We start from the raw sequence: 288,358 nt of genomic DNA on the forward strand, positions 1-288,358 counted from the left end.
AGCGCGTCCCGAGAAGAGCACCTTCGTCACCTCCGCACGCTCTTCGAACATCTGGGCCAGCACGGCCTGATCGTGAACCCCGCCAAGTGCCGGTTCGGTGTCGCTGAAATCGACTTTTTGGGACACCGCGTCATCAGGCACAGGGCCGTCCCCCTACCGGCCAAGGTGGAGGCGGTGAAGGGGTTTCCGCGCCCCCGCACGATCAAGGGGCTCCAGGAGTTCCTGGGCATGGTAAACTTTTACCATCGGTTCCTGCCCCGCATCACCCAGCTCCTGCGCCCCTTACACGAGGCACTTCGAGGGAAGCCGGGCAAAGGTGACATTACCTGGACCGAGCAGATGGACGTGGCGTTCTCGGGCGCGAAGCTCGCCTTGGCCAACGCCACCATGCTCGCGCACCCGGCGCCCGATGCACCGATCGCCCTCACCACCGACGCCTCGGACTACGCGGTGGGCGCGGTGCACGAGCAATGGGTGCGTGGTGCTTGGCAACCACTGGCGTTCTTCAGCCGGCAGCTTCGCCCGCCCGAACGCCGTTACAGTACCTTCGACCGCGAGTTGCTTGGGCTTCACCTGGCGGTCAGGCACTTCCGCCATCTGCTCGAGGGCCGTGCGTTCACGGCCTTCGTCGACCACAAGCCGCTGGTTTTCGCGATGGGCAAGGTCGCCGAGCCGTGGTCGGCCCGGCAACAGCGTCACCTCGCGGCCGTGTCCGAGTACACGGCGGACATCCGACACGTCGCGGGAAAGGACAACCTGGTGGCCGACTGCCTTTCCCGGGCCGTCGCCCACGCAGTCCACCTTGGCATCGACTATGCCCGGATGGCGGCGGACCAGGCCGCCGACCCAGGGGTCCAGGCCTTGCGGACCGCCGTCACGGGCCTCCGCGTCACCGAGGTGCCCTTCGACGGCGCGGGCACGGCCCTCGTTTGCGACGTCTCCCTCGGGCGGCCTCGCCCCATCGTGCCCGCAGGCTGGCAGTGCCAGGTTTTTGACGCCATCCACGGCCTGTCCCACCCGGGCACGAAGGCCTCCCAGAGGTTGGTCGCCGACAAGTTTGTCTGGCATGGCCTCCGGAAGGCCGTCCGCGGCTGGACCAGGACGTGCATCGCGTGCCAGCGCGCGAAGGTGCACCGGCACACCCAGGCCCCATTGGCCCCGTTTACGGTGCCGGCACGTAGGTTCGACCACGTGCACGTGGACCTGGTGGGACCTCTGCCCCCCTCGCGGGGTTTCACCCATGTCCTTACCATGGTGGACCACACCACCCGGTGGCCGGAGGCCATGCGTTTGGCGGCGACGACGGCGGCAGACGTCGCGCAGGCGTTCATCGCCACCTGGGTCGCCCGGTTCGGCGCCCCCTCGGACATCTCGTCCGACCGCGGCCCCCAGTTCACCTCGGAGCTCTGGGCCGTGGTCGCGCGGGGGCTCGGGGTCCAGCTGCACCGAACCATGGCCTACCACCCCCAGGCCAACGGCCTGTGCGAGCGATTCCACCGCTCGTTGAAGGCCGCGCTCCGGGCCACCCTCCGCGATGGCGGCTGGGTCGACAGGCTCCCCTGGGATCTGCTGGGCCTCCGGACGGCAGCCAAGGAGGACCTGTGCGCAGCCGCGGCGGAGTTGGTCTTTGGACAACCGCTGCGGGTGCCGGGCGAGTTCCTCCCCGACCCCACGGCACCTTGGTCCGCGGCGCAGGAGCGTTCTGCGCTGTAGGAGACCGCCCGGAGGTTCGCCCCGGTGCCGACGGCGCACCACGGGCACCCTCCTACACACGTCACCCCGGAGCTTCGCACCGCGGAGTACGTCTTCGTCCGGCACGACGCCCACCGGACACCACTGCGGCCCCTGTACGACGGGCCTTTCCGCGTGCTGGAGACCGGGGTGAAACATTTCACCCTGGACATCGGCGGCACTCCTGACCGGGTCTCCATAGACCGCTTCAAGCCGGCCCACCTCGACGTGGACCACCCACCGCCGGTGGCTCGGCCCCCGCGTCGGGGCCGCCCCCCTGCGTGCGGACCCCCGGCACCGCCCAGCACCGCAGGCACGCCGCCCCCCGGTCCGGCACCCATCCCGGATACAGCCGCGGGCATCCCACCTGGCATCCCTGCAACCCAGACGCCGCCGGTCGCCAGAGGGCGCTTCGGCCGGGTCATCCGTTTGCCCCACAAACTGGCCCTCCAGGTGCACAGGAATTCTGGGGGGGCGCGTGTGGCGTACACGAAAGCCCACTGGCGTGGTGACATCATTCCGCCACCAAGTGGGCGGCGGCCACGCCCGAGGGGTAGGCGTGGCCTCAGGATATACACCGGGCGCGCAGCCCGGAGCGCGCCAGTGCTACAGTGACCTCTTTGGAATAAAGAACTATAAACTTACCGCGTTGTCCGCTTCCTCCTTGGTAGCAAGTCGCGCGCGTAGCACCGCGTGCTTCAGTCCTAAATGGAGCGCTCCCTCACCAGACTTAGAAACACAGACGAAGGGAAGGATAACCTGGAAAATAAAAACGTGTGGTTCGGATATAATAAAGCATATAATAAAGGGAGGGGGGGGGGGGGGGAGAGAGAGAGGAAAGCACACAAGCACAACAGTAGAGAACAGGGACATCGGGAGACCTGTGGAAGGGAGAGGGCTGGGGCAGGTTAGTGGGGGAAGGGGGAAGGAGTACACGGTATAAAACAAATTGACAGGACTCGGAATTTCAGGAAAGAATTTGGAGATTGAAAGAGGTGGATTTGGGGTGTATTAATGGGGGTAGAAAGGATCAAGGTTTTGTATGGGGGAAGATAAGAGAGGGTGGTGAACAGCTGTTCAGTCAAGGTGAGCAGAGTCTTTATTTTGGCAGTTTCACAAGAAGAGGGTTGCTGGCAGTTGTGTGACCTGAAGGAATATTTGGGGGACAGAGCACAGACAGAGATGGGGGGGCTCGGCCGGAGAGGAGTCGGTAGAAGTTACAAGAAGTATTTTTTTAAGTTACAAAAGAGAGAAATGGTGGGGTGAGGGAGGTGGGGAAGTGAGGTCGGAGGGGGATTACCGAACCAACTCGAACCAATTATATTACCCACTGGAACGACCAGTGTAACCAGTGTAATTATATTACAGACTGGAACAACCATACAACAGACTGTATGTAACCTTAAATGCTTTACAACAGATTGTTTTAATCTGGCTCAACAATGATAATTGCAAGTCGACTCAAGTCAAAGGCAAGCATATTAGGGGAAAATTCAGAAAATAAGAAAAATTTGTATTTTGAAGGATTGTGTAAAAATGGAAATTAAAAAAAGAAAAAGTAACGGGCACTTCGGAGTTATTATTCAGGAATAGCCTCAATGAAGAAGAGGAGCAGGCATATATAAAACGAGGAAGAAGAACCTAGGGCGCTAGGCCAGTTCGCCCGTTACTCGGGGCAAGCGAGGCCATGGATAGCGGTGAGAGTGTGGGAGACATTGTGGAAGAGGAACCAAAAGGTAAGGAGAGCAAAGATAAAATAAAATCATATTTTGTGTGCTTGACGTTGTTTTCGTCTGAGGGGACAATCGTTAGCAATTCCGACGTTGCAGGCGTTTGATCGTATTAAAATAAATATATTGTGGAGATATATTTATTAAATGGTACTACTTGGCGAATTATATAACCGTGTCAGATATTTGTTTAATTTCAAATTAAATTTAAAAGATCGCTTTTTTGAAAGGTTGGCGGGTAGCAACTCTGGCGGTGAAACGGCGGGTTTCGTCGTGCTGCACAATGCAGAACAATCGTACGAGAACGTTGTACGTGTTAAAACGAGTGTCCCCCGTTAGATAACGTGTTATTAATGCCCTAAGTGCGTTCATTGCGATTTGATGTAAAAATGTAATTAACCTTGTTCATTAACCGTTTGCCATATTTGTGTGCAGCAAGAAGAAGAAGAAGAAGAAGAAGCGTTATGTTTGCAATGATGTTATTTATTTATTTGTTTGAAATAATTCCTTAATTTAATTAACTTTCCCCATGGGCTTCCCAGGTCCCTCTCCTTGAGGAAGAGCAGATAAGTTGAACATCAATCGTGTGTATGTGTTAGTGTTATAGTATTACGATACAGGATCCCTGAAGTTTCATTGGTTTAAACCCTGGTTAGCAACCCCCCACCCACTCCCCCAGGGTCGCATTGTTTGAGGGGTGGGGTATGTGAGATCAAAGTCGAGGTGTACTCATGCTCATACCAAAGATGCACCCTCGGGTCCTCATCAAAAGCCAACTTCACACAAGTCAACATGAGGGTGCACAATGTTTATTTCCATTGTGGATAAATCAGTGAGAATGTCAAGGGTTCGAGTTTTGGGAGTAATTTAGGGTATTGTATTTCAGGACGGTTACGAAACTTCACCAACTGGTACAATTGGTCATATTGGAAGAAGCTCATATATTTTGAGGTCAAAGGTCAAAGATCATCCTTAGGTCGAATTTGTAAAATTGCAATTTTTCATCCGATTGACCTGAAAATTGAACATCATTTGCATATTAAGTCACGAAATTGGGAAACCAACTATTTTTGAGGTCAAAGGTCAACTCGAGGTGGATGAACTTCCAAAATCATCAATTTTCATCTGATTGACTTGAAAATTAAATAGCAATTGCACAATGCCTCACTGAATTGGAAAGCAACTATTTTAAGGTCAAATGTCAACTCAAGGTCAAACTTCCAAAATCAATTTTAATCTGATTGACTTGGAAATTGAACAGAATTTGCATATTGAGTCACTAAATTGGGAAACCAACTATTATTGAGGTCAAAAGGTCAACGTAAGGTCAAACTTCTAAAATCATAAATTTTCATCTGATTGACGTGAAAATTAAACAGCAATTGCATAGTGCTTCAATTAATTGGGAAAGCAACTATTTTAAGGTCAAAGGTCAACTCAAGATCAAACTTCTAAAATCATCAATTTTCATCTGAAAAATCGTCACTTTTCATCCTATTAACTTGGAAATTCAACATCAATTACATAATGAATCACTGAATTGGGAACACAACTATTTTTGAGGTTAAAATGTCAAAGGTAAACTCAAGGTCAAACTTTTAGTATGATCAATTTTCATCTGAGAAATCATTAATTTTAATCCAATGACCTGAGCTTTGATGAAGATCATCAATTTTAATCTTAATGAAATGGACAATTTGATTTATCCATGGCAAACTTTTTTGGTGAGAGGGGTGGATTTTGCAAGTATCGTGCTCTGCACAACGTCTTCTTGTTATTGGGTTGGTCGGGAAAGGTTTTGGCCCAAGCCTTTCACGAACCAGCTGGCTAGGCTTGACAATCGACTACGTAGTTCGGATAGGAATATGGAATTTGGCTGTGGTGCCAGCAATATCTCGCCTACTCTTCATAAAGGACATCATAGGATCGTTAATGCCCACCAACTGACGCTGGCAGATGGAACGCCAAGTTTAATGTCAATCTGAGGGGTGGCACACACATTGATGAATCTTCCTGCTTTAAAAACCCTGGAATGGTAGTTTATAGCTGGGTCGAGATTCAAACCGAGGCTAATCAATTCAGAGGCAATTCAATATCATCCAATATCCAAACATATTGTTGTAGGAATGCCTTGAGGGGGTAACTTTGCATAATGTAGTGATATTTGTTTCCCATATTGCATGTATTCACATAAGCATGAGGTAATTTAATTTTGACACGAGTTATGTGTCATTTTATGTATATAAAGATGGTGTTGAAGGAGCTGTGCTCCAACTCGAATCGAAAGAATGGACGCGACAAAAAGCTGGAATTCGTCCGAGTTTCTTTATTGCATCAAATCAACTCGGGTAAAACTGAAAAGCCCGTTTATCGGGCAGCATTATATACAAGCACTCGAATATCTCATGCCGGAGCGTTTGCCCTTAAAAGGCGTGACTGGGCGTGTCCGGGAGACCTGGGCGAGTCTGGACATGCCCGGGAACGGCGAGACTGGGTGTCGCCGGACGGGCCGGGCGTGCCTGGACATGCCCGGGAACGGCGAGACTGGGTGTCGCCGGGCGAGCCCGGGAAAGGCGAGTCCGGGCATGCGCGGGAAAGGGGAGACTGAGCGTCTCCGGGCGGTCTGGGCGAGCCCGGCACAGGGATCGCTCCGTGGTTGCGTCCTCGGCTGGTGTAAGGCGATTGTGTATGTTCAGCGGCAACCGCTACACACGCCCCCCCAGAATCGACTTGCACCGGCAGGGTCAATTTAAAGCGACCCCTGGAGGGTCGTGGGGGGGGGGAGGGCAGTGTGGGGGTGGGTGGTCGAGCGAGAGGCACCGTGGACGGGGGGCGGCCTCGCCGCGGAGGAAGGGCCAACCGAGGTGGTTGGTCGATGTCCACGTGCGCCGGCTTGAGGCGGTCCACCGAAATCCGGTCCGACCTGCCGCCGACGTCGATGACGAAGGACTTGTCGTCCCGTCGCAGGACCCGGAAGGGTCCGTCGTACGGCGGCCTGAGTGGCCCCCGGTGTGCATCACGACGCACAAAAATGTACTCCGCTGTGCGAAGCGTTGGGGGGACGTAGGACTGGGGGTCACCGTGGTGGGACGTTGGCACGGGGGCAAACCGTCCGGCGGTCTCCTGGAGGTCCGAGCGCTGGCGAGCTGCGGACCAGGGACTGGTAGCATCGGGCACGAATTCGCCCGGGACGCGTAGCGGCTGGCCGTAGACCAGCTCGGCGGTGGACGCCCGGAGGTCCTCCTTGGGGGCCGTGCGGAGGCCCAAAAGGACCCACTGTAGCCGGTCAGTCCAGCCGCCATCCTGAAGGCCGGCCATGAGCGCGGCCTTCATGGAACGGTGGAACCGCTCGCACAACCCGTTGGCTTGGGGGTGGTAGGCCGTGGTATGGTGGAGCCTGACCCCCAGGTTGCGGGCGACCGCGCCCCACAGCTCGGAGGTGAACTGCGGCCCGCGGTCCGAAGAGATGTCCGCCGGTGCGCCGAAACGGGCGACCCAGGTGGCGATGAAAGCCTGCGCCACGTCGGCGGTGGTGGTGGAGACGAGGGGAACGGCCTCCGGCCACCTGGTGGTCCTGTCCACCATGGTGAGCAGGTGTGTGAAACCCCGTGATGGGGGGAGGGGGCCCACCAGGTCCACGTTGACATGGTCGAAACGCCGTTCGGGCAGGGTGAAAGGTGCCAGCGGGGCCTGGGTGTGTCGGTGGACCTTGGCCTGTTGGCAGGCCGTGCAGGTGCTGGTACAATCGCGGACATCCCGTCGAAGGCCGTGCCAGACGAATCGCGCTGACACCAGCTTCTGGGAAGCTTTCCAGCCCGGGTGGGAAAGGCCGTGGAAGGAGGCGAAGATGCGGCGTTGCCAGGTAACGGGCACGATGGGGCGAGGCTGGCCTTGGGAGACGTCGCAGAGCAGGACAGTGTCCGCGAAGGGGACGTCGGCCAGGCGGAGGCCCGTGTCCGCCGCCCGGAGAGCTTGCACCGTGGTGTCGGTGGTCTGGTCAGCCGCCATAAGTGCGAAGTCCACGCCGAGGTGGACCGCGTTCGCGCTGGCCCGAGAAAGACAGTCGGCCACGGCGTTGTCTTTGCCGGCGACGTGCCGGATGTCCGTGGTAAACTCCGACACGGCGGAGAGGTGGCGCTGCTGGCGGGCCGACCACGGCTCCGTGACTTTGGCCATTGCGTAAACCAACGGCTTGTGGTCGACGAAAGCCATGAAGGGTCGGCCCTCCAGGAGGTGGCGGAAATGGCGAACGGCCAGGTGTAGACCGAGGAGCTCGCGGTCAAACGTGCTATATTTGAGCTCGTTCGGCCGGAGTTGCCGGCTGAAAAAAGCGAGTGGCTGCCAAACCCCGTTCACCCATTGCTCATGTACGGCACCCACCGCGTAGTCGGAGGCATCCGTGGTGAGGGCGATGGGAGCGTTGAGCACCGGGTGAGCGAGCAGTGTTGCATCGGCGAGGGCCCGCTTTGAGCTTGTAAATGCCGCGTCCATGGCTGCGGACCAGATGACGTCGTGTTTGGCCGGTTTGCCCCGGAGGGCTTCGTAGAGGGGCCGCATGAGCAGAGCAGCGCGGGGCACGAAGCGGTGATAGAAATTCACCATTCCGAGGATCTCCTGCAGGGCCTTGATGGAGCGGGGACGCGGAAACGCAGTGATGGCCTCGACCTTGGTAGGCAGCGGCACGGCCCCGTTCTTGGTGATGTGGTGGCCCAAAAAATCAACGGCCGTCGTGCCGAAGTGGCATTTGGCCGGGTTGACGATTAGGCCGTGCTCGCTGGGGCGCCCGAACAGTGTTCGGAGGTGGAGGAGGTACTCGTCCCGGGACGTGCTGGCGACGAGGATGTCGTCCAGGTAGACGAAGAGGAACGGCAGGTCGCGCAGCACGCCGTCCATCAAGCGCTGGAACGCCTGAGCCGCGTTCTTGAGGCCAAATGGCATTCGAAGGAATTCGAATAAGCCGAACGGCATGATGACGGCCGTTTTTGGGACGTCGGCCGGCCTGACAGGTACCTGGTGGTATCCCCGTATCAAATCGATCTTCGAAAAAATGACCCGTCCTGCCAAACGGGCGGAGAAGTCTTGAATGTGCGGGATCGGATACCTGTCGGGGGTGGTAACGTCGTTAAGGCGGCGGTAGTCGCCACATGGGCGCCAGCCGCCCCCCGGCTTCGGTATGATGTGTAGTGGCGAAGCCCACGCGCTATCGAAGCACCGCACGATGCCGAGGTGTTCCAAAGCATCGAACTCGGCTTTGGCCACGGCGAGCTTGGCTGGGTCGAGGCGGCGGGCTCTGGCGTAGACCGGCGGGCCCGTGGTTGGTATGTGGTGCTCGATACCATGTCGTACCGCGACGGCCGGAAACGTCGGCCGCGTGAGGGCCGGGAACTCCGCGAGCAGGCGAGCAAACTCGTTCGCCGCCGGGAGGGCACATGCTAGCTCGGTCGGCGCGGAGCTGCTCAACGTGCATGCCAGGGAGCTGAAGGTCTCGGCGTTGACAAGGCGACGCCGTTTGACGTCAACCAGCAGCCCGTGTGCGCAGAGGAAGTCGGCGCCCAGCAGAGCCATGGGCACGCTTGCGGTCACAAAAGTCCAATGAAAGTGCTGGCTGCCGAAGCAGAGGGTGACGTTGCGCGGGCCGAAGGTGCGGATGGCCGATCCGTTGGCCGCCACCAAGGAGGGGCCGCAAACCGCGGACTGCCTGTCCTGATCGGAGGCGGGTATGACGCTCAGTTGGGCGCCGGTGTCACACAGGAAGCGCCGTCTGGACGCTTTGTCCCTGATAAAAAGTAAGTTGTCCGTGTGGCCGGCGCTCATGGCTGGTAATGAACGCCGGCCCGGCCGTTTCCCGACTTGCCGAAAGTGCACGGCGGTCGGCATGTCCGGGCCTTTTGTCCGAACCTGGCATCGTAGTAACACCACGCCTGGTCAGGTGGAGGCCCCGGTCGTCATGTTGGAGGCGGTCGGCGCGGCGTAGCGGCCGCCAATTGCGCCGGCAGTTCGGCCGCCGACCGTGCCGGGTGCTCGGACGGCGGCGGGCTCCAGGTCGCTGCCCCGATGCGTTGGCCTGCCGAGGAGATCTTGTCGGCTTCCCTGGCGAGGGCGCGGGGATCCGTGATCTGCGTGCTTGCCAGGGCGAGGCGTACCTGGCTAGGCAGCTGACGGAGGAACAGCTCTTGAAAAAGAAAATCCGGGGCATGCTCCCCGAGCAACGAGAGCATGTAATCCATTCGCTCGGATGGGTGCGTGTCGCCGAGCTCGGGCAGGTCGAGCAGGCGCCGTGCGCGTTCCGCCGATGAGAGGGCGAAAGCGTCGAGGAGGAGCTTCTTGATCGCGCCGTACTTGTCAGCGGCTGGCGGGTGCTGGAGGAGGCTGAGGGCGCGGGCCGCGGTGGCTGAGCCGAGTGCTGCTACCACATGATGGAAGCGGGTGTCGTCAGCGGTGATGCCTCGCAGGGCGAACTGGGAGTCCGCCTGGGCGAACCAAACCGCCGCGTGAGCCTCCCAGAAGGTAGGCAGTTTGAGGGCAACTGCCGTGTCCATGTCGGTAGGTCACCAATGAAGGAGCTGTGCTCCAACTCGAATCGAAAGAATGGACGCGACAAAAAGCTGGAATTCGTCCGAGTTTCTTTATTGCATCAAATCAACTTGGGTAAAACTGAAAAGCCCGTTTATCGGGCAGCATTATATACAAGCACTCAAATATCTCATGCCGGAGCATTTGCCCTTAAAAGGCGTGACTGGGCGTGTCCGGGAGACCTGGACGAGTCTGGACATGCCCGGGAACGGCGAGACTGGGTGTCGCCGGACGGGCCGGGCGTGCCTGGACATGCCCGGGAACGGCGAGACTGGGTGTCGCCGGACGGGCCGGGCGAGCCCGGGAAAGGCGAGTCCGGGCATGCCCGGGAAAGGCGAGACTGAGCGTCTCCGGGCGGTCTGGGCGAGCCCGGCACAGCGATCGCTCCGTGGTTGCGTCCTCGGCTGGTGTAAGGCGATTGTGTATGTTCAGCGGCAACCGCTACAGTGTCTTCTTTCTATCCCTCAACCCCTCCCACCTGGTGTGTGCATGAGTGCATCTAAAACCATGATTCCTTGACATCATTTTTAATGTACTCCTCTTTGTAATCCATATTTTAAGAGCTTTAAAGTGTATTGGCAGGCCCTCATGCACGAGGTTAAGCAAGAAAAGCCACACCGGCCACCAGCCCAAACTCTGTGTAAGGCCGGGGAAGTGTTGCCCCTGTGCACAGATCAAGTCCCTGGCCAATAACGGCCGAGAGGGGAAGTGCTAGTGATGTTGGTCATGGCTGAGGAGATAATGGGGAGACACAAAAACAGGGGGAGGGAGGTGGGAGGGAAGGGTTCGTTGGGGGTGACGAGGGTTTAGAGGCAGGTATAGCTTGCAGCAAAGCCTGAACGTGGACTTCTGAGGTTTCAACCAAACAAGCATTTGCCTGCCTTCAGCCATGTTCCCATAGCAGGCCGCACCCACTTCCCCTCTTGAGTCGGGTTTGGTGTGCGGGATTAACAGCTCCAAAAATGGTGTGTCTCCACCTGAATCAAGCTTGGCTCTGCCAGACGCAGTTGGCGGTATTTCTGTCCTGTCATTCTTTCTTGGTTCTCTACTGAGGTGTGTCTGAGGCCTTAAGGTTTATACGAAAAGGAATCTGCTGATCGTCTAATGCTCGGGGCATGTATGGGGGTTTGTTATCTATAATAATAATAAAAGGCAGTGTCCGTCCGTTTGTCTCCTCCATAACTCCAAACCCATGAAACCTAGCGGCCCCAAACTTTGCATGCATATACCTGGAGCTCCAACAGATTGCAATGATGAAAACTGGGTGTTTGGGTGTGTTATAACACCCTATTTGAAGATGATTAACGAGGAGCTCATGAGAAAAAAACCCAAAAAAGCCTTACAAATATGGTGGTCCGCCATATTTGTCAGCCCACTGCCACTCGCTTAGTTCTTAAGCCGCCATTTTGTTTCGGCCTATTCAAACATGCCTTGCCTTGGAAACACGATCGATTTATCATTACATAATTGAAGCATATCATAAAAACCTGGATTCAGATATGAGGATTGGATCCTGTAGACTAAATAAATGTCCAAATCTGGAGTGAAATCTGACAATTTATCATATCTAGTGATTTTTATAGCTAAGTATATATATTCATTTATTTAAGCGAGGCTGTCGTTCTCCTTTTGGGGTTATTTATTTATTTATTTAACCATTTTAACTTAATAATTTTCAAACTTAATTAATACTTCCATGGGATAGGGTGTCTCTCCACTGTACCTGCGATCTGTTTTTAAAATTCCTCGGCCATTTCAACCAGAAGCAATCAGCTTGCTATTGCTTGCCAAGCCAGCTGTTCCTTATCACCCATTTCATTGGAGTGCTTGCTGGAGTGCTTTACAAATGGAGTCAGAAATGCCTGTGTACTTAATTAATTAGTCACAAGGCCGGGGAAGTTTGGGTGTGTTCTATCACCCTTTTTGAATATGATTAACCACCACTTGGTGAACACTATGCAGGCTGCTTTTGCAAGGCGTTACAGTAGATAGAGTTCCCTTTTTGTTTTTACGTACCCATTGACAAACATTTTTGTGCGATATACTAACCCGCCCCTCCCTCACCCTCTTTTCCCCCCTCCTTCTCTCTCCTCCCCCTCCCCTTTCCCTTCCGATCCCTCCTCTCCTCCCCACCGCCCTCTCCCTCCCTCCTCTCCTCCCCACCGCCCTCTCCCTCCCTCCTCTCCTTCCCCCTCTCTTCATATTCCTGTCAGGAAGTGACTCGTTGTTACCCGGCATCGCCGGGTACTTTTGCTAGTATAGCCCAGCAGATATGTGAAAAAATTGTGCTTTTGGTGATACAAGCATGAAATTTTGAACACTGATAGAGCATACTACTAGGAAGATTTTTGGATATAGGGGCATTCAAATCTTTTCCTAGGGACAAAATGGCGGCCATTTTAAAAATGGCCGTTTACGGATAATAAGATACACAGTACCGATGTCTATAAAACTAGATTTACTTATTGCTCAAGCACACCTATGATGTTTTTTTCACGTAAACAGGTTGTAAGATCATAATTAAATGTCAACAAACTCACATAACATTTATTTGGTCCTTATTCTTTACAAAAATAATTACTTTTTGAGCTATTTTGAGCAAACTCCAGAAACACAATGGAAATGAAGTGAAAATGCCACATTAACGCTGTGGAAGTGACTTTCACTATAAAACAGTCTACAAAACAGTCTTCCACATGTTTGTGTATATGTAACAGGTGTGTTATTCCTCCTGTATACTATCGTGTGCACTCCCCTGCACAGTGACACAGAGCTGAGCACTGGAGTGCGGCCTTAACACACTTGCACTGTTTCCTGCAACCCTTCTTGCATCCACATCTAATCAATTGTCGGCATGCCTCAGTTGCCTCTGTGAGGGTTGTCCAATATATCCCCCAGCCGTTATTACTCTGTTTCCAACCCCATTCACTTGGCGATGGGAGCTCAGGTGCGCAAATCATCATCTGGCCCCAACAAAAGCCGGCTTGGTAGGCAGCTCTCTTGATGTGTTGTCTGAGGGCTTCTTGCGTTGGTGGGATAGCCTCTATTGATCTACCAGTCTGGGTGAAGAGATGCTTGCGGGCATCGTTAACATGTTCCTGGCTGCTTGTTCGATCGTAGAGCAGAACAACAAAACGCTCCAGTGGATCCATGTTGTCATTTGCAGTTGAAATGGTTGGTGTGGCAGCCAGTGCGCAGAAAGCTGAGGTGACCTCATCATAGGCTTTCCATGTTTCCCATGCTGTTTTCTTCCCCCTTCCGCCGAAGCAGGACACGGTGTCACACCCAGTGAAGGCGTGGAAGAATGGCAACCCTCGGCACTTGTTTGGTCCCAGTGCCACAGCCATCTTGTGAGCTGCCAAGTGCCTGAAATTCTTCCCTGTGCCAAAAGCAACCCAGAGTTCATCGATGTCAAGATATCCAGTTGCTGCCACTGCAAGGATCAAAACATCTGTGTCCACTGTGCGGATTGACACCTTGGTATAGCCCTGTCTGACTGCATCTTGGACATGGAGTAGTATCCTTATATCTGCCTCCTCGTGACTACACGGGGAAAGACCAGTAACATCTCGTGGCTGTGTACAAAAAACTTCTTTGTGGTTTGTGGTGACGATTTGCTTGTCAGTCTCAATGTTTGCTATCCTCGTTGCTAGAAAGTCAAACAACTCCACCTTGTTCTCGTCTATGCGAAGGAAGGCCTGCCAGTTTCGAGGGATGGAACTAGATGGCTCAACTCGTCTCCTGGTGCCTTTACCCCTCGTCTTCCTGGTGTCGGCTTTCAAACTGTCTGGGAAATATTAATCCCAGATAATATCAACCCTGCTCTTATTTTGTATCTGAGATGTGATGTATGGCAAGAATACTAGTGATGCATACTCAGAGAAGGTCTTCGCATTACGAGGTGCCAGCATGTTCACGATGGCTGCTCCATCCAGGATCATGACTTCAACAGGGGGGCTTACATCATCATTTTCCCATGAGGTGATCAGATCTTCTAAGCACCCAACCAGATCAGACTTGGTTCCAAGCCGGATTTTGCCCATTTGTGACAATGCAGGGGGACAAGCTTGGTTTTCATGTGCAAAGAATTCATCAAGATCTCCATTCCGTGTCTGGGATGCAATAAACAGCCTGGAGAACAGAACGCAGTCATTCTTCAGAGATACCACCTTCAACTCTGTTCTTGACTTCTCTCTGACTGGGGGTCGGCTGAAGAGAGGGAGATTGTTTCTTTTTATTGGGTCAGTGATAGGCTTTGTCTGATGTACAAGCCTCTCGTTCACATATGTGTCATACTGTTCTTTTCCCAGCTTCTCGATCTGGTAAAGGGTGTTGATGACTGCTGGGTCTGCCAGGTCTCTGCTGTCTAGCACCAAGAGATCTTTGCTGTCGTCACAGAATGGGTTCCCCATCTCTCCTATGACACGGGTGAGTGCTCTCACATCTCGAGCAAAGGCTACCTGCGTGTGCTTTGTCTGTTCATGGTGTTTTAGTTCAGTTTTCCTAATTCTTTTTTCTGTTGTGGCCTCGAACTTATAGATCAGTTTGGCCATCTCTGGACCAGACACCATCCATCGGCGCAAAGCTGCAGCATTCTCCGTAAGACCTACAGCCCCTCCATCACCTTTCACCAATGCATTATTTTGCTCGTGTGCCTGGTCTAAGGCTATGGCAGAGAATGCACGTGTAGTCTTCTTCATGGTGAAGTTTCCTGCCAGAAACTGTGCGTATACAGTTGGATGCTTTGTTGCAAGTGTCACCATGTCGCGCAAGTGAACTGGGATCCACCTGGCATAGTTTGTATGTCCCAAGGCGAAGAACCATGGTACAAGCTTGGTCAGAGCATCAGTGTACAGTTGGAAGTTTCCTTCACGGACGGATCTCACATAGATCAGGACTGCCAGTTCTAGCTGCATAATTAGGAACCAGAACTGAAACTGTGGACTTGCATTGGCTTGTTCACCGCACCAGTCATCTAGTGGTATCGTATCCTGTCCCTCATCTAGTCCACTGGTGTACTGGCTGTAGGCTTCCTTCAGGAGAAGATAGAGAGTACTGGCTGTGACTTGGTGTGCTCGTCGTGTACGTGTCACATGGGTCACTTTCAGGAAGGAATCAGCAGTACCACTTGTAGCAACCCCTGCAAGCATCAGAACGCCTGTCCACCCACTGCTATCCAGAAGGTCACCGAGGGTTTTCCATGCTGCCATCTCAATATGGAGTCCACCAAAGACCATGACGAAGTGATCTTCTCCGTGTGTTTCTGGCCATCTCCATTGGATCTGTTTGGCAAGTGTGTACAGTGGCTGATCAAGTGTGATTACAGGGATCTGACCTGGATTCAGAATATCGATTGCTTTCTTGATGACATCCATGGAGTGACGAATCATTGCCACAGATTTTGCCTGGTCATAGAAGAGAGGCAGCAATGAAGTTAAGGCCACACTACACTCTGGTTCTTCTGGAATAGACTGCTTGCTGGCATGGTATCCAGCCCATGATACTGTCTCGTCTCCCTTAAGTGGTGTGTCAGATAGCACTGTCTTCTCCATCTGCTCCAGCCACCTGTCAAAATGCAAGATAATGAACACAATTAAGAACAAACAAGTCCACACAAGTTAACAAGTCTTGGTTATTTAGGTACACATATAACTGTCCACAGTTCAAACACAATAATCAGTTACCTGTACTAGCTCTCCAAGTGCTATACCGTGATTGATATCATCTTGTTCATTCAGTGTTGTGCTTGTGGCCCTTGCTTTGTTATAAAGTGACACCAGACACTTCACGTGGTACTGTGCATCTTGTGCTATAAGGTCACCTGCACTCAGTTTAGCAAGAAGTGCCTGATCTCCTAGTTTCAGGGCAGCTGTCCTGACATGTTTATCGAGGTCGAAGGTGGAAGCTTTTCGCAGAGAATTAGTACCCGCTGGTTTGTCACAAAAGAAACACTTTTCAGGCTGTGGCTGTGTGTGGTCTACATGTACTCTGTGACGGGTGTACTTTCTTGAGACACTTGCGGTTTCTTCACTAGACGTTTCTCTTTTTTGTGCCCGATGCAGTTCAGTTTTGTTGTATTTCAGTCTGCATGAATCATGCCACTTAGCCTTGTGGCTCTGGAAGGTTGACTGGATACCTTCACCATCGTCCAGGCGGGACAGTTCTAGAGATTTTGGCAGGCAGCCCATCTGGCTGAAGGTGAGGAGATAATCTGCAAGAGTTTGGTATCCGGACCCTGTGGTTCGCTTGGAATCAGCTGGACAGGCAAGGGCCTCATCGGTGACCTCCTGACATAACACACACTTCTCCCAATCTGTCAGATAAGGCATGTTTGTTCCAGATGTACTAGGGCTTTGGGGGTCTAATAGCTTGAAATTTTTGTTGGCCATTGTCAATTAAGCATTATCCACCACCACCATCCAATCAATATACAAATTGGGAACCAAATCTAGGTAGCTACTACAGTCAATGAGCGAAGGTGCAGTGCAGTCGAGTTATCATCTGAAAAAGAAATACATACATTATTATCATAAATATAGTAATTCGCTTTCGTAACTTTTCACTAGCCTTGCATTGTTCCTTATAGTCACCTAGTCTATGATAGGAAAGTTCATAAAGCTACATCAAAGTTGTTCATATAAAGGTATTGAACCAAAATTACACCCAGGAGAAATCAGATAGTCATGCAAAGTTAAATAATTAAACCGCTAGACCAGTCCTGTCTATTGCAATGGTAAACCATTTGTTCTGCCCCTTATAGGCCACCGTAGATTCCAATTTTGAACCCAGTATGAAGGTATTGCATAGCATGTACATGACAATTTATAATATGCTCATTACATTGTGTTTCAATAGCAGCACAAATGACAAGTCTGAAATAATAGGTAAATATGTCCTTCTTAGCCGCCATTTTGTAAAATGGCCGCCATTTTGGGCCAAGGAGAAATCTGGAATGCCCCTACATCCAAATTTCACTGTAAGGGTATGCCCTAACTGTGTGCCAAGTTTCATGCTTGTATCATCAAAGGCACAATTCTACCACAATTCTTCACATATCTGCCGGACTAGTAAAGAATAATTGTGTTGCTGACTGTATTCCCACCCTTTATCTGTTCATATACACCTTTTAAAATCACTTAGTGTTTGGGTGATTTGAGTGTCTGTTCACTACTTTTTGTTATACACATCCGTTAAGACAGATTGGGTTCATGCGATTAGTGCTCAGGACGGGACTGTGCCCGCATCCTGCAATTTCACTCGGATTGATAATTGGTGTGAATGGACGTACGGCACTGAATAGTGTGTCGTTTAACTCGGGTGTTCCATTGGAGCCAGGTATCGTGGCAAACAGGCCCATAATCTGGCTTGCAGCACAAAAATCAGTTGGCTGGTATGACCGCTTCGACGCAGTTTGTCGGATTTGGACCGAGCAATGGGATGAGTCTGAAGACTACAGCAATATTGTGGATCACTCTCCTCGTACTCTTGCTCCCACCCTTCCCAAATAAAAAAACCTACTTTGTTTCTTCATTCAATCAGTGCACACCATCTACCGACTCGTGAATAGAGGATACTTTGCCAATGTACAGAAGTGTATGAAAGTATGGAGAAAACTGCATATTAAATGTTTGCTTTACAGTCATCATTTGTGTTGTTAAATATAAACGGGGATCAATGTGCTTGCCCATCCAGTCTTGTGTTATAATTCCTTGTTCTGTCACTCTACGTGCTTGCAGAGCTTCACCTGGTGCCTTGCGTTGTCTGTAAACGGACCTTCCAAGTGCAAAATCTGGTGAGCCATTTTAGTTCAGAATCAAGTCACTTCCACTTGCTTTCCCCCTGCTGCCAGAATAAAGTTTTAGAGAGAAAAAAAAAATGCTTAGCACCTTCTCTGAGTGGCTGTAATTTATACAAGCAGCATACGTGTTTACACACACCAGCAAGTCGCTGGTGCTCGCATTGAATTCTAAACGGGGTGAGGATGGAAGCAGCAAAATGCAAATGGCATCTTCTTTCATCGAGCTGGCAGGCTGCGAGCACCAATTCACATTTATTGGCACATCTGATGCAATTGATATGCTCTAATGGTGGCGAGGTGCTCCATTTTAAACTATTTGTTCAATTTTATTTTTTGATGCCTAGGGTCTTAAATTAAAAAAAAAATTGTATTGGTGTCAAAGCGAGTGCCCAATTGCAAATTAATAGTGGTATTAAGTCTTAAGAAGGCGTTGGACAAAGAGATTATATAATGACCAGGATATTGTAAATCTGGAGTTAATAATGGAATAATATCGTACGTAACTACTCGTATTGGGGACATTTGGTTGGGGACCGTACCACTTTACACGATGGGAGAAAGGTATTGCAGTGGTGGTGGTGGTCACGGTGGTCACTGAGGGATCAGAATGGAAAATACTTGGTATTATTATTCGTATAAAAGTATTATTATTATTATTATTATTATGTTATGCCAGAAGGTGCAGAGACAGCTCACGACTTGTCATGAACGTTTCTATAGTTGCAAATTTACATTAGGCAGGACACATACTACATTACAGGGTGCTGCAGAAGTATCCTTCCAGCAGGTGAGAATTTGAAGTTTGCTTGGTGTTTAGTTCCATCAACTAACACTTCGATTGACATTAATCGGTCAGATTTCTCCAAACATCCCTATCCTATACTACTTCCTGAAGCTCTAGCAGAGGCAGCTTGGTTGAAGCCTTTACTCCAATCATCGAGCACATGCAAGGTCTGTCTATTCCTCTGCTTTCCTCAAGCACATCCAGCATGGTCGACTTTTCCAGACTAATTTTATGCACGCACGGTTTGTCCAGAGTATAACAGTTTTTGTTTTAGAATCAGCGTTTCTAATATACACGGTGGTGTAATTTTTTTTTTCATAAAAATTTTAGTCTCCAACACCACATTTCAAATTTGGCAATCTTCTTCCTTTCTTACTTTTTTTTGCCCGCGACTTGCATCCATACATTGCAACTGGAAATACCAGAGCATTCATCAGCCTCTTGGTTTGTATTGTCCCATCTTTTTCTTTCCAGATCTTTATCATTCCTGACATTGCTGTTCTCCTCAATGTTAACCGTCTTAATTTCCCCTCCACATTCTTCACTCATTTCAATTCTATGGAAGCAGCTCACAAAGACTTCCCTTTTCGAATGTGCTGTGGCGTCTTGAACTTCCACCAGCGAATGCTTTCAGATGGAAAATCCGGCTTTACGTCCTCTCTATAGGCTAGGGATAATGGAGCGAAACAAAGAATACATGTCCCTATCAATCTTTGTATACGTGGTACATGCAATTCTGTGATCCCAGAGGGGCATGTAGAAGGTGCAAGATCTAATCAATGGCAGACACCACCAGCCTGCCTGTAATGTAAAATTGCGTATAATCCTGCGTATCCTGCACCTTCGGCTCCTTTCCAGAGATATTTGATATTGCAAACTGGGAATGCTGCTAACCAATCCAAAACCGCTAACCGCTAACCAAAACTGATTTAGGCTAACCCCCGCTCTAGCAGGGAAAATGGCCTTAAAATGCATGTTGTTGTTGTTGTAAACTGGGATATGCGTGCCAGCCACCAATGAAGTCATATTTCGCACCATCACGGCAAGTGACAGCAATTCCCATTATTTGTAAGTGACACTGTAGTACATGTACATGCTGATTGGAGCTGAGAAGTGCCCCAAGTAGACTCTTACTTTTTGTACAATAGCTGTCTTTAGAGGCCAGTTTAGAGACATCTTCAGTCGACCACCAATTATTTTTGAGGTCAACATAAGCCAAAAGGTCACCATAAGCCAAATTTCTAAAATTGTCAATTTTCATCTGATTTACTTGAAATTCGAAAGGATTTGCATATCGGTGCAGTGAATCCAACCACCAATTATTTTAGAGGTCAACATATGCCTGAAGGTCAACAGGCCAAAGGTCAACAACAACTTAGGTGTAATTTCTAAAACCCTCAATTTTCATCCGATTGACTTGAAATTTGAAGAGGATTTACAAATTTAGTCTTTTGCACTTGCAGATTTGTAATCAATTAGTGTTTAGGTTAGTCCATTATCTCTGTTATGGTCAGAGAGATGAAGAATGGTACCAAAACATTTTTGCATCAATTGTCTGCTTACTTTTCTTTTAATCCCTCCGCAGCTAAAGGCATTATGTTTCGGTTTGTCCACCCGTCCTTGTGTGCATAGCAGATTTTCATTACCGTGATAACATGTGAACCGCTGAAGAGATTTTGACCAAACTTCATACAAGAATGTACTATGATGCAAAAATGAACTGATTACATTTTGGGGGTGAATGTCATGTGACCTTTGGCGGAGGCATCTCCATTGACGCATTCACGTCAAATTATATTTTCTAGGTTTTGCCATTTCTCATATGAATCTGTCATGAATCCATATCTTCTTCTGATATACAATACTCTGTCACAGTGTCTGTGTCGCTGAAGCAATTTCCGAAGTAAGGGTTATATTTGGTGATTTACCATTGCCTTCCCTACAGTATTTAGGGCAGGAATTTGTCCATAGTGCCGAGCGATAGTTCGTCTACGCTTCACTAAGGATACCATGGTAGCATGGTATCTTTATCATCTACCAACGAATGTGGCAGACAGGACACCCGTTTAATGTCCACTAAGGGACGGTACACACATTGATGAATCTTGATAGTTTGATGAAACATCAGGATGATAGTTTGTAGCTGTGCCGAGATTCAAACGCAGGCTGCAAGGCTTGGAGGAGAGTTTGATGAATCGTATAGAACATGAAATTTCTGCTATGATTTACCGAATTTAATCTTACTGCCCCCTTCCCTCACCTCTGCCCCCCCCCCCCACCCTACAGAAAAAGCATGAGAAAATTTGCCGCAAGTATTCCACCAAGAAACGGAAAGTTTTCAATGCTCAGAGACAACGCTTTGAGGGCACGGACATCCCATATGTACCTCCATTGCCCCAGCCACCTCAGGTTTCATTTTGAGTCTTTGGGATTTATAATGCTCTCGGCTTCTACCTTTACTGTATCGTCTGCAAATGCATGAAGGATGGCAATGCAGTATGGCATTGGCAATTAGCTTCAGCCATGAGGTGATTTGTTTGGATTGCAGCATTGTTATTTGAATACTTAAATGTATGTGCCAGTCGTGGCCCAACATTGCTTAATGGGTTAAATTTAATTATATACTTGAACACTCTAGAACACAAATCGAATTTTTGATCTGTACCTGTACTTGGAAAAATATTACGGCATTTTACATCATCATGACCAATCAAATTTGCATACAGACTAAGATTTTGAAAGGGCAAGGGAAATCAACGATAAAGGGGGATTTTAAGTTCTGCAAAAGACGAGGTAATCTGTATTTGAAGTAATGGGATCATTATTATCCTGCCTTTTCATTAGCCTTTCTCCCAGGCAGTGGGAGACGGGCTTTACAATTGCTTTTGTGTGTGTGTTTGGCTGTCTGCCTGTCTCGTAACGTTTTTACCATTTGACATTTGTTATCAAATTTTCAACAAAACTTTATTATATATAGAGAAGACAAAATAATAAATTGGTCAAAGGTCAGCATCACATAAAATTGGCAATTTTTATCCGATTGACCTGAAATTTTAAGAATTTGCATATAGCGTCACCAAATTGGTTCACCAATCAATGTTAGAAACCGATTGTTTTTCAGATCGACAGGACAACGGTCAAAGTCACAAAATTGTCAATTTCCATCTGCCTGACTTGAGATTTGAGCAGGGTTTGCATATTGGGCCAGTGAGGCCTATTGCTTTTTGGGTCAAAAGGTCATGGTCACCTAAAAGTCAATTTTTTGCCTGTGCAACAGGCTTGGATCCAGGAAATTAAATGAGCATGGGGAAAGAGGGGGGTAGGGGGAGGTGCTAATTATGGGTTATTGGAAGTGGGGGTTCTAAATACATGCTGATGCTTATATGCCAATTTCCAGAAAATTCCACCTAAAATCCCATTTCACATGTCACTGAAGTCCATTCTTATGATAAAGCAATAATAAGTAATATCAGGCTTTGGAATCTTAAACTGCATGTTAAAAAAACGAAATATAAATGGAAAAAAAACCCCATTATTTGAAAACATTCTGGGCTTTTATCTTTTATCTCCTCTGTACCCAAAATTGATGCTGCTAGGGAATTCTTCCACAAAGGCCTGTTGTTCTCATGCACAAATTTATCCCATCTTATCTGCAGCTATTGCACCCAAACTCTTACCCCTGGTACACTGAATCCTGTGGTGTGGTGGTCGTCTTCAAACAACTTGCCTACTTTTCATGAAAGGCACATATGACCAAAGGCAACCACAGATTATTCTACAATACCCACAATAAGTGTCCTTTTTTTCAAGTGCCAGAAAACATCTGGTCAATCTGAAGGCTGAACTCTCGAACCAGTCTCCATCCTTAAGACTTGGGTAAAAAAAAAAAAAAGGCGAATGGCAAACGATGAACCAATAAATTCCACATTTCTGTGCCACCTTCATTCAAACGTTAGGCATTGTCAGCAGGTTCGTGAAGGACTTGCACAAAATACGTACCCATATTATGTACCCATAATAATATACTCTTGACCACAACATATAATTATGATTCACTGATATACCAATGTCACAAAGGCCATCCACAAGACCCTGGCCTATGGGATAGGACATCCGACGTTATGTTATGTTATGCATCCGACGCATTGCTAACTCCATCAGCTGATGATGTCCAAACTGCAACTTTGCCAGGCTGTTTAAACTCTGCTCAGCTGAGTGTAAACTGCCAATTGTAATTCAGGTTCTGCCACGGACAGATTTTACTTCAGGTCCGGATTAAGATTCAGGCCTATCAGTGGGATACAAAACGTAAACTGTTCAGCCTGGCAGAGGTATGTGCTCTACCGAGTGCCATTCTTGTTACTCTTGCATTCATAGTAACTTTCAGCTTTAAGGGCTGTTTGCTTTCGCTTTGTATTAGCTTTGGGATCATTGGACAAAGATGAGGTCGTTCTCTTCCTTCACCAAAGTCTTTCTCTCTCGGATAATGACTGTTTTCTTTGGCACAGTTACCAGTGAAGAAGCAAAACTGGCGGCAAAAGCATGAAGACTTCATCAACACCATTCGATCAGCAAAAGGAGTCACAAAGGCCTTGAAGGAAGGGAAGCCTCTGCCTCCACCTCCTCCTTCAACCATCAATCCTGGTGTGCAGAAGAACCCTATGCAATTATTTGTTCATATTCAAAGTTCATTTAATTAGTAGGTTTAGTTGTTAGAACTATACCCTGGTGTTGGCTTAGTGGTTAGGGTGCCGGCTTGGGATCCTAGGATCCTGGGTTCGAATCCCGGTCGATCGCTGAATTAACGCCAGGGGGGTTGACTCAGCCTGTCATCCTTCCGAGGTTGGCAAATTGAGTACCAGCTTGCTGGGATGAATGATCAGGGTGTGTACCCCGATTTAGAATAGGTACACCGTATCCCTGCGCATCATAAGAGGTGACTAAGGGTTGGCGTCAGGAAGGGCATCCGGCCATAAAAACATTGCCTCAAACAGGGAACCATGATTGTCATGGGGCCCGCAAGGCTAACCCCCGCACTGGCAGGGAAATGGCCTTAAAACGATCATTCATTGTTCAGTTGTTAGAACTGGGGGCATTGGCTTTTGATGGAGCAGGCTGAATATTTTACTGAAGGAAGACACCAAGGTAATTTATTTATCTCTTTCATTCAAAGACATTTCTCAGCCTGCCTGTTCACCCCAGTAAACCTTGTGTTGTGCAAATGATTCCCGTGTTAACTAGGGAAGCCAAATTGTATCGTCATCATCATGTATCATGCTCTATACAAAGCATCGATTCTGCCAAATAATTTCTCGGCGAGGATTACTATCCTGGACGGGTCGCCTCTCTGGCGCAGGATTTTGGAATTTGGCAAGGGTGCTGGCGATAACTCGCCTACTTTTTGCGAAGATCACTGTGGGATCTCTAACGTCCACCATCTAATGCTGGCCAACAATATGCCCAGTTTAACATACATGCAAGGGATGGGCACACACATTTATGCCCCGCCCTACCTGTGAAATATCAGGGTGCTCATTTATTCCGGGGTCGAGATTAGGATCCTGGCTATACAGATCATAGGCGTGTGCGCATACCTCTATTACTGCTTGATAAAGTAAAAATGTGAAGGTAGTTCATCAGTGAAATGGAAAAATACTTTATCCTGCATCATCTAACACACACACCTTTACCTGTAGACCACATTCAGTGCCCATACTGCCAGCGGCGGTTTGCTGTGTCAGCAGCTGAACGGCACATCAGCTTCTGCAAGGAGCAAGCAGCACGAATGGGAAAGTCTCGGCTACAAGGTCAGACTCCGACTCGGCTCAACCCACGCACACAGGTGAGTTGTCTTACACACTACAGAATTCACTTGTTAGAAGACCTTTTTTGAGGCAGTTGATTTTGATGAGATAATTTCTCAACGACAATTTCTTACGAAAGTTAGTGTCTTCAGAAAGTATTCACAACCCTTGACTTTTTTCATATTTTGTTGCATTACAGCCTGAATTTAAAATGGAATAAATTGAGATTTTTTTTGTCCCTGATCTACACATAATTTCCCATAATGTTAAAGTGGATTTTAAAATTTTTTTATTTTAGAAATTGCCACAAATTAATTAAAAATGAAAAGCTGAATTGTCTCGAGTCAATAAGTATTCAGCCCCATTGCTGTGACACTCCAAAATGAGCTCTGGTGCATTCAATTTCTTCTGATCATCCTTCACATGTCTCTTCAACTTTATGTTACATCTACGAGACATCTACGAGACATCTACGAGATGTCAGCAAAAGCTCTACCATTAAGTCCAAGGAACTGTCCGTAGTACGCTGAGATAGAATTGCGAGAAGGCATAGATCTGTAGTGTAGCAGCATAGCAAACCTGTTGTGCATTTTGTGATACAAGCACCAAATTTGGCACAAATGTACATTAATATGTTGCGAACATTTTCAGATATTGGGCCACTTGAAATTCCGTAATTTTTTTTTTCAAATTTTTTCAAATTTCGTAATTTCAAAATTTTCGGGTGACACCGTCACAATTTCGGTCTTCGAGGCCGGCCGATATAGTGGGGCGGCTTAGCCCAAATATTCAAAAGAATTGTGCATTTTGTGATACAAGCACCAAATTTGGCACAAATGTACATTAATATGTTGCGAACATTGTGTGGTCAGCAATGAAGACGAGAGTCTGAATTACATGTATGCAAAAGACCTTGTGAACCAGTGAAGCAAATACACGGGTAAGCATGAATTAAATCTAGGGCATGATATAATTTCCATGATGTTTACCTCTACACTCAATGGTGGAAGGAGGTAATGTTTTGATCCCAGCTTGTCTGTATGTCTGTTTGTCTGTTAGTCCACAAAATTCCAGACAAAGCTTGTAGTAGTGGTAGTTGTAGTGGTAGTGGTGATAACAGAAATTGTTATATAGAACTGAACTTATATTATTATTATATGCAGAAAATAACTTCATTTCTATATGCCCTGCAGTGGACAGGTTAATTGGTTTATGCACTGAAGGGGTCACCCTGGTGTGCACTGCTGTGTTCTGCCTCACTGAGTTGTTCAGGTATGAGGTACTCAGCACAAGCTTCCGGTCGGCCCGGAGGTGGGGGTGCGGGGCCTGTCACGGAACATCAAAACAAACGGCCTGCCGGGGCCGCCCAAAAGTCGGGCGTGAGGGGCGCGTCCACTAATGGAACGCCTCTCGCTTCCCAGATCGAGGGCCACGTGGTCAGGAGAACCTCGTCCCTTCCGGTCACACTTTGCCTATCGGCCGGCCTCGAAGACCGAAATTGTGACGGTGTCACCCGAAAAATTTGAAATTACGAAATTTGAAAAAAAAAATTACGGAATTTCAAGTGGCCCAATATCTGAAAATGTTCGCAACATATTAATGTACATTTGTGCCAAATTTGGTGCTTGTTTCACAAAATGCACAATTCTTTTGAATATTTGGGCTAAGCCGCCCCACTACTGGGGAAGGGAGTATAAAACAATTTCTAGAGTGTTAAAAGTTCCCAAGTGCACAGTGAGCTCCATCATTAGGAAATGGAAAGAATATGGAACTACCCAGACTCTTCCTAGAGCTGGCCGTCTGACCAAACTGGGCAACCGGGCAAGAAGGACCTTTAGCTCTTTCACGAGCCTCGATTCAGTATACAAAAAAAGAAAGAAACAAGTACAAATAATTAAATATGCTGCAGCGCGGCATTGCCGGGGCGCCTCCGGCGCCCGGCAATACCGCAGTGCAGCTCATTGAGGCTGCATTGGGAGGGAGAGGTGTACACTAATTGATTGATTAATTGTATAATTAAAATCAATAAAAGATTATCACAAAATATTTTCATAATCAATTGGCTAATCGCATAACTAAACCACTAGTGCTTCATCCGAAGATGTATCTTTTAGAAATTTAATTAAATAAGTCATTTGTAAAAAATTAAATAATTAATTGATTACTCAATAAATAATTAATCGATTAATCAATAAATAATTAATAGATGAAATGATTAATCAATAAATCAAAAATATCCTTGATAGCCACATCACTTGGTCACTCATGTCCAAATATTAGCTTCCCAGCTCAAAAGGTGCCTGAGATATTGGCCAAATGAGAAAGAAAATAAATAAATGATTAATAATGAAAATAAATAAATAATAATCATAAAAAAATTAAATTATTAATCAATTTGGTCAGAGAACACATAAACTACCACTATTTCATCAGAATCTGTAACTTTAAAAAAAAAAATTTTTTTGTCATTAATCGAATAATTAAATAATTAATCGATTAATTGATTAATTAATAAATCAAAAATATCCTTTGCAGCCAAATCACCTGGTCATTGGCATGTCCAAATATCAGCTTCCTAACTCAAAAGGTGCCTGAGTTAATGGTCAGAAGAGAAAGGAAATTTGATTAATTAAATAAGTACTTAATTAATCGCTAATAATTAAATAACTCCTCAATTTATTGATTAATCAAAAAAAAAAAATGCCGTTTTTGACAAAGGACTTGCTCACTATTGTGCCGAAATTTCAGCTTCCTAGCTTAAAGGATGGCTGAGATATCGTTCGGACAAACAAACAAGAAAGCAAGAAAACAAGAAAGAAAACAAGAAAGAAACCAGAGTGAAAACTGAGTACTCTTTCAGCGTGCGTCACTGCCGAGCCCCCTTTGGTGCCCGGCAATGACGATTTGCAATGCCTGGAGATGGTATAGGAAAGGAGCGGTGTACAACAACCAGAGTGAAAACTGAGTACTCTCTTTCAGCGTGCGTCACTGCCGAGCCCCCTTCGGTGCCTGGCAATGACGATTTGCAATGCCTGGAGATGGCATAGGAAAGGAGCGGTGTACAAAAAAAGGTGATCATGAACCCAATGACCACTCTGACAGAACTACAGACTTCCTTGGCTGAGATGGGAGAACTTGATGGAAGGACAACAGTCTCTGCAGCACTTCCACAAATCCAGGCTTTATAAGAGAGTAGCCAGATGGAAGCCACTCCTGAGAAAAAGGCACGTGAAAGTCAGAGCATGAGGCAAAATATTCTGTGGTCAGATGAAACAACAGTTGAACTCTGGCCTGAATTCAAAGCGCTATATCTTGCGGAAACCAAGCACAGCTTATCGCCCATCTTACACTATCCCTATCGAGAAGCATGGTGGTGGCAGCAGCATCCTACGGGGATGCTTTTCAGCGGGAGGCACGGGGAGACTTGTAAGGATAGAGGGAACAATGAATGGAGCCAAATACAGGAAAATCCTTGAGGAAAACTTGCTTCAGAGTGCAAAAGACCTTAGACTGTGGTGAGGATTTACGTTCCCCAAGCATTCAGCCAAAGCAAAACTGTATCGGCTTCAGAGCAAGAGTGTGAAAGTCCTTAAATGGCCCAGCCAAAGCTCATGATTCAATCCCATTGAGAATCTGTGGAAAGACTTCAAGATTGCTGTTCACTGTTGCTCCCCATCCAACTTGACAGAGCTTGAGCAAATCTGCAAGGAAGAATGGGAGAAGTTCTTCAAATCCAGATGTGCAAAGCTAATACAGACATACCCAAGACGAGTGGAAGCTGTAATCGCTGCACTTCTATGAAGTATTCACGCAAGGGGTTGAATACTTGTGTAAATTATATATTTCTGTATTTCTTTAGTTTTGAAATCGGGTTTTTTTTATTTTTATTTTGTATACAAGATCGAGGCTCGTACCTAACTACGTAAAGTACGTAAGACCTAATAGTCTAGTAGGAAGACTAGGTCCCTCTGCACCCCCCGGAGATATACTTCTAATCAGTGTTTCTAGATTGGAAAAAATGTGTAGAAAATGACTAGCTATGGCCCCAAGCTGAAAAAATGTCCCACATACCATTTTTATGCAAATTACTGCTGCAAATTTTATGCAAAATTATGCAAATTTTATGCAAATTTTTGATGAGGAGTAGAGTTGAGGGGTCTTTGAGGGCTTCATCGAGGTGCTCTCGGTTGCAAGACTGGGTCATTCTGAGAAGCACAGCAGGGTCAGAGATCATGATGTTCTCCTCCTCAGTGAATCTCTCCATCAACAGCCTCTCCATTGCCTCACACACTGTTTTGAGGCAAAAGAGGGACTTTGCGTAGGCCTTTCCACTGAGAACACCTTTGAGAGATCCACTTGTTACTAGTTGTGCCTCAAAGAGAATCTCTGCATATCCAGAACCACGCATCTTGTGTCCAGTGAGCATCCCGATGTAGTTCATGGATGTGTGGAAGGGTCCAATCGTTACTACATGACTAGCAAATTCATTTGGCCAGCGCCAGATGATGGGAAGGGCTTTCATGCAGACACCCAGATCAAATGTATTCAGGACCCATCTCTGACCCACCTCAGCAGTTGCTGCCTCGGAACGCTTCAGTAGCTCACGAACAACTGCGTTGTCTGTGATCGGTTGGTGGATAGGCGTGCAGTAGTCGACTGTTGATTTGCTGGGTGGGGGAGAACCAGTTGCAGAGGTGAAACCCCCTAGCCCAGGCACAGGCTGCAGGCCATTGCCATGCCATGCAGGCACCAGGCACAGACCGATCACAGACAACGCAGTTGTTCGTGAGCTACTGAAGCGTTCCGAGGCAGCAACTGCTGAGGTGGGTCAGAGATGGGTCCTGAATACATTTGATCTGGGTGTCTGCATGAAAGCCCTTCCCATCATCTGGCGCTGGCCAAATGAATTTGCTAGTCATGTAGTAACGATTGGACCCTTCCACACATCCATGAACTACATCGGGATGCTCACTGGACACAAGATGCGTGGTTCTGGATATGCAGAGATTCTCTTTGAGGCACAACTAGTAACAAGTGGATCTCTCAAAGGTGTTCTCAGTGGAAAGGCCTACGCAAAGTCCCTCTTTTGCCTCAAAACAGTGTGTGAGGCAATGGAGAGGCTGTTGATGGAGAGATTCACTGAGGAGGAGAACATCATGATCTCTGACCCTGCTGTGCTTCTCAGAATGACCCAGTCTTGCAACCGAGAGCACCTCGATGAAGCCCTCAAAGACCCCTCAACTCTACTCCTCATCAAAAATTTGCATAAAATTTGCATAATTTTGCATAAAATTTGCAGCAGTAATTTGCATAAAAATGGTATGTGGGACATTTTTTCAGCTTGGGGCCATAGCTAGTCATTTTCTACACATTTTTTCCAATCTAGAAACACTGATTAGAAGTATATCTCCGGGGGGTGCAGGGGGACCTAGTCTTCCTACTAGACTATAACATTAATCACAAAAAGACAAACTGACACATAAAACATAAAGGGAGCGGGAGACAAGATGGGGAGAGAGAGGGAAGCACACAAGTACAACATTTGAGAGCAGGTACATCGGGAGATCTGTGGGTGGGAGAGGGCTTGGGGGGAGGAGTCATGGGAAGGGGGATGGGGGAGGTGGGACAGGAAGGGGGTTTTGAAAATGTGTGTGTCTGTCTTTGTGTGTGTGTGTGTGTGTGTGTCCGTGCCGTAACTTTACCATTTTAGCTGTTGTCATAAATTTTTCACCAAAGCCTTTTGATAATACAGAGGGCAGATGAATAATGTTGTTTTCTAGATATTTCATGATTTAAAAAATCATTATTATGAATTTTTAATGAGAAACAATAATTATTAAATTTGTAATTTAGATATTTGTGTTTCATTTTTAATTATTTTGTAAGAAAATTCTAAAAATAAATTCCACTTTCAAATTATGGGGTACTACATGTAGATCAGTGACAAATAATCTCAATTTAATCCATTTTTAATTCAGGTTGTAATACAACAAAATGTGGAAACGTAACAGGATGGGAATACTTTCTGAAGGCACTGACTGTGCATGCTTACATCGTATTTTATTCTCAGATATCTTAATATTGTGTCATTGCCGTAACAGTAGTGGTTTATTGAGGGGATTATTATCGTTGAGACATTCATTTTTATAGACTTGTATTGGCAATTTACACGACTCCTGACATTTCTTTTAACAGCACTCCCTCTTGAATAAGGCTGGCATGGGGCCAAAAACCCCAAGGCCTTTGGGACGGGGAGGACCAGTGCCTGGACAGATTCAGTCATCTACAGGTAGTTTTGCTTTGTCTTCTTAAAAAAATTTTTTTTTTTCCTCTTTATGTTCTTGTGGTTTTATGTTGTTATTTTCCAGTGCAAAATGTTGCTTATTGAGGAATTGATTTGTACTCATAAACATAATCAGTTTACCAAAACAATCACTGCCTGATCAAATTGTATAAGGGTGGTTCATGGAACTTTTCATTTCAGATATTTGAAAGTAAATTGATATTAATGAAACTTTACTATATATCTTTCAAGGTATTACCCTACTGGATGAATGCATTTGTTCTGTCATTCTAACAGCATACCGTATTTTCTGGTGCATTATCCACACTTTTTTAATCGGCAATTATTATTATTTTTTTTCTGTATACAAGATCGAGGCTCGTGTAAGAGCTAACATTAATCACAAAAAAACAAACTGATACATAAAACATATATGATAAAGGGAGCGGAAGACAAGATGAGGAGAGAGAGAGGGAAGCACACAAGTACAACAGTATAGAGCAGGGACATCGGGAGATCTGTGGGAGGGAGAGGGCTTGTGGGGGAGGAGGCATGGGAAGGGGAGGGGGTGGGAGAGGTATAAAACACTTGGACACTGCTAGGACATCCAGGAAAGAAGTCAGTATTTCAAAAAAGTGGATCTGGGGTGAATTAACGGGGGTAAAAAAAGATCAAGTTTTTGGATGGGGGAAGATAAGAGATGGTGGTGAACAACAACAACAACAACATGCATTTTAAGGCCATTTTCCCTGCTAGAGCGGGGGTTAGCCTTGCGGTCCCCATGACAATCTTCTCCATCTTGCCCTATTTTCTGCATCTCTCCTTGTTAACCCCCTTGCCCGCTTTTCTTCTTCCACCATCTTTAGCCAAGTCTTTCTCGGTCTTCCCCGTCCTCTACTTCCTTCTACATTCATTTCCATCACTCTTCTCAACCAGTCACTTTCATCCTTCCTCAACACATACATGACCAAACCATCTCAACCTGTTCCTCTTCACAGCATCAATCACAGGCTGTTTTAAATACCTGGAGGGAGGAGTGGGATTGAATAGAGTGAGGGAGTTTGTTCCAGAGGCAGGAGTAAAGAGGAATGAAAGAGTGAAGGTGAGCAGAGAGTCTTGATTTTGGCAATTTCACAAGAAGAGGGTTGCTGGCAGATCTTGTGTGACCTGTAGGAATATTTGGGGGACAGAGCACAGATAGAGCTGGGGGAGCTAGGCCGGATATGAGTCGGTAGAAGACAGAAAGACCACCTACCTGCCTGCGGTGAGTGAGTGAAAGGCCCTCACAATCAGCTTCATCATGAGAGATTCCAATGATTCTGAAAGCTTTGGTTTCTTCAGCGTGAAGCTGAGCTTGGTGTGAGGCAGGAGCACCAGTCCAGAGAGGAGAGCAGTATTCCATTGAGCTGCGGATGAAAGCCTTGTAAATGGTGAGGAGCTCAGGTGTGCCAAGGAAAGACTTCGCACGACGGAGGATGCCTGTGGGGGTAGGGGGATGAAATACCTTAGTCGAGATAGAATCGTACACATTAAAATGCTCCGTATGCCGCGAAGAACCCATCTCGATGTATATAAGTAGGCCGTCTGTCCGGGTAAGAGCGTTTGCATGTCACCATAAGGAGGGTGGTTTTGTGCTAATTAATTTTAGGGAGTATAAGGTTAAATTCCCCTGTACGTGATTGCCTCCCTGTGGTTTTTCCCTGATGTTCTTATAACATTCGACCAGCCAGGAAATCAAAGGCTCAGTAAAACAATGATCGCACTGCAATTGACTCATTCGTTCACAACGCCGCCAGGGCTAACCAACATACAGCACATTTGCCGATCAGTACGTAAATCCCGCCTCACGACCAACGACGTCATCCAAACATTCCTGAACAGCGACTGGACTCCACCCCCCGACGACTCGTAACGGGGAGCCACGCCCCGGCCTTCATGATTGAGTAGCGCTTGATGATTGGACAGAGTGTGACGTCATCGTCGAATATTCGGAAGCCGAAAGAAAAAAGACGCGTCTCGCCATTTTTTTGTCTCTCTCTTGTTCTGGCTCTCGTCTTGAGTGGATGCTGTGGTTCTGGGTGCGCTGGTGAGGAAACGTGTTGGGGCTTTGGGACTTTTGCAACATGGAAGGAGGAGGTGTTGGTGGACGGTGGTGCTCTGCAGAAAAGGAGAGGGTCGCGAGCGTGGCAGGGTGGGATCCTGCCTGCTTGCCTCATGCCGGTGGCTGGCTACGGGAGCAACTCCATGCCATTTTGTGCGTTTCCTGCGCGGTGGTTCGAGGCGATGACCAGCAAGCCTAACCATTCATTTGGGGACACAAAGCTGAGTCTGGCCGTTTACCAAAACATTATTTATTTTCTTTCATTATCTTTTCCCCTTGTTTGTATACGAGTCTGAGTGGAGACATCTCAATTAGGAATCTTAGTTTTTACCTCACTTTTCATTGTTATCTGCATTTATTTTCATTAAATCATTATTTGTCGAATCTTACTTTTCTTGTATTGTGGACTTTGCTGTCCCGTCTTTGTGTTTGTGGGTTTGGATTAACCCCTGTGTGTGTTCCCGATTAGATAAGGCCCCGGGCCTTCCCGTGCCCGCCAAAGACTATCCTGCCAAGGTTCAGAATATGCCTCGGAGTTTAAGCTCGTTTTGGGCATTCGTCCTCTAGGGGTCTTAACCCCGGGATGTATGTATGTATGTATGTATGTATGTATGTATGTATGTATGTATGTACAGTATATATATATATATATATATATATATATATATATATTGTTACAGACGCGGTTTTAGATGTTAGTTTACCGAGCGGTTTGGTATTACCGCGTCCGCACAGTTACTCCCCGATTAGAACCCTATCCCGCCCGATTCCACTCGAACGTTGGCCAAATCGCGCTATGCTAAATCAATGAAGGAAAGGACACAACGGCTGGGATAAATGCAACGACACAAGGGGTACAGTTCTCAAGACCTCCGGAGGAGGATATAATATTGGTGATGCAGAAACGGGTAGATTACACGGTAAGAGGTAAAGCACAGAAAAGATGGGCACTTAGACACAGTCTTATCTTATCCCCGACAGACCACAGACAAACGGGACAAGACTGACTTACACAGGGATTGATGGCAAGGAAGGGCAGGCAGTCGATAGCTCAAGGTGCACCTTGGCTCAGGGGCAGAATCAACGCGGTCCGGTCCAGAGATGCGGGGAGGTATTGTCAGCGCTTGGAGGTGGCGTCTTCTCTCTCCGTGGTGTGGGCGCATCTGACGTCACCTCCCTCTTCCTGCGCATGTCCAGCGGGGAGTGACACGCCCTCGGCTCGTTAGCTCCGCCCCAGATGGAATCGGTCCGCCGCTTCCATTGGGAGCGGGGGGTTACCGGGCTCCGCCCTTGACGAGGAGCTGACAGCGAGCCCCTGCGTGGTAACCCCGTCGGAGCACATGTTCAATGGCGGCTAACCAAGCCGGAGTGAGGACGCACACTCCCCGCGCCGCCGCCGCTGTTGTTGTAGTTGTTGTTGTACCATGAGGAAGAGCTGCGGGGAGGTATTGGGAGGTCCTAAACTTTCTAACGGTGCCATACAATCACATTCTGGTGCAACGAAGAGTCAGAATTAATGGAAACGAGTCCTTAACTGACATAGACTAAGAATAACTAGCAAGATGTCCTATAGTTGTCTACGTGAGATGCGGTGAACCTGGGTGCGACATTTAATGGGGGAAATAGGGGAAGGTCGGTTCTACAGAGTGTTGTTTACAGAAAATGGGACTAGGGAATGGGGGATTGGGGATAGTTGGGAAGTATTGGGGAAATAGGGGAATATTTACAAGCGGATATGGATGGAGGCCAAATCCCATATCCGCAACTATATATATATATATATATATATATATATATATATATATATATATATATATATATATATATATATATATATATATATATATATATATATATGTATGTATATATATATATATATCTATATATATATATCTATCTATCTATCTATATACATATATATACACAAAGAATTAAGTTAAGCACCCCTACACAACGAATTAAGGTAAGCACCCCCTAATATATATTCTTTGTGTATATGTATACATTGGCATATATTCTAAGGTATGTGAGATCAAATAATGATTGGTATGACATTAGCAATTATCCATTGATGAAATTGAGTGATCAAAGTGAAAAAAAGTGATTGGTTGAGTCAGTGATCCGATCACGTGGGTCCTACACACGTTATTGACGCAAAGATCGCTAGAGGTCTTCTCAGAACAATGACTGTACGTTAGAAAACATAAACGTCATCCACACTGTCCGTGATGGACCTATAGCTCCATACTTAAATTGAGGTGAAAATATGCCTAAAATTCCCAAAAAATTTCACCTTAAATTATTCAGAATAAAATATTGAAAACGGCATGATTGTTATGTTTTTATGTGACCATAATATCACTTCTCCAGAAAATATAGCAATATCATGGGTATATTACACTGTTTTGACGACAACAAACTTGTAATGTGCGAGGTTGTAAAAAAACGGGGGGGGTGCTTAACTTAATTCTTTGTGTATATATACATATACAAACATACATACATACATACTGTCGTGTGATTCCCCTCGGTTAATACCGGAAAATCGCAGATAGCAATCGATCTTACTTGAGGCGTTCGGGTCAATGGCGGATTTCACTCTATGCGCGGGAGGAAGAAGGAAAGAAGAAGCGGCGAGATTTACCTGACGGTCCGCGTGCAGTCTTCAACCTGCGAAAAGTAACTCGCAAACGAAAACGGAATTATGTACAAAAAGAAACGATTTCTTATTCGGAACCCGAGAACAATGGACGAGACGATAAATAAATGTCCTAAATTGGGACATCCCCACACCAGACGTGAACACAGACAAATTGGAGAATTTACGAAAAGAACCGTTGTGTTTGTGGGTGCGGGCTTATCTCTGTCTGGATGCAGCGTCCGTCAGGCTTGAGCACCGTCGTCCAGGCCCCAAGCGTGCACGATGTTGGCGTGAAGCAGGCATCGATGCGTCCCCGTTCACCAGGCCTCTCGCGCCAAGCGAGCGAGCGTGCAATTTTCTCCCGGATTCGGCATGGTCACAGTGCGCTGCAGCTCGTACGCTCGCCGTTCGCACGTGAACGCAGGGGAAGAGAATCGTCGGCACTCCAACATCTTTCCAACGGTCGTCGTCGGCCAACGAGCAAGGGTCCAACGTAAAGAGAAGGCAGGAAGGGAAGAGAAAGGCAGAGGCGAAGGGGCAAAGAAAGACGAAAAAGAGAGAGAAAATGTCCGTCTTCACTCACTTTTATCAGACCTCCTCTGACGTCACTCGCGCTTTCCTCCCAATCAGCACGTCGCTTGTTGGTAGTGTTTTGCGCCCTACGCACTGATTGGCCGAGCGCTTCGCGCCTTTGGGGTCATGTCATCGGTGGTGGCCAATCAGTGTTGCATGTCCTTCATCTTCCTTCCTCTCCAATCGGTGCTCTGGTTGTTGCTCACCCCTCCCCTGGCCAATCACGAGTTCTCCTGGGCGTGGCTCTCGGCCTGCCTGTTCGATGTTTGCTTGCCATGGTGTACTACTGTGCGGCGGCTTCCGGTCTGTTCTTCCGTGTGTTTTATTATCATCGTGGCGGAGGGGGAATTAATTAATGTGGTGCGCTATTGGACCTAGCTAATGTCTATGGGTGTGTTGCCATACGGGACACCGGGATGATCACTGGTTCGACATACCGGGGAGTTAGCATAATCCCTACTCTACCTATCTCCCAATCATCCTTGTATGATCACAGGTATACTCTTAATCCAACAAACCGCCTAAACAAACTTATTACAGGTAAGGTTCCCTATCACGACAGCCGGAGCATAATACCTACGCAGATCTACCTGGATCTATATATGCCCCTACCCAAAATTCATAACAATACATACATACAGACTTGGCATTTAATATGGAATATTTTTTTTGTGGGGGTGAACTTACTTTTCAAGATGACTTAGAACCAAAAGTTAATTGGAATTATGTTGAAATTATTCTAGATTTTGTTAATGTGACCTTTAAAAGAAACAAAAACCACATTTGACATTTCGAAGCAAATAAATTGATCCTTGAAAGTGATGTAAACTGATATCGAACTCAATTCACGGACAGTAGTGTTAAAGTTCTGTACGTTTTCCAGAAGTATCTCTTTATTTTGCACATTAGCCAAAAAAATTTTCAACAAAAACAAAAAGCTAAATTATGACTGGGATTACGGACAGTAAAATTACAGTTCAGTACTTCGTGTAACCCCCACGAGCATTCAGGAGAGCACGTACACGTCGAGTCGTCGAGGCATGCTGTTCACGAGATTTGCCAAGGTTTGGACAGGAATCGCTTGCCCATGCAGTGACAATAGCCTGCTGCAATTCACGCACAGTGGTGGGCTGCTGGTCCAAGTTGTCGATTTGACGCGTTAATTCTGCCCACAAGTTCTCTATCGGATTCATATCCGGGGACATGGCAGGCCACTCCATATGCTCTACACCACGGTCAGCAAGAAAGTGTTGGATCATGCGAGCACGATGAGGCCGTGCATTGTCATCTTGGAAGACAAAGTTTCCTCAAAAGGCTGCACGAGCAAATGGAAGCAATGTTTCTTCCAGAATGACCCTGTACTTGAACTGGTTCAGGTTTCCATTCAGAACAACCAGGTCAGTTTTGCCCCCTGCATGAAAAGCAGCCCAAACGGTCACCCCACCACCTCCAGCTTGGACTCTTGGCACTATACAATCTTCGTTGTGGGCTTCATGCACTTGTCTGCGCACTCGGACGCGGCCATCGTGACGATAGACCAGAAATCTAGACTCGTCACTGAAGGTCACGTGATTCCAGTGTCCTGGCTGCCATTGACGGTGCTCTCTGGCCCACTGCAATCGGCGCTGGTTGTGTTGTCTGGTCAGGCGTGGCTTTTTCAGGGGACGCCTGGCATGATAGCCTGCTTGAACCAGTCGTTGGTTGACTAGCCTTCTGGATGGATACAGGCACATTTGTCAGTTGCTGCCACTCAGCCCTAAGCCGATTAGCTGACTTGGTACGGCCATTGCAGACTAACCGGTGCAGCTGGTCATCATCTCTCCTTGTGGTTCTGTGTGGACGTCCTGGCCTCGGTATTGTAGTAGGGACACCCCTCTGAGCATTTCGTTTCAGGATCTTTGACACCTGACCTTGAGTGATGCCATACTGCTGAGCAATAGCATTCTGTTTCATGCCAGAATTTCGTAAAGCCACCACTCCATGACAAACAGCATTGTCAAGTAGACGGACCATCTCCAGAGGAAGCGGCAATAACTTTTGTAGACGTGCAGCAGTTGTTTTCCACTAATACAGAACGCAACAACCCTTATATACCTGATTGTGAAGCCAATCGTCAAATGTACCTGTCCTTACATTTTGTCACGCCACCTGTGATATAATCCTGTTATTGACTTCTTGCTGCGAAAGACAATCAGTGACATGGTTCTTTCAACAAAGACATCACTGAAGGGTAAAAGAAACTCACCAGATTGATATACTGAGTTCAGAAAGTAAACCCAAGTCAAGAAGAAAAAAAATATTCCATATTAAATGCCAAGTCTGTACATGGTGATGGGGTGGTGATAGCTATACATATATACTGTAAACGGAGTTTAGGGAAGTAACACATAACAATACATATGTACATACATACATATTGTCATGTGATTCCCTTGGTGAACACCACAGAGATCACGAATAGTCAATAGCGCTCGTACACTTGTCCACGCACGGAGAACCGCAGTTCTCGGGTCGCGGCTCTTCCGGCTGCCTCTGCACGTCTCCCGATGGCGCCTGCTGAACACGGTCGGTCTGATCGCTTCCTGGAGCCCATCGTCCATGCACAACTGTCTTCCACCAGAGTCCGGAACCAAGAGGAGAGAGTCGATGGCAGAGGAAGGCATGAGGGCAAGCGAGAGAGAAGGCAGGAAGAAGGCAAGGGAGAGCAAGAGAGAGAAAATGTCAGTCCGAAAGTTCTTTTATTGACCGTCACGTGACGTCATCTGTGCCTCTCCACCAATGCCCGCATGCCACCACTGCATGCTCAGCTCTCCACCAATCCAAACGCAGCCCGCTTCTGACATCATTAGTCGAACCTTGCCAATCAGCGCGCTGCTTCCTCCTCGTCCTTCCTTCACCAATCAGCGAGTCCCTTCCGACCCTGGCCTTCCCGTTGGTCAACTCCCGCCCAATCACTGTCCTGGGCGTGGCTCTCAGCCTGCCCGATTGATGTGTGCCTGCCAGGCGGGATTGTCAGCCCCAGTGCCAAATGCCTGGCTTCCGGTTGGTTTTATTGTTATTTACTGTAATTCCAATGGGCACTTCTTGCGCTTGTGTCTATTGCGGTGCCATAAGGGACAAAGGATAAATCACAGAGGGTAAGACATACAGGGATAATTTGTCCTTATTCCCTAAGCTAAATAACATGCCCCGCCCCCTCGTGACGGGGACAGATATTATACACTTATCCGACATTCGGCTAAAGAAAAATTACATGGTGATGGTTCTTATCACGATCATCGGAGCACCTACCTATTGTTACGGGGTCCTCTGCAATCTCCTGGTCTCGGTAACCTCCGAACCCCGAGAGGAACCCCGGCAGAAAGATATATATTGTTACAGACGTGGCTTAGATGTTAGTTTACCGAGCGGTTTTGGTATGACCACGTCTGCACAAGTTACCGATTATACTCGACGTTGACGAAGCCGCGCCACGCTGGCTCAATAAGAAAAAGAAGACACCCGGCTGGATTACAATAACACAATACGACACCAATGTTTCGATTCTCAAGTATATTCGTACGGAAAAGGTTAGATTACAGGGGCTAGAGGTATATTACAGGAAGACAGGCACTTAGACACACTCTTATATTAACCCCGGACAGACGACAGACACACGGGACAACGGCTGACTCACACGGGGGTTTGATGGCTAGGAAAGGCAGGATCGATGGCTCCAGGTCCTCCTGGGCTCGGGGCAGGGTACAGTACGGTCCGGTCCGGTCCAAAGATGCGGAAGGTTGCACAGCGCTCGAGGTGGTAACGTTCTTTCACAGGCGGGTTCTCTTCCTTACTTCTGACAGCGCACTCTTTCCTCATGCACCTGTCCGTCACACACCTTTCTCGCGCACACTCCTGCGCACACTCTCCCGTCACACCCTCTGTAACACTCACCACAGGTGGACACTCTTCCTTACTTCTGACAGCGCACTCTTTCCTCACACACCCCAGAGTCGGACTTTCTTGCACACCTCCATTTTCGCACACCAGACCTGTCGCACACTTCACCAACGGCCTCTCACGAACACCCGGGTCTATCTCGACCCCCAAGCTTCTTAAATCCCCTGGCGCATCATACGCACGACCATATTGGTCACCACTTACACCGGGTCCTCTTCCTCTTCGCTTCTCCTCCATCACCTGCGAATCCCTCATCCGGTTAATGAGCACATCATCACGATCCGAACACAGACTCTGGACCAATTCTTTTACCTCCTCTTTTATCTCTTTCTTATCCTCTCTCCGTCGCTTTTTAATTTCGCTCACCCCTTCTTCCACTTCTTCTAATTTTTGCTTCATCTCCTTCATCTCTTCGTGCGCCCCTTTAAGTTCTTCCTCTAACTCCACTTTATTTTTTTCTATGTGCTCCCGCACCTCCCGCTCTTTAACCTCCATTACCTCTACCACCTTGTCCATTTTCCTCGTCAGGTCCTCATGTACCGTCTGACACTCTTTTTTAATTACCCCTACGTCCTTTTTCATCTCCTTCTGTGTCGATTTTAAACCCTCTATTACCGCTGTGTTCTTCTTTACCTGGTCCCCCAACTCCTTTTGTCCCACTGTCAGTTGTTCTACTCCCAGCGTCAACTCCTCTATACCACCTTGCAATTTTACAGTCCCCTTTCTCACCTCTTTCTCCATGCGCTCCTTACAGTGCCTCACCTCCTCGCGCACTCCTCCGACCTCCTCACTCACTCCTCTTCTGATCTCCTCTCCCATCACTTGCATCTCCTGCCCAGATGCCACCCTCATCTGCTCCATTTCCTCCCTGTGAGCATCCAGTTTGGTTTCTACCCCCATTCTGACCCCCTCTATCTGCTGCTCCATTTGTTTAACTTCCCTTTCCGCTTGGTCCCTCATGTCCCTCAATTTGCCTTCCATACTGTTTTCTAACCCCTCTAACCCATTTTTCACTCCCTCTATCTGATTCTCCTGGGCAGCCATTCTATTTTCTACCCCCATTAACCCATTTTTCACTTCTTTTATCCCGTTGTCTAACCCCTCAAAATTATTGTCTAACTTCCCAAATTTCTTGTCTAACTCCTCAAAATTATTGTCTAACCCCTCACTGGTACCCCTCGCTTCGTCCCTCATTACCCCCATTTGCTCACTCTGAGCATCCATCCGGTTCCCCAACCGCTCACCCAATCGCTCAATTTGGCTCCCCATACTCATCTGTACAGCTGCCTGTAACTGCGCAATGAGGGCCTGCATGTCAATCGGCTGCATGTTAAAGCCCGCTGATACAGCCGGCTCGGCTACCGCACGCTCGTGCGAGGCGCCTTTTTGCGCGCCCGCTACTTCGTGCGTGACGGCGCTATTTTGCGAACCTGCCGCCCTCACTGCTTCGCTCTCCTCTTGTCCCTCAATTTGGTCCTGGATCGACCCTACCTCACTCTCCTTTACCGGACCCCAGCTGTCTTGACCCGCCATAGCGCGACTTTCAAAATTCGGTTTTTTATTTTATTTTCGTAAAACAAATTCAAATTTCGCCGTTATAATTTCGCGCGGGAAACGCGCTCCGAATCGATTCTACTTGTTACCAATTTGGGCCTAATAAATTTAGTCCCGGGTTCGAATTCCACTCCTCGACACCAATTGTTACTGACGTGGCTTAGATGTTAGTTTACCGAGCGGTTTTGGTATGACCACGTCTGCACAAGTTACCGATTATACTCGACGTTGACGAAGCCGCGCCACGCTGGCTCAATAAGAAAAAGAAGACACCCGGCTGGATTACAATAACACAATACGACACCAACGTTTCGATTCTCAAGTATATTCGTACGGAAAAGGTTAGATTACAGGGGCTAGAGGTATATTACAGGAAGACAGGCACTTAGACACACTCTTATATTAACCCCGGACAGACGACAGACACACGGGACAACGGCTGACTCACACGGGGGTTTGATGGAAAGGACAGGCGGGTAGCGATGGCTCCAGGTGCACCTGGGCTCAAAGGTCAGAATCGACTCGGTCCGGTCCAGAGATGCGGGGAGGTCGCAGCGCTCGGATGGCGTCTTGTCTGCTCAAGCTGGGGGCGCATCTGACTCAGCGCTCGCAGGTGGCTTTCCTTCTCCAAGCTGAGGCGCATCTGACGTCACATCCGGCGCGGGGCCGCGTATATCCGGCGGGGAGTGACACGCCCTCGGCTCGTTAGCTCCGCCTCGTGGAATCGGCACGTTGCTTCTCATTGGGTGCGTGCGGGGGGGTTACTGGCTCCGCCCCTGACGAGGAGCTGACAGCCAGCCCCTTCGGGGTAACGCCGTGGAGCGCATGGTCATGGCGGGTAACCGAGCCGGTGTGAGGACGCACACTCCCCGCCCCTCTGTTGTTGTAGTCGTAGTGGTAGTTGTAATTGTTGTTGTAGTTGTTGTTTGGGGAAGAAGATGGGAGGAGGTATGGGAAAGGTCCTAAACTCACTACTGATGCCATATAATCACATTCTGGTGCAACGAAGAGTCATAATTAATGGAAACGAGGCCTTAACTGACATAGATTAAGAATAACTAGGAAGATGTCCGAAAGTTGTCTACGTGTGGTGCGGTGGACCTGGGCACGACATTTAATGGGGGAATAAGGGGAAGGTCGGCTCTACTGATTGTTATTTACATGCAATGGGACTAGGGAATGGGGGATTGGGGAAAGTTGGGGAGTATTGGAGAAAATAGGGGAATATTTACAAGCGGATATGGAGGCCAAATTCCATATTCGCAACAATATGTTATTCCGTGTCGCAATCAATCACTAATGAAACCATTCAGGAAACCACCAAAGGAAACGATCCAAATCAATAAGGAAACCACACCCTTGGTTGTCAATGCACAAATATTATATTAAAAGCACACAAAAAGAGCCATACAACAATGGGGCAATCAACCCTACAATCAAATCTTAAGATGGTAACCTAGCTCAAACCCACGGCACCCCCAGGGACTGCAACAGAGCCCTTCTCAATGTCTCTAGAACACAATGGTGCTCCCGGCGAAGAGGCGATGGCGATGAGGCGGGTACGGAGGTGGAGGTAAGGCGGGGACCGTCACGTGGTCCCAGCCAACCCCAATTGGCGGTGGAAAGAGGAATCCCAAAGACGCTGTCCAAACGTGCACATACACCGTGCAGTCGCGAACTGCACCGTATTCTTCAAAGGCCGCTGTCGCACACACACAGACCCGGCAAACCACCGGAGGGCGGGACCAGCGGACGCGGCTAACCAAGGTTCCGAGAACGACGCGCGAGGTCCCCAAAATGGCGGTCGGTTCTTCCTCGGGCCGCAGCCTCTAGGCGAAGATTCTCCGGAATCTCACACCTGTACCTGGCTTCGCAGGCTTTTCCCCAGACTCCAGCGATAACAACGATCGCACGAGATTCCTTTCCAGGACTCAAAGTTCACTCTCCATGGACGCTCGACCACGCTGGGTACGGAGCTTTTCCAAAACGCCTCGTTTTCCTCTGCCTCTTCTTCTTTAATGCCTTTTCTTTCCGGGTCACGATCCGATTTCGTGTCAATTTTACCATGAGCGCTTTTAACCTTTTAACCACAATAACCATTTCCCTTAAACAACAATACCCATAATACTTAGAACCCACAATCTATATAATAATAGCGTAAGGACTCGACTTTATCCCTTTTACGCCGCACCCAGTGACCCGATGCCCACGGCACTAATGGATTTACGATCTACGAACCGCGCTCTTTGTTTATCACATACAGCCATACTCGAAAAATCTGAATTAGCCGACGTTGGGGCCCAAAAGCATCCGATTAACTGCCGATACGACACCATCTTACGACGCCATCGTATTGGCGTCTGCTGGGCGAAGGCGAAGCAAGCCGTCCGCTGATTGGACAGGCGAAGGCGAAAGCAAGCCGTCCACTGAGTGGACAAATCCAGAGCATGCATTTGTGCCGGAGTCGGCGATCGTTGTTCATATACGCACTCTTCATTCTCATCTTTCTTCCTAACTCTTACTCGGACAAGCAAATCCCCTATGCCATCCATAATGGTACACTCTATCCATACACCACATCCTCCCTTCTGTGGATGTTCCACGGGTTTCGGCTAGTAATAATAATAACGGCAATAATAATAATAAGTGCTGAATCCGTAACACTCCCCCCCCCCCCCCCCCCCTCAAGAAAGAAAGTTTGAACACATCGAAAACTTTCTTTGCCGGCAAAGTCTTTAACCAAACAAAAACAAAAACTCACAACCCAAATCACCAATTCCCGTGAGCAATAATTATCAACATCTCACAAATAAAGCAATAAAATTTTACAACCCACAGAGATTTCCAAGGTTAATTGACTCTGGACAAAGCGTCAGCCACGACCCTGTCCCTGCGCTTTACATGTTCAATTTCCCCGTTGGACTCCTGCAAAGCCAAACTCCATCTCATCACCCTCTGATTTTACTTTTTGTTTCTTTTGAATGAAGGTTAAGGTACTCAAAAATGAAGTACCTTAAAGTACCAAAAATGAAGAAATGAAGGTACTCAAAAACCCGAAGTCAAGCAAATCTACAGCACTTTTCCCAGGAGGCCGAGCTGAAAGCCAGGTTCCATGGTGGTTGGGTGGTGCGGCCTGGAAGTATTCACTACAGGGACGCCTTTAGGAACGTGGAGTTCACGGTTAATCCGTGTAGGGAAGTTCACTACATGGATGCCTTTAGGAACGTGGTGTTCACGGTTAATCCGTGTAGGAATCTTGGCTCGGCTGCTCCGCAGCATTCAGTGCTTCAACTCTTTCTAACTTTCCTAACAATCCCGGTTGGACCACTTGTTACGGTAGTCACATGAATAGCGGTCTCCTTCTCGGCCACTGCTCGGATAATCCTTCCTTCGGGGGCTGCCGTAACTCTGGGAGTCTCCACAATGATATCGATTGCGGTCACCACCAAAACTACGACTCCGTGGTCCTCTTCTGTAGATCACACACCTATGAAATGTCTTCCCTACTGTTATGGTCCGACCCTCCAACTCCTTGCTATTCAGATCCTTTTCTGCCTCTCTGGCGTCCTTTGAGTTTTCAAATGTGACAAAGCCAAACCCTCTTGACTTTCGTGTCTCCCTGTCTTTTATCAGCAGCACTTCCAAAAGCGGTCCATATTTGCTGAAGGCCGACTCCAGAACATCTTCCTTGGTTTTGAAGTTCAGTCCACCTTCAAATAACTTGCTAAATTTGTCGCCATCCCTAACTGGTGTGGTGTTATTTTCCCTACTGGGCTTTTTAACAACCATCGGGTTACCATAAAAACTTGACCACCGGCCAAATCATTCCCGATAACAACAGATACTCCCTCTACAGGAAGCGTGGCTTGTAAACCGACGGTGACCGGTCCTGACACCAAATCAGACTCCAAATGGATGACATGAAGTGGAGCTCCAACCATGGCCATGGCTGCTGCCTCATACAGCTTTGGTACTTTCCTTTCCTCCAGATGAACTTTAATGTCCTCATGGACACACTGTTGGAATTCCTCCACCAGGATCAATTGTCGCAGTAGTTCGAAGTCTTTCCCAACTCCTTTGGAATCACACCACCGATCAAACATGGTTTCTTGCATTCTGGCAAACTCCACATGGGTCTCATTCTCCCTCTTCCTGGCGTTCCGGAATTTTTGCCGGTAAGCTTCAGGGACCAATTCGTAGGCTTTGAGAATGGTTTTCTTCAATACCTCATAATCTGCACATTGGTCAATCGGTAAAGCCGAATAAATATCTTGAGCTTTACCCACCAGAACACTTTGCACTAATATGGTCCAGGACTCCTCAGGCCAGTTTAGCAGTTGAGCCACCTTCTCAAAGTGTGAAAAAAAATTGGCTACCTTATTTTCATTGAAGGGTGGAACCAGCCTCACATGTCTGCCAACATCCCAGGTGTTCTGACTAGTGGTCGAACCATTCGGCATAGATGGTGCCTCTCCTCGTTCTCTCATTAAATCCAGCTCCTTGGCTTTCATTTCCTGCTGAAGCACCATTTCGTGTGCCTTTAACTCCCTGTCAGCTTTTTTCTCCTCTGCTTCGAGTTCCCTTGCCACTCTCCTTTCCTCTGCTTTCATCCTTTCTAACCTTTCCTGGAGTTCTCGTTCCTGTTCTGCTCTTTCCTTTTCTGCTTTCCTTTCCTCTGCTTTTAACCTTTCCTAGCTCAGAAATTGCATCTCCACTTTCTGGAGCTCCACATTTTCTTGTTCTTCTGGTAACCACTCCAAGGCTACCTCTCCCCATGTTCCTAGTTCCACCAGAGATTCTATCACCACTGTCTGCATCTCTGGTTTCTTCATTTTAGCTCGGACCTCCAAGCTAAAATGTTTGCCCAATATCAAGAGTTCCGATTTTAGTAAAGCTCGGAACTGTGCCTCACTAGGGGTCGCTGTAAACTTCTCTGCGTCAAACTCCATGGTGACTATCCGTTAACACCTGTTAACCTTCACACAAGAAATTTTAAAAAAAACCAATATATATATATATTTTTTTTTTTTTGGAAAAATTTGGGAATGCTAAAAAATTTCCAAAATTGGAAAATTTAGGAATGCTAGGGAATTCTTTCCCAGACGAAATTTAAGGAATTTTATATCCCGGACGAAGACCCAATTTGCAATTGTCAATTGGAGTCAATTGGACGAGCCCCCAATTTCTGTTACGGGGTCCTCTGCAATCTCCTGGTCTCGGTAACCTCCGAACCCCGAGAGGAACCCGGCAGAAAGATATATATATTATTCCGTGTCGCAATCAATCACTAATGAAACCATTCAGGAAACCACCAAAGGAAACAATCCAAATCAATAAGGAAACCACACCCTTGGTTGTCAATGCACAAATATTATATTAAAAAGCACACAAAAATAGCCATACAACAATGGGGCAATCAACCCTACAATCAAATCTTAAGATGGTAACTGAGCTCAAACTCACGGCACCCCCAGGGACTGCAACAGAGCCCTTCTCAATATCTCTAGAACACAATGGTGCTCCCGGCGAAGAGGCGATGGCGATGGCGATGAGGCAGGTACGGAGGTGTAAGGCGGGGACCGTCACGTGGTCCCAGCCAACCCCAATTGGTGGTGGAAAGAGGAATCCCAAAGACGCTATCCAAACGTGAACATACACCGTGGAGTCGCGAACCACACCGTATTCTTCAAAGGCCGCTGTCGCGCACACACATACCCGGCAAACCACCGGAGGGTGGGACCAGCGGACGGCGGACGCGGCTAACCAAGGTTCCGCGAACGACGCGCGAGGTCCCCGAAATGGCGGTCGGTTCTTCCTCGGGCCGCAGCCTCTAGGCCAAGATTCTCTGGAATCTCACACCTGTACCTGGCTTCGCAGGCTTTTCCCCCGACTCCAGCGATAACAACGATCGCACGAGATTCCTTTCCAGGACTCAAAGTTCACTCTCCATGGACGCTCGACCACGCTGGGTACGGAGCTTTTACAAAATGCCTAGTTTTCCTCTGCCTCCCGCGCTCTTCTTCTTTAACGCTTTTTCTTTCCGGGTCACGATCCGATTTCCTGTCTCATTTTTACCATGAGCGCTTTTAACCTTTTAACCACAATAACCATTTCCCTTAAACAACAATACCCATAATACTTAGAACCCACAATAATAATAATAACAGCAATAATAATAATAAGTGCCGAATCCGTAACACTATACAAATCTACCTGACTCTACATATCACTACCCCACAAACGTAACAAACATTTTATTTATCAAAATATGAAATGTGACAAAGTGTCTCTGTGTGTCCGTATCTGTGTAATAATGCAAACCTTTCCTGCAGTGGGTGCAACCCAGACTCCAAGCAGAGGAAGGGGTGGCTTGTCAGTGGGAATATCGGGCAGAAAGGTTCTGCAGCGAGACAGGTAAGCTCACTTTGGCTTTGTTTTTAACACCTTCCAACATGATTTATCCATCACAACCATCTGGTTTCTCCTTTGTTACCCCTTTTATTGATTGGTCTGTCTCACTGCCTGCCTCATGCTAATGCATTATTGTTTGTTGAATTCATTCATTTTTCATTCATAGTATATAGAGGACAGTTGTACAATATTTGCACTGTCGTCGGCACAAACACAAAAATGCTTTCAGATTTCTTACCAGAGCATCAGGCAGTGTATGCGCAAAGCTTGACTGGGAGGGAGAGTGGGTGTTAATTGGACTATAAAAGTATACCTTCTCGCTACCTCTCTTCGTATTTTTACCCATACTACAGAAGGAGCACACCTGGGTCGGATGCCTCCATTGAGGTCACCAGCCGTGCGAATGGTGTAGCCAATGCTAGCCCTGTGTTGAAGTCCAGGGTCACAAACATAACCTCTGGAAGGTAGGTAATAACTCTAAGGCTTCTTTAATTGAAGGACTTTTACTTGTATGGATTACCAATTTATGGTTGGTAGGTTAGCTCAACTGGTAGGATGGCCGAGAGGTACGTACACTCGCCTCCGATCTGTCTAACATGTGCTCAAATCTCTGCATAGCTAAAACGACTGTCATCATGGTGTTTCACAGGTAGGGCGAGGCATCAATGTGTGTACCATCTCTCTACTACTAGTACTACTACTACTACTACTACTACTACTATGCATCTTTAATGGCCCTAATAATTTCCACATTATTGTGGGATTGGTCGAAGGGGAAGTTTTGGCTTCAATTTGCAACGTCTTTCACAAAACGGCTGGGCTGGCCAGGCTTGACGTTTCACTGGAACCAGATTATGCAGGAATTTGGCTAAAGTGCTGTCAATAACTCTCTGGTTATTTACGAGAGACACCATGGATTATTAAATACTAGCAAAGGTACTCTGCGTTGCCCGGGGGGGGGGGGGGGGGGGGGGAGGGGGGGAGAGTAGGAGGGAAGACCTATATGAATAGCACGAGGAACATTTAAGCATTGCACTATGTAAAGACACTCGACGTGGTAAATTAGTCAAGACTGAATGGATATTCACAGATTGTTTTTTCACCGAGTCTTAATCTACTTTAGCGACGACCATAAATAAAAACAGAAATCGAATCAGAGTTAAAATGAAGGTGCGAGGCCATCGGAAAGAAAAACTACATTTTCCCCAAAGGAAATTCTCCAGTCATAAAACGCGACTTCTACAAAAACGATGTGTCCAGCGATTTGTAGGTGTGAAGATCAGAAGTTTGATGGTATGAGTGACGAAAGTGGAAAAAATAGATGTTTAGCCTAATCATGCAGAAACTGTTGCAGTCTGCCTCAAGGCAAGGCATTTTGAGCAAGTCATAAAAGCTAAAGACCACTCTGAGGGATAGCGGGCTGACCAAGGATAAAGCCTGTTTACGTTTTAATTAAATACGCCGGCAAATGATCTTCAAAAGAGGTGCATAAACACACCAAACACAGTTTTAATTGATACATCCCCTTGAATTTCAACATGTATGCATGCAAAGTTTGGGGCTGCTATGTTTTATGGTTTTGGAGTTATGGAGGACACACACACACACACACACACACACACACACACACACACACACACACACACACACACACACACACACACACACACACACACACACACACACACACACACACACACACGTTGCCTTTTATTAATATCGATGCACCAACTAATGCTAGGAGACGAGACACCCAGGATAAAATCCACCCGAGGGATGGAACACCCATTGATGCAAAGCCATTCCTGTGAAGCACCATTCCGACAGTTTATAGTCATGTCGCAAATTGAACCAGATGAGATAGCTGAAGGTTCGTCTTATATTCGACTTTCAAATGATGTATTAGTGATAAATGAGGCCTTTTGCTGTGTGTGTTTACACGTTTTTGGTTTGGATCGCAGGGCACTTTTAACCTGCCACTGCTAGTGTGATATCTGTGATTCAAATGATATTTGTAACATCATTTTCAGCATGTAGATGAAAGAGTGGCTATTTCAAGACGATTAACCTTAATTGTGTTCCTAAATACAAATCAGACTCACGGGAATGTAGGACATACTGTTCCGTGTTCCTCCCCATACCCCGGTTGCGGTGCATCTCAGTCTTGAGAGGGAACACGGCAGAAAGATTTGTTATTTTGAGTGTTCTAATAAACCATGGTAAAACCACACCAATGCAATTGTAAAACAAAACAAGTAATTGCATTAAGAACTCTCACATACACAATAACAACACTATTGAAGAAAGTACCATGAAAATGTCACTTGCATCAAATGAACAATACATACGATGGTACCACCATTCCCCAATGCTCTCAAAGCAATAAACTCACGATACGCCAACGTGAGCGGAATGTAACATTCCCCAAAGTCCGTGCACAAATCCCCATGCGGGGTGAAGGAGGAAGTCGTGCCGAACGACAAGGTCAGGCAGGTATCGGCACGGCGGCGGACGAGGAGTTACGAGGTGAGAGGTTGATATGGGAATTGAGCCGATATGGAAACCAACGGCGATCAACACAATGTCGATATGGGAATCCCAATGGCGATGAACACAATGATGGCGACATGGGAATCCCAGTGACAAAACAAGATGCACCAAGCGGACAGTCTCTTCTGAGGACAAAATGGCATCTAGGCCCGTAATGGAGGCGCTGGCTCCCTCCAACAATAACTTACTCTAACAATAACTCACTCCAACAATAACTCACTCCAACAATAACTCACTCCAACAATAACTCACTCCAACAATAACTCACTCCAACAATAACTCACTCCAACAATAACTCACTCTTGTTGATAAAACCTGATGCAGGTTTAATTGCAATTGCAATATATGACGATAAAAAAAAAAAAAAAAAAAAAATTGCAATATATGACGCGGGCAATCGGGCAATTGCAATATATGACGATGTCGCGGGCAATCCCTCCCCCGGGAAGCCTCAACTCATTTGCGACTGATATTTAAAAAAGTCCGCCCCCAGCCCCGATGCCACTCACAGCTGTCTCCTCTTCTCCCTGCCGATCTCGATCTCTGCTTATCTCCTCCTCCCCTCTACCAGCCTCTTTGCTACGTCTTCCTTTTTCCTTCACAAACACTTATTTTCACCTTTTACTGGTCATCTCCATTTCACACAAAAATCTTAACAACAATATTACTTGAAACCAAAAATCCTACAAGTATATAACAACAACAAAGGCGGAAGTGACGGATCCGTAACATGTAACAAATGATCCGTAACAAAGGCGTAACATCCGTAACAATACGAGAAATATCTGTGGATGATAGGAATCGGGTTCGCACCATTTAACGTTCGCGTTCGTACATTCTAGCGGTGGCCGAGGTTACAACACACACACAGTCTCCTTTCACCAACCAATAGATACAAAAATCTAGGATAGTTTCTCGTGTGGCCCCGGAACCAAATAAAATATATAGTATATTTATAATGACACTCTCAGCCCATACACCTCCCAACTTTCCCTCACCCACCCTCCCGTCCCACTCCCAAACATGATTAAATAGTAAATATCATTTTAAATTTACCCTGTGCATTAACAAGCCCCATATATGACCTTCCTATTGATGTTAAGAAGCACAAAGGTTTGGGTAGAACACACCCATCTATGAACCTCTAGTCTAGGGCCTTTAATGGTCCATATCGTTTTTTTTTTATATGGGCAATGAAAGGAAGTTCTCCAACTGTTTAATTGTGCAGAGGCATACCCCTTTCTCGCAGGATTTTTTGTCATTTCATTCTACAATCCTTATCTGGAAAGCATTAAATATGTCCAGGTCACCCCAATTTACTTTGTTACTAGGGGTTTCTGCGCATGTGTGTCGACCAATCTGGGCGGATTATGTCATTTTGAAAGTTGCGTATTGGAATCTCCAAATATTGTGACTTCAAAAAAGAATTTGGTGTGCGCTAACAGTGGAAAATGTTACAACCCATTTGTGCATGCAGGTCAGAAGGCAAAGTCCAATCCGATGCTTGTGATGGTGGAGGCCGCTACTCAAATGCCACCTGTCGCATTCCATCTCGTCAAAGCGGCCCCAAGGCCTGCACACAGTGTGGTACCCAACATCCTGTAAACTGGGCCCGTTTTTGCTGCATGTGTGGGGCACGTAGAATGCCTGTGAATTCCTTGTAATCTCGATCTATTTTTTTCCCTCCACCTATATCTGCTGTGAGCCAATGTGTTTCTCATTCACAATTCTTTCCTGCCTTTTCCTAATGCTATTATTTTATGATCAGTCACTGTAGGCCTAGAAGTTTGTTTGCCTTTTTGTGGCTACTGGGTTATGATAGTTATTTGAGCATTGATGAAATGTAAAGTTTGTCTTGTAATGTTTTGATCATACAAAGTCATGACTAGCTGCCGGATGGGCCGGATCTGCTGACCTGAACCAAAATCTAAATCTTGTTCTCGTCACCTAACCAACTCATCCACCAAGTTTTGTCATGACTCGTCCACAACTTTGGGACATCATGCTATATATTGTTTTTGGACCAATCTCTCTCAAAAAAAAAAAAAATCGCATCCGGATGGATCTTCACCAATATTGAAGAATTTTTTCCTTGTTACACACCCAACATGTCGACCAAGTTACATACAAATCTGTCAACAAATTTTTTTAATATCTTGTTATACAGTACATCGTTTTTTGGTGCTCTCTCTCAATGGTGAAGAATCACTTAAAAATTTCTAGTATCTGGATTCGGATCTTCACAAAAATATTCAATTCACCAAAATTCACCGATCTTCGTCAAAAAAGTCAATTCGTCCTGGTCACACACCCACACTGTCAACCAAGTTTCATCCGAATGCACCCACAACATTTTGAGATATCCTGCGCACAAACAAACAGACAGGGGTTAATTTGATGTTGGTTCAGCTCCGGATCCAGATCCGGCCTATCAGTGGGATACAAAATGTAAACTGTTCAGCCTGGTGAAGGTATGCGTTCTACAGAGTGCTCTTCTAGTTTAAACTGGTTTAGTTTCTCGTCTCATTTATTGCGGTGGGGAAGAGGAAACTTGGAATTTGTATCTCGAAGTGACAATGAGCGATTTCAGTACTTACTGTCGATAAGATGGATGCGTCCAGCCTAACGACACACTGCTATATAAACGTCCAAAACTATTTACTGTAATGCTGAGATATAAAACTGCAAAGTATCGAGAGCATGAAATAAGTGCAGTAATGCAAAGTTAAAGCAAGATGCACACACACTACAAACACGCTGCCTTATCCAAAATGGCTTTAAAAGCTCCGTTGCATAATGGGAGAGCGCGGTCAAGACACTTCATGAATTTCCTGTTTGAGCCGGAATGCGGAAACGATGCACAAACTGCATAATAAAGTTTATTGAAAATGATTTGTAATTTTTTTAACGTTTTGAACAAGACAGTTTTGACAAATCAAGTTTTCTCCAGTTTTATCAAGATCTTCTTCCAAGCAAATGGATTACAGTGAACGCAGCCTTGAATTCAGAAAAGGAAACATCCAAGTGTTTGCCAAGATAATTGTCATAAAGTTCCTGTTCGTAATCCTTTGCAATAAATAGAGAAGCATCATGAGGCTTTAGAAACGAGCTATATAAGAAAGTCTTTGAATGCAGTAACTTTGGGGGTAAAGCAAAAGGCCAAAACAGGAAAGCAATCAAACTCGATAACATCTGGTATTTATGGTCATTTATCGTTCACATTAGGATAATTAAAAGCAAATTAAGTTATTAAATAGACTGATTTTGTGCTTTATAAAAGTTACCGTGCCTCCAAAGCAATTTGCACAAGTCGACAAAAAAAAAAAGATTGTGTTCACCAGTTTGACAATTCTTCAAGATGTGTTTGAAAAGCATTTTGAAGAAAGATTTGATTTTTATTCCCCCCCCCCCCCCCACCCCCCTTCCCACGCCTCCTCCCCCCAGGCCCTCTCCCTCCCACGCTTCTCCCTGCTCTCAGGTGTTGTGTTTGTGTGCTTCCCCTCCTCTCCCCATCTTGTCTTCTGCTCCCTCTTTTTGTATGTTTTGTTTGTCTGGTTGATTTGTTTGTGAAATAAATGTTAGCTCTTTCACGAGCCTCGATTCAGTATACAAAAAAAAAAAAGATGCTCCATTTTGTCGTTTGTAGTGCCGTTACGTTAATTTTTGGGATATCTCAGATATCGATGATGACAAAAATGTCATTAGTTTCCTCTTCTTCATGGATTTGCATGGCTGAGTAGGTGATGGCCTTGACTTCTGTGCCCTGTAAAAAAAAAAAATAAAAAAAAATCAATGCACGATATAACAAAAGTATTTACTTTAGTTGTAATTAACCATTTTATTGTTACATTTGGTGGGATGAGGGGAAGAGGGTTAGACATTTATTTCCTGAGGCCTGCACACGTCTCCACCTGCCATCTTTCCCACACAAATCATTTCCGTTTTTTGTCGAGTATCTCTGGAGGATTAAATTAGTGTAATTGTAATATGAGAATAACCAACGTGGTTTCGACCTTGATCGGAGTGTAAAGTGCTTTCTCCGCTCGGGTGTTTTTGAAACCAAACTGCCTACAGTACAGATCCGTCTCCACGCCAGCTGGGTTGTGGTTGTGATTAAAGCGGTTGATATGGTGGAGGGGGGCAGGGGGGAGGGGGAGGGGGAGGGGGGTTGGGGGCGTAGACACTACAATACAAATACACCGGAACTTGTCACAAGGACATGGGTTCAGGTCTTTAATTCCCCAAATGAAGAAACTATGTAAAGCATGCTGTGGTATTCATGTACACCCCCAAAGAATGCTGGGTAATGTTTACCCAAGCTCAAGTGTTGACACTCAAGTCGTTAATCATTGCATTCCTATCATCGTTGAGGTTCAACTCAAGATTATCGTGTTTATAAATTATGTACAAGGTCGAGGTGATGTCACAATTGCATGAAAGATCTCTCATGACTTACTGATATGTCTGGTAAATATCAGGTTTCTCACACATTATTTTGCTTCCAGCATCTAGTACGAAAAGATGTGGCTGTGGCAGGAAGTACGGTCAAAGGAGACACCCTCGGTAAATTTAAGACCATGCAGAAGGAAAGACCCTGCGCATCGTAAGAGCGCGACCAAGAGTTGGCGTCAGGAAGGGCATCCGGCCATAAAAACATTGCCTCAAACAGGGAACCATGATTGTCATGGGGCCCGCAAGGCGAACCCCTGCTCTAGCGGGAAAATGGCCTTAAAATGATCATTCATTCATTCATTCAGAAGGAAAATGCACGTTAAATCAACTAAAATTTTAGAAGGGAAAAAACAATCCAGCATGCTTGTGGGAAGGCATTTAGTAACTGAAGAAGATCAGAATCCACCACAGCCATGTCCACAACATGAAGGACACCGAAAGGAAGGCCTCTGCACTGGGATCAAAAAGTTGATTCATGACTAAACATAATGCATTGGAGAAAATAGAGATTCTGTAGCAAATTGATATGAATAAGGTTTGTCAATGGTGTACTCTGTCTACTATTTTGCTTTTTTGACAACATTTTGGGGATTTCCCATCAGCCACATAATCTCATGACAAAACAGCTGCTCTTGTTTAGTCTTGCTTCGACCTATCTGTAGTTTAAGCCTTGGTATACAAACACACGTACATTCAGCCAAGTAAAGCCAAATGAATCACCTTTTCTCAACTTTGAAGGCAAACCAAACAACATAAGCATGGATCACTCCCAAAAGGAAACGACAGATGCATTTCTGACTGCAGACAACACAGAAGCCAGTGTCATCCAAACAACAACAACAACAACATGCATTTTAAAAGCCATTTTCCCTACGAGAGCAGGGGTTAGCCATGCGGTCCCCATGACAATCTTCTCCATTTTGCCCTATTTTCTGCATCTCTCCTTGTTAACCCCCTTGCCCGCATTTCTTCTTCCACCATCTTTAGCCAAGTCTTTCTCGGTCTTCCCCGTCCTCTACTTCCTTCTACATTCATTTCCATCACTCTTCTCAACCAGTGACTTTCATCCTTCCTCAACACATGACCAAACCATCTCAACCTGTTCCTCTTCACAGCATCAATCACAGGCTCTATTCCCATCATCTTTCGCAATTCATCATTTGTCTTCCTCTCTCTCAACGACACTCCGCACATCCATCGAACCATTCGCATTTCCACCCTTTCCAACCTTCGTATGTCTCGCTCCCATAAATCATAACACTTCTCACACATGCAGCATACACCTTTCCCTTCAGCTTCAACGACACTCCCCTCATCATCAGCACGCCACTCAGTTCCCGAAACTTCTTCCATGCACATCTCACTCTAGCAACCATTGATCTGATCCACCTTCTCCATTCAGCATGTCTCCGAGGTAGAAAAATGTTTTCACACCTTCCAGCTTCACGCGGTCTCCAAGATCCAACTCAACATTTCCTCCATCTGCAGCTCCCTCTGTGCACACCTTACATTTGAATGTAGCTGCCACACTGGTTAATGACCCTCTCAGACCACTACATTTTTGATGAACCCACTCAGCGCACATTGTACATTGAATGGAGTTCACTCCGACACCCTTCCTACACACAGCAAAGGGCCACTTCCCAGTTCTTTCCACCTCACCACATGCTTTACCACTTGCCATCACCTTCGTCTTTCCGATATTCACCTTCAGACCTTTTGTCTCCATGCATTCCTTCCACTTGTTCATCTTTTCCTTCAGTCCATCCATACTTTCCGGAATCAACACCAGATCATCTGCATACAACAACTCCCACGGTAAACCCTCCTTTACGTTCTGAGCCAGCACCTCCATCACAGCTACAAATAGTAGTGGACTTGGTACCGACCCCTGATGCACTCCCACCTTCACCTCAAACTCACCACTGTTCCCGTCCTTCATCCTTACAGCTGTGCACGCTCTTTTGTACATTGCCATCACTACTCTGATCAACCATTCCTCCACTCCTAACTTCCTTAATGCCCATGTCAATACTTTGCGTGGAACCCTATCGAATGCTTTCTCCAGATCAACAAACCCAAGAAACAACTTCTTCCTCTTCTCCATGTACTTCTCCTGCAACTGCCTCACAATGAAAAGCGCGTCTGTCGTTCCTCTTCCTGGCACAAATCCAAACTGCATTTCGTCGATCTTCACTTTCTTCCTTATCCTCCTCTCCAACACCCTTTCCAATACCTTCATTCCATGCTCCAATAACTTTATCGCTCGGTACGAGCCACACTCCAGAGGGTCACCTTTCCCCTTGTATAGAGGGACGAGGGTACTCAGTTCCCAATCCACTGGAATGCGGCCTTCTTTCACCACCAGATTACAGATCTCTGTCATTCTCTTCACACCCCAACTTCCTACTGCCTTCAACATATCTCCCACAACTCCCGTCGGTCCTCCCGCTTTTCTGCCCTTCATTGCTTTTATCGCTTCCTCAACTTCCTTCTCAGTTATCTCCTCTGCCGGTCCTAAAACTGGGTTACTCTCTATGTTGCCATCCCATTCATTCTCTGTATTCAACAGCATTTCCATATATCTTTTCCATCTTCCTTTAATTCCATCTGGGTCGACAACGATTTGTCCCACTTCATCCTTCAAGCAACTCACCCCCATCACATCACACCTCTCTTTCGCTATCTGCTTTGCAATCCTGAATACTGCTTTCTGACCCTCTTCCGAATCCAAGCGTTCTCCGAACATTTTCCTACATGCCTCCTGCGCCTTTGCTACCTCTTTCTTTGCAGCCTTCCTGGCTGCCTTATAACTTTCATGCTCTGCTGTTTCTGCTCCCGTACCCTTCGCCTTCTGCCACTCCTTGAACTTCTTCCTCTTCTCGTCAATCCTCTTTCCAACTTCATCATCCCACCATCATGTTTCCGAGTGCCTCGGTGGTCCTTTTGTCCATCCACATACCTCACCAACGGCTCCCAACAGACTAGCTTTCATTGACATCCAACCACTTTCAAGCTCAACCACATCATCCTCGACCCTACTCAGCTTCTCTTTTAATGCCTCCCTTACTGTCACCTCTTTCAATCTCCACACCTTCATTCTCGGTTGGTACTTCACCCGCCGAGCTCTCCTTGCACCTTTCACCCTTATGTCACAGACAACCAAGTGGTGCTGTGAAACAGCCTCCTCCCCCGGGATCACCTTTGTGTCCCGGAGGTGCCCCCTATCTCGCCTACGCACCATCAGGTCGTCAACGGTTGTCATCGACCCACCTGACGTGTATGTAACAAGCTTATTATCCTCTTTCTGGAACTGAGTATAACAAATCAGCTCTATCAGCAAACTCCAAAATCCTTTCACCTTCTCCATTTCTCACACCATATCCGTAACCCCCATGAACTCCGTCAAAACCATCCATACTCCTTCCCACATGTCCATTTAGGTCTCCTCCTACCACAACAACTTCCTCATCTTTCACGTTTTCCATCAGCCTCTCTATCGCACACCAGAACTTGTCCTTCTCTTCATCGCTTCGACCAACCTGCGGAGCATATCCCGAGATGACGTTCACCAAGAGCTTTCCAATCATCATTTTCACCATCATCAACCTATCACTCACTCTAGTCGCACTCACCACACTGTCTACAAACTCCTCAGAAAACAGGACACCAACACCATTCATGCCCTCCAGGGGGGGGAGGGCGGCGGCGTCATCATCACGGCTGTGGTTTAAACATATCCCGGTGACCCAGTGTCATCCAAAGAAAGCCAAAAATCAGTATTCTGAATGTCGTTCCTAAAAAAAACATAAAAAAACAAAAAATAAGAAAGCAATCAGATTGCAGACACCCGCCAGGACGTGTTTGTGTGGTGTATTTTGTGGGCTGTTTATAAGCTGCTGTGTCTGTGTGGCTTATTGATGATGTAGATCTATGTTCAATCCAATATGGCTGCCAAAACACATGACTGATGATGTCATCAATTTAATTCTCCCATATCATTTTTGTGCAGATCATGCTCAAGAAATTTCAAACTGATCAGATCAAGTGTTCTACTTATCGAATTATGACGTCATAATGAAGGCACCGATGACATCATCATGAATATATGTTGTTCCCCTTTGGGAGTACTTGACAATGAGGCATGTTTCAATTTTTTCCCACGGAGCGGTTTCAGAAAGATACAGGTGAAAATTTTAACGTTTTTTTTCCAAGTTGCTGCCTGTATCATGTCACCTATGACATCATAATTTTTTTTTAAAAAGTATACAGGAAGAGGCAATTCTATGTTGAAAATTTCCTGTCAATCGGACCATAAACCGTACCGGCCGTAAATCGGACCGGCCGTAAAACATTGCTTCAAAAAGGGGACCGAAAAACAACAACAACCACGGTTCCCGAAAAAGGCCAACCCCCGCTTGCGGGGAAAAATGGCCTCTAAAGGTGGTTATAATCGGACCAAAGGTTACAGAGAAAAGCATACTTGTTCTGTGTGGACAGACAAACAAACCAACGGACCCAAATGCAATAAATACCCTCTCCTCTGGCGAGGGTAATTACAATCCCACTGCATTCTTCTCATTGGCTTCTTCTTCATGTTTGTGCAGCACAGGGGTGGTAGCATCAGTTGCTGGGGGTGCAGTTATGCTGCTGTAGGCCCCTTGTAGGTTAGAGCAGGAATTTGGAAGTTTGGCCTACAGTACTTAGGGCAGGAATTTGTTCATGGTGCCTAGCGGATATGTCACCTACTCTTCACCAAGGATACCGTGGGATCTTTATCGTCCACCAACTAATGTCGGCAGACGGGATGCCTAATTTAACATCTATCCGATGGATGGCAAACACAGAATTGCCCTACCTGCAAAACATGAAGACCATCTATAGATGGGCTGAGATTCGAACCCAGGCTGGATAGCTCGGAGGCAGGAAGGTGTGCATACCACACTATTCTACCTGTTACCGCAGCTAACTATGTTCTAAAGATAAAATGCGATGCATATTTTTGAAATTGAGCTTCCATTCGTGCTGCCAAGTACAATTTAAATGACTTTCAATTATATTGCCTTCGAGGGCAATGCTCGAGTACATGATTTATGATGAGTTACGATTCATCATGAACTTGTAAGTATAAAATAACGTTTAATTAGCACAAATATTGGCAAGAAAGTTGTGATCAAGAAAAAGAAACTTTTTTTTAGTTTGTCTCCGGCGAAGTGAGCTGTTAAAGCTGTACCGAGGTCCTTCCTTTAAGCAGAGAGTCCATTTATTATGATTTTTATATTATTGATGTCCCTCTTCACACAATCCTCCCATCCCAACCACGATCTACCTCTTCTCCTCCTTCAACCTATCCGCTCTCTTTTCCACCATCCACACAAAGTGTCCAGCCCATCACAGCCGGCATTTCACCAATATCCCCATCAAGGTCATCTGCACACCAATCTCCTCCCTCAGTTCATCCATTCTCCTTCTATCCACCCTTTTCACTCCCACAATCCTCCCGACCCAGTTGTTCTCGCAAACGTGCAGCAGACCGTAAAGGTAGGCCGGCGTTGCGCACGACATCAGAACCTTCCCTTTCAATTTCCTTGATTATCTTTCTGTCTGCCGCAACTCCTTCCACTCTCCTTGACGGATTTGCACCACTGCCTCCGACTTACCATCCCTGGTGGTCATTGTTCACTCCATATCAGTGGTTCTTAACGTTTTTTTAGAGCCTGTATCCATTGAGTTCTCATATTTTCTCGTTCCCCCTGTCAAAAATGGCTTAAAATTTGATTCAGAAAGCTTCTTTGAGTGGAGTACTTTAAAAAATATACTTTGAGTACATATATGAGAAAATGTAGTATTAAATCGCCCAGCGTGTTTCGTAACCCCAGAGGGTGTGGGTACGCCTGGTTAAGAGCCATTGCTCCAAGTCTAAATACTCAAACCTATTTCCTTGTCTGATCTCCTTCCCCTCCAACCTGATATTCATTTATTTTCTCTGCTGCCCAACCCACATCACCTCAGTCGTCTCCATGCTCATCTTCAGCCGATGCTTCCCCCATTCCATTCCTCCTTCCATTCCCCCAGGACTTCCTGCATCTCCTGTGTATTCTTCCCCACAACAGCCAAATCGTCTGCATACAACGAACGTCCTGCTTACCAGCTCTATCACCATGAAAAACAGGAGTGGGCTGAGAGCGCTTCCCTGCCTCAAACCGATGTTCACACTGAACTCCTCCGACATCCCCGGACCAACCAAAACTCTTCCCTTCATTCCCTTGTACATCCCTTCCACCAACCTAACTTCTGCTTCCTGCACTCCAAATCATCTCAGAGTCGCCATCACCATCTCTTTCTGGCCAGTGTCGTAGGCCTTCTGTAGGTCCACAAATCCCAATGCCATTTCACCTTGCACCTCCAACCTCTTCTCCACTCTTTCTAACTCCTCTCTTCTACTCTTTCTAAACTCCTGCTGCTCTTCTCGATCTACAATCCCACACTCTTCCTTATGCTCCCATCCAGAACCCACTCCAGTACCTTCATGACATGACTTGGTAGCATACTGCCTCTGTACTTCTAGAGACCTTTAATTGAGATCAAACATAACAGTGGGTTGCCATTTAACGTGGGCGGAGGCATATCCATCAACGCATTGGCATCACATTTCGTTTAGACCGCACAGACCTTTAGACCTCTTATGACCCTTTAAACCCCCTACCCTTACCCTTCAAATTGTCTTAAATTGATTTTTAGACAATTTAAGAAAAGTACAAAATTTATACCCAATAAACCCTAACGTCAGAAAGGTCTAATACCTTTAAATTATTTAGTCCTTTATGACCTTTTTAGTCCTATTGAGATTGTTTAAACACTTTCAGGTTGTAAAGGTTTTAAGGGTCCTTTCACTGGACAGAAACGAATGGAAAGTTTTTCATCAATTGAGGACCCACTCCTACATAGTTTTGCGTGGATACAATCATGTTATCAGGCCTTTAAATCCCCACCGGCCCCTAATTTTCCAGCAAATCAAACTGAAAATTTACTTTGTCACTTAATGCACCCCAACTACATCCACCTCCATCGGAACACGAGCATCTGCCCCACTTGGGACTATTCATTGACATCGTAATAAATCTCCAAAGCCAGACTCACCTGCGGATGCTTGTCTAAGTTAAATTCCTCTCCCCACCTGAAGAAAGAAAAACTAGGTTCAGTGTGGCATTTATTTGGCAACAAATCTGCCAAACTCCTTTTCATTGCTTCATTCAACTTGTGCACACAAATACATCTTCAGTGAACATGTGCACACAAATACATCTTCATTCAATTTGTACACAAATACATCTTCATTCAATTTGTACACAAATACATCTTCATTCAACTTGTGCACACAAATACATCTTCATTCAACTTGTGCACACAAATACATCTTCATTCAACTTGGGCACACAAATACATCTTCATTCAACTTGGGCACACAAATACATCTTCATTGAACTTGTGCACACAAATACAGTACATCTTCATTGAACTTGTGCACACAAATACATCTTCATTGAACTTGTGCACACAAATACATCTTCATTGAACTTGTGCACACAAATACATCTTCATTCAACTTGTGCACACAAATACATCTTCATTGAACTTGTGCACACAAATACATCTTCATTCAACTTGGGCACACAAATACAGTACATCTTCATTGAACTTGTGCACACAAATACATCTTCATTCAACTTGTGCACACAAATACATCTTCATTGAACTTGTGCACACAAATACATCTTCATTCAACTTGGGCACACAAATACAGTACATCTTCATTGAACTTGTGCACACAAATACATCTTCATTCAACTTGTGCACACAAATACATCTTCATTGAACTTGTGCACACAAATACATCTTCATTCAACTTGTGCACACAAATACATCTTCATTCAACTTGTGCACACAAATACATCTTAATTGAACTTGTGCACACAAATACATCTTCATTCAACTTGTGCACACAAATACATCTTCATTGAACTTGTGCACACAAATACATTTTTATGCCTTTGCAGATGAAAGCTAGAGGCGTTATGTTTTCAGATTATCTGTCCAGGTAGCCTAACCGGTTTTTTGTTACCACAATAACCTGAAGTTGGCGGAGGTAAGGGATTTCAACCAGGGATAGTTGAAGGGATTTCAACCAAGCCTGCACAAGTCTAGAATGTACTAGAAAATGCGTGTGTGTGTGTGTGTGTGTGTGTGTGTGTGTGTGTGTGTGTGTGTGTGTGTATATATATATATATATATATACACACACACATACTCGAATCTCATATTATATACAGTACTGAGCAAAGATCTTGTATGGTAAAGGCAGCCGATTATGAAGCGTGGTGGAGGCTCTGTTCAGGTTTGGCGATGTATTTCTGGCATTGGTGATTTGGTGAGAATTGAAGGAACAATTAATGCTGAAAACTACAAGCAGATCCTAATCCACAATGGTATCCCAGCAGCATGGAGGCTCGTTGGTAACGACTTTGTTTTCGAAAACAGCAATGACCCCAACCACACTGCAAATGTTGCTTGCTTTTTTTTTTTTTTTTTTTTTTTATACACACACACACACACACACACACACACACACACACACACACACACACACACACACACACACACACACACACACACACACACACACACACACACACACAACCCCCCCCCCCCCCAGGGATAGGGATTATTTGGAAAGCAAGGAAAATACAAAACAACCACAATAAAAATTGTTTTTGAGAAACATTGAAGAATGCATGGAATCATCTCTAATAGTCAGGTTCACTATTTTTTCGTTCAAAATCATGGTAGATTAGCAAACCTATACATTTTTGGAAACGTTATTACATGGAAAATCTGAAAATCAATGTTTACATTTGCCAATTCCGACCAATTCGATTCGACCAATTCGACCAATCGAACAATTCCATTCGACCAATTCGACCAATCGAACAATTCCATTCGACCAATTCGACCATTCGACCAATCGCTTCGATCGACCATTCGACCAATTCGATTTGCCAATCAATTTGACCGACCTTTGCTTGTGTGGAACGGACTGAAAACGATGCGGACTATATTGTCGGATACGACACACAGGACAGTGATGACGAACTCTAAATGGCATATTCTGTAATCGTGTATGTTTGATGCCATTGACTGCCTGTGTATATTTTGTCATTGACTGCCTGTGTAGATGTGAAGTTATACTGACTGCATGTGTATATATGATTTTGCTGACTGCCTGTGTATGTTTGGTGATATGAATTATTGTGACACATTTTGATGTTATTAACTGCCTGTACAAAATGATAACATGTATCTGATTATGCAACTTATCGCGAATATAAAGACAGTATTTTGCAATTCAAAACCTTTGATTCGTGTCTTACCATTCCCCATAGCACTAATTTGATACTTTCATTGGATTCCTTGTCCCTGAAAATATCGGTTTAGTATATTTTTAAAAGTTTTTAGGGTAATTAGAGGCAGAAATAGAACAAAATATGTATTTTACAGTGGCCATTTTGAAAATCCAAAATGGCCGCCATACAGGTATCTCTCCAAATGTAAACATTGATTTTTAGTTTCCTTATGCTATAACCTTTCCAAAAATGTATAGGTTTGCTAATCTACCATGATTTTGAACGAAATATAATTTATTGACATAGTGAACCTGACTATAAATGCAATTTCCCTAGAAATTACAGGAAAATTTCCAAAACAGATTTCTGCTGTTTTCCATGAAACATGTGATCACACAAAATATTGGAATTTCGTTCATTAGTATTGTAAAATACAAGGTTTATACCAAGAAAGTATTACCCTATAAACCCAACTACAGGATGGCCTGGAGGTACGCACACTCTGTCTCTAAGCTGTCTAGCCTGGGTTGGAATCCCGACCCAGCTGTAAACTGTCATTTTGGTGTTTCACAGGCAGAGCATCCCATCACCGGGAGTCCCATCTGCCAGCATTTGTCGGTGGTTCTGCCAACAGGGTTTGTGCTCAAAAGATCACAAGGTTATACATCCTTTGATTGAAAATTATTTTCCAGACCAGAACTCGAGTTAGAAGCATCTGATGTTGCCTCTGTTCTACTTATCCCTCTTTTCTTTTTCATGCTCCCTCTTCTAACTTTTACTTACCTCCGCCATCGATTGTTGTCGGAGGTTGCTTTCATCGCTGTATGTTGGCCTGTCGTTTGTTTTTCAGCAGGATATCTGAAAGTTATCGACAGATTCAGACGAAACTTGGTGGATTCGATTTTGATTCGATTTTGGTGTAGATTCAGATCTGGATACAAGAATTTATTAATTTATTAAAGTGATTCTTCACCATTGAGAGATGGTGCCAAAAACGATACATCTCAAATGATATCTCAAAAAGTTGGAGGAATTATGACAATTTGATGGATGAGTTGATTCGGTGACAGGAACAAGCAGATTAAATGTTGGTTCAGGTCCGAATCCAGATCCGGCCTATCAGTGGGATACAAAACATAAACTGTTCACCAGGTGGAGGTATGCGCTCTACCGAGAGCCGTTCTATTTTTTCATGTGATCTTTAATCGAGATCAAACATAACAGTCGACTTGCATGATAACAAATTGGCATGAAATTCTAATTATACATCGTCATGGGTGTGTGAGAATGTGACCCACCCGATGGAACGAATTTTGAAGTTTACTCGATCCAAACTGATCACTTTGACCTCCTACAGACATGGAAAATATGTCAGGACAATGGCATCACGACAACCCTGGTACAAAACCCCAAAACCATCCCTGGAATCATTATTGCTCACCCTGGGTACAAAAAATGGATCGGCGCAGAAATTGAAGAGCCAAGCGTCCATGAAATTGTAGAGAAGCGACATCATGTCACCACCTGAATAAATTGGGCTGTGATGAACATAGTAGACAGGTAAGTGCAACACTATTCAGAAGACAAATTCAACTTCTTATTTTGTATGCGGCAGAGGGCTGTGGGATAGCATAATTGGCTGAGGGCATACTAGCTCGTCTACTCTTCGCAGAAGACACAGTGGGACCTTATGCCATCATACAGGACTTCCAGTTTAACGTCCATCTGAGGGACGGCACACACGTTGATGAATCGCGTTGCCTGTGAAACACCAAAATGACAGTTTATAGCTGGGTCGGGATTCGAACCCAGACGAGACAGCTCAGAGGTGTGTGCGCGCACCTCTCGGCCTAACTCCCAGCCTAACCTTGTCCAGGCATGCACTTGCATGCTACCATTGCAAAATGTCAACGTTCACTCTTCCATGAGCCTCGCTATTGTAGAAAACACATCTATATAATAATAGCGTAAGGACTCGAATTTGTTATCCCTTTTACGCCGCACCCAGTGACCCGATGCCCACGGCACTAATGGATTTACGATCTACGAACCGCGCTCTTTGTTTATCACGTACAGACATACTCGAAAAATCTGAATTAGCCGACGTTGGGGCCAAAAAGAATCCGATTAACTGCCGATACAACGCCATCTTACGACGCCATCTTACGACGCCATCGTATTGGCGTCTGCTGGGCGAAGGCGAAGCAAGCCGTCCACTGATTGGACAGGCGAAGATGAAAGCAAGCCGTCCACTGAGTGGACAATCCAGAGCATGCATTTGTGTCGGTGTCGGTGATCGTTGTTCATATACGCACTCTTCATTCTCATCTTTCTTCCTAACTCTTACTCGGACAAGCAAATCCCCGATGCCATCCATAATGGTACACTCTATCCATACACCACATCCTCCCTTCCGTGGATGTTCCACGGGTTTCGGCTAGTTATTATTATTATTTTTTGTGTACAAGATCGAGGCTCGTGTAAGAGCTAACATTAATCACACACAAAAAAAAACGAACACACAAAACATACAATAAAGGGAGCAGGAGACAAGATGGGGAGAGAGAGGGAAGCACACAAGTTCAACAGCAAAGAACAGGGACATCAGATCTGTGGGAGGGAGAGGGCTTGGGGGAAGCAGGCATGGGGATGGTGGAGGGGGGTGTGGGAGAGGGAGAAAACACATGGACACTGCTTGGATTTCCAGGAAAGAAGTCGGTATTTCAAAAAAGTGGATCTGGGGTGAATTAATGGGGGTAGAAAAGATCAAGGTTTTGGATGGGGGAAGATAAGAGATGGTGGTGAACAGCTGTTTTAAAGACCTGGAGGATGGGGTGGGATTGAAGAGAGTGAGGGAGTTTGTTCCAGCGGCGGGAATAAAGAGGAATGAAAGAGTGAAGGTGAGCAAAGAGTCTTGATTTTGGCAATTTCACCATAAGAGGGTTGCTGGCAGATCTTGTGTGACCTGTAGGAATATTTGGGGAACAGAGCACAGATAGAGCTGGGGGAGCTAGGCCAGAGAGGAGTTGGTGGAAGACAAAGACCACCTACCTGCCTGCGGTGAGTAAGTGAGAGGCCCTCATAATCAGCTTCATCGTGGGAGATTCCAATGATTCTGAAAGCTTTGGTTTCAACAGCGTGAAGCCGAGCTAGGTGTGAGGCAGGAGCACGAGCCCAGAGGGGAGAGCAGTATTCCATTGAGCTGCCTTGGATTGGATGAAAGCCTTGTATGTGGTGAGGAGCTCAGGTGTGCCAAGGAAGGACTTCACACGACGGAGGATGCCTAGTCGGCGACTGGCTTTGGAGCCCAGCTTGGAAATGTGGTTTTTCCCAGGAAAGATCATGGCAGATAGTGAGACCCAAAAGCTTGAGTGACAGAACTTCTTGGAGAGGATTGTTGAGAAAGTAGATGTGAGGGTTGTCCAGTCGGTCTTTTAAGAGAGACATAGTAAGAGTGTGAGATTTGTCAGGATTGAAAGACATGTTCCACTTGTTTCACCAGTCTGTGATTTTGTCCAGGTCTGCAGAGAGTGAGGAGGCTGCAGACTGCCGATCTGAGGGATGAGGAATGGAGCGGAAGATAGTGGAGTCATCAGCAAAGAGATAGAGAGGATTTTCCAGAGAGTCGGAGAGATCATTGATAAAAACCACCGTTTAGAGGCCATTTTTCCCCGCAAGCGGGAGTTGGCCTTTTTCTGGGACCGTGGTTGTTGTTGTTTTTTTGGTCCCCTTTTTTGAAGCAATGTTTTACGGCCGGATGCCCTTCCTGCCGCCAACCCTTTTTGTCGCCTTTTTACGACAAACAGGGAATTACCAGTGAACTGGTACTCAATTTGCCGACCTCGGAAGGATGACAGGCTGAGTCAACCCTCCTGGCGTTAGGGGGGTTGACTCAGCCTGTCATCCTTCCGAGGTCGGCAAATTGAGTACCAGTTCACTGGTAATTGATGAAGACCAGAAATAGCACAGGGCCCAGAACACTGCCTTGGGGAACTCCAGCTTGAACAGGAAGAGGAGATGAGAGAAATCCATTCAGGGCCACACGTTGACTACAACCAGAGAGGAAGTCCACAAGCTATGCATGGAGATTTCCATGGATACCATAGGAGGAGAGTTTGGTGAGCAGAGCTGGGTGCCTGGCCGTATCGGAGGCACGTGATATGTCAAGTGAGACAGCACTGATTTCCTGTTTGGCATTGAGGACCTCCATCCATTGTTGAGACAGCAGAAGCAGCATGTCCAGAGTAGAATGACCTGGTCTGAATCCAAATTGATGATCCGAGATCAAGCAATTGTAGAAGAGGAAGGATTTGATATCCGAAGCAATGATGGATTCCATGACTTTGCTGATAATTGGGAGCAGGCGGATTGGTCTGTAGTTGCAAGGATCTGTTTTTGTGTAAAGCGGTGATGTTGGCTGATTTCCAAGCTGATGGCAGATGATCTTGAGCAAAAGAAAGGGTGAAGAGAACAGAGAGAGGGGGTGAGATAGAGCGGCATAGCAGGATTGTAGTATCCATGGGCTGATGCCGCCTGGTCCAGTTGCAGAATCAGAGTCGAGGTTTGATAGAAACTTCTCCACCTTGTCAGGAGAGAAGGACACAGAGTCCAGGAGCAGCTGGGGTCGACTGGGTGAGGTGGGTACAGAGAGAGATGGGTTTGGGACACAAGATTTTGAGGCAAACACAGAGTTGAGGCATTCAGCTTTGTCACGTGCGGTGTCAACTGTGTAGCCATTTGAGGTAAGGGAGGGGATGCAGGGGGAACAAACACCAGAAACAGATTTGACCAGACGCCACCAGGATTTGGAGGAAGGAGACAGGTTTGAGAGATCAGTTTTGAGAGTACAGAGATAGTGCTTCCTGGCTCTCCTGAGGGTAGACACACACTTATTCTGAATACATGATGAGGGATAAAAAAAAAAAAAAAAAAACACCTTTAGAGGTCATTTTTCCCCGCAAAGCGGGGGTTGGCCTTTTTCGGGCACCGTGGTTGTTGTTGTTTTTGTTGGTCCCCTTTTTGAAGCAATGTTTTACGGCCGGATGCCCTTCCTGCCGCCAACCCTGTTTGTCGCCTTTTACGACAAGCAGGGAATTACCAGTGAACTGGTACTCAATTAGCCGACCTCGGAAGGATGACAGGCTGAGTCAACCCCCCTGGCGTTAATTCAGCGATCGCGGGACATGATGGACATGGACATGATGGACATGGACATGGACATGGACATGCGCGGGTGGACATGATGAGGGATATGGTTTTGATTTCTTTTCTCTCTCTCTTTGGTAGAGCTAGCATACTTGGCAACTTGGCACAATGCAGCAATCGTACCTTCTGCTTCTATCTCCACTGTATGTAGAGGTTCCACCACTGCCAAATCAGTGATGTAGCAAAACATGGCTGTGGTAACCTGCTCGAAGGCCTCTTGCAGAGTGGACCCCCAAGCATGTAGCCTGCAGGAGGAGTTTGTGTGTAATGATCACAAGGAAGCAGAGAACAAAAAGGGATACAGAAATTATTGTAAAGGATGTAACAAAATCCTACTCACTGAACATCAGCTGTGTGATCAAGGTCTGCAAAAATAATGAAATCAGAAAATCAAGTACAGCAAACACTCGCTTTATGGAAGGGTTGCGTTCTGTAAATTAAATTTCCGCAAATTGAAACCAATTTTCCCATATAATCCCATTATACAAGTGGAAATTTGTTTCTTACGGATTATGCGGCAATTGCTGAGTGAGACATAATTCATGGCTGATGTTCTCCCTTTGAGGTCAGAAGTACCATTTCCATGTTATGATGTCTATTATGTGCATGCATATTGTGCTGTGTATTGTATGCACACATATTATAAGTATATATTATTATATATGTACGTATTATTTTAATATTGTACGTATATATATATATTATTATACATATATTACATGCTATATATACATATTGTTACGTTTGTGAGGGGGTAGGCAATGAATTACCTTTGGGCCAGGTAGGATTGTATAGGGTAGTGTGCTCCGAATGTCACGACGAATAAGAAGAAACCTCCATGCACCTAAGTCGGGAATCCATTAGACCGGATGTCGCGTAAGTTTACAGTTGTCCCCATGACGAGGGGTGGGGCTATGCTAATTAGTTAGGGATTAAGGGTAAATTGCCCATATGTAAATTGCCTCTGTGACCTTTTCTTTTGTTCTTTATGACACTGCACCACACACACACTACCCGCCAAGCGATCGGCACGCAATTATAACACTAAATAAAAGTAACCGGAAACAGGACATTGAGCACCACCAATGATATCACCGACCAGGTCATCACAAAGGCCGGCAGGTGGCCATGGGGCCACACCCCGAAGAATGATTGGTCAAAAGCGATATGATGGCGGCCGCTGGTTGGAGCGCGGGTGGATGTCATCGGATGACGTGGGAGCCCGGGGAACAAAAGACTGCGTCCCGGCATTTTACACCTCTCTCTCTTGGGGTCCCGAGTTGATGAAAGATGGTCAAGGCTCGTGTTCTCTCTTGGTTCGGGGTTTGAAAGCGAACAGTCACGGTTTTATTCTCTTGGTGTCCTGAGTTTACTGCAGACGGTCGCGGCTTGTGTTCTCTTTCTTTTGGTCCGGGCGATTGGTGCGAGCGGACGCATTTTCTTTCCCTGGCTCATTGGTGCTGTGTGGAGCGGACAACGAGGACGGAGCCAGCCTGCTTGCTTCGCGCTCAGCGGCTGGCAGTGAACAAACTTCGCGCCAAGGCGTGTATTTTCTCGCACACGGACTTCGCGCCAAGGCGTATGTTTTCCCACGCACGGATTTCGTGCCAAAGCATGTGTTTTCCCAGACACGGGCCTCCGGGACCCGTTCGAGGACCGACGAGGTTCAAGAGCCGCTCAAAGCTGAGTACACAAACACGCATTATTTTCCAGTTATTTTCCCCTTGTGTTGTTTTACGGGTCCGTAAGGAGGGTCCCTCGATTGGGAATTTTAGTTTTACTGTGCATTATTTTTGTTACCGGCATTTCTTTCATTAAACCCGGTATTGTTACATTTTAATTCCGTGTCGATTTGAGTTGATTCGCTACCCTCCACTACAACCCCCTGCGTGTTGTTTCTGCCAAACGGGGCAATACCACCTATTAGATCCAAGGGTGTACTTACTTTTTCCACATGCGAAATTTGCATTTATGTTTATTTAAATTATACAATGGACTACAAAATGTAAATGTTTCATGATATTTGTTATATTATATCACCTTTAACTATCAATATTGTTGAAATGAATATCAAATAGCTGTATGTTGAAATATGTTGAAAAAGTCAAAACTTTACATGGGGTGTATTTACTTTTTCATGTGACTATCTTGGAATTAGAGGACAAAAACATCATTTAAGAATAACAAAAAGAATAAAAGCTTTAATGCAGTAAAACAGAAAAAATCTTTCCTAAAAAAATTTCCAAAAAAAATTCCTGGATCCGGAATAATATCCTGAGCTTCACCAAAAAAAATAATCAATTCTTCCTTATCCCAAGGGCAATCATCCCACCAAATTTCATCCAAATCCGTTCAGAACTTTTCCAGATATCTTGTTCAAAAACACACGAACACACGAACATACGAACACACACACACACACACGGACGGACACGATCGAATGCGTTACTCCCTCACGGGAGTAATAAACCTGAAAATCGCAGACCCAGAACCAGAATTATTTATTTGGTCTGGGAAGCCCATGCGAGGTTTCTTCTTCTTCAGCCTCTCACAACCCTAGGTGAATATGCGATCTTTAAAAAAAAAAAAGTTGGAATTTTGCCAAATCTGTTTTATTCGTTTGTTAATATACCTCAGCCATTGACAAATCTGGAACTAAGTCTTTATAAGTTCATCAAATACTGACACCGCGATGGACATTCGCTGAGCTAAATGTTGATATTGTGGTGCTGTGCACACACAACTCGTTTGCCAAAAAGGTAGGCCACAACGCGTGGTACAAACGAAAGCACTTTATTACAAGCTTGCACATCAGCCTTCGAGCCCGCATATATGTCCCGAGGCCACGCCTTGCCCCCGGGCGTGGCCGATTGGCCGAAAGGCGGGGCATGTATCTCAGTTCCACGCCCGGACGCTTGCGCCACCCACTGGTGCGCGTAATTATTGATCATTGTGCCCGCCACACGCGCCCCCCCCAGAATTCCCGTGCACCTGAAGGGTGAGTTTACGGGGAAGCCGGATGACCCGGCCGAAACGCCCTCTGGTGATGCGTGCAGGGCTGGGGGGTAGCAGGACGGCGGGGCTGGGGGGTGCCGGGGGCCTGACCGCCAGGGGGCGGCCTCGACGCGGAGGCAGAGCTGCTTGCGGGGGGTGGTCCAGATCGAGGTGGCCGGCTTGAGGCGGTCCACGGAGATACGATCCGGAGCACCGCCGATGTCCACGGTGAAATGTTTGTCCCCGGTCTCCAGCACGCGGAAGGGCCCGTCGTACGGGGGCCGCAGCGGTGCCCGGTGGGCGTCGTGCCGGACAAAAACGTACTCCGCCGTGCGAAGCTCCGGGGCGACGTGGGAGGACGGGCAACCATGGTATGCTGTCGGCACCGGGGCGAACCTCCTGGCGGTCTCCTGCAGGGTGGAGCGCTGTTGCGCCGCGGACCAAGGAGCCGTGGAGTCGGGGATAAATTCGCCCGGCACCCGCAGCAGTTGTCCGAAGACCAGCTCCGCCGAGGACACGCGTAGGTCATCCTTGGGCGCCGTCCTGAGGCCCAGTAGGACCCAGGGGAGCCTGTCGGCCCAGCTGCCGTCGCGGAGGCTGGCCCGGAGCGCGGCCTTCATTGAGCGATGAAAGCGCTCGCACAGGCCATTGGCCTGGGGGTGGTAGGCCGTGGTGCGGTGCAGTTTGACGCCGAGCCCTTGCGCCACCGCTCCCCAGAGCTCCGAGGTGAACTGGGGGCCGCGGTCGGACGAGATGTCCGAGGGGGCACCGAACCGGGCAACCCACGTGGCGATGAAGGCTTGCGCGACGTCAGCCGCAGCCGTCGCCGCCAATGGCACGGCCTCCGGCCACCGGGTGGTGCGGTCCACCATGGTGAGGAGGTGGGTGAACCCCCGCGAGGGGGGCAGAGGTCCCACCAAGTCGACGTGGACGTGGTCGAACCGACGCTCAGGCACCGTAAACGGGGCCAACGGGGCCTGGGTGTGGCGGTGGACCTTTGCGTGCTGGCACGCGAGGCACGTCCTGGCCCAGTCGCGGATGTTCTTCCTGAGGCCATGCCAGACGAACTTCGCCGCGACGGGCTCCTTGGAGGCCTTCGTGCCCGGGTGGGACAGGCCATGGATGGTGTCGAAAACCGGGCGCTGCCAGCCAGCGGGCACGATGGGGGCGAGGCTGGCCGAGGGAGACGTCGCACAAGAGGGCCGTACCCGCGACGTCGAAAGGCACCTCGGTGACGCCCCGTGACGGCGGTCCGCAAGGCCTGGACGTCGGGGTCGGCGGTCTGGTCCTCCACCATCCAGGCATAGTCGATCCCGAGGTGGACCGCGTGTGCGACGGACCGGGAAAGGCAATCCGCCACCGGGTTGGCTTTACCCGCGATGTGACGGATGTCCGTCGTGTACTCGGACACGGCAGAGAGGTGACGTTGCTGCCGGGCCGACCATGGCTCGGCGACCTTGGCCATCGCGAACACAAGGGGCTTGTGATCGACGAAAGCCGTGAACGGGCGGCCCTCGAGCAGATGGCGGAAGTGTCGGACCGCCAGGTGAAGCCCGAGCAGCTCGCGGTCAAAGGTGCTGTAGCGGCGTTCGTGCGGGCGAAGCTGCCGGCGAAAAAACGCCAGCGGCTGCCAAGCACCACTCACCCACTGCTCGTGCACCGCACCCACCGCGTAGTCCGACGCATCGGTGGTGAGGGCGATCGGTGCATCGGGCGCCGGGTGCGCCAGCACGGTGGCGTTGGCCAGGGCCAGCTTTGCGCCCGCAAACGCCGCGGCCATCGGCTCCGTCCAGGCGGTCACCTTTGCCCGGCTTGCCCCGGAGGGCCTCGTGCAGGGTGCGGAGGAGCTGGGCGACGTGGGGCACGAAGCGGTGATAAAAATTCACCATGCCCAGGAATTCCTGGAGCCCCTTGATCGTGCGGGGGCGTGGGAAACTCCTGACCGCCTCCACCTTGGCCGGCAAAGGGATGGCCCCGTGCCTGGTGATGCGGTGCCCCCAAGAAGTCGATGGCGGTGACGCCGAAACAGCACTTCGCGGGGTTGATTATCAGGCCATGCTGGCCCAGGCATTCGAAGAGCGTGCAGAGGTGGAGCAGGTGCTCCTCCCGTGACGCGCTCGCGACTAGGATGTCGTCCAGGTAGACGTAGATGAAAGGTAAGTCGCGCACGATGCTGTCCATGAGCCGCTGGAACGGCTGGGCCGCATTTTTCAACCCAAAAGGCATCCGCAGGAACTCAAAGAGGCCGATAGGGGTGATGACGGCCGTCTTTGGTACATCGTCCGGTCGTACGGGGACCTGGTGGTAGCCCCAGATGAGGTCCACCTTGGAGAAAACGGTCATGTTTGCCAACCGGGCGGAAAAGTCTTGAATATGCGGGACCGGGTAGCGGTCGGGGGTGGTGGCATCGTTGAGCCGGCGGTAGTCACCGCACGGCCGCCATCCGCCGCCGGGCTTGGGCACAGTGTGCAGAGGAGAGGCCCATGCGCTGTTGGAGCACCGTACGATGCCCAGCCGCTCCAGCGTGGCGAACTCCGCTTTCGCCACGGCGAGCTTCGTGGGGTCGAGGCGGCGCGCCCAGGCGTAGACTAGTGGGCCGACGGTGGGGATATGGTGCTCCACCCCGTGTTTGACGGCCACCGCTGAAAAGGTGGGCCGCGTGAGTGCCGGGAAACTGGCGAGGAGGCGGGTAAACTCGTCCACTGCCGGAAGTGTACAGACTAACCTCGCCGGGACGGAACCACTCAGCAAGCCGCTTGGCAAGCCGCTTGGCAAGCCGCTCGGTGAGCCGCTCAGCGAGCTGCTCAACGAGCCGCTCAGCGAACAAGCGAGCGAGCTGAAGGTTTCGGCCTGGCCGAGACGTTGACGCTTGACGTTCACCAACAGCCCATGCGCACAAAGGAAGTCCGCACCGAGCAGGGCCATTGGCACGCTGGCGGTGACAAACGACCATTGGAAGCGCTGCCCTCCGAACCGCAGTGAGAGGCAACGCTTCCCGAATGTGCGGATGGGTGTTCCGTTGGCGGCAAGCAAAGTGGGGCCCCAGCCCGCTTGTCGGACGCGGAGGCAGGGAGGACGCTTACCTGCGCTCCCGTGTCGCACAGAAAACGACGACCAGGCGAGGTGTCCGTGATGAACAGGAGGCTGCCGGAATGGCCGACGCTCATGGCCGCAAGTGAGTGCCGGCCCGGTCGTTTCCCGACCCGTCAAAAGAACACGGCGGGCGGCACGCTCTAGCCTTGCGGCCGAACCTGGCATGATAGTAGCACCAGGTTTGCGGTGGTGGCGGCCGCGTCTGCTGTGCCGGCGGCGGTGGTGGTGGCGGCGGCGGTAGTGGGCGGGGCATAGCAGCGGCCACGAGGGAAGCAGGGGGCGCTGTAGCCTCCGCACCGGGATCCACTACGGCAGCACCATACACCGACTGCGTGTCGCAGGCCGCGAGAAACTTGTCGGCCTCTCCAGCCAGGGTGCAGGATTCCGTTATTTTTGAACCGGCCAGCGCGAGGCGCACCTGTACAGGTAGCTGGCGGAGGAAAAGTGCTCGGAACAGGAAATCCGGGCGCTGGTCTCCAAGGAGGGACAGCATAAAATCCATCCGAACGGACGGTCGTGTGTCGCCGAGGGCGGGAATGTCCAGGAGGCGGTCGGCGCGTTCGACCTCCGTGAGCCCGAACATGGCGAGGAGGAGACGTTTGAGCGCCGCGTACTTGTGTTCGCCCGGTGGGCGCCGAAGGATGGACACGACGTGGGCGGCAGTGCCGGGCCCGAGGGCGGCGACCACGTGGTAGTGCATGGTCTCGTCCGCCGTGATGCCCCGGAGTTGGAATTTAGCTTCGGCCTGCACAAACCAAACGTCGGCTTGCGCTTCCCAGAACTCCACGAGTTTGACGGCGACGGCGTTGGTAGCCATGGCGCATTCGGGGGTCAGCGACGGCTGAACCAGTCGGGGTCACCAGTGTGGTGCTGTGCACACACAACTCGTTTGCCAAAAAGGTAGGCCACAACGCGTGGTACAAACGAACGCACTTTATTACAAGCTCGCACATCAGCACTCGAGCCCGCATATATGTCCTGAGGCCACGCCTTGCCCCCGGGCGTGGCCGATCGGCCGAAAGGCGGGGCATGTATCTCAGTTCCATGCCCGGACGCTCGCGCCGGCCACTGGTGCGTGGAATTATTGATCATTGTGCCCGCCACAATATCTCTTCTGAGGTTAAAAAAAAAAAAAAAAAAAAGGTTTTCCCTTTAAAGCATTATATGTATCAAACGATACATTTATTGAAACGGGGAAACCTAATACACACTTTGGTGGTTTTAAAATGACAGAATATGTCTTTATTAGAAAGAAAAAAAAAGAACATTGAAGACGACTGCTAAAAAAAATACACTGCTCTAATGCATAACCACGAGTTTTAAATACATTTACAACAAATATGAAAACTATTTTCATGTCACAATGTTAAATATAGAATATATCGAAGATAATGTTTAAAAAAAATGAGCCCTATCTTCCAATGGTAAACAATCCTTCAAAAAACTCCTGGATCTGGAATAATATCCTGAGCTTCACCAAAAACTAATCAATTCTTCCTTATCCCAAGGGCAATCATCCCACCAACTTTCATCCAAATCCGTTCATAACTTTTCCAGATATCTTGTTGACGAACACACGAACACACACACACACGCACGCACACACACGCACGCACACACACACACACACACACACACACACACACACACACACAATGACTACAAATTGTTCTCACTGGTGAAATGTCCCATGAAGAGTAAATGTTTAAAGCGAATCGTGTGTTCAGTTCATTTGTCATTTGTGTCTCTATAATAGTATTAACAACTAGTACTACACTACAGATCAGTCAGATCATGGATGGTGGAACACACGAAACTTCTTACATTCAAACCTCTTGTTGATCGGGGGGTACTTGGTCTGAATAGCTTTCTGTTCGTTGCTCTGATTGTAATATCTTTCATCCATCTGATCGATCCACGTTCACTGTTACAGTATTGTGAACCCGATGTCAACGTCGAGCCGGAACCACGTTCACAACAGCTGATCTTACACCCGGCGCCGGCGGGCAGGTGTCTGCTTTGGTCGCTCACTCGAGTCTCGAACTTTTACATTCATAAATTCAACGCATAATTACTTATCTCGTTGGATATCGCCTGAAGAAATGTAATCGTTCGTTTTAAGCGCATTTAATCAATAAAATAAAGTAACGCTGGAGGTACTTCCGGTTTTCTTGTCGGATTCTCAGTTTCCGGTGAGGCGATTTTGTCGTCGTGACGTCACGGTTTCCTTATAAGCTTAACGCGCTTTATTTATTTTACATGCGTGTACTTCGTCATATTAAACCGTACATGTGCAATACAATCTTTCATCTACACGTGCCGAACATGAGACTGAGTCTTGTCGGAATAATGAATATTGAGGAAATCATTGAAGGGAAGGAAGAGCTGCGAATGAATAATATTTTCAAATAACGGTTTCCTTTCCCAACATTTCACCTTCACGGCCTTCACCATGCTCGATACGTGGCCTGAAGGTGGAGTGATCAAAATGCAGGTAACAGAATCGATACCACGTTTTGAGTTAAAATGCTTTATTTAGTTATTTGAGTTGTATATAAGTATAAATATAATATTGTGTGCCTGGCTGCCTGCTCAGGCAGGGGGAGAAATTCCATACTGGAGCCCGAACTCTGCATCGTCCCAAATGAGGTCCATCCAGCCTTTTTGACATTAGTCGACACTATCTGCTTATACTGCAACAACTGGGATGGTATTCCACAAGTTTAAATAATCCCCAACGTACAAGATGCTCTTCCGTACATTTTTATCGGGTCTCAGCTTCAGTGTTTTAATTCAAAGGGTCCTTTGGTTAATATGAAAGCCTTGGCCTCTCGATCAGGCATGACATCATTGCCCCCCTTGTTTCGATCAGGAAATTGAGGACCGATCGACCATCTGACTGTCCAACCAACCGACCATCCGTCCGAGCGATCAACCATCCGTCCGATCGACCATCCGTCCGAGCGATCAACCGTCCGTCCGATCGACCATCCGTCCGACTGACTGACTCGACCATCCGTCCGACTGACTGACTCGACCATCCGTCCGACCGATTGACCGACCGACCATCCGTTTGACTATCCGTCCCACCGACCAACCATCCGTTCGAGTGACCGTCCGCCTGACCGACCGTCTGTCCAACCGTCCGTCCGAACGATGGACCATCCGTCCGTCTGACCGACTGTCTGACTGATCGACCATCCGTCCGAGCGATCAACCATCCGTTCGATCGACCATCCGTCCGACTGACTGACTCGACCATCCGTCCGACCGATCAACCATCCGTTCGATCGACCATCCGTCCGACTGACTGATCGACCATCCGTCCGAGCGATCAACCATCCGTTCGATCGACCATTCGTCCGACTGACTGACTCGACCATCCGTCCGAGTAATCAACCATCCGTCCGATCGACCATCTGTCCGAGCGATCAACCGTCCGTCCGATCGACCATCCGTCCGACCGATTGACCGACCGACCATCCGTTTGACTGTCCGTCCCACTGACCGACCATCCGTTTGACCGTCCGTCTGACCGACCGTCTGTCCAACCATCCGTCCGAGTGATGGGACCATCCGTCTGAGTGACCGTGACCGACTGACTAACTGTCCAACCGTCCGTCCGTCTGACCGACTGTCTGACTGATCGACCATCCGTCCGAGCGATCAACCATCCGTTCGATCGACCATCCGTCCGAATGACTGACTCGACCATCCGTCCGACTGACTAATTCGACCGTCCGTCCCACCGATTGACCGATCGACCATCCGTTTGACCATCCGTCCCACCACCCGACCACCCGTCCGAGCGATCGACCATCCGTCCGAGCGACCGACCATCTGTCCGAGCGATCGACCATCTGTCTGAGCGACCGACCATCCGTCCGAGCGACCGACCATCCGTCCGAGCGACCGACCATCCGTCCGAGCGATCGACCATCCGTCCGAGCGACCGACCATCCGTCCGAGCGACCGACCATCTGTCCGAGCGAACGAACATCTGTCCGACCGACAGACTATCCGACCGACCGTCTGAATGTCTGACCGATTGGCCAACCGACCAACTGACCGATCGTCCGCGTCCATGCACTTTTGTGTACATGATATTTCAAAAACCGTTGAGCTTTCATATTACAGGTATCTTATGGTCCTCATACCACCCAAAAACAAGTATTAGCTCGTTGTCTTAATTAACAAAACATGTCAACTTCATGTAAGAGATTTAGCTCTTACATGAACCTCGACTTCATTCCCAAGACTTAGAACTTCATATTTTTTTTGTGGATGAAAGTTTATCAACCTCTGACTGGATCATTCTGCAGCTTTTCTAGATCTTGAAGTTTATATGAGTCTCTTGATTTGTTATATTTTCCTCAACTTACACTTTTCTCATCCCAACTCCCCCCAATGAAATGAATTACCGTATTTAGTTTCATGGATTTATTTAATCTGATGTTGGTGTAGCACAGGCATGATGGGCCAAATGCCATCCTGCATCAAATTTCCTTGTTATTCGACAAAATATTTTAGTATCATTTGCAAAGAGGAAGATGTCACAGGTGATGATCTCAGAAAAACCATTCCCACATATTACAAAGAGGATGGGGCCGAGGACACTGCCTTGTGGAATTCCCACAGTAACCTGGGCCACGAAGATACGCACATTCGAGAGATTTGAACTCTGGGTCGATGATATATAAATAATCATTTGGCAAAAAAGGTAAAAAAAACAATCAAACATTCTTAACCAGCTGATTATATTGTGACCGTTGTGGCCCGAGGGTTGGACTTCATGCACCCCCAAAGGGAATGGAAGCACACACAGACCAAAGGTGGATGGAGGTTATGTTTTCACCCCTGTCTGTCTGTGTCCGTTTGTGAACAAAATATCTGAAAAAGTTGTGGACGGATTCGGACGAAATCTAGCTGAGATGTAGCGTATGTGACAAGGACGAAATGATTATATTTTGGTGAAGATCCGGCTTCAGATCCGGCTACTAGAATGTTTTAAGTGATTCTTCACCATTGGGAGATCGGGCCAAAAACGATACATAGCAGGATATCTCAAAAGGTTGTGGACGGATTTGGACGAAACTTGGTTGACCGGTTGGGTGTCTGACAAGGACGATTCGATTCGATTTTGGTGAAGATCTGAATATGGATTCGGATATGAGAATTATTTAATTTTTTAAGTGATTCTTCAACATTGGGAGATAGGGCCAAAAACGATACATAGCAGGATATCTCAAAAAGTTATGGATGGATTTGGCCAAAACTTGTTGAACAGGTTGGGTGTGTGTCAAGGAAGAATCGATTCAATTTTGGTGAAGATCCGGATCCGGATCCAGCTAGTAGAATTTTTTAGGTGATTCTTCACCATTGAGTGATATGGCCAACCAGGCGGAGGTATGCTCTCTACTGAGTGCCATTCTGGTTTCTTTAGTATTCTGTTTAGAGTAACACAACAACAACAACATGCATTTTAAGGCCATTTTCCCTGCTAGAGCGGGGGTTAGCCTTGCGGTCCCCATGACAATCTTCTCCATTTTGCCCTATTTTCTGCATCTCTCCTTGTTAACCCCCTTGCCCGCATTTCTTCTTCCACCATCTTTAGCCAAGTCTTTCTCGGTCTTCCCCGTCCTCTACTTCCTTCTACATTCATTTCCATCACTCTTCTCAACCAGTCACTTTCATCCTTCCTCAACACATGACCAAACCATCTCAACCTGTTCCTCTTCACAGCATCAATCACAGGCTCTATTCCCATCATCTTTCGCAATTCATCATCTGTCTTCCTCTCCCCCAATGACACCCCGCACAACCACCGAACCATCCGCACCTCCACCCTTTCCAGCCTTCGTTGCTGCTCTGCATTCATGACCCATGTCTCACTCCCACAAATCACAACACCTCCCACACATGCAGCATACACCTTTCCCTTCAGCCTCAACGACACAACCCCCCTCATCAGCACGCCACTCAGTTCCCGAAACCTCTTCCATGCACATCTCACTCTAGCAACCGTTGCCGAGTCCGATCCACCTTCTCCATTCAGCATGTCTCCGAGGTATCAAAATGTTTTCACACCTTCTAGCTTCACGCCGTCTCCAAGATCCAACTCAACATTTCCTCCATCTGCAGCTCCCTCTATGCACACCTCACATTTGAATGTAGCTGCTACACTGGTTAATGACCCTCTCAGACCACTACATTTTTGATGAACCCACTCAGCGCACATTGTACATTGAATGGAGTTCACTCCGACACCCTTCCTGCACACAGCACACGACCACTTCCCAGTTCTTTCCACCTCACCACATGCTTTACCACTTGCCATCACCTTCGTCTTTCCTATATTCACCTTCAGACCTTTTGTCTCCATACATTCCTTCCACTTGTTCATCTTTTCCTTCAGTCCATCCATACTTTCCGCAATCAACACCAGATCATCTGCATACAACAACTCCCATCGTAAACCCTCCTTTACGGTCTGAGCCAGCACCTCCATCACAGCTACAAATAGTAGTGGACTTAGTACCGACCCCTGATGCACTCCCACCTTCACCTCAAACTCACCACTGTTCCCGTCCTTCGTCCTTACAGCTGTGCGCGCTCTTTTGTACATTGCCATCACTACTCTGATCAACCATTCCTCCACTTCTAACTTCCTCAATGCCCATGTCAATACTTTGCGTGGAACCCTATCGAATGCTTTCTCCAGATCAACAAACCCAAGAAACAACTTCTTCCTCTTCTCCATGTACTTCTCCTGCAACTGCCTCACAATAAAGAGCGCGTCTGTCGTTCCTCTTCCTGGCATATATCCAAACTGCATTTCGTCGATCTTCACCTTCTTCCTTATCCTCCTCTCCAACACCATTTCCAATACCTTCATTCCATGCTCCAATAACTTTATCGCTCGGTACGAGCCACCCTCCAGAGGGTCACCTTTCCCCTTGTATCGAGGGACGAGGGTACTCAGTTCCAAATCCACTGGAATGCGACCTTCTTTCACCACCAGATTACAGATCTCTGCCATTCTCTTCACACCCCAACTTCCTGCTGCCTTCAACATATCTCCCACAACTCCCGTCGGCCCTCCCGCTTTTCTACTCTTCATTGCTTTTATCCCTGGTGTTGGGCTAGTGGCTAGGGTGCCGGCTTAGGATCCTAGGATCCTGGGTTCGAATCCCGGTCAATCGCTGAATTAACCCCAGGGGGGTTGACTCAGCCTGTCATCCTTCCGAGGTCGGCAAATTGAGTACCAGTTCACTGGTAATTCCCTGCTTGTCGTTAAAGGGGGCAAAAAGGGTTGGCGTCAGGAAGGGCATCCGGCCGTAAAACATTGCTTCAAAAAGGGGACCGAAAAACAACAACAACCACAGTTCCCGAAAAAGGCCAACCCCCGCTTGCGGGGAAAAATGGCCTCTAAAGGTGTTTTTTTTCTAAAGCTGGTTTATTGCTTTTATCGCTTCCTCAACTTCCTTCTCAGTTATCTTCTCTGCCGGTCCTAAAACTGGGTTACTCTCTATGTTGCCATCCCCATTCATTCTCTGTATTCAACAGCATTTCCATATATCTTTTCCATCTTCCTTTAATTCCATCTGGGTCCACAACGATTTGTCCCACTTCATCCTTCAAGCAACTCACCCCCATCACATCACACCTCTCTTTCGCTATCTGCTTTGCAATCCTGAAGACCGCTCTCTGACCCTCTTCCGAATCCAAGAGTTCTCCGAACATTTTCCTCCATGTCTCCTGCGCCTTTGCTACCTCTTTCTTTGCAGCCTTCTTGGCTGCCTAATAACTTTCATGCTCTGCTGTTTCTGCTCCCGTACCCTTCGCCTTCTGCCACTCCTTGAACTTCTTCCTCTTCTCGTCAATCCTCTTTCCAACTTCATCATCCCATTACCCTGTTTCCGAGTGCCTCGGTGGTCCTTTTGTCCATCCACATACCTCACCAACGGCTCCCAACAGACGAGCTTTCATTGACATCCAACCACTTTCAAGCTCAACCACATCATCCTCTACCCTACTTGGCCTCTCTTTTAATGCCTCCCTTACTGTCACCTCTTTCAACCTCCACACCTTCATTCTCGGTTGGTACTTCACCCGCCGAGCTCTCCTCGCACCTTTCACCCTTATGTCGCAGACAACCAAGTGGTGCTGTGAAACAGCCTCCTCCCCTGGGATCACCTTTGTGTCCCGGAGGTGCCCCCTATCTCGCCTACGCACCATCAGGTAGTCAACAGTTGTCGTCGACCCACCTGACGTGTATGTAACAAGCTTATTATCCCCTTTCTGGAACTGAGTATTACAAATCAACAAATCAGCTCCATCAGCAAACTCCAAAATCCTTTCACCTTCTCCATTTCTCACACCATATCCGTAACCCCCATGAACTCCCTCAAAACCGTCCATACTCCTTCCCACATGTCCATTTAGGTCTCCTCCTACCACAACAACTTCCTCATCTTTCAAGTTTTCCATCAGCTTCTCTATCGCACACCAGAACTTGTCCTTCTCTTCATCGCTCTGACTCTCTGACTCTCTTGAAAATCCTCTGTATCTCTTTGCTGATGACTCTACTCTCTGTCGCTCCATTCTTCATCCCTCAGATCGGCAGTCTGCTGCCTCCTCACTCTCTGCAGACCTGGACAAAATCACAGACTGGGCAAACAAGTGGAACATGTCTTTCAATCCTGACAAATCTCACACTCTTACGGTCTCTCCGAAAAGACCGACTGGACAACCCTCCCATCCACTTTCTGAATAATCCTCTCCAAGAAGTTCTGTCACTCAAGCTTTTGGGTCTCACTATCTGCCATGATCTTTCCTGGGAAAACCACATTTCAAATCTGGCCTCCAAAGCCAGTCGCCGACTGGGCATCCTCCGTCGTGCAAAGTCCTTCCTTGGCACACCTGAGCTCCTCACCACATACAAGGCTTTCATCCGCAGCTCAATGGAATACTGCTCTCCCCTCTGGGCTGGTGCTCCTGCCTCACACCTAGTTCGTCTTCACGCTGTTGAAACCAAAGCATTCAGAATCATTGGAATCTCCCGCGATGAAGCTAACTCCAAGGGCCTCTCACTCACTCACCGCAGGCAGGTTGGTGGTCTTTCCATCTTCTACCGACTCCTCTCTGGCCTTACCCCCCCAGCTCTCTCTGGGCTCTGTCCCGCAAATATTCCTACAGGTCGCACAAGATCTGCCTGCAACCCTCATATCGTCAAACTGCCAAAATCAAGACTCTCTGCTCACCTTCACTCCTTCATTCCTCTCTTCTCCCACCTCTGGAACAAACTCCCTCACTCTCTTCAATCCCACTCCACCCTCCAGGTCTTTAAAACTGCTGTTCACCACCATCTCTTATCTTCCCCCATCCAAAACTTTGATCTTTTCTACCCCCGCTAATTTCACCCCAATTCCACTTTTTTGAAATACCAACTTCTGTCCTGGAAGTCCTTGGTGTCCTTGTGTTTTATACTTCTCCCTCCACCCCCCCCCCCCTTCCCACGCCTCCTCCCCCCAAGCCCTCTCCCTTCCACACATCTCCCTGCTCTCAAATGTTGTGTTTGTGTGCTTCCCCTTCTCTCCCCATCTTGTTTTCCGCTCCCTCTTTTTGTGTGTTTTGTTTGTCTGGTTGATTTGTTTGTGAAGTAAATGTTAGCTCTTTCACGAGCCTCGATTCAGTATACAAAAAAAAAAAAAAAAAAAAAAAAAATCGCTCCGACCACCCTGCGGAGCATATCCCGAGATGACGTTCACCAAGAGCTTTCCAATCATCATTTTCACCATTATCAACCTATCACTCACTCCAGTCACACTCACCACACTGTCTACAAACTCCTCAGAAAACAGGACACCAACACCATTCATGCCCTCCGGGCACCCTTGCCATACAAACTTGTATTTCTGTCCCTGCCTACCCTTCACCATTCTCACACCACTTCCCTTCCATCTCTTCTCTTGCACACAACATATGTCCACTCTTCTTCTGATCAATACTTCCACCACTTCTCCTGATCTCCCTGTCATTGTCCCTACATTCCATGTCCCAAACCTCAGAAACCGATCTCCACTTCGGGCTGTACCCTGCCCATATGTAGTTGTAATTGTCATGGTTCTCTTTTTGAGGCAATGTTTTTATGGCCGGATGCCCTTCCTGACGCCAACCCTCTTAGTCGCCTCTTACGACACGCAGGGATACGGTGTACCTATTCTAACCAGGGTACACACCGTACACACCGGTCCAAGTCAATTCATGTTAAAGCACAAGGATGGCTGAGTCGTTCTCCCAAATACATTACACATACAAGCTCCTCCACAAGCTTGAGGTCACCATTGATGACAAAGAAAAGGTTCGTTTACACTGCACGTTAAGTAGCTAAGATGGCCAGGCATACAGAATGTAAACGCAACACTTTCGAAGGTGAGATCCTCAGTGAGCAGAAGCACTCGGAGCCCTCATGCACGTCATGCAAACGAGCCTCAGGAAGAAGGAAAGGAGGCCTCAAGCACGTCGTGCAAACGAGCCCCAGGAAGCAGGAAAGGAGGCTTCAAGCACGTCGTGCAAACAAGCCTCAGGAAGCAGGAAAGGAGGCCTCAAGCACGTCGTGCAAACGAGCCTCAGGAAGCAGGAAAGGAGGCCTCAAGCACGTCGTGCAAACGAGCCTCAGGAAGCAGGAAAGGAGGCCTCAAGCATGTCGTGCAAACGAGCCTCAGGAAGCAGGAAAGGAGGCCTCAAGCACGTCGTGCAAACGAGCCTCAGGAAGCGGGAAAGGAGGCCTCAAGCATGTCGTGCAAACGAGCCTCAGTTTACCTCTGTTTAGAGTAAGGTAAATCGTATTCACGTGATCGAGAAAGACTTGTCTAAAGGTGGTGGAAGAAGAAATGCGGGCAAGGTGGTTAACAAGGGGAGATGCAGAAAATAGGGGCAAAATGGAGAAGATTGTCATGGGGACCGCAAGGCTAACCCCCGCTCTAGCAGGGAAAATGGCCTTAAAATGCATGTTGCTGTTGTTGTTGTATGTAAACAGCATGAAAATCTGTTCCTCCCCTCCCCCCCCTCCCCCCTTCACCCCCATTCCATTCCCCTCCATATATCTATCTTTCCATCTCCTCCATTCAACACCATTTTCTTCCATTCCCTTTCATTAACATCATTCACATTCAGGACAACACCTGCTCACAAACCCGTGAACTCAATTGCGTGCCGAGAGGACGAATAACTGGAAATGCCCCAGCACCATGGAGACAGAAGTTATGCAGACAGAAGTCGCTCAGACAGAAGTTGTTTCAACCCCTCCGCACACTCTCCCCTTAGTGTTATGTCAATGCGGCACAGCATTATGACAAACAGCCAGCGAGGGGGAGGGGCAGGTTGTAAAACCCACAGCGGGGATGTAATGTGTCTCTCTCTCTTTCTCTCTTTCTTCATGATTGCCTCAGCAAGAGCAAACAGTTCTACAGGCTGTTCCCCCAAAGACATTTTCCGCCTTTTACTTCGGCCAATGCTTCTTCCTCTTTACTTTTCTACATGGGACATTCAACATGACACGTCTCCAGCGCCTCCATGGAGGACAGTGCTACCTTTCAAATGTCAAAGCCTTCAGATATCTTTACGGAATGAGCTGTCCTAAGCCTGCGGAACATCACGCCGGCCAGACGTGTTCCGACCCGGGACCCCAGACTATCGGGGCCCTGTTTCAAGGGGAGGAGCAACTTTGAGCAAGATTGCTCCAACCAGAGCGATTTCAGGCGTACTGGAGCCATGACAAAGTCCCTCAATCTTTTTCTTATTCTCTTTCCCTCTCCACCCAATCTCTGTGTCTTTCCTCGTGAATCCAATATTGTAGTTCTGAGTTAAGTGATTGTTCATAAGTGCTCCGAGGTCGGGCATGATTGTTAGAGTGTAACGGATAATGTACATGTGTGTTCAATGTGCTTTATATGTGTTCAAACTCTTGTAATTCCATGAATGATTTCCCGAACCATTTTCTGAAGTAACGCCATTTTCTCTCCTCGTCATTACTTCCATGAATCCTCCCGTCACTTTCTGCTCTTTTGATTACCTTGCTTGCTGTGTAATAAATTATTGAAGTGTTGAATGTGTCCTGATTTATCCTGCTTGGGGTTGGTCCAAATAGCATTGCCAGTGGGCAATAGGTTTGAGTTCCCAATTGTTGTGGTAGCCCATGTAAGACGGCACATGGCATTGGTTCGTTCGGCCAAATTACCCGCCACGTCGTCACAGGCACGATTCCCCGTCTGCCACGCTTAATTCACTGGTACAGTAAATAGACTTTGGGCACAAGGATCCAGCTCGAGTTAAGGGTTCCAATTGGCGTCCATGGTCTCTCGGTACACGCCACTCCCTTGGACTTATCCAGAGGCATCCGTAACAATATATTTAATAGTTATCAGGTTCACATATTCCACACAAGACTTTATTATATACGAGTACTATTTATTATAATTATACGAGTTGAAACTGCTCTAACCAAATCTTTTCTGCTCTGCTCTAACCAAGAAGGCGATGGTGCGTGGTGCTTTGACACGGCGTGCAATGGCAAACGTACTTAAGGACTTTGAGGCAATGGTTGTTGAAGTCGAAGGGTCTGCCAGCACGCTACACTGGGTGGGCTCGACCTTAACCCGGCCAGGCTTTAATCCCAAGGTATGGTTATGGAACATAGGCCTAGCAGGTTTTTGTTTTTTTCTTGTTTGTTACTTGCGAAAATCGTAGAGTTTTCAAGTATATTGGTCTGTTGCGTTTGTGGTTCTGTCTGTTTGTATTTGTCTGTTTGTCACCGGCCTACAGGTCACAATTCCAAACCGATCATCACGAAACTTCACCAAATGGTAGAGTTGGTCATAAGCAAGAAGCCTATTGTTTTTGAGGTCAAAAGGTCAACATAGGCCAAAGGTCACTGTTGCTGATCTCGAGCTCGTCGACGTACTGAGGGGGGGTTAAGCCCTGCTCCCCCTCGACCTTCGAGTCCACGAGGCCGCCCCCACGCTATACTCGTGGTGGACGGATTGCTGGGCAATTCCAGCCGCCGAGCCCGCAGCGAACGCGTGGAAGGGTTAACGGTCACAACCCGAGTGCCTTCGACACACGCAGCTGTGAGAACGGGGGCTGAACCTCGCACGAGTCACGCTGGTCCTTAACGCCCGAGCGGTTGTGCGTCCCGTAACTCGTGCCGTTAGCACTATGAACCCGGTCCAGCGGTTTTAACTCGTGCAATGCTCGGCCAATGGTGAAGGGACGAAGATGGCCAAGTTGGAAACAAACCACAGGATTTATTCACAAATGTACAATGGTTATAAAAAAAGGGACACAGAGGAGAGCCTTAACAGCCTTACTCAGGACCCAGACAAGGGCCCTCAGACTCGTTTGGGGAAGGGGAGGAAGAGGGGGACACGCACAAAGCACAGCCGCTTGGTGCAGTTCGCCTGGACGGCTCGTTGGGCAGGTCCCCCCAAGGATGTTCGCGGCAGGGACGTCGATCTCAGTCGGGCACGTAACGGGAATCCACGGAGCGTGTCCCAAAGTCAGCGAGGCAAAGCGCACTTGCAGGGAGTCCAGGCAGAGGTCGTCAGGGCAGAGAGCGCGTTCAGAGTGCGAATCCAGAGAGAGACCAAATCGAATCCAGAGCCAGAGAGCGCGTCCAGAGTCCAGAGCCAGAGAGCGAATCCAGAGCCAGAGAGAGATCGTCAGAGTCCAGGGTCAGAGAGAGCGAGTTTGGGGGTCCGGGCCGGGTTTTATATCCCCCGGAGCCCCACTAGAATGTTCCACGGGCCTCCACTGGCCGCCGGGGGTCACGTGTCGTGACAGCCCCTCATTAGTCACTCCCCTTAGCTCTCATTGGCCGCCGTTATTGGCCACTCCTTTTCGCTCCCATTGGCTGTTCGCTGCTTACCAGCCACGCCCTCCAGCTCCTCCCTCGGGCCTGCTTGACTTGTCCTAGGCCCATGACATGGCATTCCAGGCTTCAATGAGGCCTACCCTTTCTCTACCTGCCTCAACGCATACTAACACTGGGAAGGAGACTATACTTCACATTTAATAAGAAATAACCAACTAAGCGAGCCTACATGTTGTGGTGCAACTAACTATAGGGGGGTTGCCTTTATTTACAAAACCACAACACGACCCCCCTCTCTGACCAGACTCGGCCCGAGTCGACCTCAGTTGGAACGACCGGTAGCGTCTGGCATGCAATTTACTTTTACCATTAATGTGACACATAGGTGTAATCCCCCTAACATTTACTCTAACCCATGTGTGCTACATTTTTTACACTAGATATGTCCCTCCTAATGCGTTGAGCAGCTAATCTATCAGACTCACACCCACAACTATTCGCGCATTTCCGGAATTTTTAAACTAAACACATAGCCGGTGGGCACATTCTTATATTTACAAGCACAAAACTTAACCTTTATTTACAATACTACAACCCAGGACCTGCACTTTGAGGAAAGAAATGGAGGAAGGAAATGAAGGCACTTGCTGCTTGTATCTTGCATCTTCTTGTCTTGTGTGTGCGGGCTAACAATAACTGGCTGGCCCTGACCGGCATACAGGCCATTTGAACATCAGGGCCATCTAAATCTTCACATCTTCACAATTGCACACAATTGCACACACTTTCTTTATTCACAAGCGGGGCCACTCGTCACGTGGTCCAACTGCGTGGCGTCAGCGCCACTCAACAGGTGGTCCGAAGCTTGGCCCAAATGCCACCCAACAGGTGGTCTATAGGTGCAAGATGAATTGGCAGCGAGATGCTTCACAGCAGAGGTGCGGGGCCACAAGGCGTGTGGTCCATAAGTGCAAGAGGAATTGGCAGCACGATGCTGCACAGCAGAGGTGCGGGGCCACAAGGCTTGTGGTCCATAGGTACAATATGGATTGGCAGCAAGGTGCTGCACAGGTCGGCCTCCAAATGGTCCTGGGGCGGGGAGGAAGACAAGGCGCAACAAGCACACGGAAAAGCACACGGTGGCAGACGAAAATCAAGGTGACCAGGCACCACCATACCTGGTGCGGAGCGAGGTACGCGGCAGAGTGAGCGAAGCAGGCTCGTCCCTAGCCGTACGTACCCCCCACCGTTGGCTACACTACCCTAGCCCCCCATGTATTTAGAAATAGTCTACGTCCTGTCTCCCATATCCCCCTCTAATGCCAAATTCGTCCCGAAATCCCTCCCAGGAAGGAAGGGATGGACCAAAACAATGTTTCACTCACGTCATGATCAGCTTACAGAGCCTTACGGCGTGAAGCTCGTTCTCCGAGGTGAATGGTCGTGGATGGTGCAAAGGGATCTCACATCCTAACTACCCTAATATCATTTACACTTTTAAACTACCCGGGGTCGTACCCTGCCAATCGGCGTTCTTTAAACGATGGTTCTAAGAACCCGAATTCCCATTGCCCACACTGTGGTGCCTTCCTGAATTTGGGTCTCACCCAACAAATTTTCTATCTGTGCCCTCGCACAATTTCAGGGCTGGGTCGTGTGGTCTACTTACCTGCGTCTCTGCGAATCCAGAGAGAGACCAAATCGAATCCAGAGCCAGAGAGCGAATCCAGAGCCAGAGAGCGAATCCAGAGCCAGAGAGCGAATCCAGAGCCAGAGAGTGATTGTCAGAGTCCAGGGCCAGAGAGAGCGAGTTTGGGGGTCCGGGCCGGGTTTTATATCCCCCGGAGCCCCACTAGAATGTTCCACGGGCCTCCACTGGCCACCGGGGTTCACGTGTCGTGACAGCCCCTCATTAGTCACTCCATTTAGCGCTCATTGGCCGCCGTTATTGGCCACTCCCTTTAGCTCCCATTGGCTGTTCGATGCTTATCAGCCACGCCCTCCAGCTCCTCCCTCTGGCCTGCTTGACTTGTCCTAGGCCTATGACATGGCATTCCAGGCTTCAATGAGGCCAACCCTTTCTCTACCTGCCTCAACGCATACTAACACTGGGAAGGAGACTATACTTCACATTTAATAAGAAATAACACACTAAGCGAGGCTACATGTTGTGGTGCAACGAACTATAGGGGGGTTGCCTTTATTTACAAAACCACAACAGTCACCAACTTTGCCAAATTTCTAAAATCCTCAATTTTCATCTGATTGACTTGAAATTTGAAGAGGACTTGCAAATCTGGTCACTGAATTCAACCGCCAAGTATTTTTGAGGGCAACATAGTCCAAAAGGTCAACATAGGCCATATTTCTAAAATCCTCAATTTTCATCCAATTGACTTGAAATTTGAAGAGGACTTGCATAACTGGTCACTGAATTCAACCACCAAGTATTTTTGAGGTCAATTGCATCGGCCAAAAGGTCAACATCTAGGCTGAATTTCTAAAATCCTCAATTTTCATCCGATTGACTGGAAATTTGAAGAGCTTTTGCATATCTGGTCACTGAATTCAACCACAAATTATATTTTCGGTGAACATCGGCCAAAAGGTCAACATAGGCCAAATTTCTAAAATCATCAATTTTCATCCGATTGACTTGAAGTTCTAAGAGAATTTGCATATCTGGTCACTGAATTCAACCACAAAGTATATTTTAGGTCAACATAGGCCAAAAGGTGAACATTGCCCAAGTTTCAAAAATCCTCAATTTTCATCCGATTGACTTGTAAATTGAACAGCATTTGCACATCGAGTCACTAAATAGGGAAACTAACTATTTTTGAGGTGAAAAGGTCAAAGGTCAACTCAAGATTAACCTTTCAAAATCATTTTTCATCTGAAAAATCGTCACTTTTCTTCCTATCGACCTGAGCTTTGATCAAGATTGTCATTTTTAATCTTGATGAAATGGACAATTTGCTGTATCAATGGATATTTTTTTCTTGGGGGGGGCGGGGGGGGGGGCGGATCTTGCAAGTATCGTGCTCTGCATGACGTCTTCTTGTTCTGTTTGTTTGTCTCTTTGTCTATCTCTGTTTGTCAGTCACCTACAGGTCACAATTTTCTACCGATCTTTACGAAACTTCACCAAATGGTAGAGTTGGTCATAAGCAAGATGCCTATTGTTTCTGGGGTCAATAGGTCAATATAGGCCAAAGGTTACCCCAACTTTGTCAAATTTCTAAAATCCTCAATTTTCATCCAATTAACTTGAAATTTGAAGAGGATTTGCACACCAGGTCACTGAATTCAACCACCAATTATTTTGAGGTATTATTTATTTTGACAACTTATTTTAGGGATTTTGCAAGTATCGTGCAATGCACGACATATTTCTTGTTTTCATGTTTGTTTGTCCAGGCGATATCTCAGTCATCCTTTGAGCTAGGAAGCTGAAATTTGGGCAAAAGAGTGAGCATGTGCTTTGGCAGAAATGGTATTTTTCTTGGGCACATCATCTTCAGTGGGAGAATTCTGGGCGCTCCTCGGAGATCGATCGGTTCTCTCCGTGCCTCAGACCTGTTTGAGAGAATGGTCCTGTGCTATACAACATGTTTCTACATTTAAAATAGGGGCTTAATTATGGATCACCTTGTACTGTATGTCCTTACAGAGAATGAGAGCTGTGCCAATAGTAAGTGAACGCTTGTTGAGGAGAGCCATCTCAGTAAGTAATTGAGACAGTTAGATTAAACGTATGTGGTCGATGTAGATTTGCCTTCAGGGGGTATTTTGTCATCGTGACCTTTACAGCGTTCATGTGTCAGATCTCAGATCTTAAGGCAACATTTCTCATGCATGCGTGCATAGCACATTTTCGTTGCCACAGTTACAACTTGTGAACTACTGAAGAGATTCCAACTAAACCTGGCAAACATATGAACTGTACTAAAAAGATGAATTGATTATATGTTGGGTTCAAAAGGTCAAAAGTCTATGGTCATATAAGTTGTTAGATCTTTGATTGAAAATCTTTGTCACCATAATGACTTGTGAACCACATGGGTTTTTTCAGGTATTTTTTTTCCTTTTACCTCATGAACAAGAAAGAGCAATCAGAGATGGCAAACCCTCGCCAGGATGTATTTTCAGTGGTTTTTAAGGCTTTGTGTTAAAACAAATATGGCGGCCGAACCACGTGACGGATGACGTCATCATTTTTTTTTCTCCACTAATTTATTCCTAGATTATGCTCAAAAAATTTCATCTTCATCGGATGAAGTTTTGTACTTGTCAAATTATGATGTCATAATGGAGGCACCTATGACATCATCATTAACAGATGCTATTCCACATGGAGAGTTCTTTACAATGAGCCATGTCTCAATTTTTTCTATTCAGCGCTTTCAGAGATATAGAGGTGCAAAGTTTTTCAGTTTTTCCAAGATGGCGGCTGAACCACGTGACCTATGGTGCCATAATTATCATTAAAAAATTCTGCAGGTGGAGTTGCACCTATGGTGAAAATTTCCTGTCAATCGGACCAACGGTTGCAACGAAGTTGCAACGGTTTTAATTACGTGATTGTGAAGTGTTTTTAATAATGTGGTGGTGAGGCGTTTTGAATGACGTGGTGGTGAGGTGTTTTGAATGACGTGGTGGTGAGGTGTTTTGAATGACGTGGTGGTGAGGTGTTTTGAATTACGTGGTGGTGAGGTGTTTTGAATTATGTGGTGGTGAGGTTTTTGAATTACATGGTGGTGAGGTGTTTTGAATGACGTGGTGGTGAGGTGTTTTGAATTATGTGGTGGTGAGGTGTTTTGAATTATGTGGTGGTGAGGTTTTTGAATTACATGGTGGTGAGGTGTTTTGAATTACGTGGTGGTGAGGTTTTTGAATTACATGGTGGTGAGGTGTTTTGAATTACGTGGTGGTGAGGTGTTTTGAATTACGTGGTGGTGAGGTGTTTTGAATTATGTGGTGGGGAGGTGTTTTGAATTATGTGGTGGTGAAGTGTTTTGAATTTCGTGGTGGTGAGGTGTTTTGAATTACGTGGTACTGAGATCTTTTGAATTACGTGGTGGTGAGGTGTTTTGAATTACGTGGTGGTGAGGTGTTTTGAATTACATTGTGGTGAGGTGTTTTGAATTACGTGGTGGTGAGGTGTTTTGAATTATGTGGTGGTGAGGTGTTTTGAATTACGTGGTGGTGAGGTGTTTTGAATTACGTGGTGGTGAGGTGTTTTGAATTATGTGGTGGTGAAGTGTTTTGAATTACGTGGTACTGAGATATTTTGAATTACGTGGTGGTGAGATGTTTTTAATAACGTGGTGGTGAGGTGTTTTGAATTACGTGGTACTGAGATAATTTGAATTACGTGGTGGTGAGATGTTTTTAATAACGTGGTGGTGAGGTGTTTTGGATTTCGTGGTGGTGAGGTGTTTTTAATTATGTGGTGGTGAAGTGTTTTGAATTATGTGGTACTGAAATGTTTTGAATTACATGGTGGTGAGATGTTTTTAATAACGTGGTGGTGAGATGTTTTTAATTTCGTGGTGGTGAGGTGTTTTGAATTACGTGGTGGTGAGGTGTTTTGAATTACGTGGCTGTGAGGTGTTTTGAATTATGTGGTTGTGAAGTGTTTTTAATTATGTGGTGGTGAGGTGTTTTGAATTACGTGGTGGTGAGGTGTTTTGCATTACATGGTGGTGAGGTGTTTTGAATTACTTGGTGGTGAGGTGTTTTGAATTACGTGGTGGTGAGGTGTTTTGAATTACGTGGTGGTGAGGTGTTTTGAATTACGTGGTGGTGAGGTGTTTTGAATTACTTGGTGGTGAGGCGTTTTGGATTTTGTGGTGGTGAGGTGTTTTGAATTACTTGGTGGTGAGGTGTTTTGGATTTCGTGGTGGTGAGGTGTTTTGAATTACTTGGTGGTGAGATGTTTTGAATTACGTGGTGGTGAGGTGTTTTGAATTACGTGGTGGTGAGGTGTTTTGAATTACGTGGTGGTGAGGTGTTTTGAATTACGTGGTGGTGAGGTGTTTTGGATTTCGTGGTGGTGAGGTGTTTTGAATTACGTGGTGGTGAGGTGTTTTGAATTTCGTGGTGGTGAGGTGTTTTGAATTACGTGGTGGTGAGGTGTTTTGAATTACTTGGTGGTGAGGTGTTTTGAATTACGTGGTGGTGAGGTGTTTTGAATTACGTGGTGGTGAGGTGTTTTGGATTTCGTGGTGGTGAGGTGTTTTGAATTACTTGGTGGTGAGGTGTTTTGAATTACGTGGTGGTGAGGTGTTTTGAATTACGTGGTGGTGAGGTGTTTTGAATTACGTGGTGGTGAGATGTTTTGAATTACGTGGTGGTGAGGTGTTTTGGATTTCGTGGTGGTGAGGTGTTTTGAATTATGTGGTGGTGAGGTGTTTTGAATTACGTGGTGGTGAGGTGTTTTGAATTACGTGGTGGTGAGGTGTTTTGAATTATGTGGTGGTGAAGTGTTTTGAATTTCGTGGTGGTGAGGTGTTTTGAATTACGTGGTACTGAGATATTTTGAATTACGTGGTGGTGAGATGTTTTTAATAACGTGGTGGTGAGGTGTTTTGGATTTCGTGGTGGTGAGGTGTTTTTAATTATGTGGTGGTGAGGTGTTTTGAATTACGTGGTACTGAAATGTTTTGAATTACATGGTGGTGAGATGTTTTTAATAACGTGGTGGTGAGATGTTTTTAATTTTGTGGTGGTGAGGTGTTTTGAATTACGTGGTGGTGAGGTGTTTTGAATTACGTGGCTGTGAGGTGTTTTGAATTACGTGGTTGTGAAGTGTTTTTAATTACGTGGTGGTGAGGTGTTTTGAATTACGTGGTGGTGTGTTTTGCATTACATGGTGGTGAGGTGTTTTGAATTACTTGGTGGTGAGGTGTTTTGAATTACGTGGTGGTGAGGTGTTTTGAATTACGTGGTGGTGAGGTGTTTTGAATTACATGGTGGTGAGTTGTTTTGAATTACGTGGTGGTGAGATGTTTTGAATTACGTGGTGGTGAGGTGTTTTGGATTTCGTGGTGGTGAGGTGTTTTGAATTACTTGGTGGTGAGGTGTTTTGAATTACGTGGTGGTGAGGTGTTTTGAATTACGTGGTGGTGAGGTGTTTTGAATTACGTGGTGGTGAGATGTTTTGAATTACGTGGTGGTGAGGTGTTTTGGATTTCGTGGTGGTGAGGTGTTTTGAATTACTTGGTGGTGAGGTGTTTTGAATTACGTGGTGGTGAGGTGTTTTGAATTACGTGGTGGTGAGGTGTTTTGAATTATGTGGTGGTGAGTTGTTTTGAATTACGTGGTGGTGAGATGTTTTGAATTACGTGGTGGTGAGGTGTTTTGGATTACGTGGTGGTGAGTTGTTTTGAATTACGTGGTGGTGAGGTGTTTTGAATTACGTGGTGGTGAGGTGTTTTGAATTACGTGGTGGTGAGTTGTTTTGAATTACTTGGTGGTGAGGTGTTTTGAATTACGTGGTGGTGAGGTGTTTTGAATTACGTGGTGGTGAGGTGTTTTGAATTACGTGGTGGTGAGATGTTTTGAATTACGTGGTGGTGAGGTGTTTTGGATTTCGTGGTGGTGAGGTGTTTTGAATTACTTGGTGGTGAGGTGTTTTGAATTACGTGGTGGTGAGGTGTTTTGAATTACGTGGTGGTGAGGTGTTTTGAATTACGTGGTGGTGAGATGTTTTGAATTACGTGGTGGTGAGGTGTTTTGGATTTCGTGGTGGTGAGGTGTTTTGAATTACTTGGTGGTGAGGTGTTTTGAATTACGTGGTGGTGAGGTGTTTTGAATTACGTGGTGGTGAGATGTTTTGAATTATGTGGTGGTGAGGTGTTTTGAATTACGTGGTGGTGAGGTGTTTTGGATTTCGTGGTGGTGAGGTGTTTTGAATTATGTGGTGGTGAGGTGTTTTGAATTACGTGGTGGTGAGGTGTTTTGGATTTCGTGGTGGTGAGGTGTTTTGAATTACGTGGTGGTGAGGTGTTTTGAATTACGTGGTGGTGAGGTGTTTTGAATTACGTGGTGGTGAGATGTTTTGAATTACGTGGTGGTGAGGTGTTTTGGATTTCGTGGTGGTGAGGTGTTTTGAATTACTTGGTGGTGAGGTGTTTTGAATTACGTGGTGGTGAGGTGTTTTGAATTACGTGGTGGTGAGATGTTTTGAATTACGTGGTGTATGGGGGACGGATAATTCTTAGATTCTGAAAACTGGAGAAGCACGATTGTCCTGTTGTACTAAATAGAGAGTAACTGAAAGCTTTTTATGTCTTCCTGCATTTCCTTCTGAGCACGAATCATTTTGTTTGGCAGCATAAAGAATCACAACACCATCCTTCGATTGCTGGCAACCTAATCGTCTCTGCCAGTGTATCTGGTCCACACGGCGTTGTCCTGAGCTCTCCATCACCACCCGATCATTGCACAAATGTTTCGGCAACAACGATCCAGAACCACCCAAATACATCCTCCGGCCCAATCTTTCTGCATCATTCTCGTACAAGTGATGGCCTCCCCCATCCGGACACAATGTCATCAACAATGCCACCATCTACAGATCCAACAGCAAATGTGATGTCACATGATCACTTGCTTCACCCATTGGAAGGGCGGAGCAACGCTTTTACAACCGTTCATCCCCAAGTCTTGTCCATTCCTCCTATTGGAGTTTCATCATTCATGAAGGACAATGAGGAAACTGCAGAAAGGGCAGCTACCAAGGAAACGTGGAGAGATGGAAAAAGTGCAACAGCAGCAATGGAAGAGGATGTTGGTGAGTTGTTGACGTTTTTGTCCCCCGTCGCACCGCGGAGCGAAAGGGGGACTATGGTTTTCCCCTCCGTCCGTGTGTCCGTCCGTCCGTCCGGGCGTGCGTGCGTGCGTAAGCGAAGGACCGCATTCGAATTTGGTGTATGGGTGCAACCCACCTCAAAATCCAAGATGGCCGCCGCCATGTATGTCTGAACCTTGTGAGCTGAATATCTTGAAAAATAAGTGAAGTACCAACTTGTAATCTGGTGTGTGGGTGTATCTCGGCATAAGGGAGAACGCTATTGAAAATTGTGTCGCCACGTCAAAATCCAAGATGGCCACCACCATATATATGTCTGAACCTTGTGAGCGAAATATCTTGAAACATAAACGAACTACCAACTTCTAATCTGGTGTGTGGGTGTATCTATAGTAGGATCATTATGCAGACTAACCCCAAAAAAATTCCTAGAAAACATTTTATGGTGTTTTTCAGTAATATTGCGGCCAGAGAACAGCATCACAAAAGTAGGCCAAAATATGAGAACCACAAAGGGTTTAAATATGACGTCAAACAAAATGGCCGCCATTTGACCAAAAATCCTAATATCTTCACATTTCTTTTGAAACAAGCAGTACTAGACCACTTTAAAAGTGAAAATTATTCATAAAGCTTATGACCTTAGAAGTCTTGCAGTCAACAGAAGTGTCTCTAAGTTATGTCATGACGTCATGAAATAACGTCATGACCTAATTTTTTAATCTGATGGTAAATTCCAATTTATGAAACTGAGATTCACATGAAATTTAATTGAACTAGTTTTTGTCCTGTATATCTGTGTGAGATGGCATCATCAAGTCACTGATGAGGCCAAAATGCTCCACACTCTTTTAACACACAGTCTCATACACAAATAAAACCAATGTCCACCTTTTCTTAATTAGTTGGTACCCAGGATGTCATTCCAGGTGGGGAACCATTTCTACTTTACAACCGCCACCATGGCCACTACTCTACTACTCACCACCACCATGGCCACTACTCTACTACTCACCACCACCAACTACACACTAGTCACAATATTATCAGTCCTCATTTTCATCTAAAATGGGTGCATGGTTCATATTTTCACAGTTGCCATCCTGGCAAGGTCCACAAGCCCCGGTGCACTCAAGTCCGTACTTCTTACAACTACATCTAAGCGTGTTGCATCTAGCTGAGCAGTTGCAGTGAATCATTTTTAGCAGGATGTCAGGAGCATGGTTATTGTCCATCATTACTGGTGTGAGTTTGTCCTCTTGAATATCCCAGCCCCATTTTGCAGGGTCCATGTTGTCACTGTGGCCCATCCATTGCACGATTTGAAGGTAACTTTGCTGTGCATGATATTTTGTTGCTGAGGTTGTGGGGGGCAATCGCTCTGGTGTTACGAATGTCTTTGCTGTCGCCACCTTTCTGCAGAGGTAACTGTACCGCATTGATGCTAGAGATTCAGACTGTGTCCCGTTAAACAAAGACACCATTGCCTTACACCCAGCACTTTCTACAGCAACTTGATCAGTGTCTGGTGCACAGAAAATCCTCGAACAGGTACGCAATACAGAATCACCCTTGATGACTTTTTGAAACACTGAGTTTTTCCCAACACCAAAGACTCTAGATGTAGTGTCACACCCAGTGAATGCATGGACAAACAACAAATCTGTGCAGACATTATCCCCAAGTAACTTCTTCAAAACTTTGATATTGTACACATTTGGTTTCCCTTTGTCCGAACGAAAGTAGAGTTCTTTACTGTCTATTTTCCCATGGTACAGAAGCAATATGAGGAGATCTGTATCTTCTCCGATAAGGGTGGTTGATTTGGTGGTTGACATAGCGATAGCTGCTTTCACTATATCCAAGTCTGCGTCCCCCTCTGCCTGTACAACATGGCAGTCTTTTTGCCTCAGGCGCACCGTAATCATGTCAATTAGTGACTTTTTATTGTTTTCATTCGAAAGGAAATAATCCTTCTTTCCCACAAATTTTGTTGTCTCCGTAATATTGACAGTATTTTTCACAGTTGTTGTCTTTCGTCGCTGGTGGGTGTTGTCCTTTGTGCTGGGTCCTCAATATCCGTCAAAGACGATGGTTGCTTTTCCATACTGTTCTGTTGTAAAAGATGCGTAAGCATCAGCAATTGAACTGTACGTACTCCCTTCAGTCCATTTCAGCTGATGTAGGAGGGAACCCCCATCTAAGACGTTGTGCTCAGTATTGGGAATAGACTGAAGGACGGCATCATCCACAGAAGTAGCATGGTTCCGTATAGCCTCGAGAAGTGCAGGTTTGTCTGGCTTTCGTAGTCGATGTTTGGCTTCGAACAAGGAGGGTGGATACGGGCAAAGTTCGTACTTCATCACCTCATATAAGCTCAACTCTCCAGACTGTGACACTACCAGGAACCTCTGAAATAACAGTGCTGGATCAATGGTTCTGTCTTCAGCAACCTTGACAGCCCTTGCTGATGCCAATGTCTTCACTTTAGTGTTGCGTTTGTGTGAATACGAAAATATCAACTGACTTTCCATTTTGCTAACAGTGTCCCTGCCAACAGTGACAAGGTCATGCACGTGTACGTCATCATCAGCATTTATTCCTGTTATAATGTTCCGCAATGTCGTTTCATCTGAGAATGTGGTATAGAGTCCAAGCATTGTGGCAAGTTTGGTGAGATCCTCTTTATCCCTGACTATTCTTGCGCCAGTTGCTTCTTTGTGCTGTTCGCTAGTTGTATACTGCATATCACAAAATTCCTGCATGGCATAGTTGTACGTACATGATATGGGAGAAGACATTGTCCAGATGGCCCTTTGGTGTTCTGACATCCCACTACCCCTTGTTAAACCCCCTGTACTTTTGAGTGACCTCATAAGTGTCTGTTCTATGACCAAGTCACATCCAAGACCAGCCCAGAATTTGTTGCTTCGCCGGATGACATGGTATCCACGCATGAATTTCTGAAACACTTCTGGGTTTTCAATCTCCAACGACATCATCTTTTGGAGATACAGATAGGCAGACTTGAGGTAATTTGGGTGACCCGCGGCGGCAAATATAGGCAAACAATCTGAGACAGCATGGAGGTGCATTTGCCATGATCCCGTGCGATCAGCCTCAATAAGCTCCCGTGCAAATCCCAACATTCGCAGATAGTTCAACCACAGTTTGCTTGTTTTGGAATTGTCAGACAATTCAGCCTTTTTTGAGGTTACTGCACTAGCAAACTTTTCCATACAATCAGATACAATCACTCTGTCAACATCTATTTCAGCTTTCTCTGCTTGACAGTATAATTCTTCAAGTTCTTGTATGATGCTCTCAAATCCTGGTTCACTTTCAATGATCTTGGAGATGATTTGGTTGGTGAGACACTGGTCAACTAGGAGATGCCCACGAAGTGCATGCTGCACAGCCTTTCCAGTCATCATGTGTATGACAGCATTTTCCCCATAGATTGCCTCCAGTATGTCTTTGAGTCCACTGCCCTCCATCAATGTCCCAATAGCACCCAACAGGTTCATTAGTGTATGGAAGCTCCCAAGTAACAAGACAACATCTTTTATTGGGCTATTGTCTTCAACCTCGCTCACTATTTCAGAAGCTTTCCAAAAGAGAGGCTGGTCGAAAGTGACTACAGGTGAAATGTTGTGCTTTGACGCGAGCTTGCATATGAACTCAAGAGTGGACAGGATGCACGTCATGTCTCCAGGATACATATCAATCATTGGCAGGAACAGCACAGATGATTGTCCTGGGTGGCCCCGCTCACTGGTCAGCATGTGCATCATTCCTTGCCAATTTGGGATTTGTACATGAAATCTGAAGGACATCTCCCAAAGCAAATCAATTTTATGGTCATCGTTATTCAGCAATGGTAGTGGTTGGAATTTGATGCTGTGGCGGGCGTGCTTTGAGAAGCGGTATTCGCTGATTGGAATTTTAGTTTCATTCATGACGTTTAGTTCACACAATTTTTGCCTAAGAATTGTGTAGCTGACTTTACTGCCCGGAGTTGCAGCGGCAATCAGTCCCATTCCATGGAACGTACCCTTCCCATCAAGAGTCACAATGTTGTGGTCCACATTATCTGCGGCAAATAACAGCATCGTGTTGCTTATGGCTGTTTGACCACCTAAAATATCTGGAGCAACTGAAGACGCAGCATTTTCTTCAAATCGCTGAACTTCGGCATATGATGCACAATAACCCATTGCAGAAAGACTGTCTATAAGAAATCTAGATCGAAAGTGGTGGTGCATTTGTGCTGCAAGTCCTAGCTGTAGTGGGGCTATAACTGTCCTTGGACGAACTGCCTGAATGATTGAGTGGCCTATACTTGCTTCTTTCCTCCGAGTGTCCTTTCCGACAAGAAGATTCTGAAGCATGTAACGCAAGCTCCGGGGAACATACTCAAGAGTGGACTCCAGTTTCAGGTCTGTGGCTTTGGGATACTCACTCCTGATAGGCATTATAGCAGTCTTGATATCGCTTTTGATTAACTTCGCCGCAGTTTGTATTATTGCTCTCTTCTGGGCTTCCTCATCATCCTTGTTTTGCATCTTAAAGTAGTCCCGCAGAATTGTACTTGTTTTTTCTCGAAAAGTCACAATATCATGTAGTCCCGCACCCTCAGCCACAAATATAGAATCCCCGTAGTGTGTTAATAATTTAGACTTCAAATACTGATTGCCATATGCACTAGAATCACTATCATGCAAGTACTCTTTCATCTTATTGGAAAGGTCTGTAATAGTCAACTGTTCTTCATCATTGTCCTCAAAATAGGCAAGCACCTTCTGAAAATCTTGGTCCTGGTCATCGTCGGTTGGCCGCCCAACTTTCCTTCTCTTATTGCTCCCTGGTCCTGACCTATGCTGTGTTGGAATATCACATAATGTGCGAAAATGTGAGTCATAAGAATGATGGTACATACATTCTGCTGCATGAAGGTCTCCACCAAAGTACTCAACACGTCCCCGGACTGTAAATGCCCAATCGTCATTTCGTGATTTAGACATTAAAAGTATCTTGTCCGCAAAGTTGTCTGTTCTAACAAAGCTATAATCATCATAATCAGGACTCCTCTTGCTCGTCACTACTTTATTCCCACAGAATAAGCAGTCTGTTTTGCTATCATAAGGGCCAGTAGAGACACGTGTACTTCTTTTGGCAGCTTGAGCAGAATCTAGTTTACCTTTCTTATGGCTCTCAATGTTTTTTTTGTTTGTGTAATTCAAGCGGCAGGTCTTGTGAACCTTCGTTGCAGCAGCTACGATGATGCTGTCACCTCTCTCTACACTTGCACTGTTGATGCCGTCAGCTCCTTTTTGAGTAATAACAATGCTGTCCTCACTTTCTGAAGCAATTTCCTTTTTGCACAAGACACAGGTTTCTTCACTTGCGTTCATTTGCATGGTCTGAAACACAGACTAAGCTTTGTTTTGACTAGAGTTCTCAATATATGTAGAGTACAATCAATCACCCATGAAAAAGTTAAACAGGTACCTGATCTGACACAGAACAACAAGTGCGCATAGAAAGTCATTTACACTATTGTCTATTGACCTAAACAAGACCAATCCTGATATTAGTCATCCTTCACCTGGCAATGGCCTCTTAATACATACAGTAGTCTATACTCTATGTTATATACACATGTCTCAAGAAAAGCACACTTTGATTAGGGTCCAGGGGGTGGGGGGGAGGGGGGGGGGGTCCACCAAGGGTAAACATGACAGAGTGCACAGCAAGTAACTTGAGAAGTTGCAAGTAACCTGTAGCACATACGGCTACAACATCCATGTAGCACACGATAATGTTTTATCAACAAGTTAACTTTTTATGTTATGCCAGTGTGGAAGTGTAACTCAGTGTAACTTATTAATTGGCACTGGTAACTTATTAATTAACACTGGTAACGAAGCAGATACATTTTACCTGCAAACTCTGTGAAAGACGAGTTCGTAAATGAGTGTCAGGAATGTGCCCGAACATGATAATCTCTTGTCCACCTGGTCACAGCCCCTGGCTGGAACACCCCCCTATCGTTTGGTAAACGGAACTCACAGCAGGAGGGGAGCGAGCTGATGCCAGGACTTGGTACATGCATGACCTCGGGGCATTAGCGGAGAAAGGATTAACGGTCAGCGGACAGGGGATTAAGTCCAGTTTGTCCATATAAACGAGAGCAAACGTTGAGTCGAGAGGACTTGTTACCAGGAGCTCTGACCGACGGGAGTGGCGGAGGAACATCGGCCGAACGAGAAGGACCATGCGAAAAGAGTTAACTTGGTCCATTGAATTAAGCGGTATTATTTGGTAAATGGAATGAAGTGAATAACCAGTTAATAAACCAGACCTTTTGTAAAACCTGTGTCCGGTCATTGGAGTCTTGAGTCCCCCGCTACAAATTCCCCTACTCCAGTATAACCTGGAGGCTCCTTGAAGAGGAGGGTTCATACAGTCAAGTCAAGTCATGGCCTTAGCATGCAATGTTCACCAAGTGTTTATCAAGTCAGAAAGTAGAAAACAATGGCCATTGAAAAGTTGTTTTATCTTACCTGGATGATCTTTATTATCTTAAATACATTGTGTCCTTTTCTATATCATAATGAAACACTTTGATTAGGTAAAATTTGGAGAAATGTGAATCTGATTGGAATCTTTTGTCTTATTCTGGAGAGGAAATGTTTATAGATGGCAGCACTACACTTATGGACTGCCTCACCAGGGCAAAGTATGATAATGCACTCATCTGTTTACTGTTTTTCTGGCATGACTGGAGTTTCCTACACAAAATTTAATAGCTAAAATGTCAGTACCATCTTCCATCTTTAATTTGCCACAAAAACTTGAAATAATGAAAAGCTACATCATGACATCATTGATGACGTCATGACATCATTGATGACGTCATTACATCACTTGGGTACATTGGGCAATACTACATAATGATGAATTCACTGATGTACTGGTTTGAAGAGTTTATTTTCACACGTAAATGGGTAAAAACAGCTACATTGATAGGATATTGATAGGACATGAGCAGATATAAGGCACTTTTTAATAGAGGCGGTCATCTTTTTTTGACGTCACATTTAGACCCTTTGCGATAGTCCTATTTCAGCCTACTTTTGGTATGTTGTTCTCTGGACCAAATACTACAGGAAAACACCATAAAACGTTTTCTAGGAATTTTTTTGGGCTTTGCCCATTTATTTCATATTTTGACCTAACTACGAGGCATAAGGAAGAACGCTATTGAAAATTGGGTCGCCACGTCAAAATCCAAGATGGCCGCCTTGCATCTTCCACTTTGTCAACTCGCATCACTTCACCGACGGAGGACCTAGGCGTAACACTTGTTATATCTTACAAGGACAGACAAATCAATTTTGTGCAGGAGGCCATTTGGCCCATCATGCCTGTGCCTTATCTACATAAAGTTGGTCCTTTTCTACAGGACGTCAGGCACATGGAGAGAGCTAAATTACAAATCACACACATGCACGCAGACAAAAATATGAGAAAACGCTGGACGTGACTTTACATAACCACAGCTGCTGAGCTCGAGGGAAGTAACGCAATTTCCCAGGGCACTACAACGTACCGGCGATGCCATCTTTGTGACGTCACTTTTGTCTGTGTACTCAGCTGGGAAACTAAGTAGAAATTTCCTCCTCCCCATGGGATTCCAACCAATGGCGTTTATCTGTACTCTACCGTTTAAATGCTCAGTGTCAATCTGAGAAACAGCAAGTACCGTTTTCTTTCTGTGCTTCGGCCAAGATGGACATCCAACCGCCAACATCCCAGACTCACAACGGATGTTCTAACCATTATGCCACCAAGTCTGGTCTTTCCGTTTAAAAACTGGATGAACCCTGAATAGTTCATATTGCAAATGGAAGGGAATTAGAGGGGAGAATTGCTTTGCAATACATGTACCCTACCCAGTTTCAGTTCAATATATTAAGGGGTAAGGGGAAGAACTCTGGAAAACTGACCCATGTATAATATGTGATATTTTCTAAGTTCAAAAAGGCCATTACTCCGTGAAAAATTGGCAAAACGGCTGAAAACTCAAATAAACCCTTATTAAAAAAAACAAACTGTCAAACATCTCGCCTCATATTCTGTAGCCTCTCATAATAAAGAGGTACCAAGTTTCAGTTGAATATGTTAGAGTATCCGGAAAAAGTGCAGAAAACCACATGTGGGACAGCAGACAGACGGACAGCCAGACAGAGATTAAAACTATAGTTCCCTCTAGGTATGGGGACTACTAAACACGTCTTGAATGAGTACCAGGCCAAAATTAGATGATGGTCCATCTTGACGGATTAGAGAGACTGGGGGAGGCAATTCAATGGATGAGAGAAGAGAGGAAAAAATATCAAGTAGATATCAAGTCAGGATTTGGGAATGGTAACAAGATATGGCTTGCTGGAGGACCATGTACAATGAGGAGTTGAGCAACTTCCTGTTCGATTATCGACTTTGAGATGTCCTATTTATCCCGTACAGTGCGCTCACGATGACAAAGATTTTCATGTCAATGACTTCTTTTCAGTGACATAATTGTTTTTTTCGCAAGGTGATAGAATAATTTTCTAGATGGTAGAACAGGATTTGAGCAGTTGTGTTCCTTACAGACTTGATGGAAGAGGAAGGATTGCCAACATCAGATTCTGGGCTGAGAGACCTCTGTAGTTCGCTCACTATGGATGTACTGTGGCTCCAGCAAGCAATTAAAAGTCGCAAAGACGTGAGTACACCCTTGATTTGGGTCAGAGATATTTCTTCTAAAAAAATTTGTCTTTTGTAATATTTTTCTCATCCTCAACATTGAGCGAAATATTTTAACCTCCTCAGTTATACTGGAGTATCCTCAGAGGGCTATCTGGCTGATGCTATAACGATCAATTCAAAATGAACTAGAACGACACTCTTCGACGTCATGACGTCGACCGATATGCCTTCGTCCACATTATTACAGCCTTATAATAATTGTACCAAGTTTGCTTTAAATCCATTCAGCTGTTCTCAAGTTATCACATTTTTACCTGACATGACCTCTGACCTTTGACCCCAAAATTTAATCAGTTCATGTTTATATCATTATACATACCTGTACCAACTTTTAATTTAAATCCCTTCAGCTGTTTACAATTTAGTACATTTTTACCTGGCATGACCTCTGATCTTTGACCTCAGGACCCCAAAATATAATCAGTTAATCCTTACATCATTATACATACCTGTACCAAGTTTGAATTAGATCCCTTTAGCCGTTCTCAAGTTATAGACCTATTACAGACTTTGTCCTTTGACCTCAGGACCCCAAAATCTAATAAGCTAATCTTTACAACATCATACATACCTGTACTAAGTTTGAATTAGATCACTTCAGCCATTCTCGAGTTATAGACCTATTAAAGACTTTGACCTTTGACCTCTTGGCCCCAAATTCTAATCAGTTCATCTTTACATCATTATACATACCTGTACTAAGTTTGAATTAGATCACTTCAGCCGTTCTCGAGTTATAGACCTATTACAGACTTTGACCTTTGACCTCTTGACCCCAAATTATAATCATTTAGTCTTTACATTGTTGTGTCAAATTTGAATTGGATCACTTCAGCCATTCTCAAGTTATAGACCTATTACAGACTTTGACCTTTGAGCCCAAAAACGAATCACTTAATCTTTACAACAGTATGCATACCTGCACTAAGTTTGAATTGGATCACTTCAGCAGTTCTCAAGTTATAGACCTATTACAGATTTGACCTTTGTCCCCAAAATCTAATCACTTGATCTTTACATCATTATACAAACACCACATGACAAAAGTATGCGGTACACCCCTTCTAATGAGTGGATTCGGCTGTTTCAGCCAAACCTATTGTGGACAGGTCTATGTAATCAAGCACACAACCATGCAATCTCCATAGACAAACATTGGCAGTAAAATGGGCTGTACTGAAGAGCTCAGTGACATTCAACGTGGCGCCGCCATGGGATGCCACCTTTCCAACAAGTCAGTTCGTCAAATTTCTGCCCTGCTGTAGCTCCCCCGGTCAACTGTAAATGCTGTTATTGTGAAGGGGAAACGTCTTGGAGCAACAACAGCTCAGTCGCAAAGTGGTGGGCCACACAAGCTCACAGAACGGGACCGCCGAGTGCTGAAGCGCGTAGAGTGTAAAAATCGTCTGTCCTTGTTTGCAACACTTACTCCTGAGTTTCAAACTACTTCTGGAAGCAACGTCAGCACAACAGCTGTTCGATGGGAGCTTCATGAAATGGGTTTCCATGGCTGAGCAGCCGCACACAAGCCTAAGATCACCATGCGCAATGCCAAGTATCGGCTGGAGTGGGTTTCCATGGCTGAGCAGCCGCACACAAGCCTAAGATCACCATGCGCAATGCCAAGTATCGGCTGGAGTGGTGTAAAGCTCGCCGCCATTGGACTCTGGAGCAGTGGAAACGTGTTCCCTGGAGTAATGAATCACGTTTCACCATCTGGCATTCCGACGGACGAATCTGAGTTTCGCGAATGCCAGGAGAACGCTACCTACCCGAATGCATAGTGTCAACTGTAAAGTTTGGTGGAGGAGGAATAATGGTCAGGGGCTGTTTTTCATGGTTCAGGCTAGGCCCCTTCGTTCCAGTGAAGGGAAATATTAACGCTACAGCATACAATGACATTCTATACGTTTGTGTGCTTCCAACTTTGTGGCAACAGTTTGGGGAAGGCCCTTTCCTGTTTCAGCATGACAGTGTCCCCATACACAAAGTGAGGTCCATACAGAAATGGTTTGTTGAGATCGGTGTGGAAGAACTTGACTGGCTTGCACAGAGCCCTGACCTCAACCCCATCAAACACCTTTGGGATGCATTGGAACGCCTACTGCGAGCCAGGCCTAATCACCCAACATCAGTGCCCGACCTCCCGAATGCTCTTGTGGCTGAATGGAAGCAAATCCCCACAGCAATGTTCCAACATCCAGTGGACAGCCTTCCCAGAAAAGCAACTCCATATTAATGTCCATGATTTTGGAATGAGATGTTCGATGTTTGGGTGTCCACATACTTTTGATCATGTAGTGTAGCTGTACCAAGTTTGAATTAGATCAATTTAGCCTCTCAAATTATAGATCTATTACAGACTTTGACCTCTTGACCCCAAAATCTAATCAGTTCATCTTTACATCATTCCAACCTGAATGGGGAAGGTGGATCAGACTCGGTAACGGTTGTTGGAGTGAGATGTGCATGGAAGACGTTTCGGGACCTGATTGGCATGCTGACGAGGAGGGGAGTGTCGTTGAAGCTGAAGGGAAAGGTGTATGCTGCATGTGTGAGAAGTGTTATGACTTATGGGAGCGAGACATGGGTAATAAACATAGAGCAGCAACGAAGGCTGGAAAGGGTGGAAATGCGAATGGTTCGGTGGATGTGTGGAGTATCGTTGAGAGAGAGGAAGACAAATGATGAATTGCGAAAGATGATGGGAATAGAGCCTGTGATGGATGCTGTGAAGAGAAACAGGTTGAGATGGTTTGGTCATGTGTTGAGGAAGGATGAAAGTGACTGGTTGCGAAGAGTGATGGAAATGAATGTAGAAGGAAGTAGAGGACAGGGAAGACCGAGAAAGACTTGGCTAAAGGTGGTGGAAGAAGAAATGTGGGCAAGGGGGTTAACAAGGGGAGATGCAGAAAATAGGGCAAAATGGAGAAGATTGTTATGGGGCCCGCAAGGCTAACCCCCACTCTAGTAGGGAAAATGGCCTTAAAATGCCTGTTGTTGTTTACATCATTCTGCATAAGTTTACCAAATTTGGTCAGAATCCCATCACTGGTTCGCAAGTTATCGCGGTAACAGTATTTTTACCTGACATGATTATATTGATTAAGATCCATTCAGCCGTTCTCAAGTTATATCGGAAACTAAAACCTATCGCGGACGGACGGATTAAAGGATGGACAGCCGGACAGACAACCTGAAAACATAATGCCTCCGACGACTTCGTCAGCCGAGGCATAATGAAATAACAAGTACAGATACATTCAAAGTACACCACCCCCATGCCAAATAAATAAATAACATCTTCCAGCACAGCATCCGGCGAAACCGCCCTGCAGCACAGAGACGGTATTAGGAGGGAGAGTTGTACAATAATTGATTGATTAATTGCATAATTAAAATCAATAAACAATAATCCTAAAATAACTTCTTAATCAATTGGCTAATAGCCTACCTCATCAACCACCAGTGTTTCATCCAAAGCTATAATTTTTAATTTTTTTTTAAAATAATACATTAATGGGGGAAAAAAATTAATTGATGAATTGACTCATCAATAAAAAAAAAATCAATGAATTGCTTCATCAATAAATCAAAAATATCCTTTATAGCCACATCACTTGGTCACTGTGGTGTCTGAATATCAGCTTCCTAGCTCAAAAGGTGCCTGAGATATTGCCCAGATGAGAAAGAAAATAAATAAATGATTAATAATGAGAATAAATGAATAATAATTATCGTAAAATAATTAAATAATTCATCAATATTGGCTAACGCTAATAGAATACCGAAACCACCACCGTTTCATCCGAATCTGTAACTTTGTAAAAAAATAATTAATTAATTCATTAATCGAATAATTAAATCATTAATCGATTTATCAATAAATCAAAAATACCCTTTACAGCCAAATCACTTGGTCATTGTCATGTCCAAATATCAGCTTTCTAGCTCAAAATGTGCCTGAGATAAAGATAAAAAGGTGCCTGCCCAGATGAGAAAGGAAATAAATAAGTACTTAATTAATTTATAATAATTAAGTAATTAATCAAGCCTGGTGTTGACTTAGCGGTTAGGGTGCCGGCTTGGGATCCTAGGATCCTGGGTTCGAATCCCGGTTGATCACTGAATTAACGCCAGGGGGGTTGACTCAGCCTGTCATCCTTCCGAGGTCGGCAAATTGAGTACCAGCTTGCTGGGATGAATGATCACAGTGTGTATCCCGATTTAGAATAGGTACACCGTATCCCTGCGTATCGTAAGAGCATGATCAAGGGTTTTTTTTTTGTTTTTTTTTTGTATACAAGATCGAGGCTCGTGAAAGAGCTAACATTAATCACACAAAAAGACAAACCGACACACAAAACACAAAAAACAAGGGGAGCGGCAGACAAGATGGGGAGAGAGGGGGAAGGACACAAACACAACATTTGAGAGCAGGGACATCGGGAGGACTTGGGGGGAGGTGGGAGAGGAATAAAACATATGAACACTGCAAGGACTCTGGGGTGAATTACCGGGGGTCGAAGAGATCAAGGTTTTCGATGGGGGAAGATAAGAGATTGTGGTGAACAGCTGTTTTAAAGACCTGGAGGGAGGAGTGGGATTGAAGGGAGTGGGGGAGTTTGTTCCAGAGGCGGGAGAAAAGGGGAATGAAAGAGTGAAGGTGAGCAGAGAGCCTAGACTTTGGCAGTTTAACCATAAGAGGGTTGCAGGCAGATCTTGTGTGACCTGAAGGAATATTGGGGGGACAGAGCACAGAGAGAGCTGGGGGAGCAAGGCCGGAGAGGAGTCGGTAGAAGACAGAAAGACCACCAAACCTGCCTGCGGTGAGTGAGTGAAAGGCCCTCGGAGTTGACTACATCGCAGGAGATTCCAATTATTCTGAAAGCTTTGGCCTCAACAGCGTGAAGCCGAGCAAGGTGTGAGGCAGGAGCACCAGCCCAGAGGGGGGAACAGTATTCCATTGAGCTGCGGATGAAAGCCTTGTATGTGGTGAGGAGCTCAGGTGTGCCAAGGAAGGACTTCGCACGACGGAGGATGCCCAGTCGGCGACTGGCTTTGGAGGCCAGCTTGGAAATGTGGTTTTCCCAAGAAAGATCATGGAAGATAGTGAGACCCAAAAGCTTGAGCGACAGAACTTCTTGGAGAGGATTGTTGAGAAAGTAGATGGGAGGGTTGTCCAGTCGGTCCTTTCGGAGAGACATTGTAAGAGTGTGAGATTTGTCAGGATTGAAAGACATGTTCCACTTGTTTGACCAGTCTGTGATTTTGTCCAGGTCTGCAGAGAGTGAGGAGGCTGCAGACTGCCGATCTGAGGGATGAGGAATGGAGCGACAGAGAATAGAGTCGTCAGCAAAGAGTTAGAGAGGATTTTCAAGAGAGTCAGAGAGATCATTGATGAAGACCGGAAAAAGCACAGGGCCCAGAACACTACCTTGGGGAACTCCAGCCTGAACAGGAAGAGGAGATGAGAGAAACCCATTCAGGGCCACACGTTGACTACGACCAGAGAGGAAGTCCGCCAGCCATGCGTGGAGATTTCCATGGATACCAAAGGAGGAGAGTTTGGTGAGCAGAGCAGGGTGCCAGACCGTATCGAAGGCACATGAAATGTCAAGGGAGACAGCTCTAATTTCCTGTTTGGCGTTGAGGACCTCCATCCATTGTTGAGAAAGCAGAAGCAGCATGTCCAGAGTAGAGTGACCAGGTCTGAAACCAAATTGATGATCAGAGATCAAGCCATTGGAGAAGAGGAAAGATTTAATATCTGAAGCAATGATGGATTCCACGACTTTGCTGATAATTGGGAGAAGGCTGATTGGTCTGTAGTTGCTGGGATCTGTTTTTGCACCTTTTTGTGCAAAGCGGTGATGTCGGCTGATTTCCAAGCAGATGGCAGATGACCTTGAGCAAAAGAGAGGGTGAAGAGAACAGAAAGAGGGAGTGAAAGAGCAGAAGAACATGATTTTAGGACCCGTGAGCTGATGCCGTCAGGACCAGTTGCAGAATCAGAGTCGAGGGTTGACAGAAACTTTTCCACCTTGTCAGGAGGAAAGGACACAGAGTCCATGAGCAGCTGGGTACGACTGGGTACGGTGGGTACAGAGAGGGATGGGTTTGGGACACAAGATTTAGAGGCAAACACAGAGTTGAGGCATTCAGCTTTTTCACGTGCGGAGTCAGCCGTTAAGCCGTTTGAGGTGAGGGAGGGGATGGAGGGGGAACAAACACCAGAAACTTATCAGCAAAGTCATGGAATCCATCATTGCTTCGGATATGAAATCTTTCCTATGAAATAATATTGAAATAAATAAAAATTCCTTCGGATATGAAATCCTCTCTGGAAAATCCTCTGTATCTCTTTGCTGATGACTCCACTCTCTGCCGCTCCATTCCTCTTCCCTCAGATCGGCAGTCTGCAGCCTCCTCACTCTCTGAAGACCTGGACAAAATCACAGACTGGTCAAACATGTGGAACATGTCTTTCAATCCTGACAAATCTCACACTCTTACTATGTCTCTCCGAAAAGATCGACTGGACAACCCTCCCATCTACTTTCTCAACAATCCTCTCCAAGAAGTTCTGTCGCTCAAGCTTTTGGGTCTCACCATCTGCCATGATCTTTCTTGGGAAAACCACATTTCCAAGCTGGCCTCCAAAGCCAGTCGCCGACTGGGCATCCTCCGTCGTGCGAAGTCCTTCCTAGGCACACCTGAGCTCCTCACCACATACAAGGCTTTCATCCGCAGCTCAATGGAATACTGTTCTCCCCTATGGGCTGGTGCTCCTGCCTCACACCTGGCTCGGCTTCACGCTGTTGAATCCAAAGCTTTCAGAATCATTGGAATCTCCCGCGATGAAGCTATCTCTGAGGGCCTTTCACTCACTCACCGCAGGCAGGTAGGTGGTCTTTCTGTCTTCTACCGACTCCTCTCCGGCCTTGCTCCCCCAGCTCTCTCTGTGCTCTGTCCCCCAAATATTCCTACAGGTCGCAGAAGATCTGCCAGCCACCCTCTGATGGTTAAACTGCCGAAATCTCGGCTCTCTGCTCACCTTCACTCTTTCATTCCTCTTTTCTCCCGCCTCTGGAACAAACTCCCACACTCACTTCAATCACACTCCTCCCTCCAGGTCTTCAAAACAGCTGTTCACCACCATCTCTTATCTTCCCCCATCCAAAACCTTAACTTTTCTACCCCCACTAATTCACCCCAGATCCACCTTGTTTGAAATTCCAACTTCTTTCCTGGAAGTCTTGGCAGTGTCCATATGTTTTATACCTCTCCCACCCCCCCCCCCCCTTCCCATGCCTTCCCCCCAAAGCCCTCTCCCTCCCACAGTTCTCTCGATGTCTCCATGTCTCTCGGTCCCTGCTCTCAAATGTTGTGTTTGTGTCCTTCCCCCTCTCTCCCCATCTTGTCTACCGCTCCCGATGTTATTTGTTTTGTGTGTCTGTTTGTATTTCTGTGTGATTAATGTTCGCTCTTTCACGAGCCTCGATCTTGTATACAAAAAACAAAAAACAAAAAAAAAAACAGATTTGACCAGACGCCACCAGGATTTGGAAGAGGGAGACAGATAAGAGAGTTCGGTCTTGAGAACGGTGAGATATTGTTTCCTGGCTCTCCTAAGGGTGGACACACACTTGTTTCGGGCTTTGTGAAAGGAAATGAGATTTCCTTCCGTTGGATTTGCTTTCCAGGAGACGAAAGCAAGTTGTTTCAGGGCAACAGCCTCACCACAAGAATCCGTGTACCATGGACGGGAGGAAGGGTATGACAACTGAAGACGAGATGGGATAAATCTGTGCATGAGAGAGCAATTTACTTTGATAGAAAGGGCATCCAGGTTGGCGTCAGGAAGGGCATCCAGCCACAAAAACATTGCCTCAAACAGGGAACCATGATTGTCATGGGGCCCGCAAGGCTAACCCCCGCTTTAGCGGGGAAAATGGCCTTAAAATGCATGTTGTTGTTGTTGTCCACAGTCCAGTGCAGGTGGATTAACCAGACTGGTAAGATAGCAAGCAGTGTACTTAACATTTTCAGAAATGTTACCCCTCGAGCTAGCCATATAAACTACACTGACCCCTCCTTTAAAAACAAAAATGACAAATAGTGTGAGAAAGAACATGATAATTCCATCATTATTTTTCCAATATATATATATATATTGTTGCGAATATGGAATTTGGCCTCCATATCCGCTTGTAAATATTCCCCTATTTTCTCCAATACTCCCCAACTTTCCCCAATCCCCCATTCCCTAGTCCCATTGCATGTAAATAACAATCAGTAGAGCCGACCTTCCCCTTATTCCCCCATTAAATGTCGTGCCCAGGTCCACCGCACCACACGTAGCCAACTTTCGGACATCTTCCTAGTTATTCTTAATCTATGTCAGTTAAGGCCTCGTTTCCATTAATTATGACTCTTCGTTGCACCAGAATGTGATTATATGGCATCAGTAGTGAGTTTAGGACCTTTCCCATACCTCCTCCCATCTTCTTCCCCAAACAACAACAATAACAACAACTACAACAACAATTACAACTACGACTACAACAACAGAGGGGCGGGGAGTGTGCGTCCTCACACCGGCTCGGTTACCCGCCATGACCATACGCTCCACGGCGTTACCCCGAAGGGGCTGGCTGTCAGCTCCTCGTCGGGGGCGGAGCCAGTAACCCCCCCCGCACGCACCCAATGAGAAGCAACGTGCCGATTCCACGAGGCGGAGCTAACGAGCCGAGGGCGTGTCACTCCCCGCCGGATATACGCGGCCACGCGCCGGATGTGACGTGAGATGCGCCCCCAGCCTGGAGAGAGAAGTCGCCACCCCTCGAGCGCTGCAATACCTCCACCGCATCTCTTAAACTGGACCGTACGTGATCCTGCCCTGAGCTCCAGGTGCACCTGGAGCGATCGCTACCCGCTTTCGTTGCAATCAAACCCCGTGTGAGTGAGCCTTGTCCCGTTTATTTGTCGTCTGTTGGGGTTAATATAAGTGTGTTTAAGTGCCCACCTTCCTATGTTTCCCTCTTGTCCCTGTAATCTAAACCTTCCGCATTATTGTAATAACAACCTTTGAGAACCGTATCCCTGGTGTCGTGTCGTATTAATTCCAGCCGTGTGTCTTCTTTTTCCTTCATTGGTCTAGCATAGCGCGATTCGTCAACGTTCGGGCACAATCGGGTAACTTGTGCAGACGTGGTCATACCATAAAACCGCTCGGTAAATAACATCCAAGCCACGTCTGTAACAATATATATTGTACAGCGCTCCTTTCCTATGTCATTGCCGGGGGCCAGAGGCGCCCCGGCAATGCCTCGCTGTCGGATATTTATTTATTTGGCATGGGGGCGGTGTACTTTGAATGTATCTGTACTTTTGTTTTGATTGGTTACTGAAGATAAACATCAACTTAGATTCTGAGTCTTAGGAAAAAAGGAATAATCCCTATGGCCTGACGTAACGAGCCCCATCCTAAGTTGGTTGAAACAAATGACGATCAATACTTCACAGATGAAAGTGTCAATGTGATGGTTGAAATGGCTTCTTCTTCATCAGCTTTGAGATGCGAGGCTTTGGCACAGCCAGAGCACATCACAGGTCACCACCAAGATCCACTCTATTTGTTGCCTTGGTTTTAATGTTGATGATTGTGGATATGCCGGCCTCACAGCGATGGGTTGTGGCAACTGGAATATGAGGACTTTGAGAGATCGGTCAGAGAGAATCTTATATTCACCACCAGGTTTTCCCCAGAATGTTGCCAGGTCAGAATCCTGAAAGTGTGCTATCAGCGAGTTATCTTCTCGCAGACCAAGGAACTCGACTTTCGCCGTGACATCATCGTCTTTGATGACTCCTTCCTTACACCCTAAGGGAATGCTGAGTTGCCCACTGGGTGATGGTAATTGCACCGTTTAAATACCCCTGGGCGAGAGGTATGAATACCTGCCTCTGAGCTATCCAGCCTAGAGACGTGAATCTTGGCCTAGCTATGAACTAGCATCCTGGTGTAAAATATCTCACGGTATCCTTCATCAAAAGAGTTATTGGCAGCACCCTGAACAAATGAAAAAATTTCTGCCCAAAAGCACAGGGCACAGTTTTTTTTTGTATACAAGATCGAGGCTCGTGAAAGAGCTAACATTTATCACACAAAAAATCAAACAGACACACAAAGTATATAATAAGGCGAGCGGTGGACAAGATGGGGAGAGAAGGGGAAGGACACAAACACAACATTTGAGAGCAGGGACATCGGGAGATCTGTGAGAGGGAGAGGGCTTGGGGGAGGAGGCGTGGGAAGGGGGGGGGGTGGGTGGGAGAGGTATAAAACACATGGACACTGCAAGGACTTCCAGGAAAGAAGTTGGAATTTCAAAAAAGTGGATCTGGGGTGAATTAGCGGGGGTAGAAAAGATCAAGGCTTTGGATGGGGGAAGATAAGAGATGGTGGTGAACAGTTGTTTTAAAGACCTGGAGGGAGGAGTGGGATTGAAGGGAGTGCGGGAGTTTGTTCCAGAGGCGGGAGAAAAGGGGAATGAAAGAGTGAAGGTGAGCGGAGAGTCTTGATTTTGGCAGTTTAACCATCAGAGGGTTGCTGGCAGATCTTGTGCGACCTGTAGGAATATTTGGGGGACAGAGCACAGAGAGAGCTGGGGGAGCAAGGCCGGAGAGGAGTCGGTAGAAGACGGAAAGACCACCAACCTGCCTGCGGTGAGTGAGTGAAAGGCCCTCGGAGTTAGCTTCATCGCGGGAGATTCCAATGATTCTGAAAATTGAAAACCGAATTCCGATGAATTTGCAGTTGAATCTCAGTGAAGAATGCAACTGGCAAACCGAATTCCGATTTGGACCCCAGTCCAACACCAACAACATTTTAGCGCCTTATGTTATGAAGTCGAGAAACGAGTGTGATGTGCCCTTTATTTTCAAGTCGCAAATGCAGATTCATCGAATCTCCGAGCAATTTGTCGAAGATCGACTTGAACACGTGATGTCCTCGAGTAGCATCACGTGTGTCGCGGCCAGCCCCGGCTGCCACCACCGAATTTACCGATCGACCGAGACGTTTCACCCGATTCTGAAATTCACAGAATTTTGCATTTTGTTTTCATAAGGCTGTTAAATGAGTTTGATTAAATGTAGTCAATTCCAGTTTTGGATGCTTCCAATATTTTTCAGGTTCTATTTCTCATAAAGATGTTTTCAAAATGTGTCAATGCATCGTCAGATTCTGAGCCTTTGGGCAAATATTGACAATGACAATCCGGCCATGCAACATTTTAACCTGTGGTTGGTTTTGTTGCAGTACCTGAACCTGAAAAGAAATATGAGCTGACGATGTTGACGACTGGAGCTCCACCGTAATCCTGAGCAGGTGAATCATTATTTTTGCAATACAGTATATGAGTGCTGTCCCCTTTTTGAGTTACGAACGTTTTTACAACTTCAGTCGTTATTCAAGAACATGAAAGGGTTTGGCATCCGAAGACAAAGAGCCGTTCACCTGAGTGTACGAGTTTCATTTTTTGTGTGTAGTAGGTACAACCGGCACAGCAACCACCCTCTGAGATTGCAAGCAGTGCCACCTGGTGGCAGGGAATACCTGAGAATACCAGACCATTTGCTACCAGAAGTTTGGGAATGTAATCCAGGAACTCACCTACTCTTCCTGAAATATGCTGTGGTAGTATGGCAGATAGGTGCAGGAATTGTGCCTTTGATGATACAAGCATGGCATTTGGCACACAGAGTATGTCCTAAGAAAGATATTTGGCTAGAGGGCCATCGCAGATTTGTCCTTTTTGAAAAATGGCTGCCGTTGTCGTCACAGGACAAATCTGCGATGGCCCTATAGCCAAATATCTTCCTGAGGGCATACTCTAACTGTGTGCCAACTCTCGCGCTTGTATCATTAGTCACAATTCTCCCAAATATTTCACCTATCTGCCGTACTATGGGATCTTTAGCGTCCACCAATTAATGTTCGCAGGCAGGCCACCTTACTTTTGTGCGCAGATCGAGGCTCATGGAAGAGCTAATATTAATCCGATGGTTGGCGCAGTTCGTGATGTAAAGCCCCTACCTGCAAAACACCACTCCTTCAGTTTATAGTCGGGCTGGGAATGAAAAACTGTCATCCTCTACATTTCAATGTGACACTACCTCCGCACCATCCTGTAACGTCAGACTTTTGCCAAAAACGTCTCTACCATTTGTCTTTTTACGCAAAAGGAAAACCTTGTCTGATCCAGTTCCCTTTATTCCACGAAAGCCTCGATTGCTTCCCAAATGCAACCGACAGCATCATCCACAGATATAGGTAGGGAATACCTGCCTCCGATACACTACCCCATATTCGAAGGGAATACCTGCCTCCGATACAATTTTTAAAAGCAGCTCAGGTGCTAAGTGCAAAAAGCCTTGTTGCATTTCTCTTGCCAATGTGGGTTCGATTTCCATGGCTGACTGGTGACTCAGCTGGGAGAGCAATGGCAAACCCCCCAGCATATTCCTTACCTTGCTTAAATGGGAAAAGGGGGGTTAGATTCCCGTGTCGTACTGAACTTCGGATGGAAATAGGAAATATTTAAGAACAATGATTAAAATGAATAAATGACAATACAGTATACGGAACAATGTGTTTTTATTGATGTTTGATGACTATGATGATGGTGGTGGTGATATTGGAAGATTCATGCCCACTGCGGGTTCGCACCCCTCGCCATTCATCTCATCCTTCCCTCCAGTGCTTCAAGCAAGCAGTGCACCACCACCATGTCACTCCATCCCAACCCATGGTCTTTATTATCCAATTTGATCAAATGCCAGCAACCCTTTTCTGGTGAAACCGCCAAAATCAAGACCCTCTGCTCACCTTCACTCTTTCATTCCTCTTTTCTCCCACCTCTGGAACAAACTCCCCCACTCCCACTTCTCCTTCCAGGTCTTTAAATCAGCTGTTCACCACCATCTCTTATCTTCCCCCATCCAAACCTTGATCTTTTCTACCCCCGTTAAAACACCCCAAATCCATCTCTTTCAATCTTCAACTTCTTTCCTGAAATTCCTAGTTGTGTCAATTTGTTTTATACCGTGTACCCCGACCGCCGCCCTACTGACGTCCCTGTTCTCTACTATTGTTGTGCTTGTATGTTTTCCTCTCTCTCCCCCCTCCCTATTTATTGTATGTTTTTTGGGTGTGTGTCTGTTCTCATGTGTAATGTGTTAGCTCTTACACGAGCCTTGACTCTGTATACAAAAAAATAATAATAATAACCCTTCATAAAGCAACCCTCTTTCTTGCTCATTTCAGTGTTTCCTTTCCTCGTCTCTCTTTCCTGTTTGTTTATTCTCTTGCCAGTTATGACCAATTATTGGCCCACTACCCCACTGTCAATCTAACCTTGCTCTTCCATGAGCCCCACTTTTGTCGATATAAAATAGGCATGCAGTTTCCCACCTTTTAGTTGGTGGATGTTAGAGATCCCACTCACAGTTACCTTCACGATGGGTAGGTGAGCTTTCACTGGAACTTGAGCAAATTCCTATCCAAATGGCCTGTTGACGGCAATGGCAAACCACACAGCATAACCCTTGCCCAGAAACTGCTGTGGCAGCACTAACACTCTTTGAGGAGTATGACACATCATTGGAGGTTTACAGTCACAGAGATGGACAATTCCACGAACATAATACATTCGAGATAGCTCTCGACATGAACAACAACAACTTACTGAAATGTCTTTCGAGCAGTGAAATACAAGAATCTCAAGTCACACAAATGTTTGAATTAGTGAAATACCAGAATCTTTACTTTTATTCCCCAAAAAAAAAAATACTTTCGGTGAAAACATCTACAAACGAGAACCGCACTCGGTAGACTGAACGGTTTAGGTTTAGTATCCACTAATTTTTGAAATGTCATAATATATAATCGTCTTTGGCCCAATCTGTCAATGGTGAAGAATCACTTGGAAAAAAAACCAAAAAAACATTCGATCCGGGTATTCACCAAAAATCGAATCAAATAGTTATTGTCACACATGCCAACATGTCCACCAAGCTCTGTCCGAATGCATCCATAACTTTGAGATATCTTGCTCACAGACAAACAGAGGGAAACAACCTCCATCCATCCTTGGTGGCACAGGTAATAATTAATTTATTGTCCCTTAAAAAAGTTTTTACAACTGTTGTGGGCTGTAAACATGAAAAATCAAAATCTCCCCCAAAAAACAAGTTATGTATGTCCCAGCACTCAATCTATTTTGTTAATGTTGCATTTCAGCTGGACATCGCCGCTCTTCGGACAGAACGTGATGGAATATGCGACTTGGTCGGATGAGGGCTGCACTTCTGACCGCGAGAAGTCACGGAAGAAGCGCACACCCTGTTTGCAGTTCCTATTCCAGTTGCAGGTGCCCTGTGTGAACACGTAAACAAATAAAGATGTCCCACTGTTAAAAGGTTCAAAACAAAGGTATCTATTCTCTCACAATGCCGCAATAACTGAGTTTTGCATCAATCACCTCAAATAAGAAACTAATGATCATTTTTGTGGCACCAGCAAAGAAAAAGGTCAAGACCCCTCTCCTACATCCAACAAAATCTTGGTGACTGAGCGCTGCATCAAAACGTCATGCTTGTGACTCATGCTCAGAGTTACAAATAAAACTCATTGGAAAGAAAACCTTAAGAGTTCATAGAACACTTTACCCCGCACCGTCTAAGGAAAAGGACATGGGCGAGGTCTTTTAAACTCTTGCTTTGCATTTCCGAGCATGATCTGTATTTCCTAAGCTTAGTGGTTAGGGTGCCGGCTTGGGATCTTAGGATCCTGAGTTCAAATCCCGGTCGATCGCTGAATTAACGCCATGGGGGTTGACTCAGCCTGTCATCCTTCCGAGGTCGGCAAATTGAGTACCAGCTTGCTGGGATGAATGATCCCGGTGTGTACCCCGGTTTAGAATAGGTACACCGTATCCCTGCGCATCGTAAGAGGCGACTAAGGGTTGGCGTCAGGAAGGGCATCCGGCCATAAAAACATTGCCTCAAACAGGGAACCATGAGGTCATGGGGCCCGCAAGGCTAACCCCCGCTTTAGCGGGGAAAAATGGCCTCAAAAATGATCATTCATTCATATCTGTATTTCCTAAGAGCTGTGATTTTGTCTGTGTGATTGGTCAAGATGACTTAAAGTTTTGTCTAAGTACTGTTAAACTGGAGGGTTATGAAAGTGCCAAGATGCTGGGGGGTTATGAAAGTGCCAGGAAGATGATTTGAAGTACGAGGCAGATCTCATTTCTGCATTTCCATATGATGCATTCAATGTAATGGATATTTTTCACAAGGCCTTTAATTAGCATTATCACAAATATCTGGTGCACGAATTGCACCTTGATAATGCCTTTGGTTTTAGAGCAACAGAACCTTTTGTAATCCAGGAAGTAGTGATTTCAATGACCAAAGCACAGTCGGTTGCATTCAAGGAATCTTACCAGGCTGAAGAGTAAGCAAAATTATTTGGTGTCATATACTCCCGAAGCACACCTGTCTATTTTCTACTATTTATTCTCCGACATTGCTCCTTCTCTCCTCCAACACTTCCCAGTCACTCCGAGATGTGTGTGTTCTTCCAATAATTCCCTCCTGTTTAAATCCAAAATCCAGGCTGACAGCGCACCTCAAGTTTTATTTGTCGCTTCTCCTGTCTATGGAACCACCTTCCAGAGGCTGCTCTGTCTCACTCTTCCCTCAACGACTTCAAGCAAGCACTCTTCACTCTTCCCCCATTATCTTTTCTGAACTCAAGCATTTTACTTTCTAGTTTGTTTCCTCCATTCCTCCTCCTCTTCCTTTTCGTTCATTGCTTTGACGTTTGTCCCATCTTGCTCTTGCATGAGCCTCGCTCCTTTAAAAAAAAAGAAGAAGTCCCACCCTCTGTACAAAAGCTGTCTTAGGAAACACTCAGATATTAGAAAAGTAAACGTGAGGCACTATATATTGAGTAAAACGATCGGTAATTTGATTTGCGCAATTAAATCTAACATTGCATCTGGATTATGACAGTCATTGGGCTTAGCAAGTAGTCTGCTAGTGTTGTTGGAAAATTACAATGTTGCTGACAATCAATAGGAAAGGTTCTTACCGTGACAGAAGGAAGGCCATCCAGGCCTGTACTGTAGATGATCTCATCCACAAGGTGGAAATCCATCCAAACAGCAAGACCATGGCAAATGCCTGGTCTAAATAAACAGAAAAAGAAGAGTCAAGCAAAAGGAAAACATTTCTTCAATTGGTCGATATTCTGAAAGAAAATGCAAAAATCTGCTGTGAAATGGCATGAAATAGAAATGAAACTTCAATGTGAGCACTCAGTGTTTTTGTTGTTCACGACTCAGATCCGGATCACAGTCATAGTAAGGGAAACATATGAAAATCTGTTAACTAAATTGTTACCAAAAAATTTCTTCACCAATATGTTTGTAAAGGTGTGTAATAACATGTGTTAAAATGTTGAAGGTCAACTCCCGTGGGAAACCCAGAAAAAAAGCTGTTGAATTCGGGTACCGAAAAATTATTTTCGAGAATTTTTATTTTTTTAAATCGGCCCTTAAGTAACTTATGAGGGGTCAAATAAGGGTTTTTCATGATTCTGAGTTGATTGTTAACATTTATATTTCACCACAGACACTCCTTTGTGGAAAAATAATTTCTAAATATATCTCATTTTCTACTTTGCAGGACATGGAGTCTAGCAATATGGATGAAGACGTTACTCCACCTGTGCTCAATTGCTTCATCTGTGCACGCTCGGATACACCAGCTGAAAGGCTCATACAGGCAACTCCAAAGGGATACTCAACTTTATTGAAACAAGCAGAAACTGTCGAAAATGTTACTGTTGTGGAACGTATGAAGGAGGCTCAAAAGGAAGGAAAACTGAGGTACCACCAGAAGTGTAAAAATGATCTGTACAACAACTTTGTTGCAACCACCAAGAAGTCAGCTCAAGCATCAAAGGCAGAGAAAGAGTCATCAAAGTTGAAGAGAAGACGCACTACTTGTGAGTTCAGTTCATCAACTGGCTGCAGTTCTAGAAGATCACAGTCAGTTGACCTCCTGTATAAGGATGTATGCATTCTTTGCAACCAACCAGCCCAGCTCTACAAAAATAATCCAACACAAGCTAGAAAGAAATACAGAGTGCCAGATAATTTGACTGCAGGTACACTGAAGGCAAGCTTGCTGAAGACAGCACGGAGTCGCGGGGATGACTGGGGCACTGAAGTCACTGGACGCCTGGAAGGGATCAACGACTTGGTAGCAGAAGAAACACTGTACCATTTGCGATGCAAACTTATGTTTGCGAGAGGTGACAGTTTGTCCAAGACTGATGAGGAAGGAAAAAGGAAGAGAGGACAGAGGAGTATTGATGAGGAGCGAGAGGCAGTTTTTATTGAATTCTGCGAATGGTTAGACTCAGAATTAGAGCATGGGGTAATGAACATGGACCAAGTCCATGAAAAGCTGCAGGAGTTTGATCAGTCACCAGAGAAGAGCCTTTCTTATTCAAAGCATTGGCTAAAGATAAAACTTCGAGAGAAATACGAAGACACCTTGTATTTCACAACACAGGAAAGAAGGGCAGATGTACTCTGTCTCAAAGATGGCACCGACAATATTCTGCGAGAGCATCATGCTAATCTTGACCATGGAGATGAGAAGACTCAGATCATAAAGACGGCACTCAAGTTCATATCCAATGATATTGCCTTGATTGATTTAGGTCCAAAGTCATACCCCACCACACACAGTATGACTGACATCGATAGTCAGCTGACACTTGTTCCTGCAAGCCTTCAGATGTTCTTGAGACCGATTGTCAAGACAGACGAAAGAGTTGCCGTTTGGGGGCAGAATTTTATTAAGGCCTGTCGACCTCGGTCTGGAGTATTGCCACACCAAATGGGGCTTGCCATACAACTTGATCATAGATTTGGGTCAAAATGGATGCTCAACAAGTTCCACCGGCTGGGATACACTGAGTCTTACACGGAGACACAAAACTACAAATACTGCTTCCTTAATAGTAGGAGTGGAGATGATGTTCCAGATACTTCTGGCACTCTTGACACCATTGTGGAGGAAACCGATGAACAGATCAATGATGAGGTTGCGGTTGATGCTGCGCTTGAGGATCAATCAGTGATGACAGCCAAAGTGCCAGCCAGTGAAAGTGAATTGTCAAGTAATGATCAGGTGGTCTTTATGGAGGTTGGGGAAACAAACAATGCAGTCACTCAGTTTGTTGGAGACAATATAGATTTAAACATTGTCTCTATTCACGGAAACACTCCCTTTCACTCAATGGGTTGGATCGAAGTCACCTCTCCGGCACCACCTTTGCCAGATCCACAGACAACAGCAGCTTTCCCCCGGGTGAAGTTGAAGGCACTCGACAAAGCTAAGATCCTGAGAGGAACTGAAGTAAAGATTATTCCATTTACGAATGCCAGTTCCAACACTGGACCCCACGGCTCCTGAGGAGCTATTGCACTTCACGAGCTGTAATTGTCATGGAGATTGCAGCAACCGGCGATGCAGCTGCAAGAAGAATGGGGTCACATGCATCTCGGCCTGTGGAGTCTGTAATGGCATTACATGCAGAAACGGCAGTCATGATGTTGTTGAGTCTGAAGAAGACATAGACAATGACTGTTGAAACTTCTGACATTGTGAATGAGAAATAACTCTTGAGTATTATATATGTATGTGAAATAAAAGCTACTTTGTGTGTAAATGTAAAAGTGAAAATATAAATGTTAACAATCAACTCAGAATCATGAAAAACCCTTATTTGACCCCTCATAAGTTACTTAAGGGCCGATTAAAAAAAATAAAAATTCTCGAAAATAATTTTTCGGTACCCGAATTCAACAGCTTTTTTTCTGGGTTTCCCACGGGAGTTGAACTTCAACATTTTAACACATGTTATTACACACCTTTACAAACATATTGGTGAAGAAATTTTTTGGTAACAATTTAGTTAACAGATTTGTGAAATATCTCATAAAATGCCCTTACTATGAGTAATAATTTGTTGGAGAATGGGATCACCCAAAATTCTTCTAAAAGATCAATAACAAAAATGACTCGCAATTCACCATTTTTCGGGTTGGTTGCACAAAATTATTCAAAACAAAAACATTTTGAGCCTTTCGAACAAGATCACGATAAACTGGACGTCTGTTCTAAAATTGATCAGGATCAAACCAAGATGGATGTTTTATCATCGTTTCTCATTTCCTTACGGTATTTATAAACAGAACCGCGGTTATTAAAGACTTTCATATCAATAAATTCCTTTAAAGTTATTCTGTCTTCCAATAGATTTCAGAAAGGAATAATTATTTCCAATGAAAACTTTTCAGGAAAGGATTGATCCCCCACCCCACCCATCACCAGAACCAGTGGGAGATATGCCAGAATTGCAAAATAATCTTGGAAGTGCCTCGGAAAGCTTCTGACCTAACGAGTGAAAGGGTTCCGCTGTTTTCAATCGGCTGATCAGGCAAGGGGCACGAGAAATCCAATGTAAGAGCAGTTGCTTCCATGGACAACGCCATGCAGTGGTATTCCCACAAAGGATGCGTCTCGATCTCATCAAACTCCCGGAACTCCATTGAGGCCTGCGGAAAGGAAGGAAAACTATTGAATTCCTCTGATATTCACTTTGAGTGACATTGACCAAGCTCAAACCATTGCGCAACCACCGACCTTCCCCCCACCCCTTCTTCCATCCTACTCATGTGCATGTGTAATCTTTACTATAATGGAGCAAACATGGATGTCACCAAAACTCCAAAATTGACATTTAGCAGTGCTTGTGCATACGGATAGGTTCCAAACCCGGTTCTACCTCTGGTTCCACCCCAATACTCGTCTTAAGTGAACAGACGGTGGTTGCACAATGGTCTTAAGTGGCCACCCAATGCCAGCAGACAAGCATGTACTCCAGTGCATGTACTCCAGTGCACATACTCCAGCACGTTCTCCGGCCCACCGAAAAACCCTGGGGCCAGGTACGGTCCGTGAGCTGTAGCACATTGCCCACTGAAGGTAGGCCGAGAAGGGTACTCCCGGGCACTTCCTCCCCTAGGGGAGGAAGTGCCCGCTAGTACTTTTATAAAGCTCTCAGATGAGAGTCTAATGAGAGGACAAAGGCAATACAAATTCTAGAGTTATCTCTCGTAAACCACAGACTGAATCTTCTCCAATGCCTTGCACCTTGTAACTGTTTTCACTTCATATTTCTTTTTTTTATTTATCACAATATGAACATGGAGTGGCAGAATGGTCTCGAGATATACACACGCGCCTGAGCTGCCGAGCCTGGGTTTGAATCTTGACCCAGCTATAAACTGTTATCCTGGTGTTTCATCAATGTGTGTGCCGTCCCTTGGATAGACGTTAAACTGGGATCCTGTTTTCCAGCATTTATTGGTGGATGGTAAAGATCCCACGTGGTGACCCATCTAGAATTGTAAACCTAGCCAAGAAACCTCTTCAGCAGAACCGACGCTCTGTATAACTATAGACCATGGTACATGACGATATGCACTTGCATTCTTGTTACACCAATGTGAGCAACCAAACCTTGCCTGTATCATCTCATCCATGACAGATACATCAAAACCTTCACACTCGCCAACTGGTGCACGGATCTTCCATAGGTCCTGGCAGGCAAGGAATACAAAGACAGCATTTGCCATGTAGTGCAAGCAAACTTCGAAAAACGACACCGACACCGACACACACACACACACACACACACACACACACACACACACACACACACACACACACACACACACACACACACACACACACACACACCTTGAAAAAGAGTAAGATACCCATGTAAATGTTTATACTTGTGCATGTAAATCTCAACAGGAGTAAAAAAAAACAAAACTATTTTTTCGGATTCTTTCTCAATAATTCTTGAGCTTCTCCTCGACCCAGGTTTAGAAATTTCAGGACAAAATAGCCGATCTAAACCACCTGAAACTCTACAGCCATGAGATGAAGAGTGGCAGAATGCGGCAGTATCCTGGCATCCGATCTCAGGAGTGGGTCGAGTGCCGATCGTGCATACCAAAAGTACACGTTATGCCAAGGGAGCAGGCTCGTGGTGAAGAATGGCTCTGCGATGAGCACAGACACCTAGAGGACAATAAGATGGAGTCAACCTGTTGTACAATTTACACCTGCTATTATGATTGGAAAACATTTATTGAAGTGTACATTTAAAAGTTATTGGTCTAAATATAGAAGTTTGACCTGTTTAGCATTTCCATCTGGGCATTTATTGCATGATGCTGAGATCATACCTTGAAATCCCATATATTGCATTGATTTTTTAATCTACTGCCAATGCCATAAACCAAATAAAATCCCAATAAAAATGAAAATTTTAAATGTCCTGAGTCATAAGGATTTGATATTTGTGATTACACATAGCTAGGATATGGTAAATACAAAAGACACATGCACACCCTCAGGACGGTTGTGAAATTTAATGAAGGTTCCTCAAACAAAGGTAATCGAGTTCTGTGAGAGATTATCAACTATTCTCAAAATTGTTACCTTCTTCCCTTGCAGATCGTCTGAAGAAATATCTTCAGGCCTTTTGTTTATAATCTCCACAGAATCCGTCAGATCGTTTGCTTGCAGGACCTAGAATGCCGGAATTGTAAGAAAAAGTTTATTATATTCAAATGGAATGCAAGGACATCAATCCAAAGTGGTCTTTAAAAACCACAAGCATATTCTAAACCCTGTTTCACTGCTGAGAGAGAGGGAGGAAGAGAGATCAGGAATGTTTTGGAAGAAGTGGAATCTTACTTCAATAAGGCGTATGCATGCATGTATGTATGTATGTATGTATGTATGTATGTATATATATATATATGTATGTGCATGTGAGTGTGTGTATGTATGCATGCATGCATGTATGTATGTATGTTGTATGTATGTATGTATGTATGTATGTATGTATGTATGTATGTATGTATGTATGTATGTATATATATGTATGTGCATGTGAGTGTGTGTATGTATGCATGTATGTATGTATCATTATGGAATCGAAACGGCTGGGCCAATCTCCACCAAATTTTACAGACGTGTTCAGGATACCCAGAGTCAGGTCATTAGCACAAACTATCAGGTTCAATAGGATTTCAAAAATCTATTACGGAGCAAAAAACTGCTATTCATAACGTTTGCAACATTTACAAGTAAATGATAACTTCAATTTTAGTCAGGTTCACTATGTCAATAAATTATATTTCGTTCAAAATCATGGTAGATTAGCAAACCTATACATTTTTGGAAAGGTTATAGCATAAGGAAACTAAAAATCAATGTTTACATTTGGAGAGATACCTGTATGGCGGCCATTTTGGATTTTCAAAATGGCCACTGTAAAATACATATTTTGTTCTATTTCTGCCTCTAATTACCCTAAAAACTTTTTAAAATATACTAAACCTATATTTTCAGGGACAAGGAATCCAATGAAAGTATCAAATTAGTGCTATGGGGAATGGTAAGACACGAATCAAAGGTTTTGAATTGCAAAATACTGTCTTTATATTCGCGATAAGTTGCATAATCAAATACATGTTATCATTTTGTACAGGCAGTTAATAACATCAAAATGTGTCACAATAATTCATATCACAAAACATACACAGGCAGTCAGCAAAATCATATATACACATGCAGTCAGTATAACTTCACATCTACACAGGCAGTCAATGACAAAATATACACAGGCAGTCAATGGCATCAAACATACACGATTACAGAATATGCCATTTAGAGTTCGTCATCACTGTCCTGTGTGTCGTATCCGACAATATAGTCCGCATCGTTTTCACAGTCCGTTCCACACAAGCAAAGGTCGGTCAAATTGATTGGCAAATCGAATTGGTCGAATGGTCGATCGAATCGAATTCGATGAATCAAATCGAATCGAATCGATCGAATTGGTCGAATGGTCGATCGAAGCGATTGGTCGAATGGTCGAATGGAATTGGTCAATTGGTCGGAATTGGCAAATGTAAACATTGATTTTCAGATTTTCCATGTAATAACGTTTCCAAAAATGTATAGGTTTGCTAATCTACCATGATTTTGAACGAAAAAACATAGTGAACCTGACTATTTGGAGGAAATGGCTTATCAGAATAAAATTTCCCAATCGCTATGATTACTCAGTCAGCAAGTGAAATAATTGTTTTTATTGACCTGTGTGTGCAGTAATAATAATGCCAAACCATCACCGAGTTATTAGTCCCCTATCCGTTTCACCGGAGGGGACCATAGTTTTGCACTCTGACCGTCTGTCTGACCTGTGGTTTTCCAGACTTTCCACCCTTAACCTCTAACATGTTCAACTGAAACTTGGTACATGGTTTTATTATGATAAGTTACAGAACATGTTCAAGTTTCAGGGTGTTTCGCCAATTTTTCAGTCATGGTCTTTTTGGACTTTGAAAATATCACACCAGTAGGGGGCATGTATTGCAAAGCAATTCTCCCTCTTGTTTAATCTGTTCCATATTTGAAAACCCAAGTTTAAAATGCATAACTAAGAGTCTGGTTCTTCATTGAGCCTGTTGTTTTCAATTAGAGCAACATCGTTTCTTATCAATTAAAACCAAAGGGAATGTGAGGTGGGTTGGCGTTGGGGGGTGGGTGGGGGGGGGGACTCACCTTTTTAATCACCTGTTGAGACATGGATGAAATTTCCACAGAAAATACCTATGAATCGTACAGGTAAGGGGTTCAGGATAGTAAACAGTTAGACATCATTTGGAAACACCATCTATTCATATTAAACTTAATCGGAGCAGAAGGAGCAATTGATCGAGTTAGAACTATCGATCATTGATGAGGGATGTCATCATGTTCAATGGGATTACAAAATCGATTATGGAGCAAAAAGCAAACAAATCCATTCAGACTGAAACTTGTACAAACTACACTGATCTCCTTTATCCACATTAATTAATGGGGTGGGGTGAAGAAAAAAGGTTTTTGATAATTTTGCTAGAGATTAATTGAGCTCTCCTGGGCTATTTCCCACTTGCCTTTGCCATATATTTTGTTTCACCGTCGACATGACAAAGCAAATCGAGTTATTGATCAACTGCAAAGCTTCGGGTAAGACGTGCGAACGTTACAGCTTTTTATGGACACTTCATCAATATTAATGGGATTCTTAAAACGGTGTACAATCAAGTCGGTCTAAAAAAAGGAATCTCACCTTGGAGAAACTCTTGGCTGCAGCCATGACCGGAAGTAAACTGCCATCTCCAACACTTAGGCACACATCACCTCGTCTTATAACCTCAAGGGAAGAAAATACCAGAATTAACAAAAAATGTAATCAAAAACCAAAAGTCTAACAGCGGCGTAGCCGGTCTTGTTTGCTACTTCAGTTGAAGAGGATAGTATGACCTGGGTGGAGATACCAGTTAACAAATAATTTTAAAAACCCCACCTTTACAGGCCATTTTTCCCTGTAGAGCAGGGGTTGGCCTTTTTCGGGCATGGTGGTCCCCTTTTTGAAGCAATGTTTTACAGCCGGATGCCCTTCCTGCTTCCAACTCTGTTAGTCGCCTCTTGCGATACACAGGGAATTACCAGTGAACTGGTACTCAATTTGCCGACCTCAGAAGGATGACAGGCTGAGTCAACCCCCCTGACGTTAATTCAGCGATCGACCGGGATTCGAACCTAGGATCCTCGGATCCCAAGCCAGCACCCTAACCGCTAAGCCAACACCAGGCTAAGTTAGCAAATAATGTAAGTTTAAAAATATTATGAAGTACTCCAAGTCTCTCAGCTATCTGTTACCATGGACGTGAAGAGTGCATTGAGACACTGGTTTATTCTAGATGTTTCGAGTCAACAATGAACCAACCATACACCGCTTCAATGCAGTACCTTTGCAGTCACGACAAGGAGATTGCAGTTTTACAATTATATTTACTGTATTATTATTATTATTATTACGAAGATGATGTTACTGGATTAATAAACCAAGGCTAATTCCTAACTCCCACGATAATTAGTACACCGCTTCTCGAGTCATCAATTAACCATACATCGCTTCAATCCAGGAACTTTGCAGTCACGGCAAAGGGATTGCAGTGTTACATTTATATTTACTATATTATTATTACATAAACAATACTACTGTATTAAGAAACCTGGGCTAATTTGTCTGAAGTGGCCTGAAGGTGAGGCATGAAGCCGAAGGCCTATATGTACTTTGTCGTTGGAAGACCTGTAACGCCAATGCTTTGTATATTTGATGATCATTTTAACAATCGGTTTGTTTGTGTTTCACACTGAATGAAAAACGTAAAGGTAGAGAATGGTGATTGTGATATATGACTTGTTTGATGATATGTTCGGCCTGAACGAAATTGGAATCTAAATGGTGGTGTGTGGAGTCAGCCGTTGTACACTGCAATTACATCACAGACGTAATCCCATCACATCACCCCTATCATGTGACCAGGTCCTCAGCTCTGATTGTTGTACGTTTGTGAGGGACATACATTCATACATACAAACATACATACGGACATACAGACACTGTTCTACTTTGCCCTATGAGCTGCGCTGTAAAGAACCTCATGCTGAAATTCTGCATGTACTGCAAAAAATTATTTCAATAAAAAAAGGTAAATCATTATCGAAAATTGGTTACTGGCAGAGTAAATGCAAGGGTCATCCACCCAAATATTATCATGACAGTTTTTCCACCACCGCTCCACCTCCCACCCCACCAAAGCCAACCTTTTGCAGAGCCTGTTCATAAAGATTGGTCCTTGCGACATCATTCAGCTCACCAAGACGTGCCCGGTTCCAAAGTAGGTGGGCTAAACAAGAGCAGATAGGTCGCTGGCGAGTTGGCATGAGGGCTGCATTGCTGAAACATGGTCGTCACAAGGGGGAGGTTATGGGGTATGTACAGCTACACAAGTCTGTTACTGGGGAGCATTTATTATGACAACCATTTCCAAAGAGAATCCAAAAATAACGAGCATCTCACACATGGAACAGGACCCCACACACCTGCTGCCATTGTTCACGCTATACCACACAGTGTATGAGTCATGAGAGGCTGTGAGTTCCAGATCATCACCTAGCGAGATGGACACCGCCTCAGGCAGGAAATACAGACACTGCATCCAATGGTCTCGCCACTACGTGTGCAACAGGTAGGAAAAAAGAAGTACAGGATTTGGGGTAATTTTCAGCAAAATCTTGGATGAATGCATGAAAATGGGGCACAGGAGAGTCAGCAATCATTTAGGCCACAAATAAGAAACAAAAGATGTGATAAAATGTGCAAGCAACAATTAGAGAGAGAGGTAGATTCTCTCTTTCTGGGGCTGATGTTCACCTTGGCATCTTCAGGTTTTTTGCAGGCCCACCTTGGTGCCGTGGAGCAGACTATCTTCCCTTCGGGATCCATTTGAAGGTCCCACCAGGAAAACACACAATGAGTGAGGCCAGGGTGCAAACAAGGCACCACACGTGTGCAGGAGGCTGGGGAACTACTTTCTAGTTTGCTGAATTCAAAGCTGTGTGATACATGGAGCAGAATTCATGATGCCAGCAAAACAGGGAAATGGAATGTGCAGTTAGCAACATCCACTTCAGCAATGAGAAAAAAAAATGCAGAATGCCAATTTTTTTTTTTTTGCAAACAATCAGAACATAAATGATCCTTGATTAATATTTAGCTTATGGTTTAAGCGTCATATCAACTTTTCAACAGTAAGGAAGACAGAGGTTGGTGGAGGAGTGAGAGGTTGGAGAAATGGTGGTCAAGGTCTCCTGTTTTATTCTTTGTTTTAGAACTGCAGTTAACAATATGTCACACATCAAATGACAAGAGAAAGAACAAGGGTACAACAAAGAAAAAGGAGAAAGCAGTGGGATTTGTGGGAGAGGTGAAGTAAACTGACACGAGGGATCGGAGATGTTCAAGGAGGAGTTGAGGTGTGGAGGAAAAGGAAAGGGAAATCCACAAGAGGTCTAAAATGCTAGTATTTCTGCATACGTAATATGTAGATTGAAGTAGGACGACAATGAGAGGTTCATTACCTAAACATAGGGATGATAGGAGATAGTTGCACAAAATCATCCACAGAAATCCGACCGAGCTGTATATCGAGCACGGATGCCGCACCACTGCATGTAGACATGTCTGCTGGAGGAAGGAGAATGTTGGGAAGTAGCTGATGGAGTTTCCACAAAGATGGGGACTCGACCAGCTGAGCATACACTATCGCTCGATAGGGTACAGCCTCACAGTCTGCCTGATCAGATGTCGGACAGGAAGAAAATAAAAGAAAAACAAACAAGAAGGAGAATTGTTTTGCAAAACATGTCCCCTACCAAGTTCAAGTTCAATATGTTAAAAGGTAAGAGGAAAGTCTGGAAAACGGACCCATGTATAATATGATACTTTCTAAGTTCAAATAGGGCAATCCATGAAACATCCGTGAAAAATATATCACTATCTGCCATGATCTTTCCTGGGAAAACCACATTTCAAATCTGGCCTCCAAAGCCAGTCCCCGACTGGGCATCCTCCGTCGTGCGAAGTCCTTCCTTGGCACACCTGAGCTCCTCACCACATACAAGGCTTTCATTCGCAGCTCAATGGAATACTGTTCTCCCCTCTGGGCCGGTGCTCCTGCCTCACACCTAGCTCGGGCTTCACGCTGTTGAAACCAAAGCTTTCAGAATCATTGGAATCTCCCGCGATGAAGCTAACTCCGAGGGCCTTTCACTTACTCACCGCAGGCAGGTGGTGGTCTTTCTGTCTTCTACAGACTCCTCTCCGGCCATGCTGCCCCAGCTCTCTCTGGGCTCCGTCCCCCAAATATTCCTACAGGTCGCACAAGATCTCCCTGCAACCCTCTTATGGTTAGACTGCCAAAATCAAGACTCTCTGCTCACCTTCACTCCTCTTTTCTCCCACCTCTGGAACAAACTCCCTCAACTCTCTTCAATCCCACTCCTCCCTCCAGGTCTTTAAAACAGCTGTTCACCACCATCTTTTATCTTCCCCCATCCAAAACCTTGATCTTTTCTACCCCCGCTAATTTCACCCCAGATTCACTTTTTTGAAATACCAACTTCCTTCCTGGAAGTCATTGCAGTGTCCTTGTGTTTTATACTTCTTCCACCCCTCCCCCCCTTCCCACAACTCCCCCAAAGCCCTCCCACAGATCTCCCGATGTCCCTGCTCTTAAATGTTTTGTTTGTGTGCTTCCCCTTCTCTCCCCATCTTGTCTACCGCTACCCTTATTATATGTTTTGTATGTCTGTTTGATTTTTTGTGTGATAAATGTTAGCTCTTTCACGAGCTTCGATCCTGTATTTAAAAAAAAAAAAAAAAAAACCGTGAAAAATTTGTGAAACATCCCGAAACTCAAACTTATTCTGAAACTTATATAGAATGAATGAATATGAATGATTGTTTTAAGGCCATTTTTCCCCGCTAGAGTAGGGTTTAGCCTTGACCGGACATTTTTAGCCGCGTCGCAGACGCTGCTCATAGAGTGCCCTCTGCTGTTGTTCTTGTTCTTGTTCTTCTTCTTCTTGTTCTTGTTCTTGCAGAGAAGACAAAACCTCAAAGCTCCACCCATTCTGGGAACCATAGCTCCACCCATTGTGGGAGAGGCTTCATATAAACAAATATCCACCATTTTATTAACTCGCATAGCTTTGAGGCCTGTTTTGTAGGCCCGTGGTGTCTTGCTCTCTCACACAGTTTTCTTTCAAATCAAATTCGATATATCATTTCATTTTTCACAGTCGCTAACATAGGTTTAGACTCGGTTGAAAAAAAACGTGAAGAAAATCCGATGAAAGTTGCCCTTTATAGAACGAAATGAATTCTCAAAGGCCTGTAACTTCAAGTCCATTGAGATTTTTTTTTTTTAAATCGCGGCATGGTCAGTCATACACCGCCCGAAATAACATACGGGAAAATGCCGAGATATATTGTTGTTTTTTAAAATCGCGGCATGGTCAGTCATACACCGCCTGAAATAACACACGGGAAAATGCCGAGATATATATATTTTGTTTAAATCGCGGCATGGTCAGTCATACACCGCCCGAAATAACAGACGGGAAAATGCCGAGATATATTAAAAATTCGTCCATTTGATGATAATCGTCACGATGAAATATTTAATTTATACGTCGTCACAATAATGTGGACAGAGGAGATAGCTTCGTTCACGTGTAGCCACATATGGGAAATTGCCGAGATATATATATTTTTAATCGTGGCATGGTCAGTCATACACCGCCTGAAATAACAGACGGGAAAATGCCGAGATATATTAAAAATTCGTCGCCACGCACGGGAAATTGCCGAGATATATTTTCACTTTGCACAAAAATAACATCAAGTAATCGAATCAATAGGAATGTCCTGTGCCTATAACATCGACGTTATAGGCACAGCTGCATCTAGGCATTGTGTAACATCGACGCGGCTTTTGTTTTAATTAAAACTTTTTGTACTTGTTTTCTATGATCTCATGGTTCCCTTTTTGAGGCAATGTTTTTACGGCCGGATGCCCTTCCTGACGCCGACCCTTAGTCGCCTCTTACGATGCACAGGGATACAGTGTACCTATTCTAAATCGGGATATACACCGGGATCATTCACCCCAGCAAGCTAGTACTCAATTTGCCGACCTCAGAAAGATGACAGACTGAGTCAACCCCCCCCCCCCCCCCAACAGCAGGCTCGTGTTCGACGGTGTGGGGGCAAAAAGCCTGGAACCACAGGTGGGATGGACAGACAGAGACAAATGGAAAGCAAAACTTTTGAAATTGGTATGGGACTAAAGAAAGAAGTGTGTGTATGCATGTGTTTCCTCTTTTGTGTGACTACATTATAATCTACAGAGGATGGAGACGTGCTGTGCAATCCACCAATACTCTGTCAGGTGCAGACTGTGCGGCAGATCATGAACTTGTTGCAGGCCATGGGACGAACACTCAAAAAGGTTTTCGAGTTTCGTTCACAACAAAAGATGTACGGTAATAATAAATTAGAATGCAAATGAATCTTGTTGTTTTTGTCAAAAATTATCAAAAAGTTTGGAAAGTGAGCATTGTGAGTTTGGGAAAAGTGAGCATTGATGGAGAGGTTGATCATGTGTCATTTATCGGAGGAAAAGCTTCTGTTAATCTTTTTCTTTAAATCGTTATTTTAAAAATTCTCATCTCTCACCTCCATGAGAAACTTATGAGCGTGTTCATAGCTTGGCAAAGCACCCTCACCAATCAGCTCCGAATCAAAAAGTTCTGTAATTAGAACATTAGCTTTCTCTTCCATGTCTGCACCTGAAAGAAATAATGCAAAAATATCACAAAAAAAAAGTTTTTGTTTTAAAGCATTTTTGGGAAACATTATGGGAGAGTGTAAGGGTTAATAAATCACATACACCTACCTGTCATCCTTTCAAAAGTACAAGATGTCTGTCACAAAACTTTCTTTAATCATTGTCTAACCTTCAGGTAGGCCGAGTCCAGACTTGTGTTTATATAGAGGTTAAACCACAAGCAATACATGAACACACCAGCGGTATACAGCAAAGCAGCAACTATCAGCGACACCTCTTCACGGTGGTTGTACAAGGGGCCAAATCTTCCCTATTCTTCTCTGCTCCCCGGATTCGTCAGGGCAGCGCGGTCATGGTCAAAGTGCCGATCGGTCCCCATGGACCGGCCCTTCCTTCTCGTCTCTTTTCCTAAATAACGGCCACTATTATCCCACCTAGTGGGATCGGCCGGGGCGAATATTTTTGCCCGAGTCTTCACGAACAGGCTGGCCAGGCCGGACATTCGACGAGTCAGGGCAGGAATTTGGCCATGGTGCCGGCGATAGCTTGCCTACTCTTTGCGAAGGACACCATGGGATCTTTAACGTCCACCAACAAATGCTGGCAGATGTGACTCCCAGTTCAAACGTCCATCCGAGGGAAGGCACACACATTGATGGATCACCCTGCCTGTGACACACCAAACTGACAGTTTATAGCTAGGTTGGGATTCAAACCTAGACTAGACAGCTCAGAGGTGAGTGTGCATGCCTCTCAGCCATCCTGTTAGCCCTCTCTTTTCCCTCTCCAACTGTCATGGCCCTGACTTCATGAAGGCTGGGGGGTACACCATCCCGGATGTGGGGCATCTCTGGGTCGCTCCTGTGAGATCGATCAGCTGTATCCGTGCCGCAGGCTTGTTCGAGAGAACTGGCCGGGGCTATACAACAACAAAACAAAGCAACTGATGACTGGAATCTTCTACTCCCCATTCTTTCTCCCACTCTGCTTTTTCATATATATATACATTAAGCAAGAACATTCATGGAAATGCCTCTCCCGACAAACTACTCGCAATTACTAGATGGTCTATACTCGAAAATACGCAGAAATTTCCTGAAGTCTCGATCATTCCACACAGCTTAATGTCTTAACTACAACATTATAACTTGTCAACTTTTTACTCCACTCAACATTTATAATGACCATCTCCCCATAACAAACATTAAGGTCATATATACAAATAATAATAAAATAATAAAAATAATTGTTCCATCATCAAATCATAGGCACACAATCATTAATTAACACGACACTAAACTCAATACATCACCTAAAGGTCACTCAAATAATTTGTGACACTGTTAGAGATAAGATTGAATAACATTTTAAATTACTTTAAGAAAAATATTCCAATTTCAATAAAAATTTACACATTCACACATCATTACAAATTTATACAGGACAGTGTCCGTCTTTCGGGTTTCCTATCTCCTCATTGATTCGCCCTTTAATTATCAAATTTCATTATGTACAACATCTTTCTGCTTACGGCATATCCATCGATTTATAACTCCTCCATTTATTCCAATTTATTCCATTCGTTTTAACAAGAACTCTAAAGTTATAAGAATAATAAATAATTCGGCCGAGGCTGTTTATTCCTGCTATGTGAAACTCTGCAAATCATGCCTGCAGAAAATAGATTTTTTGGAATGCTGGCACCATTTTTCATCCAATTATCATGTAACTTTGTATGAAGCTGGCTTTCAGCATGGCACACATTTCTTATTCAGTCAACTTGCTTGTGGGATGCCTTTGAAGGCCATAAAATACAAGTTGATGAGTCTTTCCTTAGTAACAGTTAAGGATGTGCACATAGCACACTGCACGACAGCAAGCGCATCCACACTTTCCACAAGAGATTGTTCAAGCCCAAATTTTCCAAGCTCAAATTGAAAAGACCGGGTAAAGGCAGGAATCCCAAATCATTTTTGCAGGAAATCCTGGGGAAAACACGAGCCTGGGCTCTGTTTCTTTAAAATCTTTTCTCAGCTCAAGCATGAGAAAAAATAGGTTGACATAATCTCTGATCTCTGTCATATGCAGCGTGTTATCGGTGTGGCACAATCGACAACATAGAAGGTAATAAGCACTAAAATATTATCCGAAACTCTGTATTGACCGGAATTTTCAGTAGAATCCTTTTTCATAAAATTCACACAAGGACCAGAGCCAACGTTCCAAAACATGGACATTTTTCAAGACAGAATCATAATTGACATGTTTGTTCATCGTGAGAGGTTAATCTTGCACAGTTTGCTCGTATTATATTCTAAAATCCCAGCATTCACTTTGCAATGAAGCTTCATCTGTCAAAAGGAGAATTCTCACCAATTGCGATGAAATGTATTTCTTCAGATACTTGTTTTGAATCTGGAAAGATCCATTAAGGCTCAAAGTAATTTGAATATTTGGCCTCATTCAAGCTCCTCAAAACAATTTCATAATAAAATGTGAGTTAAGCTGCATGCTCTTTAAACAAGAACAAAAAAATATACCGTATAAAAAATAAAACTTGTATTAAGAACACATACACACTAAAGCACAATGTACAGCTCACCTGGACCCACTTTAACTGCAGTAGAATGTTTGTTGATCACCTTTATTTTATCCATCATACCATTTTTACCCACTATCTTCATTGCAGCTTCAGCCATCGGTTTAAACACCTGCAAAATAAAAAACCTAAATGAGAAGATGAAACTCTCTCCAGGTGTTAAAGTTGATTTCTCTAAACATGGACCTACTATTTCATCCTCCCCTAGCTAAACCATCGTAAAGCATGAAGATTAAACCAGTGAAGGAAACTAAACATGTCTTCATAGGCGACTTTCAAAATTACATAATCTGCCTCAAATTATGAAATGACATAATCACGAATTTTCAAAATGCACAGAAACCCCAATAATAACAAAGTCCATTGGGGGCAGCATGAATGTGTATCATATTTGCCATATAAGGATTGTAGCATGAAACGGCTCAACAAGCTTTTAAAGAAGTTGAAAATAATTGAAAACATACCAAAGAGAGAGAGGTGTGCCTCAGCATCATGAAAAGGTTGGGGAATGTTCTGATAAACTCATCAAAAAAGTTAATATCTTGCAGCCTGTACTGCAAAAACTCCCGGGATCATGTGGGGCTATGGAAGGCCCGATGGTTTGTAGATGGGTGCGTTCTAGCCAATCTTTTGTGCTTCTTAACACCAATGGGAGGTTCATATTTTGGCTTGTCAATGCATAGGGAAAGTTTAAAATGATGACATGTTTGGGAGAAGGGAGGTGTGGGTGGGAGTGCGAAGTGTATGGGTTGAGATTGCTGTTCATATATATTTTTTGTTGGGTTCTGGGGCTACAAGATAAATTCTAATCGATTTTTGCATCTATTGGTGAAAGGAGAAGCGTTTGTGTCGTTAGTTGTTAACTCCATATGTGGGTTTCAGAAGGTGGATCAGAGTCCTCCCAGGTCTCGAAGTATCCACCTGTTTCAGTAAGGGATCATGATTCATAGACCAGTTTTTGAAATTTTCTTGGTCTCAAAGTTTTGTTACGAGGGCTCTTTTGAGGATCGTCACCGCGCCTCGGACAGCTTCCAACTACAGTGATTGTCGTTATATTCCCAGGGATGGTTTTAAAGATCTCTGTAAGCTTCATTTTTATCATTCCTGTTGCTCCAGCAGTCAGTGGTACAATTTTGGCACTCTTCAGCTTTCAGGATTTCTTACTTAATTGTTGAGGTTTGGTATTTGGTCATTTTCTTGATTTCTGTGTTGTTTAGGCCCAAATTGCTGGGTACTGACACCTCAATTAGCAATGCCTTCTTTTCTTTTTTGTACCTCAGTAATATATCCGGTCGCAATGCTTTGTTTTCTATGTTCACCCTTGATGGGATCGTTAAGTCATACATGAGCATTACTTCTTTGTTTTCATTGATTACTTTTGGTTCATGTTTCTCATGACTTTTGTGTGTGTGTGTGTGTGTGTGTGTGTGTGTGTGTGTGTGTGTGTGTGTGTGTGTGTGTGTGTGTGTGTATGTGTGTGTGTGTTATAACAATGGCTGCTGCTAGCCAATTGTATTAACAGGAAATGGCAAGAAGCCGATTCCTCTCATCCACGGATATTTCTCGTATTTCTGTGTCGGATTTTCATTCAGGAACGGAACAATTATGGTTAACCATTTTGAAATTGACACTATTTCTTCCAAATGCTGAAAATTATGTTTAAAAGACGATTTGAATAACAGATTTTGTGCTAGCAATATAAAATATATAACCACCTTTAGAGGCCATTTTTCCCCGCAAAGCGGGGGTTGGCCTTTTTCGGGAACCGTGGTTGTTGTTGTTTTTCGATCCCCTTTTTGAAGCAATGTTTTACGGCTGGATGCCCTTCCTGACGCCAACCCTTTTTGCCGCCTTTAACGACAAACAGGGAATTACCAGTGAGCTGGTACTCAATTAGCTGACCTCGGAAGGATGACAGGCTGAGTCAACCCCCCTGGCGTTAATTCAGCGATCGACCGGGATTCGAACCCAGGATCCTAGGATCCTAAGCCGGCACCCTAGCCGCTAGCCCAACACCAGGGCTAGCAATGGCAGGTTAAAAGTGCCCAGCGAGCAAAACTGAGTCGGTGTAAATGCACACACAGCGCATGCACAAAAGACCTTGTCGAGCATTCACACATCATTTTGAAAGTCGTGCAATTTCCTTTCATTGCCTCTTTGGTCTTTTTAAATCCAATAATGTGAGAGGTAACTACTACTTAACTACTGTATTAATATATTCAAAATGAGATCCAATAGGACAAGCACCATCGTCAAGAAGACAGATTTTAATACATCGGATCAAAAAGTAACAACCTCAATAGCATAGCAGAACACAGCACCCGCCTCTACCGCCATCATGGACAGCAGGCCCGTCCCCGTACCAATGTCCAACACAATTGGCTTTTTCCCTTTTTCCTTCATCCTCTTTATTGCAGCCTGGATTCCCAAGTAATACTTTTTGTTCTGCAATGATAAGAGGTACAGCATGAACATGTATAAAGAGGTTTGGCTTGCACTCGTCGTCACCTCCTCGCCCACCCCCACACCTTTGGCTTCTATATTCATGACGGTAATCATGCTCGTACCGACTGCATTTGCTTGCAATAAATTTGTTGTTTACATGTTATAGTTATCAATCGGCCGACTTTAAATGACATTTTAACCTGTAACTTTATATATATAAATATATATAAATATATATAAATATATCTATATATATATATATATATATATATATATATATATATATATATATATATATATATATATATACATATATTATACAAGATCAAGGCTCGTGTAAGAGCTAATATTAATGACAATAAAAACAAAAAAACAAAAAAGAAACGGACATACAAGACGAAATAAAGGGAGCGGGAGACAAGAGGGGGAAGCACACAAGTACAACATTTGAGAGCAGGGACATCGGGAGATCTGTGGGAGGTAGAGGACTTAGGGGGAGGATGCGTGGGAAGGGGGGTGGGGGTGGGAGAGGTTAAAAAAAACAAAAAAAACAACAAAAAAAACCACATGGACACTGCTGGGACTTCCAGGAAAGAGGTCTGTATTTCAGAAAAGTGGATCTGGGGTGAATTAACAGGGGTAGAAAAGATCAAGGTTTTGGATGGGGTAAGATAAGAGATGGTGGTGAACAGCTGTTTTAAAGACCTGGAGGGATGAGTGGGATTGAAGAGAGCGAAGGAGTTTGTTCCAGAGGCGGGAATCACTTGATCAAGAATCAATCAATGAATCACTTGATCAAGGACTGTACCATTCATCACGAAAGAACGCTTTGGCTACATGGTGCATGTAAGTCCCTCCACTCTCCCCCCATCCCTTTTCGCCCCTCCCCAATTTATCCATGGAAAGTTACGCCAGTACCTATGGAAAAAGGTCCCGGACTTCGTTACATTCACGTAATGAACACAAAATGGACACACGAGTGAGCACGGATATGTCGAACACATCCGCACCAACTGCATTGGGAACGTCTCTTGGACTTGGCAAGCACCAGCCTCAGCAATGAAATCTGAGTTCAAAATAAAACAACGGGCAAGTGCAACCCGAGCAGATAATAAATTAAAGTAACCTCTATTATGAGCAGACGTGTTGCTCAATTATTTTTTCTCGAACAAACCCGAAAACAAAAACAGCATTTACGCTCTGGAACATGGCCAGATTAAAATAATGCAAAACACTTACTCTGTCATCATCATGCAGCATGTCAGCATAGGAAGACCTGCAATAGAACAATGTCAGGATAATTTAGATCCAATAGGACAAGCACCATCGTCAACAAAAATAAATTCTCCTACAACCCCACCCAATCATTCAGTACTTATAAAATTAAACTACCATTCAAGAATGCCAGTTATAACTGGTAGGTGCAATTGTCATGGTCTGTTTCAGTTTTCTTCCCAATGGCTTTTGAGTGAGGTTTTTTGAGATGGAAAATCGTGCTAATTAAACTTAGTTATTTGTTGCAGGTATCGTTCTTCAAAATGTGCCCAGGGTTTATATATATACGAGCATAAGTACCCGGCGTTGCCGGGCGGGGGAGGGGAGGAGAACGGGGGGGGGGGGGGGAAGGGGAGCAGTCAGAAGTGGAAGCTCTTTTACAGAGAATTTATATTAAAGGGGAGGGGAGAGGAGGGGAGGGGAGGGGAGGGGGGGAAGGGGAGGGGAGGAGGGGGGAGGGGGAGGGGAGGATGGGGGAGGGGGGAGGGGAGGGGGGAAGTGGAGGGGAGGGGAGGGGGGAAGGGGAGGGGAGAGGCAGGAGAGGAAGGGGAGTGGCTCACGTTTGAGTGAATGTGGCTCACGTTTGAGTGAATGTGGCTCACGTTTGAGTGAATGTGGCTCACGTTTCTGAGTGAATGTGGCTCACGTTTGAGTGAATGTGGTTCACGTTTGAGTGAATGTGGCTCACGTTTCTGAGTGAATGTGGCTCACATTTCTGAGTTAAGTGTGATACCGATCAGGAAGAAGAAGAAGAAGCCATACTACCAAATTCGTACACTTCCGGAATGGTTTGATTTGTTTGTATTCAAATGTCTGGTAATTGTTTTGTATTTATTTATGCGAATGTGTACTTGTATAGAACTGTCATTCATTTTAAAAGGCTTCGGCACTATCGAGCGATTTTTCTTTGATTTTTTTAACTCCAAAAAAACGAACTTTTTGTTTTTCAATTTTTTTTGCCTAAAACACTCCCAGGCACTCACTGATGAACCTCTGAAAGTTTGATGAAGATACGTTCAGCCATCTCTGAATAAAACGTGGACACACACACACACAGACAACTCGCGTTTATATATATATATAAACCTCGATCTTGTATACAAAAAAAAAAAAAAAAAAAAAAATTATATATATATATATATATATATATATATATATATATATATATATATATATATATATATAAATAAATTATATAAATCGGGATTTAAATTTAATTCAAAAATTGATCCAGACGTCTATTCTCTTTCAAACATTCAAACCGACAGAGGTAGTTATTAGCGCTGAGGAAGCGCCTCTAGCGAATGACTTCCAGCCAGTGTAACGCGAATTCCTGTCACAGGAATTCTGAGATCATATAAGTGTGACGTGGCAGTTCCTGATTGGTTCGTGTTGGGGAACCCCTTCTCGCTGCCGACGTGACGTAAATTCGCGCACGCGCACTGGTGAAGCGCGAGATTCGGCCCAAGGTTCTTATTATTATTATTATTATTTTTGTATACAAGATCGAGGCTCGAACCAAGATCGAGGCTCGAAATTCCATGCCCGAACCTCAGCGCAATCCAAGAGGATTCACTTGTTTATCACAGCATCTGTAGAATTTTCACTCTTTTACTCAACTCCGTTTCGCTGTTATTTGGTGGAGCAAAAAGTCAACTGAGCTTTATAGATATTTAGATATATTCACACCCCTTGACTTTTTCACATTTTCTTCTGTTACAGCCTGAATTTAAAATGGATTAAATTGAGATTTTTTTGTCACTGACCTACACATAATACCCCATAATGTCAGTGGATTTTTTATTTTTTTTATTTTACAAAGTATATTTAAAAAAAAGAAAAGCTGAAATGTCTTCAGTCAATAAGTGTATATATACACAAGTGAATAAAAAAATTTATGCTAAATAAAAAAGGCAATGGAGGGATAACAAACTACAGTCTAAAAAAGGTCCTAAACAAGATAGGGATGATGTTGGTTTAGAGAGTAGCTAACAGTATTGCCATCACATAATCCCTACATCACTGCCTCATTTACACTTCATCAATTATTGCTTCAAGCTTCTACAAACACTCCACTGGTTACAACAGTACTTGATTACTCTTGTAATGTAGCCACATAATGAGACTCTACAAATTAGCAGCCGAGTACAATGTTATAATATCAGCACATGATCATCTTCTTCTTACCACCTGCATGGACATCTCTAATAACAGCATTCTATAATGATCTCCATTTGTGATTGGTTACTCTAAGTTGATAAAAAGGAAAAGTAGGAAAGACAACTGAAACTGCAGGAAGTCCCTGAAATTATATTGTAGCTTCTTATACTTGTGCAGAAATGAAATATAGGAGCTTCTAATACTTTTAGCTCGGCCTAGCCCGAGACAATAGTCTGGAGGCAGTGATGTAGGGATTGTTATGTGATGGCAATACTGGCATGAGGCAGTACAATACCCAAATGAGGGTGTCTGGCATAATCTTTTTTTTCTTTTCATTTCCCTCTCCCCTCCCCACCCCCACCCCCACCCCGTCCCTCTGCTTCCACCTCCCTCTCCCAAATCCCCAACCCCAGTAGCCATAGGTAATAGGGCATAGACATAAGGAAACTAGGATCTTTATATTTAAATATTAATTAATTGACCATTGACCACTCCAGTCGATGCAGTATGCCAAAACATAGAAAACATTAAAACAAAACAAAACATACATTTTAGCTCTTACACGAGCCTCGATCTTTTATACAAAAAAACCCCAAAAAAACAAACAAAGATGAAAGGAACACTAAATGTCAGTTCAAATATTTATTAAACTAGGGGGTCCGTTGGTACATTGGACCAAATTTTAATTGGGGACTTTTGAGTCATCAGGGTCATCTGGGTCTTTTTGGTCCTCGGGGAATTTTGGGTCATCTGGGTTTGTTGGGTACTCGGTCACCTTTGGTTCATCGGAACGTTTTGGTCATCTGGGTCTTTTGGGGGCTTTTGGATATTCGGGAACTTTTGGGTCTTTTGAGTCATCAGGGTCATCTGGGTTTTTTGGGGTACTCGGGGACTTTTGGTTCATCGGGACTTTTTGGTCATCTGGGTCCTCGGGGATTTTTGGGTCATCAAGGACTTTTGGGTGATCTGGGTCCTCGGGGACTTTTTGGTCTCAATGTTAAAGCAGGGGTTCTTCACCTTTTTCCCTGTCAAGACCCCCAACGGATTGCCCACGATGTCCCCATACCCCCTTCGCCAGACTGCTGACTGACCAAGGCGCACCGAAGGTGCGCATAGCCAGGGGGACTGGGGGCATGTCCCCCTATAATTTTTTTGATTTCTAGGTGCTCTGTGGTGCATTCTGAGGGGTGTTTTTACTTTAATTGCCTATTTGTTGGATGAAAATTGGTAACTTATTACCCAGAAAATGAGCCAAGTTCGGGGATCCGCGCCTGATTACCAGTCCCATTAGGTTCCAGTGTGACTTCAAAACATCTCAATAGCTTAGTTTTACATATGGATAATTAGGTATATTATAAAGTTGATATTTCATTGAATTTATTACAATTCATTCATTCATTCATTCATTCATTTATTACGAGTCCCATACCCCCAGATTTTGATCCCCATATCCCCAAGGGGTATGGATACCCCAGGTTAAGAACCCCAGTGTTAAAGGGTCTTCCAAGGTCTAAGGTGTCTCAGCAGTCTAAAGGGTTAAAACTTAAAAGGTACATTTGAATAGTACGTAATTAATTAATAGACGTGAAAAAACACACAAACACACACACAAACACACACACAAACACAAACACACACACACACACACACACACACACTTTATAAACCACTAAAGGAGCACTGAAGCCAATGTCCATGCCTGCGAAATATAAAGAGGTAAGAAAACATCCATTAAAAGGAGATAAATTATATCAAAATGTGTTCGTAATAAGCTCGTGTTGCGCTGCTGCCGCTAAATCGTTGATATAATACAGGGGAGTGGAGGTTCCGAGAACAACAGAACGAACCTCGCGATCTCCTGATGATAATCATAGTCTTGTCCTTCCACCACCCAGTCCATTGAACCCTTGGCGGGGTTCACGCGTCCGCAGAATGTCTGCATCGTTTTCACAAAACTCTCTCGATATCGTGTTGCGATGACGAAGTTACGTGAAAACAACGTCATTAGCTATTGCCATTTTTGGCGAAGTTTACAAAACACGTTGCACACAAAGGCACCAGCCATGACAGTTCATTGCATTCTTTTCCACAGCGAATATCACTAAACGTTAATTTATCATTCATCGTTTATCGATATGTACATTTACGTACGCCAAATATCATCAGAAAACAGCCCAACATGGGTTACACAATTAGAGGGAATGAATGAACAGGAAATTTCACAAACAGAAATATATTTACGAAGAAACTAATGTCTACTGCTACTTATAACGCCATGGCCATCGTCAAATGAGCAAAACCAAAGCGAAAAACAATGTGGTGCACCCAATAGACCGTTGGCTGAAGACCCAGGAGGTGGACCACATAAAAATCCTCCAACTCGGAAGCATTCTAGATTTCGCTCACAGCCAGCGACATGCTACGTTCAAGCAAGGAACACCCGATCACCTTTTTAAGATATAAACTGTAAATGATGATTGCAAATATTCTTGAATGTTTTTATTTGTTGTTTTCGGATGTTTTAGTCAACAACTATGTCAGGTCAACATTGGGTCAGTTTGATCGCTGATTTTGTTGAACCCCGATTTAGCGCGACCCAGCTTTTTTCGCGATGACATTTTATGGACCTCAACGATCGCGTTATAACGCGGCCACAACAACAACAACAACAACAACAACAACATGCATTTTAAAGGCCATTTTCCCGACTAGAGCGGGGGTCAGCCTTGCGGTCCCCATGACAATCTTCTCCATTTTGCCCTATTTTCTGCATCTCTCCTTGTTAACCCCCTTGCCCGCATTTCTTCTTCCACCATCTTTAGCCAAGTCTTTCTCGGTCTTCCCCGTCCTCTACTTCCTTCTACATTCATTTCCATCACTCTTCTCAACCAGTCACTTTCATCCTTCCTCAACACATGACCAAACCATCTCAACCTGTTCCTCTTCACAGCATCAATCACAGGCTCTATTCCCATCATCTTTCGCAATTCATCATTTGTCTTCCTCTCTCTCAACGATACTCCGCACATCCATCGAACCATTCGCATTTCCACCCTTTCCAGGCTTCGTTGCTGCTCTACGTTCATTACCCATGTCTCGCTCCCATAAATCATCACATTTCTCACACATGCAGCATACACCTTTCACTTCAGCTTCAACGACACTCCCCTCCTCATCAGCACGCCGCTCAGTTCCCGAAACTTCTTCCATGCACATCTCACTCTACACTGTGTATATATATATATATATATATATATATATATATATTGTTGGGGATATGGGAATTGTGTGGGTAATCTGATGTAAATTTTCCCCTTTTTGTATGCTGTAAATCTTGTAAATATCACCCTCCAATAGTATAAAGATCAAAAGTCGCCCGTAGTTAATCCATCGCATACACGTAGCCAATCTTAAATTCCCCTCGTAGTTATGTCCTTAATACATGTTAGTATAAGGCTCTGTGACCCACTAGTTCATTACGTTGCATCAATTAAATAAGACAGGTCCCTCCGACGCCCCATGGCATCTTCCAAGTGCCAGGTTTAGCCACTTTGCTGCATTTCATCTGCCGTCCACTTTGCTGCATTTGACTCCATTACGCACGAGGTAACCTCGAAGAAGAAAGGCGTGTCCCCACCTCGTCATAGAGGGGAGGAGTGAGTCAGCCCCACTCAACCAACCAAGAACAAGGGGTTGGACTTGGAGAGGGTGTGGAGAGAAACATCAAGTAGGTTCGCGAAGGTTCAAGGGCGTGGCATATATAACCCGCACGACGAGGCCCCCAAGAGAGACGCGCAAGGAGAGAGAAAATACGTGCGACGATCGCGCAGGCAGGAAATCGGAGAGAAAGACGCGTCAGACGATTTGGAAAGAAGGGGAGGACCAAAAGAGCCCGAGGCGTGCAGCGACAACCAGCCCCTGCCGCGTGCAACGAGATACGTGTGCCGACGTCGCCCTGCTCGCTCCCAGCCTGACAAGGACCGGCTTGCTGTGCGCCCTGCCAAGCCTTCCAGCTTGTGTTTCGACCTTCTCCCTCCAGCAAAAACCAACCTGCAATTTCCCCATTCGTGTACGTGAGTTTGTTCTGTGTGTCTTGTCCCTGGGTTAATTAAGACTGTTAATAGGTAAGCTAACGATTTCACTGTGTCACCTGCTTTTTCCATTTCCCTGTATATAACCTTGACTGCTCCTTTTGCTTTAGTGTGTGTAAATAATAAATCCTGTTATTCCTCTGTACGTCTTCTTCTTCCTCTTCACATTCGGTCGCTTTAGAGGTTTCCATATTGAATATCTGTGGCGCGATTTTGGCCAACGTTCAGGAATCGGGTTAGTCGGGGTAACTGTTCGGGTGCGGCGGTCATCCGCTCGGCCAATTAACATCCTAGCCGCGTCCGTAACAATTGGTGCCAGGAGCGAGAACGGACCTGAAGCGCTTCGTGCGCTCAAATTACGAGTGGACCGAAATTTGTTTTATAACATCTTAAATTTGAAAATCGTGCCACGGCTGGTCAAGGTGATCGGATGCAGGTGGGGGAAATAGAAGAGGGGTTAGGGGTAACCCAGGACCGGAGGGAAGAAATGGTGGAGGAGAACAATGAGGAGGTGGTTGAGGAGGTTTCAGGCGCGCAAAGTGGTGCCCACGCGCACGTGGTTGCAGAGGAACAAAATGGCGGCGCCGCGGGGGTCGAGCCCGCGGTGGCGGCTGGAGCCGCTGTGCCAGTCGGGTTTGATTTTAGGTTATTCCTGACCCAAATGGATGCAAAGATGGATAGAATGAGGGACGAAGCAAGGGGTACTAGTGAGCAATTAAGAGACGGGTTAAACAATATGGGAAATAAATTTGAGGGGTTGGACAATAAATTTGAAGAGTTAGACAACGGGATAAAAGAGGTGAAGAATGGGTTAATGGGGTTAGAAAATACAATGGACGACAAATTGCGGGCAATAGGGGAGCAATCCGCCTGGGAAATCAAACGGATGGGGAACCAGATAGAGGAGGTGAAAGTCGGGTTAGAAGGTAAATTGGATGCTCAGAGGGATGAATTAGAACAAATGAGGGCGGCATCTACTAAAGAGATGGGAGAAATGGGAGAGGAGATCAGACGAGGTGTAAGCGAGGAGGTCTCGGGGGTATGCGAGGAGGTAAAGCGAGGTGAGAAGCGTATGGAGAAAGAGGTGAGGAATAATACGGCTAGGTTACAGGGGGGCATAGAGGGTCTGACGAGGGGAGTAGAACAGCTGACAATGGGACAAAAGGGACTTGTGGAGCAGGTGGAAAAGAACACTGCGGTACTAGGAGGGTTAAAGGCGACACAAAAAGACATCAAGAACGAATTGATAGCGACAAAGAAGGAATGTCAGATGGTACGTGAGGGACTGACAACGAGGTTGGACGAGGTGACAGAAGCAATGGAGACAAAGGACCGGGAGGTGAGGACGCACATAGAAACGGTCAAGGTGGCGTTAGAGGACGAAATTGAGGAGATGCACCGGGAAATAAAAGAGGTGAAGCAAAAGTTAGAGGAAGTGGAAGAGGGGGTGAGTGAAATTAAGAAGAGACAGACGGAAACTAAGAGAGAAATACAGGAGGAGGTGATGGAGTATGTACAAGGTCGGTGCTCAAATCGTGATGGTGTGCTCACTAACCAAATAAAGAGTTTGCAGGTGGCAGAGGAGGTGCGGAGACGAGGTGCCAAGGTGAGTGGCGATATATTTGGAAATGTATATGGTGTGAGGGGAGCTTCAGTCGGCTTGGGGGTTGGTGTGGACCCGGGTGTTCGTGAGAGGCCGTTGGTGAAGTGTGCGACAGGTACGGAGTACGAGAGAGGAGGTGTGCGAGAATGTCCGACTCTGGGGTGTGTGAGGAAAAAGTGCGCGCCAAGGAGTGAGTGTGCTGTCGAGAGTGAGTTTGTCGTAGCGCGTGTGCGAGGGAGCACATGGAAGCGTGTAGTGGGGAGTGTTACAGAGGATGTAATGAGAGAGTGCACACCTGTGGTGAGTGTTACGGAGGGTGTAACGGGAGAGTGTGTGCAAGAGGATGCGCGAGAAAGGTGTGTAACGGACGGGTGTATGGGTACAGAGTGCGCTGTCGAGAGTAAGGGTGAGTGTGTGACCGAGTGTGGAGGTGAAAGTAGTAAGAGTGACATGGAGCGTGAGTTGGTTGTGGCAGGTGAGAGAGGATGTACACCTGGAATGGAAGGATGCACACCTGGAATGGTAGAGCGCGTATGGGAATGCACGCTGGAGTTGGTAGTGAGGCACGTGGTTGGGTGTGCAAATAGAGCACACCTGTGGTTGTCACAGAGGAGGTGACCGAAGAGGGGGTGCGAAGAGGTGTGTTGGTGAGGTGTGCGAACGACGAGTGTGTGCAAAGGTGTGCGGTGGTCAGGTGTGTGACCAAGTCTGTGAGCGGAATGAGTGTACCTGGGTGTGTAAGAGAAGGTGCAATGACTAGGAGCATGGGAACGGCTGGATGTATGAGCAAGGAACGGGCTGCGGGGTGTAAGCATGCGAGTGGAGCATCGACGCTAACCGGGTTAGCGGTTAGAGTGACGTATAGCCGAATTGGGCCCTCGGTGCGTGCCGGGCAGCTTTGCGTGCCGCGGGGATCCACGGGGATTGTGACCGCGGCGGTTTCGAAAGAACCGCCGTGCGGGATCCACACCGGGCCGCGCTTTGAACGGCCGCGTCCGTGCTCCACTAAGCGGGGCGGGCGGCCCGTTAGGAAGGGTCATCACGACAACCCTTTGTGGTTGAGGCGTTCCGGCAGGGCGAGATCGGGCCATTGGACGGCTCTGTGCCGAGATGGTGCGTGGGATCTCGGCCCGGGTAAACCTCCTTCCCAGCACCGAAGGCCGGACGGATCCAGCCGCCGGCACCAAGCAACCCGCATTCATTGCTCGGCTTTACGAAGCCGGGCTTTAGAGATGAATTGGCGCACCGAGAGGCACTAGTGAGTAGACTGTGATGATGAGGATAGTGTTTTTGACCCGAAATTTAGAAAAGTGAATAGAATTGGCAGTAATTGGAAATTTTTTAATTAGCTGGAATTTGGTGTGCAAAATTGGTAGTGGAAGATGCCCGATGTGGTGGGATGGCAACTTTGCCATCTCTCACAGCGGGGGCAAAGGAGCACTAGTTATGGGGTTTGGCAGTGAAAACTAGCCCGGGAGGGTTAGGATATCGTGTGTAGGGACCTAGAGATTGACCATAGGTAATGTTAAGGTTAGGTAGCAACATTGAACCGGTAGTGGGGACATAGAGAGGGTAGTTGGATTATAATGACGAGGGAGCGCAATAGTTTAAAGGGGCGACTGGGAAGCACAAGTTCCAGAGGGGAGTAGTTAGATGAGATGATGCCGTGTGTGTGAGGTTTGAAAGTGTATTGAGCAGGGTATGAGTAAATGATTGTGATTGTGAGTTGTATTGAGATTGCACAGGTGTGCAACTGAACAGGTGTATGGAGCAGTGTTTGAGTGAGTGATAGTGATGTGAGTTGTGCTGACCAAATGGTCCAGGAAGGAAGGAGGGTGCAGGTGGCACCAGGTGTGATTGCACAGGTGTGCAACAACAGGTGAATGAAGAACAGGTGTATGGAATAAATGGTCTGGAGTATATGGAGTATTGGAATGGATGGTCGTGGAGTGAGTAAGGTGGAAACTGTGGAGTGGAGTGGATGGTGCGAAGGTGTGGATGGGGGAAAGGAGGATGGCCCCCATCACAAATACCCGGGGAGGGTAGTGTAAGAGTTAGGTAGAGGGTACAGGTAAATTGTGGTTGGATATTGGCATCTGTGGTGTGTGGTGGAAGAATGGTGATTGAATGGGTGCATTAGTGTTGTGGAAATGGCTGGGCGTGTGGCCTGTTAGTGTGTGTAGTTGTATGGGCACTCCACCACTGTTAGGATGTCGGCCAGGTGAGGCCGCAGGTGGGCTCTGAGAGCCGGTAGTTGTTGTGGATGGGGCCCGAGGATCCGGAGGATGGACCCGGGTAGCCCAGTGCCAGAGGGCACCAAGGGGTGACAGAGCCAGGAGGGGCTTTCCCCAATTAGATAGGTTAGGGTGAGGAGCTAGGTAAGCTCGGGTGGCAACTACAGTGGTGGAGGTGTGCAGGTGGGTAGACCTGCTGGCAGAGCTGCACGACCCAGCCCGGAAATTGTGCAAGGGCACAGGGAGTTGCATCGGGGGAGTGAGACCCCAAATTGAGGAAGCACCACAGTTTGGTCAATGGGAATTTGGTTCTTAAAACCGCATAGAGTGTAAGACGGCCAATGGTTTGGCAGGGAAAGACCCCGGGTAGTGTAAAGTGTGTTTATGTCATTTAGAGGATAGTTAGGATGGAGATCTCCTCGCACCATCTGCAGCCACTCACCTGAGGTGACAAAGCTCCACACCATGCCGTGGTTTGTTGTTTTTTTTTTTTTTTTGATGCAAATGTTTGGAATGTGAGACGCATCATGACGTGGGTGTGACATTGTGCTGACTAGGGCATGCCCGTACTATATATAAGCTAGGACGTGCCCGTACGTGGGTGCCCGTTCCTTGCCAAAAAAAAAAAAAAAAAAAATTTGTGTAGGGGTGTGTGTGTGTAAACATCCTAGGGCGTGCCCGTACGTGGGTGCAAAAAAACATGCGTGCAAACAACAACAACAAAAAAAAACTTTGAAACCACGTGGCAGTAACGACCACAGAACCCCCCCCCCCCTCTATTTACATGAATGGTTTGGTCCACTCGCAACGACCACAGAACCCCCCCCTCTATTTACATGCAATGGTTTGGTCCAAAGCGAACGGCTTGCAGTGTTTGGTAAAGAAATCGCCATAGCTCGGTAAGTACTTGTCCGATTAATATGAAACCTTGAAAAGGCACATCCTCGGGTCCCCAGCAATATACCTGGCAAGTTTAAAGTATATCGGCCCCGTGGTTGTCGAGAAACAGCGGTCACAGACAAACAAACGTACAAACGTACAAACAAACACACAGAGATTACTGGAATTATAGATAGATGTTCCATCTCTTCCTCCTTATGAGGATTGATGATGAATTGGGTGATGGCAAATTTTGGTTAGAGGGATTGTGGTGACGAATTTGGTGTAGGAGAAATATGGGGAAGACGTGACAGTAGTGACGAATTTGTAATGTGTAGATGTTGTAAATATGGGGTAAGGGCAAGGGTAGAGTAGGTGACGGGGGTGGGGTGACGTACGGTAGGGACGAGCTTTTCTCCGCTCCGTCTCCATACGCACCTCGCCTTGCATTGCCTTTGTTTGATGTGTACCCTTGAGACCTTACCCCTCGCTCATCTGTCTTTTCCCCCCATTGTCTCCCACACGAGGACTGTGCGCCACTGGGCGCCGAGGGGAGCGTGCGAGAGTCCGCCATTGGGTGCCCGAGCCTCTCGCAACCACAGCTGTCTGCATCGATGCACCACCTTATGGACCACATGTCTGTGGCTGAGCACCACTTATGGACCCCATGGGTTGGGGCATGGCCCCTCTGCTGGAACCGGCCATGAAGGCCCGAGATCTTGGTGGCGGACCTTGGTCACAGGGCACCTATGCCCCACAGGTGAACCACACTAGTCGGCCCTGTGGGCCATAAATAAATAAAAACGGACACGTTTGGTGCATTTTATTTTAGGACAAATAGGCCGCCAGCAAAGAAGATGACAACAGCAGGAAGATAACATGGCCAGCAGAGGGAGCCGAAGAGGAAGACCAGCACCAGAGTTTGTTGTTTTTATTTTTTATTGAACTGCAATGACTGTGCACCGATTGGTGCTTGAGGGTGTTTTGGTGCGTTTTGGGTGCTTGATGGTGCGTCGATGCAGAGCAGACTGTCTCCCCCTCCAAAAGAACAATCACAGGTCCTGGGTTGCGTATTGCAAATAAAAGTAGTCATTGTAAATAATGCGCCCCCACCGTAAATGTATAGTTTGAAGACCATTCCGCAATTCGGTTAGCTGTGGGTGTGAAACTGTTAGGCAGGGTGCAACGCAATTAGCGGGACATATTTATTTGTGTTTTAATATTGTCGCACTCAGGGTCAGGTTAATTGTAGAGGGAATTACACCTGCGTGTCACATTAAAGGTAAAATTTTCGGGCCGGGATGTCCCGTAAGAAAGGAGGGTGCAGTGTTGGGGATATGGGAATTGTGTGGGTAATCTGATGTAAATTTTCCCCTTTTTGTATGCTGTAAATCTTTTAAATATCACCCTCCAATAGTATAAAGATCAAAAGTTAATCCATCGCATACACGTAGCCAATCTTAAATTCCCCTCGTAGTTATGTCCTTAATACATGTTAGTATAAGGCTCTGTGGCCCACTAGTTTATTACGTTGCATCAATTAAATAAGACAGGTCCCTCCGACGCCCCATGGCATCTTCCAAGTGCCAGGTTTAGCCACTTTGCTGCATTTCATCTGCCGTCCACTTTGCTGCATTTGACTCCATTACGCACGAGGTAACCTCGAAGAAGAAAGGCGTGTCCCCACCTCGTCATAGAGGGGAGGAGTGAGTCAGCCCCACTCAACCAACCAAGAACAAGGGGTTGGACTTGGAGAGGGTGTGGAGAGAAACATCAAGTAGGTTCGTGAAGGTTCAAGGGCGTGGCATATATAACCCGCACGATGACGCCCCCAAGAGAGACACGCAAGGAGAGAGAAATACGTGCGACGATCGTGCAGGCAGGAGATCGGAGAGAAAGATGCGTCAGACGATTTGGAAAGAAGGGGAGGACCAAAAGAGCCCGAGGCGTGCAGCGACAACCAGCCCCTGCCGCGTGCAACGAGATACGTGTGCTGACGTCGCCCTGCTCGCTCCCAGCCTGACAAGGACCGGCTTGCTGTGCGCCCTGCCAAGCCTTCCAGCTTGTTTCGACCTTCTCCCTCCAGCAAAAAAAAACCAACCTGCAATTTCCCCATTTGTGTACGTGAGTTTGTTCTGTGTGTCTTGTCCCTGGGTTAATTAAGACTGTTAATAGGTAAGCTAACGATTTCACTGTGTCACCTGCTTTTTCCATTTCCCTGTATATAACCTTGACTGCTCCATTTGCTTTAGTGTGTGTAAATAATAAATCCTGTTATTCCTCTGTACGTCTTCTTCTTGCTCTTCACATTCGGTCGCTTTAGAGGTTTCCATATTGAATATCTGTGGCGCGATTTTGGCCAACGTTCAGGAATCGGGTTAGTCGGGGTAACTGTTTGGGTGCGGCGGCCATCCCCTCAGCCAATTAACATCCTAGCCGCGTCCGTAACAATATATATGTATGTATATATATATATATATATATATATATATATATATATATATATATATATATATATATATATATAATATTATATATAAATATATAATATTATATATATATATATATATATATATATATATATATATATATTGTTACATGCTCCTCCCCAAACCCCCTGGTCACTGTGTACCTCCGAGCCCCGAGAGGAGTCACGGCAGAAAGATGTGTTATTCTGTGTCAAAGATCAATGGTGAAACCACACCAATTGTTACCAACAAACAAATATTGTATTAAAATCACACAAGAATAACAGTACAACAACAATAGTAATCAATTGTACAACCAATATATATATTTCCTTTGATGGTACCATCAGGTTGGTACATTATAACTCACTGTGCTCCAAGTGAGTGAAAAGAAGAAGATTCCCAATGTGTCTATTCCGGCATCAAGCCCAGGTCGATCCGCTCCAGCGTTCGTCAGAACGATGTCCAATCGAGACCAGAATCCCATTCGGATGACAGTCACAGTCACGTGGCCAAAGCTGCGCAAAGATCCCCTCAAGGCGACGGGGAAATCCAAAGGCGCCCTCCAGGCGACTGGTAAATCACACCCTCGGGTATGGACGTTTCACGGCTCCAAACCGGCGAACCGCAGATTTACTGTGGCAAGATCGTGTCTCGAACGATATTTGCCGCTTTGACAGCGGTGATTCTGACGTCCCTATCAAAATGGCCGACGGCCCGTTCTCGAGGCGTAACGGCACGACGATGATTTTCCTCGGAATCAACTGCCTAAACCTGACACGCAGGTTGATCTGTCACAGCGATAACAACTCTGTCGCAAGAATCCCTTTCCCAGGAAACCCGAAGTTCGCTAGTGACCTCCGTTCGTCAACGTTTGCTCCAGACCCTCAAAGCAGCTGGGCATCTTCTCCGACTCACTTGCTCCGCCTTTTTTTTCCTCCTCCTTCCTCTTCGTCGTTGTCCGGTTCCGGCTTCATTTAAAACATTGACTTTTTTTACCTTTTGAAAATAGTAACCTCTATCTCCCTTAAACGACAACAATAATAGTACATGGAATCAAAAATGTTTACAGTGGATGAAAACCACAACAACGGAAGTGACGAATCCGTAACACTTCCCCCCCTCAAGAAAGAAAGTTTGAACATAGTGAAAACTTTCTTTGCAGGCAAAACTTTTAACAATTTACATTTACTTTTAACATTTACAATTTACAATTTTAACAAACAACTCAATTTACATTTCACTCTCTGACAACATGGACCAACTTCTATCCACTCATCCCAACTCTCTCTTCCTCATATGTGGTGACTTCAACTGTCATCATGCCACCTGGTTGGGTGTGGGTTCCTCTCTCACCAGTCATGGCACCTCAGCAAAGGACTTCTGTGACTCACTGGGATTGACACAATCTGTCAATTTCCCGACCCGGATCTCAGCCAATGGAGTTTCTTCTCTTCTAGACTTGGTTATGACAAACTTCCCTGCTAATGTCTGCTGCTCTTCTTCTGCTCCAATCGGTTCTTCTGATCATGTGCTTGTCAAAGTGGACATCTCTCTGGCCATTCTCAGAGAGCCTCCTCAGCGTCGAAGAGTCTGGCATTTCACTCAGGCCAACTGGGACGGGCTTCAAGCAGCCATCAATCGTCTGGATTGGTCTCCCATCTCCACTGCCTCTGACATCAATTCTTCCTGGGAATTCTTCCAAAGCAAACTGATCTCTCTCATGCACAGATTTATCCCATCTCATCTTCAGTTGTCTTACCCTTCCTCCCATCCATGGTACACCGAATCTTGTGATGAGGCAGTTGCCCTGAAACAACTTGCCTTTGCCTCTTGGAAGGCTAATCCAACTGAAGGCAATCTCAGTTCCTTCCACCAAGCTCGGAACAAGTGTGTGTCTACCCTCAGGAGTGCCAGGAAGCACTATCTCTCCTCACTCAAGAACGAACTCTCAAACCTGTCTCCTTCCTCCAAATCCTGGTGGCGTCTGGTCAAATCCGTTTCTGGTGTTTGTTCCCCCTCCATCCCCTCCCTTACCTCAAATGGCCACACAGTTGACATCGCACGTGACAAAGCCGAATGCCTCAACTCTGTGTTTGCCTCAAAATCTTTAGTCCCAAACCCATCTCTCTCTGTTCCCACCTTTCCCAGTCGAACCCAACTGCTCCTGGACTCTGTGTCCTTCTCTCCTGACAAGGTGGAGGAGTTTTTGTCTAACCTCGACTCGGATTCTGCAACTGGACCAGACGGCATCAGCCCACGGGTCCTAAAATCCTGCTCTGCCGCTCTGTCTCACCCTCTCTCTGTTCTTTTCACCCTATCTTTTGCACAAGGTCATCTGCCAGCATCCTGGAAATCAGCAAACATTACCACTTTACACAAAAAGGTGCAAAAACAGATCCTTTTAACTACAGACCAATCAGCCTGCTCCCAATTATCAGCAAAGTCATGGAATCCATCATTGCTTCGGATATGAAATCTTTCCTCTTCTCCAATGGCTTGATCTCTGATCATCAATTTGGATTCAGACCAGGTCACTCTACTCTGGACATGCTGCTTCTCCTGTCTCAACAATGGATGGAGGTCCTCAATGCCAAACAGGAAATCAGAGCTCTCCCTCGACATATCACATGCCTTCGATACGGTCTGGCACCCAGCTCTGCTCACCAAACTCTACTCCTATGGTATCCATGGAAATCTCCATGCATGGCTTGCGGACTTCCTCTATGGTCGTAGTCAACGTGTGGCCCTGAATGGATTTCTCTCATCTCCCCTTCCTGTTATGGCTGGAGTTCCCCAAGGCAGTGTGCTGGGCCCTGTGCTTTTTCTGGTCTTTATCAATGATCTCTCCGACTCTCTGGAAAATCCTCTCTATCTCTTTGCTGATGACTCCACTCTCTGCCGCTCCATTCCTCTTCCCTCAGATCGGCAGTCTGCAGCCTCCTCACTCTCTGAAGACCTGGACAAAATCACAGACTGGTCAAACAAGTGGAACATGTCTTTCAATCCTGACAAATCTCACACTCTTACTATGTCTCTCCGAAAAGATCGACTGGACAACCCTCCCATCTACTTTCTCAACAATCCTCTCCAAGAAGTTCTGTCGCTCAAGCTTTTGGGTCTCACTATCTGCCATGATCTTTCTTGGGAAAACCACATTTCCAAGCTGGCCTGCAAAGCCAGTCGCCGACTGGGCATCCTCCGTCATGCGAAGTCCTTCCTAGGCACACCTGAGCTCCTCACCACATACAAGGCTTTCATCCGCAGCTCAATGGAATACTGTTCTCCCCTATGGGCTGGTGCTGCTGCCTCACACTTGGCTCGGCTTCACGCTGTTGAAACCAAAGCTTTCAGAATCATTGGAATCTCCCGCGATGAAGCTATCTCTGAGGGCCTTTCACTCACTCACCGCAGGCAGGTAGGTGGTCTTTCTGTCTTCTACCGACTCCTCTCCAGCCTTGCTCCCCCAGCTCTCTCTGTGCTCTGTCCCCCAAATATTCCTACAGGTCGCACAAGATCTGCCAGCAAGCCTCTGATGGTTAAACTGCCAAAATCTCGGCTCTCTGCTCACCTTCACTCCTTCATTCCTCTTTTCTCCCGCCTCTGGAACAAACTCCCACACTCCCTTCAATCCCACTCCTCCCTCCAGGTCTTTAAAACAGCTGTTCACCACCATCTCTTATCTTCCCCCATCCAAAACCTTGATCTTTTCTACCCCCACTAATTCACCCCAGATCCACCTTGTTTGTAATTCCAACTTCTTTCCTGGTAGTCCTGGCAGTGTCCATATGTTTTATGCCTCTCCCACCCCCTTTCCCATGCCTCCCCCCCAAAGCCCTCTCCCTCCCACAGATCTCTCGATGTCTCCATGTCTCTCGGTTCCTGCTCTCAAATGTTGTGTTTGTGTCCTTCCCCCTCTCTCCCCATCTTGTCTACCGCTCCCGATGCTTTTTGTTTTATGTGTCGGTTTGTCGGTTATGTGTCGGTTTGTCGGTTTGTCTTTCTGTGTGATAAATGTTCGCTCCTTCACGAGCCTCGATCTTGTATACAAAAAAAAAAAAAAAAAAAAGGAAAACTAACACCCAAATCATCAATTCCCGTGAGCAACGATAATTAATATTTCCCAAAATAAAGCAACAAAACTTCCAAACAACCTACAGAAATTTCCAAAGTTAGTTCATTCTGGACAAAGCATCAGCAACGACATTGTCCCTGCCCTTTACATGCTCAATTTCTAAGTTGAACTCCTGCAAAGCCAGACTCCATCTCATCAACCTCTGGTTTTTATTTTTCATTTTTTGAATGAAGGTTAAGGGGTTGTGATCAGTGAAGACTTTTATAGGAAAGGTAGTAGTTCCCAGATACACCTCATCATGCTGAAGCGCTAGCAGGAGAGCAAGGGTCTCTTTTTCCACAGTGGTATAATTTGCCTGATGTTTGTTAAACTTTCTGGCGTAGTAGCACACCGCGTGATCCACTCCATCCTCATCTTCCTGTAATAGAACTGCCCCAGCCCCCACATCACTTGCATCAATGGCCAACTTGAAAGGTGCTTGAAAATCCGGGGCTGCTAGGACAGGAGAGCTCATTAATATTGCTTTGACGTGGGCAAAGGTCGCTGTCTTTCCCTCGCGGTCCGTCTGTGCTGTCTTTCCCTCGTGGTCCCCCTGTACTGTCTTTCCCTCGCGGTCCCTCTGTGCTGTCTTTCCCTCGTGGTCCCCCTGTACTGTCTTTCCCTCGTGGTCCCCCTGTGCTGTCTTTCCCTCGCGGTCCCCCTGTACTGTCTTTCCCTCGTGGTCCCCCTGTGCTGTTTTTCCCTCACGGTCCCCCTGTGCTGTCTTTCCCTTGTGGTCCCCCTGTACTGTCTTTCCCTCGTGGTCCCCCTGTACTGTCTTTCCCTCACGGTCCCCCTGTGCTGTCTTTCCCTCGTGGTCCCCCTGTGCTGTCTTTCCCTCGCGGTCCCCCTGTACTGTCTTTCCCTCGTGGTCCCCCTGTGCTGTCTTTCCCTCGTGGTCCCCCTGTGCTGTCTTTCCCTCGCGGTCCCCCTGTGCTGTCTTTCCCTCGCGGTCCCCCTGTACTGTCTTTCCCTCACGGTCCCCCTGTACTGTCTTTCCCTCATGGTCCCCCTGTACTGTCTTTCCCTCGCGGTCCCCCTGTACTGTCTTTCCCTCGCGGTCCCCCTGTACTGTCTTTCCCTCGCGGTCCCCCTGTGCTGTCTTTTCCTCGTGGTCCCCCTATACTGTCTTTCCCTTGCGGTCCCCCTGTACTGTCTTTCCCTCGTGGTCCCCCTATACTGTCTTTCCCTCGTGGTCCCCCTGTGCTGTCTTTCCCTCGTGGTCCCCGTGTGCTGTCTTTCCCTTGCGGTCCCCCTGTACTGTCTTTCCCTCGCGGTCCCCCTGTGCTGTCTTTCCCTCGCGGTCCCCCTGTGCTGTCTTTCCCTCGTGGTCCCCCTGTGCTGTCTTTCCCTCGTGGTCCCCCTGTGCTGTCTTTCCCTCATGGTCCCCCTGTGCTGTCTTTCCCTCGTGGTCCCCCTGTGCTGTCTTTCCCTCGTGGTCCCCCTGTGCTGTCTTTCCCTCGCGGTTGTCAGCTCTTTCACGAGCCTCGATTCAGTATCCAAAAAAAATAAATAAAAGGCAGCCTGACATTTGTCATCCCAAACAAACTTGGTCTCTTTCCTCAGCAAACTCCGACGCCCCATGGCATCTTCCAAGTGCCAGGTTTAGCCACTTTGCTGCATTTCATCTGCCGTCCACTTTGCTGCATTTGACTCCATTACGCACGAGGTAACCTCGAAGAAGAAAGGCGTGTCCCCACCTCGTCATAGAGGGGAGGAGTGAGTCAGCCCCACTCAACCAACCAAGAACAAGGGGTTGGACTTGGAGAGGGTGTGGAGAGAAACATCAAGTAGGTTCGCAAAGGTTCAAGGGCGTGGCATATATAACCCGCACGATGACGCCCCCAAGAGAGACGCGCAAGGAGAGAGAAATACGTGCGACGATCGTGCAGGCAGGAGATCGGAGAGAAAGATGCGTCAGACGATTTGGAAAGAAGGGGAGGACCAAAAGAGCCCGAGGCGTGCAGCGACAACCAGCCCCTGCCGCGTGCAACGAGATACGTGTGCCGACGTCGCCCTGCTCGCTCCCAGCCTGACAAGGACCGGCTTGCTGTGCGCCCTGCCAAGCCTTCCAGCTTGTTTCGACCTTCTCCCTCCAGCAAAAAAAACCAACCTGCAATTTCCCCATTCGTGTACGTGAGTTTGTTCTGTGTGTCTTGTCCCTGGGTTAATTAAGACTGTTAATAGGTAAGCTAACGATTTCACTGTGTCACCTGCTTTTTCCATTTCCCTGTATATAACCTTGACTGCTCCTTTTGCTTTAGTGTGTGTAAATAATAAATCCTGTTATTCCTCTGTACGTCTTCTTCTTCCTCTTCACATTCGGTCGCTTTAGAGGTTTCCATATTGAATATCTGTGGCGCGATTTTGGCCAACGTTCAGGAATCGGGTTAGTCGGGGTAACTGTTCGGGTGCGGCGGCCATCCCCTCAGCCAATTAACATCCTAGCCGCGTCCGTAACAATATATATGTATGTATGTATATATATATATATATATATATATATATATATATATATATATATATATAATATTATATATAAATATATAATATTATATATATATATATATATATATATATATATATATATTGTTACATGCTCCTCCCCAAACCCCCTGGTCACGGTGTACCTCCGAGCCCCGAGAGGAGTCACGGCAGAAAGATGTGTTATTCTGTGTCAAAGATCAATGGTGAAACCACACCAATTGTTACCAACAAACAAATATTGTATTAAAATCACACAAGAATAACAGTACAACAACAATAGTAATCAATTGTACAACCAATATATATATTTCCTTTGATGGTACCATCAGGTTGGTACATTATAACTCACTGTGCTCCAAGTGAGTGAAAAGAAGAAGATTCCCAATGTGTCTATTCCGGCATCAAGCCCAGGTCGATCCGCTCCAGCGTTCGTCAGAACGATGTCCAATCGAGACCAGAATCCCATTCGGATGACAGTCACAGTCACGTGGCCAAAGCTGCGCAAAGATCCCCTCAAGGCGACGGGGAAATCCAAAGGCGCCCTCCAGGCGACTGGTAAATCACACCCTCGGGTATGGACGTTTCACGGCTCCAAACCGGCGAACCGCAGATTTACTGTGGCAAGATCGTGTCTCGAACGATATTTGCCGCTTTGACAGCGGTGATTCTGACGTCCCTATCAAAATGGCCGACGGCCCGTTCTCGAGGCGTAACGGCACGACGATGATTTTCCTCGGAATCAACTGCCTAAACCTGACACGCAGGTTGATCTGTCACAGCGATAACAACTCTGTCGCAAGAATCCCTTTCCCAGGAAACCCGAAGTTCGCTAGTGACCTCCGTTCGTCAACGTTTGCTCCAGACCCTCAAAGCAGCTGGGCATCTTCTCCGACTCACTCGCTCCGCCTTTTTTTTCCTCCTCCTTCCTCTTCGTCGTTGTCCGGTTCCGGCTTCATTTAAAACATTGACTTTTTTAAACCTTTTGAAAATAGTAACCTCTATCTCCCTTAAACGACAACAATAATAGTACATGGAATCAAAAATGTTTACAGTGGATGAAAACCACAACAACGGAAGTGACGAATCCGAAACACTTCCCCCCCTCAAGAAAGAAAGTTTGAACATAGTGAAAGCTTTCTTTGCAGGCAAAACTTTTAACAATTTACATTTACTTTTAACATTTACAATTTACAATTTTAACAAACAACTCAATTTACATTTCACTCTCTGACAACATGGACCAACTTCTATCCACTCATCCCAACTCTCTCTTCCTCATATGTGGTGACTTCAACTGTCATCATGCCACCTGGTTGGGTGTGGGTTCCTCTCTCACCAGTCATGGCACCTCAGCAAAGGACTTCTGTGACTCACTGGGATTGACACAATCTGTCAATTTCCCGACCCGGATCTCAGCCAATGGAGTTTCTTCTCTTCTAGACTTGGTTATGACAAACGTCCCTGCTAATGTCTGCTGCTCTTCTTCTGCTCCAATCGGTTCTTCTGATCATGTGCTTGTCAAAGTGGACATCTCTCTGGCCATTCTCAAAGAGCCTCCTCAGCATCGAAGAGTCTGGCATTTCACTCAGGCCGACTGGGACGGGCTTCAAGCAGCCATCAATCGTCTGGATTGGTCTCCCATCTCCACTGCCTCTGACATCAATTCTTCCTGGGAATTCTTCCAAAGCAAACTGATCTCTCTCATGCACAGATTTATCCCATCTCATCTTCAGTTGTCTTACCCTTCCTCCCATCCATGGTACACCGAATCTTGTGGTGAGGCAGTTGCCCTGAAACAACTTGCCTTTGCCTCTTGGAAGGCTAATCCAACTGAAGGCAATCTCAGTTCCTTCCACCAAGCTCGGAACAAGTGTGTGTCTACCCTCAGGAGTGCCAGGAAGCACTATCTCTCCTCACTCAAGAACGAACTCTCAAACCTGTCTCCTTCCTCCAAATCCTGGTGGCGTCTGGTCAAATCCGTTTCTGGTGTTTGTTCCCCCTCCATCCCCTCCCTTACCTCAAATGGCCACACAGTTGACATCGCACGTGACAAAGCCGAATGCCTCAACTCTGTGTTTGCCTCAAAATCTTTAGTCCCAAACCCATCTCTCTCTGTTCCCACCTTTCCCAGTCGAACCCAACTGCTCCTGGACTCTGTGTCCTTCTCTCCTGACAAGGTGGAGGAGTTTTTGTCTAACCTCGACTCGGATTCTGCAACTGGACCAGACGGCATCAGCCCACGGGTCCTAAAATCCTGCTCTGCCGCTCTGTCTCACCCTCTCTCTGTTCTTTTCACCCTATCTTTTGCACAAGGTCATCTGCCAGCATCCTGGAAATCAGCAAACATTACCGCTTTACACAAAAAAGGTGCAAAAACAGATCCTTTTAACTACAGACCAATCAGCCTGCTCCCAATTATCAGCAAAGTCATGGAATCCATCATTGCTTCGGATATGAAATCTTTCCTCTTCTCCAATGGCTTGATCTCTGATCATCAATTTGGATTCAGACCAGGTCACTCTACTCTGGACATGCTGCTTCTCCTGTCTCAACAATGGATGGAGGTCCTCAATGCCAAACAGGAAATCAGAGCTCTCCCTCGACATATCACGTGCCTTCGATACAGTCTGGCACCCAGCTCTGCTCACCAAACTCTACTCCTATGGTATCCATGGAAATCTCCATGCATGGCATGCGGACTTCCTCTATGGTCGTAGTCAACGTGTGGCCCTGAATGGATTTCTCTCATCTCCCCTTCCTGTTCAGGCTGGAGTTCCCCAAGGCAGTGTGCTGGGCCCTGTGCTTTTTCTGGTCTTTATCAATGATCTCTCCGACTCTCTGGAAAATCCTCTCTATCTCTTTGCTGATGACTCCACTCTCTGCCGCTCCATTCCTCTTCCCTCAGATCGGCAGTCTGCAGCCTCCTCACTCTCTGAAGACCTGGACAAAATCACAGACTGGTCAAACAAGTGGAACATGTCTTTCAATCCTGACAAATCTCACACTCTTACTATGTCTCTCCGAAAAGATCGACTGGACAACCCTCCCATCTACTTTCTCAACAATCCTCTCCAAGAAGTTCTGTCGCTCAAGCTTTTGGGTCTCACTATCTGCCATGATCTTTCTTGGGAAAACCACATTTCCAAGCTGGCCTGCAAAGCCAGTCGCCGACTGGGCATCCTCCGTCATGCGAAGTCCTTCCTAGGCACACCTGAGCTCCTCACCACATACAAGGCTTTCATCCGCAGCTCAATGGAATACTGTTCTCCCCTATGGGCTGGTGCTCCTGCCTCACACTTGGCTCGGCTTCACGCTGTTGAAACCAAAGCTTTCAGAATCATTGGAATCTCCCGCGATGAAGCTATCTCTGAGGGCCTTTCACTCACTCACCGCAGGCAGGTAGGTGGTCTTTCTGTCTTCTACCGACTCCTCTCCAGCGTTGCTCCCCCAGCTCTCTCTGTGCTCTGTCCCCCAAATATTCCTACAGGTCGCACAAGATCTGCCAGCAAGCCTCTGATGGTTAAACTGCCAAAATCTCGGCTCTCTGCTCACCTTCACTCCTTCATTCCTCTTTTCTCCCGCCTCTGGAACAAACTCCCACACTCCCTTCAATCCCACTCCTCCCTCCAGGTCTTTAAAACAGCTGTTCACCACCATCTCTTATCTTCCCCCATCCAAAACCTTGATCTTTTCTACCCCCACTAATTCACCCCAGATCCACCTTGTTTGTAATTCCAACTTCTTTCCTGGTAGTCCTGGCAGTGTCCATATGTTTTATGCCTCTCCCACCCCCTTTCCCATGCCTCCCCCCCAAAGCCCTCTCCCTCCCACAGATCTCTCGATGTCTCCATGTCTCTCGGTTCCTGCTCTCAAATGTTGTGTTTGTGTCCTTCCCCCTCTCTCCCCATCTTGTCTACCGCTCCCGATGCTTTTTGTTTTATGTGTCGGTTTGTCGGTTATGTGTCGGTTTGTCGGTTTGTCTTTCTGTGTGATAAATGTTCGCTCCTTCACGAGCCTCGATCTTGTATACAAAAAAAAAGAAAAAAAAAAAAGGAAAACTAACACCCAAATCATCAATTCCCGTGAGCAACGATAATTAATATTTCCCAAAATAAAGCAACAAAACTTCCAAACAACCTACAGAAATTTCCAAAGTTAGTTCATTCTGGACAAAGCATCAGCAATGACATTGTCCCTGCCCTTTACATGCTCAATTTCTAAGTTGAACTCCTGCAAAGCCAGACTCCATCTCATCAACCTCTGGTTTTTATTTTTCATTTTTTGAATGAAGGTTAAGGGGTTGTGATCAGTGAAGACTTTTATAGGAAAGGTAGTAGTTCCCAGATACACCTCATCATGCTGAAGCGCTAGCAGGAGAGCAAGGGTCTCTTTTTCCACAGTGGCATAATTTGCCTGATGTTTGTTAAAGTTTCTGGCGTAGTAGCACACCGCGTGATCCACTCCATCCTCATCTTCCTGTAATAGAACTGCCCCAGCCCCCACATCACTTGCATCAATGGCCAACTTGAAAGGTGCTTGAAAATCCGGGGCTGCTAGGACAGGAGAGCTCATTAATATTGCTTTGACGTGGGCAAAGGTCGCTGTCTTTCCCTCGCGGTCCCTCTGTGCTGTCTTTCCCTCGTGGTCCCCCTGTACTGTCTTTCCCTCGCGGTCCCTCTGTGCTGTCTTTCCCTCGTGGTCCCCCTGTACTGTCTTTCCCTCGTGGTCCCCCTGTGCTGTCTTTCCCTCGCGGTCCCCCTGTACTGTCTTTCCCTCGTGGTCCCCCTGTGCTGTTTTTCCCTCACAGTCCCCCTGTGCTGTCTTTCCCTTGTGGTCCCCCTGTACTGTCTTTCCCTCGTGGTCCCCCTGTACTGTCTTTCCCTCACGGTCCCCCTGTGCTGTCTTTCCCTCGTGGTCCCCCTGTGCTGTCTTTCCCTCGCGGTCACCCTGTACTGTCTTTCCCTCGTGGTCCCCCTGTGCTGTCTTTCCCTCGTGGTCCCCCTGTGCTGTCTTTCCCTCGCGGTCCCCCTGTGCTGTCTTTCCCTCGCGGTCCCCCTGTACTGTCTTTCCCTCGCGGTCCCCCTGTACTGTCTTTCCCTCATGGTCCCCCTGTACTGTCTTTCCCTCGCGGTCCCCCTGTACTGTCTTTCCCTCGCGGTCCCCCTGTACTGTCTTTCCCTCGCGGTCCCCCTGTGCTGTCTTTTCCTCGTGGTCCCCCTATACTGTCTTTCCCTCGCGGTCCCCCTGTACTGTCTTTCCCTCGTGGTCCCCCTATACTGTCTTTCCCTCATGGTCCCCCTGTGCTGTCTTTCCCTCGTGGTCCCCCTGTGCTGTCTTTCCCTTGCGGTCCCCCTGTACTGTCTTTCCCTCGCGGTCCCCCTGTGCTGTCTTTCCCTCGCGGTCCCCCTGTGCTGTCTTTCCCTCGTGGTCCCCCTGTGCTGTCTTTCCCTCGTGGTCCCCCTGTGCTGTCTTTCCCTCGTGGTCCCCCTGTGCTGTCTTTCCCTCCTGGTCCCCCTGTGCTGTCTTTCCCTCGTGGTCCCCCTGTGCTGTCTTTCCCTCGCGGTTGTCAGCTCTTTCACGAGCCTCGATTCAGTATCCCAAAAAAAAAAAAAAAAGGCAGCCTGACATTTGTCATCCCAAACAAACTTGGTCTCTTTCCTCAGCAAATTCGTTAAAGGGAAAATCATCATCAGAAAACCACATCAGAAAAATTCCTGCAGAACCGCCGGTACCAACCAGCCATACCCAAGAATCTCATAAGCTCCCTCTTCCCTTTTGGAACTTGGAAGCGATCAATGGCTTCTATCTTGGCTGTCACCGGTTGCACATGACCCTGACCTACTACATGGCCTAGGAACACCACCTGTGCCTTTACAAACTCACTCTTAGATAAGCTGATGGTCAACCCTGCCTCGGTCAGTTTCTTGAAAAATGCCTGAATTTGTTTCATATGATCTTCCATGGTCATAGTGTGGATGATGACATCATCCAGGTAAGCCTCTACCCCTTCAAGGTCTGCAATAAGCTTATTAATCAGCCGTTGAAATGTAGCAGGCCCGTTTTTCAATCCAAAGGGAAGAACCTTATACTGATACAACCCATTTGGTGTGACTAAAGCCGAGATTTCCTTGGCTCTATCATTAAGAAGAATCTGCCAATACCCTTTCAGCAAGTCAAATTTAGTTGCAAATTTAGCTGGGCCTATTCTATCAATACAGTCATCAATCCTCGGGATGGGATATGAGTCAATCTTGGTCACCGCATTAACCCGTTTTAAATCCGTACAACAGCGAAAACTGCCATCGGGTTTTGGAACCAACACACATGGTGAGCTCCATTCACTGCTGCTTGGTTCGATGATGTCATTCTCCAACATATACTAAACCTCCTTCCGAAGATACTCCATCTTCACAGGGTTCATCCGATAGGGGTGTTGCTTCACAGGAGTGGCTTCCCCACCTCAATATCATGATATACCAAGTCAGTACGACCAGGTACATCTGTGAACAAATGTGCAAATTCAAAAATTCGGCTGGACAGTTGTCCTTGTTGTTCCCTCGTCAAATGACCTAATTTCTCATCTAAATGACAACACTTCTGTGTTCGTCAATCTGGGACAAGCCTGGTCATCAAAGTTATCAAACTTCACACCGGCGTCAACCTCTGGATTCTCTTGCACCCCGACTACAGGCACGACAGGTGAGACAGGAACCATTTCTTCCACAGGCTTCCTCTCATAATATTTCTTCAGTCGGTTGACATGACACAGCTGCCGCTTTTTCCCTCGGTCGGGAGTTGTCACCACGTAATCTGTTTCATTAACCCTCCTTTCGATTGCATCGGGACCAAAATATCTAGCCTGTAGTGGCTGACCTGGAACAGGAAGCAACACTAACACTCGGTCCTCAGGACTGAAATTTCGTATCTGAGATTTCTTGTCACGTCTCACTTTCATTTTATCCTGTGTCACTTTCAAGAGTCTTCTCGCAACTTCACAAGCCTTTGCCAATCTGTGCCTAACCGTTGACACATGCTCCACCACTGTTGACTGTGACTCCTCCTGTATCCACTGTTCTTTCACCAATTTCAATGGTCCTCGCACTGCGTGTCCAAACACAAGTTCAAAAGGACTGAACCCCAATGACTCCTGAACAGATTCCCTCGTAGCAAACAACAATAAGGGTATTCCTTCATCCCAATCCTTGTCACATTCAAAACAATACGTTCTGATCATATTCTTCAATGTCTGGTGAAACCTTTCCAAGGCCCCTTGGCTCTCGGGATGGTAAGTACTTGATCTTACTTGCTCCACTCCCAACAGGTATACCACTTGCTGAAAAAGCGTTGACATGAAATTGGAACCCTGATCAGACTGGATGACCTTAGGTAGGCCAACCAAAGTGAAAAATTTAATCAAGGCCTTCGCAATAACTGCCGCAGTAATTTTTCTAAGAGGCACTGCTTCTGGGAACCTAGTGGAAGCGCACATGATGGTCAACAAATACTGATGTCCAGCCTTAGTTTTAGGTAAAGGGCCTACACAGTCAATAATGACACGGCTGAATGGCTCTTCAAAAGCTGGAATTGGTTTTAAAGGTGCGGATGGGACTTTCTGATTAGGTTTTCCCACCAGCTGGCAAGAATGGCAAGATTTACAGAAATCCGCTACATCACGTCGCAATCCTGGCCAGAAAAAATGTACCAATATTCTGTCACAGGTCTTGTTCACTCCAAGGTGCCCGGCCAAAGGTGTCTCATGCGCCAAACTCAATATCTCCTTCCGGTACGGCAGTGGCACCACAATTTGGTAATGAACTTTCCACTCATCGTTTGCTGGCACCTCCGGTGGTCTCCATTTTCTCATGAGTATTTCCCCTTTCATGAAGTAACCAACAGGTATCTTCCTAGCCTCTCCCTCTGTAACGGCTTTACCAATTAAACTCCGGATCTCCGAATCTCCGTGTTGTTCTTCAACTTTCGGTTCTTCAAGTCTCTTTCGGACCCGCACCATTTGCTCAACCTCGCTCCCAGATATCTCCGACGGACACTCCATTTCCTCTTTGGTTCCAGATGCCACCTTTTCCTTAAGTTCCTTGATGTCACTCCCTTTCCTATTACCTCTTTCAGAATTTTCCTCCAATACCTCTAAGGAACCCAAATCCACATCGCCTTCCTTCTCCTTCTCTTCAGAGCGCTTCCTACCCATAGCACGAGTCACTGCACAGGATGGAAAGATACCCGGAATCTCCTGCTCTAACTGTGCGGTGTTATTCTCCATACTGGGCTTTTCAACCACCATGGGATTACCAGAAACTCGACCACCGGCCAAATCATTCCCGATAACAAAAGAGATTCCCTCTACAGGAAGAGTGGCTTGTAAACCTACGGTGACTGGTCCTGACACCAAATCAGACTTCAAATGGATGACATGAAGTGGAGCTTTAACATAGCCACCAACCCCCTGTAAAAGAACACTAACACCAGTTGCCGTCTTCTCTGACAATGGCAAAATGCCCTCAAGCATCAAAGATTGATGTGCTCCTGTGTCCCTCAATACCCTAACAGGTCTCTGGTTCGTTAAGTCTCCCTCCAGTGACACAAACCCCTCTGAAATAAAAGGTTTGTATCCTTCTTGAACAAGGTCGTTCTGTGATGCCGTAACTTTGGCATGGGAACCTTCACAAGGCACTGTCCTCCAAGGACGATTTCTCGCATTGGCCAATGCATTCGGAGTTGTACTAGTCTGACTCCGCTCCTGATTTTTCCTTTTCAGGGCATAACATTGGGACATCAAATGCCCAGGTTTCTTGCAAAAAGCGCAAGTAGGCCCGGAGGAAAAACTCGTGGTCTGCCTCGGGCACCCCGGAAGATAAGTCTATCTTGGAACTGTAGTCTTCTGATCCCTAAAAGTCGCGGTATCAGATTTGTTCCCATAGTCATCTCTAGGCTGCCTCCATGAATATTTGTTCTCCGAACCTGATTTACCATAACTCCCCTGGCTAACTCTAGGCGTGAAGTTAGGTTTGTAGAACCCCATCCTGTGTGTCAAGGCATAGTCATCTGTCACGGTTGCTGCCTCATACAACTCTGGTACTTTCTTTTCATCCAGATGTACTTTAATGTCCGCGTGGACACACTGTTTGAATTCCTCCACCAAGATCAATTGTCGCAACAGTTTGAAGTCTTTCCCAATCCCCTTCGAGTCACACCACCTATCAAACATGGTTTCTTTCATTCTGGCAAACTCCACATGGGTCTCACTCTCCCTCTTCCTGGCATTCCTGAATTTTTGCCGGTAAGCTTCAGGGACCAATTTATAGGCTTTGAGAATGGCTTTCTTCACTTTCTCATAATCTGCACATTGGTCAATCGGTAAAGCCGAAAATATATCTTGAGCTTTACCCACCAGAACACTTTGCACTAACATAGTCCAGGACCCCACAGGCCATTTTAGCATTTGAGCCACTTTCTCAAAGTGTAAAAAAAACTTGGCTACCTCCTTTTCATTGAAGGTAGCATGAAACTGGGTCTCACTGGGTCTCACTATCTGCCATGATCTTTCTTGGGAAAACCACATTTCCAAGCTGGCCTCCAAAGCCAGTCGCCGACTGGGCATCCTCCGTCGTGCGAAGTCCTTCCTCGGCACACCTGAGCTCCTCACCACATACAAGGCTTTCATCCGCAGCTCAATGGAATACTGTTCTCCCCTATGGGCCGGTGCTCCTGCCTCACACCTAGCTCGGCTTCACGCTGTTGAAACCAAAGCTTTCAGAATTATTGGAATCTCCCGCGATGAAGCTATCTCTGAGGGCCTTTCACTCACTCACCGCAGGCAGGTAGGTGGTCTTTCTGTCTTCTACCGACTCCTCTCCGGCCTTGCACCCCCAGCTCTCTCTGTGCTCTGTCCCCCAAATATTCCTACAGGTCGCACAAGATCTGCCAGCAACCCTCTGATGGTTAAACTGCCGAAATCTCGGCTCTCTGCTCACCTTCACTCTTTCATTCCTCTTTTCTCCCGCCTCTGGAACAAACTCCCTCACTCCCTTCAATCCCACTCCTCCCTCCAGGTCTTTAAAACAGCTGTTCACCACCATCTCTTATCTTCCCCCATCCAAAACCTTGATCTTTTCTACCCCCGCTAATTCACCCCAGATCCACCTTGTTTGAAATTCCAACTTCTTTCCTGGAAGTCCTGGCAGTGTCCATATGTTTTATACCTCTCCCACCGCCCCCTTCCCATGCCCCCCCCCCCCAAAGCCCTCGCCCTCTCTCAGATCTCTCGATGTCTCCATGTCTCTCGGTCCCTGCTCTCAAATGTTGTGTTTGTGTCCTTCCCCCTCTCTCCCCATCTTGTCTACCGCTCCCGATGTTATATGTTTGATGTGTCGGTTTGTCTTTCTGTGTGATTAATGTTCGCTCTTTCACGAGCCTCGATCTTGTATACAACAAAAAAAAAAAAAAAATACATACATACATACATGAATACATATAATTGCCTGGTTTAGTATCGTAGGATGTTGGAAGACTGGCCATACAGCTTTTACCAAATCTTCATAAGAAAATCTCCCGCGATGAAGCTAACTCCAAGGGCCTCTCACTCACTCACCGCAGGCAGGTTGGTGGTCTTTCCCTCTTCTACCGACTCCTCTCTGGCCTTGCCCCCCCCCCAGCTCTCTCTGTGCTCTGTCCCGCAAATATTCCTACAGGTCGCACAAGATCTGCCTGCAACCCTCTTATGGTCAAACTGCCAAAATCAAGACTCTCTGCTCACCTTCACTCCTTCATTCCTCCCTTTCTCCCACCTCTGGAACAAACTCCCTCACTCTCTTCAATCCCACTCCACCCTCCAGGTCTTTAAAACTGCTGTTCACCACCATCTCTTATCTTCCCCCATCCAAAACCTTGATCTTTTCTACCCCCGCTAATTTCACCCCAATTCCACTTTTTTGAAATACCAACTTCTGTCCTGGAAGTCCTTGGTGTCCTTGTGTTTTATACTTCTCCCTCCACCCCCCCCCCCCCCCCTTCCCACGCCTCCTCCGCCCAAGCCCTCTCCCTTCCACACATCTCCCTGCTCTCAAATGTTGTGTTTGTGTGCTTCCCCTTCTCTCCCCATCTTGTTTTCCGCTCCCTCTTTTTGTGTGTTTTGTTTGTCTGGTTGATTTGTTTGTGAAGTAAATGTTAGCTCTTTCACGAGCCTCGATTCAGTATACAAAAAAAAAAAAAAGAAAAAAAAAAAAAAAAAAAAAGGGTGGAACCAGCCTCACATGCCTACCAACCTCCCAAGTGTTCTGACTAGTTGTCAAACTAGCCGGCATGGATACTACTTCTCTCTGTTCTCCCATTAATTCCAGCTCCTTGAGTTTAAGTTCCTTCTGATACTCCATGTCACGTTCCTTTAACTCCCTTTCGGCTCTCCTTTCCTCTGCTCTTTCCCCTGCTCTTCTTTCTTCTTCAGCTCTCCTTTCCTCTGCTCTTCTCTCTTCTTTAGCTCTCCTTTCCTCTGTTCTTCTCTCCTCGAGTTCTCGTTCCTGTTCTACTCTTCTTTCCTCGAGTTCCCTTTTAGCTCTGCTTTCCTCTGCTCTTCTTTCCTCGAGTTCCCTTTCAGCTCTCCTTTCCTCTGCTCTTCTTTCCTCGCCTTTCCATTCCAACTCTTTTAACCTTTCCTGGCTCTGCAGTTGCATCTCCATTTTCCGGAGCTCCATATTTTCTTTTTCCTCGGGTAACCAAATCCAAGGCTACCTCTTTCCATGTTCCTTGTCCCACCAGAGATTCTACCACCAATATCTGCATCTCTGCTTTCTTCATATGAGCTCAGACCTCCAAGTTAAAATGTTTGGCCAATATCAAGAGTTCCGATCTTTTTAACGCTTGGAACTGTGCCTCATTAGGGGACGCCGCAAACTTTTATATGTCAAACACCATGGTGACTATTAGTTAGCATCTGTTAACCTTCACACAAAATTTTTCCAATTTTTTTGACAAATTTGGGAATGTTAGACAAATTCCAAATTTGGGAATTTTGGGAATGTTAGGGAATTCTATCCCAGACGAGTTTTAGGGAATTTAATCCCGGACGAGGATGTTAGGGAATTTAGTCAGCAAAGACGAGCCCCCAATTTCAATTTGGGCCAATTTTGGACGAGCCCCCAATTTCTGTTACGATGATTCTATTCTAGGATGTCCAATATTTCAATTCCAATTTCTATTCTATCCCGGACGTGCAACCCCAATTTCTGTTACGTGCTCCTCCCCAAACCCCCTGGTCACGGTGTTCCTCCGAGCCCTGAGAGGAGTCACGGCAGAAAGATGTGTTATTCTGTATGTCAAAGATCAATGGTGAAGCCACACCAATTGTTACCAACAAACAAATATTGTATTAAAATCACACAAGAATAACAGTACAACAACAATAGTAATCAATTGTACATCCAATATATATTTCCTATGATGGTACCATCAGGTTCGTACAATATAACTTACTGTGCTCCAAGTGAGCGAAAATAAGAAGATTCCCAATGTCTCTATTCCGGCATCAAGCCCAGGTCGATCTGCTCCAGCGATCGTCAGAACGATGTCCAATCGAGACCAGAATCCCGTTCGGATGACAGTCACAGTCACACTGCCAAAGCTGCGCAAAGGTGCCCTCAAGGCGACGGGGAAATCCAAAGGCGCTCTCCAGGCGACTTGTAAATCACACCCTCGGGTATGGACGTTTCACGGCTCCAAACCAGCGAACCGCAGATTTACTGTGGCAAGATCGTGTCTCGAACGATATTCGCCGCTTTGACAGCGGTGATTCTGACGTCCCTATCAAAATGGCCGACGGCCCGTTCTCGAGGCGTAACAGCACGACGATGATTCTCCTCGGAATCAATCGCCAAAACCTGACATGCAGGTTGATCTGTCACAGCGATAACAACTCTGTCGCAAGAATCCCTTTCCCGGGAAACCCGAAGTTCGCTAGTGACCTCCGTTCGTCAATGTTTGCTCCAGACCTCGAAGCAGCTAGTCTTCTTCTCCGACTCACTCGCTCCGCCTTTTTTTTCCTCCTCTTCCTCTTCGTCGTCGTCCGGTTCCGGCTTCATTTAAAACATTGACTTTTTTTACCTTTTGAAAATAGTAACCTCTAGCTCCCTTAAACGACAACAATAATAGTACATGGAATCAAAAATGTTTACAGTGGATGAAAACCACAACAACGGAAGTGACGAATTCGTAACAATACACACACACACACACACACACACACACACACACACACACACACACACACACACACACACACACACACACACACACACACACACACTAGCGTGGATTGGCTTGCCCTCGTCACGCTCACCTCATTCATTACATGTCGCCGGAGAGGCAAGGGCTTGTTTTAACTGAGGATAATGACCAGATGACTGTACGAGAGTTGCTGTGTTGTCATGATTTACACCAATTAGAATAAAAGCATTTTTTTTTTTTACAAATCTATGTGTAATATTGATGATATTATTTATTGGTTCACGAGTTATCAAACAGAGTGACCACTATATTCGTCATGGCTGTGTGTCTGTCTGTGTATCTGTGTGTGTGTCTGTCTGTCCGCAGCATAACTACCTGATGATATCATCCGATCTTGATGAAACTTGGGTGGGAGGTTGATATCATGATCTAGTTGTGTCCTGCCTAGAGTGGGCGTATTGCGCCCATTGTGGGTGGAGCCACGCCCGAAAAAGATGTCTTTTTAGGGGGTAATCGAGTTCAAGCTACATCTTCTCCGAGGGGTTTGGTGGAATCTGACAGGGGTTTCGATATTTGGTTAGGCCAATGTCGTGTCTAGCCCCACGGAGCTCGATTTTTCGTTTTAATTTTTTCATTTTATTTATTTATTTATTATTATTATTATTTTTTTCATTTCATTTTTCACCGAATTTTCGGGATTGTGCAGCTAACTAAACTCATAACTGATTATACATTATTTTCTATCTCATTTCAAGGTCAGTAACCTTCGTTTTGACATTTCCGGGCCTGGCCTGTCCGGGCCTGTTTCGGTTATAGTCCGTCCTTTGTCATTGAATACCGCTCGCTCGTGAACCATCGTCGTCTCCTGACTTGTTTTTATTTTATATTTATTTTATATCTCTTTATTTTGTTTTCTTAGTACCCTTGCCTGAAGAAGAACGATTTTTGATGGTTTTATTACATTGTTCGCTTCCCGATAGGGTGAAATGTCGTACATGATCTTATATATTATCACACATCATGAAATACAAGTTTTCCAACAAATTTCAGAATCTTCGGCCTTTGACCTTTCAGAGGTCACAAAGGTCAAATTTTCAAAGTTGTCCGAATCGAACCGAATTTTAGGTATTGTGTAGCTAACTAACCTCATAACTGATTATACATTATTTTCTATCTCATTTCAAGGTCAGAGAGGGTATTATTGCATTTGAGTCTGTTTGTTACTTGCAAAATCGAAGATTTTTCAAGTATATTGGTCGGGTGCGTTTGTGGTTCTGTCTGTCTGTCTGTTTGTTTGTCACCGGCCTACAGGTCACAATTTTCAACCGATCTTCACGAAACTTCACTAAATGGTAGAGTTGGTCGAAAGCAAGAATCCTATTGTTTTTGGGGTCAAAATGTCAAAAGGTCAACATAGGCCAAAGGTCACCAATTTTGCTAAATTTCTAAAATCCTCAATTTTCATCCGATTGACTTGAAATTTTAAGAGGACTTGCATATCTAGTCACTGAATTCAACCACCAAGTATTTTTGAGGTTTGATAGGCCAAAATTGCCCATAGGCCAAAAGGTCAACATCGGCCAAATTTCTAAAATCCTCAATTTTCATCCAATTGGTTGAAATTTGAAGAGGACTTGCATATCTGGTCACTGAATTCAACCACAAATTATATTTTAGGTAAACATAGGCCAAAAGGTCAACATTGGCCGAATTTCTAAAATCACCAATTTTCATTTGATTGACTTGAAATTCTAAGAGGATTTACATATATGGTCACTGAATTCAACCACCAACTATTTTTGAGGTCAACATAGGCCAAGTTTTTAAAATCCTCAATTTTCATCCGATTGACTTGAAAATTGAACAGCATTTGCACATTGAGTCATTAAATAGGGAAACTAACTATTTTTGAGGTTAAAAGGTCAAAGGTCAACTCAAGGTCAACATTCCAAAATCATCATTCATCTGAAAAATGTGAAACACATCCTCCGTCCACCTTAGGTGGTGGAGGTAATTATCCATTCAAAAGATACTCCTCACTCCATTGATACAAAATTCCATGAATCACTCACAAATGACTCCATCCTCCCCTTCCTAACCGAGTAGTCTTTTATTAGCACAGCATATTATACTCAATCAGCTACTTCGTTTGGGCCTGACTTTGAATCCCGACCCAGCTATAAATGAACTTTTATCCCAGTGTTTCACAGGCAAGGTGATTCATAAATGTGTGTGCCGTCCCTCGGATGGACGTTAAACTGGGAGTTACATTCACCGACAGATGGTAGTGGTGATGGTGGTAGTAATAGTAGTAGTAGTAGTGGTAGTAGTAGTCGTGGTATTATTATTATTAGTAGTAGTAGTGGTGGTGGTGGTAGTAGTAGTGTAGTAGTAGTAGTCGTGGTATTAGTAGTAGTAGTGTTGGTAGTAGTAGTAGTAGTGGTGGTAGTAGTAGTGGTAGTGGTGGTAGTAGTAGTAGTGGTGGTAGTAGTAGTAGTGGTGGTAGTAGTAGTAGTGGTGGTAGTTGTAGTAGTGGTGGTAGTAGTAGTAGTGGTGGTAGTAGTAGTGGTAGTAGTAGTAGTAGTAGTCGTGGTATTATTATTAGTAGTAGCATTGGTGGTGGTAGTAGTAGTGTAGTAGTAGTAGTGTAGTAGTAGTAGTAGTAGTAGTCGTGGTATTAGTAGTAGTGTTGGTAGTAGTAGTAGTAGTAGTGTTGGTTGTAGTAGTAGTAGTGGTGGTAGTAGTAGTAGTAGTGGTGGTAGTAGTAGTAGTAGTGGTAGTAGTAGTAGTAGTGGTGGTAGTTGTAGTGGTAGTAGTAGTCGTGGTATTATTATTATTAGTAGTAGTGGTGGTGGTAGTAGTAGCGTAGTAGTAGTAGTGTAGTAGTAGTAGTAGTAGTAGTCGTGGTATTAGTAGTAGTGTTGGTAGTAGTAGTAGTAGCAGTGTTGGTTGTAGTAGTAGTAGTGGTGGTAGTAGTAGTAGTAGTGGTGGTAGTAGTAGTAGTAGTGGTAGTAGTAGTAGTAGTGGTGGTAGTTGTAGTGGTAGTAGTAGTCGTGGTATTATTATTATTAGTAGTAGTGGTGGTGGTAGTAGTAGCGTAGTAGTGGTCGTAGTATTAGTAGTAGTAGTAGTCGTTGTATTAGTAGTACTTAGTAGTGTAGTAGTCGCAGCTACCTCATTTCTGAACGATCTCACAAATGTTCAAGAGCGCCACCAGAGGGCGCCAACTTCGTTGTCAATATATAAGATATTCCTACACGATTGTCAACCTTATACACAACAATTTGAGATCTCATAGCTGATGTTTTGGTTGAAAAGACCCTCAATCCGGTCATGACGGCAAGCCATATTCAAGTACACAATTTAACATCTTAACACCTATGTTTTACCTTCTTACTTTTACCTAATTTTACCTCTTAACACATCATCTTAACACCTCGACAATTTAACACCTCATTTTTGACAAGTACAGTGGACCAAATACCCTCCTCAAGTGTCTCAGGTGTCCTGGTTATTTTGTGACCCTTTCTCCAACACCTCGAGTGGGTCATTATTATATTGCTTGAGAAACTAGCTGGATAAACGTGAAATGGTTGCAAATCCGAACTAGATACCTCGCTGGTTTGGTTATGCCTTGTGGTTTCGTTATGCTGTGTGGTTTGGTAGTGCTGGGAGTTTTGGCCTTATGCTAGGTGGTTTGCCATTGCCCTCTCAGCAGTCATTAAGAGCAGGAATCTGAACCCTTGTTCAGACGGATCCTTTGGATGAACGGTTCACACACACATTGATGTCTGTGAAACACCAGGATGGTAGTTTATAGCTGAGTCGAGATTCGAAACCAGTTAACCAGGATACACACCTCAAAGTTAAGTGTGTGCACCTCTCGGGCCTAGGCTATGTAGTCCAGTTGCAGGCCCTGGAAAAAAAGGTCATCTTCAACCCACACCACATAAAAGGTATGATTGTATATATTCTGTCAGGGCAGAAGAAGACCCTTTTTTAAGGGTCGTACAGAAAACTTCTCCTGGACTAATCCTGCCAGCCTAACAAGTGGTGCTCATACATTATAAATCACTAAGTTGTTCATAACATGTCTACAATCCAATGGTGAGCAGCTGGAGTATCATCTTCGCTAAATACACAAATGTGTGAATACCGGTAAGCTCTAATCACTAAATTCAATCCCATTATCCACAAAACTACCACCAAACTACCTAAATTGTTAGTTTAGTCCATCCTTTTCCCCTCCTATTTTGAAAGTCTCCTTCCAACACCACTAATCAGTTTTCTCTCACTAACCCCTCCCGTCTCATCCCTTGTCTCGGATATATTAATTTCAAATTATCGCCATTATAGCTACTCCCCCTCCTTCCCCCCCGTTTTGTATCTCACTCATAGGCCGGATCTGGATTCGGACCTGAATCACAATCTAATCGACTTGTTTGTGTCAGTTGTCACCGACACAACTCATACACATACTTTTGTCATTATCCATCCACAACTTCAATATGTCCAATCTGTCAATAATAATCTTTTTTAGTCCCAATGGTGAAGAATCACTTTGAAAAGTAAACTAGAACTGGTCTCTTCAAGTAGTGACGTTAGTTGACCGATGTGCCTCCACCCACATTATTACATCATTATACAGACTTTGCATTTAATATGGAATATTTTTTTTTTCTTGACTTGGGTTTACTTTCTGAACTCAGTATATCAATCTGGTGAGTTTCTTTTACCCTTCGGTGATGTCTTTGTTGAACGAACCATGTCACTGATTGTCTTTCGCAGCAAGAAGTCAATAACAGGATTATATCACAGGTGGCGTGACAAAATGTAAGGACAGGTACATTTGACGATTGACTTCACAATCGGGTATATAAGTGTTGTTGCGTTCTGTATTAGTGGAAAACAACTGCTGCACGTCTACAAAAGTTATTGCGGCTTCCTCTGGAGATGGTCCGTCAACTTGACAATGCTGTTTGTCATGGAGTGGTGGCTTTACGAAATTCTGGCATGAAACAGCATGCGATTGCTCGGCAGTATGGCATCAATCAAGGTCAGGTGTCAAGGATCCTGAAACGAAATGCTCAGAGGGGTGTCCCTACTCCAATACCGAGGCCAGGACGTCCACGCAGAACCACAAGGAGAGATGATCGCCAGCTGCACCGGTTAGTCTGCAATGGCCGTACCAAGTCAGCTAATCGGCTTAGGGCTGAGTGGCAGCAACTGACAAATGTGCCTGTATCCAGAAGGCTAGTCAACCAACGACTGGTTCAAGCAGGCTATCGTGCCAGGCGTCCCCTGAGAAAGCCACGCCTGACCAGACAACACAGCCAGCGCCGATTGCAGTGGGCCAGAGAGCACCGTCAATGGCAGCCAGGACACTGGAATCACGTGACCTTCAGTGACGAGTCTAGATTTCTGGTCTATCGTCAAGATGGCCACGTCTGAGTGTGCAGACAAGTGCATGAAGCCCACAACGAAGATTGTATAGTGCCAAGAGTCCAAGCTGGAAGTGGTGGGGTGACCGTTTGGGCTGCTTTTCATGCAGGGGGCAAAACTGACCTGGTTGTTCTGAATGGAAACCTGAACCAGTTCAAGTACAGGGTCATTCTGGAAGAAACATTGCTTCCATTTGCTCGTGCAGCCTTTCGAGGAAACTTTGTCTTCCAAGATGACAATGCACGGCCTCATCGTGCTCGCATGATCCAACACTTTCTTGCTGACCGTGGTGTAGAGCATATGGAGTGGCCTGCCATGTCCCCGGATATGAATCCGACAGAGAACTTGTGGGCAGAATTAAGGCGTCAAATCGACAACTTGGACCAGCAGCCTGCCTCTGTGCGTGAATTGCAGCAGACTATTGTCACTGCATGGCAAGCGATTCCTGTCCAAACCTTGGCAAATCTCGTGAACAGCATGCCTCAATGTGTACGTGCTCTCCTGAATGCTCGTGGGGGTTACACGAAGTACTGAACTGTAATTTTACTGTCCGTAATCCCAGTCATAATTTAACTTTTGTTTTTGTCGAAATTTTTTTTGGCTAATGTGCAAAATAAAGAGCTAATTCTGGAAAACGTACAGAAGTTTAACACAGTACTGTCCGTGAATTGAGTTCGATATCAGTTTACATCACTTTCAAGGATCAATTTATTTGCTTCGAAATGTCAAGTGTGGTTTTTATTTCTTTTAAAGGTCACATTAACAAAATCTAGAATAATTTCAACATAATTCCAATGAATTTTTGGTTCTAAATCATCTTGAAAAGTAAGTTCACACCCACAAAAAAATATTCCATATTAAATGCCAAGTCTGTACATACTTGTACCAAGTTTGATTTAAATCCCTACAGCTGTTCTTAAGTATCACATTTCCACCTGACAAGACCTGTGACCATTGATTCCAAAATCAAATCAGTTCATCTTTGCATCATGGACCACACTTTCACCAAATTTGTTCAAAATCCCATCACTGGTTCACAAGTTAACGTGGTTACGAAAACCTATCATGGACAGACAGCCGGATGGACAACCTAAAAACATAATGCCTCTGGTGACTTCGTCGGTGGAGGCATAAAACTTCTCATGTCCGTATCCAGATTTGGATCTTTGCCAAAATTGAATCAAGTAGTCCTTGTAATGCACACCCACGCAGTCCACCACGTTTCGTCCGAATGCGTTCACAACCTTTTGTGATATCATGCTATATATCTGTTTTAGCCCAATCAATCAATGGTGAAGATTCACTTTAACAACTCCAGTATCCGGATCCGATTTAGAATCTTCACCAAAATTGAATCAATTCGTTCTTGTCGCACACCCAACATGTACACCAAATTTCGTCCGAATCTGTCCTCAACTTTTTGAGTTATCCTGCACACAAACAAACAAACAACAGACAGTGGTGAAAACATAACCTGCCACAAACTAATAAAATTGTTAAAGCGATGATAACGTCCAGGTTTCTCTTGGAAGAAGCTGAATACATTATTGGGGAAAATGCCAGGGGCATAGAAAAGGCCCCGTTATATAAGGGTATGTGCCATGTGGCAAATGAGAGAAAACAAGAGACATTCCATAGCTTGTAGAAAATGCCAAACAATAGAAAGGAAGGGACATTGAAAAAAATCTCGTGTGCATGCTGGACTACCCTTGTTTTTTGGAGGAACCAAGTAATGCTGTAGAAAAGTTCTGGCAAATAAAATGCATTTACTTCTTCATGCAGCTGTATGAATCAAATTGGCGCCCCTTTATATGAACTTTTCTAGGGCATTACTCCTCCCCCGTAAACAAACGTAACCCCCCCCCCTCCCCCATAAACCCCGTGTGTGTGGTTTCGGAGAAGAGAGCAAATACCTATTTTGGGGGATCAATACCCCCACCCCCATAAACCCCTTTAATCTGCTCAGATTTTGATGCGGTCAATACACCTTTGTTAGACATCAGATATGAAGCTTGCAGCCAAGTTTCATCAAAATTTGGTATGTAGTTTCGGAGAAGAGAGCAAACTTCCGTTTGACTTCCGTTTCCGGTCTTGCTGGTGAGGGTTCGTTTTTTCGCAGATCCACACGCTCTCCATCGAAATCGAAGTTAAGTAATTGTTCCCACTTTGTATTTTCGTTAAAACTGTATTTATTTTATGGTGTATGTACGTATATTGTCCCGACAAAGATTTTCGGTGCAAATCTTTCATACCTGTATTGAAAATCGTGTTAATTCGTGTCGTCTTGAGGCCTTGTACAGTTTACACTGTACAACCTTGAGGCTTTGTTTTTCTCTCAGCGGTCTGTCGTTTGTGATCCAATAACTTTCGTTCTCTGTTTTCGCAGTCTTTCCACCCCAAAGCCTACTTCCTTATGTAAATCTCAACTCAAAAAAACAAAAAAAAAAGACATTACCTTCTCTGTGCTCATTCGTTTATTCATTCTTATTCATTCGTTCGTTCTTCGACCACGTGTTTCTCCCCCATTTCCCCAGATAGATTGTCAAATTTCAACTCGTTATTTTATCGTCCATGCGATTATTGTTTGATTTATAGTTAGTTTTGGTTTGAATTTCCTGTAACTCGTAATTAATTAATCGTGTTCTGCTCCTCGTGTGTGGCCTTGTAGTTGTACCCCCGTCGGTGTTTTGTTAACTTAAGCGTGTTTTGCTTGGCTCTTGGTTTTTCCCCTTCTACCCCGAACATAATACTCTGTCTAACGTTCCAAATCCCCTCTCGGATCTCCCCCCGTTGGTATTTTTGTGCATATAAGATTGTTCACAGTTCTGTTTAAATATTATTTAAATATGTTTAACCTTTCCCCTTCTGTGTTTTATTCAGTGGTATATTACAACACGCTGTTTTTCTTCCTATTTAAAAGGCTTTTCTCAATTTCCTCTCAAACTCATTCCACTTCAAAAAAAAGAAATTCAATATCTTATACGTCTCCCTCACTACATGGTCTAAATTCACATTCATTCCATCCCTCCTCCATCGTTCTGAATCGGATTGCTAACTTGAAAATCACAACAAACCCAACTTGTTATCAATGTTCGTCTTTCATTAATCATCCACTTTCTAAACTCCCCTCTTGCCCCTCCCATCCAAATCCCCCCCCTTGCACCTACACTCCTAAACTACCCCCTTGCCCCTCCACTCTTAAACTCCCCCCTTGCCCCTCCACTCCTGAACTCCCCCCTTGCCCTTCCCCTCCTAAACTCCCCCTTTGCCCCTCCCCTCCTAATCCCCCCCTTGCCCCTCCACTCCTGATCTCCCCCCTTGCCCTTCCCCTCCTAAACTCCCCCCTTGCCCCTCCCCTCCAAATCCCCCCCCTTGCCCCTACACTCCTAAACTCCCCCCTTGCCCCTCCACTTCTAAACTTCCCCCTTGCCCCTTCCCTCCAAAACTCCCCCCTTGCCCCTCCCCTCCTAAACTCCCCCCTCACTCCTCCCCTTCAAAACTCCCCCCCAATCCCTCCCATTCAATTCTCCCCCCATACCATTCCTCTCCAATTCTCCCTCCTCCCCCCTCCTCCTCCAAGCTGCCTCCTCCCCACTTCGTCTCCCTTCTATCTCATACCTCCACCCCCCCAAACCTTCTACTTTCCTCTGCCCCCCCTCAAACAACCCCTCACTGTGCCTCATCCCTTCACCATCAAACCTTTCATCCTCCTCATCCTTCCCTTTCTTGGAACTCTTCTGCAACATCTGACACACTATCAACTGCTCTCCCTACCTCCCCCTCTCATTCTTCATCTTACCCTACTCCTCCCCCCCCTGTCCTGTACCCGATGCTCCCCCTCTCTCTTCATTAACGGTATGGACCTCAAACATCCGGGGCCTTCGCTCAAACCTGACTGATCTCTCCATACAGGTTGCTTCTGACAATCCAGACTTGATCTGCTAAACAGAGACTTTCCTCCTTCAAGATGTCTCTGATTCCTTAATATCTCTTCCTGGTTACTCCCTCCTCCGGTATGATAGACCTGAGCCTCGGCCTGGTGGTGGGGTGGCTATCTTTGTCAAAAACTCTCTTCCTCACTCTCCTTGCACTGCCCTCTTTCCTCCTCACCCGCAGGAGTACCTCTGGTTACGGCTTCCTCTCCGCTCCCACCTTTTGTTCATATGTGTTCTGTACCGTCCCCCAAACAGTGATGACTCCATCTACATTTCACTGTCTGACAACATGGACCAACTTCTATCCACTCATCCCAACTCTCTCTTCCTCATATGTGGCGACTTCAACTGTCATCATGCCACCTGGTTGGGTGTGGGTTCCTCTCTCACCAGTCATGGCACCTCAGCAAAGGACTTCTGTGACTCACTGGGATTGACACAATCTGTCAATTTCCCGACCCGGATCTCAGCCAATGGAGTATCTTCTCTTCTAGACTTGGTTATGACAAACTTCCCTGCTAATGTCTGCTGCTCTTCTTCTGCTCCAATCGGTTCTTCTGATCATGTGCTTGTCAAAGTGGACATCTCTCTGGCCATTCTCAGAGAGCCTCCTCAGCGTCGACGAGTCTGGCATTTCACTCAGGCCGACTGGGACGGTCTTCAAGCAGCCATCAATCGTCTGGATTGGTCTCCCATCTCCACTGCCTCTGACATCAATTCTTCCTGGGAATTCTTCCAAAGCAAACTGATCTCTCTCATGCACAGATTTATCCCATCTCGCCTTCAATTGTCTTACCCTTCCTCCCGTCCATGGTACACTGAATCTTGTGGTGAGGCAGTTGCCCTGAAACAACTTGCCTTTGCCTCTTGGAAGGCTAATCCAACTGAAGGCAATCTCAGTTCCTTCCACCAAGCTCGGAACAAGTGTGTGTCTACCCTCAGGAGTGCCAGGAAGCACTATCTCTCCTCACTCAAGAATGAACTCTCAAACCTGTCTCCTTCCTCCAAATCCTGGTGGCATCTGGTCAAATCCGTTTCTGGTGTTTGTTCCCCCTCCATCCCCTCCCTTACCTCAAATGGCCACACAGTTGACATCGCACGTGACAAAGCCGAATGCCTCAATTCTGTGTTCGCCTCAAAATCCTTAGTCCCAAACCCATCTCTCTCTGTTCCCACCTTTCCCAGTCGAACCCAACTGCTCCTGGACTCTGTGTCCTTCTCTCCTGACAAGGTGGAGGAGTTTTTGTCAAACCTCGACTCTGATTCTGCAACTGGACCAGACGGCATCAGCCCACGGGTCCTAAAGTCCTGCTCTGCCGCTCTATCTCACCCTCTCTCTGTTCTTTTCACCCTATCTTTTGCTCAAGGTCATCTGCGAGCATCCTGGAAATCAGCTAACATTACCGCTTTACACAAAAAAGGTGCAAAAACAGATCCTTGCAACTACAGACCAATCAGCCTGCTCCCAATTATCAGCAAAGTCATGGAATCCATCATTGCTTCGGATATGAAATCTTTCCTCTTCTCCAATGGCTTGATCTCTGATCATCAATTTGGTTTCAGACCAGGTCATCTACTCTGGACATGCTGCTTCTGCTGTCTCAACAATGGATGGAGGTCCTCAATGCCAAACAGGAAATCAGAGCTGTCTCCCTTGACATATCACGGGCCTTTGATACGGTCTGGCACCCAGCTCTGCTCACCAAACTCTCCTCCTATGGTATCCATGGAAATCTCCATGCATGGCTTGCGGACTTCCTCTCTGGTCGTAGTCAACGTGTGGCCCTGAATGGATTTCTCTCATCTCCCCTTCCTGTTCAGGCTGGAGTTCCCCAAGGAAGTGTGCTGGGCCCTGTGCTTTTTCTGGTCTTTATCAATGATCTCTCCGACTCTCTGGAAAATCCTCTCTATCTCTTTGCTGATGACTCCACTCTCTGCCGCTCCATTACTCTTCCCTCAGTTCGGCAGTCTGCAGCCTCCTCACTCTCTGAAGACCTGGACAAAATCACAGACTGGTCAAACAAGTGGAACATGTCTTTCAATCCTGACAAATCTCACTCTCTTACTATGTCTCTCCGAAAAGATCGACTGGACAACCCTCCCATCTACTTTCTCAACAATCCTCTCCAAGAAGTTCTGTCGCTCAAGCTTTTGGGTCTCACTATCTGCCATGATCTTTCTTGGGAAAACCACATTTCCAAGCTGGCCTCCAAAGCCAGTCGCCGACTGGGCATCCTCCGTCGTGCGAAGTCCTTCCTCGGCACACCTGAGCTCCTCACCACATACAAGGCTTTCATCCGCAGCTCAATGGAATACTGTTCTCCCCTATGGGCTGGTGCTCCTGCCTCACACCTGGCTCGGCTTCACGTTGTTGAATCCAAAGCTTTCAAAATCATTGGAATCTCCCGCGATGAAGCTATCTCTGAGGGCCTTTCACTCACTCACCGCAGGCAGGTAGGTGTTCTTTCTGTCTTCTACCGACTCCTCTCCGGCCTTGCTCCCCCAGCTCTCTCTGTGCTGTGTCCCCCAAATATTCCTACAGGTCGCACAAGATCTGCCAGCAACCCTCTGATGGTTAAACTGCTGAAATCTCGGCTCGCTGCTCACCTTCACTCTTTCATTCCTCTTTTCTCCCGCCTGTGGAACAAACTCCCACACTCCCTTCAATCCCTCTCCTCCCTCCAGGTCTTTAAAACAGCTGTTCACCACCATCTCTTATCTTCCCCCATCCATAACCTTGATCTTTTCTACCTCCACTAATTCACCCCAGATCCACCTTGTTTGAAATTACAACTTCTTTCCTGGAAATCCTGGCAGTGTCCATATGTTTATACCTCTCCCACTCCCCCCCCCCCCTTCACATGCCTCCACCCCAAAGCCCTCTCCCTCCCTCAGATCTCTCGATGTCTCCATGTCTCTCGGTCCCTGCTCTCAAATGTTGTGTTTGTGTCCTCCCCCCTCTCTCCCCATCTTGTCTACCGCTCCCGATGTTATTTGTTTTATGTGTCTGTTTGTCTTTCTGTGTGATTAATGTTCGCTCTTTCACGAGCCTCGATCTTGTATACAAAAAAAACAAAAAAAACAAAAAAAACAAAACCTATTTTTGGGGGGGCATGGGGGGTCAAACCTCCCCAACACCTCCCCCCTCCCCTAGATCCCCTTAATGAGCGCAGATTTTGAATTTGTTTTGAAAGCCATTAATTGCACCAATTGGTCGATGTATATTCCAAGTTTCAGCTAGTTTCCATGTATAGCCTTTGACATATCAGTGCCAACACATTTTGGGCACATCACCTTCACAATCACACACCAAGTTAATTGTCCTCTACCTGTGTTCAATTATGGTGAGTCTGATTATTTCAGAATAAAATCAGCTGTTCCTCTAGGTTTCCTCTGCTGGGTAGTGCATTTCACAGCAAAGACTCAACCATGAGCACCAAGGAGCTTTCAAAAGATCTCTGGGGTAAAGTTGTGGAAAGGCACAGATCAGGGAATGGGTATAAAATTATTTCAAAGGCCTTGAATATCCCTTGGAGCACAGTCAGGACAATCATTAAGAAGTGTAAGGCATATGGTACCACCAAGACCCTGCCTATATCAGGCCATCCATCCAAACTGGATGACCAAGGAAGGAGGAGACTGATCAGAGAGGCCACCAAGATGCCAGTGGCAACTTTGAAAGAGCTACAGGCCTCTATGGCAAAGACTGGTTACTGTGTGCATGTGACAACAATATCACAAGCACTCCACAAGTCTGTCCTGTACAGTAGCGGTGGAAAGAAAAGAAGGAAGCCATTAATCAAAACGCCCTCCTTGAGTCCCATTTGAGGTATGGAAAAAAACCCTTCGGAGATTTTGAAGCCATGTGCCAAAATGTTTTGTGGTCTGACGAAACCAAGATGGAACGTTTTCGCATAAATGCAAAATGTTATGTTTGGCGCAAACCCAACACAACACATCAACCAAATAACACCATCCCTACTGTGAAGCATGTTGGTGGCAGCATCATGTTATGGGGATGTTTCTCATCAGCAGGGACTGGGGCACTTATCAGGTTAGAAGGGAAAATGGATGGAGCAAAATACAGAAAAATCGTAGGGGAAAACCTGCTGCCCTCTGCATGAAAGAAGAAATTGGGACGGAAGTCCTGTGCGATCGTGAAGCGAAAAGCGGGGTTAAGCATTCAGTTGGATACGTGTGCCGTGTGCAGTACGTGTGCCGTGTGCCGTACGTGTCTGCATTTTAAAAATTCATTTTCTCGGCAACCGTTGGTCCAATTGACACGAAATTTTACCATAGAAGCGCCTCCGCCTGTAGAATTTTTTTTATTCATAATTATGATGTCATAGGTCACGTGGTATGGGCGCCATCTTGGAAAAACGTTATACCTCTATATCCCCCAAACCGCTCAATGGAAAAAATTGAAACATGGCTCATTGTCAAGTACTCACCATGGGGAATAAGATATGTTGACAGTCATGTCATCGTTGCCATAATTATGACGTCATAATTCGACTAGTACAATGCTTGATCTGATCAGTATGAATAAAACAAAAATTCCTCTGCAACTGTTAGACCGATGGACACTAAATTTTCAGAATATTTGCGGCTTCTGTAGAAAATTTTTATGATAATTATAACGTCATAGGTCACGCGGTACAGACGCCATCTTGGAAAAAATCGAAAAAAGTTGCACCTCTATATCTCCAAAACCGCTCCATGAAAAAAATTGAAACATTGTTTATTGTAAAGAACTCGATATGGGGAATAGGTGTTGTTAACGATGACGTCATTGGTGCCAAACTTATGACGTCATAATTCGACAGGGACAACGCTTAGTCTGATCAGTTTTGAAATTTATTGAGCGTGATCTATGCAACAATTATATTCGAGAATAAAAATTTATGATGTCATCGCTCACGAGGTCTGGCAGCCATATTGGATCAAAGAAATAAAATGTTCAAAAACAGAAGAGTTGGCTCACAACAAGTTGACTGCGCAGGGTAAGTATTCTATGAATACCATTTAGTTTTGAAAGATGGTGCAGACTTTCTATAGGCACAGTATACATACTATAACTATAACTGTATAAGTCAGAAAACATTTTTTCCCAACAAGGTTCTCCCTGCGTGGCCTTCAAACAAACCAAAACCTTGTTGATTGAAACTTCGAATTAGTTCCTTTTTAAAAGAAAGATAACGTGAGCTGGTATTAATCGCAGCATCTCGCAGCAGGCGAAACGATTCTGCCTCCATAATAGGATGAGGATATCCCATTATATTCTTCTGAGTGAGGTGAGCGTGTGTAGTTACTCAGACCTGATTCATAATCTTCTCCATATCGGTCGAGCCTGCGACATTGACCTCAAATAAATCATTATGCATATCTAAGAAGAAATATATAAGTAAATTAATTATGTATGGATGGTGATATCAGTCGAGGAACATTACGTTTAGAGGTGTGTTTGCACTGGACTGTCGATCCTTCCTACGTCTGATGGGAATGCTCTGAAATGGTAACTGCTGGCCAGAGGTGAAGCAAAGGAAAATGGATGTTCTATTTGTGTAAGTGAGGAGCCATCCAATGGGGGAATGTTTTCATTCATTCACATAAATATTTGTGATTTGAAAACGTTTCCAAGTGCATGTATACAATGCCTATAAAAAGTCTGCACCCCTTTTCAAAATTTTCACCTTTTGTTGCCTTATCAAATAGCCTGGAATTAAAATGGATTAAATCTGACTTTTTCCACCTTTATTTACACATCGTAACCCACAACTTCCAAGTGAAAAACAAATTCTGCAAATTTCAGAAAATGTATTAAAAATACAATACTAGATTATTGTTATGAATTTTGGGGTAGGGGCATATATAGATTTAAGTAGATCTGCATAGGTAGGTGCTCTGATGATCGTGGGTAGCAAGAACCATCTCGATGTAAATAAGTAGAGGACCTGTTTAACCCGGATGTCGGATAAGTTGGATATGTGTCCCTGCCATGAGGGGCAGGGCATGTTAAGTAGTTGGAGGGATTATGCTAATACCCCCTGTGTGTCGTTCCATTCCCTCTGTGATCATACCTGTGTCCCATATGGCAACACACCATCGACATTAGTTAGGCCCATTATCGCACACACTAATTAATTCCCCTCTCACAATAAAACCTAACCGGAACCCAGATGACGCACTTGGGCTGACAACCCCGACTTGGAAAACACACATTGCTCAGGCAGGCTGAGTCCACACCCACCTTGTGAAGGAGTGGTCAAGGGGAGGGGCCGGTGACGTCAGACGATGAGCGACACCACTAACCGCGAGCCGACATTTTCCCCTTCTTGTTCTTGTTCTGGATCCCATAGTGAGCGGTGCATTTTGGCTCTGTCAGCATCGACTTCCCCTTTTGTTCTCTCGGTTTTTGGACTGCCCTCTTGAGCTTGGACCTTCGGCTTGCCCTGGACTCTTCCTCTTCTCTTCCTCGTGCGACGCTCTTCCCCCCTCCTCTTGCGACCTTCCTGACGCTGTCCTCTGCCCTCGGCTTGTGTCCCTCGTTCCGGACCTTGCGAGAAAACGAGATCAAGACAGCGGGTTCCAGGCAGCGATCGGTGACGCCACCGGGAGACGTGCCGAGTTTTTGTGGACGGAGAGCGGCAGTTTTGCCAGGCAGGAACGACGCGTGGACAAGCGCTGCTTGCCGCTGGAGCATGGTGAGGCCTAGCGGCATGTGGAACCAAGTGGATTGCGGCCTTCTCCCCGCGCGGGAATGGGGGGCCTGGACGATTGCAGACGATGCACCGAGCGATCAGAGCTAAGTGCATGATAAAACACACAACGTTTATTTTTCATATATCCTCCCCATCTGTTCGTGTGTGTGTCTGTAATATGAGCGCTCCAGTTAGAGGGATTAGACCGGCACGTTTTATTTTGTATTATCGGCATCCGTGGTAATTAACCTGTTTATTTTTGTGCATAATTCCGTTTTCGTTGAGTTCATTTCCTACAGGATCTGAGCTGCCGGCGAGATCGCTACAGGTAAAAGCTTCCCGCTTATTTTTCCTCCCTTCCTCCCACGCATATATAGTGAAATCCATATTTGAACAACGCCTCATTAACGCTCGTTTCCATCCGTGATTTCCCGGTCTTCACTGAGGGGATCACAGGACAATATCTTGGTTGGATACGTATATCTGTTGGAACCCATCTGTGGATCGGTCCCATCGGCCGATGGGTCTGACCCATCTGTGGATGCACGAGAAATGACAATGCAGACCCATCGGCCGATGGGTCTGCGCCATCTGCGGATGTGTTGTTCACCTTGAAGGAATGTGTATGCATCAATGGTGGATGAGTATGTTTATTTGAACCTAAAAATAAGCAATTGATGTCATAAATGTTTATAAAGCAGTCCGTGACATGTGGTTTGTCGATAACCGTTTGTCGATAAGATAAAAATAAGATAATGTCGCTCCACATGTAATTCCAATGACTGTGTACCTGATTGAAGAGCACCATTCTGTCAACACATTCCTTCAAGGTGAACAACACATCCGCAGATGGCGCAGACCCATCAGCCGATGGGTCTGCATTGTCATTTCTCGTGCATCCACAGATGGGTCAGACCCATCGGCCGATGGGACCGATCCACAGATGGGTTCCAACATATTCACCCCCTGATTTAATCGGCTAATACTGTCTATCTCTTCCATCCTGAAACACGGACATGATCGTCGGAGCCAATAAATTGTGTGAAATTTGCTTCAAGTTAATCCACACCTACAGGAAATTTATAATTATTAAGTAAAGGTTTCTTCTAATTTATCAAAATCGACAGGAAAATTATAATGGCTCCGGAAAGATGGCGGACGCATGACGCCGGGAGGTCTTGCGGAGGTAGAGGGTGCTTCTGGTTCTTTCGGTGAGCGTATTGTGGCTCACCACCGCTCTAGTGAATATCGAGCATCTAGTTAGTGGACCAGTGGGTTGAACTCTATCCCCTCAAGGGTCATGAGGCGTGGGTGATAATGCATAGTAGATGTGGGGATGAGGAGGATGATTTATTGATCATAACTTCTATAATCCCTGAAAATCACTGAATCTCGGTCTGCTCCACAAGGTGCTTAAGAAGTGTGAAGGGGTTATAATCTGGTGTGGGGACTTCAATAGCCACAATTCTCTTTGAGGCTCCAATATCACGGACAAAAATGGTGAACATGTTGAAAATATTATTGATTAATTTGACATGGTGCCTTAAAATGACGGCAGTGGGACCTGTTTCAATCCATCCACGGAGAAAACCTCCCCTCTGGATCTCACCTTCATCTCTTCATCGGCAGCAGCAAGATGCAAGTGGTGGGTGGGTGCACAGTGATAATCTGTGGAGCGTCCACTTTCCATTGTTCACAAATCTATTATTTGAAAGGGGAGCGGCCACTTTCCATTGTTCACAAACTTATTATTTGAAAGGGACATTGAGGCCTCCTGTGGCCCTCCATCCTTGAGTTTCTCCAAGGCCGACTGGGTTTCTTTTTCACGTCATTGCTCCGAGGAAGTGAGTGAAGAGCTCGCAAGCAGGAACACTGCTGATTTTAACAGCTCTTTTGTCCAAACTATAAATGCAAGCACCCAGGAAATAATACCTACCTGCAGAAGCTCACCGGGCAGGAAAGCGAAGTGCCTTGGTGGAATGCCGAGTGCGGACAGGCCATTCAAGAAAGGAGGAAGGCGCTGAAGAAAGTAAGGAAATCCTTAAGGATGGAGGACACCATTGAGTACAACAGAAAAAGAGCCCAGGTACAACCGGTCATAAAACGGGCCAAGACGGCCTCTTAGCGGCGTTTTTGTTCATCCATTAGTCCAGACACCTCTCTTCAATCCATGTGGATAAGGGTGAAATCTATTAATGGAATTAAAGATGGAGGAAGGGTCATGCCTGTACCTGTTACTCCCGATGGAACCTCCTCCTCGAACAAGGACAAGGCCGAGGCCTTGGACAAACATTTATCTGACCTAATCAGAGAAAATAACACCGCCAGCGAGTCCAAAGTGTCCAAACTTCAATTCCAGATCCAGCACAGAGAAATCCTTAATGACTGGCGCCCCGTGTATTCTCCTCTTACCCTTGACTTCTCCCTTTGGGAACGTAGGCAAGCTATTTTAAAAATCTAAGAACAATGCCCCTGCCCCAACCTAATGACCCTCCTCATGTTGAGTCACATGGACAACAGGGTGTTGGGTGTGTTTCTCGACCTATTTAATGGGGTTTGGTCTCTAGGAGAACTTCCCCGTGAGTGTGAACATTCTATAGTCGTTCAGATTCTCAAAGCGGGGAAAAATCCCCAAAATCCATCGTCATACCGCACTGTCTCCCTCATCTCAGTGGTAAGCAAATTAATGGAGAGGATGGTGAATAATTGCCTGTTTCCTTCCTCGAACGGAACAACTTGTATGAATCCTAGAGCGGATTTTGAAAGTGCTGTTCAGCCATTGACAATATTATTCTATTGGATAATGTGCTCAGGAAATCTCTCAATAACCAGGAGTTGCTTCTTGGTGTTTTCCTGGACATTCATACAGCTTACGATGCAGTCTGGAAGGAAGGCCTGCTTTACAAGTGTTACAGATTCGTCACCTCCGTTGTTGTGTTTTTTATCCACTTGAAACATTTCTGGTTCCATGTATTATTTTATTATTGTTGTTAGAGGGAAATAGCAATTATTATTTTCAAAAGGTAAAAGGTTAATGTTTTAAATGAAACAGAAACAGGACGGCGACGAAGAGGAAGAGGAGAGTGTGGAAGTGTAACTCAGTGTAACATATTGATTGGCCCTGGTAACTTATTAATTAACCTGGTAACAAAGCAGATACATTTTATGTGTATGAACAATGTAATCTCTTGAAACACCTGGTCAAGGCCCCAGGCTAGAGCACCCCCCCCCCTGCTGTGTAAATGGAAATCACAGCAGGAGGGGAGCGAGCTGATGCCAGGACTCGGTGCGATGCATGACCTCGGGACATTAGCGGAGAGGAGATTAAGTCCAGTTTGGCGATATAACGAGAGCAAACGTTGAGTAAAGTAGACTTGTCCTCAGAAGCCCTGCCCGACGGAACGATGGAATGAACGAGTACGGCGCTGCGGAAGAACATCAGCCGAACGAAAAGGACCATGGAAAAGAGTTAATCTCAGCCATTGAATAATGCGGTATTATTTGGTAAATGGAATGAAGTGAATAATAAACCAGACCTTTTGGTAAACCTGAGTCCGGTCATTGGAGTCCTGTGAGTCATACACGAAATTCTACGACAATATGGAGGCACCGCTGAAATTTCGAGTGGACGTCGCCAAGGTGAGCATGTAAGCATGATGTCTTGGGGATCTGTCCATTATGAAATATGAATTCTGAAGATGGAGGATTTGGTGTGTGGGACTTGCATTCCGTAGGTAATCCAAGGAGTGTAAAAGTATTTTTGTCACGACCGTCCAAGGTAAAAGTCACGGATGGAACGGTTTAAATGATTCTATTATTCGTGTGCTTGCATATGCGTACGGTATACGCTGGGTGTTAAGAGCCTTACTCTGGTCTGCGGGCAAGTCGGCTCATGAAGTGCACCATGAGGCGATTTGTTTGCCGGGTCGGTAAGGTTCGGTAAGGTCCGTACACGTGTACAATCGTGTACACCCGCTTTAAATAGAGAATTTTTTTTCAGTTTTCCCGCCATAACTAAAACTTGTTGTGTTTTTTTTGACGAAATTTGCTAGATAAATAGCATGGGTGACACGGAACCAGTGCTGTTGTGTTTTTTTTTGACGAAATTTGCTAGATAAATAGCATGGGTGACACGGATTAAATGATTTTATGATTATGAATTAATGAGAAAATGATTTTATATTTAAATATAAAAATTGATCTGCTTGGTGTTAGTTTAAGGGCTGTTCCAAATTTATCTTGATTATGAGACAAAAACAGCAGAATGGGAATCAACAGACAATGGAACAGCTTGCGACGAGTGTTTGTGGGTGACAACCACCCTCTGGTCGAGGCTCATAGAAGGGGTGATGCTTACTGATTCGGCACGCTTAAAATAGGTGTTTATGGTGGGATGTCAGAGGTTTTGGCGTGGGCTTAATAGTCACACTGTTTGAAAAATAATGCTCGATGCAACATGATCCTAAAAAGAACCCATCCCTACATCGAAGGATAAGGAAGGGAAGGAATGGAAAATTTGAAGTATTAAAGTTACGGAACTCAAAATGTCTGGGTTTGGATGGAGTCATTAAAGGATTGAGTCATTCATTGGTTTGATGATGGTCCTAATATTTTGATAAATGTTTGATAATGGTCCTGGTGATTTTAGTCCTAGGAATAATATATGCTAGTGGTTTGTCTGAAGGTTTTAATGAGATCGGATTTTTATCTATCTATAATTCCAGTAATCTCGGTGTGTGTGTCGGTCTGTCTGTATGCGACCGCTGTTTCTCAACAACTACCGGTCCGATATACTTGAAACTTGCCAGGTATATTGGTGGGGACCCGAGGATGTGCCTTTTCAAGGTTTGAAATTAATCGGACGGGTGGGTCCCAGGGTGTGGTCGCCGTGCTCGCGGGCCGTTCGCTTTGGCTCTGCGGATGGACCGAACCATTGCATGTAAATAGAAGGGGGGTTCTGTGGTCGTTCGCTTTGGCTCTGCGGATGGACCGAACCATTGCATGTAAATAGGAGGGTGGTTCTGTGGTCGTTCGTTTTGGCTTTGCGAATGGACCAAACCATTCCATGTAAATAGGAGGGTGGTTCTGTGGTCGTTCGTTTTGGCTTTGCGAATGGACCAAACCATTCCATGCAAATAGGAGGGTGGTTCTGTGGTCGTTACTGCCACGTGGTTTCAAAGTTTTGTTGTTGTTGTTTGCACGCATGTTTTTTGCAAGCACGTACGGGCGAGCACGTACGTGCGGGCACGCCCTAGTATATATAAACCAGAGGTAATATTAAGTTATGGAATTAATTGCTTTCAACAATGCAAAGGGTGACAAAATATGGGATTTTAATGGGATTTTTTAATGGGATATTGGTTTAGGAATGTTTAGAGGTCATTGCAATGTGATAATAACTTGTTGGAACTTGTTGTTGGAACTTGTTGTTGGAACTTGCTGTTGGAACTTGTTGGAACTTGTTGTTGGAACTTGTTGTTGGAACTTGCTGTTGGCACTTGTTGGAACTTGTTGGAACTTGTTGTTGGAACTTGCTGTTGGAACTTGCTGTTGGAACTTGTTGGAACTTGTTGTTGGAACTTGTTGTTGGAACTTGCTGTTGGAACTTGTTGTTGGAACTTGTTGGAACTTGTTGTTGGAACTTGTTGTTGGAACTTGCTGTTGGAACTTGCTGTTGGAACTTGTTGGAACTTGTTGTTGGAACTTGTTGTTGGAACTTGCTGTTGGCACTTGTTGGAACTTGTTGGAACTTGTTGTTGGAACTTGCTGTTGGCACTTGTTGGAACTTGTTGGAACTTGTTGTTGGAACTTGTTGTTGGAACTTGCTGTTGGAACTTGCTGTTGGAACTTGTTGGAACTTGTTGTTGGAACTTGCTGTTGGAACTTGCTGTTGGCACTTGTTGGAACTTGTTGGAACTTGTTGTTGGAACTTGTTGTTGGAACTTGTTGTTGGAACTTGTTGTTGGAACTTGCTGTTGGAACTTGTTGGAACTTGTTGGAACTTGTTGTTGGAACTTGTTGTTGGAACTTGCTGTTGGCACTTGTTGGAACTTGTTGGAACTTGTTGTTGGAACTTGTTGTTGGAACTTGCTGTTGGCACTTGTTGGAACTTGTTGGAACTTGTTGTTGGAACTTGTTGTTGGAACTTGCTGTTGGAACTTGCTGTTGGAACTTGTTGGAACTTGTTGTTGGAACTTGTTGTTGGAACTTGTTGGAACTTGTTGTTGGAACTTGCTGTTGGCACTTGTTGGAACTTGTTGGAACTTGTTGTTGGAACTTGTTGTTGGAACTTGTTGTTGGAACTTGTTGTTGGAACTTGCTGTTGGAACTTGTTGTTGGAACTTGTTGGAACTTGTTGTTGGAACTTGCTGTTGGAACTTGCTGTTGGAACTTGTTGGAACTTGTTGTTGGAACTTGTTGTTGGAACTTGTTGTTGGAACTTGCTGTTGGAACTTGTTGTTGGAACTTGTTGTTGGAACTTGTTGGAACTTGTTGTTGGAACTTGCTGTTGGAACTTGTTGTTGGAACTTGTTGTTGGAACTTGCTGTTGGAACTTGCTGTTGGAACTTGTTGTTGGAACTTGTTGTTGGAACTTGCTGTTGGAACTTGTTGTTGGAACTTGTTGGAACTTGCTGTTGGAACTTGTTGGAACTTGTTGTTGGAACTTGTTGTTGGAACTTGCTGTTGGCACTTGTTGGAACTTGTTGGAACTTGTTGTTGGAACTTGTTGTTGGAACTTGCTGTTGGAACTTGCTGTTGGAACTTGTTGGAACTTGTTGTTGGAACTTGTTGTTGGAACCCGTACTTATTTAATTAATTACATTTCTTATTACATTACAGTAATTACATTACAGTAATTACCTGAGGTAATTACAGTAATTACAGTTCCGGTAATTACAGTAATTACAGTAATCATTACAGTAATTGCAGTAATCTTATTACAGTAATTACATTACATTAACTCAGGCACCTTTTGAGTAAGGAAGCTGATATTTGGACATGACACTGACCAAGGGATGTGGCTGTCAAGGAAAATATTGATTTATTGATTAATCATTTAATAAATTAACTCGTTGATTTATAAATGACTTATTTAATTAAAATTCCCGAGAGATACATCTTCGGATGAAATACTTGCAGATTGGTTATGCTATGAGCCAATTGATTAAGGAAAATATTTTGTGATGGCCATATTGGCAATTTCGTGGCCATATTCGTGGCAACTCAGTTAGTGCCACTGCACCTTTAAAATGCATCCCTGCGTTCATTTTTCGATCGATTGAGTTGAAATTTTGAACAATCGGATCTGGACTGTCGTTGTTAACGACTCTAGCATGCACTCGTCCAATCAGGATGGAGCGGTATGGTCCCCGGATTATCACTGCCCGCAGTTTTAATTAATTTTACTTTCCTCTTGGTCATATAATTTTGAAGACATGCATGTCATGATAGAGGAAATGTTTGTTCTGTTGAACGGAATAAATGTTGTTTATTTGAGTGGATGGGTATTTTTGTGTATTTTGTATATATTTTCACGACTAATTCCAGTTAACATCCTGCAAAATTTGCTCGTTTGCTGGCCGAGTCGAAATTGCGTTGAGTTTCTATGGCATGCGCCATTAAAAGCGCTGTGTAATGGTTGAGCTCCCTTTATTTCGTTTTGGTCATGCGGATGAGCAGACAAAGTGACGAATGCTGCGGCTGGAGCAGTAGAAGCGATGTTTTTTAATGGAAACGATGTAATGAGTAATAAACGTGGGAGGGGGCAACACCACGCATACCTCTTTTAAGGTGTGTATAAACCCTGGAATATTTCAGCAATCAATACAATGCTGAAACTATGTAAGTGAAGTGAATGAGTAATTTAATAAGTAATTTAATAAGTAATTTAATAAGTAATTTAATAAGTAATTTAATAAGTAATTTAATGAGTAATTTAATGAGGAATAAACGTGGGAGGGGGCAACACCACGCATACCTCTTTTAAGGTGTGTATAAACCCTGGAATAAACGTGGGAGGGGGCAACACCACACATACCTCTTTTAAGGTGTGTATAAACCCTGGAATATTTCAGCAATCAATACGATGCTGAAATGATGTAATTTATTGTGTAATATGGTCGACCTTGGGTTTGTTTGGGTTTGTTGTTTATTTTTGTGGGTGTCTATTTTTGAGTATTTTGGATATATTTTCACGACTAATTCCAGTTATCGTCCTGCAAAAGGTCTGCTCGTTCTTTTCCTTTGAGTCGTAAATTCCTGTTGAATTCTCATTAAAAAGCGGAATTAAGTACGCTGTGTGATGATGGAGATCCTTGATGACGAATCAGGAATAGTGAATGAGCAGACAAATATCACGGATGGTACACCAGATAGGGAAAATGTAGATGAAACCCCTTTTGCTCAGGTGCTGTGTAGCGCTGCACAAAGATCCATATGAGCGGGGCCTGGGTGCTGTGTAATTAGTACACAAAGAACCAATTACTAGGGTGCTGAATAAACACAAAGATCCATTTTTGGAGCTGGTTCTCCCGGTGCTGTGATTTATTCAAAGAACCAAAATCTTGTAAGAATTAAGATATGAATTGTCGACATCATAAATACTTTAATATATGTAACGATTTTTGTAACGATCATCCTGCAAAAGGTCTGCTCGTTCTTTTCCTTTGAGTCGTAAAATCCTGTTGAATTCTCATTAGAATGAGGAATTAAGTACGCTGTGTGATGATGGAGATCCTTGATGATGAATCAGGAATAGTGAATGAGCAAACAAATATCACGGATGCTGCGGCTGGAGCAGGGGAAGCGATTTTTGAATTGTTCAGTGATTATTCGATATTGTTATGACTTATTGTCAATAGGTATACTAAGTGGCCATGAGGTAGCCTGTTGCTATGTACAGTTTTATTCTATTGTTGATTATACCACATAGCTGTGGTGATAAAGGAAATGTTCGTTTTAAATAGATGATTATGATAGGACCATGACTATAAAATCATGATGATTATTATGAATGATATCATAGGGTTCAAATGCAGAATGCTGCATGAACTTGGGAAAGAACTTTCAAGCCCTATGGGATAAATTGGGTATTACAAGCGATGGAGTTTCAAAATTTAGCATGATTGAAGAAATTTTACAGTCTTATTTCAGGAGTTTTACGAAATTTATATTGCCAAGAGATTTTGGATACTATTAAAAGAAAAATGATGAGATGTTTTTCCCAATGAACTTTAATATCTGCCATCCATTTTGGCTGTCTCACGAATGAAGGATGAGTTGCCTTTAGTGGTTGCAAAGAAAATTTGTGGAGACCAGGCAAAATGGGGAAATATGTCAGATATGACCCTAGGACAGGACGGTGATTCATCAATTAACATGAGGTACGAACCAGAGGTGACGACCGATGAGATTCGATCTCAGTCAATGGATGGACCTGTCCTGACATCATTGGGGAAAGGGCTTATGCAAGGAGTCATCCAAAATGATTAATTTGATTTATTGATGAATATTGATGAATTAATTGAAATTGAATAATTGATTGAATTGTTAATTGATTGAATTTAATTGATTGAATTTAATTGAATAAATTTAACTGAATAAATTGAACTGAATAAATTGAATTGAATATATTGATTGTTTGATTAATGAAAATGCGGTCTCAAGAAAGAAGCTTTGATATCTTTGCGAGATATTATCAATGTGGAGACAACCTGGGAAAATTGAGCAAGGTGGTGAGTTTATATACAGATATATATGTGCGGTTACCATTGTGTGATTTCCCCGTCAAACAGAGCGGACACCTGAGGATTCACCCATTTCATACTGACCCTCCGGCTCATCTGCAAATACTGATCTGTGAGATTGGATTGTGCAAAAGCCACAGCTGAGGGAGATTCTCTGGAAATCACCGTGTGAACAGGTGGAGAGACCCTTCCTGGAGGTACGAGTGAAGCTTTAGAGGAACAAACTACAACACATCCAACGCTACTTTGATAAAAGGCAGAATGGGAAATGGAGCCTACAAGAATACACAAGGACAACCAGAGATTCCAAAAAAAGGTACTTGTACACATCATATGTACGACCGTTATGGTGCGGAAGCTATAAGGCAGGTCGAGAATTGGTATTTGTGGACAAAGGGACATGATGAGGAGTTTCCAAGAGATGGTACATTTGAGCGAAGTCGATTGGAAAGATTAGAACAAAGATTGAAAGCCAGAAAGAGACAGAATCTAACGGTAGACTGGCTTGCATTCCATCTTTGGGATGGTGAATCCAGACAACGGGAACAGCAAGAACAGATAACGGATGTAGAATTTAAAATAAAAAGGATACAGGATACAGTGGAGGAGACAAATGCACAACTGCCCTCGAAATTAGGAATGAAAGTGACAGTTGTCCCATCTGATTTCCAGTTGTCTCCCCAAAAAGGACGGTACAGAGAATTTTTTCGTGTTTCAGGAGATAACGAGAGATTGCAGTGGCAACTCAGGGATGTAGAGATGCAGCCCAGCAATACAAGTGCACAGGTGCACAGCCCAGGTAACGACAGAAGCCGGTGCTTCAACTGTGGAGAGATGGGACACTGGATAAGGAGATGCCCATATCTGAGCAGAAGACAATTTCGACAGGGAAACCAAGGACAAAGAAACCAAGGACAAAGAAACCAAGATCAAGGGTACCAGTGCTGACCGATACCTCAGACAATGATTAGGCCTTCATTGCGACAAATCCCAAATGACGATTGGCCTCAACAAATTAGATTACTGGACAAACATGAATAACTGTCGATGATTCTTGTGTCTGAAAAGTTTTCAGAGCAAGAATGATTCATTTTTCTTTTTGCTTGTTAACAAATTAATAATTAATTGATCAAATGCCAAAATTGGATCTTCTATTTTGGGCACAGCAATTTTAAATTTACAAAGTTTGGAACAATTGCGTTGCAATTGTTGGCAAACCAAGTAACAAGAGTCACATGATGATCAGGTGGGAATTTCGGACTATTGTTCCGCACAATTGATAGGTCAATGGTCGACTGACATGCAAATGGGTGTGTAGTCAAAATTTGGATAGATTATTGTGAAGGCAGAAAGGGTAATTTCAATTTGACATCAAAAAGGTTTTCTAAGAATGGACTTTTGGTTCATTTGTCTATAAGCATTTTGAATTTGATTGACAAATTTTATGAAATTGAAATAAAATTGACACCCATCTGATCTGTAAATAATGGTTCCAACGCAAACAAATATGCATAATGCATGTGTGTGTGTGTTTTTGTGTATCAATCTTACAAGATTGTTGACACCGACAGTGTGCCTGTCTGGAAATGGATAGTTATATGTGGATGGGATTGGGATATGTGGATGGGATTGAATATCCAGAGAATCCGTAAAATAAAATAGAAATATAATTTGATTATGAACATTATCTCTTTTGTCAAGGGAAATGGAATATAAAAATTTGATGTGCTGGGTTATGAGCAGCCATTAATTAATAGTAAAATTGTGAGTAATTTTGGGATTCCATTTTTGATAGAATGTATATGAGAATAACATCTATTTATGGATATGAGCTTCATAAAAGGAAATGAGGAAGTACAAAAACATCCAAATTTGGGAGAGGTCTTACACTGACTTCCCAGAATACTCTGCTCATGGATTTTATATATATAAACTTGAATTTTATCAGCATATAAATTGTGCTGTATGTATGGATGTGTTTTAGGCATAGATGATATGGGAAAAGAGTAAAGAAAATTTTGCTGGTTTGAACTATTGTGGGTTTTCAGTTCTGGAGTTTAAACAAAGTCACTGGTTAACAGATGAGAAAGGATAGTAAATAAATTATTCTCTGCTGGGCAAATTAAGTACGATATTACTAAGACTTATGAGAGCTATTGTTCCGCCTTACAGCAGTGGAAAATTATTGGAAAAAATTAGATCCAACATAATGAATCTATAAAAGAATGTGATAGGGATAATATCCTCAATTTGTACTAATTATTTGATTGTGGGTAAAGGAATTAAGTCATCGTAGTGGATTGTTAACAGCAGCCTGAAAATGTCCTGAGAGTGTGCATCCATGTAATCAGAAATCCCAGATTTGTTTTTACAAACAACATTTTGGTAGAGGTCTTGTGTGGAACACTTCCTTGGTAGATAAAAAACGGTACTGCATGCTGGCAGCCACTTTTGCGGCCAGTTAGGCCAAACAAATTGAGAGGAAATTGTAGTTAAATACGTAAGTTACACATGGCTATTTGTAAAAAAGGAAATTTGTTGAGATGGGAAACATTTTTTCGAAGGTTTATTAAGGTGTTATAATATGACATGTGGCAAGGCAAACTATTGGATGGGAAAATTAGATCTGGCTATAGAATAAATTTATTGACCCCTTGAAGTTAATCCTTCGAATCATTGTTTCACTGGCATTTTTGTTCAAATTGGAAATAGTTTGGTAGAGCTTTGGTTAAAACCTTTGGTTGCGGTATCTTGGAACGAAATGATAAACCATAGGAGATTGATAAGAATAGAAAAAATATGGACCCAAAATAGAAAGTTGGATTCATGCCCCTCATTGCAAACAAGCACATGGGGCTAAGGTGGACGATCCCACAGAAAATGAGGCTGCACCTAGCAGCCCAGCAGAACATTCAGTGGTAGATAAATGATAGTCGTGATTTACAGTCATTTGAATTACATTTTAACACCCCTTGCATTGATAAACATTACATTTTCAACATGTGATATTCCTACTTGGAATAGTGACATTTATTTGCCTACATGACATACAATTACCTGCTGATATTAACACCACATGAGTGAAAAATGTATCACAACTACACTCATGATCAGGGGATTGAGTTCAACCCCGGGAGATAGGGGGATCAGGGTAAGACAAATAATCTGATTATGTTACATATTAAGGGATTTTCTTTATTTACCTTTTAGGAAGCTTGTTAGTTTGGTATATAATGTTAAATGTCATCGACATATAACTATGTCATAGATATGAATATATACAAGGAGTAGCAGACTTGTTTGTTGGTTTAGTAGTTATATTCGCAATTGTTTTAGTGGTGGCTTGCTTGAAAGCCTTAGTGATGGTGTGTTTGAATAAGGTAACCAACAACACGATGATAACGCATGAAGTGACAAATGAGGAAAGAAATGTGGAACCAGAAAAGGAAGACTTTTATGGCGACATAAACAGTAGAATTAAGATAATGGCATAACGACAATGTTATGAGTTGTGTCAATTACAATATCAATGAACTCATATCACCACGAGTGACACACTGTTAAAAAAAAAAAAAAGAGGGAAAAGAAAAAGTGGAGAGGAATTATGGTAATAATACATTATGCTTAATTTGTTGGTTTGGAAAAATTGTTGTTGGGAATTAGGTATTCCCGTTTGTGATTGTAATCATATACAATGCTATTCTTAGTTTAGTAATAAAATACATACCTGATTGAATATTATTTGTGTGACGCATATAAATGAATATAACTTTTTGAGTTAAGGAAAAACAACAAATTGTTGAATGTGAAACTGTCGGAAGATATACATGATTATGCTGATTTCATGGTAAGATGTACCCTATCTGATTCAGTGTGTGCGGAAAGCAGATTCAGATATGACTGAGCATAAAGATAAGACGAGATCACATTTTGGAGGGATTGCTAACGGAATTGGGAAGAAGTTCGAGAAAGAAAATTTGTGGCTAAAAAATGAAGTTAATCGTGGCATACACCCTCTTTCTCAAAGAATGATGAAGACATTCTCCCGTGTAACTTGGAGATGAATGCTTACCTTCACCAAGGAAATTTATGTGACCATTTGCCTGGATCACACTGCAACATATGAAAGAAAGGCGATCACTTACTCTTGTTCGAAGACTTCGAACATTCACCACATCAGAAGTTGCAGGACAACGACATTTTACCTGCAACCTCTGTGAAATGCGGGGACATATGTTATTACTTCACCAACGTCCGGGGAACCAGCATGGAGCTGCAAAAACGGCTGTGCCCTTGTCACAACAGCTGTGCACGATTCTGCTGGTTGCTCCTGGTAAGGACCATGAATGACCTGAACACCATGGTCCCAACACCAGTGTGGATGCATCCGGCATCCCTGTTCCACATCTTGCTGGCCAATCATGGTTCACAGCAAAAAGTGGCAAGAATGCTACATGGAGAGAAGGTCAGTCTATGACTCCGCAGTGTTACCACAACAGCGAAATCCTACACGAAGTAGTGCAGGAGCTATGAAGATATTAGGAGAAAATGCTTCATACCTGGATTCAAACACAAGTGATCAGCCCTTCCTTTCAAACAAAGTCAACATTTGTGTGGAGGCAAACGTTTTTTGCCAGATGGTGCAGATGCTGTACAAAACTTGAAAATGAAGTGAAATTGTTGTATCTTGGTGATGGTGAAGTGTTGTTTTGAAAATATATTTGTGATGCAAATGCAATAGATTGAACGATATGGAAGAAGTCAATGACCAACGAAATGTTTTGTGATTCTTGCAGGATGACGGTGTATGCCTAAGGGAATTTGATTACCAAAGTGATTGATTATTTACTTATACTTGTAATGATGTTTACTAGTAGTGATTGATTGTTTACTTATATTGATGTTTAGATTAATGGTTAATATAAACAAAAACAAAAAGATGAGGGAATTGTGGAAGTGTAACTCAGTGTAACATATTGATTGGCCCTGGTAACTTATTAATTAACCTGGTAACAAAGCAGATACATTTTATGTGTATGAACAATGTAATCTCTTGAAACACCTGGTCAAGGCCCCAGGCTAGAGCACCCCCCCCTGCTGTGTAAATGGAAATCACAGCAGGAGGGGAGCGAGCTGATGCCAGGACTCGGTGCGATGCATGACCTCGGGACATTAGCGGAGAGGAGATTAAGTCCAGTTTGGCGATATAACGAGAGCAAACGTTGAGTAAAGTAGACTTGTCCTCAGAAGCCCTGCCCGACGGAACGATGGAATGAACGAGTACGGCGCTGCGGAAGAACATCAGCCGAACGAAAAGGACCATGGAAAAGAGTTAATCTCAGCCATTGAATAATGCGGTATTATTTGGTAAATGGAATGAAGTGAATAATAAACCAGACCTTTTGGTAAACCTGAGTCCGGTCATTGGAGTCCTGTGAGTCATACACGAAATTCTACGACAAGAGAAAGAAGGCGGAGCGAGTGAGTCGGACAAGAAAGCCGAGCTGCTCCGAGTTCTGAAGCGAACGTTGTCGAACGGGAGTCACTCGCAAACTTTCGGGTTTCCCGGGAAAGGGATTCCTGCGACAGAGTTGTCATCGCTGTGACCGATCAACCTGCGTGTCAGGTTTTTGGCGGTGGATTCCGGGGAGAATTATCGTCGGGCCGTTACGTCTCAAGAACGGGTCGTCGGCCATTTTGACTCGCGCGTCGAGCAAGGTTCTTTGCTTCGTCAGCCGTTTTCACCACTTTCAGACCTATCTGGTGTGTGTGTGTGCACCGTGGCTTTTGAAGATTAATTTGCGGTTCGCCGACTGTGAGCCGTGTAAGTCCATACCCGAGGGTGTGATTTCCCAGTCGCCTGGAGGGCGCCTTTGGATTTCCCAGTCGCCTTGAGGGCGCCTTTGTGCAGCTTTGGCTGTGTGACTGTACTTGCCATCCGCACGGGATTCTGGTCTCGATTAGACATCGTTCTGGCGATCGCTGGAGCAAATCAACTTTGGCTTGAAGCCGGGAATAAGAGACATTGGGGAATGTTCTTGATTCACTCACTTGGAGCACAGTGAGTTATATATTACGAAACTGATGGTACCATCATAGGACATATTGATTGTACTTTTGATTACTATTATTGTTGTACTGTTATTCTTGTGTGATCTTAATACAATATTTATTTGTGCGTAACAATTGGGGTGGCTTCTCCATTGATCTTTGACATACAGAATAACACATTTTTCTGCCGTGACTCCTCTCGGGGCTCGGAGGTACACCGTGACCAGGGGGTCGGGGAGGAGCACGTAACACAAGTTACACCATCTCGGAAAAATGTTCTGGTGGATCTGGGATTTTCTGTCAATCAAGACATTTCAAGTGAGAGTGGGGCAGGCCCTCTCTTCATATTTTCATCTGAAAGAAGGCATCCCCCAGCATAGCTGTCTAAGACCTACACTTTTCAATATTATGATCATTGATATAGCCTCCCTCCCAGGGATCCACGGCAAGATGCTGCTGTTTGCAGACAACATTTTTATGTGGGTCCGGAGCAAAGTTAGCTTTTGCATTAAGGAAACTTCAGGCTGACATAGGCTTGATGGAGCTGTGGGCCCAAAGATGGGGGTTTCAGTTCTCGGGCGCCAAATCCAAATGTTTTATTTTTTCCCTACAAGAGAATGGTTCAGGATGCAGCAATATTGGTCAGCGGAACCATCCTCAGAGCATCTTCTTAGGTGGCCTTCATGGGTGTTGTTTTTGACAAGGGACTTACGTGGAGCTCCCACAACAAGAAGGTTGTAGTCAAATGCGCCAAAGGCCTAAATCTAATTTGATGTCTCACTGGCACTTCCTGGAGATCCCGCCAGGAAAGTCTTTTTCTCCTGTACAAAGCCCTTATCTACTCTCATCTCGACTATGGAAACCTGGTTTGTTCGGACATGTCAAAAACTAACTGCAAAAAACTTGAAGCCTTTCAGGCCAAAGTGTCTGTCTTGGTGCTATTGTGAGTATGCCTTTCACTGCCCCTTTTGGTGGAGGCTGGAGAGATGCCGTATCCCTCTGCTGGGAAGTGTCCCGGCTTAAATTCTGGGCCAACTCCATATCCTCTGGGGCCAACCACCCAGTCAAAGCTGTTTTTGCAGATTGATGGGTGTACGATACATGGTGCAAAAACCCAAATTCCCCTCCCTTCAGTATGGCTTGTAGGAGGGCAGCTAGACAAATGGGTCTGGACTCCTTACCTGTTGAGTCCATTAAGAAAGTTCCAATCTGACCCCCCTGTACTCTTACCAAGCCTAAAATCCACTTGGATTTATGTTGGAAAGTCAATAAGGACAACCCTTCTGCGTTCTGCAACCAGGCGATTGAGTTTATCCATTCGGTTTGGAATCGATCTCTCCAAATCTACACAGATGGCTCTAAAGTCCCTTCCCTTGGGAGAAATGCGGTGGCAATATGCATCCCCGATGTTAAGGTGACAAAGGCCAAGAGGCTATCTGACTATCTCTCTGTCTTCGTGGCTGAACTCTTTGCCATCGTGCTAGCGCTGGAATGGATAATTGAGTTCAATCCTTTCAGTGCCGTGATCTTTTCCAATTCCCTCTCTGCAATAAAGGCATTGGAGTCTCTACATGAAGGATGTAGATTTGACCTGGTTCTTGAGGTACTGCACCTGATTAGCATTGCCAATTGCAGGGGATCGGTGGTCAACCTGTGCTGGATTCCTGCACATGTGGGCATCAGGGTAAATGAGGCCTGCGACCTTGTGGCCAAGTGTGCTCTCGAATCCGAATGTGTTACCCAAGGAAAATTGTGAATATGGCCAAGGACAATATTGCAAAAGGATGGCAATTCCAGTGGGACACCAATACTAAGGGCAAGTTTTGTTACAGGGTGAATCCGGAGGCACAGATCTGAAAACGCCATAAAACTTAAAAGAGAAAGAAGAAGAAAATTATAATACTGCCTCAGTTTTGTGATTGGTAAAGAGGAAGTAACGCCTTGTTTTGGACTGCAGAATGGTAGTTGGACCATGTGACTCAACGTTCTGCTGTATTCAAAATAGTAGGTTAAACACCTGTATGAAGGATGCCAAGGTATGTAACGATCGCTTCATGGGGCTTTGTAACGGTATGAGCCTCAGTATTTAGGGAGGCCTCTGGTATAAAGTGCATTTGGAATCTATCCGAGCTATATCACCACCATAATCGGTGTATTACATGTATATGAGCACATGTTCTGCTTCAAACACTACAGAGGTTATTTTTTGGAGTGATAGAGGCAGCCTGCGGTTTCTGACTATTTCCTCTTCAAAAACTCGACAGGAACCACACCAAAAAACCCGTCATTAATGATTATCCGAGTAATTTGGGGGATCTCGCGACTGCACTGTGAAAGAATCTTTGTTATTATTTACTTTTAACGATGTGTATAAATCAAGTTACTGATGCAGGGGCTTTGAGGAACTTCTGAGTCGGCTATGTGATGTCCTGGCACTCCCACATAACACACAAATGGCAGTTCGAGCCCGAGCGAGCACAGCACCAGATGCGGTATACGATCCGTGCAGGCACCAGACACTGTTGCGATTAAGCCATTTGCAAAGTTGTCAACATGGAGAGAAGAAAATGCGAAAGAATTGAAGGGACCCACAATGTGAGGGAGAGAGCTGCAGAGAGGGTGGGGGCTGGGAGGTGTGGGGGTGGCAGATGGAGATGTGGGGTCAGAGTGTGTGTGGGGGTCTGGGAGCATGGGGTGATGGCCTGGAGAGGGGGGTTGAGGGTCTGTGAAGGGGGGAAGGCTTTGGGAGAGGTGAGAAGGTCTGGGAGGTGGGTGGAGAGGATGGTCTGAAAAGGGGGTGTCCCCCCACCATGGGAAGACAAATTTTTTAATCCAATATTAATCAAACATCGGTACTTTAATTGTGTAAAATGAGCTAAGGTATCAATATGAACCGAGGATGTGCTGCAATATCTTTGCTGTTAAGAAATGTGATTTTTATGGCATCGCCCTTCGGGCAATGCCGTCTCGAACAGCGTTTGTCTGTCCATATGTCCCCACAAGCATACAGCAATCGGAGCTGAGAATCTGATCACATGACAGGGGGACGTGTTTAGTAACCATTACAGTTGCTAAAAGGAAACGAATAACTTTTTGTGGAACGTTTTGGGGTCCCATTGGGTGTCGTATGGTAGATAGGTGTCAGAAATTCCTCAATACAATTATGATTTTGTAATGTGATCGACACGACCTTGCTCCCGAAACCAGAAGTGAACAGATCACGACAGTTCACTGGTTTTATAATATCTCAATACAATAGTGATTTATTTATATTTCAATTTTTTTTGACCATAGTATTAATTTTTGATTGGAATGATCAATTATGTGTTTGGAATGAAAATATAGAGAATGTGCTGTGAATGCCTGAAGCTCAACGGAAGGTGGCACAGGAATGTGGAATTTATTGGTTCATCGTTTACCATTCGCCATTCTTTTTACCCAAGTCATTCACGAACCGGCTGGCCATGCCTGAAGTCAAAAAAATTAACACTTACATTATTTTCTAACTTGTATCCGCACCTAGGTCACACGATCATCTCCAACTAAAGTATCAAACAAGCCTGGCTACGTGGATGTTAGACTTTTGGTCGTGCTTTTTGAGCTTTCAATCAGCTCAGGGCAATAACAAAAAGTGCCCTTTTTTCTTTTTGTATCGTATTTTACCACGGGCTTCCAGCTAGTCTATCCATAAACATCAATATAACGAAAATGGGAGCAAAATTATTCAAGTTATGATGAAAAAGGTGTTTTTTTGTCAATTAGCTCACAATCCGAAAAAAGTAGGTTAATAATAATAATAATAATTCATTTATTTTGTATAGCGCTTTTCCAGAAGCCCAAAGGTGCTTTGACAGAGTGGAAAACATAATGCATAACAATACATGAAAACAACAATTGCAAAAAGACAAGAATCAATCGGGAAATATTTAAAGCAAAAGGAGGGAGAAGGAGAAGAGATAGTCAGGGGTTAAATGCTGTGGGTTGAATGTTGAATGCAGTGTTGAACAGGTGGGTCTTTAGTGATGTTTTGAATGTGGTGAGTGAGGAGGAGTCTCTGATGGTGTGAGGTAGTGAGTTCCAGAGGGTGGGAGCAGCGATGGAGAAGGCCCTGTCCCCCCAGGATCTGAATTTGGTCCAGATGGAGGGGGTCAGGAGGTTGGTACCAGCAGAGCGGAGGTTGCGGGTGGGAGTGTGTCTGGAGAGGAGGTCAGCCAGGTAGGATGGGGCCAGGTTATGGAGGGCTTTGTATGTCAAGAGGAGGATTTTGTACTGGATTCTCTGGGGGATGGGGAGCCAGTGAAGCTTGTAAAGGACGGGGGTGATGTGGTCACGGGTCCGGGAATGGGTGAGTAGACGGGCAGCGGAGTTCTGAATGTATTGGAGTTTATTGGTGATTTTTGAGGGTGAACCACAGAGGAGGCTATTGCAGTAGTCCAGATGGGAGGTGATGAAGGCGTGGATGAGGGTTTCTGCAGCCGTGGAGGAGAGGGATGAGCGGAGACGGGCGATGTTTTTCAGGTGAAAGAAGGCTGACTTTGTGATCTGTTTAGTGTATTTGTCGAAGGAAAGGGTTTGGTCAAAGATGACGCCAAGATTCCGGATGTGAGGGGAGGTGGATACTGGGATACCGTCGATGTTGAGGGCAAAGTTATGGGTTGATTTTCTGAGCGTTTTTGGGCCAATGATGATTATTTCAGATTTATCACAGTTAAGCTTGAGGAAGTTGATTTGAAGCCAGGATTTTATTTCAGTGATGCAGTTTGTCAGGATAGAGTGGGTGTCGGTGGAGACGGACTTGGTGGAGATGAAAAGCTGGATGTCATCGGCGAAGCAGTGGAATTGGAGACCATGACGGCAGATTAAGTGACCGAGGGGGGACAGGTAAAGGATGAAGAGGAGGGGGCCAAGAACTGAACCTTGGGGGACACCTTGGGGGAGGGGAGCAGTGGGGGATTTGCAGTTATTGATGGAGATGAACTGGCGTCTGTCAGAGAGGTATGATTTAATCCAAGAGAGGGCAGTGCCGGTAACGTTAAAGGTGGATTCAAGTCGGGTGAGGAGGATGGTGTGATCGATGGTGTCAAAGGCAGTGCTGAGGTCGAGGAGGACGAGAATGTTGAGGTTGCCAGCGTCAGAGGAGAGGAGAAGGTCGTTGGTGATTTTGAGGAGAGCAGTTTCAGTACTGTGGTTGGAGCGGAATCCAGATTGGAATGTTTCATACAGGTTATTCACAGAGAGGTGATGTTTGAGTTGAGTGGCTACAGCGCATTCCAAAACTTTTGACAGAAAGGGTAGGTTGGAGATGGGTCTGAAGTTGTTTCGGGTGTCAGGGTTTAGAGCAGGTTTTTTTAGAATGGGGGTAACAGCAGCAATTTTGAGGGAAGGTGGGACGATGCCTGTAGACAGGGAGGAGTTTATTGTTGCAATGATAAGTGGAGAGAGAGCAGGGAGGGAGGCCTTGACAAAGCTGGAGGGGATGGGGTCAAGAGTGCAGGTGGCAGTTTTCATTCCTATGAGGAGTTCAGAGAGGTCAGTAGGGGAGATTGGGGAGAACCGAGACAGGGGATGGCAGGACAAGGGGGGGCAGGTGGTTGGAGGGGGAGTGGGTGCGGTGGTGGTCAAGCTGTTGTAGATGTTGTCAATTTTGCGTTGGAAGAAAGAGAGGAAGGAGATGCAGTTGTCTACTGTGAATGACTGGGTGGTGGTGTTCAGGGGGCGGAGGAGTTTGTTTATTGTCGAGAAGAGTGCTTTTGGGTTTCCGGAGCCAGAGTGGATAATTTGAGAGTAGTAGGCGGAGCGGGCGCGGGAGAGGGCATCTTTGTAGTGTTGTAGGTGGTCCTTGTAGGCTTGGGAGTGAACTGTGAGACCCGTTTTATTGCGGAGTCTTTAAAGTTGGCGAGCACGAGTTTTCATCAGGCGGAGTTCAGGGTAAACCAGGGAGCAGAATGGGTGAAAGAAACTGTTTTGGTTTTTACAGGTGCAAGCTGGTCAAGGCAGGAGGAGAGAGTGTGGTTGTAGTAGTCAGTGAGGTCGGAAGGGGTGTGGAGGTCAATGAAGGGAGAAGTGGACATTTTTTCAGAGAGGGTGGATGAGGGTGGATGTTAAGGACACGAAACAAATATCAGGTGCACAACTTCAGTGCAGGTACACTATTATGATGCAAGAACATCTTGGAAGGCCAAGTGGTTTTTGAGATTCCGCATTGGCAAAATTGAGTGACGACAAAAACCTCGTTTTTTTCACACTGCCATTTGACCTTGACCTTCAACACAGAGGGTATGATGTAAATTAAGAGTAAATGCACTTTGCTCTAGGCAATCTTCAGTCAATTTTGCTCCATTCAGACAAACCTTAGTCGTGTTATGGTGAAAAATGATCAAATGTCCAAAATTGGGTCATGCCTATAAAATTAGGTCATGGTAAAAAAAAAATGATGCCAATCCCACATCCTGTTTATTCCCAATTTTCTGCCAAATTCCATTCTGAAAATCCCCGCCAGAATTGGGAGTGCAGGAAGAAAAACAAAACCTAAATGGTGGTTTAATAGTTCCAGGGGTGTACGAGACTCTGGGGTACCATTCAATATTGGGAAGACTAATTGTAGAAACACAGCTATCTCTGTCTTGCTTTTCTGTATGATTTATATCTCTGTCTCTGTTTCTATTTCACAGCTATCTCTGTTCCAGTCTCTGCTCTCCTTTGGGCAGGGGGAGGATTACAAAACAGCAAAGTCATTGTTCAGCTAAATCTGATGCACCAAGCAGAGACTGAAACATTTCCTTCTGAAAATCACTCAAATCGACCGACATAATGCAAATTGGTCAGAGGAGGGAAAAAAGTGTTGTATGGGAATATTCAGGAACAGGAATCAATGTTTTTGTGTTGCCGGCGTGGGCGGGTGGGTGGGGGAGAGGGGGGGAGTATGGGAAAAGGGAGGGGGTGGAATGGGTGAGGGAGAGGATGAGTGAAGGGGAGTGGGGGACAAAAGTGGGGGGCAGGGGTGGGAGTACGGGCAGAGTTTAAAATCGGCAGATGCATCTTCCCTGGTATATGAGGTCCAACAGAGTTGTAGTATGCATGAAGATGAGTGTCTTGAGCAGTTATGACGTTACTTCAAACTTGTACCCGACTTGTTTACACTCATAACAAAGCATTTTTGTATTTCTACCTTTGTAGGAGAGGAGGCAATAGTTCCATCAAGGCCTTAGACACCATGCATATTCACATTTAGATTTAGAACTTCTTATCCTGTAGTATTAAGTATGTTTAAAATAAACAGTTACTGTAGAATGTTTCCCATGAGACAGAGGATGTCCTTGTAGATGTACAGTGTCTTCAGAAAGTACTCACAACCCATGATTTATTTTCACATTTTGTTGGGTTACACTTACAGCCTGAATTTAAAATGCATTAAATTGATATTTTTTGTCACTGATCTACACCTAATACCCCATAATGTCAAAGTAGATTATTTGTTTTTAGAATTTTTTACAAAATAATTTTAAAACATTGGGGCAATACCCCTGGCGCTCACCTGGTAGAATAAACAGTATACTACACTGACTAAAGGTATTTTGAACCAATTCCAATGCTTGCGAGAAGACAGGGTAGCACGTAGAATCATACTAACATAATCATAAGACTTTAAACAAACAAACAAAAAAATACCTATTTTGGGGGGCATCCCCTACTCCCCCCGACCTACCCTCCCATCCAGTATACCTCTTCAGACCCCTATTTTTCTAATGCCTTGAACAAACATTGGTACATCACGGGTGATGGAGGTTGAGGTCAAGTTTCATTGAAATCGTGTGTGTAGTTTCAGAGAAGAAAGCAAATATCTATTTTGGGGGGGTCAAACATGGACCCATTTCCCCCCATCCCATAGACCCCTCTCAAATTCGAATTTCTTAGTGCCATGAACAAACTTCGGTACATCATGGGTGATGAAGGTTGTGGTCAAGTTTCATCGAAATAGTGTGTGTAGTTTCAGAGAAAAAAGCAAATTCCTATTTTGGGGGGGTCAAACCTGGATGCACTTTAACCCCCAGTAGACCCCCTTAGACCCGATTTTTTAAAATTTAGTCACAGCACAACAAATATCATTTGTGCCAAATTTGGTCACAATCCCATCAGCGGTTTCGGAGAAGAAGTTTCAAGTGTTTATGGACTGACGACACGCCATCGCATAAGCTCCCCTGAACTTCGTTTCAGGTGAGCTAATGAAATACAGAAATATCTAATTTACTTAAGTAATCAATCCCCCTGAGTCAATACTTTGTAAAAACGCCTTTGGCAATGATTACAGCTTCCAGTCTTCTTTGGTATGTCTGTATCAGATTTGCACATCTGGATTTGGGGAGTTTGTCCCATTCTTCCTTGCAGATTTGCTCAAGCTCTGTCAAGTCAAATGGGGAGTGTCGGTGAACAGCAATCTTCAAGTCTTTGGACAGATTCTCAATGGGGTTGAAGCATGAGCTTTGGCTGGGCCCTTTAAAGACTTTCACGTTCTTGCTCTGAAGCCAATACAGTTTTGCTTTGGCTGAATGTTTGGGGAACATAAATCTTCACCACAGTCTAAGGTCTTTTTCACTCTGAAGCAGGTCCTCCTCAAAGATTTGCCTGTATCTGACTCCATTTATCGTTCCCTCTATCCTTACAAGTATCCCAGTCCTTGCCGCTGAATAGCACCCCCAAAGCATGATTCTGCCACCACTATGCGTCACAGTGGATATGGTGTAAGATGGGTGATGAGCTGTGCTCGGTTTCCGACAGACGTAGCACTTTGCATTCAGGCTAAAGAGTCCAATTTTCGTCTCATCAGACAACAGAATATTTTGTCTCATGCTTTCAGTCTTTCACGTGCCTTTGCAAACTCCAGGCGTGTTGTCGTGCCTTGTTCTCGGGAGTAGCTTCCGTCTGGCCGCTCTCCCATAAAGCCTAGATTTGTGAAGTGCTGCAGAGACTGTTGTCCTTCTGGCAGGTTCTCCCATCTCAGCCAAAGAACTGTAGTTCTGTCAAAGTGGTCATTGGGTTCTCGGTTCCTTCCCTGACCAAGGTCCTTCTTGCACGTTTGCTCAGTTTGGTCAGACAGCCAGCTCTAGGAAGAGTCTGGGTAGTTTCATATTCTTTCCATTTACTAATGATGGAGCTCACTGTACTCTTGGGAACTTTCAACACTTTAGAAATTATTGTTTTATACCCTTCCCCAGTCTATGCCTCCTCACAATTATATCTCGGAGTTCTACGGACAGTTCCTTGGACCTCATGGTGGAGTTTCTGCTCTGACATGCACTGTCAACTGTGGGACCTTATATAGAAAGATGTGTTTCTTTCTAAATCACGTCCAATCAATTGAATTGGCCCCAGGTGGACTCCAATCATGTTGTAGAGACATCTCAAGGATGATCAAAGGAAATTGGATGCACCTGAGCTCAATTTCGAGTGTCATAGCAAAGGGGTTGAATACTTAACTCAAGACATTTCAGCTTTTCATTTTTAATTATTTTGTAAAAGTTACAAAAAAACAAACTCCACTTTGACATTATGGGGTATTATGTGTAGATCAGTGACAATAAATCTCACTTTAATCCATTTTAAATTCAGGATGTAACACAACAAAATGTGAAAAATTCAGTGGTGTGAATATTTTCTGAAGGCACTGTATCTAAGTTAAGGTGCCTCATCTAATGTTCTCCTCTGTAAACTCAGGTAGGCACAGCCAGCGTGACAGAGAACATGCTGTTTTCCTCTCCAACAGAGGGAGGGAACAGTCTCCGACGAGCAGATCTCTGTCAAAGTATGAGAGGCTGGAGGCAGAGATTTGGTAAAAGCTCTCGGTCCATCATTTTGGGAGTGAAGGGAAGAATAATCAGATAGAGGTGGCTGTTTTGGTGTGGTATTATCCTGTCAAGTGATGTCCCTCTCCCGCCACCATCCCTTTGGTCCACTGTGTCCTCTCCCACCAGTGACCTTTGCCTGGAGCCATATTCTCCTCCCTCTTGCTGTGGTCACAGGCTTGCCTGATGCTGCCCTATTCTTTAGCACTGCCTAGGTTATTTGAATGGTTGTGCATGCCTCACCTTGGGGGAGATAGGTTTGATATCGTGTTAATGGTTGTGGTCATATATTACGTCAATATGTGATAAATTAATTATCTATTTTCTTAGGAGTGGCATACATGTTGCCAACATTTTGTTGAGTGAACATTAGGATTCATTTTGGATCCATGGAAAGTTAAATTATTGTAACTTTTTGATAAATGCATTGGAATTGCCCTGCTAGTTCACAACCACTTGACGCAGACCTTTGAGGAAATGCTTTAGTTCGGCCATCTTTGGGGTCTTGGCCGAGCGTTTGTCGGTAGCCATTGGGAGTGGTTGCATCTTGTCGAGAGGCTTCCAACCACACAAGATTAGTTTATGGAATTTTAATCTGGGATCCCAGCACGATGAGAAGAAGGTTCAGATCAGATGAAAAACTGATGAATTAAACGAATCAAACAACCAACATGACCCTTTGATGCAAATCATTCATGGGAGGTTATTTGGCACGTGAATAGCTTTTTTCACTGGAAATGTTTTGAACCTTCAAGTAGTTTTTGAACCAAGTCACATCCAGGATGGAATTTTTTAAAGGGAGTAAAGCACTTCATATACTGATATTGTTTATTTTGTGGGTATGTGGGAAAGGGGAGCGGTTTGTCACTGAACAAGTAAAAATTTGAGAATTTTCGAATAGTGTCGGCATTTTGTGTTAAAAGTGATTAAACATGTTTTTTAGGATAATCCGAGGGTGCTGAATTCAAAAATGCTGTTTAACCGGTTCAATTTTGGAGTCTTAACCTTCAAATTGTAAAAAACAAAATGCCTGCCATTTTCAGCATATTTTTTGCCATAACTTGAATTTTAAGCAACATAGAAGGCTCAAAATAGTGGCAATACCCATGTTTGTGACACTGAGGATTCCAAATTTACTGTTACCTAAGTTGTAACTAGTTTGGTTTCGCCGCCATGTTGAATTCCAAGATGGCCGCCATATTTTTGGTAATTTCTGGGGTGTATTTTTTTATGTACATCACTTTCACTGGTCAAATGCGCTTTTAATTTCTTTAGAACAAAAAAAAAGATATTAAATCATTTCTAAAGTGCATTTAAAAAAGGGGTAAAGTTCCAAAATGGCTGCCTTTTAGTAATTATACTTTATAAATACCGTATAGCTCAATATTGGCATTCTCAAATGTTTACCTGTCTATCTTAGTCTGTTCTGTTTCTGCATTCTAGTTGTCTGTTGTATGCACATGCACATCCTCCTGTGCATGTTAGCCCAGCTTTTCTGCAGCTGCAACGGCCATTTATACATCCTTTGGTACATCCGCATGTTACTATCTCGTGACACGCCTTAGGAATTGGAGATAGCGTCATCAACTTCGGCACCAAGTTCCCATCGATGTATGTCCATCCCATGTCTGTTACTTGGGGGAGTACTGGAGTAGCGATGGTTGCGCGCTTCCAAATAAAGGCCTGGTAATGTGCGCGCCTTATGTGTAGTCTCACTGCATCTGATGTTGGTGGCAGAGTCTCCTGTGGACAACCCTTAGAGAAGAGTATTACACGTGCCTTGTCGCAACTGTCCACATCATCGGGTACCTTGTAAAGACGGCATATGAACTTTTCTGCATCGTTGATTACTTCTTCAGTGATATCTTCTGTGCCTAGATCTGTCAACAATTGGCTGTGTGTTTGAAACACCTTTCAGGCTGTCTCTTTGCCATGGCCAGCAAGCTGTGACACACTGTCACAACCAGTAATTGCATGGAATGGCAGCAACGCTTCCACTTGGCAAGGTGGCAGTTTCTGGTGGAGTTTGTGGATGGGAATGTATTTTGGCTTCTTAAGAGTTCCTGCCTTCATCCACAGCTGAGTGCATGGCATCTTATCAAAATGAGCAGCTAACAAGACCAGCACGTCAGTGTCACGCACTAAAACCACCACTGTTTCAGCATTTGTGTCGACGCAATGAAGAACAAGTCGTGTGTCCGCCTCCTCATGGTTGGCCTGTAGGGATGATGTGTCCATCTCTGGATCTGAAGATTTCACGTCTGTGATCTGTGCAAATCCTCCAGCCACTACAAGTGTTGTGGGTGCAATAGACACCGCATTTGTCATGAGCTGCTGAGAAAGAAACTCTGCTAGATTTGCCTTATTCTCTCCAAGTGAGAGAAAGTTGGTCCATTTGTCTGGTAGAGGAACGTTTTGGTTTTCTATTACCCGACGTATTGGTCGAGAGGCCCGGGTACATTTCATTCTGGTTCCAGTCTTGATGGAATCCTGCTGGTATCGGTCGAAAGTTACGTCAACTCTCTCAAATTTTTTCCCCATGGCAAACACTGAATTCACAAACGCATCTGCATATTCACCAAATGTGGTTATTCCGCTGGGCTTTCCAAGAGCCATCACCAGTGCTTGACCATCAATTACTAAGCAAGTACTTCCAGTTAATGTCACTTGTTCTGGGGTTGAGACATCTTGAATCAACTCATTTGCCAGTCGAGATTTACCGCTACTGCCTGTATGTAGACTCCCATTCATGGCAGCAAGTGAAATTGGCACAGGCATAAGCTCATGCTGCAGAATCAGGTCCAGGTTTATCACACGCCCTGCTTTGGAAGCTGTCACAAGTCGCTGTAGAATGTTTCTATCTGCCTTGATGGTCGTTTCTTTGCCTTTGCTTTCTTTGCAGTCTACAGCATACAGAGACGAGAAAGTCTGTGCTTTGTTCCTATGTAAAGCGGCATTGAAATTGATATGACATGTGCCATCAGGAGGCTGAAGAAGGCGCTGATCAACAAACTCATCCAGCTGCACCTGTCCACGTTTTTCTGCATTAAGCAAAGAATGTTGAATGCTCTCCGATGCCAAATCCTTGGTAGCAATATTCTGCAGTACAGAGGATGACATTCCCTCGCTGAATACATCGAATCATCGGAAAGCTGAGACGACTTTCTCCTCATCAAGGTTGTCACGCCCTTTCCTGGAAGGTGTAAGCTCGTTGTACACATACTCACTTTCCTCCCCTTCGATCATCAGCATTTGTCTAGTTTTACTCGATATGCAAGTTCTCAAGTTATATGATAGTGCCCATCTGCCTAATGCAGAGATACTTCTTGTGATGCCCACAATGCCACCGCTCTTCTTTCCAGTGCCATTCAGCCATTCTTGGCTATGATCATATGATTTTGCTCTTCTATGACTTTGCAAAAGACTCCAGGCGTACTATATTTCAATTTGTTTCTTTGTATTTAAATCCAACATTGTGGCCATCTTGATGATCAATATGGCGGCCATCTTGGAATTCAACATGGCGGCGAAACCAAACTAGTTGCAACTTAGGTAACAGTAAATTTGGAATCCTCAGTATCACAAACATGGGTATTGCCACTATTTTGAGCCTTCTATGTTGCTTAAAATTCAGGTTATGGCAAAAAATATGCTGAAAATGGCGGGCATTTTGTTTTTTACAATTTGAAGGTTAAGACTCCAAAATTGAACAGGTTAAACAGCATTTTTGAATTCAGCACCCTCGAATTATCCTAAAAAACCTGTTTAACCACTTTTAACACGAAATGCTTCCAACATTTTATATAAGCACAAATTCTCAAATTTTTACTTGTATATTTTGTAATACACTTGTAATATTACAAGTAATTTTACTTGTATTTGTAATTTTTACTTGTAATACACTATTATTCCCGATACACAACATTGTACGATTGCGCAAATTACCTTTCTTTGTGTAGAAAGGGTAGAAGTTCCATACTGTTGTAACTGAAGTTCAATAGAGAGAGGTGTACACCAATACCCCATCCAACTCCTCTCCCCTATTTCTCTCAAGGCCTACCAACTTCCTCAAAGAGAGGTAGCCTTCCAACCCTGCATTGCTTTCACATCAAAGTTTATTCACCATTGTCCACAAACAATTGACTGTGACGGGACATTTATAAAGCGCAAGAAGACAAAATTAAAGGACACCGTTGCCTTTCTATCCATGAGGAATGGTGTTAGAGAGCGACTGTGCAAAATTGAACCAACCATGATAAACAAGTCATTTCACATGGTCAGGCAGTTTTCGACTCTTCGATTTGAGCACATCAACAATTTGTGATGCAACTGACATTCGATCGTGTGCCCTCTTTGTAAATTGAACTTGTGGAAATATGAATAACGCTGCAAAGGATAATTGATCAGCTTTCAGTAAAACCACATCTCCAACATCAAACATAAAATCCTCGTGTCTTTTGCAGATTTGAATCGACAAAGGTTTGTACTGCCCACTTAAATAAATCACAAACAATACACTCATCACAAACATACCAAATATACTAGAATCCAATGCAAAAATAAACGAGTAACTCCTACAGCGAAAGCACACTGAACATTGACATGTACGGCTCATGCCAGATATGGCAGTTGATGATAACGCAATAACCATTTCACGCTCTTTGTTATTTCCATCCTACATGGTGAGTCAAAGACGTCTAGGTGATTGTTTACAATATTCTCTTTCCTTCTTGGAGCTTATCAACAGTGTCATCCTTTTTGCATGTCCCGTACATCATCTCATTTCCTGTAGCCTTGTAGACTTCTAAATGAAGGCCACTGAATTTCCTCTTCATTGCTCTCTGAGTTTGGGAGCTTCCGGAAGCGTAAAAAACCTCCATAACGTTTCTGCAGCTCTGGAAGACCACCCTCGTGATCTCCATAAGAATCACTTGGATGGAGTTGTCCTTGCCGAGAAAATGGCGTGCTTCCTTTTCCAAACTTTGTCTTATCATCCACATTGTCTCGACCGTCCTCTGGGGCACTATGCTTTTGAAGACTTAAAAATTCTTTGTTGCGTTTTCGTTCGTTGAACGTTATGCCACCACTATTGCTGCGAACGAAACCTCCATATCGTTTGTGAAGTTGATCCTCTCCTTGTATTTGTTCTCCTAACGTTTCATCGCTTTCTCGAACGAAACCTCCATATCGTTTGTGAAGTTGATCCTCTCCTTGTATTTGTTCTCCTAACGTTTCATCGCTTTCTCGAACGAAACCACCATATCGTTTGTGAAGTTGCTCCTCTCCATGTCTTTGTTCTCCTAACTTTTCGTCATCGCTTTCTCGAATGAAACCACCATATCGTTTGTGAAGTTGCTCCTCTCCTCTTCTTTGTTCTCCTAACTTTTCACCATCACTTTCTCGAATGAAACCACCATATCGTTTGTGAAGTTGCTCCTCTCCTCTTCTTTGTTCTCCTAACTTTTCACCATCACTTTCTCGAATGAAACCACCATATCGTTTTTGAAGTTGCTCCTCTCCTCCTCGTCTTTGTTCTCCTAGCTTTTCGTCATCGCTTTCTCGAATGAAACCACCATATCGTTTGTGAAGTTGCTCCTCTCCTCTTCTTTGTTCTCCTAACTTTTCATCATCACTTTCTCGAATGAAACCACCATATCGTTTGTGAAGTTGCTCCTCTCCTCTTCTTTGTTCTCCTAACTTTTCATCATCGCTTTCTCGAATGAAACCACCATATCGTTTGTGAAGTTGCTCCTCTCCTCTTCTTTGTTCTCCTAACTTTTCATCATCGCTCTGTCGAATAAAACCACCATATCTTTTTGGAAGTTGCTCCTCTCCTCGTCTTTGTTCTCCTAACTTTTCATCATCGCTTTCTCGAATGAATCCCCCATAGCGCGTTTGTTCTTTTTTGGAAACACCTCGCAGTTCAATGTCTCTTTCATTCAAGTTACTTTCATTCTCTGGATAAAGCCTCTTGCTGTATCCAAAAAACCCACCATATCGCTTTCTTTGATTTGTATCAATTTCTTCTCCGGGTTCATTTGCTGGTACTTCTCTTTCTCTCGCGTCACGAAGGAAACTCCCATAACGCTTTGCTTCCTTTGCAGGAATGCCTCTTTGGACATCCTCGAACCTACCACCTACTTTATCTCGCTGCAAGGTCTTGTGTGTGTTTTCACTTGGTCTTCCCCGTTCATGCACCACATCAGTTACTTCCATGTGTCTGTGATTGGAGAGTCCGTCAGCTTCCAGTTCTTTCATCAATTTCTCATGTAGAAAGTCATGAAGCGCATTCGCAATATCCTTATGGAGCTCTTCATCTCTGTCTTCTGTCCATTCGTAAGGTTTTTGCCGAAAGACATCACCAGACTCTTGCGCTTCTTCCATTTTAATGGCATGAAGCAGGTCATGGGATGCAGCATTCTTCTCATTCAGTATTTTTTGGACTTGGTCTGCATCAATGTCATGTGGCAAAGGGAAAGCTTCTTCCACTGCTCCTTCCCCCTCTTCTCCTGGGAATTCTGCTGAGCGTTTGGCCAGTTGTCTCGGCGTTATGAAGCTCATCTGTGGATTGTTGTTGCTCGCAGCTTCCAGGGAGTTTCTACATGTGGCCCACTGTGCCATGCTTGGAACTCCTTGCTCACACTCGAGAGCACATACCTGCACAGCAGTACAGACATAATAGGAAGAGAGACCATGAATGTTAAATACAAAGACCCATGTATATACTCAGAATTTAACTTCCTCACTCTTTCAAGGAATGGTATAAAACTGACAATGTTTTATTTTTAGGTAGAATAATAAATCATGAACAAAACAAGTTTCTTCATGAAGTATGTGAAATGATCCTTAAAAATGCTTTGCTTCCTTTACAGGAATTCCTCTTTAGACATCCTCGAACACACCACCTATTCTATCTTGCTGCAAGGTCTTGCATGTGTTTTCACTTGGTCTCCCCCCCCCCCCCCCCTCATGCACCACATCAGCTGCTTCCATGTGTCTGTGATTGGTTTCCACTTGGTCTTGCCCCCTCATGCACCACCTTAGCTACTTACATGTGTCTGTGATTGGAAAGTCTGTCAGCTTCCAGTTCCTAGACATCCTCGATTTGCAAAAAGACAATTCCAATGATCCACATTCTAGTCCAGGAGCCCAGAAGGTTTATTCAAGTGAAAAGTGCCGGAACGTTTGACCTCATGGGCTGATGGGGTCATCCACCGACATCACAAAAATGCATTGCTGCCGGGTCTTACCCGTGGCTTTCCCCCCGAAATCACTCAATTAGTGACGCCATTACCGAAAAACCTATTTTGCTCAATATCTGGAGAAATATGCATGATAATATCACGAATAAGGTTAAACATACCTATGTTTACATGGTCAATAATTTCACTGACACCCGCATTATTGCTAGAAAATGTATAGTTTTCCAGGTAAATGTGTAGCTCACCCGCTCATTAAGCGACGCCATTACCGAACAATGATATATGGAAAACTTGCAAATGTGCAGTTCACATAATTAACTTGATGTCCTCTTGGCATTACAAGTCTTCTCTATCACTTTCGTCACTCTCATCACTGTCCTCACTCCAAGCATTATCTGACTCTTCCTCATCTACTGAATTATCTTCACGTCATCCCCGTCATCCTCATGTGGGCCTGTGAGGGACTCTGGAACTGAACTTCCTGGATACCAGTCTGGTTCAAAGCAGTTTTGAGACAACTTTCATCCATAGTCTGTCAGACTCGCCCCACCAGTTCGATCTGTCTGATCAGCTCTCTTCCAGATTCTTGCCACATAGTGCGCCCTTTTCATATGATTACCAAGTGTCTTGGCGCAATCTTGAAGAGAGGCACAGTTTATCTTCTTTATTCTGGCAAGGGGCTCCTTTTCGTCACCACCACCCATTCACATGAATGCCTTGTATCTGGCTTCATTAATGTCAGAGGTTTTGATGCCATACAGCACGCAGACAAAGGATGTAACAGCTTGGACATCTACCTCCTCAGCTGTTAGAGATCGCAATGCCATCACATGAGCTGCATCTGACTCCATCCGCTGGAAGGGCTTCACTTTGCCCTTTCTGTAAAAACACGATGTGAAATCACAACCAGTCAAGGCATGAAGGCCGATTAGTGCTTCAGTGATACCAGTCTGTTTCTTCTCAAGAATGGCAGCTAGTTTAGTGACATCAATGTACCTTCGGTGGTTGCCAGATCATAGTCCATGATGATGTTGATCCCTTCCGACCTTCCAGAAAGCCCAAGCAGAATGATGAAGACGTCCGTATTAGTAGACCTTACTAGAATGTTACCAGTGGAAATGTGGTTTGCGTGAAAGGCAATGAGTGTGTCAGCTTCTTCATGTCGACATTGGAGGTGATTCGGTTCCTCTATTTGCAGCACATCATCCTCGTTGTTCTTCATCTCCATACACACACCACCATGTGAAGCATAGTGTTTTTCTTCCAATAATTGAACCATATTGGAGCTTCTTCCCTTCCTCCATTACAAACCGGGCAAACTCTTCCTTTAATGATCCACTTTTGAGTAACTCTGTGCCATTCTGTCGCTGAGCCTGGTCAGGTCCAGTAATGATGAATGATTGAGGAGTAGTTGAACAACGCAGGTTTCGCTCGGTGACTGGTACTCTTTGATTGATGGTGACTGGTACTTGTCGAGCACTAAATGGATTTTCTCCCCACGATACAAACATACTTTTGCCAAAAGATCCTTTGCCATGGTTGCATATGTGGACTTGTTGCATATTTTGCATATGCAGCATTTTTGGCTGTTTCCCAGTTGCTGGAATTGAAACACTTCAGGGCACGTTTCTTTTCTCCTCTTTCATTGCAAATTATACAAACGGGGGCGTCATTTGCCATGATCTGTAAATAACAAAAAGGGACAGAGACCAATGCATTATTTGCCACATTGTAACAAAAGACAGAGATGGTACGACTCCAGTAGGCAACTTTCAGGGTGAACTCCACATTTTCAAGCACAAGAGTTGGCATTGTAATATTTCACCATAAAAACATGGGTCTAGACACATTTGTGATATTATCATGCATTGTTTTTCAGATATTAATGAAAATGGCTTTTTCCGCAATGGCGTTGCTAACTGAGTGGGTGAACTAAACATTTACCTGGACAATTATACATTTTCTAGCAATAATGCGGGTGTCAGTGTAATTATTGACCATGTAAACATAGGTGTAGACACCTTATTCATGATATTATCATGCATAGTTCTCCAGATATTGAGAAAAATAGGTTTTTCGGTAATGGCGTCACTAATCGAGTGATTTCGGAGGGAAAGCCATGGGTCAGACCCGGCAGCAATGCATGTTTGTGATGTCGGTGGATGACCCCATCAGCCCATGAGGTCAAACGTTCCGGTGCTTTTCACCTGAATAAACCTTCTGGGCTCCTGGTCTATTCGTAGAAAGATATGTAAACAATTGTGATGAATGTATCGTCCACGGTGGTCATTGTGAGTCAAATCTGGAGTTTGATGTTTACGACTGGTTTATTGAACTTTAACAAAGTCTTCAAATTAAGGATGAACGATTGTGTCAGATTTCTGTGCATTTTCATTCCGTTTATATCACCGACACCTGCACTATTGTACGGACTATAGACCTGCAACGGCAAAATTAACTAAGGCATCAATGTAGCCGTCTATGGTCTTAGGATGCAGAGGAAAAGGTAGTACACTTGCCTTTGATTCGTCAAGTCTGGGTTTGATTCCCGACCTATCACTCCAAACTATCGGATTTGAGCTTCAAAGGTCGTGCAACGTTCCTCAGATTGATGGCATGGCGAGTGTCTCGTCTGTCAACATTAGATGGAAGTTAAAGATCCTGCGTTGTCTTTCGGTTAAGAATATGCGAGTTATCTTTGGCACGCTGAACAAATTACAAATCCCTGCTGCAGTTGAACGTCAGGCCTTGCTAGCAGAATGTTGAAGACTTGGACAATATTGCATACTTTATGAACTGTCGACCACAAGAGGAACATAAATAAGAAGTTAAAAGTTTAGGCACAGGAGGAAGTCACTTAGTCAATCAATTATGCTTGTGTTGGATGTACGCACCACCATTAGAAATAATTGTTTACAAAGTAAAAGCTGATCGTGGATGAGATAGAACATAGTATGGATCAGGACATAACATAACAAAAGGAACAGCAGAAAGAGAGGAGGGGGAGACCAGTAGCAGGATCAAGGCACAAAATTGATGAAGACTTGTACGAATAAGGTATGGGGGAAAAATGAAGGTGGTAAGGGAGGACGGACAGGGTGGACAGGGTAGATACAGAAGCAAACTCAGGAAGGAAAGACTGGAAATTTGAAAGAGGTGGTCAGGGGGTGGAGTGGGGCCAGGGAGGGGATTTGACCCCATTCTTTCAATTAGGTTAACATCAGTTAACAAGCACAAACCTTTAATAACTAGAGAGTTCATAGAACACCTTACCCTGGGCTGTCTTGAGAAACAAGGACATGCGTGGGGTCTACGAGCGGCAAATTTAATTGGTGGTGACGACATAAGGTGCAGTAACATTTTGTCTAAGTACTGCTAAACAGAAGGGTTTTGAAAGTGCTAAAAACGTGATTTGTGTTCGATATTCAAATATATAATTACATTTAAATAAAATAAAGATTTTAAAGGTTGTAAAAAAAACAAACGCCATTGATGGATGTTTACCGCCGTTGATGCAGCACTTTTACAATACCTTATTTAACATGTTTCATTAGTTATTTGTGGCTCTGATTATGTCCTTAAAAACGAAGATTCCTGTTTGAAATGATGTTAAATTTTGTTTGATTGTCATGCAGGTAGACAGACTAAAAAAAAACATAGGGGCAATACCCCTGGCACTCACCTGGTAGAATAAACAGTATACTACACTGACTGAAGGTATTGTTACATTTGTGAAGGGAAGGGATGACATACCATCGAGGAGGTAGAACCGTATTAGTTAGCATGGACCGTGGACGCGGAGGAGACATTTCGCGATGTACATAAGCAGGGAAACTGTGAGCTTAAGGTTGTTTTTGTGTTCTTCACAAGGGAGGGGGGGGGGGGGGGGGGGTAAGGACATGCTATTAAGGTAGGGTTTGAAGATAATTTCCCCAGTGTGTGCTTCCCCCGGTGATTTTTCCCTACGTTTTTATATTCACTCGGCCAGCCATTAAATCACCGCCGTCCATCAACCAACAACCACCACTGCAGACAGTGCCGAACATTCCCGATCAGTCAATTAACCCCGCCCCACCAACTGACTAAGGAACAAAACAAAGCCACACCCCCAGAATGGGACGAGGGGTGTGGAAACTATAGTGGCTGGCAGACCACGGCCGAGCTTCGTCATTCGTCTAACCCGACCATGGAATGATTCGGCAGAGCTCTGCGATTGGTCGTATGATGTCAGAGAACGGAAAGGTTCGAAAAGGAGGAGGAGGAAGCGTGTCTCACTCTCTCTCGGCTGAATTTTGTGGTGGGCGGCCACGTTTTGTCTCGGGTACGCTCGTGAGGAGAACTTCTGAGGCTGGTGAACCTTTGCAACGTCGGAGGAGGGGGTGCTGGTTGACGGTGGTGCTCTTCAGAGATGGCTGAGGTTGCAAACAAACCAAAGAAGGCTATCCTGCCTGCTTGCCTCATGCTGGCGGCTCGCTATGGGCACGATCCTGCGGCATTTTATGTGCTTCCCGCGCAGCGACTCGGGTTCAACGACCAGCAAGCTCCTACCAGCTATTTGGGACGCAAAGTTAAGTGCCGGCTGGCTTGAAACGAGGCAATTTATTTTCTTTTATCATTCCCCTTGTGTGTTTTTTTGTGTCAGCTTGGAGGGTCCCTCGAAGTAGCAAATGGTTATTTTACCTCAACATTAATTTTTGTCGGATTACATTAATTTTCTTGAAACCATTATTTGTTTTGATTTTCATTGTCTCGTTTCTGTGTTTGTGGGTTCGAGGAATAAACCCCGTGGCTTTCGTCCATGTCGGTAAGAACTTTGGTCCCGTCCCGTGCGCCAAAAGGTACCGCCAATTTTCGGCTTATTCACCTCGGAGTTAGAGCAAACTGTTCGGCTATCTGCCGTCCGTAATCCTAATCACAGGCGACACGATAGATACCTCCTTAGACCCCAATTTTTATAATTCCTTGAACAAACATTGGTACATCATGGGTGATTAAGGTTGTGGTGAAGTTTCATCGAAATTGCGTGTGTAGTTTCTGAGACGAAAGCAAATACCTATTTTGGGGGGCAACCCCAACCCTCTTCCCTCCCGCAGAAACTCAAAGGGGCAGATTATTTTTAATGCCGTGAACAAACTTTTGGTGAAGGTTTTGGTCAAATTTCAGCAAATTCCTATTTTTGTGGGTAAGTTTTTGATCTTGGTGAAGTGAAGGGTTGTGGGGGAGGGGGTCAAAGTTGGATCCAATTGGATCCCCGGTGGACCCCCTTAAACCCTGATTTTTTTCATGTCATGATAACAAACTTTTGGCACAACAAAACGAGTATCATTTGTGCAAAATTTGGTCACTCGGTTTCGGAGAAGCTGCTGCAATTGTTTACGGACGGACTGATGGATGGACGGACGCGCCATCGCATAAGCTCCCCTGAACTTCGTTCCAGGTGAGCTACAAACATCACTCCTCACTGTGCATGTGTAATTGGGACTAATTCAGAGCCAAAGTACTGTTAAACTGCCGGTTCGTTTTTCTGATTCATGTTCCGATTCGTGTTCAAAATATAATATTCAACTGTAATTTAATTGTTGCTCGATCAAAAACTGATGTCTGTAGAAAGACAGACAAGGTGAACCAATTGCTTAACCCCACTTTCCACTACATGTGTGCAGGTAACTAACTTGCATGTCCCATTTAGGATAACAATAATACAAGGTCCCTTACACAGAACTTCATTGCAGGAGGAGGCCATTAGTCCCATCAATCCTATGCAATGGTCGTTTGTCCATGCTCTATCCTTTTTAGCTGTTGAGCATCAAGCAAGGAAGCAGCACATACATTTAAAAAAACCATTTTCAAAGTCTTTGGTATGACCCCTCCGTGGTCGGTTCGAACCGACGACCTCTCAGACTCAGTGGAATTTCAAACCATTACATGTCCGAGTCAAGATGCAGGCACATCATGTCCTCCTCCTTTCTATATGCACCGGCTGGATCTTTAAGGTGCACAGCTTAAATGGAGAGAGAGGAGCATGCGACCAACTGATCTGTTACGCAATCCATGGATGAAAAAGATGAATTCAATGGACACTCACAAAGCTATATATTTCCATGTACGGCCACATCTAGTATTTGTCACCACTAACACTACCATTCGAGATGCACCATGTTGAAGTCCTGAAAAAGCCTTGCTTTTTGAAAAAATCTTGCTCAGTGTGAATCCATGTCACTTATTATAATATCGTCACATCTTTTAGACTCGAGGTGTGCCACATCCATGGCTTCATAATCCACGATGACATTTCACACCACAGGATTAATTAGCATAACACAACTCTGCCCTGTGAATGAGTTCCTTACTCGAGTGCTGAAGTTCTGTGGAGCCAGTCCAAGTTCGGCGCACTCAAGGCAGTGTTTCTTACACAGACGGGTGCTCGCCAGTGCAGCATATATGGTGCCCGCTACAAGGAGCACACCTGTCCACAACATCTTCTTGCTCATCTGCAATGACATGACAAATCCTATAATGACAGGTAAAGGAACCACTCTATTATAAGGACATGTCTAGTCGTATCACTGTCTTAAACAGGCAGCCCATAGATCAATAACGCACGCATTATGTCTGTCTCTCTGTTCCCCATCAAACTGTTGTCGTCTCAACTTGCTGCCCTCAGCTCCTCCATGAGCCTAGATTTCTGTCTTTGAAAAAGCCCCCTCCCCCCCAAAAAACATGACAACAGTTCCAATTACAGAAGAATTGCACTCAAATATGGTGTTACTTGAAAAAGGGAAACCCAATTTTTAGAGGAATTCCCTTGCAAGGAACTTCAGAAGAGGCCATTCCATTCATTAGGCATGTGCAATGGTTGCCAACCTGTGGTTGTTTGTCCGTGCCTCTATCCTTTTCAAATGCAAGCAAGGAAGTAGCACGTACCATATTTTTTTGAAAAGTTTTTTGTATGACTGATCCGGAGTCGGGTTCGAACCACCAACCTAATAGACACGGACAATAACCATTACACCACCAAGTATTCTTTCAGTTGTTTTTACCTTTCAAGGCAAAATGTGCAAACACGTAGTTAAGTTGCATCTATAAGGTTACGTTGTCCACTCCTGACAACTCAAATGGATATGTTCTGGAGATCATGACAATTGGTGAAAAATAGGCTTGATACGAAATAATATAAAATTGTTTGTTAATTCGGTTTGGTCTAATTAGTGGTCTCCATTGAACATCATACGATGCTCATATGATGCTCGGAACTTCAGTTCAAAATCACGCGAATGATCTGTATTTATCCATCATCTACCAATATATTTATAATCCATATGAAAGTACACCACTACTGCTGGCTTTGTCCTGAATGCGATTGATGTTTCTACAAAATGTTTATGTTTTCTATCTCTTACAAAATGTGCATTTTATAAAATTTATTGATTACATTTTTTTATGAAATTTAATTTAACTTAAAATGTAATTTAATTGATAAATTAAATTTAACTGAAATAAATATGTAATTTAATTAAATTAATTTATTTTTAAATTTCATTTCATTTAAATTTCCAAAACAATTTAGCACATCAAATCATTTTGGGATCGGACCCAATTTGGAATGTTGGGGTTCGGTGTTTAACAAAATAAAATGTAACTAGATTGGCACTCGGTCGAGCGCATACCTCCGACAGGCTGAACAGTTTACGTTTTGCATCCCAAGGATAGGCCGGATCTGTATTCGGACCTGAACCAAAATTGAATCGGCTTGTTCTTGTAACATACTTAACTCATCCATCAAGTTTTGTCGTATGTCTAATATGAAAGTACACCACTACTGCTGGCTTTGTCCTGAATGTGATTGATGTTTCTCCAAAATGTTTATGTTTTCTATCTCTTACAAAATGTGCATTTAATAAAATGTATTAATAAAAAATTTTTATGAAATTTAATTTAACTTAAAATGTAATTTAATTAATAAATTTAATTTAACTGAAATAAATAGGTAATTTAATTAAATTAATTTATTTTTAAATTTCATTTCATTTAAATTTCCAAAACAATTTAACACATCAAATCATTTTGGGATCAGACCCAATTTGGAATGTTGGGGTTTGGTGTTTAACAAAATAAAATGTAACTAGATTGGCACTCGGTAGAGCGCATACCTCCGACAGGCTGAACAGTTTACGTTTTGCATCCCAATGATAGGCCGGATCTGGATTCGGACCTGAACCAAAATTGAATCAGCTTGTTCTTGTAACATACTTAACTCATCCATCAAGTTTTGTCGTACCTCATCCACAACTTTTTGAGATATGGTGCTATATATGCGGATCTTCACCGAAATCAAATCAGTTATTCCTTTCACACACCCAACATGTCCACCAGGTTTCGTCCAAATCTGTCCACAACTTTTGAGATAATCTACTCGTATATTATAATTCTGCTAAGGTGATCAGTCTGTCTGTCTGTCCGTGGGTGTGGCCTCCTCCGTTGAGGGAGTAGCTCCACCCATTCTAGGAGGGGCTTCAAAAACACATTCCCACCATTTTGTTTTCCTCGCATATCTCTGAGACTCCATAGACCTCTGATAGGCCTCTGATGTCCATTTTAAGACTGAATCAACATGTCTTCGATCATAAATTACTGTTTGAAGAAACAAAGGTACATTTTGATTACAACTCATGCAAAGTAAACCAGGTAATGCCTCCTATTTCATTCGTAGCGATTATACACCACCCAAAGAAGATGTGGTTTCATAGTGTATAGCTCTAGGAAATAAAACGTGAGTCTGTGTGTGTGTGGCCGCCTCCGTTGAGAGAGTGGCTGCACCAATTCTGGTACAGGCTTCAAAAACACATTTCCACCATTTTGTTTTCCTCGCATATCTCTGAGGCTCCATAGACCTCTGATGTCCATTTTAAGGCTGAATCAACATGTCTTCGATCATAAATTACTTTTTGAAGAAACAAAGGTACATTTTGATTACAACTCATGCAAAGGAGACTGACCAGGTAATGCCTGTTTCTTTCGGCGTAATTATACACCGCCCAAAGAAAATGTGTTTTCATAGTGTATGTCCGAGTCAAGAATCGGAAATAAAATCGTGAAATCTTTATTTAAAAAAAAAAAACTTTTTTGTTTTCGCACGAGTTTTCAAGGCTGAATCGTGTTCACGTCCAAGATTAATAAACAAACTCCATTTCACGTGTGCGTCAACATGTAATTCACAAATATGAAATAAATAAATAACAGACGGGAAATTGCCGAGATATTTTTTCGTTCTTGTTTCCTAAGTTATGTGCACATACACTTTAAATAAGTTTATTTGAAATCTTTAATTTAAAAAATGTCATTTTGTACTCTGTAACGAAAAGAGTAATTTTGGTTTTCGTCGGACAGAAGGGTGTAATGTAATGATCTTATACACCGCCCATGAGCCTTTTTTTCTCAGGGACTTTTCCATTTGAGCTGTATTCTTTATATAGGTCGGAATGTTTCATTCTTTAGACGTAGTCACAATAAAAAGTTGCAATTATTAAGTACTCTGCACATGGGGAGAGGGGCAGAGCTTCATTTTCCAAAGGCCGGTGCCGAACCTGCAGATGAGGTCGTGTTCATGTTGGAACAGATTTTATCTGATCCGGTAATTGCTGCGGAAGTGGCCGCTGCCATTCATCGTGATCCCGTGCTGTCACGTGTTGAGCACGTTGTTTTGTCAGGTTCTTGGTGCGAGTTGCTCTCGACGTCAGAATATGCTCCATACGTGTCGCATGTGTCTGAGCTGTCTCTAGCTCAAAGTTGTGTAATGTGGGGCATGAGGGTGGTCATTCCTGCTTCTTTATGTCAGCGCTGTCTCAATGAGTTGCATGAGGGTAATTTGTAACTGTCATTTCCAAAATTAATAAAGGAACGAGGGAACAGAACGGGACCACCAATGAACATTGTGATCCTCTCCCCCTCTCCTGTGTGTGATCCGCTCCCCTGTGTGTGAGCCGCTCCCCTGTGCGTGAGCCGCTCCCCTGTCCGTGAGCCGCTCCCCTGCGCGTGAGCCGCTCCCCACTGCGTGATCCTCTCCTCCTCTCCCCTGCGTGATCCTCTCCTCCTCTCCCCTGCGTGATCCTCTCTTCCTCTCCCCTGCGTGATCCTCTCCCCTGCGTGATCCTCTCCCCTGCGTGATCCTCTCCCCATCTCCCCTGCGTGATCCTCTCCCCATCTCCCCTGCGTGATCCTCTCCCCATCTCCCCTGCGTGATCCTCTCCCCATCTCCCCTGCGTGATCCTCTCCCCATCTCCCCTGCGTGATCCTCTCCCCATCTCCCCTGCGTGATCCTCTCACCATCTCCCCTGCGTGATCCTCTCCCCATCTCCCCTGCGTGATCCTTTCTTCCTCTCCCCTGCGTGATCTTCTCCCCATCTCCCCTGCGTGATCCTCTCCCCATCTCTCCTGCGTGATCCTCTCCCCATCTCCCCTGCGCGATCCTCTCCCCATCTCCCCTGCGTGATCCTCTCCCCATCTCCCCTGCGTGATCCTCTCCCCATTTCCCCTGCGTGATCCTCTCCCCATCTCCCCTGCGTGATCCTCTCCTCCTCTCCCCTGCGTGATGCTCTCCCCGATGTGTGAACCTCTCCCCTGTGCAGTGTGCATGATGTGGCAGGGATGGGGGCGGGGAGGGAGAGGATTTGAGCTCTTGATGTCACATTTTACATTAGGTGTAATTACACATTTCAGACTGTATTTCCCATGTGCACGCACATGCATTCACATGTTATCAGAATTAAATATACTAGGGCATTGCCCGTACTATATCTATATCTAAAATTATATCCCCCCCCTCTATTTACATGAAATGGTTTGGTCCAAAGCGAACGGCTTGCGAGTACGGTGACAATCCCCCCCCTCTATTTACATGCAATGGTTTGGTCCAAAGCGAACGGCTTGCGAGTACGGTGACAATCCCCCCCCTCTATTTACATGCAATGGTTTGGTCCAAAGCGAACGGCTTCCGGAGTTTGGTAAAGAAATCGCCATCGCGTGCACAAACGCGCAGGAAAGCGAATGAATCGCAAATTCGGTTTTATTAGTTTTAAAACATAGTTTAACGCCAACATAGTTTGCAAACGTGAAATAAATGAATACGCTCTCAAATGTGCCATCCGAGGCAGAGTGTGTCCTCCACGTTCGGCACACGCGATCGTTCGCTGCTCTCTGATTGGTTGAATCGTTTTTTGGACATAGCTCGGTAAGTAATTGTCCGATTAATATGAAACCTTGAAAAGGCACATCCTCGGGTCCCCAGCAATATACCTGGCAAGTTAAAAGTATATCGGACCCGTGGTTGTCGAGAAACAGCGGTCACAGACAAACGTACAGACGTACAAACGTACAGACGTACAGAGATTACTGGAATTATAGATAGATTGTGTGTTGTGAGGTAGGTAGGAGGTTTCATAAATTCCTCAATAAAATTATGATTTTGAAATTAACTCAATACAAACCTGCCCCGAATCTGGAAGTGAACAAACACATGATGACAATGGGCTGGTTTGATAAGATCTCAATACCATCGTCATTTAACACAGTATTTTGTTATAGTATCAATTTATGATTGGAGTTATGCTGTTTGGAATTGAGTGAATACAATTATGATTTTGAATTTCAAACGTACGGAACTGCTCCATATCCGGAGGTAACGTCAGCACGGATTTAAATATTTGTTTACGTCATTGGTGTTGGTAAAAGTTTATTTTTTATATTAATGCTATTTAATTTGTAATTGGAGTTATGCTGTTTGGAATGAAAATGGAGATATTGAGGTCAAATTAATGAGGAAATGACTTGAGGGTTTCTACTTTCTAACTGTGACATTCGCAGATCACCATTTGCAGATTCACCATTGACTGGATATAGAACCTTTCAAACGGGTACGTTTTTTGTGCAAGTCCTTCACGAACCTGCTTTCCTTGCTTGATGTTCGACTACAGGTGGCACAGGAATGTGGAGTTTATTGGTTCATGGTTCCCCATTTGCCGTTTTCTTACCCAAGTCTTTCACGAAAGTGCTGTCCATGTCTGACGTGCGACTGAAGGTGGCACAGGAATGTGGAATTTATTGGTTCCATGGTTTAGTATTCACTGTTTCCGTATTGTCTGTTTCCTTTCGCGCCCCCCCCCCCCATCCTCCCCCCGCACCTGTGCGTAGCACTGGTACCTCCCTAGTGGTTTATATATAGTTATTGGCCTGTCTCTCAATGGTGAAGAATGATGTAAAAAATTTTAAATCAGATCCGGAACTTCACCAAAATCTAATCATTTAGTCGTTGTCTCAAACCCAACCACTCCACCAAATTTTGTCCGAATCCGTCTGCAACTTTTGGAGATATCCTGTTCACAGACAAACAGACAGGGGTGAAAACATAAGCTCCGCCCACCTTAGGTGGTGCAGTTAAAAATGGTTGTTGACTGGGGTGTTATTACTTGCCCCATTTAAGCCAAGCCGGGGTGAGACTGCAGGCTCAAAGGCCCCTGGCGTGGACGGAGGTAATGTTTTATCGCTGTCTGTTTGTCTGTAAGCAGGATATCTGAAAGAGCGGTAGACAGATTCGGATGAAACTTGGGGGACAGGTTGTGTGTGTAACAAGGACAAATCGATTTGATTTTGGTGAAGATCCGAATCCGGATCCAGATACAAGAATTTATTTTAAATCATTCTTCACCATTGAGAGATCTGGCCAAAAGCGATACATATCACGGTATCTCAAAAGGTTGTGGACGAGTTATGACAAAACCAGGTGGATACGTTGGCTAGGTGACAATAACAAGCCGATTCGATTTTGCTTCTGGTCCGAATCCAGATCCGGCCTATCAGTGGGATACAAAACATAAACCGTTCAGCCTGGCGGAGGTGCGCGATCCACCGAGTGCAGTTTGAGTTAATCATATTTTGAACAAAGTCATGTTTCTGTTAAGACGTTATTGTTTAAGCATTATCACATTATTGTTGTCATTCGCGGTAAACTTACACAAAATATATTTTTGGGAGTGCCAATTAAATGTGCTATTGCCGTGAGGACACACACAAACCACACGTCGAGGCATAGACCATGAAATTAGAACTTCACACTTTGATTTGAAGAATGAAATTAAGTATCATGTTATTTTGAATTAGTACCAAGGAGGCAGTTTCTTCCAGATTATAAAGTTGTATCACAGTCATTGTAACTAGAAAAATACAATTCAGTGGAGCAGTCGGTCTGAGTCTATTTTTTTTATTTATGTATACCTGCTCTGAGGCTATATACCTGCTCTGAGGCTATATACCTGCTCTGAGGCTAGATACCTGCTCTGAGTCTGTATATCTGCTCTGAGGCTATATACCTGCTCTGAGTGTGTATATCTGCTCTGAGGCTATACATCTGCTCTGAGTCTGTATATCTGCTCTGAGTCTGTATATCTGCTCTGAGTCTGTATATTTGCTCTGAGTCTGTATATCTGCTCTGAGTCTGTATATCTGCTCTGAGTCTGTATATCTGCTCTGAGTCTGTATATCTGCTCTGAGTCTGTATATCTGCTCTGAGGCTGTATACCTGCTCTGAGGCTGTATACCTGCTCTGAGGCTGTATACCTGCTCTGAGTCTGTATACCTGCTCTGAGTGTGTTTATCTGCTCTGAGTCTGTATATCTGCTCTGAGGATATATACCTGCACTGAGTCTGTATATCTGCTCTGAGTCTGTATATCTGCTCTGAGTCTATATCTGCTCTGAGTCTGTATATCTGCTCTGAGTCTGTATATCTGCTCTGAGTCTGTATATCTGCTCTGAGTCTGTATATCTTATCTGAGTCTGTATATCTTATCTGAGTCTGTATATCTGCTCTGAGTCTGTATATCTGCTCTGAGTCTGTATATCTGCTCTGAGTCTGTATATCTGCTCTGAGTCTGTATATCTGCTCTGAGTCTGTATACCTGCTCTGAGTCTGTATACCTGCTCTGAGGATATATAACTGCACTGAGTCTGTATATCTGCTCTGAGTCTGTATATCTGCTCTGAATCTGTATCTCTGCTGAGTCTGTATACCTGCTCTGAGTCTATATATCTGCTCTGAGTCTGTATATATGCTCTGAGTCTGTATACCTGCTCTGAGTCTGTATACCTGCTCTGAGTCTGTATACATGCTCTGAGGCTGTATACCTGCTCTGAGTCTGTATACCTGCTCTGAGTCTGTATACCTGCTCTGAGTCTGTATACCTGCTCTGAGTCTGTATATCTGCTCTGAGGCTGTATACCTGCTCTGAGTCTGTATATCTGCTCTGAGTCTGTATACCTGCTCTGAGGCTGTATACCTGCTCTGAGTCTGTATATCTGCTCTGAGTCTGTATACCTGCTCTGAGTCTGTGTATCTGCTCTGAGTCTGTATATCTGCTCTGAGTCTGTATACCTGCTCTGAGTCTGTGTATCTGCTCTGAGTCTGTGTATCTGCTCTGAGTCTGTGTATCTGCTCTGAGTCTGTGTATCTGCTCTGAGTCTGTATATATGCTCTGAGTCTGTATATAGGCTCTGAGGCTGTATACCTGCTCTGAGTCTGTATACCTGCTCTGAGTCTGTATATCTGCTCTGAGGCTGTATACCTGCTCTGAGGCTGTATACCTGCTCTGAGGCTGTATACCTGCTCTGAGTCTGTATATCTGCTCTGAGTCTGTATACCTGCTCTGAGTCTGTGTATCTGCTCTGAGTCTGTGTATCTGCTCTGAGTCTGTGTATCTGCTCTGAGTCTGTGTATCTGCTCTGAGTCTGTGTATCTGCTCTGAGTCTGTGTATCTGCTCTGAGTCTGTATATCTGCTCTGAGTCTGTATACCTGCCAGCGATGTCTGTTTTCATCCAAGAAACAAAAGTCACGATATACAATTGAAATGTATGCAAATCAACTAATATAAAGGGTTGAGTATTGCACAGGAATCATGAAATCCTCACTTTATGAGTACTGCACTTAATTTTGAGAATTGAGATTTCTCAAGCATGTACGCACACATGTGTGATATATCACATGTGATACAAGAACATTAGGAGGCATTGGTGTACTTTTACATGAATGACAAGGACATTAAAAGACAATAAAACAACCAACACAGACATTTTCAAGCTGGGATGCGACCCCATAAGGTGTGTGTTCAGATGGGAATGCCAAATCGGGTTAATAATACATTGGACTAATGAAATTGTGCAACTCATGTAATCTGAATATCCTTCAAAAATATAAGATAAATGGAATATCACATTTCTTTAACCACAAGAAGTCAAAAGCCACAAGTATATTTGAAAAATGCATGTGGTTCCAAAGTAAGGATATGTAGTGAGATATAGGAGTTCAGCTTGCTTTGAATGATGTAAATAAATAAATAAATGTATCCTTATACAGATTATTTCGTTTCTGATGTTCTGTCAGAAGGAAGGGTTCGTGTTGCCCGTGCTAACGATTACACTGGGTGGTTTGCCATTGCCTTCACAGGTGTAGTCTAAGGTATGAATTGTTTTATCTGTTCATGGTGCCTGCAACAGCTCGCCGAGTCTTCACGAAGGTCTCCGTTGGATCGTTAACATACACCAACTAATGCTGGCAGAAGGGACACCCAGTTTAATTGTTGAAATGTCAATACAACCAACTAGACAGAGCATCAACTTTAACATGCACCTGAATGGTGTACACTTTGGGATGTAATATCCTGCCTGAAAACCACCGATCCTTCGGCCTTTAAATTGAACCTCAGTTAGATAGCTCCGAAGGTAAGTTGGCTACTAATGCACACCATTGTCTGAGATTTATCAACGAATAGTACTTACCCTCCCTTCCCCCCCCAAAAAAGATATCTTCGGTCGATATACAGGTTGTTCCAAAAAGACCTGGATAACTTTACATGTTAATATATTTAGTACCACAACTGATACAACAATACCCTTTATTTTATATGATACAGAAACTCATAAAGTTTTCTTTATTTTCCGGTCTGGTGGTTTAATGTAAAGGAAAATAGCGGCTCCACAGGAGCAAGCTCAGTGTGTCGAATGGTTCATCGAGACGAAATCCGACACGCAAGGAGAGCGTAATTTCCATACAAGGTATGGAAGGAATTTGCAATCACAGACTAGGATCAGAGAGTGGTACAAGGGGTTTAAGGAGAATGGAAGTTGTCAGAAACAGAAAAGTACAGGTCGACCAGGCACAAATGCAGCAGATGTTGAACGAGTGTGTGAATCATTTCAACAAAGTCCCAGAAAATCAATCCGACGTGCGTCCAGAGAACTGGGACTACCAACCGCCACTGTACACAGGATTTTGCATAAAAGACTGAAGCTTTAAGCTTATAAGGTGCAGATTCTGCAGGAACTGAAACGAAATGATGGACCCAAATGCAGGGCGTTTGCCTTGGAAATGCTCAGTCGCATAGAGGATGACGAAGATTACCTGAAAAAGGTCACAGACGAAGCTTGCTTTCATGTATCGGGGAAGGTCAACCGGCGCAAAGTGAGGATCTGGGACTCTGAAAATCCCGACTTGGTCATTGAACACATATGCAACCATTCAAAGTTCAATGTGTGGTGTGACCTTCTGCATGACCGTTTGGTGGGTCCGTTTTTCTTTGTGGATGATACATAGATACAGTGACCTCAGCACTACATGAAAATATTGGAAGGATTCGCCATCCCACAGATTCAAGACCTGCAACCCGATATCATTTTTCAACAGGATGGCACTCCCCCTCATTGGGCTTTAGTCGTCGAGCTGTCCTGAATGAAAAATTTCCAGGTCGCTGGATTGGCCGAGACAGACCAACCGCCTTGCCCGCACAATCACCAGACATAACCACACTTGATTTTTTTTTCTGTGGGGATATGTCAAAGATGTCTACAACACCAAGGCGGCAAACCTGCTGCATCTTCATTCTCAGATCACAGCTACATGCGCGCACTGTTGGACGCAAACATGCTGAGCCGAACATGGCAAGAACTCGTGTACCGTCTTGATGTCTTGCGAACAACAAATGTAGCTCACGTTGAAGTGTATTGATGGTGTGCACAAAACTTTATGGGTTTTTGTATCATATAAACCAAAGGGTATTGTTGTATCATTTGTGGTTCGAAATATATTAACAACCAAAGTTGTCTGGATCTTTTTTGGAACACCCTCTATATATGCATCGTGGTATGAAAGTCTAGGTATGCACCCGGATAGTATACATTCCGTTCCTTTTAAAATGCCAGGGAACGTTAAGTAAGTTTGGGCAAGTTGATTGGATGGCCCCGAGGTTGTGAGAGAGAGCCAGCCACGTGCCTGAGCAAGGCCACGTCACTCAACCTTCCAGACGGGATCGTTCAGGTTCATCAACAACAGAAATATTCTGTGTATATCAATCGGAGAAAAAGAAATAAATGAACAGAGAGAATTTCCTAAAATTACTTCCCTGCGAATTATTTGTTTGAAATGTGGATGTGCAAGTAGAACCAGAGAGCTGGATAGTCTCTTCCTAAGAGACTCGGGTTTTATACTTTACTCGGGGTACAGTGATACATGTTTTGGCTTAGCTTTCTGCACAAAATACATAAATTTTCTATGTTGTCTTTACCAAGATATCTCCACATTACCTCCTCGATCCTGGTTATCCTGCATGTCTACACCAGACAGCTCTTTGGACGACGGTAAAACAGGGAATTCCAAATAAATAAAAAATGTTCGGTATGTTGAACAAAAAAGTAGAAGGAGCAGGTATGTATACAGGTATTGGTAATGGGGGAGACGGAGGAGCATCCTGCTGCTGCTGATGTAAAATCTACTACATACGTAAGAGCCGTTGGTCTGTGTGTCTGTGTCGCCATTTTTCTCAGATGGCTGAACGGATCTTCGTCAAACTTTCAGAGGTTCATCAGTGACTGCTTGGGAGTGTTTTAGGCAAAAAAAAAAAAGTTCCTTTTTTTGGATTAAAAAAAAATTAAATAAAATCGCTCTATAGTGCCTAAGCCTTTTTGATTAATGAGTTATATACAAGTACACATTCGCATAAATAAATACAAAACAATCACCAAACATTTGAACACAAATAATAAAACAATTTCGGAAGCGGGCAAAGTTGGGTGTAAGGCTTCTTCTTCTTCTTCCTGAACGTCATCATACTTAACTCAGAAACGTGATCAACGGCACATTCATCAGCATATATTCAACGAAAAGGTATAATGATGATTTGGCATTTGTGATGGATTCTGATTTGGATGCAATTGCTTTTCCATTATATTTGCCCCTCATTTCAAATATGTTAATGTTTATTTTTCACTTGAGCAACGCTGGGTACTCCAGCTATAAACACTTTTAGTTTTATACTTTACTCAGGATACAAATACAAATACAACTTTGTCTTGGGGGTAACATAGGCTATGTGGCCGTGGCCTCATTTGGGGATGTGGGGAACCGGGAGAGGGGCGTAAATTCTCTATGTAAATGTGTTTTTTTTTTTTGTTTTTTTTTTTGTTTTTTTGTATACAAGATCGAGGCTCGTGAAAGAGCGAACATTAATCACACAGAAAGACAAACAGACACACAAAACAAATAACATCGGGAGCGGTAGACAAGATGGGGAGAGAGGGGGAAGGACACAAACACAACATTTGAGAGCAGGGACCGAGAGACATGGAGACATCGAGAGAACTGTGGGAGGGAGAGGGCTTTGGGGGGGGAGGCATGGGAAGGGGGGGGGGGGTGGGGGGGGGTGGGAGAGGTATAAAACATATGGACACTGCCAAGACTTCCAGGAAAGAAGTTGGAATTTCAAACAAGGTGGATCTGGGGTGAATTAGTGGGGGTAGAAAAGATCAAGGTTTTGGATGGGGGAAGATAAGAGATGGTGGTGAACAGCTGTTTTGAAGACCTGGAGGGAGGAGTGTGATTGAAGTGAGTGTGGGAGTTTGTTCCAGAGGCGGGAGAAAAGAGGAATGAAAGAGTGAAGGTGAGCAGAGAGCCGAGATTTCGGCAGTTTAACCATCAGAGGGTGGCTGGCAGATCTTGTGCGACCTGTAGGAATATTTGGGGGACAGAGCACAGAGAGAGCTGGGGGAGCAAGGCCGGAGAGGAGTCGGTAGAAGACAGAAAGACCACCTAACTGCCTGCGGTGAGTGAGTGAAAGGCCCTCAGAGATAGCTTCATCGCGGGAGATTCCAATGATTCTGAAAGCTTTGGATTCAACAGCGTGAAGCCGAGCCAGGTGTGAGGCAGGAGCACCAGCCCATAGGGGAGAACAGTATTCCATTGAGCTGCGGATGAAAGCCTTGTATGTGGTGAGGAGCGCAGGTGTGCCTAGGAAGGACTTCGCACGACGGAGGATGCCCAGTCGGCGACTGGCTTTGGAGGCCAGCTTGGAAATGTGGTTTTCCCAAGAAAGATCATGGCAGATGGTGAGACCCAAAAGCTTGAGCGACAGAACTTCTTGGAGAGGATTGTTGAGAAAGTAGATGGGAGGGTTGTCCAGTCGATCTTTTCGGAGAGACATAGTAAGAGAGTGAGATTTGTCAGGATTGAAAGACATGTTCCACATGTTTGACCAGTCTGTGATTTTGTCCAGGTCTTCAGAGAGTGAGGAGGCTGCAGACTGCCGATCTGAGGGAAGAGGAATTGGAGCGGCAGAGAGTGGAGTCATCAGCAAAGAGATACAGAGGATTTTCCAGAGAGTCGGAGAGATCATTGATAAAGACCAGAAAAAGCACAGGGCCCAGCACACTGCCTTGGGGAACTCCAGCCTGAACGGGAAGGGGAGATGAGAGAAATCCATTCAGGGCCACACGTTGACTACGACCAGAGAGGAAGTCCGCAAGCCATGCATGGAGATTTCCATGGATACCATAGGAGGAGAGTTTGGTGAGCAGAGCTGGGTGCCAGACCGTATCGAAGGCACGTGATATGTCAAGGGAGACAGCTCTGATTTCCTGTTTGGCATTGAGGACCTCCATCCATTGTTGAGACAGCAGAAGCAGCATGTCCAGAGTAGAGTGACCTGGTCTGAAACCAAATTGATGATCAGAGATCAAGCCATTGGAGAAGAGGAAAGATTTCATATCCGAAGCAATGATGGATTCCATGACTTTGCTGATAATTGGGAGCAGGCTGATTGGTCTGTAGTTGCAAGGATCTGTTTTTGCACCTTTTTTGTGTAAAGCGGTAATGTTTGCTGATTTCCAGGATGCTGGCAGATGACCTTGAGCAAAAGATAGGGTGAAAAGAACAGAGAGAGGGTGAGATAGAGCGGCAGAGCAGGATTTTAGGACCCGTGGGCTGATGCCATCTGGTCCAGTTGTAGAATCAGAGTCGAGGTTTGACAAAAACTCCTCCACCTTGTCAGGAGAGAAGGTCACAGAGTCCAGGAGCAGTTTGGTTCGACTGGGAAAGGTGGGAACAGAGAGAGATGGGTTTGGGACTAAGGATTTTGAGGCAAACACAGAGTTGAGGCATTCGGCTTTGTCACGTGCGATGTCAACTGTGTGGCCATTTGAGGTAAGGGAGGGGATGGAGGGGGAACAAACACCAGAAACGGATTTGACCAGACGCCACCAGGATTTGGAGGAAGGAGACAGGTTTGAGAGTTCATTCTTGAGTGAGGAGAGATAGTGCTTCCTGGCACTCCTGAGGGTAGACACACACTTGTTCCGAGCTTGGTGGAAGGAACTGAGATTTCCTTCAGTTGGATTAGCCTTCCAAGAGGCAAAGGCAAGTTGTTTCAGGGCAACTGCCTCACCACAAGATTCAGTGTACCATGGACGGGAGGAAGGGTAAGACAACTGAAGGCGAGATGGGATAAATCTGTGCATGAGAGAGATCAGTTTGCTTTGGAAGAATTCCCAGGAAGAATTGATGTCAGAGGCAGTGGAGATGGGAGACCAATCCAGACGATTGATGGCTGCTTGAAGACCGTCCCAGTCAGCCTGAGTGAAATGCCAGACTCGTCGACGCTGAGGAGGCTCTCTGAGAATGGCCAGAGAGATGTCCACTTTGACAAGCACATGATCAGAAGAACCGATTGGAGCAGAAGAAGAGCAGCAGACATTAGCAGGGAAGTTAGTCATAATCAAGTCTAGAAGATAAGATACTCCATTGGCTGAGATCCGGGTCGGGAAATTGACAGATTGTGTCAATCCCAGTGAGTCACAGAAGTCCTTTGCTGAGGTGCCATGACTGGTGAGAGAGGAACCCACACCCAACCAGGTGGCATGATGACAATTGAAGTCACCACATATGAGGAAGAGAGAGTTGGGATGAGTGGATAGAAGTTGGTCCATGTTGTCAGACAGTGAAATGTAGATGGAGTCATCACTGTTTGGGGGATGGTACAGAACACATATGAACAAAAGGTGGGAGCGGAGAGGAAGCCGTAGCCAGAGGTACTCCTGGGGGTGAGGAGGAGAGAGGGCAGTGCAAGGAGAGTGAGGAAGAGAGTTTTTGATAAAGATAGCCACCCCACCACCAGGCCGAGGCTCAGGTCTATCATACCGGAGGAGGGAGTAACCAGGCAGAGATATTAAGGAATCAGAGACATCTTGAAGGAGGAAAGTCTCTGTTAAGCAGATCAAGTCTGGATTGTCAGAAGCAACCTGTATGGAGAGATCAGTCAGGTTTGAGCGAAGGCCCCGGATGTTTGAGGTCCATACCGTTAATGAAGAGAGAGGGGGAGCATCGGGTACAGGGGAGGGGAGAAGTAGGGTAAGATGAAGGATGAGAGGGGGAGGTAGGGAGAGCAGTTGTTAGTGTGTCAGCGATTGCAGAAGAGTTCCAAGAAAGGGAAGGATGAGGAGAATGAAAGGTTTGAAGGTGAAGGGATGAGGCACAGTGAGGGGTTGTTTGAGGGGGGGCAGAGGAAAGTAGAAGGTTGGGGGGGGGGGTGGAGGTATGAGATAGAAGGGAGACGAAGTGGGGAGGAGGCAGCTTTGAGGAGGAGGGGGGAGGAGGGAGAATTGGAGAGGAATGGTATGGGGGGAGATTTGAATGGGAGTGGTTGGGGGGGAGTTTTGAAGGGGAGGAGTGAGGGGGGAGTTTAGGAGGGGAAAGGCAAGGGGGGAGTTCAGGAGTGGAAGGGCAAGGGGGGAGTTCAGGAGTGGAGGGGCAGGGGGGGGAGTTTAAGAGTGGCGGGGCAAGGGGGGAGTTTAGGAGTGTAGGTGCAAGGGGAGGGATTTGGATGGGAGGGGCAAGAGGGGAGTTTAGAAAGTGGATGATTAATGAAAGACGAACATTGAAAACAAAATGGGTTTGTTGTGATTTTCAAGTTAGCAATCCGGTTCAGAATGATGGGGGACGGATGGAATGAATGTGAATTTAGACCATGTAGTGAGGGAGACGTATAAGATATTGAATTTCTTTTTTTTGAGGTGGAATGAGTTGGAGAGGAAATTGAGAAAAGCCTTTTAAATAGGAAGAAAAACAGCGTGTTGTAAAATACCACTGAGTAAAACACTGAAGGGGAAAGGTCGGCTTAGAGGGTACACATGTACCATGTAGCGCCACCTGGTGATGGTGGCAGAGGGTATTACAATTTGTTTTTTTACCTGTACAAAAAAGGTAACACTGAGGTAACACAGGTACACAGGTAAGTTTTGAGGTACACAGGTAAGGTAACACTGAGGTTATGAAGCACTCTTTGCATGGGAAAATTTTTCCTCCTTCCCTTCCCTTCCCTCCTCCCCCAAAATGGAGGGGCCTGTCAAAGCCACCCTCTCTCCCCCAAAATATGTATATGTAGTATATCTTTCCCCACCCTCTCCCCTCATCTCTGCCTCCCTTCGCTCTCCCCTCCCCTCCCCCCACTCCCTTCCTCAGCCCTCCCTTTTCTGCTTCCTCCTCCCCCCCCCCCCCCCCGCAACGCCGTGTACTCCTGATAGTTAAACAATAAAATGAAAATTATTATGAGGCTATAAGCAAGCATGTAATAATGTACAAAGAAAGAATAGAGACACATGTCAGAAGGAATAAGAAGTTCACAGCAGCAACAATTAGAGAGTTCATAGAACACCTTACCCGAGACAGTGTGGCGAAACAACGACATGGGTGGAGTCTGCGAGTGGGAAATTCCATTGGTCGAGATGATGTAAAATGCAGTAATATTTTGTCCAAGTACTACTAAACAGAAGGTTTTTTAAAGTGCCAATAAAACGATTTGTGTTCTTCAGTGTTCAAGTACTGTATATCATTAAATTGAAATTAAATAATGATTTTAAAGGTTGTGGAATTTTATATATTTTTTTCGAGGATGTCCGCCGTTGATGCAGCGTCTTTTACGCCACCTTATTTAACACATTACATTAGTTATTCTTGCCTGTTGTCTGTTGTTCCGTACAATCTCGAAAAACGAAGTTTCCTGTTTGGAATGATTTTCAATTTTGTTTGACTGACAGACAGGCTAAAAAAAAATAATCTTACTCTTCATTGCGCATTTACGACGAGGACAAGACTCCATACAATTTGCCAAATTCAGAGCCAAAGTACTGCAGGTTCGTTTTCCGATTCATATTTAAATATATAACATTCAATTGAAATCAAGTTGTTTCTGATCATAAACCGACGACGTTTGTAGACAGACAGATAAAGTGAACCTATTGCTTAAGCCCCGCATTTCACTTTGCGCACTTGGGGTAATAAAGCACCCAAGATGGTGGAGAAAGCACAGACAGTCTTGGTGAAGTGCAAGTTGCTCTGGGAGACACAAGGGACCAAAACTGGGAGATGGGGAGGGGATGAGGTCGGCTTAGAGGGTACACGCGGTAAAATAATACCGAGCCAAGTGCATGGCGAGTTATCTGTCTTTGTTCAGGCTGTAGTGTCTGCGTCGGCGGACAATTCGAACAGCAAATTTAAAAAAAGAAAACCTGATGGTCGACCACCCAGGTGGCCTTCGACCGCAAACGGAATCAGATTACCTGTCGGACAGCTGGCAAGGTGTCTAACCTGTAGATTCGGTCCGGCATGTCCTTGGATACCTGGGAAAGAAAGGTACCCTGACCGCTGTGGGAAATGAGGCGCATGCAAAGTTGACGTTTCAGCCCATAGCCCTTCGTCGAGCAAAATATGTGGTTATTCTTTCGTTTGTGGACAATTAGGATTCCCTCTCTTGTTTTTAATCAACCGTTGATCAACACTCTCTCTGTTGAAAACCCTTACAGATGAGTGCGGGATGTACACAACACCGGATCAGATAACAATGAAATCCACGGATCTTGCTCTTCCACAAGAGGCACAAGAAGTTGTTCTTCAGCAATTCTTCCACAAACTTGGCGTGAGTCATTATATGGTAAGAAGTGTCGAGAACTAATCGCCATTTTGAAGGTATATATAAGCATCGTGTTAACCTTAACCCTCTGGAGTCTCCTATTATTATTATTATTATTTATTATTATTATATATTATGCACAGGAGGCGGTAATTGCGCGGTAAATTTGAATGCGGTTAGAGCCGATACATTCGGCTTCTAGGCATTTCGGCGCATGCGTGAAGCCGATAAAATCGGCTTATAGACTCCAGGGGGTTAAGAAGCCAGAAAAGCTTTTGCTCGATCCTAAATTGGTTGTTGTGTATTTATGAACAACGATAGTTTATATATTTATTTTCAAGTTTCTCGCATAATGTATAACTAACTATCTAAGAATGAATTGGTCTACACCGATAACAAATGTTTGGTCTTCCCTGTAAATTTGTTCCCCCCATCTTTTCCCGCCATTTACAGTCACGTGCAACCTGTCACCTTGGGTATTCATTTGAGTTCCGGTCTTTGAAATCTATTGATGTTTCCAATTGGGATTTTGAACCGTTTTGCTTGTGAATACCCATGCACGTTATACTCGACCGGTTTCGTCCATTTTCGGTGCTTTATCAATGTCGCAACACGAAGCACGCGATGGAGAGAGACAGGGCGTGGAATTTAGAACTTGAAGTACATTTTAAAGAACGAACGTCCTGGGGGTGGAGGAGTCAGAGGAGCAGGAGAAAAGTTTGAGAGCGAATTAAGAACTCACCTGACCTTGTTTAGATTGGCGATCATCACACCTCGAATGCACACCTCTCACCCGACCGTGAACGGAGCTTTCCCGCGATCCTTTATACGGACGGCCTCGGTCTGCTCATCGGAGGGGAGGAGCCACCAGGCGTGGGCGGAGCTAACGAACTGGTTGGTTTCGAGATTGGCGAGATGAACTTCAACTCGTTCGCGAGAAGTGCCAGGATTGTGGTGGGTAGGGGAGGCTGGAGACCTTTAATTGGTGTCTCGTGATGCGTCTACCTTGGTGGTGACCCCTAAACCTCCAGCACTTTTTCCTGCGCACGCGTCTCGAAGTCTCAATGTCACTCTCTCCCTCCGCAAGATAGAGATGCAATTCCCTTCATTAAACGGTTGATGGAATTCTATTCTTCGTTTTGTGCCATCACTCGACTCTCGTCTTGAACATTCGGAACTCAGCGCATCCGTCGGCCTGAGAATGTAGCAACGTTTGCAGGTGCGAGTCGTGTCGTAACAAGAAACGAATGTTGACATGCATGCACGCGCACGCAGGTGAGAATTGTGTCGTCCACCATTTTTTAAGGCGAAAGGTTGCATGGTTCTGGTTTCTTGATATTACAGAGATGCTGATATCCGTGGAAGAGATGAAAAACAGGGGATGGAAGTTGGAATTGGCAAGGAACAAATTGGGACATCAGAAGGGCCTGCCGTGACCATGCAGCTCTCAAATGGAATCACAATTTGTCTTTTGACAGGACTCACCACGGCCGAGCTGTGTATACATAAATATTGCCTTGAATGCCCAAGAGTTGACATATTAAAACAATACAACTACACTTTGGACATATTGAAAAGGTAGTCTTTGCACTTCCAGGGGCGGTGGATAACAGACAGGACACTAGGACAGCCGGCTTAACACTTTCGCTGAAAAAGGGTGTACTTTGTGAGACGACACCACCTGCAAACCACCAAATCAACAGTCGAGCCATTCCCCATCGTATACCTATTTGTGGTGTATGCCCACTCCAAGCGATCCTTCCAGCCCGATGAAATTTAGGAAATCGACTCGAAAGTAAAAACGCTCAACTGAAACGCAGAGAAATCTGGCTGACTATGGTCTATGGTCTGTCTATTGGGCAGGCAATTATATTGAGATTTGTTTTTTGGGATATGGGGATCACAGGATCATTCTATGTTCTGAATTGAGAACACCAAACATAGGCCAAACCAAATACAAATAACACTTGACAAAATGTAATGGGTACCATGTCCCTGTACCAAAAAGGTAATGGGTACAAAAGGTACTTCCCCATAGTCGTGCTGAACTACAGTTGATTGATGAAGTCTGATGCATGTACCTCTGACTCACCTCCACCCTGTATCAATCATCCCTCCCACTTATCCAGCTCCTTCTTTTGCTCCAGCGAAGAGTTAATTCCTGGAATGTCAGCGTCTCCTTACTTCCCCAGGTGGCTGCGGTTTACATACCTCAATGAACGTCAGCTGATGCTATCCATTTTTTTTAAATACTAAGACGAGGCTCATATAAGAGCAAACACATATAACATAAAAAAGGGAGAAGGGGTGAGAGAGGGAAGCACAACAACAAAAGGGAACAGGAACATCAGGAGATCTGGGGAAGAGAGAGGGCTGGGGCAGGGTACACGGGATAAACAAGATGGACACTACAGGAGATTTCAGGAAAGAAAACGGAATTTGAAGGAGGTGGGTTTGGGGTAGATTAACGGGGGTAGAAAAGATCAATGTTTTGGATGGGGGGAGATAAGAGATGGTGGTGAACAGCTGTTTTGAAGAGCTAGAGAGAGGAGTGGGATTGAAGAGAGTGTGGGCGTTTGTTCCAGAGGCGGGAGAAAAGAGGAATGGAAGAGTGAAGTTGAGCAGTGAGTCTTAATTTTGGCAGTTTCACCAGAAGAGGGTTGCTGGCAGATCTTGTGCATCCTGAATAAATATTTGGGGGACAGAGCACAGACAGAGCTGGGGTATCTAGGCCGGAGAGGAGTCGGTAGAAGACAGAAAGTCCACCAACCTGCCTGCGGTGAGTGAGTGAAAGGCCCTCAGAGTTCGCTTTATTGCGGGAGATTCCAATGATTTTGAAAGCTTTGGTTTCAACAGCGTGAAGCCGAGCTAGGTGTGAGGCGGGAGCACCGGCCCATAGGGGAAAACAGTATTCCATTGAGCTGCAGATGAAAGCCTTGTATGTGGTGAGGAGCTCAGGTGTGCCAAGGAAGCTGGTATCCTCCTGCTGGCATCCTTTTGGAAGCTCGTATCCTCCTGCTGGCATCCTCTTGGAAGCTGATATCCTCCTGCTGGCATCCTTTTTGAAGCTGGTATCCTCCTGCTGGCATCCTCTTGGAAGCTGGTATCCTCCTGCTGGCATCCTCCTGGAAGCTGGTATCCTCCTGCTTGTATCCTCTTGGAAGCTGGTATCCTCCTGCTGGCATCCTTTTGGAAGCTGGTATCCTCCTGCTGGCATCCTCTTGGAAGCTGATATCCTCCTGCTGGCATCCTTTTTGAAGCTGGTATCCTCCTGCTGGCATCCTCTTGGAAGCTCGTATCCTCCTGCTGGCATCCTCCTGGAAGCTGGTATCCTCCTGCTTGTATCCTCTTGGAAGCTGGTATCCTCCTGCTGGCATCCTTTTTGAAGCTGGTATCCTCCTGCTGGCATCCTCTTGGAAGCTCGTATCCTCCTGCTGGCATCCTCCTGGAAGCTGGTATCCTCCTGCTTGTATCCTCTTGGAAGCTGGTATCCTCCTGCTGGCATCCTTTTGGAAGCTGGTATCCTCCTGCTGGCATCCTTTTGGAAGCTGGTATCCTCCTGCTGGCATTCTTTTTGAAGCTGGTATCCTCCTGCTGGCATCCTCTTGGAAGCTGGTATCCTCCTGCTGGCATCCTCTTGGAAGCTGGTATCCTCCTGATGGCATCCTCTTGGAAGCTGGTATCCTCCTGCTTGCATCCTCTTGGAAGCTGGTGTCCTCCTGCTGGCATCCTTTTGGAAGCTGGTATCCTCCTGCTGGCATCCTCTTGGAAGCTGGTATCCTCCTGGTCGCATCCTTTTGGAAGCTGGTATCCTCCTGCTGGCATCCTTTTGGAAGTTGGTATTCTCCTGCTGGCATCCTTTTGGAAGCTGGTATCCTCCTGCTGGCATCCTTTTGGAAGCTGGTATCCTCCTGCTGGCATCCTCTTGGAAGCTGGTAGCCTCCTGCTGGCATCCTCTTGGAAGCTGGTATCCTCCTGCTCGCATCCATTTGGAAGCTGGTATCATCCTGCTGGCATCCTCTTGGAAGCTGGTATCCTCCTGCTTGCATCCTCTTGGAAGCTGGTATTTCTCCTGCTGGTATCCTCCTGCTGGCATCCTTTTGGAAGCTGGTATCCTCCTGCTGGCATCCTTTTGGAAGGTGGTAGCCTCCTGCTTGCATCCTCTTGGAAGCTGGTATCCTCCTGCTGGCATCCTTTTGGAAGCTGGTATCCTCCTGCTGGCATCCTCTTGGAAGCTGGTATCCTCCCGCTTGCATCCTCTTGGAAGCTGGTATCCTCCTGCTGGCATCCTTTTGGAAGCTGGTATCCTCCTGCTGGCATCCTCTTGGAAGCTGGTATCCTCCCGCTTGCATCCTTTTGGAAGCTGGTATCCTCCTGCTGGCATCCTCTTGGAAGCTGGTATCCTCCTGCTTGCATCCTCTTGGAAGCTGGTATCCTCCTGCTTGCATCCTCTTGGAAGCTGGTATCCTCCTGCTGGCATCCTTTTGGAAGCTGGTATCCTCCTGCTTGCATCCTCTTGGAAGCTGGTATCCTCCTGCTGGCATCGTTTTGGAAGCTGGTATCTTCCTGCTGGCATCCTCTTGGAAGCTGGTATCCTCCTGCTGGCATCCTTTTGGAAGCTGGTATCCTCCTGCTGGCATCCTCTTGGAAGCTGGTATCCTCCTGCTGGCATCCTCTTGGAAGCTGGTATCCTCCTGCTGGCATCCTCTTGGAAGCTGGTATCCTTCTGCTTGCATCCTCTTGGAAGCTGATATCCTCCTGCTGGCATCCTCTTGGAAGCTGGTATCCTCCTGCTGGCATCCTCTTGGAAGCTGGTATCCTTCTGCTTGCATCCTCTTGGAAGCTGGTATCCTCCTGCTGGCATCCTCTTGGAAGCTGGTATCCTTCTGCTTGCATCCTCTTGGAAGCTGGTATCCTGCTTGCATCCTCTTGGAAGCTGGTATCCTCCTGCTGGCATCCTCTTGGAAGCTGGTATCCTTCTGCTTGCATCCTCTTGGAAGCTGGTATCCTCCTGCTGGCATCCTCTTGGAAGCTGGTATCCTTCTGCTTGCATCCTCTTGGAAGCTGGTATCCTCCTGCTGGCATCCTCTTGGAAGCTGGTATCCTCCTGCTGGCATCCTCTTGGAAGCTGGTATCCTCCTGCTGGCATCCTCTTGGAAGCTGGTATCCTCCTGCTTGCATCCTCTTGGAAGCTGGTATCCTCCTGCTTGCATCCTCTTGGAAGCTGGTATCCTCCTGCTGGCATCCTTTTGGAAGCTGGTATCCTCCTGCTTGCATCCTCTTGGAAGCTGGTATCCTCCTGCTGGCATCCTTTTGGAAGCTGGTATCTTCCTGCTGGCATCCTCTTGGAAGCTGGTATCCTCCTGCTGGCATCGTTTTGGAAGCTGGTATCCTCCTGCTGGCATCCTCTTGGAAGCTGGTATCCTCCTGCTGGCATCCTCTTGGAAGCTGGTATCCTTCTGCTTGCATCCTCTTGGAAGCTGGTATCCTCCTGCTGGCATCCTCTTGGAAGCTGGTATCCTTCTGCTTGCATCCTCTTGGAAGCTGGTATCCTCCTGCTGGCATCCTTTTGGAAGCTGGTATCCTCCTGCTGGCATCCTCTTGGAAGCTGGTATCCTTCTGCTTGCATCCTCTTGGAAGCTGGTATTTCTCCTGCTGGTGTCCTTGTTTGAATGCGCTTTATATAAATGTCATTTCTGCTTCTCTGAAAAACCTTTGTTCCACTTTCCTAAATGACTGATTACTTGGGACTGATTATTCACGTTACTTGGGGCAGTTCATCAACCCCAGCAAAATAGTAAATTAATACTGTATACCTGTCAGTAAATCCAAAGGAAAATTGAAAATGGTCATTGATTACATGATTGTAGTTTTCAATAAGGATCACCTAATAATCCCCGATTTTGGTTTTCTTTTTTTTTCTGTCGATATTTATTCAATTTTCCTCACCAATGCCAGAACTGTGCTCTCTCGGGCATTTTGGCCTCAACATCAGACAAACGTCTTGGGTGAATCCCATTTTAAAGTTGGCCTCAAATTTCACCCTCCTCTATCCACTTGCTCTCTTGGCACCTCTCAGCTATTGCGCAGAGTAATAGGAAAACATTGCAAACACAATCGATGCTGAAGGACCGTTCTAAATCTAAAATATTACAACGAAAAGTGATCAGGTCACTTTCAATAGCAATGGATTTTATCAACTGAAAGCCAATAAAGTTATGTGAACTACCATAGGAAAGAAGTTGCGATTGACTTTTTGAGCGTCTTCTTTTGCTCTGTTCAAGGCTCAATGTTTAAAATTCCAGCTGTACCCCGCTGTCCATGGAGGTTTACATACTGTACTGTCATCGGCCATTGTTGCACTTTCAGGTCCTCAACCTCCCCCTCCCAACCCGAAGGCTTCAATCCCCCCTCCTCAACCCCTGCTCCCCCCAAAGTCTCAACCTCCCCATCCCAACTCTGTCGCACCATCTCTCAAACCCCACACCCCCACACCCCGAACAGCAACTCTGACTCAACAATAAAACTCGCTTTCCATTCCTATCAACCCACTTTTTGTTGCTTCCAATTTGCCACGTATGTTTATTTACTTCAAATAAATATGTGAATTACATGTCCATGTACATGTGACGTTCAGTTTGTTTATAAATCCTGTACTTGCACACGATTCAGCCTTGAAAACTCGGGCGAAAACCAAAATGACGTACAACAACCTTCCGTTTTTTTCGCCATCTGTACTTATCGAACATGTTTTTACGGCGTAGCCCATAGGGCAAAGCCGTCTAGAACATTGATTGTCCGTCCGTATGTATGTATGTATGTATGTACACTGCATGGACAAAAGTATGTGGACACCCGAACATCACACCCATATGTGCTCGTCAAATATCTCATTCCAAAATCATCGGCATTAATATGGAGTTGGTCCCCCCTTTGCTGCTATAACAGCCTTCACTCTTTTGGGAAGGCTTTCCACTAGATGTTGAAACATTGCTGCGGATATTTGCTTCCATTCAGCCACAAGAGCATTAGTGAGGTCGGGCACTGATGTTGGGCAATTAGGCCTGGTTTGCAGTCGGCGTTCCAATTCATCCCAAAGGTGTTCGATGGGGTTGAGGTCAGGGCTCTGTGCAGGCCAGTTAAGTTCTTCCACACCGATCTTGACAAACCATTTCTGTATGGACTTCGCTTTGTGCACGGGGGCATTGTCATGCTGAAACAGGAAAGGGCCTTCCCAAAACTGTTGCCACAAAGGTGGAAGCACACAATCGTCTAGAATATCATTGTATGCTGTAGCGTTAAGATTTCCCTTCATTGGAACTAAGGGACCTAGCCTGAGCCGTGAAAAACAGCCCCAAACCATTATTCCTTCTCCACCAAACTTTACAGTTGGCACTATGCATTCGGTCAGGTAGCCAGACTGGCATCTGCCAAACTCCTGGCATTCTCCTGGCATCCACCAAACCCAGGTTCGCCGGTCAGACTGGTGAAGCGTAATTCATCACTCCAGATAACGCGTTTCTACTGCTCCAGAATCCAGTGGCGGTGAGCATTACACCACTCCAGCCGACGCTTGGCATTGCGCATGGTGATCTTAGGCTTATGTGCGGCTGCTCGGCAATGGAGACTCATTTCATGAAGCTCCTGTCGAACAGTTGTTGTGCAGACGTTGCTTCCAGAGGCAGTTTGGAACTCGGCAGTGAGTGTTGCAACCGAAGACAGATGATTTTTGCGCGCTACGCACTTCAGCACTCGGCGATCCCGTTCTGTGAGCTTGTGTGGCCTACCACTTCACGGCTGAGCTGTTGTTGCTCCTAGACGTTTCCACTTCACAAAAGCAGCACTTATAGTTGACCGGGGCAGCTCTAGGAGGGCAGAAATTTGATGAACTGAGTTGAGTTGTTGGAAAGGTGGCATCCTTTGACAGTGCCACATTGAAAGTCACTGAGCTCTTCAGTATGGCCCATTCTACTGCCAATGTTTGTCTATGGAGATTGCATGGCTGTGTGCTTGATTATATATACCTGTCAGCAATGGGTGTGGCTGAAACAGCTAAATCCACTAATTAGAAGTGGTGTCCACATACTTTTGGCCATGTAATGTATGTCCCCTCAAACGTATACCAATCAGAGCTGAGGATCTGGTCACATGACAGGGTGATGTGATTACGTCTGACATCATTACGGCGGTACGACTCCACACTCCGGCATTTTGATTCCAATTTCGTTCAGGCCGGACATATCGTCGAACCTTTTTTTTTTTTTTGTATACAGAGTCGAGGCTCGTGAAAGAGCTAACATTGATCAAACAAACAAATCAAACAAACAAGCAAACAAACAAAGTATATAAAAAGGGGAGCGGTCGACAAGATGGGGAGAGAAGGGGAGGAAGCACACAAACACAACATTTGAGAGCAGGGACATCGGGAGATGTTTTTGGAGGGAGAGGGCCTGGGGGGAGGCAGGATAGGTATCGGGAGACACAGGATAAGTATATAAAAAGGGGAGCGGTCGACAAGATGGGGAGAGAAGGGGAGGAAGCACACAAACACAACATTTGAGAGCAGGGACATCGGGAGATGTTTTTGGAGGGAGAGGGCCTGGGGGGAGACAGGATAGGTATAAAACGCAAGGACACCAAGGACTTCCAGGAAAGAAGTCAAAAGTCACCTCAAAAAAGTGGATTTGGGTGAAGTCAAACTCATCACTCAAAAAAGTGATGGATGTGATAATGTCATATATCACAATCCCCATGCTCTACCTCAACGTTTTTCATTCAGTGTGAAACACAAACAAACCAATTGTTACAATGACCATCAAATATCGAAAGCATCGGCGTTACAGGACTTCCAACGACACAGTACTTATACTTATAGGCCTTCGGCTTCATGGCTCACTTTCAGGCCGCTTCAGACAAATTAGTCCAGGTTTCTTAATACAATAGTATTGTTTTCGTAATAATAATAATAATAATAATGGCGTTAATACTAATAATATAGTAAATATCATCGTAACACTACAATCCCTTTGTCGTTATTGCAAAGTTTCTAGATTGAAGTGGTGTATGGTTGGTTCATTGTTGACTCGAAACAGAATAAACCAGTGTCTCAATGCAAAAAAATGTAATACTTCCAATATTTGCTAACTGGTATCCCCACCCAGGTCATACTATCCTCTTCAAATAAAGTATCAAACAAGCCCGCTACGTCGATGTTAGACTTTCGGTCGTGTTTTTATTTGTTTTGCTTTAGTACGAAAGTTTTCTTTGGTTGGTATATAGTAGACCGCTGCCTCAATTGCTCCCGAACAAAACATGCATTACCTCGTTTCCTCTGCATGGATTCTAATCACAACGTACTTTTTTTCCCCTCAAAACATTGCTGTATTTCATGTTAGAAGACGTGTTGTTCAGTCTTCAAATGGACACCAGAGGAATGAAGCCTAAGGCCCTAGACCTTATAAGTGGCGACCAAAATGGCGGCGATATTTTTTGATTTTTTGAGGTAAAATTGTGGGTGGACTCGGGCCAGCTGTCCAACCAATGAGCGAAAGAGATGATCTTGGGTACAATTGCTGGTCACAATTGCCACTAGTGGAAGTGATCAGAAAAAGATGATCTTGGGTAAAAACTGCTGATCACATTTGCTACTCGTGGGAGCGATCAGAAAGAGGTGATCTTGGGTGTCATTGCCGGTCATGATTTCCACTAGTGGGAGCGATCAGAAAGCGATGATCTTGGATAAAATCGCCGATCACAATTGCCACTAGTGGGAGCGATCAGAAAGCGATGATCTTGTGTAAAATTGCTAATCACAACTTGGGTAAAATTGCCGATCACAATTGCCACTAGTGGGAGTGATCAGTAAGAAATGATCTTGGGTAAAAATTGTCGATCACAATTGCCACTCGTAGGAGCGATCAGAAAGAGATGATCTTGGGTAAAATCGCCGATCACAATTGCCACCGGTGTGAGCAATGGGGCATGACTGGCCACCACCACGGACATTCATTTGTCCTTTCACTGTCGCCGAGAGAATACCAAATAAGCCTCACCAAGTCCATCTCAAAATATAGACATCATGCCGTTTAAGGGACATTATCGTGGGGATGGGCAGCAGCTTATACAAACCTCATTCAATCCTGAGCCCTCACTCCTGCAGTTTTTCATCCATCGCTGAGGTCAACACGTTTTGAGTAAGAATATTTCAATCACATCTAATACCATTCCCCTTAAAGTCAATTTTTTTTTTTGAGATTGCGTTCGTGTTGTAATCTCAAAATGGCTGACTTTAAGCGCAAGGCGATCTGCTGCCCCTTCCACTTGTTTTAATCAATTCCAAATCGAGTACTGTCGAGTGTTACATTCTCATATTGTGCTCGGAGCAGAACATTGAGATGTAATATAACTGTGCGTTTCATTTGCATGCTTGAGGGTCTGCTCACAGAAAATTGCCTACTTTCACCGTCGCTGCTGGACCCAAGTATGATATTAATGAAGTTGAATTAATGCTGCACAGACGATGATTCCAAAAGAGTTGTTAAGGTGAGCTTACATGATGCCAGTTGCCCTTTATAGAGCAATGCCGGGGAAGGGTGTCAAAGGTGGAGCAACATCTGTGTCCGCCGTATCACCTCCTCGGTCGCTCCTGATTATAAGTGCAGGTTTTATAAATCTAATACGACCTGAGTGTCCTGTTTCCAATCTCCTCTCTCAACGTTTTGTCCATCATCACCAAACTCCAAAGGCATAATCAACAGTCGTACAATTCATTTTGCAGCATCTAAATGGACTTGCAACAGTTGGAATTATTCTGTTCTGATTCAACCCGGTCTGAAGTAGACTTTTCTCAAAGTGTTCGACATGCCTGATGACGTCATGGTTTTCCTGTGAGAAGCCAAACTTTAAGTCCAATTGCAACGGGATTGTTACCCTCACCTGAGGTGATTCAATTTGTGTTCATTTGTTACTTGGCAAAAAAAATTTTTTTTCACAAGTATGTTGATCACTCCGGTTTGTGTGTTTGTTTGTCTGTCCGCTCACTTATAGTTGCTTACAGGTCACAATTTTAAACCGATCTTCACGAAACTTCACCAAATGGTTGAGTTTGTGGTCCTAAAAAATGAAATTGATTTCTGAGGTCAAAAGGTCAACAGATCAACATGGGACAAATGTCAACAACCATTTCGAATGTCTAAAATCCTCAATTTTCATCCGATTGACTTGAAATTTGAATAGAATTTACATATTAGCTAACTGAATTCAACCAACAACTATTTCTGAGATCAACGTAGGCCAAAAGGTCAACATAGGCCTAACATCAACCACCTTTTTCAAATTTCTAAAATCCTCGATTTCTATCTGATTGACTTGAAATTTGAATCGGATTAACATATCAGCGAACTTAATTCAACCAACAACTATTTTTGAGATCAACATAGGTCAAAAGGTCAACAACGTTTTCAGATTTCGAAAATCCTCAATTTTCATCCGATTGACTTGAAATTTGAATAGGATTTTTATATCGGCGAACTGAATTCAACCAACAACTATTTTTGAGATCAACATAGGTCACAAGGTCAATATAGACCAAAGGTCAACCTTTTTTTTTTTTTACAAATTTCTAAAATCCTCAATCCTCAATTGTCATCCGATTGACTTGAGATTTGATTCGGATTTTCATATCAGCGAATTGAATTCAACCACCAACTATTTTTGAGATCACATAGACCAAAAGGTCAACATACAGTCACGTGAAAAAGTAAGTACGTACACCCCATGTAAAGTTTTCACTTTTTCAACTTATTTCAACATTCAGCTATTTGATCTTCATTTCAACAATATTGAAAGATAAAGGTGATATAATATAACAAATATCATGAAACATTTACATTTTGTAGTCCATTGTATAATTTAAATAAACATCAATGCAAATTTCGCATGTGGAAAAAGTAAGTACACCCCGTAATGTATGTAAAATTAGTCAAATATGTAAAATTCGAATCAGGTGCACCAGCTCAGGTGCAAATGATTAGAACATCATGAGAGAGGATCTTGGAGGAACCTGTCTTATTTAAACCTCAGACATTTAGTTTGGTTTGCTCTTTGTTGTTGAAGTGTGTGGCGTCACCATGCCTAGATCAAAAGAGCTCTCTGATCCCTTCAGAAAGAAGCTTATAGATGCCTACGAGTCTGGGACGGGATTTAAAAAGATCTCCAAACAATTTGAAATCAATCATTAGACTGTCCGGAAGATCATCTACAAGTGGAGAAGATTCCAAACAACTGCCAACTTGTTCAGGCCAGGCCACCCCAGCAAGTTCAGCCCGAGAGAAGACTGCAAGATGCTGAAAGAAGTCTCTAAGAACCCCAGAATGTCATCATGGGACCTACAGGTAGCTCTTGCCACTGTTGATGTCAAAGTGCACGAGTCTACCATTAGAAAGAGGCTGCACAAATTTGATCTACATGGGAGGTGTGCCAGGAGGAAACCTTTGCTGTCCAGAAAGAACATCAAGGCAAGACTAAAGTTTGCCAATGAACACCTAGGCAAAGACCAGCACTTCTGGAACAATGTGCTCTGGACAGATGAGTCAAAAGTAGAGCTATTTGGCCACAGTACCAGAAGACATGTTTGGCGAAAACCAAAGACAGCATTTGACCACAAGAACCTGATACCAACTGTAAAGCATGGTGGTGGAAATATTATGGTTTGGGGCAGCTTTGCTGCATCAGGGCCTGGGCAGCTGACCATCATAGAATCCACTATGAATTCTTCACTGTACCAGAGGGTGCTTGAGGATAACGTGAGGCCATCTGTCGGAAAGTTGAAGCTCAATCGAAGGTGGACCTTGCAACATGACAATGACCCTAAACATACCAGTAAATCCACCAAGGAATGGCTGAAAAGAAAGAAATGGAGGGTTCTGGAATGGCCAAGTCAAAGCCCGGATCTAAATCCCATCGATATGTTGTGGGGGGATTTGAAACGAGCTGTGCATGCAAGAAACCCCTCAAACATCGCACAGCTGAAAGAATTCTGCATGGAGGAGTGGGCAAAAATTTCTCCCAGTTGATGTCAGAGACTGGTAGACTTATAAGAAATGCCTACTTGAGGTTGTTTCTGCCAAAGGGGGCAATACCACCTATTAGAGCCAAGGGTGTACTTACTTTTTCCACAGAAGGAAATGGCATCTCTGTTAATTTTTTGTTGAATAAATTATTGCAAAGTCAATTTTCCATTGTTTTTTGTTCAATTAGATCACCTTTATCTATAGATACTGTTTAAATGAAGATCAAATAATGTCCAGATATGTTAAAAAGATTTTAAAAAACATTTCATGGGGTGTACTTACTTTTTCCACATGCGAAATTTGCATTTATGTTTATTTAAATTATACAATGGACTACAAAATGTAAATGTTTCATGATATTTGTTATATTATATCACCTTTATCTATCAATATTGTTGAAATGAAGATCAAATAGCTGTATGTTGAAATATGTTGAAAAAGTCAAAACTTTACATGGGGTGTACTTACTTTTTCACGTGACTGTAGGCCGAAGGCCAACCACTTTTTCCAAATTTCTAAAATCCTCAATTTTCATCCGATTGACTTGAAATCTGAATAAGATTTGCATATCAGCGTGCTGAAACCAACCACAATCAACATAGGCCAAAAGGTCAACATTGACCAAAATTTCCAATATTGTCAATTTTCATCCGATTAACTTAAAATTTGTAGACTATTTGCATATCTGGTCACTGAATTCAACCACCAATTATTTTTGGAGTTTAAAGCATGCTCGACTGAGTGCCATTCTACTTTGTTCGCTTTTGCCAAGTGTCGCTCTATGAGTGATTTTTGATTTTTGATTAGTTTGTCTGTCCGCACATAATGTGCTAATCTAGGCCACGATAGCCACCTGATGGTAGCCAGTATTACACATTCCTTTTCACCGGGTACGTCTATAAAGTATGTACAATTAGAATGTGAGTACATCTATAATGTATGTACAATTAGAATGTGAGTACGTTGAAAAAGTATGTACAATTATAATGTGAATACATCTATAAAGTATTGTTACGTTTGTAGGGGGGTAGGCAGTGATTACCTTAGTCCATGTAGAATTGCATAGGTAGTGTGCTCCGACTATCATGAAGAAGAAGAAACCCTCATGTATCATAAGTCGTGTTATGAATTTTGGGCTGGAGTGATATATAGATCAGGTAGATCTGTGTCGGTATCATTCTCCGACTGTCGTGAAGAAGACGAACCATCTCGATGTACATAAGCAGGGACCTGTTTCGCCCGAATGTCGGATTAAGTGTATATTCGTTCCCGTCTCAAGGGGTCGGGGTCTGTTAACTAGATTAGGGCATAAGGGTAAATTATCCCTTGTAAGTCTTATCCTGTGTGATCTATCCTTCTTCCCATATGGCAACGCACATAGACACTAGGCAGGCCCATTAGCACACACATTAATTAAATTCACCCCACAATAAAACTCACCAGAAGTACAGGCAGGAAGACAGTTCGGGGCACTGCCGATAGAACTGCAGCCAGCTACATCACCAACTTGCATTGCCTGAACAACACTCATTGTTCAGGCCGGCTGAGGCCATGCCACCTCGCAATGGATTGGTTGATGGGGATATCACACAATTGGGCCAGGTGTCCACCTAAGGGAAGGCCAGAGTAAGGAAGGACTGGTGATTGACCAGGGGTGGGGCAAGAAGCTTCCCGCGGATTGGTGGAGGGAAGGCTCAGAGGGAAGCAGAGGACTGGATTGTCAGGGCATGCCGATGACGTCGAAGGGTGGCCTGCGGGCATTGGTGAAGAGCTGGACAATGTAGAACCGCAGCCAGCTACATCACCAACTTGCATAGCAACACTCATTGTTCAGGCCGCTGAGGCCATGCCACCTCGCAATGGATTGGTTGATTGGGAGATCACACCATTGGGCCAGGTGTTGACCAACGGGAAGGCCAGAGCAAGGGAGGACTGGTGATTGGCCAGGGGTGGGGCAAGAAGCTTCCCGCGGATTAGTGGAGGGAAGGTTGAGAGGGAAGCAGAGGACTGATTGGCAGGGCATGTCGAAGGATGGCCTGCGGGCATTGGTGGAGAGCTGGACAATGTAGCGTTGGCCTGCGGGGGTTGGTAAAAAGTGCCGGTGACGTCACGAGATGAGCGATAAAAGGACTCACTAGCTGGCATTTTGTCTTCTCGTTTGGACCCCCTTCTTGTTCTGGATCCTTCTCGTGCTGGACCTTCTGCTTGCCCTCGACTTCCCTTGCGTTCTTGACCCTGGACCCTTGCTTGTTGGGGCATAGGGGCAAAGGGCAAAAAGTTGGGGCAAAGGATGGTGGAGAGACGGTGGAGCGCTGATGATTCTCCTCCCCTGCGTCCACCTGCGAGCGACGAGCATACAAGCGAGGCTTGCCGTTGCAGCGTACGCTGGCCTCGCAGCGCGGAACGAGAGGTTTGTGCCAACGACCGGGCGGCCTTCTCCCCGCCAAGAGTGTCCGGATTGCGTGCTCGAGTCTGACGATCTCTGACACAGCAGCCATTGGAGATAAGCCCACACACACGCATGGCCCCTTTATTTTCATATATCCTCCCTTGTGTGTTTTAGACGTCTGGTGTGGGAGCACTCCACTTTACAACATTTATTTAACCGGCGCATTTCATTGTTCTCGGGTTCCGTTTAATAAACCTGTTCTTTTTGTACATTTTAATTCCGTTTTCTTTGAGTTAATTTGCAGGGTGAAGACGCCTGCGCCGGCCATCCAGGTAAATCGGTATTCTTCTTCCTCCTCGCGTATCATCCGCCATCGATTTGAGTTGAACACCTCCATAACACTCGTTTCCATCCGTGGCTCACCCTCGGTCTTAACTTAGAGCAGTCACACGACAGTAGGGATCCGGTAGACCGTATGTCGTGCAAGTGCGTATCTTCGTTTCCATCACGAGGTGTGGGGTTATGTTAATTAGTTCGGGATTATGGGTAATTAATCCCCTGTATGTAATGGCCTCTGTTGTTTTTCCTCTGTTCCTTATGACACATGCAGCGCACACACAATAAAGAAATTGTGCATTTACCACACTAAATAATAGCGACAGGAACCGGGACATTCAACTTGTTTGGGGTTGAACGTTGTTGAAAACAACTGGGACACCGAACCGGGCTCGGTGGATTTTTCCCCCATTCACTCACACAAATCCCATAACCATTCACACACATTTCAAAAATAATCAAAAACATATATTTCACACCCCTGCAGGACCATGGCATAGATTTGTGATCCTCAACTAGGCAGCGGGGAGGTACCGTACAAGCAAGATGGTGGGGGCGCTTCAGGCTGTGGTGCCCGCATTCCAAAAACAAGTCGCCCGACTTAGGACTTCTTCACCCCTTCCCACCCCCCTCTTTAACTCTTGGCCCCATGACAGCCAAACAGCTCCTTTAGCTGTCGTCTCTTCGGTGAGGTCTCCACACCAGGTTTCATAGTGCCAGCCGCCACATCGCCACAACCAGCAGGCAGGGCCATGAGGCCACGCCCCGAAGAGCAGTGATTGGTCTGGGATTGATTGGCGCAAGGACTGCTAAGATGGAACTATGGGATTGGTGGAGCAGGCACGGATGACGTCAGAGCCTTGAGTACAAAGGAGTTAGAGGGTGGACATTTTTTTTTATCTTTGGTCCGGACTTTGATAGAGAACAGTCGAGGCTATTGACTTCCTCGCATCTTCTAGCTTTGGTGGTAAACGGTCACGATTTCAAATCTCGCTCTGCTTCGGGATTTCACGGCGAGCGGTCGGAGTTCATATTGCTCCTACGTGATGGTAATTCATTGACGAGCATGTGAACATTTCGTAGTGCTCTGTTTACGTGGGGTTTGGATTGAAGGTACAGCCGCATTTCCTTTTCCTTGGCACGTCAGTGTTGGTAAACGAGATCGTGAGGATAAGCACGGCTGGAGTGACCGAGCAGGCATGGCCTGTTCGCTTTGCGCATGGAGCCAGGAGTGAGCGGACCACGCGGCGAGGCCTAGTTTCTGCCCACGGGCAGTGCAGCCTGCGGTTTCCCCACGCAAGGACGTAGAGGCCTGTGACGAACTGCGACGATTCATGACGAGGTTCAAGAGCAGCTCGGAGTTAAGTGCCCACAATAAATAATACACATTTATTTTCGTTCTTTTATATTTCCCTTTGTCTGTATTCGGGTCTGTGTTTCATTATCCTCCTTTCCCTCGTGTGTAAAGAATACCGTCATCATTGAATTGAACGCCTTGGAGTTAAAGCTCGTTTTGTCATCCGTGTCGCCCTGCAGTGTTCACTACAGGGTAGTCACACGATTATTATGTGAGTATGTCTATAAAGTATGTACAATTATTATGTGAGCACATGAATAAAGTGTCGACAATTATTATGTGAGTACATATATAAAGTGTGTACAATTAGAATGTGAGTATGTCCATAAAGTATGTACAATTAGAATGTGAGTATGTCTATAAAGTTTGTACAATTAGAATGAGAGTACGTCTATAAAGTATGTACAATTAGAATGTGAGTATGTCTATAAAGTATGTACTATTAGAATGTGAATATGTCTATAAAGTATGTGTATTAAGGAAGTGAGCACATCTATAAAGTATGAACTATCAGAATGTGCCTACATCTAGAAAGTGCAGAACGTGACTATGTCTATAAAATACATACAATTGGAACGGGAATTTATACAATAAAATGGAAAAGGTCTGTTTGCACACTGTATGAGCATAAACCTATGTGGTCAATGCATCGTCTACAAGCCACACAAACACAAACACACCAGCACCCAAACACCACACAAAATACACCATAACAAACCACACAAAACAAGTCCTGGGGAGGAGCTGCAATCTCTAATTGCTCTGTCTAGTTGTTGTTGAAGTTGTTGGTTGTTGTTCTATCAAATCCCATGCAATGCCATCGCCCATCATGGACGGATGTATCTGAGAGTATATATAATAATAATAATAATAATAAATATGGCAGGAATCTTGCCCCTGTAGCGGCTACCGCTGGGTTTTCACAATCGCCTTGCACCTATCAAGGACGCGGAGCGATCACCATGCCGGGCTCGTCCAGGACGCCCGGGCAGGCCCGCGCTCAACTTGCCAGGCCTCAGTCGGGACGCTCGGCCATGCCCCCTCTCGCCTTTCCTGGGCAACGCTCCGGGATAATGTGTGTATATATATTGCTGCCCGATAAACGGGCTTTTCAGAGTACCTGAGTGTTTTGTTTGAATAAAGCAACTCGGACGAATTCCAGCTTTTTGTCGCGTCCATTCTTCCGATCGACGTGGGAGCCCGAGCTCCTTCATTGGTGACCTACCGACATGGACACGGCAGTCGCCCTTAAACTGCCTACCTTCTGGGAGGCTCACGCGGCGGTTTGGTTCGCACAGGCGGACTCCCTGTTCGGCCTGCGAGGCATCACGGCCGACGACACCCGCTTCCACCATGTGGTAGCAGCGCTCGGTTCAGCCACCGCGGCCCGCGCCCTGAGCCTCCTCGAGAGCCCGCCAGCCGCTGACAAATACGGCGCGATTAAAAAGCTCCTCAACGCTTTCGCCCTCCCATCGGCGGAATGCGCACGGCGCCTGCTCGACCTGCCCGAGCTCGGCGACACGCGCCCTTCCGAGCGAATGGAATACATGCTTTCGCTGCTCGGCGAGCACTCTCCGGCATTCCTGTTCCGGGAGCTGTTCCTCCGTCAGCTGCCTAGCCCGGTACGCCTCGCCCTGGCAAGCACGACGATCACGGATCCCCGTGCCCTTGCCAGGGAAGCCGACAAGATCTCCGCCGCAGGCCAGCGCATCGCAGCAGCGACCTGGGGCCCACCGCCGTCCGACACAACACCAATGGCGCCCGAGCATCCGGCACGGTCGACGACCGAACTGCCGACGCAATTGGCGGCCGCTACACCGAGCCGACCACCTCCAGCACGATGACCGGGGCCTCCACCTGACCAAGCGTGGTGTTACTATCATGCCAGGTTCGGACAGAAGGCCCGGACATGCCGACCCCCGTGCACCTTCGGCAGGCCGGGAAATGGCCGGGCCGGCATTCATGACCAGCCATGAGCGCCGGCCACACGGGCAACTTACTGTTCATCACAGATAAAGCGTCCGGACGGCGCTTCCTGTGCGACACCGGCGCCCAACTGAGCGTCATACCCACCTCTGACCAGGACAGGCAGTCCGCGGTTTGCGGCCCCTCCTTGGTTGCGGCCAACGGATCGGCCATCCGCACCTTCGGCCCGCGCAACGTCACCCTCTGCTTCGGCGGCCAACGCTTTACTTGGACGTTTGTAACCGCAAACGTGCCCATGGCTCTGCTAGGCACCGACTTCCTCTGCGCACACGGACTGCTGGTGGATGTCCAACGGCGTCGTTTAATCAACGCCGAAACCTTCAGCTCCCTGGTATGCACATTGAGCAGCTCTGCGCCGACCGAGCTGGCATGCACCCTCCCGGCGGCGAACGAGTTTGCTCGCCTGCTCACGGAGTTCCCGGCCCTCACGCGGCCGACGTTTTCGGCCGTCGCAGTACGGCATGGGATCGAGCACCACATACCAACCACGGGCCCGCCGGTCTACGCCAGAGCCCGCCGCCTCGACCCAGCCAAGCTCGCCGTGGCCAAAGCCGAGTTCGACGCTTTAGAACACCTCGGCATCGTGCGGCGCTCCGATAGCGCGTGGGCTTTGCCACTACACATCGTCCCAAAGCCAGGGGGCGGCTGGCGCCCATGTGGCGACTACCGCCGCCTTAACGACGCTACCACCCCCGACAGGTATCCGATCCCGCACATCCAAGACTTCTCCGCCCGTCTGGCGGGACGGGTCATTTTTTCGACTCATACGGGGATATCACCAGGTACCTGTCAGGGCGGCCGACGTCCCTAAAACGGCAGTCATCATGCCGTTCGGCTTATTCGAATTCTTACGGATGCCGTTTGGTCTCAAGAACGTGGCTCAGGCGTTCCAGCGCTTGATGGACGGCGTGCTGCGTGACCTGCCGTTCCTTTTCGTTTACCTGGATGACATCCTCGTCGCCAGCACGTCCCGGGCCGAGCACCTCCGAACACTGTTCGGGCGCCTCAGCGAGCACGGCCTCATCGTCAACCCGGCCAAATGCCACTTCGGCACGATGGCCGTTGATTTTTTGGGCCACCACATCACCAAGAACGGGGCCGTGCCGCTGCCAACCAAGGTCGAGGCCATCACCACGTTCCCGCGTCCCCGCACCATAAAGGCCCTGCAGGAATTCCTGGGAATGGTGAATTTTTATCACCGCTTCATGCCCCGCGCTGCTCAACTCATGCGGCCCCTCTACGAAGCCCTCCGGGGCAAGCCGGCCAAGCACGACATCGCCTGGTCCGCAGCAATGGACGCAGCCTTCCAAAGCTCAAAGCGGGCCCTCGCCGACGCAACACTGCTCGCTCACCCGGTGCTCAACGCTCCCATCGCCCTCACCACGGATGCCTCCGACTACGCGGTGGGCGCCGTACCTGAGCAATGGGTGAACGGGGTTTGGCAGCCACTCGCTTTTTTCAGCCGGCAGCTCCGGCCGAACGAGCTCAAATACAGCACGTTTGACCGTGAGCTCCTCAGTCTACACCTGGCCATCCGCCATTTCCGCCACCTCCTGGAGGGCCGACCTTTCACGGCGTTCGCCGACCACAAGCCGTTGGTTTACGCAATGGCCAAGGTCACGGAGCCGTGGTCGGCCCGCCAACAGCGCCACCTCTCCGCCGTGTCGGAGTTTACCACGGACATCCGGCACGTCGCCGGCAAAAACAACGCCGTGGCCGACTGTCTTTCCCGGGCCAGCGCGAACGCGGTCCACCTGGGCGTGGACTTCGCGCTTATGGCGGCGGACCAAACCACCGACACCATGGTGCAAGCCCTCCGGGCGGCGGACACGGGCCTCCGCCTGGCCGACATCCCCTTCGCGGACACTGTCCTGCTCTGCGACGTCTCCCAAAGCCAGCCTCGCCCTATCGTGCCCGTCACCTGGCAACGCCGCATCTTCGCCTCCCTCCATGGCCATTCCCACCCGGGCCGGAAAGCTTCCCAGAAGCTGGTGTCGGCGCGATTCATCTGGCACGGCCTTCGTCGGGACGTCCGCGATTGGAGCAGCACCTGCACAGCCTGCCAGCGGGCCAAGGTCCACCGACACACCCAGGCCCCGCTGGCACCTTTCACCGTGCCCGAACGACGTTTCGACCACGTCAACGTGGATCTGGTGGGCCCCCTCCCCCCGTCACGGGGGTTCACACACCTGCTCACCATGGTGGACAGGACCACCAGGTGGCCGGAGGCCGTTCCCCTCGTCTCCACCACCACCGCTGACGTGGCGCAGGCTTTCATCGCCACCTGGGTCGCCCGCTTCGGCGCACCGGCGGACATCTCGTCAGACCGCGGACCACAGTTCCCCTCCGAGCTGTGGGGCGCGGTCGCCCGCAACCTGGGGGTCAAGCTCCACCGTACTACGGCCTACCACCCCCAAGCAAATGGGTTGTGCGAGCGATTCCACTGCTCCATGAAGGCCGCGCTCATGGCCAGCCTTCAAGACGGCGGTTGGGCCGACCGGCTGCCGTGGGTCCTTTTGGGCCTCCGCACGGCCCCCAAGGAGGACCTCCAGGCATCCACCGCCGAGCTTGTCTACGGCCAGGCGCTACGCGTCCCGGGCGAATTCGTGCCCGACGCTACCAGTCCCTGGTCCGCAGCTCACCAGCGCTCGGACCTCCAGGAGGCCGCCCGACAGTTTGCCCCCGTGCCAACATCCCACCACGGTGACCCACAGTCCTACGTCCCCCCAGCACTTCGCACAGCGGAGTATGTTTTTGTGCGTCACGACGCACATCGGGGGCCACTCCGGCCGCCATACGACGGGCCCTTCCGGGTCCTGCGACGGGACGACAAGTCGTTCGTCATCGACATCGGCGGCAGGTCGGACCGGATTGCGGTGTACCGCCTCAAGCCGGCGCACGTGGACGTCGACCAACCACCATGGGTGGCCCTTCCGCCACGTCGAGGCCGCTCCCCGTCCATGGTGCCCCCCACTCGACCGCCCACCACGACACCGGACCCCCCCCCACGACCCGCCAGGGGTCGCTTCGGCCGGGTCATCAGGACCCCCCTCAAATTGACCCTGCCGGTGCAAGTCGATTCTGGGGGGACGTGTGTAGCGGCTACCGCTGGGTTTTCACAATCGCCTTGCACCTATCAAGGACGCGGAGCGATCACCATGCCGGGCTCGTCCAGCACGCCCGGGCAGGCCCGCGCTCAACTTGCCAGGCCTCGGTCGGGACGCTCGGCCACGCCCCCTCTCGCCTTTCCTGGGCAAACGCTCCGGGATAATGTGTGTATATATATTGCTGCCCGATAAACGGGCTTTTCAGAGTACCTGAGTGTTTTGTTTGAATAAAGCAACTCGGACGAATTCCAGCTGTTTGTCGCGTCCATTCTTCCGATCGACGTGGGAGCCCGAGCTCCTTCACCCCCCTTACTCTAAGTCTTGTCATATGCAATAATCTCTATCTAATGGTGTCCTTATCTATCATTTGCTTTGACGGAAAATTAAAATGTTGTCAAACGTGCAAAGCTACACTATATACACCCCCACATATCCACAACGTTGTCCCGGCCCTTTGAAGTTCACTCACAATACAGATTATTAAAAAAATTAACAAATGGCTGTAAATGTTTTCAATAAGGATTTTATTGTTGCTTTTGAGGATGTTGCTTTTTTGCTTTTGCTCTTGGCTATCATTCCTCCTGATGACCGATGGCGAGCCAGATGCCAAACCGATGCCGAACTTTAAAAAAAAAAAGTTTATTTAAGATTATAAAACTTTTTACAAAGAGACAGAGAACCTCCGAAAATGGAATATATGAAGAACACGATGGAAAGAAGAATTTCAATTGGATATTTATATTGAAGCTGATGAGATTGCTTTGTCCGAACAATTAAGACAATTATTCATACATTTCATCAAAATTGCTTGGACAACTTGTTTCAAGAGATCAAAACTACATTCGTTTATCCAAGGATCCTGGGTATATTAAAATAAAGGACATCTTTCCCATTGAGAAAGTGGAATTGCTTCCTTTTACAAAATATAAATGAAATATTGGCATAAAGCCTGCAGGACATTTAAGATGTAATTTTACGAGTGGCCATAAAATAGTGCAATGGAGGAAAAGGTACACACATTTATACACCTATAAAGTGATTTCTCCATCATGGAGAGAGCGAAGGTGTTTTCTTGCGGACTTCATCGGGTCATCATGTCATCGAATAAATTCAGTCATTAAGGTTGATGCATATTGTGTACAAGTGGTCTGGGGTGGGATATAACCCCCTGAAGGAGCTGGGGCTCCCACGTCGATCGGAAGAATGGACGCGACAAAAAGCTGGAATTCATCCGAGTTGCTTTAATCAAACCAAACACTCAGGCACTCTGAAAAGCCCGTTTTCCGGGCAGCAATATATATACATATTATCCCGGAGCGTTTGCCCAGGAAAGGCGAGAGGGGGCGTGGCCCAGCGTCCTGGCTGCGGCCTGGCAAGTTGAGGGCGAGCCTGCCCGGGCATGCCCGGGCGTCCCGACCGAGGCCTGGCAAGTTGAGCGCGGGCCTGCCCGGGCGTCCTGGACGAGCCCGGCATGGTGATCGCTCCGCGTCCTTGATAGGTGCAAGGCGATTGTGAAAACCCAGCGGTAGCCGCTACACCCCCATACTTTTAGCCAAAAAATTGTGATTAGATTTTGGGGTCAAAGGTCAAATCTGTAAAAGGTCTATAACTTGAGAACGGCTGAAGTGATCGAATTCAAACTTGGTACAGGTGTGTATAATGTTGCAAAGATTAAGTGATTAGATTGTGGTGTCATAGGTCAATGGCTGTAATAAGTCTATAACTTGAGAATGGCTGAAGTGATCCAATTCGAATTTTGTACAGGTCTGTATAATGGTGGAAAGATTAACTGATTAGATTTTGGGTTCAAGAGGTCAAAGGTTAAAGGTCAAAGTCTGTAATAGGTCTATAACTTGATAATGGCAAAATGGATCTAATTAAAACTTGATAACAATATGTATAATGATGTAAAGATTAACTGATTAGATTTTGGCGATCCTGGGGTCAAAGGCCAAAGGTCAGCGGTCATGTCAGGTAAAAATGTGAGAACTTGTGAACGGCTGAAGGGATTTAAATTAAAACTTGGTGCCGGTATGTATAATGATGTAAACATTAACTGATTAAATTTTGGGGTCAGTAGGTCAAAGGTCAGAGGTCATGTCAGGTAAAGATGTGCTCACTTACGCACAGCTGAATGGATTTAAATCAAGCTTTATACAAGTATTATAATGATGTAATAATGTGGGCGGAGGCATATCAGTCGGTGTCGTGATGTCAAAGCGTGCCGTTCTAGTTATTCGTTAATTTGCTTTGCTTCATCACGTACAGTTTAGTGAAGTGATAACAGATAAGTGTGAGATGTGATCAATAACTGTACGTATTAATAAATAAATGAAATAGTGAAAAACAAATGTACATAATGATAAACTAGAACGACACTCTAGAGCGCATGCTTTGCATGTATGAGGCCCCGGGTTCAATCCCCGGTATCTCCATATTTTTTTTATTTTTGGACGGAGACGCCTGAGTATTCTCCACATTGCTCTCCTGTACAGAAACTTTGAGTTGCGTCTTCATAGTTTCAAATGGTAGTCCCCTGAAATTTCAAACACTTTTTTGGATTCGAATTTGAGGCTCGTGTAAGAGCTAACACATAGAACATATAATAAAGGGAGCGGGAGACAAGAGGGGCAGATACAAGGAAGCACAACAACAGTAGGGAACAGGGACAACAGGAGATCTGTGAAAGGGGGATGGCTAAGGTGGGGTACACAGGATAAACAAGATGGACACTACAAAGACTCTCAGGAAAGAAAACGGAATTTGAAGGAGGTAGATTTATGGTGGATTGACGGGGATAGAAAATATCAAGTTTTTGGATGGTCTTCATCGCGGGAGATGCCTAAGATTCTAAAAGCCTTGGTTTCTCGTGTGAAGCCGAGGTAGGTGTGAGGCAGGAGCACCAGCCCAGAGGGGAGAGCAGTACTCCATCAAGCTGCGGATGAAAGCTGTGTATGTGGTGAAGAGCTCAGGTGTGCCAAGGAAGGACTTCGCACCATGGAGGATGTCCAGTTGGCGTCTGGCCGTTTGAAAGTCTGGCTTTGAAAGTTGTGGACATCTCTCTGGCTATTCTCAGAGAGCCTCCTCAGCGTCGACGAGTCTGGCATTTCACTCAGGCCAACTGGCATGTTCTTCAAGCAGCCATCAATCATCTGGACTGGTCTCCCATCTCGACTGCCTCTGACATCAATTCATCCTGGGAATTCTTCCAAAGTGAATTGCTCTCTCTCTCTCATGCACAGATTTATCCCATCTCATCTTCAGTTGTCTTATCCTTCCTCCCATCCATGGTTCACTGAATCTTGTGGAGAGGCAGTTGCCCTGAAACAACTTGCCTTCACCTTCTGGAAAGCAAATCCAATGGGAGGCAATCTCATTTCGTTTCACAAAGCCCGGAACAAGTGTGTGTCTATCCTCAGGAGAGCCAGGAAACACGGATGCGGATGAAATATAGATTGATGTAGGTTTATTAAAGCGTCAAAGTACCAAGGGGATGTTGCTCACTGGTAGCTCAGAGGTAGACCCTTGGGTCACTCTACTCTGGACTCTCAAACCTGTCTCCCTCTTCCAAATCCTGGTGGCATCTGGTCAAATCTGTTTCTGGTGTTTGTTACCCCTCCACCCCCTCCCTTACCTCAAATGGCTACACAGCTGACTCCGCACGTGAAAATGCTGAATGCCTCAACTCTGTGTTTGCCTCAAAATCTTGTGTCCCAACCCCGTCTCTCTCTCTACCCACCTTACTCAGTCATACCTAGCTGCTCCTGGACTCTGTGTCCTTCTCTCCTGACAAGCTGGAGAAGTTTATGTCAAACCTCGACTTTGATTCTGCAACTGGACCAGACGGCATCAGCCCACGGGTCCTAGAATCCTGCTCTGCCGCTCTTTCACACCCTCTTTCTGTTCTCTTCCCCCTCTCTTTTGCTCAAGGTCATCTGCCATCAGCTTGGAAATTAACCAACATTACCGCTTTACACAAAAAGGTGCAAAAACAGATCCTTGCAACAACAGACCAATCAGCCTGCTCCCAATCATCAGCAAAGTCATGGAATCCATCATTGCTTCGGATATCAAATCCTTACTCTTCTCCAATGGGATGATATCGGATCATCAATTTGGATTCAGACCAGGTCACTCTACTCTGGACATGCTGCTTCTGCTGTCACAACAATGGATGGAGGTCCTCAATGCCAAACAGGAAATCATAGCTGTCTCTCTTGACATATCACGTGCCTTTGATACAGTCTGGCACCCTGCTCTGCTCACCAAACTCTCCTCTTATGGTATCCCTGGAAATCTCCATGCATGGCTTGCGGACTTCCTCTCTGGTAGTAGTCAACTTGTCGCCCTGAATGGATTTCTCTCATTTCCCCTTCCTGTTCAGGCTGGAGTTCCCCACGGCAGTGTTCTGGGCCATGTGCTTTTTCTGGTCTTCATCAATGATCTCTCTGACTCTCTGGAAAATCCTCTCTATAGCTTTGCTGATGACTCCACTCTCTGCTGCTCCATTCCTCATCCCTCAGATCGGCAGTCTGCAGCCTCCCTACTCTCTGCAGACCTGGACAAAATCACAGACTGGTCAAACAGGTGGAACATGTCTTTCAATCCTGACAAATCTCACACTCTTACTATGTCTCTCCGAAAAGGCCGACAGGACAACCCTCCCAACTACTTTCTGAACAATCCTCTCGAAGAAGTTCTGTCACTCAAGCTTTTGGGTCTCATCATCTGCCATGATCTTTCTTGGGAAAACCACATTTGCAAGATGGCCTCCAAAGCCAGTTACCGACTGGGCATCCTCCGTCGTGCGAAGTCCTTCCTTGGCACACCTGAGCTCCTCACCACATACAAGGTTTTCATCCGCAGCTCAATGGAATACTTCTCTCCCCTCTTGGCTGGTGCTCCTACCTCACGCCTCGCTCGGCTTCATGCTGTTGAAACGAAAGCTTTCAGAATCATTGGAATCTCCCTTTTCCTCCTTGACCCTTGACTCAAAGACCCTTGAGGACCCAAAACACCCAGATAACCCAAAAGTCATTGATGACCCAAAAGACCCAGATCACACAAAAGTCTACGAGGACCCAAAAGTCCCCAAGGACCCAAAAAGTCATTGATGACACTAAATTCCCCAAGGACATAAATCGCCCAAAAGTCCCCGAGGATCCAAAAGTTATTGATGACCCAAAAGACCCACATGATCGAAAAGTCCCTGAGAACCCAAAGAACCCTTGAGGACCCAAAACACCCAGATGACCCAAAAGCCCTTGATGACACAAAAGACCCAGATCACCCAAAAAGTCCACGAGGACCCAAAAGTCCCCAAGGACCCAAAAGGCCTTGACCCAAAAGACCCTAATGACCAAAAAGTCCCGATGAACAAAAAGTCCCCGAGTACCCAAAAAACCCATATGACCCAAAAGTCCCCGAAGACCTTAAAGACCCCCGATGACCCTGCTGACTCAAAAGTCTCCGAAGATCCATAAGTCCCCAATTAAAATTTGGTCCAATGGACCAACGGGCCCCCTAGTTTAATAAATATTTGAACTGACATTTTGTGTTCCTTCATCTTTGTTTTGGCATACGGCATCGACTGGAGTGGTCAATGGTCAATTAATGGATATTTAAATATAAAGATCCTACTTTCCTTATGTCTATGCCCTATTATATATGGCTACTGGGGTTGGTGATTTGGGAGAGTAACGTGGAAGCAAGGGGTGGGGGAGAGGGAAAATTGTTATTTAAAAAAATAAAAAATTATGCCAGACACCCTCAGTACGCCACTGGTGAGCACTTCTTTAAAGTTTGTACTACAACATTTGTAAATCAGTAGTAGAACATCATCTACTCAAATATTATAATAATTTTTACTTGGTGCAGCATCCTTTGGTATAATTTGTTTCTCCAGTTCATTTCTACAGTTAAATATTTTCAGATACTCTCTGAGAGCGTGTTCTCTCGTACTCAACCGACGCCATCGTAGTTTGGCAAGGCCACGCCCTTCCCCACGCCTACTCGATCAACCCTGATCCTTGCTATGCGCATGCGCAGATAAGAAAACGTGTCATGTGTACAGTGTGTTTGACTAACGTCTTTCTGATGATTTATCGTGACTGTATTTTTGTCTGGGGAAAATCCACTCAAGTATTACCGAGGTCTTCTGCTTTATCAGAACCAGGATTTGGATACTACAGATAAATACTCATATCTTGTCTTGATAAAGTTCTTCATTGAAGTTAATTTAAAAAAACCATTATCAGAGAGTGTACTGGCACTGTCGACTCTACGTACTAACGTAGTGATGACGCGGATAAAAAAAAATGCCGGCCCCACCCACTGATACAGAACGAAGGTTGGAGTATATTTTCGTACTCTCATAGTAGTTTATGGAGGACATTTGCAATTCGAGTGTCTAATAAGTTTTATTGACACGTCAAGTAAGCAAAACAGTATAAACCACGAGAGTGTCTTTCACGTCCAGTTGTGCATACATTCCTCGAGAGGCTCCGCCCCTTCCCTCTGTCCCCAGTCCCCCACCCTATTGGCTATAGGGAAACCACACCAGTTATTTAGGCATTAAGGAGTGCAGGTCATTGTGTGGCCCGAGGCTGGATGAAGACATTACTCGTTGAGAAACGAGCAATAAGACAGAGCTGCAAGATACAGTCAGGGTTACGTAAGACAATACAGGAACACATGCAGTGTTTGGCATTGCTGACTAAGATATCTCGGCACTTTTGCTCCAAGATTGGGTATCCTCTGAGGTCCGTACCATTGTGTGTTATTCCACATTGTAAAAAATTACAGAAACAAGTGAATAAAAATTTTATGCTAAATTAAAAAAACAATGCAGGGATGGCAAACTACAGTCTAAAAAAGGTCCTAAACAAGATAGGGATGAGGTTGGTTTAGAGAGTAGCTAACAGTATTGCCGTCACATAACAATCACTGCCTCCAGACTATTGTCTCGAGCTAGGCCTAGCTAAAAGTATTAGAAGCTCCTATATTTCATTTCTGCACAAGTATAAGAAGCTCCAATATAATTTCAGGGACTTCTTGCAGCTTCAGTTGTCTTTCCTACTTTTTTTTTTTTTTTTTGTTGTATACTGAATCGAGGCTCGTGAAAGAGCTAACATTTACTTCACAAACAAATCAACCAGACAAACAAAACACACAAAAAGCGGGAGCGGAAAACAAGATGGGGAGAGAAGGTGAAGCACACAAACACAACATTTGAGAGCAGGGAGATGTGTGGAAGGGAGAGGGCTTGGGGGGAGGAGGCATGGGAAGGGGGGGGGGGTGGAGGGAGAAGTATAAAACACAAGGACACCAATGACTTCCAGGACAGAAGTTGATATTTCAAAAAAGTAGAATTGGGGTGAAATTAGCGGGGGTAGAAAAGATCAAGGTTTTGGATGGGGGAAGATAAGAGATGGTGGTGAACAGCTGTTTTAAAGACCTGGAGGGTGGAGTGGGATTGAAGAGAGTGAGGGAGTTTGTTCCAGAGGCGGGAGAAAAGAGGAATGAAGGAGTGAAGGTGAGCAGAGAGTCTTGATTTTGGCAGTTTGACCATAAGAGGGTTGCAGGCAGATCATGTGCGACCTGTAGGAATATTGGCGGGACAGAGCCCAGAGAGAGCTGGGGGGGGGGGGGGGGCAAGGCCAGAGAGGAGTCGGTAGAAGATGGAAAGACCACCAACCTGCCTGCGGTGAGTGAGTGAGAGGCCGTTGGAGTTAGCTTCATCGTGGGAGATTCCAATGATTCTGAATGCTTTGGTTTCAACAGCGTGAAGACGAGCTAGGTGTGAGGCAGGAGCACCAGCCCAGAGGGGAGAGCAGTATTCCATTGAGCTGCGGATGAAAGCCTTGTATGTGGTGAGGAGCTCAGGTGTGCCAAGGAAGGACTTCGCACGACGGAGGATGCCCAGTCGGCGACTGGCTTTGGAGGCCAGATTTGAAATGTGGTTTTCCCAGGAAAGATCATGGCAGATAGAGAGACCCAAAAGCTTGAGTGACAGAACTTCTTGGAGAGGATTATTCAGAAAGTGGATGGGAGGGTTGTCCAGTCGGTCTTTTCGGAGAGACATCGTAAGAGTGTGAGATTTGTCAGGATTGAAAGACATGTTCCACTTGTTTGCCCAGTCTGTGATTTTGTCCAGGTCTGCAGAGAGTGAGGAGGCAGCAGACTGCCGATCTGAGGGATGAAGAATGGAGCGACAGAGAGTAGAGTCATCAGGAAAGAGATACAGAGGATTTTCAAGAGAGTCAGAGAGATCATTGATGAAGACCAGAAAAAGCACAGGGCCTAGAACACTGCCTTGTGGAACTCCAGCCTGAACAGGAAGAGGAGATGAGAGAAACCCATTCAGGGCCACACGTTGACTACGACTAGAGAGGAAGTCCGCCAGCCATGCGTGGAGATTTCCATGGATACCAAAAGAGGAGAGTTTGGTGAGCAGAGCGGGGTGCCAGACCGTATCGAAGGCACGTGATATGTCAAGGGAGACTGCTCTAATTTCCTGTCTGGCATTGAGAACCTCCATCCATTGTTGACAAAGCAGAAGCAGCATGTCCAGAGTAGAGTGTCGGGTCGCGGAGCAATTGTTATTTGTTTGTTACGGGTCGCGGACAAGATGTTACTTTGGGCCGAGCGGGTGGTCAACCGCGACCGTTACAGGATCCCCGATTAGCCCGACTCCCCCAACGTTGACCAAATCGCGCCACAGGTATTCAATTTGGAAACCTCTAAAGTGACCGAAAGAGAAGGAAGAGAGAAGAAGACAGAGTACGGAGGAATAACAGGATTTATTATACACACAAGCAAAAAGAAGGAGCGATCAAGTTATTTACAAGCAATGGATGGAAGGAGCAGTCACACAGTGAATCGTTAGCTTATCTATGCAGTTTACTTATAAACCCCAGGACAACATTCAAGACAGACGACGTTCACACTTACACGGGGAAAATTGCAGGCAGGTATGGCTTGAGGATGGATGGCTACTGAGAGGCAAGGGAGGTTCAGCTTCCACGTGTATTGCTGCCTGGCGTGCCCTTTTCGTGGCCTGCGTCCCCTTAGCTGCCCCCTTAGCTGCAGCGCAGCTGGTCGCACGATGGCTCGCAGGCTCGGTCACACCTGCTCGTTCAGGCGTCTTCCTTCTCCGCAGCAACAACGAGCGACCGCAAGCAAGAGGATGGGGTAAGAGCTGGAGGACGGGGTCAGAGCAAGAGGACGGGGTCAGAGCAAGAGGACGGGGTCAGAGCAAGAGGACGGAGTGCGTCCCGCAGCGGTTTATACTGGTTTCTCACTGAACCTTCGTGCACTTTCTTGCGCACACCTTGGTCCACACCTCTCCTCCGTTACGTCCTCCGTAACACTCACCATGGGCGTGCACTCTGGCATCCACCCACTAACGCACTCACATGGGCTCTCCCACACTCGCGCTACCACCAACTCAGGTGTGCTTCCTCGCACACGTTCCACCACCACCTTACTCTCCGTGTCACACTCCGTACACCCCGACGTGCATTCTCGCTCGCACTCGGTATCACACTCGCGCTTCGTAACATGCTCACCCCTTGACGCACACTTTTTTCCACACGCGTGCCATTTCCACTCACACGGGACCCTTCACCAACGCCCGGATGCTTCGTCGATCCCAAGCGCGCGAAAATTCTTTTGTCGCCAAACATCCTCCTGCAAAATCTACCCGCACAATATACAGCAAGACTCACCTGGGGGATTCCCTTCTCCACGCGCACCTGCAAACTCTTTATTTGGTTAGTGAACACCACATTATGATTTGAGCAGGGACTTTGTACATATTCCATCTTTTCCTCCCGCCGCGAGTGGTTTTCTAAGTCCCCGGTCTCTTCAATTTCAACGCCCACTTCCGCTTTTTCTTTACTCACCTCGACGACCGTTGGCTTTAATAAAATTCCCTCGACCTCATCGGTCGCCGGCTTTTCCAAACCCCGTGTCGCGATTTCTACCCCCGTCATTGTACCCGCGCTTTTCTCCGCTTCGTTCAACCGGCGCTTCTCGACCCGCGTTACCTCCTCGTGCACCCGTGGGACCTGCTCGCCCAACCTGCGGTCAATGTCTTCCTGTATTCTTTTTACCGTGGCGTTCATTTGCTCCCGAAATCCAACCGGGTTGTACCTTGCTTCGTGCCTCGCTGTTTTCGCATCTAGTCCCTGAGTAGCCATAATTGCATCAAATCCCTTACTGTCACCTCTCAGAGCGGCACTGAAATGCATCATCAAAACACCCCAGTCCATTGGCACTGCGGGTCCGGCTATCGCCGTCACGTACGGGAGGCCGCCATTTTGTGTGCCTGTAACCTCGTGCGCGAGAGCGCCATTTTGCGCGTCTGATACTCCCTCAACCACATTGCCAATGTTCTCCTCTACTTCGTCCCTCTGATCCTGGGTTACTCCTAACCCGTCTATCTCCCCCACCGACATCCGATCGCCTTGATTGTCCATGGTGCGATCTCAAAATTCGGGTTTTATAAAACAACAAAATTTCGGCAGCTCGTAATTTTGACCAAATTTTTTTTCTACACGTTTTAAAAAATTTGGTTCGGGCCTCGTATCCCACTCCTAGACACCAATTGTTGCGGACGCGGTTAAAGATGTTATTTACCGAGCGGTTGGTATTACCGCGACCGAACAGTTCCCCCGATTCTTCCCCAACTCACCCGATTCACCCAGACGTTGGCCAAATCGCGCTATGCCAAATCAATGATAGAAAGGACACGACGACTGGGAAAGAGGAAACGACGCAAGGGGTACAGTTCTCAAGACCTCCGGAGGAGGGTATAATTACAGTGGTGGAGAAAAGGGGTAGATTACAAGGCAGTGAGGTAAAGACACAGAAGAGATGGGCACTTAATTACCGTCTTATCTTAGCCCAGACAGACCACAGACAAACGGAACAAGGCAGACTTACACAGGGATTGATGGCAGGAAGGGACAGGTAGGTCGATAGCACAAGGTGCACCTTGGCTCGGGGACAGGATAAAGCACGGTCCAGAAGATGCGGGGAGGCCTCACAGCGCTCGGAGGGGACGTCTTTCTTTCTTCAAGCTCAGCGCGCATCTGACGTCACCTCCCCCTCACTGCGCATGCTCAGCGGGGTGTGACACGCCCTCGGCTGGTTGGTTCCGCCCCACTGGGGCCGGTCCGCCGCTTCCATTGGGTGGAAGTTCCCACTGGTTGGTTCCCCCCACTGGGGCCGGTCCGCCGCTTCCATACTTTTCTTTTTTTATCAACTTGGAGTAACCAATCACAAATGGAGATAATTATAGAATGCTGGTATTAGAGATGTCCATGCAGGTTGTAAAAAGTAGATGATCATGTTGTCTCATTATGTGGCTACACTACATGAGTAATCAAGTACTGTTGTATCCAGTGGAGTGTTTGTAGAAGCTTGAAGCAATAATTGATGAAGTGTAAATGCGGCAGTGATGTAGGGATTGTTATGTGATGGCAATACTGTTAGCTACTCTCTAAACCAACCTCATCCCTATCTTGTTTAGGACCTTTTTTAGACAGTAGTTTGTCATCCCTACATTGTTTTTTAAATTTAGCATAATTTTTTTTATCCACTTGTAATATATACTTATACCAAGTTTGGACAAAATCTCATCACTTGTTCACAAGTTGGCATGGTAACATAATTTTTACTTTACATGACCTCTGACCTCTTGACCACAAAATTGAATCAGTTCATGTTTACCTTATTATACACACCTGTGCCAAGTTTGATTTAAATCCCTTCAACTGTTCTGAAGTTATCACATTTTTACCTGACATAACCTCTGACATTTGACCTCTTGATGCCATTATCCAATCAGTTCATATTTGCATCATATATACTTGTACCAAATTTGTTGAAAATCCCCTCACTTGTTTGCTAGTTGACATGGCAACATACATTTTACTCAACATGACCTCTGTCCTTTGGTCTCGTGTTGTAAAAATCGGAGCCAGAAAACCTCTCAAGGAAGAAGGGAGGCTTTAATGCAATCGACCTGGTGCATCTAAAACATAACACCATAAACTTAACATTAGTCTACATGATACAAGGAATTCATTGCAATATATTTAAATGAAGCAACTACTACTAAGCAGCAAATCCTTACCTATCTCTCATAGAATCATAGCATCGAGTATCCATCTACCACTCTCACAGCAGGTTACATATGCAATAACGCCCATCTCAACAGGGCCCACCCAATCAGACAGTCATGTGTATCAGCCCAACAACTGGCTTTATATCGACCTTTCATATCACCTCGTGACTCCAAAATCGAATCAATTCATCTTTGGATCATATATACTGTTATGAATTTGGTAGAGCAACATCTAGAGCTAGGTAGATCTGTATAGGTAGGTATTCGACTGTCGTGACAGGGACTCTACATGTAATAAGTTCTTGATGTTTAGGCGTTTGTCGGGGTAAGATGTATGATTGTGGATCTACCTGGAAATTCGAGTGTTAAGTTGTGAGGGATTAAACGTAACGCCCCTGTGAGTCTCACCTAGTAGTCAAACCTTTGTCCATTATGGCACTGCAGACCACATAAACATTAGATAGGTCACTAGCGCAACATTAAATAATTCCTTTCCCTGACAATGACTTCGGAACAAACCGACAGGAAACCAGGCCAGGACACTGCCGATGATGGCCGCAGCCAGCTACACCTCCGCTGGGCCTCGAGTGCCACGCGCTATCACAACACTACAGGCCTGTGATTCGGTAGAGGTCACTGATTGGGTGGCGCACCAAGGGACGTGACGTCACCAGCGAGGTTATTTAAGGGAGCGCCGAACGCTCTCTTGGCTCTGGTTCTCTTGCCTCTCTGGCGTCTGGCAGTGCAGCTTTTAGTCTCTTGTGGTTGATGCTCTTAGTTGCGCAGCAGTTGAGAAGAGTTCTGCAGAAGAGTTGGCTGCCAGCACTCCCGCAGAGAGTTCATTTCAGTTGAGCCGGAGGAGTTGAGTTGAGACCAGTCCCGGAGCGAGTTGGAAGGACGAGACGTGCAGTCACACCTGCGTTCTCCCCGTTCCTGTCTTTTCGTGCTTCATGTGGGGATCGATCTTGGGAGGAGCCGCTGGCCTGCGTTGGGTGCCTTGGAGATTGGTGCACCGACCTCGTGGGCGGCGAGAGGCTCGGAGCTTGGAGAAGGCCTGGTGGCGGCTGAGCGCGGCCCTGTTACAAGAAGACGACAGAGACAGATAAGCCCGGGCTCCGCGTACACTGTACACGACGTGACGTGTTTCTTTTGTAATTCATAATCTCCCTCGTATCGTGTTTGGTATCTGTTGTGTGTGGGATCCCAATTTAGGCTTCTGATTAGAGTTATTACCGGCGCGGGCTTTTTCACTGTCTTTACTTTTCATTAATAAATCCTTGTATTATTTTCTGTATATATCTGAACGCAGTTTCCTGGGTGTTTGATTTTAATAGATGAGGCGGCGGAGCTTTGCTGTGTCCGCCATTCCGCGCGTTTAACTTTAAGTGTTTGATTTTGGAATCCGCATCCGCATTGTTTTCGCCTCGGGAGTGTAAAGCCTCGCAATCGGCCATCCGCAACTGTGGTGTTAATCGCGGTTGCGTGACGAGTGGTGTCAGGAGTGTCGGATTCGAACCCGTCGGACAAATTTTTTTGTCCGCGGCGAGACATCGACACGGTCGGGCGTGCATTGCGCCCGACGTTCGAACGCAAGATTTTTATAGTCGAGGCGGAGAAATTTAGTAATCAATTGGGCATACGGAGCGCGATATCGCGTCTTCGTCAAATTTAAATTGTTTCTGAAATTAAAATAAATACGCGCGCGGGAAACAATCTTCCGGAAGGCGGATGTCGGAGATTGACGAGATCGAGGAGGCTTCCGTCAGCGAGGCCTCCGTACGCAGCGAGGCTTCCGTACGCAGCGAGGCTTCCGTCAGCGTCGGGAGTGAGCCGGAAATGGAGGATAGCGTTGGAACCTCCCCCGCCGCTGGGACGGCCCCGATAGATCTCCAGACAATAGTAAATTTAATAAATGCTCAGAGGGCCGATAGTGAGCGATTGGGAAAGCAGATGGGAGACATGAACGCACAGGGTGAGCGAATGGAAAGAAAAATGGAGTCCCAGGGGAATGAATGTAGGGAAGGAATGAAGGGAATGAGTGATCGATTGGAGGAACAAATTGATGGGCTGGAAAATAAAATGAGTAATGAGATGGGACAAATGAAAAGTGGGTTGGAAAATAAAATTGAAGGGATGGAAAATAAAATGGAGTCCCAGGGGAATGAATGAATGGAGGGAAGGAATGAAGGATATGGGTGACCAAATTAATGGATTAAAAGGGGAAATGAATGCTCAGAACGAGCAATTGGAGAACAAAATTAATTCTCAAACCAAAAACATGGAGGGGCAAATGGATAGATTAAAGGAGGGCTTGAAAGAACAGATCGAAGGGATGGAAGCTAAATTGGGAATGGGAGAGAGTACGGCCCAGGCAGATGTGCATGTTGCTCACGAGCAGGGAATTGCACCGGTAATGGCAATTGTGGCAAGCCCACAGGTGAGCGGGGAATGTCCACAGGTAGATGGAGAGACTGCAGGTGTACAGGTAGATTGGGAATGCCTGCAGGTAAACGTGGAGTGTCCACAGGTGAGCGGGGAGTGCCCACAGGTGAATGGGGAAGGAAATTTGGGATGTGAGAGTTGTAATGGGGAATGTTTCCCACATTCTGGCCTGGTTGTTTATCGGGACCGTGTGGATGTCACAACACCCCAACCGGGGGATGAATTTGGAATTGTGCAGCACCAGGTCGGTGGTGCGGAGCAAGAGGGGGTAGAGTTTTTGGGGGTCCGTGCAATGGAGCCGGACCGGGTATTTATTGGGGATATTGATCAAAGCCTGGCGGGGCCAGGAATGATTTGTGGAAATGATGAGGATGATTTGATCCAGCGGCTGGAGACCTGTGACAGTCCCATGGAGGTAGAGCTTGTTCAGGCCCAAAGGAGCCTGGGTGATGAGGTGAGTTGGTCCGAGGAGGTGGTTGGAATGACCGAGGGGACGCTCACCGTACACTGCTATTTGGAAACAGAGGCTCCAAAATTGGACAACCAGTTGGGGGAGTGTGTTGGCTCCGGGCTGGATTTGGATCTTGGAGGATCGGGAGATAGAGCTTCTGGAGATTTGGTCCCTGTAGGGAATTTGGATCAACTGCAGGGAGGGGCAGAACAACCGGTGGTAGAGGTTGTTCCCTGCAGCTGCGGTTTGGCAGTGGGAATGAAAATTTGTAAAATAAAATTTAAAATAAAATTAAAATGGGAAATTGATTTGGAGCAGCCATGGTGGGGATTGGTCCCCGGGCTGCGGGATTTGGACATGGAGAGGTCATGGGTGATGGCCTCGGGCAAAAGTTGCCCCTTTCAAAATTTGGGTATGCCAGCCAGCTGGGGGGCTGTGATGGCGAGATTTGGACGTGGGGTCCAGCCTTGGGTGTCGAGGTACGACCTGGGTCCCACGGGGGGTCTGGCGGAGTGTGGCGTCCCTTGTCCGTCGGGGCGCCGTCCGAGCCGGTGGCTCGGGCAGGCAGGGTCACCGGACCCTGGTGGGGGTTAAGACCTCCAGGGGGGTCCGAGGTGGTTTCTCAAGCCTGGGATGGCAAATATTGAGGACCACTAGGGGGAGGTGTTGTGGGTCGCGCTTTGATGGTGGCA

The 288,358-nt window shown here is 45.6% G+C and overlaps 5 protein-coding genes across 14 annotated transcripts; 2 read left to right on the forward strand and 3 right to left on the reverse strand.

The window, feature by feature from the left end:
* Window positions 1-3,328: 3,328 nt before the first annotated feature.
* Window positions 3,329-53,364, forward strand: LOC137432960 (zinc finger C2HC domain-containing protein 1B). Its single transcript, XM_078783774.1, has 9 exons — window positions 3,329-3,467; window positions 17,771-17,826; window positions 20,903-21,025; window positions 23,125-23,260; window positions 24,313-24,458; window positions 30,616-30,709; window positions 47,844-47,925; window positions 48,276-48,386; window positions 51,950-53,364. The coding sequence occupies exons 1-9, from the start codon at window positions 3,419-3,421 to the stop codon at window positions 52,134-52,136; spliced, it is 984 nt and encodes a 327-aa protein (XP_078639900.1). The 5' UTR covers window positions 3,329-3,418; the 3' UTR covers window positions 52,137-53,364.
* Window positions 53,336-77,663, reverse strand: ZBTB8OS (zinc finger and BTB domain containing 8 opposite strand). Of its 4 annotated transcripts, XR_010985606.2 has the most exons (8): window positions 77,442-77,663; window positions 69,871-69,895; window positions 69,654-69,775; window positions 65,767-65,849; window positions 65,624-65,676; window positions 65,109-65,256; window positions 62,065-62,101; window positions 54,185-54,235 (listed from the first exon to the last, which is right to left on the reverse strand). XR_010985606.2 is itself a non-coding variant. In XM_068125305.2 (7 exons), exons 1-7 carry the CDS (start codon window positions 77,521-77,523, stop codon window positions 54,146-54,148), a joined length of 492 nt encoding a protein of 163 aa, XP_067981406.1. In that variant the 5' UTR covers window positions 77,524-77,650; the 3' UTR covers window positions 53,336-54,145. The 4 variants fall into 4 exon arrangements, 3 of the variants coding, with proteins under 3 accessions (XP_067981406.1, XP_067981407.1, XP_067981408.1); XM_068125305.2 differs by lacking the exon at window positions 65,109-65,256 and having other exon boundaries at window positions 53,336-54,235; window positions 77,442-77,650; XM_068125307.2 differs by lacking the exon at window positions 65,109-65,256 and having other exon boundaries at window positions 54,001-54,235; window positions 77,398-77,493.
* Window positions 77,664-77,781: 118 nt separating this feature from the next.
* On the forward strand, window positions 77,782-121,624 carry IQCC (IQ motif containing C). Of its 4 annotated transcripts, none has more exons than XM_068125310.2 (6): window positions 77,782-78,111; window positions 88,152-88,298; window positions 97,831-98,290; window positions 106,969-107,081; window positions 118,452-118,520; window positions 121,434-121,624. In XM_068125310.2, exons 1-5 carry the CDS (start codon window positions 78,070-78,072, stop codon window positions 118,479-118,481), a joined length of 792 nt encoding a protein of 263 aa, XP_067981411.2. In that variant the 5' UTR covers window positions 77,782-78,069; the 3' UTR covers window positions 118,482-118,520; window positions 121,434-121,624. The 4 variants fall into 4 exon arrangements, with proteins under 4 accessions (XP_067981411.2, XP_067981414.2, XP_067981412.2 ...); XM_068125311.2 differs by having other exon boundaries at window positions 77,803-78,111; window positions 88,155-88,298; XM_068125313.2 differs by lacking the exon at window positions 106,969-107,081 and having other exon boundaries at window positions 77,802-78,111.
* Window positions 119,773-148,339, reverse strand: PRMT7 (protein arginine methyltransferase 7). Of its 2 annotated transcripts, XM_068125308.2 has the most exons (17): window positions 147,946-148,339; window positions 143,903-143,939; window positions 142,514-142,663; window positions 140,222-140,330; window positions 137,508-137,620; window positions 134,348-134,562; window positions 133,641-133,821; window positions 133,310-133,440; window positions 133,031-133,163; window positions 131,487-131,570; window positions 130,934-130,981; window positions 128,798-128,887; window positions 128,213-128,374; window positions 127,810-127,884; window positions 126,677-126,837; window positions 123,294-123,390; window positions 119,773-121,568 (listed from the first exon to the last, which is right to left on the reverse strand). In XM_068125308.2, exons 1-17 carry the CDS (start codon window positions 148,101-148,103, stop codon window positions 121,404-121,406), a joined length of 2,109 nt encoding a protein of 702 aa, XP_067981409.1. In that variant the 5' UTR covers window positions 148,104-148,339; the 3' UTR covers window positions 119,773-121,403. The 2 variants fall into 2 exon arrangements, with proteins under 2 accessions (XP_067981409.1, XP_067981410.1); XM_068125309.2 differs by lacking the exon at window positions 147,946-148,339 and having other exon boundaries at window positions 120,930-121,568; window positions 142,582-142,663; window positions 143,903-143,941.
* Window positions 148,340-223,018: 74,679 nt separating this feature from the next.
* Window positions 223,019-251,396, reverse strand: LOC137432966 (uncharacterized). Of its 3 annotated transcripts, XM_078783779.1 has the most exons (4): window positions 251,138-251,396; window positions 243,942-244,030; window positions 232,474-232,614; window positions 223,019-225,578 (listed from the first exon to the last, which is right to left on the reverse strand). In XM_078783779.1, exons 3-4 carry the CDS (start codon window positions 232,612-232,614, stop codon window positions 223,701-223,703), a joined length of 2,019 nt encoding a protein of 672 aa, XP_078639905.1. In that variant the 5' UTR covers window positions 243,942-244,030; window positions 251,138-251,396; the 3' UTR covers window positions 223,019-223,700. The 3 variants fall into 3 exon arrangements, with proteins under 3 accessions (XP_078639905.1, XP_078639903.1, XP_078639904.1); XM_078783777.1 differs by lacking the exon at window positions 243,942-244,030 and having other exon boundaries at window positions 251,143-251,396; XM_078783778.1 differs by lacking the exon at window positions 243,942-244,030 and having other exon boundaries at window positions 251,138-251,395.
* Window positions 251,397-288,358: the final 36,962 nt, after the last annotated feature.

Source organism: Myxine glutinosa, chromosome 8 (assembly GCF_964187855.1).
Source record: "Myxine glutinosa chromosome 8, kmMyxGlut1.1, whole genome shotgun sequence".
Taxonomy (NCBI): domain Eukaryota; kingdom Metazoa; phylum Chordata; class Myxini; order Myxiniformes; family Myxinidae; genus Myxine; species Myxine glutinosa.

Coding starts and splice junctions, on each gene's coding strand:
- LOC137432960 (XM_078783774.1), top strand. CDS start 3,419: ATGGATAGCGGTGAGAGTGTGGGAGACATTGTGGAAGAGGAACCAAAA. Junction 3,468..17,770: donor TGTGGAAGAGGAACCAAAAG/GTAAGGAGAGCA, acceptor ACGTGCTTGCAG/AGCTTCACCTGGTGCCTTGC. Junction 23,261..24,312: donor TCCTTCAACCATCAATCCTG/GTGTGCAGAAGA, acceptor CTTTACCTGTAG/ACCACATTCAGTGCCCATAC.
- ZBTB8OS (XM_068125305.2), bottom strand. CDS start 77,523: ATGGATGAAAGATATTACAATCAGAGCAACGAACAGAAAGCTATTCAG. Junction 69,896..77,441: donor GATCAACAAGAGGTTTGAAT/GTAAGAAGTTTC, acceptor TTATTTTTGCAG/ACCTTGATCACACAGCTGAT. Junction 65,850..69,653: donor AGTGGAGATAGAAGCAGAAG/GTACGATTGCTG, acceptor CAATTTATTCAG/GTGGTGACATGATGTCGCTT.
- IQCC (XM_068125310.2), top strand. CDS start 78,070: ATGCTCGATACGTGGCCTGAAGGTGGAGTGATCAAAATGCAG. Junction 78,112..88,151: donor GTGGAGTGATCAAAATGCAG/GTAACAGAATCG, acceptor GCTCTAACCAAG/AAGGCGATGGTGCGTGGTGC. Junction 88,299..97,830: donor GGCCAGGCTTTAATCCCAAG/GTATGGTTATGG, acceptor TTTGTTTGGCAG/CATAAAGAATCACAACACCA.
- PRMT7 (XM_068125308.2), bottom strand. CDS start 148,103: ATGACGTTGTTTTCACGTAACTTCGTCATCGCAACACGATATCGAGAG. Junction 133,441..133,640: donor AAAAACCTGAAGATGCCAAG/GTGAACATCAGC, acceptor TTGCACACGTAG/TGGCGAGACCATTGGATGCA. Junction 131,571..133,030: donor ATGAACAGGCTCTGCAAAAG/GTTGGCTTTGGT, acceptor TCTTCCCTTGAG/GTTATAAGACGAGGTGATGT.
- LOC137432966 (XM_078783777.1), bottom strand. CDS start 251,163: ATGATCGCCAATCTAAACAAG. Junction 232,615..251,142: donor TGATCGCCAATCTAAACAAG/GTCAGGTGAGTT, acceptor ATGTCATTGCAG/ATGAGCAAGAAGATGTTGTG. Junction 225,579..232,473: donor CACAGAACTTCAGCACTCGA/GTAAGGAACTCA, acceptor ACTGCTGTGCAG/GTATGTGCTCTCGAGTGTGA.